Source organism: Motacilla alba, chromosome 26 (assembly GCF_015832195.1).
Source record: "Motacilla alba alba isolate MOTALB_02 chromosome 26, Motacilla_alba_V1.0_pri, whole genome shotgun sequence".
In the NCBI taxonomy this organism is placed as follows: domain Eukaryota; kingdom Metazoa; phylum Chordata; class Aves; order Passeriformes; family Motacillidae; genus Motacilla; species Motacilla alba.
The window spans coordinates 2,086,792-2,358,803 of NC_052041.1; the positions used below are offsets into that span (position 1 = coordinate 2,086,792).

Genomic DNA, 272,012 nt, shown 5'->3' on the forward strand with positions numbered 1-272,012 from the left:
GGTAAAAGGGAAAGAATAGGACCATTACCATTCCAGACCTAAAAAGAAACGTTTGGAAAACATAAAATGGAAGCAAGGAAGATACTTCCTTTGAAAACAAACCAACTCTCAGCCCACTAAGAAATGCAGGACACAGTGTTGGGCTGTAGAAGTTGCCTCCCTGGTTGCTAATTTAAAGGCTCCATCAGTCTGAGCTAGGAGCAGCTTTTGGAAGCAACAAGGTGGGAATGAGGTTTCTTTGGAAGCTGGGCAGCTCTGGGCTGTCAGGAATCTCTGCCTCTGCTTTGCAGCTGGGCTGCAACGATTTTGAGCAGTCTCAGGAGAAGAATTCCTCCTGTGGGAGGAATCAAGACTCATTTGTTAGGCCAGAGAGCAATCAAGGGGTGAGTCCACGCTCTCCATCTCCAGAGCAGAAGCACATCAGATTTCCCAGCTCTGGGAAGGAAAAGCCCTACTGATGAAGGCCAGGAAAAGGCTCTTGCACTGTTTCACTGTGCAGTGCCAGAACATCAGTGATGCTACCAAAGCAGCCAGGGGATAAACCTGGGAACAACTTGTACTTGATGTCTTGGACAAGTGTCTGCAGCCTGCAGTCCCACGAGGCTCGGGCTGCACTAGCAGCTTATCCACAAGCACTCGCCACTGATCCGTGCGCCCAGCAGGACAATTGCACAAGGAATTGCACCCTCCTTAGTGCCCAGCTGGAAACAGAGCCTGGCATAAAGCACCTGCAGCCGACAGCCAGAGCCACAGGCAGGACTGGCCACGTGCTGGGCTTTGGTGGGCTCAGTTCCACACGTCAGTCTCAAGGACTCTTCCCTCTAGACCTGCAGTGGGATCCAGCTCCAGAGGGAGCTCTGCTGGCCTGGCTTGTCTCCAGACTCTCATCCCATCCACCTCAGGCTTCACGTTTCTGCTGAGTTTGAAGCAGAAGGAGACAAGAAACAGGACAGGGCTACAGGGGTCATATTTTGAGCATACCAGAACCAGCTGCCCTTTAGACAACAGGAGGAAGGAAAGCAGCTCTGACCAGACACTTGAATCCACTTGGTCTCACGGCAACTGCCAGAGGTGTCTGCCAGACTGACCAACGTGCTTTTATTCCCTTTAGGGCCAGGTTGAAGAGCATTTCTGAGCCTGCGCTGCCTTTGGCCCCAGTTTCTGCTGCAAAGAGGCAATGAGCAACTTGGCACCCAGGCTGAAGGCTGAGCCTGACCTGCCCCGAGGAGCACACGGACTGTGCCAGCAATGACACAGCACAGGCAGGGCCACAGCTCCCGGATGATTCCCATGATCCACCCCTACAGGTGGCATTCCAGGCTGGTTCTATCCCCACGGGGTGCAGCTGGGCTTCTCACTTTGCTTGCTTGGGGTGAAACAAGCTCCTGCACAAGACGATTCCAATCAATGCCAACCTTTGCCTCTATCCACTGCCTCTGGCAAAGCCTCCATTGCCATTAGCTCCAAGCTCATGTCTCCAAGAGGAGGCAGCACCAGCTCTGCTTGCTTGAAAAGATGAGGGATTAATAAACCAAAACCCGGTTGACTGGAATATGGAATTGTTACATGCTTATTTCTTGCTCATTCCTGCAGGTTTGGAGCAGGAGGATTCTGTGCTGAGACCATTTTAGTTTGGGGATGCCTTGCAGATTGATTTTTCTTAAAAGTTCTCAAAGTTTTACAATTGTTTATGATCAAGCACCACATGGGGCAGGTGAGATACACTGGGCTCTTCAAACTCTGCTCCTGTTTGTGACTGAGGTTTCTGCAGATGCTTGTAATGGATTTGGAGGTCCAATTCCTAGATGAGAATTTTCTTTGGGGGTGTTTAATGCCCCTTTCAATAGGGTAACTGCCTCAGGCTGACTGGAATGGTAATATCCTGCCTGTTGGTGGGGATGGTGCTTGCAGCAGCCTGGAGAAGGAGCTGTGGGATAAGTGGGAGGGAGCAGAGGTGCAAAAGCAACTGATGGGCTGATTGTCCCTGCCTGGGGAGGCCTGAGTGTCTCTGAGCCTTCCCCTTTGCCCTGTGGCAGCAACAGCTGGATTTGAGCAGCCTGCCTTTGGCTGCCGTGCTTGAGAGGTGTAAATCCATCCAGGACGGATGGAAGACAGGAGCACACAGGATCCAATGCAAACAGGATCCATCAAAATGGGCCATTAAAAGCTCTAAGGGGACTTGAGCACCTCCCCTATGGAGACAGGCTGAGAAAGTTGGGGCTGTTCAGCCAGCAGAAGAGAAGGTTGTGTGGACACCTCACAGCCCCTTCTGGGAGCTGAAGGGGCTACAGCTGGAGAGTGACCCCTCATCAGGAACTGCAGGGACAGGACAAGGGTCACTGGCTGTCCACTGCCGGAGGGCAGGGATAGATGGGATGTTGGGAAGGAATTGTTCCCTGGGAGAGTGGGCAGGCCCTGGCACAGGGTGCCCAGAGCAGCTGTGGCTACCCCTGGATCCCTGGAAGTGTCCAAGGCCAGGTTGGATGGGGCTTGAAGTAAACTGGGATAGTAAAGATGTGAGTGAAGGGGGTGGAACTGAGTGATCTTTAAGTTCCCTTTTAATCCAAGCCATTTCATGATTTATGAAATAAGCATCCAGGTTTCTTTTAGCAAACTCATTCCAGAGAAGGTATTCCCAGGTCACTGATTACAACCAAAGATGGCAGAACACGGGATATTTTTCTTTCACACAGCACTCCTAGTTAACTTTGAGTCTGGTTACATAAAAGGTGCCTTCAGCTACTCCCCCCCATTCATTTCTGCAGTCTCCATGACCCTTTGGTTGAAACTTCCCTCTGTTCTGTTTCCCTTTGTGCAGTTAAACTGGCTATTTACTGTAATAAACAGCTGCTGCTCTTGGGATCCATTTGTTGCCTGTTGGGAACCAACAAACAGGGGAGACACAGCTGGAGCAAAGCAAATCCACAGCTTCTGACATGCAGCACAGTTTTGGGATAAATAAGAGTGCTGCTAATTAATTCTGTGTGCAGACCAGTGACACAGGGTGTGTTTGCCTGGGCCATGCTCCATGTGTGGCCGTGAGTTACAGACAATTGCATGAGAAGAACTCACATGTTTGTGAAATGTCAGGAGATGCAGCCTGCAGGACTCGGAAGTAGGGGGAAGGTAATCTTTAGGTTTCTCCATCCTTCTGCACAGCTGCAAGTTCCGGGGGAATCCAAATGCACTCGCACCTCCACAGGCAAGAGAAGTGGGGCTATGGGGAGGTGTGAAGCTCAAGAATTGATAATTTGTAAAAAAACCTACAGAACTGTAGAAAAATTAGTTCCTGCCCAGTATGATGCTCCCTAAGGTTTCTCTCTCTCTCTCTCTCTGAGGAATCTCTCTTGAAGTTTTTGAGTGGGAGGAAAACACTTAAAACATGGCATTTCCTGGCAATTGCCCGTCCTGTAATCTGCATTAAAGCAGGGAGGGGATGCTGCTGGTGGGGAGGAGATGGAGTGGGCAAGGAAAGGACTGGGCTGTGAGGTCTGCAGGTGGAGCTGCCCCATGGCCCCTGCAGCCTGGGGTGGATCCCAGGAGCAGCACTGGAGCTTTTCCTCGGCCATCATGGAAAAGCAGGTGAGGCCAGAGCAGGGGCGCTGCAGTGGCATAACTGCAGAGAGAACCAGACAGGTTCTGAAGAAAAAAATACTCCCCAGAAATTCCCTCAAGAACCAGCAGCCGTGCTGGTGTGTGCTGGTGTTGCCCGCCACATTCCAAGGCAGCGCTCCAGACCCCCAGGGCACCGCTGGGACAATCCTTGTTACCTGTGGGAACAAGGTGAGAGCTGAGGCAGGGTCCAGGTACTGACAGGGATGAGCAGCCCCAGGAATGTTTGACTCCAAAGGCCTTTCTCACAGCCGAGGAGTTTGCAGCTGCCTCAGGGCAAAATCATTCTGAGTCTCTTGGGCATCTGCACAGGAGGGAACTTGCAAGCAGATTTTGGGGGGATATGCCTTAAATCCCTGAGAGCTTAGTGCCAGAACATCTCTCAAGATCTTGGTGAATGTACCTGGTGTCCTGCCAGGACAGAGCCCAGCAGATAAATACCTGGAGCACAAATGTACTGCAGTAGGGAGGTGGCACTTAGCTGGTTTGTAACTTCTTTGGAATATCAAAATAATGTCACAAGGATTAAAAAAATAGCTACTTATAATGTGGGCTACTCCAGATTTGGAGTTTTTAGCCATGCTCACCATCAGTGACCTGGTGGGTGAGATTCCCAAAGTCTCCCTGCTCTGCACCCTTCTCTCTTTATGCTGAGCATCTGCAGCCCCCCAGCCCCTCACCTCCTCCTGTCCACAGCTGTCTTAGGCAAACCAGGCACCAAGGTTTGGAGGATCTTGTGGAGTCGTTGTAGCAGGGACCTGACACCTTCCAGCAGCCCCAACACCTTCTTCACCCTGCAAAAGCAAAGTACACAGGCTGAGTTTAACGATGGCTGAAGGCAGCAAAAGGGGATGGTGTTCATGGTAAATGCACACTGTAATAATCTTTTCCATATCCAAGAGATGCTGTGGCATTCCTGCCAGCTGCACCCGCTCTCCCTTGGATCTTGCCTTCAGGAAACACCAAATCCCTCCATGTGTCCCTTCAGTTGCCCTGTCCCTGCTCAAGCACAGCCCCTGGTTTGTGTGTCATCCCCCAATGCCTCTGTTGGGATGTTCTTACCCCTTCCTGAGCAAGGCTGGGAGCCTGTATGGCTGCAGCAGGACCTTTGCCAGCGGGTCCTGCAATCCATTCACCTGCTCCTTCTTCCACAAGCCTGCACCCAGGAACGACAGCACAGAAGGAAATAAAGACCAGTAATTACAAACTATGAAATAAATGTAATAACTCCTCTTGCCCAGCTCTGGCAGGTACTGAAGCCCAGGCCAGAGTCCAGCTGGAGCCACTCTTACAAAGTCTCTTTGCAATAGAAATATTTAATAAATAACTCAGTAATGTCTTAAATATAAAACTGCTGCTCTTGAAGGCTGCAGCAGCCCTAAACCCAAACTGTACACCACAAATCCTCTACCTGGCAAGAAGTAAGGGGTCAGGCACTGAGGGACCCTTTTGTACAGGCCGGGGTGTGTCCCATTGGATTTTCCAGAGTCATTCTTCCCACAGGTGCTGCCGAAGCGGAAATTGCCATCAAAGTAGTTAAAGCCAAAGGCATCTGGGAGACACAGAGAGAAAGGGATGATGTTTGTCTCTGTCACACTGAGGTGCCCCTCGGGTCCTGGGGTGCCACTTACTGTTCCTGTACAGGAAAAGAGCTGTGTCCTGGTAGCCCTGGGAGAAAATGTCGTTCAAGACCTGCAAGGAGAAACACTCGAGGTCACAAAAGAGCCCTGACCCCAGTACTACAGGACCCATCCAAAGCTGTTTGACTGTGGAGGGCTGGGATGGCCCATTTGGGAAGGCAGCAAGCACTGGTTGGTTTCCAACCACCACAGCACCGGTTAGAGAAACACAGAGTGGTTTGGGTTGGAAGAGACCTTAGAGATCACCTGCTTTTTTCTGGTCCTTTGCAGGTCGTGGACCCCATCCCAAGCTGGCAGTGTCAGCAGTGCCTTCAGTGTCCTTTCCCCAAAATGTGTCCCTTCCCCAAAATGTACTGCATCAGTACAGTGTCCCTTCCCCAAAATGTACTGCAAAAAGAGTGGGTGCTGCCCCGTCCCTTTGAAATCCCTTTAATTAACAGTGGAGATTGAGCTGAACCTTGAATGTTGAGAAGGCAGGAGCAGCATTAATCTTTTCACCAGAACTAAGCTGGAAGAAGCCCTGGTGAGCTCACCATGGTGCTGGGTGGAAAGAGAGCGTAGCTGATCCTGCACAGGTTCTCTATGGAGATCTGGATGCTGCCGTTGAAGATCTGGAAGCAGAAGAAGATGGCAGGGCAGTCGCGGGGGCAGATGTCCAGCTCGCCGGTGAAGGGGGACACGGTGATCACGGGCTCCTCCAGGCTGGACACGGGCTGCAGGCCCGTGAAGCCTCCGTCCACGTAGCGCTGGGGGAGGAGCAGAGGGAGGGTTTGCTCTGGGGGCCTTTGCAGTGTCGCTGAGTTGGGAGCCAGCAGCTGCACAGGTGACACTCCTGTCGTGAGCCCATCCCAGCTCGTTCTCCCTTCCCACTTCCAACAGCGTCTTGTCCCACCCGTGCTCTTTATCCCTTTGCCAGCTCCTTCCCCTGCCCTGCCTGTGGCACCCAGCCAGCTCCTCGACCAGGTCTGTAATCCACAGCAGTTATTAAAATGGAAATATAATTATTTTCATTCACACAGCTTTGTACAACAATTTTTGTCAGTCAAGAGCCAATTCAGACATCACCAAATGCACAGTGTTGTATAACTTTCAAGTCCTGAGCTCGAGCAGTAGGGTCCCCACGTTCAATAATTGCCTGCAGATTCATGAAGAATTACATACTGGGCAAGGAAAATGTCAATTGCTCTATTCCAAAAGGAGTCTGGATTTACCACCCACCTCAGTGGGATTGGAAGTGGCAGCTGATGGAATTAAATGTTGCTGAAATAACAGTACAGAGAGGCCTCACAGAGCAATCCCCACAGACCTGGGGATCATGGTTGGGCTGGAAGGGACCTTAAAGCTCATCCCATTCCACCCCCTGCCATGGGCAGGGACACTTTCCACTATCCAAGGTTGCTGCAAGCCACGTCCAAGCTGGCCTTGAACATTTCCAGGGACCTTAGAGACTCTGAAGGCGCTCCAGGACAGTTGAAGATGGAGTGACAGGAAAAGGGGCAATGTCTTCCCACTGCCATTAGGGTTAGATGGAGTATTGGGAAGAAATCCTTCCCTGTGAGGATGGTGAGGCCCTGCACAGGTTGCCCAGAAAACACTGGAAAACACTGCCACTGGAAAACACTGCCGAGCTCGTCCTTCCCCTCCCTCAGACAAGCAGAGCATGGAAATGCTCAGGGCTGGGGGAGGATCCTCCCACGAACGCTCGATGTCTCAGCTGTGCAAGTCAGCACCTGAGCCCAGGGATGAACCCACACTGCAGGCAGGCCCTGCCTGGATAACTGGATTGTGTCTCAAGGTCCCCACTGTGGGCGTCCCCTTATCTCACTCAGAGATCTGCAAGATCATCCACACTCTGTCCATGGGCAAAGCAGGAGAAGGCTCTCCAGATGGCAATTCCACCCAGCTGTCATCTGAGGATGTGGTGAGGAATGAGCTGATGGGCTTTATCATCCTCCATCAACTAAAGGAAAAGCCTGGACACATCTACCCCTCCCTGGTCTGTACACTCCTCCTTTACAGAGGAACATAAAGTTCAAACCAAGAACACCCTGCTGGGAGCACGTGTTTTAGTGGAAATATCACTCACCACTCCTCGGTAGGATGGAGGGATGAATCCACAGTAAATTGGAAGAAAGCAGCTGCAGAGGAGAGCCTGGGGAGGAAAGGGATTGCAGAAGTCAATGTTCCTGTCAAAGTTCTTCTGGACAAAAGCTGTTGACATGGTGCCTGAAAATTCAGCCTTGACAAAGTCTGGAACCAGGAACCTGGACTTTGCTGGGGACTGTGACAAGAAAGGCTTCAAGAAAGGGAAAACATCTGATTTCACTGAAGTGGAAACACTTCCCTGGAGCAGGGCACAACACTGCATTTTTTAATTGTATAGCTGCCAGAATTAATAGCTGTAAATCTACATGTCCATGTCCAACACTGCCCTTTGATGGTGGCAAGCTGAAGCTTTGGGGCCAATTTCCATCTTTGCAGGGTTTTGGACAAAACCAAGACATCCTCAAAAGGCATCCTCATTTGTCAGTGACAAAGCCACTGCTGGGGCATTTGCAACCTTTTCCCACCAATCTCATCAGCTGGAAATGAGCACCCCAGGCTCCTGGGCTTCCTAGAGGAGGCACCATGGGGTGAATTCCAACAACTCCATAGAGTTGCCGTCCTCTACTGTCTCCCTGGGACAAGGGACCCAGGAGCTCAGGGTCAGCTCTGTTAGGACTTGACCCTGAGATTGTCCCCCCAGCAGATAATTTACTGGTTAATGAGCTGCTTGTTGTTCAGCAGCAGCTTTGCCCAGCTCTTTCCTGCCAAGAAAGTGCTGAGGCAACAAGGAAAACCATTGCCAGATGGCTGAGGAGAGGCCTGTAGGGAGAGCTGAGGGGTCACATCAGCACTGACAGGGCTCTTTGCAAAGTCGCTGTTAGAGCCCCCACATCAGCTCTATGAGGCTGGAAACAAACCTGCTGCTTTTTTTAGCATGATTTGTTCCATCTGATCCTGGAAGTCAACCCTTCCTCCCCGCCCCCAGGGTCACGGAGCCCATTGGGGTGGGACCACGGCTGTGGCAGAGCCTCCTGACTCTCTCCCCATCTCAGGTACAAAAAGGGCAGTGAAAGCCACCAGCACTTGGGGTATGTCCATCCCAGGCAGTCAGGGGAGACCTTCCCAATGTCACTGTTTAGTAAGAAATGACAAAGACAGTCAGAAGGCTGAGTGGCACAAAGAGGTGTCCTTACTCAGAACCATTTCTTTTATGCACTGATCAATACAGGGGGACCTGATCGGTCATTTAATCAATACATTTCACCTGATTGGCTAATTAACAAGATACTCATTTATAAACAATCTTATGAGAATAACAAGAAAACAGATCTTAGGAAAACAACACCTGCAGGTTGTTTTTAATAATTGGCTATCATTGCTTATCTCCAACTCCCTAAAATCTCCCAGGCCACTTCCAGGAAAACTTATCTGGTTTCCCCACTCTCTGACCAGGCTGCCACGTCCACACCCACGGCACCAGAGGAAGGTCTCTGTACCTGAATGAGCTCCTCCTTGGAGCTGAACTCCGAGGCCATGACGTTCTGGCCATCCACCACCCGCGTCAGGGAGATGTGCAGCCGCCCCGAGGCCAGCAGGTAGGAATCCTCCGGCAGCATCCGCTGCAGGACAGTCTTGAGATTGGCCAGCAAGCTGCACTTGGGAGAGAGGGGGCCCAGGATGGTTTTCCTGACTTCTGTTGCCAGTGCAAAGAAAAACTCCTTGAGGTCATCTGGAAGAGGTGAGGGAAAGATGGAGAGAAAGCCAATATACCTGCTGCACTGCTAGTTATATTTTAAATCCTATTTTTAATACTCCTCACAAATAAAGCTTCTTGCAGCCCCTTTATGTTACCCCAGGATGATACTGCTGCTACAGTGGGGGACGTTGAGGCAGGGCAGAAAGCGGGGCATGTCCTTTAGTCCTCAAAGGACATCGTGTCTTTGTGTGACCCCACTGGTGAAATGGCCTGCACCAGAGATGGGGCCTCAAGATGTTCCTGGTCAGGATTAGGGAAAGGTTCCAGAGAGCCCCAGGAAGGGGGACACTGAGTTATCCATGAAAACGTGACTTGCACAACACATTCCTGCCTTCCACCTCCAGTTTTCCACGTGGGCAGCCTCAGCTTTACAGGGAGCTGGGCTGGCTCCAGTGTGAGGATGAGGGGCACCTCTTCTGCTCAGGGCTGTCCTGCAAGCCAGGTGTCCTGGCTCCACATTACTGGGATTCCTGGCTCACCTGAGCTCCAGGGAGGTGTTAATGGCCATGACATATGTCTGCACATCCCAGGAGCTGGTTTAAAGGAGCAGAGCCCTGCAGCCCCAGCCAAGGGCTCAGGAGAGTCCAGGTTTTAAAGACTTCACAGTGATGGGGAGGAAGAGGAGTGCAGCAAACCCTGCAGCTAGCCTGATCCCATAGAGGGAATTTGGTGCCTTTGCTGACTTGGAGATCTCACCTGGGGGAACATCCCACCTGGGGGGTTAAACCCTTGCAGTGCAAGCTTGTCCAGCACCGAAGCTGCAAAGAGCTGTCCTGGCACCCGGGTGGGCTCCCTGGGACCCTGCACCAGCACGAGGCCACGGGCCTGGCTCAGCACCAAGCTTTGCAGGGACAGAGGTTTCCGTGCGGCCTCATGGGATTGTGTGGACGGACAGACGGATTAGGTGCGGTGTCCTGAAGGCAACTGGAGCAGCACAGGCGTTAAGAGGGGTTATGTGTGTTTGAGCAGATGCTGAGGCCACTCGGGGCCACGATTAGCACTGGGCGGGTTTGCACAGAGGGGATGCTGAAAGAGCCCCCTCCAGGGGGTGGGCACGCCCAGGTCCCTGTCTGGCTGCTCTGTGTCCTGGAAATGGGGGAAAACATGGAAAAACTGCCCACAGGCTGCTGGGTAAGAGCTGGGAGCCGAGCCCAGCTTTGCAGAGCAAGTGAGATGAGCCTGGCAGCAATGTGACTGTCCCTGCCTGCACCAGCCTGGTGACAAGCATGTCCCCACGAGGTGACTGGTGGGGTCACAGAGGACAGCCTGGCTCTGGGAGCTCAGAGCTCCTCAGCCAGCCCAGGGCAGGGGACGGTCACTTGACTGCAGCCACCCTGTGGGACACCAGGCACACCTTTCACCTTCTTTCTGACCCAATCATCCTCAGTATGAATATGACCAAGCTTGTGCCACATTCCTTTTCCTTTTTAGAAACCTGACCAGAGTTATCACTATCCAAAGTGTCTTTTCTTCCTCTGGAGAAGATATTTTGGGCACAAGATCATCTCAGCCTCTTTAAGTGATGCTACTTTCCACCTCCAGAGAAGCAGATGCCCAGCTCAGGGCTGGTGCCCCCAGCAAGAGCAGCTGCTGGATGTATTTTTACTGCTGGACTGCCCCAGCTCCATCCATTACAGCAGAAGGAGGAATCAGAAATTTTGGGGCCCTTGCTTATTTGTGGAGGAGTTCACCCCCACGTGGGCAGAAATGTTCCTTTCTGCCTTATATAAACATATTTGCCAATGTTTTGAATTATTTTTAGCTGCAGAAGAACAGTTCCAGCATCCACCAGAGGTTTCAGGAACTGTATGTTTCCTTCAGCTTCCTCCATCATTATTTGATCCCCAAAACCTTCTGTTCCTCCTAAATGTCCCCATTGCTTGAAGCAGAACTTGGATCAGGCGTTAGAGCCTTAAGTCTTGTGTACACTTGTTTACACAAGGGCACTAATTGGAAAAATGGGAGGATGTGATTATTAAAAGTGGATTAACTACTCTGAATTAATTCTACACATGGAGGATCTTGTTGCTAGAGGGGTCTGTTTCCACATGGTTTAAAGAGGGTCAGAGGAAAACCCCTTTAGCAGCCATAAGAGAAATTCCAGCCCTGGGCTGGAGCAGACTGCTGTTCCTCCAGGAATATCCTGCTGGAGTACCAGGGAAAGGTGCACCTGGAGTTGGGAATCACACACATCTCCCCTTGTTCTGGGAAGGCTGAGTGGGATCGGCCAAAGGGGCATACAAACAAGACTGTCAGCTCTATAGATCCCTGTGTGACAGCCACTCGTGTCCCTTTGTAGCTACACATCCCAAGAAACCTGATCCATAGGGAAAAGAGGGCTTGACATGAGTAAACCCAGCCCCTGGGGCTGCACAGATTGGCTTTGGGACACACCTCAGCACCCCTCAAACCTCAGAGCAGAAGATCTGCTCCTCCAGCAGGAGCAGGAAAAGGAGCCAGTGGAATATGGAATGACTGGTACATCCAGATTTCCCCCTGTAATTTCTGCCCACTGAGCCAGGGATCACACGGGCTGTCAGAACAGGCTTTTTCAGCTTACACCTCCCAAAACTGCGCCGCGCTGGCTGCCAAGGGTGGCAACACCTTGGGTTTCTGTAATGCCTGGTGAGCGAGGAGAGCTCCACCAGCCCCACCGCCCCCCAGCACCCCGAGGCGTCTCCCCAGGGTTTGTGGAACAGAAGAGCTCCGGGGAGGACTCGAGGCCGGGGTTTTCTTACCGAGGCCGACGCCGCACACGACGGCGGCAGCGATGAGCGACCCGGCCGAGGAGCCGTAGACCTTGCAGGCAGACTTGAGCAGCTCAGGAGCCAACTCCAGCAGGGACTGCACCACTCCAACCTGGTACAGGGCCAGGAAGCCGCTGCCCGAAAAGGAGAGAGAGAAGGGGGTGCTGGAAGCCCGGAGATCCTCCACAGCCATCTCGGGATCACAGCAGCGAATCTGGCTCGAGGTCTTGGGGTTGTCCTTTTTCACCAGGTGAACCTCAGGCTCTCTTCTGCTCTGCTGCCTCCAGGCTCATCCCTAGCTGCAGAGGAGTCCAGAAGATGGATTTTCTGCCTCCTTTTATGACAGCTCCCCGAGGCGTTGAGATTCGCGAGCTATTTTAATTGCTGCCTGTGCTAAAAACAGAAATTTCCCCTGATCAAAACAGCTCTTATAATCCTCAACCACAGCCAGCTCGGATGCTCAGGGCTGAATCAGGGTTCCCCTCTCATGCCAACAGGTCTGCAGTGCCCCAGGAACCCTCCCAGAGAGGGTCCTGGTCTTACTGTGCCCGTCACACTTGGAAACGTCCGTGCAAAAATTCCTCTTTGCTTCATCCTTTCTTCATCAAAGGGTGTTTTCCTAAATTGGATTCTCCATCAATCCCAGCTTAGGCACAGCTCAGTACTGAGTGAGTAAAGCCTTGTATAAGACACTTAAAGCCAGAGGGTGTTACACAAGGGGTGGATGCAGGGCGTTACGTTAGGTTAGGTTTGGAAATATTCCTTAAGTTTGCTCCCTGTTGGAAGGGTTTTGCCCTTGCCTGACCCTTGGATGTTGTCTGTATCAGGAAAAAAACCAAACACCTGGATTTGCTTTTCTCTCCCCTCTCCATGAGGCCCTACAGCAGCACCACCTTGCCTAAACCTGGGGTTACTGAACCAGAATCACACTGCCTTTGAACTGTCTGCATTGTCTGGGGGGTAGTTATAAAACCAGGGAGAAATGGAGAAATGCCATAGATTTCTCTCTTTTCTAATGATCCGATGCTGCTGCCAACATACAGAACAAAAATTGCCATTTTAACAGATGTATTTATTAAGTACTGGTAAATATTGTGTCGTTTCTGTTGTCCAAATCCATAGAGCTGCACACTGAGAGGAAACATTCTGTGGGTTAGAACCAGGGCTGTGTATACAACACAACGTGGGCATGTGGGTAAGAACAAGGCCCTCCTTCCCTGTGTCCATGCCCCAGCCTGGCCAGAACAGTACAGCATGGTCCCAGCATCCTGATACCACCTTTGCAGTGCTGTTTCACCCCAGACTTTCATACATTTTTCCCTGCCTTCTCCAGCCATGACTGGGTCCCCAGGATAGGAATTGGAGCAGAGTCCCCCACACTGACATGCAAAATATCCCTGGGTTGAAATGTCACCAGGAGCAGCAGGTGGACATTGCCTGGACCCCCCAGGTAAATGTCACAGCCTGGCCAGGGCTGGTCTCTGGTGCTCCCAGGATGTCAGGACACACAGGAGGAGGTTGCCAGCTCCAAGATATATTTAATAATGAATGGGATTGTCCTGGAGGTGAACAACTGCCTGAATTAGGGCTTCTAGATCCACAGCCTTACTGCATCCCCTAGTTTCTTACCTTTCCAGTCTGATGTTTTTCATGATCCCCTTGCTGGGTGAGTCTCCCACACACCCCAGCCTCTCCACCAGCCTCCTCAAGATATCAAAGCTTTGATCTGTGTGATTCATGCCACTGGCTCCTCCAGCCCTTGGGAAAGCAAATCCCTTCATTTAAAGGATTTTCTTCCAGCACTGGCAAGCTCATAAAGGACAAAACTATCACTTGTTGCTGTGGCTGGTCCAGACACGCCAGGGCACTGGAAGTGCAAAGGGTTTGTGTGCTGGAATGAGTTGTTTCCATGTTCCCTGAGCATTAACTGTTCCTATTGTTTGCCTCAGGCCCCCAGGGACTCCATCAGGCTCTGCATAAAGAGGTGCAGGATGCTCCTGCTCCACTCAGCCCTTGCACCTCCTCAGCCGTGCCCAGCCCTGACTGCCAAGGTTTGGGAAAGGTATAAATGATCCCGTGGGAGCTGCGGGAACACACTCCTCTGTCCACACACAGCTCTGTCCTGCACTCAGTCACGGGGGCTTCTCCAGCAGGGCCAAGGTGCCAAATCTCCCCTGCAGCCTCCCCAGCTGCCAGCACCACAGCCCGGGACAGAATCCAGGAGGCATCATCCTGCCTGGCTCAGTTCCATGCTCCCGTGAGATGAAACCTTGTCATCATCCTCTTAGTGACAGCAAATTTTGCATTAATTGGCTCATTAAGTGCCGGGCTGATTTTCTAAGCCGCCCTCCCCCCGCCCCAGCACACCAAAGCAGGATTAGTGGGGACTGATGGCTTTGGGGACTGCAGCAGCCTGCTATGGTCTGGGGAGAAAGCCCCTGGCTCACATGAGCCGCGGGTGGGCTGGGGGCTGTGCAGGGCTGTGTTTTGCCCGGGCAGGATCAGCTGGGTGCCCAGATGGCCGGTGGCCGTGACCCGGGGATTTTCGTGCGAGGCGATTGCCTTCGCTGAGGGAAGCCACAACGGGGTGTTTAGGGCAGGATGAAGGTAATGCCGAGAGCTGGAAACGGCTCAAACCCCCAGGACTAATAACTTGCCCTTCTTTAAAACCTTCTTAATATCTTCAGTGGTCACAGGCAACCAGGTCCCAGTTTTAAGATTAATCCAAGGGGCTGGAATTGCTCACGGGAAGGGAGCTGGGCTCCAAAAGCCACCAGCCCTGGGGTGCTGCACTAAGGCAGCAGTGGCTGCTCCCCACCTCATCCCACCCTGCCCAGCTGGAGCAGCATCCCTGCACACTGGGTTGGGTTTTTGGGAGCAGGAGCCTCTTGTGCAAGGGGCTGGGCAGGTTTGGCTCCTTGTTCCCCCAGCACGGCTGCCCCGATGGGTGGGAAAAGGTCCAGTGAGCAGAGGAGGAGAGTGTTTGGCTCAGCTGTGGTATTGGGAATAGCACAGGAGAAGGGAATGGGAGTTTTCCTCTCTGATGTTTCACCTGGCAGGTGCATCCCACGTGCTGATGGAAGATGATAACCTCTGGGACAGAGGATATTTGACTTTCTGCTGGGAAGTCCATGAGGAGACAGAGCCCTTTTCTGCTCCATGCAAATCCCAACCCATCCCTGGCACAGCACGAGCTCAGATGCAAAACAATTCGGGGCATCCTGTGACCCTGTAACTACATCCCCAGCACCAGCTCACCCAGCCCTGGTCCCAGCCCAGCGGAGCCCCACGGGTCTGGGCAGGGAACGGGAATGTCGGGGCTGTTGCAAACAGATCAGGGCGGTTTCAGTCTCTCCCACAGTAAAATCTCCTGGGTTGGTTCCCAGCCAAAAGGAATCATGGTCCTGACACTGCACTCATTGTTGGCAGGAGCCAGGAGTGGGATTTAGCCTTTTCCACACTCTAATTACCCCAGGCTGAATTAGATGGAGCCCTGCAAGGTGTCCCCCCTCCCTCGGCAACTCAATCCTGTGGCTGTCAAACACAGCCCTGAAGGCTTTGGGGACGTGGGTCTGGATGGGGAAGGGCTGCTTCTGTCCCACGAGGGCTCTGCTTCCCCTTTTTCATTTACTTTGCATTTTACAAGGACCAAGAAGGTCTCCCTCCAGGAGAGGAGGTGCTGGGCAGACCTGGGCTGTCACCAGTGGCCCATGGGGGATCATCGCCCCAAATGTGGCAGTGACACACACCCACACCTTTGTCTGCCACCACCATCACCTTCAACCCACTAGAGCATCCCTCCTGCGCAATGCAAACCCCAAAACTTCATCTCCTTCACCCCAGGCCAGCTCCAACCTTGCAGAGGAGATGCTCCTGCTGCTGCCCCTACACCAAGCCCTGGCAGCCCCCCCTCCCCCCCAGCCAAGAGCTGCCTTAATCCATGGCCCTGCTTAGGGGTTCCGGGCAAAGATTAGCTGGAAACATTCCCAGTGATTAGGGCTTAAATCACTGTGGCATTTCACATCTTCTTAGAGCTCGTAGGTGAGACCCCAGCAGCTGTAAATCCCCTCAGTCCCTGAGGATGTTACAGCTCCTGCACCACTTGGGAATGAGCTTTACCCAGTTCTTGGTGTCAGATCAAGCTGCTCTGGGTAGTAAATCTCCTTCTGCTGGAAAGGGAAGGCCTATTAATTGTAAAAATGGCAGGACAACGCTGTGTATCTGCTCTCAGAGTCCCTTGTGCCACTTGGAATTTGGCTGGAAAGGAGCAGCCCACAGCAGCTGGAGCAAAGCAAACATTATTCCATCTATAACACAACTCTCAGCAGACAAGCCTGGCTGGCATTTAGGCACCAATTTATTTGAGTTTTAGAATTTTATTCAAACTGGATTCTTGGCTGGTAGCCGCAACTACAAAAATTATGTTGTGCATTCACAAATACATTTAGAAAAGCAGGTAAATAAATACATGTGCACAAACAGCAACATCCCCTGAGGTTCAACACAAGCACTTGGCAGGAGCTAAAATACAAAAACAGGGTGAAATTTGGGCTCTGTTTGATTTGCTGACTTTTCACCCCTAGCCAGGTGGGGTTCAAGCATTTCACAGTGCTGGTTCTCCTGAAAAGATTTTAAATCCACAGCTCAGAAGGTCACCCCACATCCAGGTCACCAGCAGGTACTGTCCTCCCACCACAAATGTTCATCCTTGGGTTCCCAGGCACCACGGGCCCCTCGCAGCAGCCGCTGTCAGTCTGGGCTGTCACAGTGGTCTGTCCTGAGCTTTTCTCTCCTCTGCTGAGACAGAAGGAAACATTCTTAGAATCATGGAATACTTTGGATTGGAAGGGACTGTCACAGTTGAGACAGCCACAACACACAGAGCACCACCATACAATATCAGAAGGCTTCAAACATCTGCCCTTCTTGTTCTTTAGCCCAACCTTTTATACCCTTCATGTTCATGCAGTGCACCTGTGTGCCCTCTGCTCCCTCCGTGGTTGCTCAGCACCCCTGGGCACTCCACGGCTCATTGCTGCCAGTGCTGCTCACCTGCTGCTCACAGCTGCACCCTCTGGGGATGAGGCTGGGCCACAGCCCCACTCCCAACCACCACAAACTGTACCTGCAAGGGACCTTTAAAGCTCATCCAGTCCCACCCCTGCCATGGGGGCACTTCCACTACCCCAGGTTGCTCCAAGCCCTGTCCTGGAACGCTTCCACAGCTGGGCAGCCACAGCTTCCTGGGGCACTTGCCCAAACTTGCTGCTGGGAGCTCAGCCCCAGGCTCACCCTCCTCCTCACCTGGAGAATTTTGCCATAGGGTGCAAGGGAATCGTCCAGGTATCGGGTGCCGAAGCCCATGATCCTGTTCACTGCCTGGCTGCAGATCCCCGCCACCGTGGCGGTGAGATGGACCGTGTAGGCAAACTGGATCTCCTGGGGGTTGACGTTGGGCCTGCTGGTCGTCAGCTCCCTCTGGATGTAGGCATCAGCCAGGTTCTTGAAGGAGCTGTAGGACATGTCCCTGAAGAACAGCTGCAGCCGGGCGTCCTCCCTCACCTGGGTGGGAGACAAGCGAGTGCACATCGTGAGGGAAGAGCTCCGGGTGCCACCCTGGTGCTGACACCTTCACTCCACACCAGGACTGCAGCTGGCAGAGGACAGACAGCCAGGCACGATCACACCCAGGCAAGGAATTAAAAGTTGGCATTTCCTGATTTTCCTGAGTGTTTTCCTGCCCCGGGGAAGTCAATGGTGTTGCTGTATTTATTTTACAGCAGTGCACAGCTTGGCCCAGATCCCTCAGCCCCATGCATCTGTCCACAGCTCTCTCTCACCTCCCTGTCCAGCTCATCTCCTGCACTCCGGAGCAGAGCGACGATTCTCTTGATGGCTTCATCTGTAGAGAGAGACACCAGGTTATCTGCAGCTCTTTCTCCAAGCCTCACACATCCAGGTGTTCTGTTTGGTCCTCAGGAAAAATTCCTTGAGCAATATTTATCCACCTCCATCCTTCCAAAACCCATTTCAGCCTATTCCCATGCACCTTGTTACCCTCAGCCAGCAAAAATACTTTCTTACCCATGAATTTTGCCTTTTTTGTGGTCTGTGGAAGACTGTGGTCAGTGGAAGATGCCTCTGCCCATGGCAGGGGGGCTGGAATGAGGCGTTCTTTAAAGTCCTTTCCAACCCAAAACCCATTCTGGGATTCTATGAATCTCCCTCACCCCCAGTCAAACCCTGATGCAGAAAATCTCCCACAAAGTCTTCGTCCAGCTCTCAGGGTCACAAAAGCCCCAGGACCAGGCCTGAACAGGGGTGGATGCCAAGCAGGCTCTGCAGGGTAATAGCCTTCCCCACGTTTGTTTCCAAGGCCAACACTCACCGACCCCGTCGGTGCCAGGGGGCTCTGGGGGCTCCCCACACCCTCCTGCTGTGTCCCCCCGGCTCTCGCTGCCCTGCGCGACCAGCCCGCTCTCCTGGGACACCAGGGTGTAGCATCCATCAGGCTGCTCTGCCTCTGCTGGGACACAAACACAGACCCAGGGGTGAGGATTGGGTTCGTCAGCGTTGACTGGCGGGGCAAAGCCGTGGCAGCAGCGGTGCCCACCCCAGATCAGCAGTGCCCACCCCAGATCAGCAGTGCCCACCCTGGATCAATCAGTGGTGCCCACCCCGGATCAGCGGTGCCCACCCCAGATCAGTGGTGCCCACCCCAGATCGATCAGCAGTGCCCACCCTGCATCAATCAGCAGCGCCCACTCCGGATCAGTGGTGCCCACCCCGGATCAGCAGTGCCCACCCTGGATCAGCGGTGCCCATCCCGGCTCAGCACATTCCAAAGGTGAAGGAAGCAACGGAGCAGCTGTGACCTGCCCCAAATCCGCTGGAGCTCCTCAGGAATCCCCTGGGCAGGGTTTTGGCACGGGCAGGGCCGGGCTGGGGACGGTGTCCTGCGGGCTTTGCCCGCACCCAGCCCCAAGGCAAACCTCAAGCGGCTTAACGTTGGGCCTAGAGTGGCTTGGGGTCTAATCTCAGGTCCCAGCTAAACCACCGTGAGCCTTGGTTGCCAGAGGAGGAAAGCTCATGCTTGGGTGATAACTGCCCACTGCTGACTTGGGGTGACTGTGCTCAAGCAGGGGCAGAACGACCCTTCCTGGGGCAGCAGGTTGGGGTTGGAGTCTCCAAAACCTATCCCAGGCCCTAGAAAACCCTGGCAGGGGGTTGGAAACCAGCACTAAACACCGTGGCTTTCCCCAGAGAAGCCCAGCAGGGTCCCGCTGGCAGCAGGGGTGGGTCAGGGTTGGGGTGGGGTCCCACCTGGCTGGGCTGGGGCCAGGACGTGCCGCAGGGGAAGGCAGCTGGGGCGCTTGCTCCTCGCCCCGGATCCCGGCTCTCCCCGCTCCTCCTCCCCGTGCTTCTTCAGGGAGAAAACCTTCTTGAGGCTGGGTTTCTTCTTCAGGGCTCTGCCCAACGCTGGGGACGTGCTGAAGTCTACTCTGTGTTTTTTGGCTCCTTCTGGTTTGGAGCCCTGAAGAGCTTTGACATCTTTCTCCTTTGCTTTTTGCCCTGTGTTTTCCTTCTGGTCCTCAGGGCTCCTCTTGAAGAAGAGATTTAGGAAACCTTTCAGCCAGACTGGTTTTGAACCCGAGCGCTGTGTTTTGCCCTGGGAAGAGTTCTTTGTGCTTTTCCTCTTGGCTTTCAGCCCCTCTTTAGGCACCTCCTGGGGAGCTTTGCTGTCATCACCCAAAGTCTCCTCCAGGTCTGGTGCTTTGAGTCTCTCCTCCTGGTCCTTCCTGGGGCTGGGTTTGGCACGTGAGTACGTGCAGAAATCGCTTTCTGACCGCTGTAGCCCGTCTGTTTTCCTCCATCGCCCTCTGTCTTTCTCCTGAAGGGTTTTTTTGGCCACCAGTGAGTTTTCATGGCAGCTCAGTGAGCGCTTGACATAAATCTCCAGCACTTTCTTGGCCTCTCGCCTGTCCAGAGAGAGGATCTTGCCCAACGGCTGCCCCCCCACATCCCACTGAGGCATCTCCTCAGCTGGAGCCCGAGTGCTGCTGTGGAGAAAAACAACATTTTCAGGCTGGTTTTTGCCTTCCCCAGGCCACTGCATAGTCGGGTGGGGCCGGATGGAAACCTCCCCCATGCTGGCACGCAGGGGTGCTGTGGGTGTCTGGGGTTGTTAACGCTCCTGGTTAATGATCAGTCAGTTTTATGGTCGTTATCTGGGTGCTCCTGATGCAGATGGCCCACATGGGGTTTTATAAACACAGACTCGTTGGTAAAGGAACCGAAACCGGGGAGAGGGGGGAGATGGGCTGGGCATATCCTAGAGGAGGAGCCTGGTCATCACCCAGGGGGTTTTATCCAGCAAGGACATCACCCAGACACCATCCCATTATCCCATGGCAACATGTTCCCACACTAACATGAAAAACCACTCCCCAGGAGCACCCAGTGAGCCACAGAACCCAGAATTTAGAGTATTTCCCCTTAAAGTATTGGCTGCTAAAAATCATTCCAGCCCCTGGAGAGGCCAAGGGATGAGGGCTCCTGCAAGTGGCCTTGGTCACCTTGGGATGACACAGCCCTTCTGTCAGCTCCCACCAGCTCAGGGCTGGGAACAGCGCTCAGAGCACCAATCCCTGCCTCTCCCACCACCCTTTTTCTCTACATTTACAAGCAAAATTCAACCAAAGACACTGCTATGCTCTACAGAGAGCCAGGATGGTGCCTCGGGCTGGTTTTACCTCCAAAACCAATTTCACCCTTCAAAGACCCAGACCCAAACCAGACTTCTCCACCCCTGAGCAGCACACGGGGAACCAGCACTGAAATCTGGCACACTTGGCTGTACAAAGCATCCTGGAGTTGGGAATCAGCCTCTGCTCAGACCCAAAGATCATCATCACAACACACAGCACACCCACCCACCCCACCTCGGCCTGCTTTTGGGATCAGAAAGGCAAGTTCCCTTCACCCAAGCCAACACCAAAGCCCACCAAACCCTCAACAAAAAATCATCCCACAGAATTTAATCATGGCAAAGCCACGACCCCCCATCCTACTTTGATTGATTCCAATACCTTGACCACAACGTTGATTATTTGCTGGTTTGGTTTTTACCTTTCCATCATTATTTCTGCTCCTTTGGACACAGGTCAAGACGAGCTCCTGGGCCACGGGCGCTGAGGGATCCCAGGCTCTCCTGGGAGGTGCCTTTTTATACCCAAGCTGGGGTGAGTTCAGTCCTATTTTTAGCAGCCATTCAGGTAGGAGAGCAGCCAAGGCTTCCGCCTGGGATCCCCACTATCACCGCCCTCGTGGTGCAGATCAACGGGCGTGAGTTTCACTGGAGGAGAAAGCAATTTCCTTATGACAAGTAGCTGCAAAACAACATAAAATCACCTGTCACCTGGTGTAAGCACTGCCCTTTGAGACCAGCTATCTCAGGCAGCTGTTTGCCTTTGGGTTTGGTTTCGTTTGTTGTTTTTTACTGGGTGTGATGCCCGAAATGGGCTCTTCTGGGTTGTGTCTGTGAGGGAAGTCACAACTTTCTCGGATGAGCAGGGTTTCAGTGCAGGAAGCAGAGTGCCCTGCTCGCATCCCTGGAGCTCCCAGGCAGCTCCTGGGGGGCCACAGACACTCTGGGAATCAGCAATGTCAGGCTCTTGCACAGCCCTGGGCATGGCTGGGCTGAAACATCCCTGAAACCCCCCCCCGTGGTCCTTCAGACAGCCGATGCTTCCACCCTAAAACATGAACCAGCTCTTGCCCCAAATCCTTCCCACTCCCGTGGCTCCCGCTCAGCCTCACCCAGGGATGGAAAATCTCCCACCAGGTAGATCTGCCCAGCCCAACACCGACAAACTGCACCCGGGCCGAGCAGATCTGACACCAAAGCTCCGTGTGGCCACCCCAGTGCCCCCTCCCGTGGTTGTGGCTTCCTCCGGCAGGTGCTTCCCACGATTCCCCGTCGCTTCTTTGCCATCTGATGGCAAAATTCCGCACTGCAGCTCGCAGGGATGGGGCGGCACGCAGGCTTTGGAAATCCCCTTTTTGGAAAACCCCTCGGGAAGATTTCCACCGGAGCAGCGCTGTTTTCAGCTGGAATTGATGCTCAGCCAAGGTGTCTCCTGGATTAAAATTTTCTTTTCCTGATACAGAGTTCAGCTTGCGATCAGGACTGGTTTATTTCTCTTTCTATAAACTCTCTGAGCCGTAATTTCCTGTGACTGGGAGAGATCCAGACCACGTCCCTTTGTTTCTCCTGAGCCCACACGGCTGAATCAGAGTCTGCTATTGATCAGGAATTACCTGGCTCAGTTTTTCTGCGCCTCCATCGACTGATAAATGGGTGAGGAGCTCCCAGGCTGCTTCCCAGCTCTTGTCCACATCCTTCAAGCAAGTCAATTCCAGGAGATAAGGAGGAGTTTCACAATCTATTTTTTTTCCATGAAACAAAAAGCCACATCCACTCTGGCCATGGGGGCCAGTTTGACCATCTCCAGTTTGGAGATCTTTCTTCTGGAGATTCGCCAAGGCTGAGTCCAAACACCCTCCCTGCTCATGATTCCACTGGGAAGCAGCACTGATGCATGGCCTCTTCCAGACACAGCCAGAAGATGGGAGAGCCAAACTCCAGGAGAAATCTTCACCTGAAATGGGATTCACGACCAAGACCTTTATCCAAGCTCAGATCCCTCCTGGGATTTGGGATGTGTTTAAACCTAAAGGGAGAGAGGCACAAGAAAAAGATGCAGGAGACTGAAATAAACCAAAATCCCATTACCAGAGTGGGGGCAAGAGATCTGCACCCAAACTTTTCATCCCCTTTTCTTATCAGTGCTGGGAGAGAACAAGGAAGCTGGCAGGAAATGCAGTTGAGAGGGAGGAGCACCCAGTGCTGGGGCTGGGGGGAAAGCAGAACTAAACCCATGGGAACACAGCAGGGGAGAAGCGGCTTCTGTGCCGGAAATTGCTTCAGAAAACAGAAAAAAACCAAGGGAGAGGCATTCCCCACATGGAGCTGCAAGGGGCAGAGGGCAACAACAGGTTCAGGAGGCAGGGCTCAAAGCCCCTGAATTCCTTGGGAGACACAGGCTGAGATTGGACATCAGGAAAACTCCCCTGTGCAGGAGGCTGGGACAATCTCAGGTGGGTGCCTAGAGGGGCTGGGAATCACCCCCTTGGAGGTCTTCTAGGCTTGGCCAGCCAAAGCCACAGCCAGCCTAACCTGGTGTAAGAGGCCACTGTGTTTGATGTTGACCACAAAGATCCCTTCAATCCAAGAGCCAGCCATGAGCCATCAACCAGGCACAAGCCATCAACCAGACACCCAGGCACGAAAGCACAGCAGCTGCAGACCTGATCCATGATGGTGGAGTGCAGGGAAGAATCTGGACCATGGCTGGGTATTGAGGGGAACACCTGGACCATGGCTGGGTATTGAGGGGAACACCTGGACCATGGCAGGGGTGTGGAGGGGAACACCTGGACCATCGCAGGGTGTTGAGGGGAACACCTGGATCATGGCAGGGTATTGAGGGGAACACCTGGATCATGGCAGGGTGTTGAGGGGAACACCTGGACCATGGCAGGGGTGTGGAGGGGAACACCTGGACCATGGCAGGGGTGTGGAGGGGAACACCTGGATCATGGCTGGGTATTGAGGGGAACACCTGGATCATGGCAGGGTGTTGAGGGGAACACCTGGACCATGGCAGGGGTGTGGAGGGGAACACCTGGACCATGGCAGGGGTGTGGAGGGGAACACCTGGATCATGGCTGGGTATTGAGGGGAACACCTGGATCATGGCAGGGTGTTGAGGGGAACACCTGGACCATGGCAGGGGTGTGGAGGGGAACACCTGGATCATGGCAAGGTATTGAGAGGAACACCTGGACCATGGCAGGGTATTGAGAGGAACACCTGGACCATGGCAGGGGTGTGGAGGGGAACACCTGGACCATGGCAGGGTGTTGAGGGGAACACCTGGACCATGGCAGGAGTGTGGAGGGGAACACCTGAGCCATGGCTGGGTGTGGAGGGGAACACCTGGACCATGGCAGGGTGTTGAGGGGAACACCTGGATCATGGCAGGGTGTTGAGGGGAACACCTGGATCATGGCAGGGTGTTGAGGGGAACACCTGGATCATGGCAGGGTGTTGAGGGGAACACCTGGACCATGGCAGGGGTGTTGAGGACAGCCACTGCTCCCTGCCCCAGCCAGCACATGGCCTCAGTGGAAACCTCTCAGCCCAGTTCTGCAATTCCTCTGATCCAAAAGAGTGGTGGGCACCAGCCCCCAAAGCAAATCCTCTTTTCCTCCAGCCCTGGGTGTGGTTTTAGCTGCTTCCCCCAGCAGATGAGCAATGTGCAGTGCCCTGCACCAAACACCAGCAGATGTGGGGCTGCTGAAGGGTGGCTGATGTTCTCCAGGGAATGAAGCTCCTGGAAACCTCTGGGAAAGCCCACATGAGGCACCTGTCTGTGTCTCACAGCCCCTGAACCCCAGCCGTGCCTAAAGTCACCAACAACAGTGTGCTGTCCCTCCCCACACCCCCGCACCAAACTCCTGGCACAAGCAGTGGTTATTTCGTTGTTTACTGACAGGGATGGGTTCCTGTTCCAGGAAAGCTGCAGGTTTACAGCCCTCCTGCCTCTGTTTGGTGCAGGCAAGGACAGGTATTTCTCCAGAAGATACACGAAAGCTTCCTAGGAGTGTGGACGAAGCTCATCATTCCAACCCACCCTTGCAAAGGTGCTCTTGGATTGTCACCCCCCTCAAGACCCCTCTGGACCTGCTCAGGGAGGCACAAGTGGGGTTGAGGGCTTTTGGCAGCTTCCCAGCCAGGAAAGGAAATCCCCAGCCAAGCCCAGAGTGATCTTTAGTCATCACGGGAAAAGCAGGTGAAGAGAGGTCACCTCACACACTCCCTGCAAGCACAGCACAAGAGCCAGGGCCACCAACTGCCACCTGCTCCAGCTAAACAAACACACGGGGGGAAGAAGCAGTGGGGTCCTCAGGAGCCATCAGGGCTGGTCCTGTTGCAAGAAAGTGGAGTGGAAAGAGCAGATCAGGGAAAAGGCACCCATGGGTGCATATCCCAGGAGTGGCACAGGGCCTGGATGTTACAGCTCCCAAGGAAGGAGATCTGCTCTCCCACCAAAGCTGAAGGATTTCACCCTGAGAAATATTTGGTTTGGCTCTTACCTGGGACAAAAAGCATCTTTTGGGGAGGGAAGGACGAGGTTTGGGTGCTTCACTGCACCCTCCTGCTGTGGAGCATTCCCAGGCTGCAGCTGGCTGGGTGCTGGCAACCTTTATCCCCCTCTCTTAGCAGGGACTGAGGCCGCCCTTCCCAGCCAGGATCTCCCCCAGGCTGTGACCTCACACTCATTTGCCCACTAGAGCTCCTCGTTTCCTTCTCCTCCACCACTCAAATTTTCAACCTCTGTTCTGCCACTGAGCTGGTGATTTTTCCTGGAAGTGAAATCTCCTCAGGCAGTTTTCCAGACATGTTGTACTGCTGAAGCTTTGCCACGCACCCACCACCACTGTCTCTTACTGGTCACTGCCCACCTAGCATCTCCAGGCTGCAGGTGTAAAGGAGTTTTGCAGGACCAAGACCAGTTACAGCCGAAGGAACTGTAGTTTCAGGTTGGCAGTAGCCAGTTTTGGTGGAAACCTCAAGATGAAACCACATGTTTGTGCTGTGCTCACCCATCAGCTGCTGAGCAGCTCGGACTGGTGGCCTCCGGCTTAGCAGCTGCCAAAAGATGTTGGGGATGAGATCTGGGTGCCCACAGGAGCTGGTTTTAAATGAGGAAAGCTTGGATTTCCCAGTTTCAGACCTTCAAACAGCAAGAAGTGAGATTTTCAACCTTTCAGTCACAGCGTTTTATTTCCTCTGTAGAAAGCAAAGTGAAAACAGTAGTGGGTATTTTCTGTTTTCACACGCTCACACACAGACACTTTGTTCACTTCAGGTATTCCTGCTTCAAACGCAAAACAAATGATCACATATCTGACCATGGGTGGGGTCACATTTGTTACTGGCTTTGTTTCTTTTCACATTATTTAATCACAAAACTAATAACAAAAGTCATTACCTGGAACGAAAGGAGTTAAAGTGGATACCAGCTACGGGCAAGCATGAAGCTTCAGCCAGGCCTGATCCAGGCAGGTATTTCAGCACACTCCTAACCTTAATCCCAGGAGCAACCTCACAGGAGACAGAGATTCCAGCATGCACCATGTCTGCAGTGTGCCCGGGCTCCCAGCTGGGGACAGCTCTCACTGCCCAAGCAGAGCAGCAGATGCTCAGCTCAGAACTCGTGCTCTGCTCTGCTCATCTCCCTGGAAGAACAGAGGGAGCTTTTCCACAGGTTTGGACCTTAAAGACAAGCATCAAAATTTCAGAGCAAAAATATCACATTCCCTCCTGCAGGGCAGGAGAGGAACCAGCAGAAGACCAGCCCACACATCCCCCTGTGCTTTTGGGGCTGGGGGACAGCTTCTGGCTGTGTTTTGCTAATGAAGCCTCAGAGATGCCCCAACTTTGGCTCACAGCAGGCTTTGAAATCCAGGCCAGCTCTGTGGCCTTTGTCCAGGAGAGGCAAGGGACACCAGCACTGCCCTGCACAGCACAAGTGTCCTTGTGATGCACTGAAGTGAAGCCTCCAAAGATTTACTGTGGTGAAACCTCCAGTGGGTCTTCCTTCAAATCTGCATGGTCCTCATTCTCCAGCTGCTCCAGTTTGCTGGATTTCTCATGGACAGCCTCCCCAGGAGTCTTCAAAAACCTGGAATACATTTTTGTGGTGACTTTAGGGGCACATCCAAACCCAGCCCCAAACCAGGCTGTAAATGCTGGAGCCTTTGCCCTCACCAAGGCCAGGCTGGACGGGGCTTGGAGCAACCTGGGAGAGTGGAAGGTGTCCCTGCCCATGGCAGGGGGTGGAATGAGCTGAGCTTTAAGGTCCCTTCCAAGCCAAACCCTTCCATGATTCTGTGATCAGCTGAGCTCTGGAGCTCAGAGGGGATTTGCCATCTTGGGCTTTGCTGAGGTTCCCAGGAAGCACTGAGGTCCCAGCTGGCACAGGACAGAGCCTGGACACAAACCCACTGGGGTATGTGCAGGGGAGGATGTTGCTGGATGAAGCAGCTGCCAACATCTGGAGCTCATCACCTTTCCATGCCCTATCCAGCTCATTTCCCTGTTCTGCTTCACCTCACCTGAACAACAGCTTCTGCCCTGGCTCCTTCTTGATGATGTTGAGTTTGTAGTAGTGTCTGAGCGCTCGTGACATCTTCTCATAGGTCATGTTCATCCGGTTCTGGAAGGAGAAAAGGGTTGTGGGGTGTTGAGCAAAAGTGAGCAACAACTCTTTGTTTGGGTCTGTGTGCAGCAGGGCCACACATGGGGCATTTGAGGAGGTTTGGGGCATTGTGGGTCTGCAGTGTGGGTCCCTAACCCAGACTGGCTTCATGGTTTCCTTTCAAGGGGTGAGAAAGTCCCACTTGAACCACCAGGCTGGCCTCTCTCCCTAACCCTGCAATCGCATGTCCCTGCCCTGGGCCATCAGCTCTGGGGAACGGCTCGTGAAAGGGACGTGCAGGGATGCCAAACTCCTCCTCAGGGATGCCAACTTCCCTCTCCATTGCACTCACCTTGTGGTTGCCCCAGAGCTGGGCCAGCCCGTTGGGGTTGACGACGCGGAACACCTTGGCCTCCCTGTCCTCCCACCTGATGTAGGGCTCGTAGCGGCGGTCGGCCAGCAGCTGGTACACGTACTCCCACAGCAGCCTGCAGTCTGAGCAGGGGCAACTGCTGGGCACGGAGCTGCCCCCGTGCTCCGGCCAGGCTGCCCCAGCAGCAGGATTGCACAGTTAGCAGCGACAATAAACATGAGAGGAAAAGAGCTCGGGCGTGGCACTTTCACTGCGAGATCTCAGAGCAATTACAATTTCTCAGGCGGGGAAACTGAGGTGGAAAAGCACGGAATGAGGGGAAGGGAGACAGATGGGCAGGCAGGACCATCTCATTTCCCCAAGGAACAAGGCTATAAATTCATAATTACCTGCAATTTTCCCATCCGCTGGGGCCGACAGGGTAGCAGGAAAAGTGCAGATGGCACCCGGCCTGCAGCTTCTCTCTGAGCTGTGGTGGGAGAGGTTCAGTGGCTGCATGTGGCTGTGGAAGAGGGGCTGCTCTGCACAGCCCAGCCTCGAGGAAACAACTGGGGCAGCCTCAGCACTGCAGTCTGCACCTGCAAAACCCCTTAATAAGCACCCTGTGGCTCATTGGGGTCCCAGACATTGCAAAGCCCTGAAACAGAAGGGGAGGGACAGCCCGGGGTGGTTATCAGCTTGGGACCAGCCCAGCAGGGGAGGAGGGTGCTGAGGAAAGCCTGGGATTTTCCTAAGATTGAAGCAGCACAAAGTCCAGGGGGGTTAGAGGAGATGTCAGGTAGGTAAGGGTCAGATGCAGAAATAAAACTGGCACAGGAAAATGCCCCAGAGCACAGGCACCCCCTGGTAAATTGTTGTGGGGGCTTACTGTGTTAATTACCTTGCACAGGAACCAGTGGAAGAGCCCAGGAAAGTGCTCCCAGATGCACCTCCACACACATCCAGCCTCTGACACCAATCCAACCCCACCCTAACTCCTACCTGGGCCCCCCAAGGGCACGAAGAAGCTTCACTGGCCCCCACCAACCTCACCTGGGCCCTCTCCCCACCCCACCCACTGATCCAGAAGCTCTGTGTAAGCTCAGCCCCAGCTCCTCAGCCCTTTCCAAGCTATGTTGCAGGACTAGTCTCCAGCAGGGCTGTGCCTCTGCCTGGCTTTGACCCTCCCTGATTCAAATCTCAATCCCCAAGCAGATTGCTTAGGGAAGTCACAGCCTTGGCAGTTTGTCACAGACCCCCATAGGGGGGTTTTGAGCTGCTGCATCACTACAAACTTCCCAGGTGATCTGGACTTTGCAGGGCCTGGTTGCCTCTCTCAGTGGTGTGGGATGGTTTCAGCAGGCTGGGCTCCAAGCTCCAGGTGTTTGCAACCAGGCAGGTTCTGCCTGCTGGACACTGCCATCCTCCCAGGATATTCTTCTCCCATCATACCTTCCTCTGTGCTCCTGGCTTTCCTGAAGGGTGAGTTCAAGGGGCTGCACACCAGAGCTTTTCTCTGAGTTTTAATGAACTGGAGTATTTCATAAAGAACATCCCCTGCAGGAAAGGAAACTCTGCTCAGATGACTTTGGATAATGGTTTGAATAATGTTGCTGAGATTCTGAACTACACAGTGTGGGGTCATTCCCCATCCCAAAGTGTTGGAATGTTGGGGGACACAAGACAGATGATGGACTTTGGACTTGGTTAACAGAAGAGATTTGATAACAGGATGCCTTGGCAAAAGCAAATGGAACTTTGAAAATTAGACCTGGATTGCAAGAAGATTAAATTAGACAGGTTTACTGGAAAAAGAAAATCCCAATAAACTCTGCAAGCAAGAGATGCTGTTATATATAAACTTGTGTATGTGATTTTAACCTAATCATTGTAGCACACATTACTGGTCTCCCTGAAGTAGCATTCAAGTGTTTGTATCCCAGAATAAAATCGGATTCTGATCACCGAGTCAGTCTCCCCGTCTCTCTCCATCGCCGACACCAAAGCACTTGCAGTTCAGATGGAGCAGAGAAAGGAAATCTGTCCTCATCTCCAGCACAAAACCCGCTCTGCTGGGACCCCCTGAGCCCGCTCAGCAGAGCACACCCTGCGCTGGGATGGTGCTCACAAACCCCCGGGTCCAACCTGAGCTGGGGGCTCGGTGTCTGAAGTCGTCCTTGGTGAGGATGCACAAGGCTTTGCCGTTCATTTCGAACCTGCTGCGCTCAGAGGGCCGCAGGGAATATTCCCGCTCGGCCCATCGCAGCCAGTGGATCACATCGTCCTTGCTCCACAGGGAGGGCTGGATTCCTGCAACCAGGAAAACAGCTCTGTTCCCAAAACTGCTGAGTGGCAGGGTGGGGCTTCTTCTCCACCACCAAACTTTCCCTCTATATTCGGCGCCCACGGATCAAAACCAGCACAAAGAGAGAAAATGAACCCTGAGGAAGCCTTGTCCCCCTTGCCAGCAGGGAATGGTCCCTGGCTGGGACGCCATGGCTGTACCCACCCTGTCCCACCCCATGGGAGCTCCTGTTTGGGCAGCACTGACTTGCTTAACCTCTACTCACTCAGCCTCCCTGGAAGCCTGCAGATCTGCCCAGTGCCGATGGGTGAGGGTCGGGCCTGGGATGGGGGTGGCAACGACACGGCCACCACGGGGCTGGAGGAGCTGATGGCCACTTTGCCCTGGGGAAGAGATCAGATACATCAGTGGGGGGAAATTCTGGTCTTGCCTTTGCTTTGGAGGTGCCTCCACCTGCTCCAGTATTTCCTAACTGGTTTCTCACAGCAGCGTGATGTGACGTGATGTGTGTTGTGTTGTATTAAGGATGGATGAATGAAGTGACCAAAACTCTTAGGTTTTTAGAAGGTAAATGTTAATTTTATTAGACACTATTTATTCTTTTGTAGATAGTTATGATAAAGTTGGACTTGATTGGTCTTTAATTAATACTCTTTATACTATTGGTTAATTAGGAATAACACCCTTCTTGTAAATATTTAATAAGTAAATAATATGTTTAAAGCACTAGCTGTAAAGATTAAGGATTGGTTTAATTCTTCCTCTGAGCTTTCTCAAACTTCCCACAGTAATGCTTGGGAAAGTTAACCTGACTCCTTCTCTGAACCAGACTTTCAGCAACCACAGATGTGATGTGTTGCCTACAGCTCTTCCTCACACTTTTCCAGCCCCTGCTTGCCAAGAGATCCCTTTCTCCAGCTCTTTAGCAGAGGAACCTGCCCTCATTCAGGCTCTGGATGTGGGTTATCCGTCCCCACTCCCCACGGCTGCAGGGAAATAGGAGATGGAGCTAAGGCTGGCAGAGCCTGCAGTGTCTGCTCCTGCAGGACCCTCTGCTGCTCGATGGATGCTCGAGGTTTTAGGAGAGCACTTCAGTTCTTTAGAGCTGTGAAAATAAACCTGGCAGCAGTGCTTTGATTTTGTCTTGAACACCTCATATGGAGAGAGATGTCTCACTCTGTCCCCAGTGATCATTTGGGCACAAGTGGAAATGGCCATCCCATGGTTTAGGGATGGTAAGCTCCTCCTGCTCACTCTCCATGGAGTTCTGGCCCCCTCAAGAATTACTTTTCCCCCTCAGCCAGGGCATGTGAGCCAGAAGGGAGCTCAGATCCTGCTTCCAACCACATCTAGATCTTGAAATATTACTGGCAGCCAAGCAGATAATGTTTCCCCTTAAAAACCTATTAATGTGAATCCCAGCAATTTCTCAGCTTCACTCACTGGAAAATTAACAATTTTGCTGTCAAATGGTATTTTCTGAAGCAGTTACCAACTCTGAGCACTTCGGGCTCAGGCAGGCTTTTGCAGGTGATTTAGAGCAGCCACCCCTCGACTGTGTGTGCAGGCAGAGGAGCTGAGCCCTCTGAAAATGAGGGGCGAGGAGATGGGAGCTGGACACATCTTAAATGCAAAGCTAAAGTTCCCAAAATCAGGAAAAGAGGGGACAGGAGCAACACAGTGAATCACTCCAGGGAAAAATGCTTCCCTGGAGTTACAGCAGCAGGTGGTAGCGGGACTTCTTCAGCAGGACAATTTTGGGGTCACTGGATTGGATTTAAAAAGCAGGCAGCTACATGACACTGCGTGAGGAGAACAGTGAGACTCCAGAATAAACTCTGAGCAGGCTTGGCAGCAATGCAAACTGTCTTTCAGATTCGCTCTAAGCAATAAGCTACGGGGAAAATAAAAGTGAAAGAAATCAGCAGTGTATTTTGTCTAGAACTCTCTAAAAGTTATTTTAATTTTCCCCCATCAATGCGACTCTCTTACAAACGAGATTTACAGTAAAACCAGAAAGAATCTGGTACTTTTCTCGCTCCTAAAGCAAGAAAAAGATGCATCCTGAATGCATTGAGATGCATTCGGAATTTTTATTATGTTACACTAATTTTATGTTCTTACTTTTATCCCTGCTTAGCTGCTTTCAGACTTTTCTGAGATGGCTTTTTTTTTGCTTCAAGAGGAAATAGTGTCCTTGTTCGAGTGGGAACGTGGGAAAAAGCAGGGTGGAAAGGAACCCCCAGACGTGCGAGAGGAGCTTTCTGCTCAGAACCAAATGCGGGAACAGAGGCTCCCGGGGCTCCGGGCTTTCTGGGGCCGTTCGGAGGTGGGGTAGGGGGTCACCCCCCAGGGCATGAACTTCCAGCCCGAACCGAGGAGGAGAAATCGCGAGGGGGGCCGGGGAGGAGGGAGGGCAGGGCGCGGGCCGGGCTCCTACCTGCATGGCCGGTGGCCGCCGGCCCGGAGCGAGCGGAGCCCGGCGCTGTCCGCAGCGCTCCGCTGCCGTCCCCGCGCCGCGATCCCGGCCAAAAGCGAAATCGAAACGAGCCCGAGCCCCGGGAGGCCGGAGAGCGCCGGGGGCAGCGCCCGGGGCCGGGTCGGCTCCCCCCGCCCCCGCCGGGGCCGTGAGCCCGCGGCTCCGCCCGGTACCAGCACCGGCACCGGGAAACCTCCTGCTCCCCCGAGCCCGCGGCTCCGCCCGGTACCGGCACCGGCACCGGGAAACCTCCTGCTGCCCCGAGCCCGCGGCTCCGCCCGGCACCGGCACCGGGAAACCTCCTGCTCCCCCGAGCCCGCGGCTCCCCCCGGTACCGGCACCGGGAAACCTCCTGCTCCCCCGAGCCCGCGGCTCCGCCCGGTACCGGCACCGGGAAACCTCCTGCTGCCCCGAGCCCGCGGCTCCGCCCGGTACCGGCACCGCACCGGGAAGCCTCCTGCTCCCGGGGCCCCGCCGGCGGAGGACGGAGCGATCCCGGGACACGCCGGGAGCAGATCCAGGAGCGGGGCTCATCTTTTCTCTCCCCCGGGGGAAAGCGGCGCACCGGTCCCGGAGCAGCGGGAGGTGGGAGCACACCTGGAGGGTGCCCACCCGCCCCCCAGCACAGCCGGGGGTGCGCGGACACACACCATGTGGGGTTCCCGGGTAACTGAGGGGCTGGGATGGGCTTTGAAGGGGCTGGGAGGGACAAAAAGTACACTTTTAGGAACAAAAGGGGCACTGGGAGGCGACCGAGAGGGTAATGGAACAGACTGGGATGGACTGGGAGTGACTGGAATAGATTTGGAGGGCACTGGGATAGACTGGGAGTTACTGGGAGTGACTGGAATAGATTTGGAGGGCACTGGGATAGACTGGGAGTGACTGGAATAGATTTGGAGGGCACTGGGATAGACTGGGAGTGACTGGAATAGATTTGGAGGGCACTGGGATAGACTGGGAGTGACTGGAATAGATTTGGAGGGCACTAGGATAGACTGGGAGTGACTGGAATAGATTTGGAGGGCACTAGGATAGACTGGGATGAGCTGGGAGTGACTGGGATCGACTTGGAGGGGATTGAGTGGGATTTGGGAGGGATTGGACAGGCCTGGGAAGGACTGTGAGGCATTTTTAGGGACAAAAAGGACACTGGGAGTGGACTGTTATGGCACTGGGATAGATTGGGAGGCGCTAGGACAGGATCGGATGGGACTGGGGGGATAAGAAGAGTACTTTTGGGAACAAAAGGGGCACTAGAAGGGCTCTGGAACTATTGGGGGGCACCGGCATAGACTGGGATATACGAGGATGGACTGGGAGGGGACTGGGATAGACTTGGAGAGGAGTGGATGGGACTGGGAGGCGCTTTTAGGGACAAAAAAGGGCTGTGGGACGGGACTGGGACGGGACTGGGAGGGAACTGGGCTAGGAGGGAACTGCGCTGGGCTGGGCTGGGCTGGGCTGGGCCGGGCTCTGCTGGGCCGGGCCGGGCTGGGCTGGGCTGGGCGGGCTCCGCTTCCCGCGGGCACCGCCCCCTCTGTCCCCGCCCCGTCAAGCTGTCTCGGTTCCTATTGGCCAATTGGGGAAGCCAATCACGGAGCTAGTCCAATCAGATGGCGGCGTGGGTGGCGGGCGGGGCTCAGAGGCGGGGCCCCGCCCACCGCCCGCCTGAGGGAGCGGCCGCGGCGGGGACGCGGTGAGTGCGGCCTGGAGGGGCGGGCGGCGGCTGCGGACCCCGCGGGGCTCTGGGGGCCCCTTCCCGCTCTCTTCTGAGCTTCTGGGGGGTCTTCTCCGTGCTCTCGGTGCTTTGAGGGCGGTTACGGGCCTGGGGGTGCCCGCAGTGCTCTCTGTGTCCGGAAGAGGGGATTGGGAGGGGCTTTCCTGGCCCAGCGGGCACAGAGGAGAGCGCGGGGCCCAGAGGGGCCCGGGGGTCACAGAAAACGTGGGGGAGGGGGCTCAGGGGTTCCCTGGGGTCACAGGGGGCTCCATTGTTGTGAATGGGCTATGGAGGGGCTTCGGAGGCTGTCAGGGGATCACAGGAGACATGGCTGTCACAGGGGATGTGGGGCTGAGGGAATGTTTGGGGGTCACACAGGATGTGCTGGAGTGGGCTGAGGGGGTGTCTGGGGGTCACAGCGGACTCTGTTGTTGTGCATGTGCTTTGGAGGGGCCTGGGGAGCTTTGGGGGCTGCTCTGAGAGCGTTTGGGGACAGCGCGTTGTGTGCACTGTCGGGGGTTCTCTGTGAGGATGGTGCTGCCACCTTTGTAGTGTTTACTTACAAAGGGGGTCTTTGGAGCGTCTCCTACGCTCTGTGTTTGGTAGGGGGCTGGGACTGTTATCCCTGGGGTAGCACTGCATCCTCGTGTCCCTGATGTGTTCGCATTTTCCTGGGCTGTGTGTGCCCATTGCCCCGTGCTGTGCCCACCACCCCCAGAGTGTAACCAGCCTCCCCTTGGGGTGCTGGCTGGACACACACCACCCTCCTACACGTGTTCTGGGGCTGCAGGCTGGTGCAGTGTTATTTTAAACGTGTTATTAGGCTTGAGTTAACCTTCCTTTTCATCCCTCCTTTGTGGCCTCACTGCGCTTTGAAAGGAGCAGGAATTTCTAAGGGGTTTTCCCCTAAATGGGTGAGTGGGTGACACCTCAGCCCACCTCTGCTCCGAGGCACATTTTTGTGTCAGCTGTGATCCTGCCTGTCTCTGTTCTGCCATCTCAGTGACCCGAGGCTCTTCAGGGAAGGGGTGATAATAATGCAGTCTTGGGTATGAGGTTTAATAAGACCAAGGTCCAGGTGCTGCATCAGGGTCAGGTCAACCTCCAGTATAAGTCCAGGCTGGGAATGAAGAGCTGGAGAACAGCCCTGAGAGAAGGACTTGGGCATGAGTTGCTTGGACATGCCCTGGTCAGGTGTGCTGGGCCCAGAACCCCTGGAGCACTGGGCTGCTCCCCCAGTGTGAGCAGCAGGGGAGGGGGGGTTCTCCTCCTCTGCCCTGCTCAGGTGAGACTCCACCTGCAGAGCTGCCTCCAGCCCTGGGGTCCAGCACAGGAAGGACATGAAGCTGTTGGAGGAGACCACCGAGATGATCAGAGGCATGGAGCAGCTCTGCTGTGAGGAAAGGCTGAGATTCGGGGTTGCTCAGGCTGGGAGAGAGAAGGTTTGGGGTGACTGTATTGTGGCCTTCCAGCAGCTGAAAGGAGCCTGCAGAAAGATGGAGAGAAACTGTCTACAAGGGGGAGGGGCTTCACCCTGACAGTGGATTTAGATGGGATATTGGGAAGGAATTGTTGCCTGTGGGGGTGGTGGGGCCCTGGCACAGGGTGCCCAGAGCAGCTATGGCTGCCCCATCCCTGGAAGTGTCCAAAGCCAGGCTGGATGGGGCTTGGAGCAACCTGGGCTAGTGGAAGCTGTCCCTGTCCATGGCAGGAGCTGGAACAGGATGAACTTTAGGGTCTTTTCCCACCCAAACCATTCTGGGATTCTGTAAACCTGGGAGATTGAGAACCTCTGTAGGGAGAGTGTTTTGAATTGTTTTGCCGCGGTTGCTGCGACCCAAATCGTGTTGCAGCTGTAGATTATGGCTGGAAGGCAGAGAGTTCACCTGGGGTCCCTGTGAGCGCCTCAGCCTCACCTCAGTCCCAGCCCTTCCTGCTGGCATTAGCAGCAGTCACAAACAGCTCGTTGGAAGGAAGTTGTGTCTGGGAATCAACAGGAACCCTGAGCTTTCCCTGTTCAGGTGTGTCCTTGTTTACCCTGTGCAGGGGCTGCGAGGCTGCACTGCTCACAGTCACCTGGCTTGGAAGGTTATAAATACCTCAGTGCTCGGTTCTCAGAAGTGTTTTCAGTGATCTGAGCATCAAAACATTGAATTATTTGGGTCAGGAGCTGTGGGTTAGTGTGTAGGCAAAGCTGCTTGTGAGAGTTATTATTCTCCAGACTGGATTTCCATGTGCTTTATTATTATTATTCTGTTTAGGGAAGCAGCCGCCTTTTGCTAAAATAAATACATTGTTTATAGCATAACTCTGTATTTACATCTCTAACAAATGCTCTTCTGCAAAGCAGCCTGTACAACAATCGTCTTTATTTTCCATAATAACATCCATGTCCTGATCCTATGGCTGAAATGCAGCAGCTTACGTAAACCAGGGGAAGCCTGTGCAGAAACTGAGTCTAGACTTACCTCACCTTGTCTTAAAGCAATTAAGGACAGGTTAAAGTGAGTTCTGCTGTCATGGAAATAGGCACGTGCTGATTTGTTGGTGTTTGTTTCAAGACAGACTAATTTGCAGCGTGTGAAATGCTTTTTGATATCTTTTGATGCTGTCTTCAGCTGCCAGAATTAAAGGGGATGAGTTTTGTGTTTGATTTGGGCTGCACAATGATCTTTCCGGTAGGAGTTCACTACATCATTTTATTTTGGGGGAGCTTTATGTTTTGTGGTTGCTCTCTATAAACGAGTGGAGTTCAGTGAGCTCAGTCAAGCTGCAGGAGCAGCTGGAAGAAGTTGTAGGTGAAAGAACCAAACTGGTTATTTCTGTCCTTCTTAACCGTGGTGAGAACCAGGTAGCAAAGTCATTTGAGCTGTTGGATGTAAAGTGCACGTACCTGCAGACAGAAAAAGTGAATATGGGGTTTTCTTGGGGCTGTTTATTTTCTGGAAAAGTTTTGAGACAGTTCTTGGTGTGGCAGATAAGACAGTAATTCCAGAAGCCTCATCCCTGATTGTGCTAATGGAATTTATCATCTGAGATCCCTCTAGAGTTGTTGGATGTGTCCAGTATAAAAGCACTCAAAGTTACACTTTGTTTTCCCGTGCTCCAGAGGAGTCCTTACCTGAGCTCTGCACGCCAGTAGTCAATATTTGCATCCCCAAAGTATTTTTAACCATCAGGCTTGAGAAACTCTCTTACTTCAGCTGATTGGATCATAAATCTGATCTTACCTCAGTCTCTTTGAAGCACCTTCATGTTCTGGCATGCTCGGTCCTGCCTTCTCAGAATCCAAGAGCTTTCATAACCACTTGCTCAGGGTTTTCTGTTCAGGATATTGTAACATTTTTTTGTGTGGTGACTCAGTCTGTCTCTACAGGTCATGAGAAGTAAGAATCATCCTCTCATTTTATTAGCTGATACTTTCAGCCCCGAGTTTGGGCCATGCCAGGATGTGTTTGTCACTCGACCTCATCTTGAACTCATTCCATGTGCCCACGACAGGCAGCCAAGTGTTCAGTACAATCAGGAGAATCAAAGTATAATATTGTAATATTGTTTAAAAGTCTTGCTATTGATTCTGCCTGAACACCTGAAAACCCATAAGCAGAACATTTGGCTGTAGAGATAAGTAAATCACATTTCACCCTGTGTAATGAATTTGCTGAGAGGCTCCAGTGCTGTAGTTAACAACACCTTTGTCCCCCTTTGCCAAAAGCTGTGATCTCCAAGGGCCATTGGCAGGCAGTGGGACTGGGTTAATAATTGCATCACAGAGCTGCAGAGTCTGTTTGGAAAGGCACTGCGCAATGAAAGGCAACTCAGCAGCCACACGTGGGGGAAGGAGCCTTGCAGCACTCCTGAAACAGCACCTGTGAGCTCTCTCTTTGGTGCCTGTGCTTGCCAAAGCCACTGTCGAGAATTCTTCCTCCTCCTAGAAAGTCAAATCCTGCCTAATTAATGCAAAGTGAGTCTTCTGAAAGCTTCAGCTTGGGATGGACTCTGGAAGTTCTGTGTTCTGCCTGGGGATCCCAGAGGAGTGTGTGGATAATGAGCTCTTTCTTTACCAGAAAAGTGCTGAGTTGGTGCCTGCTGATAAAGGTCACTTGAGCTGTCTGAAAGATCTCCTGGTTCTTAAATGAGTTTCTTAATAAAAAGTGAATTTAGCCAGAGGATCAGTACATTACTGGCTAATTTAACCGACATCTAGACAAGCAGCACAATTAACACCTGTACTGTGGGAGGAATGTAAAAGGATGGGGAGCCATCAGCATTTTTTTTCTTCACTTTACATTCGCTCTAGTTATGCTATTTATGAATAAAGTTTAGAAATTACCAATTTGGTATCATTAACATTTTTGTAGAAACTGTGTGATTGCAATACCTTTTTTTTGGGGAGACCTGGCCAGGCTGCTGATGAAAGCCACTCTGATTTCAGGTTTCTGATCCCAGTATCCTCTCCAATTCCAACATGACAGTGGGGTAGCACTGCTGGACCATCTTTGCCAAGGTTGGTACAATGCTGCCCTGTATAATGAATTTGCCAAGGTTGGTACAGTATTGCCCTGTGTAAGGAATTTGCCAAGGTTGGTACAGTATTGCCCTGTGTAAGGAATGTGCCAAGGTTGGTACAATGCTGTCCTGTGTAAGGAATGTGCCAAGGTTGGTACAATGCTGCCCTGTGTGAGGAATTTGCCAAGGTTGGTACAATACTGCCCTGTGTGAGGAATTTGCCAAGGTTGGTACAATGCTGCCCTGTGGAATGAATTTGCCAAGGTTGGTACAGTATTGCCCTGTGTAATGAAATTACCAAGGTTGGTACAGTACTGCCCTGTGGAATGAATTTGCCAAGGTTGGTACAATATTGCCCTGTGTAATGAATTTGCCAAGGTTGGTACAATATTGCCCTGTGTAATGAATTTGCCAAGGTTGGTACAATATTGCCCTGTGTAATGAATTTGCCAAGGTTGGTACAATATTGCCCTGTGTAATGAATTTGCCAGGGTTGGTACAATATTGCCCTGTGTAATGAATTTGCCAGGGTTGGTACAATATTGCCCTGTGTAATGAATTTGCCAGGGTTGGTACAGTTTTGGGTCCCTGGCTTTTCGATGGCCTTGCCACATGAGCTGTTCACTGAACAGCCTCCCTGTTCTGAGCCATGACAGTGCAGAGAAGCTGGGACTTGTAATCCAGGTAGCGGGGAGGGGATGTGCATTGGGAGTGTTACAGGACAATAATTACAGGTGCTGAAATCCTGGAACCTGCCTTCCTTGTGTTATTCCATCACTTTCCACAACCGTTTCTCCTCCTGTGTCTTGCTCCAGTTCTAATTTGCAGTCACAATGTGTCCTCCGGCCTCTGCACAGACTTCACTGGCCCCTGTGGGCTTTGGATCCACTTTTTGGAGCACAAAAGAGCACTAAGGACTTTTGAAGGGCAGCTGGTCCATAAGCACAGGCCTGAAATCGAGAAGGAAAATCAATGTGTGTTAGTCTTGGAAGCAGCGCTGAGCACGGGCTGTAGTTGCTGAAGCTCAACATTCAGTAATTTCTTCTGCAATTGGTGATTGCTTTTTTTCTTGTTGCCCTCAGAACAGCCTCAAATGTGTTGCATGCAGCTGTAAAAAATTGTGTTAATCCATGGATTGCTCCTGGGAGCGGGGATGTTCAGCCATTGCTTTGGTTTTGCTACTGAACACACAAATACAGAAATACCCTTGTGAGCTATGAAATGGAACAGTCATGTGTGTCCCACTGTCTGAGGGACTGAGAATTACTCAGCTTTTTACTGCGAGAATAAAAAGCTGCCTGAGATTCAATACAGAAATAGCCAAAAGAAGCAATAAAAAAGAGGTGATGGAAATGGACTACAGATAGAGAAATGAGAGCACAGCTCTGTGTCGGGTCTGCCTCTGCAATCTATGGACTAATAGTCCAGATTAGAGTGTGTTAGTCAGGCCTGCTTTCAGTGGCAGCAGCATTTCCAAGAACTGGGAAATGAATGCATTTCCCAGCCAGCTCCCATAAAACAGTGCTCGTCCCTGACCTGTGCTGGGTGTCAGAGTTCAGTCCATTGAATCAGGAAGTTTTCAGAAGGAGGCAGAGCTTGGCAGCCATAAAAACAGGAGACCTGACCCTTGTGACAGCAGTGAGGAGCTGTGTGTCACAGTTAATGATTGCTGCTGCCACGTGGTTTGTATGCAAAGTTTTGGCTACCTAGCTTTGCAAAACAGAAGAGGAAGATGTAAATAACAAGGCCATGTTTAACAAAAGGGGGGTTGTCAATAAATGTAATTCCTGGACTGGAAAACGTAGCTGAGTCCCTTGGAGCCCAACCCTGTGGCTCGCTGTGCTGGGACAGCAGCTGCTCACGTTTCCTGAAATGAATCTGTGAGTCCACGTGATGCCACTGGACGTCCTGTAAACGGTCAGGATTAAGCATCTGCCCCAGTTTGAGCTATATGCTCAGTTTAATAACCATTCACATTATTTTTTTTCTAAGTGGTGCCTGTTTTATAAGTGGGTGCAGTTCTCAGGTTATTCTGGTAACTCGGATAAATTGGAGTGAGAGGTCCACAAGAGATCTGAGTGTGGAAAAGGCAGGAAGAGAGAAAGTGATGGCAGCAGCAGCAGAGTTTCTGGATGGACTGGAGATGGGCACAGTGGATTTTCTGAGTCCCCCAGTTCATGTGCTCAGTATCATCTGCTAGTTCAACATGACTGGAACAAATAATGGAGAAAAACAGAATAAGGAAGCTTTAACCTCCGTGAAAGTGAGCTCATTTCTTCTTCCTCTGGGCAAGTGGATTAAAAATCATGGTGTTACATAATCTCTACCCACAGAAAAGCTTTGGTCTGCCTGGAATGTTATCTGCTGTGGCAGTTGGTGCTTATGAATGAGTTCCCTAATCCATTGACAGAAATGTTCCAGCAGACACTTGCAGACTTCCCCTGTAGTCTAAAGCTTGCTGAGAAGCCCTTAGTCAGGTGTCAGGGGCTGATAGAGCCTCAGGAGATGGATGTGTACATAGCAAAGGCCTTTAAATTGATAGGGGTTTTGGAAAAAAAGACTTTACTGCCTGTGCTGGGAAAGGAATTCAGCTAAGGAATAGAAAAGAAGTAGAGATTATTAAAATCTCAGGTTTTGATTGCAGTTAAAACTTGATTTCTTAAATCCATGGAATTTCATATATATGAGCATAACCTGGCCTTTTTCTGTAGGATCTGATTTTTCTTTTTCCTTTCAGACTGACCAAGTTACAAATATGAAAAACCATAAGATTATTCAGTCACGTGCAAATCAGATGATTCAGCTATATTTGAGAAGTGGTTCAGCTTTAATGTAAAGCACCCAAAGACCACAAGGTTTTGCTTGTATCCAGGCTTTGCTGAGATGCATCTAGCACGTGTAAATTAGCTAATGTTTGAGTCTCTAGGCTCAGGCAGGTTTTAGCTTTTATTCTAAATGCTGCTGATCTTTGGGCTCAGCTGTGCTGCCCAGCGATTTCAGAGCTCCCTCTGAGTGCGGTCAAATCCATCGATTGGGATGCTGCCCTAATGGAGAACAGTATTGATCATGAGCATTTCTTGGGCACGTGGGAGAGGAGCTTTCTCATTCCCAGCACTTTGGAGAGCAGCTTTCTCATTCCTGTTTCACATGCAGTAATGGGGCTGGAGCATCTCTGCCCCTGTCCCAGCTCAGGCTCGGGGTGAGGCTGTGCTGAGATGTGCCGGGTAGGATGGGAAGGGCACTGTGCCAGATCTGTCACTGCTGCTGCTGTTCTGGGGGTGGAAGGCCCCTCAAAGAGCTGAGCAAGGTGGCTCTCAGAAAGACCAGAAGGAGTGTATTTGATGCGAGGAGCTGTGTTGATGTGCAGTTTTGCTGTCAGGCCCAAGGAGTGATAAACAGCTGGGTTAGAGGAGGTCAGCTGGGAACGCTCTGCACAAGATACTGAAGCGAAACCAGTCTAATGATTTCTGTTACCTTGTGCTGGCTGAGCAAGGGGGAAACTGGGTTTGTTTATTGATAATTATAGAACTGTGGAGAGCTTTGTGCATTAGCACTGTGCTATATTTAAATGGTATCCTGTCTGTCAAACGTCCCTATTACAAAATGTTCTTTGCCAAGATCATAGGCCTCTCTTTGTTAAAGTTGGTTTTGAAAATCAGTTGTTTTCAGAAAATTGGTTAATATGCCATGGCTGTGGCACCTCTGTGTGTCTTGACTTTGTGCTGTTAAGTCATTCCAAGACCATTTTAAAGGTGTTAGGAACAGCTATAGGAAATGCCACTTCACCACTTGGAGAGTAGAATGATTGCATTTCTGAGAGATGAAATAATTCTTAGTGCAGAAAATAGAGTGTTCCCCAGCCTCTCACCCTGTGTGCTGCAGACACTTAGTGCTGTCTTTAATTAGAAGGCTGTCACAGCTGAAGTAAAAATAACAACTCAAAACAAAACCTCCAGTGAACCAGACTGAGAGCCACGAGCCTTAAAGGCTTTGCTTCTGGAGCAGCTGAGCCCTGACAAGGAGCATTCCAGCCCCTCGTGCTGCCCGGGCCTTGTCTGGCACGCAGGGCTGGAGGAAATGTTCCCCTGCTGGGACTTAGAGGTGCTCCAGGTTCAGCAGGAAGAGGTGATTGATGTCCTGTGGCTTCGGCCAGACTGACAAAAGCCACCTCGTTTCATGCGGGCCATGTTAAGAGCTCTGAAATGTCACGGGGTGGTCACCTCTGCTCAGGACTGAGTTGAAATCCTCGGGTTGGAGGGAGCTGCTTTTGGGACATTTATAGACCCTTTAATTAGCAGGCTCTGCAGGAAAACTGATCTTCTTGTTAAGGATTTATTAAAATCACACATAAGCTCTACTGCTGAAAGATGCTAATTCATTTGAGATTCTCTTGGATTATTCAGCAGAAGAGTGAATATTCCGCACAAGGACAGGCTTGGAAGACCATTTCCTTTAAATAAGTAACTTTTAAAAATTCCTGGAATTTCTTTTGCATGTTATCTTTGAGATAGACACGAAACCAGCTGGCTAGAATATTGCTGAGTTCTCTCTTATCAAGGTAAAAACGAGCCAGAGAGGCCTGTTCTGGAATACACTTCAATTTTAGGACTTTCCCCTTTGAAGAGTGACCTTACCTAGTACCCAAATGGACACCTTCCATCAGCACAAACACCTCGTTACATGTGTTGAAATAGGCATCTTCTCTGCTTTTTCAATTTTGTATATTTTTTTGTGGTATTTCCCTTTTTTTACTCCCTCAAAATATGGCTCCAGTTGCTGGCTAATTTTGCTGTAATGCTGCACTAGCCAAATATTTTTGTGGAAGAATTATTAGTCATAGAAGAAAGAATGTAATGGCATATTCTTAGAAAGTGTTATAGCTATGCTTGACATGTAAAATATTTACCCAGGCATGTAAACAAAGCAAGAGGTGTCTTGCCAATGTCCCCTTGTAAACCTTGCCTGGTTTGAAATCATGAACTGCTTCTCAGTTCTTGAAAATAAGGTATCGGGTTCTCTGCTGACATGAATTGGCACAGTGCTAATGGTTGGCCTCACCTAGATGAAATTGTAGCCCCTGCCCTTGCCTTCCACAAAATAAATCAGGAGGTGTTTTCCAAAGAGCTGTAATCGTGCTAAATAAAACTCCCGTGTTTATTTTGGTTTCGGATTACTCAGTATTACTTGCAGTTACTAATGCAGCTGCACCGTGAAAGGAGCCTTATGTTTGTTTTGCTTTTTCTCATTGTCTGGATCTTAAAGAGAATTAAGCCATGTGTCAGATTCGGAGAACTCTGTTCTTTCTAAGGACAAGCTGATTATGTTCCCTTTGTGCCTCAGCTCAAAGGAGCATCTCTGCCCTTCCACAGGAAAATTCAGCTGTGGCTTTATCTGAACAGGCTTCCAGCACCTGTGGCGGTGAGATAGGGCAGCGCCCCTGGGGATGGCAGATAGTGCCCCTGGCAGGGACCCCATGCCAGCCCGAACCAGCCCAGACCTGGGGCAAGATTCCCAGTGCTGCCGGAGGACACCTGGCTTTGCCCAGGCTGCTTCTGCCCTTCACGCTGGGCACAAACTGCTGCTGCACCTGCAGCCTGAACCTCCTTCACAACGTGGCAATATTTCCTTTCAAATCCAATTGCAAGCCATTGCAGCCTCGCTGGGTTTGTTTCTTGGGTTTGCTTTGAGTTTTTTTCGCTGGTATTATTTTGAAAGCTCCCGTGACTGCATTTCAAAGATGTGCCAGCTATTGTTAGTTTTCCGAGCTGCTGCCGTGTCCTTGGTGAGAAATGAATGGCAGTTGGAGTTGTAGGGCAGAGTTGTAGCAGATGAGCTGGGAATGAGTGAGCAGTTACTTGTTGGGATCCCTTCCAGAGAAGGAAGGTGGAGTTCTGAGCTGCCCGCAGCCTTTCTAAAATAAGAGTCCAGACAAGTAGGTGCTTTTTGCCGTGGGTGAAATGTCAGATAATTTTTTGTAGCAAGCAAAAAGGTAAATGATGAGAGGAATTTTGGTTTAGGGTATTGTCTCTGCTGAACTTTTAATTTTTACTTGAATTAATTAAAATTTGTGCAGTTCACACTGATAATACACCAAGAGATCCACAGTGGACAGTTGCTGTCCTAAGAACACATAGGGTAATTATAAAAGCTAATTTATAAATTATACATACACAAGTCATGTAAATTATATATTCAAATATATAAATCTATTCTTTCTCCTGATGGTGGCCACCAGCCTCACCTGGTGTGGGACAGCACCTCTTGGTGATTAGAGATTCTTGCTGTTTACATTCCCCCATCCTCTTTACCAGGGCACAGCTGCTTGCTCTATTGCACCTGTGTCTGGACAGATAAGAGAATTGGGCATTAAAGAAATAAAATCTTGCCCCCAAACCAAAAGTAATACCAAGTTTTTGCATACAAAAGTTAGTAAATTAGTGACTTGGATTTTTTTTCTATGTTGTATTGCTTGGTTTGTTTTTAATTAAGAGCTCTCTAAAGGCATCTTTTATTCAGGTTTGCCAGGACATAATGTGCTTTATCGCTGGCATGAGTCAGGAGGAAAATAGTTTCCTGCCTGTTTAGACTCTCTTTGCATTCAAAATTATATAATATTGATGATACGTGATATATTTAATTCTGTTGTTTGGTGAAGTTGCGTTTGGAGCAGTCTCTGAGCAATCCAGCTGTATCTTAGGGGAAAGCAGTAAGAGATAGAATCGATTGATTTAATATTTGAGCTGGCAGAGGGGAACATTTCCAGGTGACATAAATGTATTGCCTTGGCCATGGCACGGGAGCACTGAGGGAAAGTGGTGGTTCTGTTGAGGCTCTTCAGCAATGCACTGATGTGTCAAAATAACTCATTTTATCCTCAGTTACTGTAAAGTTGTTTGGGCCCACATCCTGGGGCTGCTGGGCTTGGGAATCCATGCTTATGTACATAGCCAAAAATTCTGATGCCTAACGCCTCTCTGCCTGTGCAAGGATGTGTGGCAGGAAGGTGTTTCACCAAATGGCATCAAGGGTTTAATCAAATTGAGCCTCTTCTACCACACAATTCTTGCCAAAACTGAATGAAGAACTTGGAGAGGTATTCGGGAGGCTTTTACTGAAAAGAGGAGACTTCAAGCTGTTACCACACGATTATATTCAAACTTTCCACGAATCAGCTGCAGGGACTTTTAACCTGAAATATTTACATGAATCAGCCGCCCGGCCTTTGGGGGAGTGACCGGTGCTGCTGGAGGAGTTTAAACGGCGGAGCTGGGCTGTGCCTGGTGCTTCCCTCTGCTCCGGGAGGATTTCGGGGTCGTGGTGCAGGGAGCACCCAGCACGGATGAGCCGGCAGTAAGTGAGGGGTGCTTGGCACAGGGGTTGCTCCAGAGTTCCACCAGGAAATGTGGGTGATCAGTTCTGCTCAGAACTTCTGGTGGATGCAGGTGGATCAGATTCTCTGTTAGAGCTCCCTCAGAAATACTCTTGTCCTTATGCAGTTTGCTGCAGTTTATAATTGAAAAACTGGACTTGTCATAATAGAAATGAAAGGATAGACTCTCTGTTAGAACTCCCTCAGAAATACTCTTGTCCTTATGCAGTTTGCTGCAATTTCTTAGAATTGAAAAATTTGACTTCTCATAATAGAAATGAGAGGATGGACTCTCTGTTAACACAGATTCTCTGTTAGAACTCCCTCAGAAATACTCTTGTCCTTATGCCATTTGCTGCAGTTTATAACTGAAAAACTGGACTTCTCATAATATAAATGAGAGGATAGATTTTCTGTTAGAACTCCCTCAGAAATACTCTTGTCCTTATGCAGTTTGCTGCAGTTTATACCTGAAAAACTGGACTTCTCATAATAGAAATGAGAGGATAGACTCTCTGTTAACACAGATTCTCTGTTAGAGCTCCCTCAGAAATACTCTTGTCCTCATGCAGTTTGCTGCAGTTTATAATTGAAAAACTGGACTTGTCATAATACAAATGCAGGAATTGAAATCGTGCAAATTTTTGGAACCAAGTTTGATTTAACTGCCTAAGAACAAAAGCTGAGAAATGAAAGGTTTTTTAAATCCAAAGGGATAAGGCAGCTCTTGCCTTTTATATGCTTTGCTGAAGTGTGTGGGTTTTTCTGAAATCTTTATAAAATACTTTTGCAGTAAATGGTAGAACAGAGAACACAGCCAAACTCTTGTTGTCTGCAGCACTTAGTCCTGTTGCAGGCTTTCACCTCAGTATTTGTAGCTTAGTTTAAGACAGGTGAAGACAAAGTGTAACTCACAGGTGTCACCTGCCTTAAAACTTTATTTAGCTCAGTATTGTTTATTTTAGCAGGGAACATTGGTTTTTCCTGTCTCTGGGTAAAAATAATCCTACTTACATTTGCAACAGCTCATCTTTTGCTACAGTTTTTTTTCCCTTTTCCCTGATCGTATCTGCACAATCCAACCTTCTGCCAAGGAAGGAGGTGTGTATTCTATATGGGCATGGCCAGCTTTATTAAAAGTGCTGAATTTAATCAGATAGCACTGGCAAAGCTGCCATTGCCATAGTGGTAAGAGGCCCTTTATGAGGATCAAATACCATTTTTCAGGTGACTGTCTTTATTCCAGTATTGTGAGGAAATACCCTTTACAGTTCGCTTGGGTTTGCTCTCTAACATCAATGCCTTGGGCCTCAGAGGGAGGGAGATAAAAAAGCAGTAGGTTGTTGCTGTGGTGAGGAATTTTGCTCCCGTGGTGGAACATTGCTGGATGCATTTCATCTGTTCTGTTGGTGAGGCTGCCACAGTGTGACCTTCCTATTTTGGGAAAGTCTGTAATAGGTTACATCCAGTTCATAAATATCCATTATTCTTCTGCAGGTTTCAGTCTTGGTGATTGTAGATTGGCAAAAGAAAAGCTGCTGTGAGTGTGGGCACTAATGAGGGGTCAGCTCAGTGCATAAACTGGGCACAGGTGGTGACAGAGGGACCTGGTGACCCTGGCTCTTAAATCAAGGTGTGCAAGTGCAGTGTTAAACCCTTAAACCCACGTTGCCAACTGTAGTTTTGAATTGCATTTGCAGAAACAGTGGATTTTTGTTGAGCCTCAAGTAAATGAGTAAGTCAGTAAACTTTGCTAACAGTGTAGCACTATGCACAGAATGGGAGAAACAATCAAGCGTTTCATCAGCCTCCTTGCTGTCTCTTGCCAACATTTTCGGGCTGTCCTGCATTGCATCAGGCCTGCTGGACATTATTTTCCATCTATCATTTGAAGCCAGATGGAAAATGAACCCTCTGTATATTGATGGAGTTATTTCATAGCAAGGGAAAAGCTTTTTGTCTTGTGCTGGTTCAGCCTATAAATCAGCTTTTACTGTCTGCTTGTGTTTGTGTTGGGAAAACGAAATGAGGATCAGTAGGAGGTTTGTGAAGAGCACCTGAAGGCTGTAGTTGGATGTTTTTTTCTCTGGTACAGTCCAGATCAATGCCTGGCCCATGTTGTTCTCAGTGCTCCAGGTGCATCTACAGGTGCTGGTGGCAGCCCCACCCCTGCCAAGTCTCACCTTGCCCTGAGCATCTCCTTCGCTTCAGACGCACGGGGCAGTGCCCGGGGCTCAGCCTGGCAGTGCTGGTTTGGTTTCCCTGCTTGGGAGAGACCTGAGGAGCCAGGCTGGGAGAGCTGGGGGCGTCCAGCCTGGAAAGGAGAAGGCTCCAGGGAGACCTTAGAGCCCCTTGCAGTGCTTAAAGGGGCTCCAGGAGAGCTGGGGAGGGGCTTGGGACTGGAGCCTGGAGTGACAGGACAAAGGGGAATGGCTTCCCACTGCCAGAGAGCAGGGACAGATGGGATATTGGGAAGGAATTGTTCCCTGGCAGGGTGGGCAGGCCCTGGCACAGGTGCCCAGAGCAGCTCTGGCTGCCTCTGGATCCCTGGCAGTGCCCAAGGCCAGGCTGGACAGGGCTTGGAGCAGCCTGGGACAGTGGAAAGTGTCCCTGCCCGTGGCAGGGGGTGGCACTGGGGGGGTTTTAAGATCCTCCTTAGTTACAGAATGAGCCATCAGCTCTGGTCTAATTTTCTAATAGAGGAGAACATTTCACCTTTTGCCTTTCTTTCTACTGGATGAGTTGTGTCACTCTGCACAGCCCTCTGCAATGCCTGCCAGCCCCTGGGGAGTTCTGTTGCAGGTGAACTGAGCTGACAGGCAGAATCATTTGTTTTTTCTCTTTCTCTGGGAAAGTCTTTATCTGATGATCAGAAGCAAATAGTTATTATGAAAATTAGAAGTTGGACTGCTGCCTGCTTGCCAATATTAGAATTTTTCAGATTAAGTTTGATGGCTGCTTTTTTATTTAAGCAATGTTACCCAGCCCAGGGGAGATCCATTATCTCTGCACTGCATTCCCTGCTGTGGTTTGTACCTTACAGTGATTCCCCTAATCCTTATGCACAGGAAACACTTCTCCTTATTTATCTTAAACCCATGAGATTGCCCTTTTTCTCTCCAAAGTAGAAGGCCAATCATTGCTAATTTGTTTCTGTGCTTTTATGTTTAGAGAAACTTTTGGAATATTCTGAGGAGACCTTTTAAGAATTTATGCTGGTTTTGTCTGATAGAAAGTTAGTTTTTTTCCTAGTAGCTTACAGGGGGCTGTGGTTTGGAATTTTGCTGGAAAAAAGAGGTTGATAACACAGGGGGGTTTTAGTTATTGCTGAGCAGGGCTCACACAGAACCAAGGCCTTTTTTGCTGCCCACCCACCAGTGGGCTGGGGCTGCTCAGGAGCTGGGGGGCACAGCCAGGCCGGCTGACCCCGGGATGGATCTTCCACTCCTTAGGGCATCATGCTCAGCATACAGAGCTGGGGAGGAAGGAACAGGAGATGTTAGGAGTGATGGTATTTTTCTTCCCAGGTGATGCAGCCCTGCTCTCCTGGCCATGGCTGAACAACTTCCTGCCCATGGACAGTGGGGAATTAATTTCTTTTTTTGCTTTACTTGCATGCACAGCTTTTGTAGAGTCATAGAATGCCAGACTGGCTTAGGATAGAAGGAACCTTAGAATTCATCATATTCTACCCCCTGCCACGGGCAGGGACACCTTCCACTAGCCCAGGCTGCTCCAAGCTCTGTCCAGCCTGGCCTTGGACACTTCCAGGGATCCAGGGGCAGCCACAGCTGCTCTGGGCACCTGTGCCAGGGCCTGCCCACCCTCACAGGGAGAATTCCTTGCCAGTATCCCATGTATCCCTCTATCTAGCAGTGGGAATCTGTTCCCCTTGTCCTGTCACTCCAGTTCATTATGAGCAGTCCCTCTCTGGCTTCCTTGGAGCCCCTTCAGGCCCTGGAAGGTGCAGTGAGGATCCACACAACCTTGTCTTTACTGATTAAAATGTCTGGATCTCAACCCACAAGTTACTCTTCCAGTTCTCTCCCCATCCCACCAGGGAGCAGTGAGCACGTGGCTGTTTGGGGCTCAGTTGCCATCTGGGGTTAAACCAGGACACAAATTAAAGCCAGGCTTTAGCCAGGGTGGAAAGACGTGCAGTTCCATCAGAAATCCATCTTGTTCTCGGTGTAGGGCTGTGGAATTAGGTCAGGCACACCCTGCGTGCGCGTGTTTCCTGCTTGCTCATATTTCTGAGAATAATTGTACATGGGAATGTTTTTGTAGACTTAAAGGAGTGTTGTCACCTTAAAAATGAGTTGTTTGGAGTTTTATTTCTGTCGTGATGCTTAGGCTGTGGTTTAGGAAGAGGGGAGGATTGTTCACCAGCTGATTCACTCACTGCTGGTGCTTCCTCACCATTTGCAGACCAAATGGTGAAGTAAAGCCACTCATTTCTACTATTCTTGCTCTTACACCTTCTCTCTTGCCATGCCAGATGACAGTGAGACCCTGTATGAGCTGTCAGGGCTTTACTCCTCAATGGATTTTGGCAGCTAGGCTTTTCATGATTTTTCTTTGAAGTTTCTGGGAAGTTCTTCATACCTAAAATACTCTATAACGCCTCTTTAAAAAAACTCCAATGAGTATATTTTTATAAATATAATAAACTATTGTATTTATGTAATACAATAAATAAAAGGTAGAAACCAGCACGTTTGTACTGATGCTTTTGTTTTTTCTTGCTTAATAAATGTGCTGTATCTGAATGGGTTTTCTCTGCTGGCCACGTTGCAGTATTTGAGTTTCTTTTCATCACCTTGTTCGTGGTGCTCTGTGCAAGTGAAGCCGTTCAGCTCTTCCAGTAATGGGGTGAGAGCTGTATGCATTGGAAAGTGGCTTTGGACGTGCTTTAGATCCCTTAGGGTGGGGAAGGATAATGTACTGAAGATGTCACAGCCTCTTTGCATTCCAGGGCACTTCCTTAAGGATTGCAAAGAACAGGGATCAGCCTCTTTATCTCTGCAAAACATTTGCAGCATGAATTGTTTGTGCCAGTGGTGCATTGCAAAATTAAAGTGTTTCCACTTTGTGATTAAAAACAACTTAAATATGACTTCCATGTTTTTCCCTTAACAAAAGACAAGGCTCTAGACAAGTTCAAATAAAGATGATTTCAGTGGGACCACCAGCACGGGGTCTGGAGAGCAGAGATGTTTGTGCAGTTGCACAGCTCATTCTTGACATTGTTGTGTTCCAGAGGAAGGAGGGGCCCACATGCTCCATCTACGGCCAGAGCCAGATGGGAAATTTTGGTTTTTGATTCTGATACTGATTCAATTTAAAAAAAGTAAAATCCCAGCCTTTCTGTGGCTGGAGGAGCTCTTTCTCTGATCTTCAGTGCTGAATGGGACATGGGGCTTTTGCTGCTCCTGAGTGCCCACCTCCCACAATCCAGCTGTGAGGCTTCAGCTCCTCTGTGGACTGGTCCTTACCTGCTCCCTCAGGATCTGAGCCTGCAAACTGTCGGGGCTCACCCCTGGATTGGGGTGACCCCGAAAGATGGAAAAGTCTCTCCTCCATCCCGTGCCTTCAAAGAAAGACTCAGCAGTCCTCTGTTGTCCGTTCTCAAGGTAGTTTATTGTTGGTTACCTAAAAGATTCTTCTCCTGAACTGCTGTGGCCCGTTCAGCAGGTCAGACAAAGGCACACTGCCCTCCCAGGGGCTGCTGCCATCTTTTATATCACACATTACTGTTACATGTTTATACCTTTTCCCCAGTGCCCATCATCTATATTGAATGGTGACTTTCTACTCTAAACCAATCTGTGAGTGCCAACATCACCACAGACATGGAGGCTGGGAAGGAGAAAGAAAGAGGACAGGGCACACCCAGATCCCTCCATCTTAGAGCTCCTGACCCCCATGTACAAAACTTGGACCCCTGCGTACAAGGCTTAAAACCCCCCTGTACAGCACTCAAAAACCCTTCCTTTCACTTCGTCACTACTTCTACCACAATACCTAAACTTGTGTGGCTTGTAATTCTTCATACAGAGTTGGTAATTTGCTCCACGGGCTAAGACCAAAACCCCACGTGTGTCTTTGGCTGCTGCCAGGGTCTCAGAGCCCCCTGCCAGCGGCTCTGGCCATCCAGGGCACCCAGAGGGATGTCCTGGGTTCCGACAGCAAGCAAGTCACAGAGAAGTGAGGAAAGACATCGGGCCACCTGTTCACTGCTCCTGAGCCATCCTGTGGTACCGGCCCATTGACACTTCCCAGAGGGTGGAAACGTGCGTGGAAGGAGCCCTCTAAGGAGGGTGGTGACCTGGCAGTGTCTGTCCTGCCAGCACAGGGGACTGCCGGTGCCAGGAGCTGAGTAGTGAACGTGCTCCAAGTCAGTAACACCTGAGCAGGCAGTGGGCCTGCTGCTCTGAGCCTGAGGATTAGGTCTCTGCCTCTGTGTCCCTGTTTTCTCTCATAAAACACTTCCCTGCAGTGCTTCCCAGGGCTCTTTGGAGCAATGAGCAGTTAATATTTGTAAAAAGCTTTGAAGCGGAATGGTGCTAATTATTATTTATAGGCATTCATTCTCACCACGGGTAGTTCTCCTTGATCCTGGGCATGAAAGGAAACCAGGACATTTGTAAGCTGGTCAGGCAGGAGTTTGGCCTTGAAGTCTTTGTGTACTTGTTTCCCCACTGGGTTCTGGGTGTGCTTGTAATATATTTGTCACATTAAATGACCAGTTTGGGGATTTATTGTACCAGCCAGATGTGCTAAAAGATCTTTACTCATTTCCCTCAATTCTGCTGACACACGACGTGCAGGATTTTGGCGTGCCAGGAGGGGCCAGGAGACAGGGAAATACCATCTGCCTGAGCTGGGTCGGATGATCAGCAGGACTGGATGTTCCACTTCCAGGAAAGAGGAAAGTCGGATCTTATGCTTGGGAGAGCCACCACATTGCAAAGAGCAGCTGTTTTCAGCAGCTTTTGCTGGTGCTCAACTTTGTTGAAGAAAACAGAAAAGAAGGAGGAGAAAGATGTCAAACAGCTGGGCCATTTTTTCCCTGACAATCCTGCTTAGCAGATGAAGCAGCAGAAGTGGGGGAATGACAAGGAAGAATTGGTGTATTGTAGTTTCTGAGTAACTGGTGATAGTTCTGTAAATGATTTCTGAGCTGCTGTAGGTAAGGACTCTGCTGAAGGGTGTGCAGAGTCTCTGCATTTAGTTCAGTGCTTGAGGTGATGAACAAAGGATTCAACGTCGTCCCAACCCAGTTTGCTCGTTGTGAAATTCAGTCGGTGTTTTGTGCTATTTGACATCACTTAAACGGGGCTTGTAAGGCAGAGCTCTGGGGAAGTTATGGAGTCTGAGTGTCCCTGGATAAAACTGTTCTTTGCCTTCATATACTCTGCTTATTGATCTGATTTTGTGCCTTAATTTCTCCTCTCTGCTGAGTAATGCATTAAATAATCAAGAGATTGTTCAGGCACCACAAGGGGAGGTTGTTGGCAGAGCTGCAGCACTTTCTTCCACTCCTGGAAGAAAGAGGCCCAAGAAGTAAATTTTATGCTTATCTTGTTTTCTTAATGGAGTTCTTGTCAGCTCACAGAGCAAATCCTGTTCCCTGGTGAGTGTTGTAGCATCAGCTTCGGCAGGGATATTGTTTCAGTGTAGGAAAGTTAATGCTGGGGGAAAAGGGTTCCTGAGCACAGCCCAGTGTGGTGTCTGTTCCTCTGAGCAGCCTGGGCTAGTGGCAGGTGTCCCTTGAGATGCTTTAAGGTCCCTCCAACCCAGAGCATTCTGGGGTTCCTCCTGACAGCCAGCAAGTCTCAAGAATGACTCCCTTTAAGGGCTTTCCCTCAGGGTTTGGGTTATGATTATATATCTGCTCAACAGGGTATTCTTTTCCCCATCTCAAAATGCTTTTCCCTAAGTAAATCAAACTGCATTTTCAAAAACAGGTTTTGGCTTCCAGTGCAGTTACCAAATTGTAAAGCATTTTGGTTCAGGTTACAGATTGCAGGATGTTCTGAGTGGAAAGGGACCACAAGGATCATTAAGTCCAACTCTTCAGTGAATGGCCCATGCAGGGATTGAATTTACAGCCTTGGTGTTATCAGCATCATGCTCCAGCCAACTGAGCTAATCTCAGGGTCAAAACATACAATATAATAGTTCAGTGAAGGTGTTTGAAATTACATTATTAGTTGTATAAATACTTTAACATTTGCAGTCTTGAAAAATTCCATTTTCTCACAATAATTACAGTGCTGTGAAAACAGGGGAATAGTTGACTTTTTGTTCCACTGGACATTGTCAATTCTGGAATTGGTTTAAAGGCTTTTGGGGGGGAAGGGGTGGTGCTGGGCATTTTTTCCCTCCAGGGTGTTTTAGAGTATGTGGCTGTTCATATTTAGATTTCCCTCCATCCCCCTGTGTCCCACTGCCTGGCACTGCTGGACATTCTCCCAGCCCTTTGCTGCTCTGGCACACGAGAGAAGGGGGCCGAGGGTTGCTCAGGTTGTTCACATGGAGGTTGTGTTACTTTTGATCAGGTGAAAGATTTGTTCATGTATTGCTACGTTTGGGGTCACCATTTATTGCTGTGGGTCTTCTGGGCAGTCAGGACTTGCTGAAGGGAAGGAGAGATCTTGACTCCATTTCAGAAGGCTGGTTTATTATATTATGATATATATTACATTTAAAAAGACCACACTATAACTATACTACAAAGAACAGAGAGAAAGATTCATCAGAAGGTGAGACAGGAATAGAAAGGAATGAATAACAAAGTTCTGTGACTCCCAGAGAGTCCGAGAGCTGCTGCCTCCTGGATTGGCCACCAAGCAGAAACATCCCACACTGACCAATCGAGGAAGCACCTGCTGCATCCCACAGCAGCAGATCACAAATTGTTTACACTTGAAGCTGAGGCCTTCTCAGCTTCTCAGGAGAAGAAAATCCTAGCAAAGGGATTTTCACAAAATATCACAACCACATTCGTGCGTGACCACGTCCATCCCACTTAAGATGTTAGGAAATGTTCTTCCCCAGAGGATGCTGGGCACTGACCAGGCTCCCCAGGGAACGGGCACAGCCCCAAAGCTGCCTGAGCTCCTGGGACAGGGTGGGATTGTTGGGCTGTCTGTGCGGGGCCAGGAGCTGGACTCGGTGATCCCTGCGGGTCCCTTCCGGCTCAGGATGTTCTGTGATTCTCCCTGGAGGATGCTGGGTCACACAGTTCAGTTGTGGGTGGTCCTGCGAGCAGCAGGGAGGTGAGCTCTCATACTGATGTCCTCCTCCAACTCAAGATACTCCATGAGTCTATTCCCAGGTACGAGGCAGCATTCCCAGGGGTTTCTGGGAGGACTGCCTGGGGGTTTCTCCAGGGCCCAGGCAGCCAGGACAGGAAAGCAGCCTGGAAGGTGTGGGGAGAGGGAGTTTTCCCACACTGGGTATTTTGGTGAGAGCAGAGGGCAAGGCCGTGCTCTGGGTGCCGTTCAGGTTGCTGGGACTGAGGTGACCCTTGGGGGTTCCTTGTGTCACTGTGCTGCCAGCCACAGCCTTTAAAAAAAGAAATGGTTTTGTTGTTACCAAAAATCTTCCTTTGGATGGCCATCACATGATGTGTAAGCAGCAGATTTCTAAAAATATACAGATATAATAATGCTGGCAACTTAGAATTGGGTTTACGGAACAAAAGGAATGAATTGTTACTCCTTCTTTAAATTCTTATTAGGAATAAAATGCTTAATTTAGACTGCCAGTAACAATGGGCTTGAAACCCACCACTGAACTGCTCATTAAAGCCTTCACTCTCAGCAGGTGCTGGCCAGAAAACTCAGCAACTCTGGCTTGGCATTTTGCTGTTTTATTAGTGCTGTGTTTTATCTGCTTTGTCTCTGCCAGGCGTCAGAGATGGCACCCACAGGCCCTGCAGTCATCATTCAGCCAAGGGAAAGACACAGGGCAATTGTTCCGCAGGGGGGAAATTGGAAACATTCATTAATGAGGAAATTGGTGTTTTATGTTTGAGAGAGTGAAAGGAAAACACTTGAAGCCAAGAAAGGAGAGCTGGTTCCTGTCCAGAGCAAAGCAAACGCCAGAGAGAATTAGGAAAAGAGACAGCAAAGAGATCTGATCTGTTAGGAGATACAAAGGAGTGAAGCGGGTTTTAAAGCTAGAAGGAGGAAGGAATTTTACCTGGGGAAAAAAGGAAGCTGTATCTCTGCATATGCTGGAAGAGCATCCCAGATGGGAGTGGCGGTGGGTGAAGGTGTGTGGGGCTGCTCCAGCCAGGGCTGCTCTGCACCATCCAGGTGTTTGCTGTGGGACTGCAGTGGGTTAAATACTGGGGGAGCACTGTGTGACAGCGTGGCATAAATCAGGAATGAAGAACCAAAACCAAGCAATGACTGGGAGCAGGAAACCTCCTGGTCAAACCTCAGAGTGGTTAAGAGGCAATGCCTGAGCTGTTAACCGGGAAAATGTTATATTTCAGGCTGTAACCATGTCGTAGAGCTCATTTGGTCAGGACTGGGAGTCAAGAATATAAACATTTTTAAAGGGCTGTGGAGGTCTGGAGGAGTTGCCAGGAAGGTATTTGCAGGAACACACACGTGATCTAAATACATCAGTGGCTTTAAACTTAGCTTTTAAAAAGTGAAGGTCTATAGATTTAATAGACCCCTGACTACTTCAAAATCTTTTTTTCCCCTTTTCTCAAGTGAGGGTAGGGGCATAACTAGCACCATAAGCCTCTGAAACACAGTTACATACCTGAAGAAAGGCCTTTTGAGCCTGAGGGACCTTGTTTGTGATACCAGATACAGAGATTTGAACTTCGTTGCTTGGGAGTTTCCTCCAAAACTAACAACCTGGATTCTCTCTCCAGCTCTTCTCTTAGGAAACGCCACCAACTCCTCACAGCACGGAGGCCCAGCATGAATGGGAACTGTGCTGGGGGCACAGACTGGTTGAGAAATCTGGAGTCCAATTGTCCTGTGGAAAACAGAACTGCAGCAGCCCATGAGTCAGAAGAAAGTTCTGTGGTGTTAGGAGGTCACAGCCCTGCAGTTCCCAGGACTGAGGGTAAGGATAATGCCCTCAACGTTGTCATCTTTGAGGGAGATTATTTTTTGGGCTTTAAGGGGTGTAATGTTTTGGAAAATGTTCCAGCATCACAGGGCAGTTTGCACTGGGCAGTATGTGCCCTGCCTGTGCCAGGCTGCTCCAAAGGTCAGAAGTTCACAGCAGAGTTCAGCACCTTGGCAAGGCCATCCCACAGGAGTGCCCTGACCAGCCTGGAGCTGGCCCTGAACAGATTCACTGCACGCATCTGGGCAGTCTTGTGTGCCCCCCACGGACTGTCCCTGGGCACTGCTGCCTTCCACCACTCTGGGGAGGTGTGTGCTGCTGCTCAGCTTCCTGTGGGGGTCCTGACAGCAGGCTGGGTCTGTATTTCTGGCATTGTTTAATTCCTGTGCTCCTGCCCTTTTCAGCTGAATCCATCTTGCTTTGACGAGGAACATTAAGCACCATGGCTCACCAAAACATCCAGCTGCTGGTTCAGTTCAATAACAGCCTAGTTTTATGTCTTATAACATCACCCTGACAGTTATGGCATCCTTAATTATTGCATGACTCAGTTTTCTCATCTCAGTAGGAAGTGTTACTGTGAAATGATGTTTTTCAATAAATTCTCTCCTCCCCTTGCAATGTTTGTTTGTGTCCCTCAGGTTTGGATTCTGAATGCCGACACACTTGCCCAGTAAATCCCCAGATCTGTAGCATGCTGTCTGCTCCTGAAGAGCCTCACAACTGCCATATCCCAGATGGAAATAAGAGACAGCTGGAATATTTTAATACCCAGGAACGCCATGGCTGCTGTGCATTGTCTTCAAGCAGCAGTTCCCAGACAGTAGCTCCAGAGAAAGTGACCCTGGTGGTGGATGGCACCCGCTTTGCAGTGAATCCCCAGATCTTCACTGCTCACCCTGACACCATGCTGGGAAGGTGGGTCACTTCTGTTACCTTCAAGGTACCTCAAGACAATCTAAAATTTTTTTAATGGAATAAATATGTAATGTTTGTTTTGTGATCTCATCTGCACACTGGTGACCTCAGTCAGAATTTGACTGTGAGTGAGGCCCAGAAGACCTGACCAGATGGAGAGTTGGTGGTTCTCTAGATAAATCTCCCTTTGGTCCATGTCCACCAAAAAATGCACACTTTTATCCAAAGGTGATCTCTTTTCCTTCTGCCCAAGTGTTTGCCTGGTCTGTCAGCTGTACCTCTGTCCCCAGCTGATAACCTTCCTCCTGAATGGGGAAACACGATAATGCTCCATCCCTTCCTGCTGCCACCTCTTGATACTGCCTCAGAAGTTGCTCAGCTCCTGCTGAGAGGTTGGAGCCTGTTGCTGCACCAAGAAATCCTCATGTGCTGTATTGCCAGCACTTCCACCTCTGTGGCCGAAGGGTTCTGCTGGGTCACTGACCCTTGCATGGGTTATTGTTAAAACAAGGCATCTAAAGTCATGTGGAGTTACCTGCTGATGGTCAGTGCAAGGGCTTTATTGCCAGGGGATTTTCTGCCCCAGGACTCAATGATCTGTTCCTTTGGCTTGTTCCTTAGAGTGCAGTAGCCATAGCAACAGAAGCCTCCCTGAGCCAATTCTTGTCCCTATTTACTAAGGAAGAGATTGGAGATTTGTTGCTGTATCTCTGTGTCACTGTGGGGCTTCATCACAGAATCATGGAATGGCCTTAGCTGCAAGGGACCTTGAAGCTCAGTTCATTTCACCCCTGCCATGGGCAGGGACACCTTCCACTAGCCCAGGTTACTCCAAGCCCCATCCAGCCTGGCCTTGGACACTTCCAGGGCTGGGGCAACCACAGCATCTCTGGGCAGCCTGTGCCAGGGCCTCCTCGCCCTCACAGGAAAGAATTTTCTAACCCCAGTGCACCTGTTTGACAGAACAAGAGGACGCAGTCTCGAGCTGCGCCACGGGAGATCCAGGCTGGAATTAAGGAGGAAGTTTTTCACAGAAAGAGTGGTCAAATACTGGAATCATCTGCCCAGGGAGGTGGTGGAGTCACCATCCCTGGATGTGTTTAAAAAAAGACTGGATGTGGCACTGGGTGCCATGATCTGAGGTGTTAGAACATGGGTTGGACTCAATGATCTTAAAGGTCTCTTCCAACCTAAAAAATTCTGTGATTCTGTGATTCTGTTTGTCTCTGGAATAAATGCATTTCAATGCCCTTGTGTGCTCACAGAGCTCTTTACCTCTTTCAGAATGTTTGGGCCAGGCAGGGAATACAATTTCACCCGGCCGAACGAGAAGGGCGAGTACGAGATCGCAGAAGGGATCAGCTCGGCCGTGTTCCGCACCGTGCTGGTAAGGGCAGCTCTGCAGCTGGGGAGAAGAGAAACAAGCGACCTGTTTGTCACATGGGCACAGCTGAGCTGTCTCCAGGCACTCCCTGGAACATTCTGGCTTTAGGTTTTACATTGTGATTTCTAAAGAAAAAATATAGCAGGCTTTGGCGTAAATCTACATTTCAGATATTTGCTCATGTTGCCTTTTACCTTTTCTGTGTCCTGCTGTTGTAATTCCTGAGCTGTATCCTGACCTTGTGGTTGCATATAAATACATATTGCATATGAGATGTTGTGAAGCCTTGTGCCGTGGAAGAGTTTTAACTGGAGCTCATCAGACCTGGAGGATCTGCCAAAAGATGTAGTTTCTCAGACAAGCAGGGCTGTTTTACTGTACACAGAGCTATAAATAGTTTCAGTATCTCTCCAATATTAGTAAACAAAATAAAGAACTAATTAGGAATTATCATAGTCCAAGATGTTAATAATTTTTCTCTCCAAAACCTGTCCTTTTATTCACAGGATTATTACAAAACCGGAATCATTAACTGCCCTGATGGGATTTCCATCCCAGACCTTCGAGATACATGTGATTACCTCTGCATAAACTTTGATTTCAACACAATCAAATGTCAAGATTTAAGTAAGTATGGAGAGAAATCAGCTCTTAGGAGATCATCTGCAGGGCGTTGAGCACTCTGATCCTGATTCAGTACAGTTCTTAATCTTGAGCTTTAGTTTAAGCATGAACACGTGGATTTCACTGGGGCTCAAGTTGCATTTCAGCAGCTTCCTTTTGATTGCTTCAATCCCAAGTGAAGTGACCAAATCCTTTAGAACACAGGCACTGTGCCCCAAAAGCAAATTATAAACATTTTAGTCTCTTTTTCTAACAGAGGCTGAGCAGAGTTACTGTTACTGCCAACAAAATGAAGGCTAAAAGCAGGATTATAACCCCTATCCAAAATGTACCAGAGAATCATGAATAATTTAAATAATTTAAGCTAAAGGCTGATGGGGGCAGAACAGCAACCAAGGATACCAAATCTGGAGAGCAGTAGAATTCCTGGTCATGAAGGGATTGGATTGGGAGCAGCTTTTTGGTGGGCATGCTGGCAAAAAGAAGTACTTTTAACACAGGCAGATCTGTGAAAGGCGCTTTACCGAAATGGGGTGTGTGGTATCATAACACAGGCTGTGGGTGGAATTTCCTGCCCTGTTCTCTGGTGAGTGATCACAGAGAAGGCAGGAAAATGTACTTTCAAGGGCAGAAGTCGTTGCTGGAAATTCAAGTTAAGTATCATAATGAATTAATTATTCAGTCTGTTACTGTTTCACTGTATTGATTGGAGCTTGGTGGGGTTTTAATGGGAATGGAATGGTTCTGCAGTGCAATTTGCATCCCATTTGAAATGCAGTCTGCACTTCTGACTTTGCCAGTTCTGGATCTGGAGGCTGTTGATGTGTCTGAACATATGTTGAGCATTTTGTCTGAAGAAGAACTCTGGCTGTGCTCTCGGATGGATCTGGGAAGTGCGGAGCTGAGATATTTCCATGCTCTGGGAAAGCTGCTGTGATCTGTGTCTCCTCAGGTGCTCTGTTACACGAGCTCTCCAATGATGGGGCCCACAAGCAGTTTGACAGCTACCTGGAGGAGCTGATCCTGCCCATCATGGTGGACAGCGCGCGGAAGGGCGAGCGGGAATGTCACATCGTCGTGCTGACCGATGAGGACACCGTGGACTGGGATGAGGATCATCCACCTCCCATGGGAGAGGAGTATTCACAAAGTAAGGGCTCTGCACTCTGTTCCACACACAGCTGTGAGGAAAGGACACATTCCCAAACTGGCTTCCTCCAGGAGGAGATGCTGGCCCGTGGAGCCCTGATTTGTGTGCTCTGTATGAGCTGGTGCTGCTGGAGGCAGGATGCCCAGCTAGTTAGAACTGATCGCAGCACTCACTGCACTTTTCCTCCTGTTTCTGCCTCCCCCTTAGCCTTTTCCAGGCTCCTTAATGAGGGAATATTCTTTGCTTTACACTCCCATCACCACCCAGTCTATCGAGACTCTGATTTGCATCTCTGCCCTCCCAAAAGGAAGTGCAATTAATCCCAGTGAGGAAAACAGACACTTGAAGTAATCCTTGGAATCCACACCTGGCTTTTGGCACAGCAGAGCATGCCAGAAACAGGGAGAAGATTCCTCTTTGTTGATTCTAATCACCCCTTTTATTTCTCAAGTCCTTTACAGTTCCAAGCTGTACAGATTCTTCAAGTACATTGAGAACCGGGACGTGGCAAAAGCTGTGTTGAAGGAACGGGGCCTGAAGAACATTCGCATTGGCATCGAAGGTAACGTGCTGCTTCAGCAAGGGAAATGCATGACCAGGTGACTCCACAGTCAGCAAAGGCTGATTTCTTGTGGACTCCAGGCATTTCCTTGTTTACTCTGTGTTTTACATTTATCTTTACGAAGCCAGTTATAACTCAGCATGTTTTTCCTTTACCTCTGCTGTGTTCCACTGAAATTGGCCAGGGGGCTTAAAAGTTAAAGGTACACAACATGTATGAGAAAGACTTATCTCCTTAGGAATGAGTAAACAGGAAACAGGAGTCAAATGCCTCCACCTGCTGATCCAAGCTTTCCCTTAGGGAGCTTGGAGAATGCTGGGCTCTGTCCTGGAAGACTTCTTTTTATAGCAGCTATGTTTGCTCACAGAATGGCTGGTGCTGTGCAGCACCTGCAGGCTGACTACACACAGTGCTGCACCCTCTTGTCAGAGAATCATGGAATTGTTTAGATTGGAAAAAGCCTCTGTTGATGGTTGAGTCCAACCATTAACCCAGCACTGCTAAGCCCACCACATCCCCAAGTGCCACATCCACATGTCTTTTAAATCCCTTCACAGATGGTGACTTCACCGCTGCCCTGGACAGCCTGTGCCAGGACTGGACGACCCTGGTGAAGAAATTGTCCATAATATGCAATTTAAACCCCTCCAGCACAGCATGAGGCTATTTCCCCTCATCCTGTCCCTGTTCCTTGGGAGCAGAACCCAACCCCCCCAGCTGCCCCATCCTGTCAGGGAGTTGTGCAGAGCCAGAAGGTTGCCCCTGAGCCTCCTTTGCTCCAGGCTGAGCCCCTTTCCCAGCTCCCTCAGCCGCTCCTGGTGCTCCAGACCCTTCCCCAGCTCTGTTCCCTTCCCTGGACAGGCTCCAGCCCCTCAATGTCCTTCTTGCCGTGAGGGGCCCAAAATTGAGCACAGTACTCAAGGTGTCTCAGCAGTGCCCAGCACAGGGGGACAATCACTGCCCTGGGCCAGCTGGACAGACCATGGCTGCTACAGCCCACGTGCCCACGGCCTTGTTGCCCACCTGGGCTCGTGTTCAGCCTTGACTCCCCATTTTCTCCCCACATACCTCACGACATCCTCATAGTCCTCCTGATTTTCTGGCCCTTTTTCCTTCTCATCCTCCCTGGCTCATCTTTTGGCACATGGGGATGACCTGCTCCTGGAGCTTTAAGTTTTCCTTCTTGAAGGATGCCCAGCCAGCCTTCCAGGACTCCTTTTCAGGGGAAAACAGAACAGTCTTTTGCAAGCCAGTAATGCTAAATGTGGAATCAGAGCATTTGTCTGGAATCTGAGCATTTGTCTGCTGAGTTGTGCGTGTGTCCCACTCTGACCCCAGAGTCACTCCTACCCGGATGTTCTGGAATCCTGTTGCCCCTTGGTGAGTCAGAGAGGTGCAGTGGAACTGAGTGGCTGTCTGTGTTTCCAGGGTATCCCACCTGTAAGGAGAAGGTGAAGAGGAGGCCTGGCGGCCGCTCCGAGGTGATCTACAACTACGTGCAGCGGCCGTTCATCCAGATGTCCTGGGAGAAGGAGGAGGGCAAGAGCCGCCACGTGGATTTCCAGTGCGTTCGGAGCAAATCCCTGACAAACCTGGTCACGGTGGGGGATGACGTTTCAGAGGACCACGAGGTTATCATGCATCACCCCCCCCAAGTGGATGAACTGGACAGGCTGAACGCCCCCTTCTCCCAAATGGTTGTTAACGATCTACCGGATTAGTGTGGCTCAGGGTGGAGAATCCTGCTGGATGTGGGAGCCTCTCGTTGCAGTTTCATCCCAGGTGATGGGACACGGACTCCTGCAAGGTGCTTTATCCTCGTCCATGCTCTTACTACGTTGTCGTATTTCAAGCATGTTAATAAAGAGCCACACTCCATAGTCTTAATTGTGCAATCAAAAGCAACGTCTGCTCAGACAAAAAGAAATGACCTGATGTTTCTACTACAAAGGCTTCCGGATTGTGGGTGCTGAATATTTTATCTAAACTTCTGAAAGAAGAGCACAAGTGTGGAAACGTCTTGTGTGACATGAGAGGAAATTCTGGGCCTGTCAAGACAAAGCTTTCCTTTACCGTTAGGCACAGCTTTGTTTCTGTGAGTTGCAGAGGTGAACATCAAAGCAGGACAGATGATATTCTATATCAACCAGCAGAAATGTAGCACAGTGTGACAGCGAACCCTGAGCACGGAGGAATCTGTTTGCACTGCCACCTGGCTTCGGATCCAGCGTGGTGTACTGCTGCCCTAGGAAGGAGGAACCAGTTCCATAGGAAGCATTTTCACAGGAATTCCCCATCTGTACTTCTCTGTGAGATGGAGTCATTGTTTTTAGGGATGTTTTCTGTTAAGCTCAGTAAAATGAGTAGATCATGCTGAAGAAAAACCCAAAAGAGACTGTAGCTGATATTTTACCAATAAAATAAATCTGTTAATAGCCAAATAGATGTAAGAAGCTTTCTAGAGGTGACTGTGCATATTCAAGACTTTGAGTTGTCTTCTCCATTCCCCTGCTAAGACAAATCCAGTGGAGGAGCTCCCAGTTTAGTACCTGAGTAAAATCCTTGGTCTCATCAGCCTTAGGCAGAATTGCTGTAGATGCCCCAAGGAGCTGCTGCTGCAGCTTTAAAAAGCCAGCTACTTTCTTCCCAATTTGGAACTGACTGGACCATTTTTCTGTCAGGCAGGTAAGAAATACCACTAGTAAACCAGCCCTAAGAAGAGAAAAATGCACATACCTGGGAACAACTCCTTTGCTGCTCTGAGTGTATTATCCTGATCTGTGTAAGGCTCTGGGAATTTGGGTCAGGGCCAGCAAAGCTGTGACTGTAAGAACAGGCACACTCCAGGCTGCTTTAGCTCAGGTGGATTGGAACCTCACTGGTCCTGCTCCTGCAGCACTGAGTTCCCTGTGGGGGTTCCATGTAGGAATTCCCTGTGGGAGTTCCCTGTGGGAGCTGGCTTAACCCCTGAGGAGCACACAGTGAGTCCTGCACTGCCCCAGCTGAGCTGAGGGCACTCAGAACTGCCTCACAAAGCCATCACTTCTGAGGCTGTGTAAAGGCTCTGTGTACCCAAACCAGAGTTTTAAAACGTGGTGCTAGTGCAAAGAAAAGCTGAAACCATTCAAGAAGGAGAGGGACAGAGCTCCTCACAAAGCTGGGCAGCTCAGTGCTGCTCTGACAAAGGTCTTGAAGCCTGAATTGCTTGAGTGTTGAGTTACCTGGTCAGACTTGGCAAAATGGAGGTGTAGGTATCAGTCTGGCCCTAGAAAGTTTAATCCTTTTTTTGCCAGGGTGCAGCATCAAGCAAACTTGTATTGTTCTCCTTCTGACTGCCAAGTGCATGGTGAGTTGAGCAGTGAAGTTTGCTGCTGGTTGCTGCCAAGGTGTTTGTGGTTTTCAGTGCAAGTAACATAACAAGATCAAGCAGAAATTTTTAGTTGCAAGTAACAAATGTCTGCCAAGGCACATTTTAGTTTCCTTTAGTATGGATACAAGTTCCATTCTCTCAGTGTTTCCATTCTTAGCTTCTTTCCCAAGTGCAGCAAATAGATTTCTTCTAAAAAGAAGTGCCTATGGGAAGATTCCAGGACCTCCGAAGAGTCCCAGGTGTTCAGATGCCTAAATTTCTCTTGACTGCTTTTGAAAACTCCTCCCTGTGTGTCATTGGGTCAGTAGAGAGAAGTGTCCTTTGGTGCCTGCACAGAGCTGGGGTGATATGCAGGCACTCCATTGTTGCTCCAGATGAATTGCTGTTTACATGCTAGAGAGAGGAAGACACATGGACCGTGAGCCTCCACCAGGGGCCAGACCAACCCAGGCCTTGCCTTGGTGATGAGCTGTTCCTCGGGACAGCAGAAGCACTGGTGAGCCCAGCAGTGGTGGAACTTGTCCCTAGGCCCTGAGTGCCCAGCAGGGATGGCCCTCAGGCTCTGTGATGATGTTTTCCAGTGTGTATTTATTTCCCCAGCAGTGTCAGGTTGAAGTAAATGAGTGTTGGTATTGCCCAGCTGAGCTGGAATTGGAGGTTCCACACGTTCTGCTCTAAGGACTGAAGTGTGGCTGCTGTTCAGAGCTCCTCCTCAGGACTGTGTCAAGGCATCAGGTGCTGAGAATTGCACCTCAGCTGCACCTTGTGGGATCTGACAGCTAAAGGACCATATCCAGCCAAACCAAATCCCACCCAGTGTGTCCCTGAGCCCAGGGGCAGCTGGCCTCTGGAAGGATTCAGGCAGTTTATTAAACTGCACCAGGCCTCATGGGGGTTACAGACTGTCAGTTTTTGTGGTTCCCTGTGCAATCAACTGCACCTTCAGCATGGGATGCACATTATCCTGCTCCCATGATTTCCATGCAGTTTTTTCCACTTACCCACTGTAGTTTATTGGCTTTCCCAAGTAATTATTCATTTTGGATTTTAAATTTTGTTAGTAGAGTGAGTTCCATTGGAACACTGAATCAAATTTTAAAGGTATTTGCTTTTCCTCCTCGCACAGTCACCTACTTCAAGTACAAGGTCAACTTTTGTCTTACTCTAGATGTACTGAAGTGCTCCTGTGCTGTGTATGAACCCCAGATGTATGGTTTCTTTTCTGTATTAAAGTATAAATTATATGTGACTTGTTTGACTCCTTTAAAAATTGTTTTTAACATGCAGTAGAACAGGCAGGGCATAGAGAGCTACAAGGTTTTGTTTCTTTGCTTCATTAAGTGTGAGTTGTGATTCCAAAGTCCTAGGAGTAGTTTGGCATCAGAGCCCGGTTTGCAGGGAGGTGTTCCTACCATTTGTGCTGAGAGGACCCCAAAGTTCACTTCATCCCTACCCCTCATTGCAGGGATGTTCCAAAGGCAGCACCAACACTCCTTGACCCTCAAGCTGCAGCATCTCCAACAAGCCCCAGTGTTTTGGTCAGCGCTGTGAAAAGTGTTCTTCACTTTTACCTGCTTGTGTTCAGAAGAAAGCAGCTTTGGATTTCCATCTTCAGCCTTGGATGTTCTTCCAGGCTTCTCCTGGTGAAGGTTGGCAAGGGCACTAACAGTTCAAACAAGGTGGGACTTGTGTGAAGACCTCACAGCACCTTCCACTACCTGGAGGGGCTACAAGAAAAGTGGAGGACTCTTCATCAGGACCTGGACAAGGGGAATGGCTTCTCACCTGCCAGAGGGCAGGGATAGATGGGATATGGGGAAGGAATTGTTCCCTGGGAGGGTGGGCAGGCCCTGGCACAGGATACCCAGAGCAGCTGTGGCTGCCCCTGGATCCCTGGAAGTGTCCAAGGCCAGGTTGGATGGGGCTGGGAGGAACCTGGGATGGTGGAAGCTGTCCCTGCCCATGGCAGGGGCTGGGAATGGATGAGCTTTAAACCCTTCCAACCCAAACCATTCCAGGATTCCCTGATACCTGTTTGTAAAACACAACATACCAACAAGATTGTGTTTACTAAGAGGATTTTATTTACACAACACAATGAGATCGCTCCATAAAAAGTTGACTACACCTGTCAAATTGTACAGTGCAATTTTGTAACAGCTTTTGAATATTTACAGAACACTTTTTCATCTCAGAGGTTAAGGCAGAGTCAGGGCACAGTGATAAGAAACACTTAGTGCAGCTTTGTGCTAGGCATGATACAGAGATGAACTGGCAGCATAAGGTGTTCAGATCCATTGGAAATTCAGATTGGAATTACTTCTACAAATCCAGCAACAGCAGCTTAAAAAATAAAAAAAAAAAAAGAGGTAAAAGACACTAAGAACCTCAAAACACAAAATGTTTGGCTACCGCGGGAGATGTAACAGGCATACAAAATCCTTACTGTTAGCAGTGAAGTATGGATCCTGGGAAGGAAATACTGGTGGACACTTTTTTCCCTAATGTTGGTGAAAAAACGGAATAGGATGCAGGCTTACAATTTACCTGGGATACAGAACCTCCCACTGCAAAGGTGTGTCCAGCAGGACTGGATTCAAAGACATCCAACTTTTGCTGGAAGACAACAGGAATGAGGTACCCAACTGCTCCTCGTGCCGTTGAAGACTTCACCTTGGAGTCCAGTGACACACCTGAGGGGTCCCACTTCAAACACAGCACTGAAAATGCACAATGCACAGTACTAGAGAGCTGGTTTTTCACAGCAACTTACCACAAAATTGTTTAGCTTCTTCATCTTTGGTATTTATAAATAAAAATGCTGGTCCCTTTGAGTAAAGGGCTAAGAATGCAGCTATTCTCTCAAAATCATTTGTTCCTAATCCACAGCAGCTTCAAAGGATTTTGATTTTTGTTTTTAAGGCAGTAACTAAGCTGTTAAGAATTGAAAAAAGAAATGGTCTTACATTAATTCCAATGGTTTATAAGGCAACATTTTCAAATGACTAGAAGAAACTGCAGGATGAGGATGGAACAGTTTGAGAAGCTGGTATCAGTCCTTCATGCAAAGTCAAAAGGGAGCAGAATGTGATGCAGGGACGAGCTGACCAAAGCCTGATCCTGTAAGTCATTCCTTCCTTAGCCCTTATTCATCCGAGTGAGCCCTTCTGACTACAGAGATCCTGGGACTTCTCATTAAGGCTAGTTCTGCATTTCAGCTTGGTAGGATCCAACTGCTGTCTGAACTGCTTATGGCAAGTCAAAAACTCGTAGGACATGTACAAAAAGCACAGGGGTGGTGAGGGGAGGACCCTGACGAGTTCTGTACAGTACTGGCAGTCCCCCACCAGTCCTTCAGGATGGCACTCGAGTCAAGAGACATCTAGGTAAACATTCCCTAAAAGCACCTATATAAAAAAAATGTTCTACTACAAATCCATTTTGTTTCATTTTCTAAACAAGAAAGGACTAAACGGACCTGGAAGCCTTTTTTTTTTCCTGTGAGACATCACTGGAGCTTTGTCTTGTTAGTGTACAGCACCAAGAGAAGTTTGCAGGAATCCAAGACAATTTGAGACAGGCTTTTAGAAAACTCATTGAATTGTATTTTTAATATCTGATTGTAAATTCCAGACTGGAACCATGCAGGCGCAAGGGTTAAGGCCACCTGCCCCTGGAAGTGCAGTTAACTACAAACGGGCACAACGTGGAGCTGTTGGTTAGAAAAACAAATCAGGAAAAGCTCAGCCGAGGCAGAATCCTCCCTCCCAAAATGCTTTCATGTTCTGTGAGAGGCTTAGGCAAGGAAAGGCACTTTGGGGCTCTCCTGGAGAGACCCTGATCAGAACTGAATGTACTTTTACAATTAGAGTAGGCAACAATAAATGAATGGACATGATGAGTTCCAGTGCCCCAAAAGTGACCCCATGAGCACCATCCATGGAACACTCTGGCTACAGATGGTACACCAAGAGCAGCTCTGTGAGGGAACACCAGGCAGGCTCCAGCAGCAACATTCTGATCCTGTTCTGCTCAAAACCAACAGAAAAAGGCCACAGAAGCTGGGCTTTGGCCTTCAAACCACCGAGGATGCAGCAGAGCTCAGAGGTGGCTGAGAAACAGCAGCAGCCGGCCTGGGGAGCCTCGGGGCTGGCCCAGCTGTGCACATTTCGCCCCCCAAGGATCAGGTTCCTGGAATTCCCTCCCTCTGCTCTAATTCCAGACCCACTTTGTGACCAGCTGTAGTTTATCTGCATTGTTTATGGATCCATCCTGACATACAGTAACCAAAAACTCGGCGCTCGGTGGAGGAAATGGCCCATTTCTCCTCTATTTGGGAAAGAAAGAGTGCTGCACAATTTTTTAATTTAGAAAAAATATTAAATGGCTCGAGGGTCACTTAGTACCAAAAGTAAAGTGCACCAGAACTGGGGGCCACAGTGACAGAGCTGAGAAATGCTATTGAAGAGGCTTCCAGGGAGCATTATGAAAACAGCACTACAAAGGTTAAGGCAATCTGAGTTGTGTCCTTCCACTAGACAGTTTCCTGGAGAGTTGTCTGTCTCAAGCTTCAATTATTGCTTTGTTTCCTCTGGCCTGGAGTCCTCAACTACTGGGCAAACAGTGCTGGCAGAATTGGCAGAGTGAGTTTGTCACTTCACGCAGGACTGGACGCAGTCCTATAGAATCCCATGCTTTGCAATGCCAAAGGGAAAGCTTGCTCTCATCTCCCAATGGACTGGACAGTCTAGCAAAGAATATAAAAAAAACTCTTGCTCCTGAAACAGCAAAAGGTGCTGGCAGCAGAGATGATGCAAACATGTGGAATTTTTCAATGGCGCAGGGAAAAAAAAAATCCTTAATAACAACCAGGTGTGTAACAAAACAGGGTCCTGAAGTATTCTCCAAGAGTTGACAGCCCTCAAGTTTTCTTTAAAAAAAAGAACAAGGTCTTTTATGGGTATAAACCCCAAAGTACAGCAACAGAATTCCACGGCTCAGAAGTCCCAGGGAAAGCTGTGTTACTTCCCTCCTTTCATGTAGGATGGAATTGCTCCGCGGGCCGTCAGGCCCTCGAAACGCTTGTAGGTGTAATTGATAAAAACCCAGTCTTTGTTCTTGTAGTCTGTCTCTGGGTGGTTGCTTGTTGCCACTGGGAAGACATGGAAGAAATAGAATTAATTATCCTTTGGAGCTGCAGAGTTTATTTTCGTACAAAACACTGGATGAATGTTTCTAAAGGAAACAAACATCCTAAACGCAGATGCAGCTTCATGCTTCAACCCCAGGAAAGAACTGCTGGGACACAGGACATGGAACAAGCACTGTAAGCTAGAAGAGGGCAGATTCAGACCACGAAGAAAGATGAAATTTTTTACAATGTGAGCTGTGAAACACTGGCACAGGGTGCTCAGAGACGTGGTGGATGCCCCAGTCTCTGGAAGCGTTCCAGGCCAGGTTGGACAGGCTTGGAACAAGCTGGGATAGTGAAGGTGTCCCTGCCCATGGCAGGGGGTGGAGTGGGATGAGCTTTAAGGTCTCTTCCAAACCAAACCAGTCTGGGATTCTGTTTTTAAACTCACTGAGCAGATGTATGGCTATGCTGTGCTGCTTGAGAGATTCACAGCAGAACATCCCTTGAGTTCCACCCTTCCCCACCCCCAGTCCAAGTGCCAGCAGGAATCAGCACCGAGGGCAACTGGCAGCATTGGGCTCTCAGGCCTGCTGAGATCTGAACTTTCTGGAAGCTCTGCTGCCTCTGGGAGCTGCCCTTTCTCAGGCAAATCCCACATCACTTACAAGCCTGCATCTCCTGGAACCCAAATTCCAGCTTGCACCCCCTGCACCACAAGGCTTCCAAGCTATTTGGTCATGATAAAAAACCAAAATCAGCATCTAGTACAATCTGACCAACAGGAAGGATTATTCTACAGGAGAAGAGGAAGGTTTACACAGACAATCAAACAATCATTTACCTGTTGGTTTAAGGATATCAGATTCTGGAAATTCATCAAAGTTTGAGGTATCATCAATGCTTTTAATTTCTATTGAAATCGCAGCAGGTCTCTCTCTGCCAAGAAGAGCAGATGAAGCATTGAGATTTCCAAGGCAGACAAAGCAGGGTTCAGCTTTCATTTCTTAACAGAATCAAGCCTGAAGGTACCTAAACCTCAGCAAGCTTCAAGTAGAGAACAAAATGCTCTCACCCACAGCTGGATATGATAAATGCCAGTCAGCTGCTCCCTGCTGCAGACCAGGGCTGGCCTGAGCAGTCCCTAGAGAAGAGCAGTTGCTTTTCTGCAAAGCATCTTACCTGATGTGCTCCCAATCAACCCCTTCAAAGAATGGGTTACTCTTTATTTCCTCCACACCAGATGCACCAATTCTGTGCTCCCATTCACAGCAAAATCTGGGATGGAAGGAAGAATGAAAATGAAGGGAGAATGAAAATGAAAGCATTCCATCCAGAAATGGAACAGCTTTCTGAACTGATACTGCTGCAGTTTGTTAACATATAAATGGAGCAGACTAAGAACTTCCACAGCAAAACCAACACACAGAGTTATGTACAGGAATGTCATGTCCAATGCCACAGTTAAGACGTGCTATTCCTTCACAACAGGATAACGTGACCTTGCTATTTCAGGACAGAGCAGAGGAGAACATATAAAGCCTAAAAAAACCAGACATTCATATTTCTGTCCTGAGAATAGATACTGAAGTACAAATGAGTCAGCAAGCACTGGGATACGTTTGTATGCTCCAGTGCACACAAAGGCAAAATCACTGCTGTTGCAAGAAGCTCTGTCAAAAGGATCGAGCTTGTGTCCTTCCATGAGAAGCCTGCAGGCAAACTATGGAGCAGAACCATTTTGCCAGAGTAGTAGCACTTCCGTGGGAACTCCTTTTTAGCACAGTTTAGTCAGGGAACCACTAAATGGCCTGAGAGATGAACGTATTTGACCAGGGAGTTCAGCATTTGATGCATGTGTGTAACAGTTTGTAGCATCAGGGTTTTCCACGTGAAACAAGCCATGAGAGGCACAGAATACAGAGACAAGACAAGAAAATTAGTGCTGTATTAACTGGCAAACCATGAGGCTGGCACCTTAAAATAAGATCCTTTGCTTTATCAGAGATGGGAACCTCTGGAGGAAATGTCAGGGTCTCCTTCCAGTTCATCACTTTCTTATAGGTCTCTTGAGGAGTCTCAGAACAGAATGGTGGATAACCTGAAAAGAAACAAAAATATCATCTTGGATCAAGCAAAACTAACTCCTGAAGCCAGAACACACCTCAGAGACCAGGCAAGGAGTGCATGCTCTGAGAACTTGACCCCAAACACAGAAATCGGCTGCCCAGAGCAGCTGTGGCTGCCCCATCCCTGGAAATGTCCAAGGCCAAGTTGGACAGGGCTTGGAGCCACCTGGGACAGTGAAAGGTGTCCCTGTCCATGGCAGGGGGTGGCATTGGATGAGCTTTAAGGTGCCCTCCAACCCAAACCAGTCTGGGATTCTATGAATACAGCTGATGTCCTGCTCCACCCTTCCCACCTACAGCCTGCCCTGCCCGTTCCTTACCAATCAACATCTCGTACATGATGACCCCCAGGGACCACCAGTCACACAGCTTGTTGTATCCAGTCTGCATGAAAACCTCAGGAGCAATGTAATCTGGAGTTCCCACCGTAGAAAAAGCCTGCAACAAACACCATCAGTTGTGCACCTGCAGGGAAAACTGCCTGACATGGACAAGGGGACTTCTACAACAGGGGTTATTTTGAGAAGACACCAGATTGTCTTCGAGATCCTTTAGCAAAGGTGTTTAAAGCCTTTCTTTCAAGATATGCAGAGACAAAATTAACATCTTCACGTGAAAGAGTCTTAAAATAGCACCAGGGAAACAGAGAAGGGTATCACTGTCCTGGAATGGGTCACCTTGGAATGGGTCAGCAGCCCTTTGTGAGACTGGAAGTGGAAGAACTGAGAGTTTTGGCTGGGAGACTTCAGAGATCCACGTAAATAATTATGGCAGTGCTATCTCTAGCACATATGTCACCAGCTGTTCAGCAGATGGATGAAGGACAAACTAGAGTCATTCCTCTTCTTTTTAAAAAGATGCCTGAATCTTTTCCTTTCAGGATTGTCCAGAACTCAGATGCATTAAAAACTTCCATGTGAATCCACATTCCATGTGGATGCAACACCTCAGCAGGAACATCTCCAAGCAGGTGGAACTACTCACCAACTGCCGGCGATTCCTCTTCCAAGTCTCTGCTTTCCTCTTGGAATTCATGTTCTGGAAAGCTGAAGGAGATTCAATAACTGTGACTACTGGACACCCAATATATTTTTAACCCCAAACCACTACACTAAAGATCTCATTTAAGATGTGTGTTAATACCCCAAACCCAAACCTCTCAGCAACTTCCAACCCTATGAAATATGGGCAACACCTGACTGAGCCTTTCATTAGCAAACCATGCTTTCAGGGTTGAGGTAACTCCATGATCCAAGTTCTTCCCCTCGAGAATAACCCTGGGTACTCAGAGACTGTGCTGGTTTATTCATTTCAGTAACATTTGAGATCCAGCCAGCAGCTACCAGCTCGCTGAGTTCTCATTTTATTACACATGCAAAGGGCTACAGCAGAGTCTGTTTCAGAGACAAACTCCTGGAAATGAAAATGGGTTTCAAGTAACTGAAATTCTTTTACAGCAAATGAAAATCCACCTCTAGATGTAAAGTTGATTATTAGACTCCCCACTGCAGCCACACCCTCACACTGAAATGAGTTTTGTCAGGACCCAAGAGCAACCAACCAGACACCCTTTGGAGCCAAAGAACTTACTGAAGTCACTGGGAAGACTGTGATTCAAGTTCCTGTAAAATTCTGTCCTGTGGGCTTTCTTCAGTCCAGTACACAGACCAAAATCTGAGAGTTTCACGTGGCCCTAGAAATAAACAAAACAAAACCAAAAAAAAAACCAACATCATGGTAAATCACAGCATCAGCACGGCTGGAGGAGAACCCAACACCACCATCAACACCTCTAAACGATGTGCCCAAGTGCCACATCCAGATGCCTCTTGAACACTTCCAGAGACTGACTCCACCACCTCCCTGGGCAATTTATTCCAATGCCTGACCACTCCTGCAGTGAAAAAAAAAAATCTAATATCTAATCTGAACCTCCCCAGCACAACTTAAGGCCAGTTCCTCTCATTCTTTCACTTGAGACATGGCAGAAGAGCCTGACCCCCACCTGGCTGCACCTTCCTGTCAGGGAGAGCAGAAAGGTCCCCCCTGAGCCCCCTCAGGTCTCTCAGCTGCTCCTGGTGCTGCAGACTCTTCCCCAGCTCCATTCCCTTCTCTGGACATGCTCCAGCCCCTCAAGGTCCTTTGCCTCCCTTGTTTAAAGCCAACACTGGATGGGTGCAGGGAATGAATCCATCAATACTTCCACTGCTACTCCACAGAGAAAGCCCAGTGACAATTTACTTCAGGAAACCTCTGCTCTGCAAGTTCCCAACCACTTCAGGGTGGAAGGAAACTTCTCCAGAGGCAGCTGCAGCCCCTGGGTTGTGAATTGGCCCCAAGAGATTAAAAACACCTTCAATTCAGTGACTGAATCTGTCCTGGTGCATAACGTGACCACACTGTCTATAAGCAGTTTTTAATAGTGTATCTATAAAATAGACCTCCTTTTCAAAACCCCAAATGCAGCCATGTCTAGATGTGAACATTCAGAATTGGGCACGCTGCCTGGAGAAGCTGGGGCTGCCCCAGCCCTGGCAGTGCCCAAGGCCAGGCTGGACAGGGCTTGGAGCAACCTGGGACAGCAGAAAGTGTTCCTGCCATGGCAGGGGGTGGAACAGGATGAGTTTCCAGGCCCCTTCCAACCCAAACCATTCTGGGATTCTGCAGTAATTCCAACAGTGAGCTGCACAGCAGTGGGAAAGTCATTATTTACTGCTGGCAAGCTCTTTCCAAGAAATCTTGATTGGAGTGAGCAATAGGAGGACACTGAAACAACTGGGATTTCTGCAAAGTGCCTGCAATAACCAGGTAGCCTGGGCAGCCCTCAGGAGTGCACCCTGACCCTGAGGGAGGTTCTCCACTCTCAGCCTGGCTCCTGGAACAGCCATGTCCTCCACATGTGGTACGAGCAGAGCCGGCAAGTGGGAGCGTAACAGATGGGAGAGAAAAGGGAAACAGCTTTGCCCAAGAGGGAACTGAAACCACGTGCTTTAAACTGCATCTGAAATAGCCAAAAATAGTTTAAACAGCTGTCAGAAGAGCTCAAGGTCTGAGTGGAGCTGGGGTCTTTCCTGGCTTTTGGGGATTTTCCCTGGCAGTTTGGTAAATATGCCCCTCAAGAGCTGCAAGGAGCAGCACTAAATAAAGAAGCACCATCTTCTTCCACAACTGTCAACACCCCTTCAAGTCAATACGAGCAATCACAAGGCCTCTTTGCTCCTGCCCAGCCCCTGGCCAGCCCATACCTTGCTGTCCAGGAGGAGGTTGTCTGGTTTTATGTCACGATGGATGAATCCCAGCTGGTGGATGGAGTCAATGGCCAGCACGGTCTCAGCGATGTAGAACTGAGTCTCCTCCTCTGTCAGAGTGTCCTTCTTCATCAACAGTGTCATCATGTCACCTGGAAACCCCCCAGAGGTGAACACACAGGCTCCACTCTCACTGAGTTTGAAGGCATTTATAGAAAAAAGCTATTTCTGCTGCATTCAGCTAAAACCAGCAGCTCAGAGGTTGCCAAACCTGGATATGCTCTGGCTTCACAGACAGCCAGGCCATAGCTAGGGTAAGAACTAGAATATTAAAGCCAAGTTTAATTACCTGCAGCTTGAAGACCCAAACAGGAAACCTCAAGCCTGCCCAAACACCTCAGTACCCTAAAGAGCAAAAATCTTGTTTCCCCCTCCAGATGTACACAACAAACACCACTGCAGGGCACCCACTGCACTCTAGTCCCAGACTGCACTTGTAATGAAGAAATTAGCAACCCCCAAACAAAAGGAGAGCAGCCCTTGCATCCCAGAGTTACCTCCAGGCAGGAACTCCATGATCAGGTAGAGGTTTAGCTTGTCCTGGAAACTGTAGAACATCTTCACAACCCACAGGCTGTCTGCCTCCACCAGGATGTCCCGTTCTGCACGGATGTGGCCAACCTGGACAGACACAGTGCACTGGATGAGTTTTATTAAATTCATATATTTCACAGGCAATTCAATTATTGTTCTGAACAGCATCAAATATTGAGAAGACAAAAGTCACACTTCTGCACCAAGGCAGAAACACTATCAGAACTTCAACATGTGGTTGATTATATACATATATTTTATACCTATTATATACACCTAATAAACCTATACATTATATAAACCCTATAAACAAAAATGTCAATTCTTTACAAATATACCTAATCTTCAGATCTCTTTTTAAAAACACAAGAGTTTCATCCCAGTGCTGAACACGTGACTGTCCCAGATCATTAGATATCCAGAAGTGCTAGCAAAGAAAAGCCTTAAATATGTTAAACGCTGCTGCTTTATGTCTCTGAGTCTGAATTCCAGCAGCTGTAGCTCTGATATTTATATCTGATCCTGCAAGTCAGAAATGCAGCAAAACACTGGCCTTGAAGCCTGCACGGAATCATTTGCACAGGACTTTGTGTTATGAGCCCACTAGAAAAGAAGTCCTTGTGAATTCTGAGATTTTTCTGACTTATTTCCTCTACAGGAAAAGACACAAAAACCCCCAGAATTTTTAGCTACTAAAGCTCAGAAGCCTGTTCCTGCTCTGCACACAGGATGGCACAGCTCCTGCTCGGGGGTTCCTCACCTGCTCCTTCTCCAGCATATCAGCTTTGCGTAGGATCTTCATGGCATAGACGTGCCCCGTGTCCTTCTTCTGCACCAGGCGCACCTGGGGCACACAAAGACTGATCAAACCCACCATTCCCAGCTCTTGACAAAGCTGGGTATCAAGCCCTTGCCTTCCATTCCATGAAATCATCTCAGACTGTAAAACACAAGAAGCATTACACAGTGCACAGCAATGGCAGGAAGCCCTGCTACTGCTGAGAGCTGCAGTTATTTTAGAGGGGAACGTGAGTGATTCACACCTGTAGGAAACAGATTTGTAGAGAATTCTTGAAGTTTAACAGAAAGTTCACATAGTATACATTTGTATGTAAACTTTGAGATAAGAAATATTACGGAATAGGATAAACATTGTTGAGAGAAAAACAGAATTAGAAACAAGTTTTTAAATAAATACATTGCAATTCTTTTATATTTTTAATATAAAATATATCTATATTATATATATAAAATACCCACCAAGAGTTACTTTAGATAACTAGCTTTAAAGCATTTACAACATAGGGTAGCAAAAACTGACAGACCAAGAAACACTTATAATATATTGTAATTAAGAAGTAGTTAACTTCTGACTGTGATGGCGTGAATGGTAACATCTGTACTGTCTCACCCTTCACATGAGACTAAAAATAGAATAAAAGTTTTTAAAACACCTCTCAATTACCCCATCTCTAAATCAGAAAAAACCACACACCTAAAGCAGGTGATCCAAAGCCTCTTCTCTGAAGGCCACCAGAAGAGCCTTTGCAAGGGCTCTCCACCTCTCCCTAAGTCCAGCCCCAGAAGTTCACCTTTAAAACCCACTGCAAACCCGTTTTTAGCTGTCCATCAGATCACTTTCAACATCATTCTGTTTCCTTGAAAGCACAGGATGTCTTGAACCAGCATTTATTAGGTAAAAAACCAGCTGCACGTGACTGTTCAGCTCAAGTCAATCTGTGGTTGTTAAACTTTCCTTTTGCTTATACAAACTGAGCAAGTCTTTAACAAACACCAGAGCCAGTTAAAAACACACGTGGTCATTTTTTTCTGGACTCACCTCTCCAAATGCTCCTCTGCCTATTACTTTGAGGGACTCAAAGTCCTCCAGCCCAAGCCTGGTTCTCTTCAGGCGAAGGAACTCCGTCTCCTTCTGTGCATGTGCCGACCTCCTGATTCTTTTCTAGAGTTTAAGAGACCCCAGTGAGAGCTCTGCAGGTGGCTCCCACAGGGACCAGAGCAATTCCAAGGAAAAATCCCAGATTTCCATTTAGAAAATCCCTTGTATTTAACCATTAAGATAGCTTTTCCATATTCATTACCTCTTCGTCCTTTAGGCCTTCTTCTTCCATCATTTGTTCTAGTTTCTTTTGTCTAGAGCAGAGACAAATTAGAAAAATAAAGGTTGAATCATTAACCTTGCTTTTTAAATCAAATTAGAAAAAAAAACAGGTTGAATGATTAACGTTGTTTCTTAACAAGGTGCACAGATCCACAGCCTCTGGTCTGTGCCAGCAAGTTATGAGGGCAAAGATGTACAAGAGACTGAGACAGGAAATTAATTTTGAAGAATCTGCTATGCAGTTTTATAATTCCAACCCTGTCCTCTCTGGTTTTAATAAACTAAACCTGCCTTGAGTTCCACAAGTTATTCAAGTGTACATTTTTGCTGTCCACAAATACAAATTGAGAGATCTGGGGTCTGTTCTTGTCTCTCTGACATCTGGGCAAGTCACTTCAGGCCAGAGCTGTAAGAAGCATTCAAACACCAAAATTTCACTTATTCCAGGAAGAATTTATATCCAAACACATTTAAAATTTCTCTGCATCTCAAACTATTCACATGCAAGATGAGAAAAGTTATTTTAGATTTCCTAATCCCTGAAATACTCAAAATATTTGGGAAGAGGAAACTTGTCTGTACATGTTCTCTCCCTTAAAGAATCAGAAATATTTACAGTCTTAGTACAAAGGGATTATTTGGGAGAAAAGAAAGGAGGAAGCAAGACTTTAGAAGGGGAATGACTTCAGGGGACATTTGCAAAGACTGTGTTCTGGGAACTTCTTCCCAGTGCCAGTCATATTAACAGCTGGCTGAACGGGGCCTGGTGGTTTGGGACATTAAAATATACAAAAATTCCTTCTCTTTCTGCAAGTCATTCTTTGCAAGATCCTCTTCCTGTCTCCTGGGGCTCTCTGCAGCTGCTGTGATGTGATAATATTTGGGGTTATCACTTCAGAATCAGGCACATGAAAATGCCCTTGCTCGAGTACCAGTGAGCCCTGCCCAGTGACCCCAACCCACACTCAACCCAGCAACCCCAGCAGCAAAGTCTGTGCAAAACACAGAATTAAACAGCTCAGCAGGACTGAGTGATGCCAAAGCCATGCTGCAATTCCCCAAATATTCCTAATAGGGTCAATCTGCACTTCAGGGTACGGTGTCAACACCATTTAAACTCCAAATTACACACCCACAGACACGTGTTGTTACAAAACACATGTAACTTATAAAGTCCAGTCTGTTTGTTCAGACAAGGTCTTGATCCTAAACAGAAAAAAAAAAAAATTGGGATTTTGTGAACACACAACAGTGCTCAAAATAGGTAAATAAATTTTAAAGGCAAGAGCTTTGTGAGGAGAAAGAAACTAATTAAATCAGTGATATTTTCTGCCTGAATTGGACGTCAGCCTCTCTTTACTCAGAAGCTTTGAAGCAAATATCTTTGCACGTTAGTATTTATTTCTAAATTGCTTCCTCGTTTCTGCAGTTCTTGCAGTGAGCAGGCATTGGGGGGCTCCTCAGGGAGCTTGTTAAGCAGCAAAGCCAAACCGACACTGAACCAACCATTTTCCAAATTCTGGTTATACCATGGAGAGCCGGGAGAGCAGCAGAAGTCCCAGTGCTACAGCTTGAGGACACTCAGCAAATCCGAGGGTCCCAGCCAAAGTTCAGCCACACAGCTCAGTGCAGTCCATGGCTGGACTGGACTTAAAGAGGTGCCCCGGGTTCAGGTCACCCCAGGCAGCAGTGGTGATTCCTGACCACAGCCCCTCCTGGGCTCCTGCACTGTCCTCCTGTACACGCTGCAGGGGGTCAGGGCAATCCCACACAACCCTGAGAATGGACGGGGAGCAGCCCTGGCACAAGGATCTGGGGCTGCTCTGAGGCAGAGCTGGACATGCCCCCATGCAGACCCCCCTGAGCCCTGCGCTGATCCCCCGGTGGGCAGCAGGGGAGGGGGATTCTGCCCTTCTGCCCTGCTCAGGTGAGAGCCCAGAGCTGCCCCAGCCCTGGGCCCAGCACAGGAGGGAGCTGGAGCTGCTGCAGAGAGTCCAGAGGAGGCCACAGAGATGCTCCAAGGGCTGAAGCCAGGCTGGGAGAGCTGGGAATGCTCAGCCTGGAGAGGAGAAGGCTCCAGGGAGAGCTCAGAGCCCCTTCCAGAGCCTAAAGGGGCTCCAGGAGAGCTGGAGAGGGGCTTGGGACAAGAGCCTGGAAGGACAGAACAAGAGGGAATGGCTTCCCACTGCCACAGGGCAGGGATAGATGGGATACTGGGAAGGAATCTTGGCTCTGAGGGTGGGCAGGCCCTGGCACAGGTGCCCAGAGCAGCTGTGGCTGCCCCATCCCTGAAAGTGTCCAAGGCCAGGCTGGACAGGGCTTGGAGCAGCCTGGGACAGTGGAAGGTGTCTCTGCCATGGCAGGGGTGGAGCTGCATGAGCTTTAAGGTCCCTTCCAACACAAACCAGAAGATTTTATTATTTGTGCTTTGAAAACAAAATTCATTCAATATAACTTTTGGCTGTTATCCGGTTTGGAAGGGAATCAAGAAGGATTTTTACCTCATCTCTCGCTCCTCGTGCTGAGCTATGAGGTTGCTGTAGAAGTTTTCCAATGTCACCTTTGTCATCGTGACTCTCTCCTTGGTGTGGTTACTCATGGATGAGCACGGCGTAGGGCCTGTCATGGCCATGGCTGGTAGGAGAGGAGAAGGGAGGAACATCAAACATTACAAATGACAACCAACCTTCAAACAAGAATCCATACCCATTAAGTGATGCTAAATCACAGAGTTCAGATTTTAACGACAAATACCACCAGTCTAAGCTAAGCAGGGAAAAGTCTTACAAAATAAAAGGTACAAGTCAAACTTCCTGTTTTGAACATTTTTGATCTGAAATTAGAGGGAAGGAAACTTAAGAAACTTTGTGCCTCAAAAACCACAATTTCAGCCAGCACTGCAAATGTTTATTGCTCCCACCGCATTCTATCTTTAATGAATGCTCAAAATTCAGGAATATCACACTGAAATATCTAATCCAGAAGTTATTCCCCCCATAACTCTTGCAGAAATAATTCCACCAGTTGCCTACTGGCTCTTCTGCTGTGAAGTTTATCTAAATCCTGAAAGTCATCCCAATAAGAGAGCAACTGAGGAATGAGTGAAAAGGGCATTTAGTTGTCCTTAAGCACTTTCACTAGATGTTTTCTCAGAGAAATTTGGCCAAATGCAGAGGATCACGGCCTTTGAGCAAGTTGTAGTTTAAAAAATAGCCAAAAACCCAAACCCTAGTGTAAGTATCTGACATATTTATTTCTAAGAAAGATATATGTATTTTAATATCCTTTCTGTTTCTGAGAATACAGTATATAAATACTGGAGTGTGGCACCCCCAGTGTATTTGACACCCCAGCTCTATTTCCTGACATGCATTAAAAAATCCCAAAGATTCCAAATGTACAACTACACCTTACCCTGCTCCTCCTGCACACCACATAACTCGCAGTAAGGTAACAGAGTTTTGCAACTATTACTAGAAATTACAGACAAAATAGGTGAGACACTTCCCATTTTTACAACCCTGGGTGCTGCCAACACGCTTGAATGACTCTTTCTGTTCGCTTTTTGCAGATCTTTACGAGGCAGGGCCCTGCAAACCACCTCCTTCCCAGACAGCAGCTACGTGTGTGCTGTCTTCACAGGTTCCTCGTGGGACAGGAGCTGGTGACCGTCTCCAGCTGGGTGACTTTTGAGATGGAATTATGTCTTTACGTGAGGTGGAATCATGGCTTTATGCAAGAGCAGCTCAGAGTGACAGACACGAATGGAGGGAAGGGGTTCACGCTCTGCGAGTACCCCTGGATATGGGGTCACAACCTCGGAGGTGAGTGCTTACACTCCCAGAAATGGGGGTTGCAGCCCCAGAGGTGAGGGTTATACTCTGTGGCTGTGAATGGGAGGTGTAAAAGCCATGGGCGGTTTTCACTTCCTAGAGAACAAACCAGGAAAATTATCTGACAGAAAGGGGTGCAGGGAAATAAAAAAGGAAGGGGAAGGAAAGAGAAAGTACCGGGGCCAAACCACCTGTTGGTGCTCGGGGCCCCTTCCCCGGGGATGGGCGCTCCGAGCCCACCGACCACCGCGGGGGCCGCGGGACGGAGCGGGGCTGGACACCCCCGCAGCGGGGCTCAGCCGGGGCGGTGACACCGGGGTGACACCGGCGTGGCACTGCGGCGGCGGCCCCGCGGCCCGACCGGCGGAGGGGCCCGGCAGCATCCCCGGGAGCGGACAAAGGGGGCCCGAGCCACCAACACAGGAGGAGCAGGGGAGCCCCGCCGGCCCCGGGCCCGCGGCGCGGCCGCCCCGCCGGAGGAGCACCGGCCGCCGGACGGACCCCGGCCCCACCGCCGCCGAGCGCTCCGGGCAGCCGCCCCCAGTGCGCTCCCCGGAGCGGCAAAGGACCCGCGGGGAGGGAGAGAAAGAGCAGGGCGGGGAGAGGATGCGGAGCGCTGGGTGGGGGGCGCCCGCAGGAACAAGGCGGGAGCGGCTTACCCGGAGCCCCGGGCGGGGCGGCAGGAGCTGCGGGCGAGGCGGGGTCCCGGCGAGGCGGCTGCGGAGCGGCGGGTGGGGGGCTCGGGACCGGGGCCACCGGAGCCCCCGCGCCGCTACCGCCGCCCCCCGCACCGACAGCGACCCGGCCGGGACGGGCGGCCCAGGACCGCTACGGCAGCGCAGGCGCCCCGCGGCCGGCCCGCCCCGCCCGGGCGGAGCCCCGCGCCCGCCCGCCCCCGCCGGCAGCGCCTGCGCCGGGCCCGCTCTGCCCGCGGCCGGGGCTCCGCAGTGCCCGGGGCTCCGAACCGCCCGGGGCTCCTGCCCGCGCCCGGGGCTCCTGCCCGCGCCCGGGGCTCCGCAGTGCCCGGGGCTCCTGCCCGCGGCCGGGGAGCGCGCAGCGCGGGGCCCGCTGGAGCGCTGGTGCGGACCCGGAGCAGCCCCTGCTCTCCCCCGGTGCGGGCAGAGGCGCTGGCGCTGCCAGCTCTGGGGTGCCGGCCTGCCTGCGATGTCCCAGCATCTGTCTCACTTGAGACGTCCACGATACACAGTGTCGCCGTGCAATTTCAGAAGGCTCTAAGCATTCGCCCGTACACAGTAACACCATACCACAGCAGAAGGCTTCAAGCGTCTGCCTATACAGAGTAACATCACGTCACTTCAGAAGGCTGCGAGAGTCTGCCCTTTCTCATTCTTCAGCACAACCTTTTACACCTTTATCGTACATGCTCTGCACCTGTGTGCCCCATAGATCCTGCCCTGTAGATCCTCTGTGCCCCATAGATCCTGAAATCCTGTCTCACAGATTCCTTCTGCTCCATATATCCTGCCCTACAGATCCCCTGTGCCCCATAGCTCCTGTCTGCCCCATAGATTCCTTCTGCCTCATAGATCCTGCCCTAGAGATCCCCTGTGCCCCATAGATCCTGAAATCCCACCTCACGGATTCCTTCTGCCCCATAGATCCTGCCCTACAGATCCCCTGTGCCCCATAGCTCCTGTCTGCCCCATAGATCCCTTCTGCCCCATAAATCCTGCCCTGTAGATTCCCTGTGCCCCATAGCTCCTGTCTGCCCCACAGATTCCTTCCCTTGTGGTTGGTCGGTGCACCTGGGCACGCCGTGGCTCATTACCTTCAGTGCTGTTCACCTGCACAGCTGTAGCCCCTTGGAGAGGAGGCTCAGCCACAGCCCCCCTTCCCAGTTACCACAAACTGTGTGTCTACACTGCCGTGCTTCTGGGATGCTCCCGGGGTACTCCTCCCAGCATGGGAAGCCCTGTCCTGGCTGCTTTTCCAACTTCCCTCATTCCCATGCTGTGACCTGCAGCCTCCCAGCGCGCAGCCTGGGCTCACCACCCAGGGCAGGTTGGTTTTTCCCATCCCCGCAGAGGTGATACACGTCCCCCAATGGCCACAGGAGCAAGGTGTGCTGGGGACAGAGGCCACCAAGCCACCAACAGTCACCTCTGCCTCTCAGGGATCAAGGAAACAGCCCCTCAGACCCCAAGGAAACTGCATCCACAAGGATGGACAGGCTGATCTACAGTGTGCTGGGCAGGACAGGATCATTTCCCAGAGGTTTGAGCTGTCACAGTCAGGTCCCCAGGGCTCCATCCTCCGACTCTGCATTCCAGCTCAGCAAACTCATTGTACAGCTTGGGCTGCACAACCCATTTTCATCTTGCCCCTCCCAGCTCATCTGAAATATCTGAAACCATCAGCTTCAATAATGGTTTGGCTGGCCTTGGGAATCTAATAGGGAGCTGTGAGGAATGACATAACCTAAGAAATGTGATCCCATACTCATCCCAGATGTTTGGAGACATTGGGAAAATGTTGTTGCGCTTCATTTTATTTACATTTCTACAAAAAAAAAATAAAAACCAGGTGCAATTAAGAGGGTGAAAAGGGTTTTTATTATTGACAATTTAATCACTGAGAATGGCATTCAGCACAGTTGAAGTCTACCAGCAACAGAGGACATTTTTCAGCATTTAAAACAGTGTCCCTGCACAATGGAAAAGCTGATATATTTGTAACACACATGACAGATTTATCTTCTAAAAGAGTGACTTTACAGTCAAACTGGACCTTGCTTTGCTTAGACAGACATGCTCTGTTTGTTATCAAAGGTGAACAGCAAAATCCAGTCGTACCTCTCAGGAAACACAGGTGGCCTCATGAATCCGTTTTCCTGCTGCTGTGGGAGCTCTTGGAGAGGATTTCACTTGAGGAAAGGAGCTGTGGAACAAAAGGCTCAAAGAGGGACCCTGAAAGCTCATTCTCATCTCCTCCACCAGCAGAACAAAGTGGGTGTCTGGGGCTTTGGCTGAATGGGGATCACTGCCAACTTCTGCCTGAAAAAATGAAGGAAAACCTGAGGGTGTGAGGTGCCTAAAGCAGTCTGCACGCTGAAGGAGCAGGGCAAATCCTTTGTAACTCCAGCATAAGAAAAGTGATTACTAGAGCAGAGTGTGAAATGACTGCAGGAGGTGTGAATGGAATTCACTGTATTCAGGGTTAAAGTTCTTGGTCAAAACATTGGGCTGTGAATGTGCAGATTAATGACCCAAACTTCCTGCTAGTGCGAGCTCCAGGAGCCCCAGCTGGCTGCAACACCCCTAGGACATCCCAGAGAGATGGGTGGGATGGGTGAGAGAGATGGGTGGGATGGATGGATGGGTGGGATGGATGGGATGCGTAGGATGGGTGGGATGGGTGAGAGAGATGGGTGGGATGGATGGGATGGGTGAGAGAGATGGATGGGATGGATGGGATGGGATGGGATGGGATGGATGGGATGGGATGGGATGGGATGGGATGGGATGGGATGGGATGGGATGGGATGGGATGGGATGGGATGGGATGGGATGGGATGGGATGGGATGGGATGGGATGGGATGGGATGGGGTGGGATGGATGGGATGGATGAGATGGGTGGGATGGGTGAGAGAGATGGGTGGGATGGATGGGATGGATGGGATGGGTGAGATGGGTGGGATGGGTGAGAGAGATGGGTGGGATGGATGGGATGGGTGGGATAGATGGGATGGGTGGGATGGGTGGGATGGGATGGATGGGATGGGTGGGATGGATGGAGGGCCCTGGTGGGGGAAGAGAAGGGACCTGTTGGAGTTCTGGATCTCACAGTCACAGCACCCAGATGGGAGAGGACCCTAACCCCAACCCTAATCCCAACCCTAACCCTCTGTGGGACGGTCTCTGTGAACACCTGGAGGAGTGAATGCCCTTAAGGGTTTTCATTTTGCTGTTCCCCTTTGTTCTGGAGCTGTTCTCTCCAGCAGTGCACGTGTAAAGCCAGGGACAGTCGGCCGGGCTGACACTGCTGGGAGCGGTCAAAGGGGCTTGAAAAGGTGCTGTGGGTTCCAGTTACCCTCTGGGATCCTCCCATCCAGCTGCTTTAGTGGGAGGAGGCCCTGAGCTTCACTCGGTTCCAGCAGCCGGCTGGAAGCTGGAATCCTCACCAGGCTGGAAGCCTCATCTCCGTGGCTGCTGTTGAAATCGGAGGGATCTTGGCTCTCCTGCGGGTCCCAGCTGGCATTCGGGAGCGGGACATCCCTGCTGCTGGCGGTGTGCACGGCACCCAGGGCGTGCTGCAGCCACAGCAGCCGCTTCAGCCCCTGCACCGCCCTCGCTTTGTCGTGCAGGAGCTGGTGCTCGGTCAGTGCCCTCCTGCTGCGGGGGAAGGAAGGCGGAGTCAGGATGGGAGATGCGGGTTTGCATCCACGGATCCCAGATGCTTCTCTGCGCTGAGGAAGGAGCGCTGCAGGTGCCTCAGGCTCCAGCAGCCTGTCAAGAAGCCTAAAGATTCTGCAGATGGGAAGCTTGTGGGGGTTTGGTAGGAATTTTGAATTAATTTAGAGACGGGATGTTTGAGTTGGTTTAGATGGTGTGGTTTGGTTTTTTTTTTAATCTTCTACATAGGCAGGAAGGGTGAGTTTGGCTCACATCTTCACTGCGTGGCTCAGAAGGTCAGAAGACCTCTAGTTGGAAGACTTTTTAAGGATTTATTAACTAATAAAACACTGTCAACAAGGATATTTATGTTTTTTACTTAATCTTTAAATATTTTATCTTAAGGACTCATGCTACAGTGTAAGCTTTCTTAGCCAATCATGTTTTGACACACGAACCTACAGCACTGGGCTCTAAAACTCTGAACTTTCTTCTGCTTAGTTTAATGTGTCCCTGCTTTAAACTATAAATCCACTTTCTTGTTTCTAGCACCTAAGTTTGGAAGCCTTTTCTAAAGTCTCAGACCAAATCCTGTGTTTCATTCTAAGCTTTGGCTTGCGGGCCCAAAGTCCTGAGAGTTGCCTGCATTTCAGATTCCAGCAAAGCTGAAATGCTGTGCTGTTCCCAAAGGCGTGCCTTGAATCTCCTCTTTCTTAAGAAAGGTAAACTGGGGAGACTGACAATTTGGTCTTTCCCAAATTTAGATTCTTTTCAGAGGTTTCAATAGAAGAATAAGGTTCCCTTTCCATTACCTCAGTGTTACAGGACTCTTGGGTTTGTTTCTTTCCTTCCAGAGTTGTAACTCGGGAGTAATTTACCTGAAATCACTGATGTCCATGAAATAAAATCAAAACCAAACTCCTATTTTCTTCAGATACACCAAAATTTTTTAGTCAACTGTTGACTGAGGAGGGCAGGCTAAACCTCAGATGCAAATGTTTCAGGATTCCAGGCTGCTTAGATAAGATCTCACTGCAGCTATAGGCTCCTACTGCAGATTTGGATCTGAATGGGAACCTAAATATGGAATTTCAGCATGTGCCATCTCCATGGCTTCGGCTGAACATCCTTGTGTGATTTGCCACTCTGTGTTTAAAAGTGACAGCTGAAATGTGGTCCATGTTACACATCTAAAAATGCAATTGGTCTGATTTTATACTGCAGAGAGGGTGAGGTAAAATGGTGCAGTATCAAATACATCAAATTTTTCTTCTGCCATGCCTGGAGCATCTAAGAGCAGTGCAGAACACAGCCCATGAAATCAAAAGTGAGCAGTATTGTAAAGATATCAATGAAGAAAAAAGGTAATATTGCTTACTTTTCAAGGTCTTGGCCCATCGCAAAACAGGCAAAAAAAAGAATTGCCAAAAATGTAACTGTCTGCAGAGATCTCTGGGGCAGGAGCATTTCTCTCTTCTTTAAATCAGCTCCACAGGACCAGAAGCTGACAGTGTGATCAGAAATCTTCCTCTGTTCTTGCTGTCACCTGGCAAAATGAATTTCAGCCTTTAAGCAGGGGTGAGAGTGGAGCACTGTGCCGTGGTAAAACATCCCAGGACCTCCCACATCATCCCAGCCCCGTGGATTTGTAACACAGACAGGAAAGGACAGATAGGATTCACGGGATATTTCTACATTTCCTTGCTTAGAGCCCTAAATCTCCTTTCCCACTGTTGCCTCTTGATATAACATTTTGAACTCTTGTGCATTTGCAAGCACAGAAAATTATTTTGAGGATTTGGAAGAGACCCTCCTGATAAAAAAACTTCACAGCAATTTGACACAAAGATCAGGATTGCTGAAAATCATCAAACCGAAAAGGTATTTAAGGTGGAGCAGTTAAAGTTTTAATGTCAAGTTAAAACATGTTCACAGCCCTGGGGTTTGGGCCTTCAATAACACAACCTTTTCCATGAGCAAGACAAGTGCTGACACCCAAATATCCAGGATTATATTGGACTGGTGCTGGATTTCTTTTCTGTGAAGAAGTGGATTTCTGGCTTAAGGAAGGGACAAGTAGAAGATGTAATTGTGCAATTAAAAATGATAATTTTAATCGATGTTATCATTTCACCCAGCTCTACATCTGCTCATGCCATTGGTACACCCATAGCTACCCATCCCTTCAACCCCACCATACCTTTATTACCAGGTCTAGCCCTAAAATTTCTGCATTTTTGGTAAATGACTGTACCCTGCTTTAGGATTGGCTCCAGCCTAGCCCTTTATTCCTGTATTAATTGTTACATCAAAACCTGGAGGGACAACAAAACAAAAGTTGCAGAATTAAATTGTTATGTAAGACTAGTAAAGACAAGTTCTTGTACAATTTTTTGTAGGAATAATTCTTTCTGAGCAGAAGAAATTTGGGATTATAAAAAACTCAGCATCTCCTCAAAAGACTTGTCTTTGTACTAACTAGAGTATTGTCAGTGACTGGATAATAAAGCAAATTATACATTAACAGAACATAAATACACATCAGTTCTGTATTTGCTTGTAACAAGTTTGTTCTTAATAAGCCTGCCCTAGTAATTTGTGAGTAATTTTCTTGGGCAATATGTTGAAATCAAATTAGTTGTGAAATAACAAGTGGGTATTAGTTCTGATGAAAAACGTGTATTAAATGCAGATCCATGCACATAAATATACATAGAGGTGTGTGTATTAAATGCTGAGGGATATTTGAAGTTATGCTAATGCAGAACTGCTCAGACACAACAGAGAAATGACACTTTGCTACTCTGATCAACAGGAAACTTTAATTAAAAGCATCTCCCAGCGACAAAAGGAACATTATCCACTTACTGATGGTGTGTGGCTCCCAGGGAAGTCCTGACCTGCAGAGTCTCCTGCCAGCCCCGTGGTGATGCTCCAGTGCAGTGACACCGAGTGCCCTTGAGCCCCTTTTATAGCAGCCCAGAGAGCTCAGGAACAATGGAATGGGCTGCACGGCACTCCGTGACTAAGGCCTTGTGCCAGGGAAATGAGACAGCTCCAGCAATAATAAATCTTGGATTTTAAAATATTCAGCTCTGACTAAGGAAAATATCACAGCTTTGCAGGCAGTTTCTTCTTCCTTTGCAGTCTCTCCTGTTTTGTGAGAGCTTTTGATTCTAACACAGCTTTACTGTGCCCCAGGATGATGGACAGGGGATATCCAGCTCTTCCAGGGTTGATCAGGAAAAGTGTCTCTGGTGTGGAAGTAGATTTTGCTCCTTTCCTGTTCTTATGGCTCAGGTGTGGACCCTGAGCTGGGTAAGAGGAATCTAAATTAACAGTACTGGTGATGCCTGTAAAGTACAGTCAGCAAAACCCAGTTACAGAATCACAGAATGAACCAGGCTGGAAAAGACTTTTAAGATCATCTGGTCCAACCTCTGACCTAACACCTCCTCATCAACTAAACCACAGCACGGAGTGCCATGTCCAGGATTTTTGTAACCACATCCAGGGACAGTGTCTCCACCGCCTCCCTGGGCAGATGATTCCAGTGCCCAATCGCTTTTACAGTTCAGAATTTTTTTCAGATGTCCAACCTAAACTCCCCTTGGCACTGCTTAAGGCTGTGTCCTCTTGTCCTGACTGACCCCCACCTGAGCACAGCCACCTTTCAGGGAGCTGTAGAGAGTGATAAGGTCACCCCTGAATCTCTTTTTTTTTTCCAGGCTAAACAACCCCAGCACCCTCAGCCATTCATCACAGGGCTTGTGTCCCAAGCCCTTCACCAGCCTTGTTTCTCTCTTCTGGACGTGTTCAAGCAAGTTCAAGTTACTCACAGAAAATCTCAGGAGCTGGTTAATAATAAAATCCCAGAATGGTTAGACTGGAAGGGACCTTAAAGCCCACCATCCCACCCCGTGCCATGGCAGGGACACCTTCCACCATCCCAGGTTGCTCCAAGCCCATCCAACCTGGCCTTGGACACTTCCAGAGATGGGGCAGCCACAGCTGCTCTGGGCAACCAAAATAAAACCCCACGGGATTTTAATGTTCAGTACAAATTTGATTTAAATCTGGAATTGTTGATTGTACAATAAAAAAATTCATTTGAGATCTTGGAAAATGGGAGAAACTCACTAAGCAATGAAAGTGCAAGTGGTAGTACAGGCAAAAAGCCAAATTCTGATATGTTTTGAAACCCTGCAAGCTGACACCACAGAAGGTTTTATATTCACTGTATGATCTCTAAGCAGGTAATTTCAATAGAATTTGGATACTCAGGATGTGGCTGGATCATTAGACTGGAACCACTTAAGAGGACCAGTTCCTGCTTCTCCAAGTGAAAGACAGTGAATGTATTTGTCTCCTCTGAGGAGCAATTCCCTGGGAGGATTGGACAGATCATTTGCTCAGTGTTTTCTGAAGCCACAGATTGCTTTCCCATCAGCACAGGGCTGTGTTCCTGAAAAAGCCAGGCTCGGGTGGATGCAGACACATTGTCCTGCACAGACAGGCCCCTTGCAGGGCTTCACAGCCTCTGTTCTCCAGCTTCCATGGACACCGAATTGCTTTTCATTGTGTTCCTCAAGGCAGCTTGTCTGAGCCCCAATAAACATTCCTGATTTCATTACCCGAGTCCTGATCATTAAGGAGAGTGTCACCCATTAGAGTGTGTCACCAATTAAGGCTGACATTCGTTAAATATTGGTAGATCAGGGCCTGGCTTCACGTCTGAGTCTCCAGGGCAGCACTTACACTGTTACACCAAATTATCCACCGTGGATCCCTTGGTTACATCTTCAAGGATTAATGAGCGTTGGCCAAAGTCCTGTGAGAAACATCTGGGACGATTCATCCATGAACTTTTCGAGTCTCCAGCGTACAAAGGGTTTTCATTGGATGCAGTTATGGCACCTCCACCGGAAAAACATCAATTGAGCGGCCACAAGCAGAGATGGTGACGTGGGATCAGGACGGGGGCACTTGGAGAGTGTTCTGGTGGCCACAGCACACTGCCATGGCTTTGCCCTTCCACCAAGGACTCTGGGGAAGTCAGAATAACCATGGTCATCACTTTGTGACATCTCCCTGAGGAAAGACTGCGCCAGGGTTACCCTATATCCATGAGAGATACAACATTTCCAAAGAAAACATAAAATGTGTCCGTTGCACACTCCAGGCACACGCCCAGGAGGAAACGTTCCCGGCTGTCCTGGGGTCAGTGCTAATGTCACGGGGGAAATCGTACCACCAGCGCTCCCAGGTGATATTTTTAGCCGGGATAAGTTGACCTCTGTGAGAGGCCTGAACAGTGCAGAGTGGAGCAGCAGCCTGTTCTGCCAGCGAGGTAAGGAGGGACCGAGCTGACCAGAGCTTGGTCCCCTCTCAGGGCATCCTCCACAGCATTCTTGGAGCCACCAAAGCTTTCAGCCTTGGCTTCAAAGCCTTGGCTCCCTCCAGGTTTCCTGCTCCCTGCATGGGAGGGCCTTTCGCTGTTCCCTCACCTTCAGCCAGAGTTTTGGAGCAGGAGGGTTGTGCCAATTATAGTTTCCCAGGGAGTGATTCTTTTGTTTTGCTTTCCAGTCCTTTCCCCGGGGAGCCAGGTGGGGGAGGAAGGGAATATGGCCTGCCGCAGGGCATGAAAGAAAAAGGGAAGAGAAAGCCTGGAGGCCCAGTGGAGGGGGAAGAAGGAACTGGGGGAGGGAACAGAAAGCAAAGCAAATGTGCAAATAGCCTCGTTAGGGTAAGGGGGATCCTCTGGCCTGGGATTTGAAAACTTAATTGAACAAAGACTGTGCTGCATCAAAGGGATCCTCTATCTGTAGGGAGAGGACTGAGAGATCTGAGGAATTTTTTCCATGCGCTGTTCTCTGTTACTCACCAGTAACAGGAGTGTGGGCTCCAGAAGTGTTCCTGCTTCCCTGACGAAAACATCAACTCTGTTTTTATTATCATTATTTTTGGGTTGTGTTTTTTCTTCCCTTACTGCTCTTAGCCCAAAAGACCTGAAATCCTGTGAGCTGCTGTGGCGTGTGGAAAGCCGGGCACCGCCCTGCTGAGAGGAAACACTCTGACCACACTCAGGGCAAACAGAGCTCCCTGAGCTGCTGGAGGAGCAGCTGCTGAAGGGCTGTTTGCCCTCCCTGGCCTCCCTCTCTCAGAGACAGGAGGAAATGACACCTCGCAGCAAACCATGAAGATTTTGGCACCAGCACACCTGCACTTGAGGTGCTCCAGGGGCATCACCAGCTCTCTGTCCCTGGGGAAGGAGCCAGCAGACACACGGCTTCCATAACCATTTCAAGAGGTGAAGTTCAGCTCCAAGGAGTTCCAGGCTTCCCCTCCCTCTGGGTGCTTTTGGCTCTTCTGTGCCACCTCCTTGTCCCTGGGGAGAGTCCTGTGCCATCTGGAGAAGTGCCAGCAATCTCATTTGGGAAGGGGCAAACTGTTCCAGGAGCAGTTTGAAATCATGGCCCCTGTGCACTGTGTACTGCGTCATTCCAGAGAAACCTCCCATCTTCCAGGGAATTAAAATTAGAGTTGAACAGCAGTGACTCAGGCTCACTGTTTTCATTTTCCATTTTCTGATTTCAAGCCAGATCTACAGAAGCTCCTGGGACTCACAGCTCTGTCTGAACACGGTAGCAAGGGTGAGTGTTTTGTCCTCCAGAATCTACCCTGAAGCCAAGCCTGGAGCTGGTTCTCTTTTCTGCCCAAAATAGTCTCCAGATGGAATATTTTATGTGTGCAAAACAAATTCAGGTGAAGCTGAGACAAAGCCTCAGGTCCCTTTTGCAGCTTCTGTAACACCCACTGGGCTTTCTGAGCTTACCCCAGGTTCCAGAGTGTTGCAGAACTCTCCTGAAGACCTCACCTGAGTAGAAACAAAAAAAAAGAAGGGATGTGTCCCAGTGCCATGGGCCCTGTTTCCATGAGAAGGAACTCTCTGGGATCTGCCCCCACAAGAGAATGTCACTGTGGTGTGAATAGCTCAGACATGAGACCCCAACAGTGGCAGCAGCCTCACACCTGGGAAGGTGAGGATGAAGGATGAGCAATTAAATGTCCCACGTAAAGAAATGTCACACTGATTAATCCCCAAGCACTGAGTCATGGGGACGTGCTGTGCCCCTGTGCTCGGTGCTGTGTCTTACTTTAGGTCTATGATATATAAATTACAGCCTGTTGTTTCCCTCTCTCTTTACATGAAGTCTGAGGTCGAGATAAAAGCTTTCACTGTGCAAAAATAGATGTTTTAAAAGTGAGGAAATAAGGGACTTGTACCCTTTAAACAGAAGAGTGTGTGGGAATAAGCTCATGCACTGAAATGCATCTAAAGATCAGGCTGGTGTAAGTCTGATTCTTCAGAAAACAGCTTTCACCAGGGTTGGTTGACGGGCAGGATGTGAAAGTGGGGCGAATCCACAGGAACCTCGTGACAGCAGGCTCAGATGTGCCCATGTGCAGTCGGTTTCTGACTGAAGATGCATCCCCTCCACCAGCTCCTGTTGTGTTTGAGCACTGACATTTCCCACAAAAGGCCTTTCTGTGGGCAGAACTGTGCCAGTAAATAACTGGTTTTGCTGGTGTCTGGTTTTGCTTGACGAGCAGCTCTAAGAGATCCTCCTGCAGATAGAAGTGTTCTCCAGTAAATATTACCTGTGTCCTGAGGTATCCAGAATTCCAGAAGCTTTTGGACAGTGCTCTCAGTCACATGGTGGGATTTTGGGGTGTCCTGTGAAGGGTCAGGAGTAGATTTTTGGTGGTTCTTCTGGGTCCCTTCCAGCTCAGGATATTCTGTGGTTCAGTGATCCCTTAAATTTGGCTCACACAGCTGAGGTTTCTTCGAAATCACAACGTCTAGAATGTGTTCATTTTCCTCTGAGACTGAAACCTCAGAAACCGTGACAACAGTTTGACTGGAACACCTTACTCCAGACCAGTGTGGTCTTGGATCCTGGACTGGGGGATTTATAAAACATTTAACCAACGATATTGGACACAGGTGGTAAAAGCAGCGAGTGCAATGCAGCAGGATTTTCCAAACACAGCAGGATTTTCCAATCACAGCAGGATTTTCCAAACACAGCAGGATTTTCCAATCACAGCAGGATTTTCCAAACACTCACAAACTTGGAAGAAGGAGGGAAGTGATGTAGCACAAAGCTTCCCAATATGTGACATGCACAGGGCTGGTTTGGGGACCAGCTTTGGGAGGACAATCAAAGCACTGGCTTTGGAATGACACAAGAATTGTGTGGCTGTGCTGGCACATCCCAACCCCAGCTCTGGGAATTTGGCTGAGCAGTCTGAGCTCTGCCTTGTGATGGGCCATGCTCAGTTTCTGAATAACACCAAAAACAAATTGAAAATGGATTATGTTTGCATGATGTGACTTTTGTGGACTGTGATTTATAAAATGTGGTGACAGGCTTAACTCCAGGGAAGAAGTCTTGAATAGAGCAGGTGACATGTCCTAGGTGAGTGCTGAGTGCTCTGTTTGCTTTGCAGCAGGTGAGCTGACTTCTGAATAAATCCTTTGTTCCCAAGTCTGTCACCTGGAATTATCTTCATACATCATGTGTAACTTTGGTATGAAGTTAAAAGTTCTGTTAGGATTACAAGGTTGTCCAAGTTGCTCTCTAATATTTGTTCTCTTTATTTATTTTTTAAATATCCATTATTGCAAAACTTAAATCATGTTTGAAATGTACATTATGTGAAGTGAGGAGGGTCTAGGAATGCTGCAAACCCCCTTGGAGAAGGGAGGTGAGTGCTGGAAATCACCCTCTCAAAGAAGTCACAAAGTGAAATGGCTGAACAGCTCCAACCTTCAAATTATTTCCTTTGTTTGTGTTGCCTCAGGAAATTAGCCATCAGCTAATTTAGATTACAATGGATTAGATTTCCTTAATGAAATGCAGGTAACTCTCAGATAACTGTATACACAATAAAGACACTGTGGAGCATTCATTACCTCAAAATCATTGTTGTGTTTCTGTCCCTTGGCCAGTTTTGATCCTTTGAGGATTTTACTGAGAAAAAGCTCTTAAAAATAATGGGGGGTGCTGCAAAAGATTTTTGAAAATTCCAATTAAGTATATCAGCTTGTTGTTTTTAATTCCAGTTGGGCTTCTGGAATTCTGGTGGACAAGGACATCCCATCCTCTGCACAGTTCCTGCTTGGAAAGCAGAGTCAATGAGCATTCATTTGTAATCAAAACGCCTTTTTGTGTATGATATGATTTAAAGTATTATTAATCATACCTGTAGCAGATAAATTTGTCTTCTCTGGCCCATGGCAAAGAGCTGAAGTCTGGATTAAACCCAGCCTGGCTGTGAGGGGAGGTTATTGCAGCAACAACCCTGGGTGGGCTCCTTATATTACCTGATACCAGAAATCAGGAGGTTTGTTATCTAAGGCAACCCTTTTGGATAAAGTTAATAGTTTAATTAGAGGTTAAAACCCATGCTGTATGCACAAATGTTATGTATGAATGAGTTTGGCAAAGCACATCAACAGCGCTGCGTGTCTGTAACTGAAACTCCTCCCTTCGAATCCTCTCGTTTTCTCAAGTGAAAAAAAAAAAAAAGTTCAGTTCCGTCCTTTGTGCCTCAGTAAGCAAAGCCCCGACATAAAATTTACCAAAAACTCCGGCTTACAGCAGTTTGCTCAACACATTTATTTAAAGCTCAGGGGTAGAAATGGGTCTGAGAGAATGGAAGCGTTCAGACGTGTAAACCCTACCTGGAGGGACCTCATCGGGCCAGAGACACAAGGAAATAAAACTTTATTTTTCACGTAAGCCCGACAAACAGCAGTTCTGAGGCTGCTGCCGCTCGCTGATCTCAGGGCCCGAGCGGGGCCCCCTCAGCGCTCCCGCCATTACCGCCAAGAGCCCGCCCGCGCGCGCGCGCGCCGCGACGCCACCTGTCAATCAGCGCAACGGCGCCCTCTGATTCGCTGTCGCCTGGCATCACGTGGGCGGGGACTAGCCGTATATAATCGCGGGCGGGGTCGAAGCCTGCCGCCATTTTGTCCAGTGAGGAAAAGCGGAGCTGGGGTCTCGCTGAGGGTCGAGTCGGCTGAGTTTAGCGCGGGCTCCCTTCGCGCGCCCTCCCTCTAAGCACCGGTGAGGATCTTCACCCCGGAGGGGGGGGGGAGGCGGCAGCCGCGGTCTCGGCGCCCGGCAGGCCGGATGGAAGCGGCGGCGGCGGCGAACAAAGAGCGGCCGCCATTTTGTAACGCCGGGCCTGGGGCGGCGGCCGCCACGGCCCTGAGCGGAATCGGGCGGGGAGGCGGCGGGTTGCCGGGAGGAGCCCGTGCTCGGCCTGCTCCCCGCGGGGTGTGAGGCCGGGCGGGGTGGGCAGTGTCGCGGGGGCGGTGTGGCGGCATCCCGTCCGGCAGTGGCAGCGCTGGTCCCTCACGGCGCGCCGAGGAGCAGCTCCGGAGCGAGTCCCCGGGCATTGCCCGCGGGGCTTGGCGGGAGATGGCGCTGCTCGATCCCCCCGTTCGTGCGCGCATCGCCCTGATCCTAATCCCGATCCGGGAACAATGGAGCCTCCCCCGCGCAGCGCCCTCTGCAGAGCCCCCGCGCTAAGCGGGAAAAGGGGCGCAGGGACCTCCCCCCACAAAACTAAACAGTAAAAGTAAACGGAGTTCCCCGAAATAGTAAATTTTAATCACACTGTGGCATAGCAGCTCTCTTGTTGGATTTTAAGTTTTCTCCCACCCCATCGCCCCTTCCAAACAGTGTCTCCATGACAACGCATCACTGCTGAAGTTTCAGGGGGAAGTGGTCAATAGAGTGACTTCCCGTGGAAGTGAACAAGCACATGCGCTGCGTTAAAATATACGTGAACTTCTTTTTTTTCTTGTCTTAGCAATGCATCGTGACTCTTGTCCGCTGGACTGCAAGGTCTATGTGGGTAACCTTGGAAACAATGGCAACAAAACAGAATTAGAGCGAGCTTTTGGCTACTATGGACCACTGCGCAGTGTATGGGTGGCGAGAAATCCTCCTGGGTTTGCCTTTGTGGAGTTTGAAGATCCCCGAGATGCAGCTGATGCAGTAAGAGAACTAGATGGAAGGTAAAGTGTGCTTGGCTTGGCTGGTCAAAATATAGGACCTTGTTAGAGTGATACTGTTTTAAATTGTGAAACTTAAACTGGAGGATTAAGGTCTTGACACATTTTTTATGCACTCTTTATTTGTATGGTACTATAAGATGTTGTTATAGTGCAGCAGTAGAATCCCCAAATGGTTTAGGCTGGAAGGAACCTCAGCGATCATCCAGTCCCACCCTTCCCGTGGGCAAGGATGCCTTCCGCCATCCCAGGCTGCTCCAAGCCCCGTCCAGCCTGGCCTTGGACATTTCCAGAGATTCAGGGGCAGCCACAGCTGCTCTGGGCACCCTGTGCCAGGGCCTGCCCACCCTCACAGGGAAGGGTTCCTTCCTATTGTCCTGTCTATCCCTGCTCTCTTTCATGAGTAGCATTGTAATGTTTAATTTTGCATTTCCCAGTTGAACTCCCAAGTTAGGAATTATTTGCATCTCTTTGTGTGTGTTAATTAAATTGCAGATGGTGTTACTATGAAGAGGTAAAACTGATTGTGGAGACTCTCCTTTGCTCTTTCCCTGCCTGCTTTACTGGCACAGCAGTTTTGAGAAGCAGCCAATCCTTTTGTCTGCCAAAGAATCCCGGAATGGTTTGGGCTGGAAGCCCATCCGGTTCCACCCCCTGCCGTGGGCAGGGACACCTTCCGCTGCGTAGCCTGGGTTGCTCCAAGCCTGTCCAGCCTGGCCTTGGACACTTCCAGGGAAGGGTCCCCCATAGTCACGCTGGAGCTACTCTGGGCACAGTGCTTTTTCAGAACATTTTTTCCCTCACGCATTGTTTTTCCATCTTGTGGCTCGTGTATACTTTGTTCCACGCCGCCTGCTCCCCGGCAGCGCTAACCAGAGTCGCCCTCTCTCCCCAGAACGCTGTGTGGGTGTCGCGTCCGAGTGGAGCTCTCCAACGGGGAGAAGCGGAGTCGGAACCGTGGCCCCCCTCCGTCGTGGGGCCGGCGCCCTCGGGATGACTATCGCAGGAGGAGTCCCCCTCCTCGGCGCAGGTACCTGGGCACAGCACAATCCTAGAGCTCTTGGCACAGTTACCACCTAGCATCCTAGGAGCAGGCTTGTTAAAGGCATGTTGATGGATGGCATTCATCTATCTGATCATGATTCGGAAATGACAGATGCTAAAAAAAAAAAAAACCAAAATCAACCCCCCTACAAAATCGAGGTGAACTTGAGTTGTGTTGAATGTTGTTGGCTTTTGTCCGTAGGTGACTGTGCAGTTGGTAGTCAGTGCCCTCTGTCCTGGGCTTATTCTCCTTCCTCTTAAAACCTGCTCATCTTCTAGTCACACTTTCCCTTTCTTCCCCATACTTCAACTTAGGCTGTTCCTTTCCTTTACTCCATAATGGCAAAACATGACATACAGCAGTTTAGCATTTCCATACCGATGGGTTTTTCCACTTTGTTTGCAGAACTTAAATACTTCCCAAGCAGGCAGCTGTTTAATAATAGATTGAGTAACAGTTGCTCTAAACATCTGGAATCTTGACACTTTAGCGTGGAAGTAAAGCATCATGTGACGATCCTGTCACTTGAGGTTTACAAACCCAGCTCTAGCATATAGCAGGATTTTTGGGACCTGGCACGTTCTTGGACCCAGACTAGTTTGTCTGGCAGTTTAAGTGTGCACCGTGGTTTTTACAGGACTGAATTTACCTGTGGCAGGTGAGTGAAGTCCTCCCAAGCCAGGGTTTCAAGCTTACCCTTTCGCTGTTGAAAAAAAATAACACATTAGGAGTATTTGTTAGCTAATAGACGGTTGTACTGATGGCTTGTTTTTCATTTTTTTTATGCTTTTTGGTCCATCTATTAATAAAAATGAACCCGTTACAGAGTCACCATCATGTCTCTTCTCACCACCCTCTGAGTCTGCATTAGCCAGCCAACTAGCCCTTTCAGCGTCATGTGACCAGCGCGCCCCATGCAGCTTGGCTGGTGTCGTTTCACATGACCCAGGCATGGCCAGTCGTCAGGTTGCACCGCCCTTTGGTTCCCGAGCATGCTGTTTTCTCTCAGCCTTCTCTCCAACCTTAACCAAATCGGCAGCAGCCACCTCGACCGCCCACACATTCCCGGCCAATCAGCTCAGCTGTTTATTTACCAAATGTCTTCACAACAACTACAGCAGCAGCCTTCGGCTAACAAAAAAGCAGGAAAAATCCACAACACCCCCTTCGCCAACCAACTAAATACAACGCAACATCTGGCAAAACCTTTTCAGCAAATTCTTCTTGGCAGTCAGTCCGGCAGCCTCACCTCACCATTTCTAGCTTGTTGAAACCAAAGACTTGTAAGTTTTTCCTGCTTATACAGTTTACTGCTGGTTAAAATAAGGAGTAAGCGGCTTATAAGTAATTACTTTTCTCAATCAAAGGCTGGCTGTGCATAATTGAGTGGTAACGTACATATGTTGCTTGAGAAAACTTTTAAGGGTGATACGGAAGCTCTTACACTGTGAATAATGTAAAAACCAGGATATTTGCATGTGAGATGCCAAACTAAATTTTTAATAAAGCTCTAACAAATGTAGCTTTTCCTTGCCAGAAAAATCCTATCACCTTTAAATGGTTTTACTAACAGTTTTCAAAACTTAAAACAATTACTTTTTGGGATGAACTGGGCCGAGATAAGGTTATATTTTTTAATTTTTTATTTTTTAATAAGAAAATAGTCTAAACACACTCTATGGCATTAAAAATGACAATCACAACTATGCAGTTCTAATGTAGCACTTAATGGCATTATCAATATTGACACTGAGCGCATTTTCACTTTTTTTTTTTCCACTTGATATCTCTTATGTCTTGTTACGGACCTTTTTGGCTTGCATGGGTTCCAAAACATTTGCTCTGTGCTTTTTTTTTTTTTTTTTTTTTTTTTTTTTTTTTGGAACCACCTGTGGGACTTTGGTGTGGTGTTCTGGGCAGTGTATTTAGTTGAAATGGAAAGTGTTGCATTGGACAACTCTGCTCTGACGCATTCTTAGTTAAGTGAATTCGTGGTTGGAAACGTGCTGTTCACACTGAGCTTGGTTTTACTGCCTAATCTTTCCATGCCTTTTACTGGATGATGGATGCCAGTTATTCTTGGCACGTTCCCTGGGCCCAACAGTGAGTTTGACAAGTTGGGAAATGCCTCAGCCCATTAAAGCTCAAAGAATGGATGAAGTGCCTCACGTTTGGTTTTCTGGTTCTAGATCACCGCGAAGGAGAAGCTTCTCCCGGAGCCGCAGCAGGTACGGATCCCTTCCCTGCCCCGCGGACTGCCCCAGCCTGGGGGCTGAAAAGAGCAGCCCGAAACAGCTCCACGTGTGGGCTGTGCACAATGAGCAGCTCAGGAGAAGAGAGGCAGATTGGCTTCTGTAATTGCTTGCCTGGAATTACTGAGCTGTTTGGGATTCCAGGGATAGCAGTGGAAGGATGCTGAGAACAGAAGTCATTTCCTTTCTGCAGCTGCCTGGCATCATCTTCTGTTAGTTTTCCCCAAAGTTTAAGTGTTCATGTGCTACTCTGTCACAGATACTTTGAGCATAGGGTCATTGAGCCCTGAGGTGGGAAAAGACAATTAAGATTGAGTCCAGGCATAAATCAGAATGTGATTTGAGTGGGATTCTGAAAAAAAAAAAAAAAAAACACAAAAAAAAGCAAACCCCCAAACTTCTGCAAAGTACTACATGCCTGTCTACAGCACATTATAAGCTGTTGGCTTGGGCTGATTGTTCTTCCCTCAAGAAGGATCAATAGCAGCATCAGTAACAGGTTTCCCCTGCTGTAATAGTCAGAAACCCTCACTCCTGAAGGGAAGCTCCTCAGGAAGCCCCCTTGGCCTGCCGAAGCTTTGCTCTGATGGTGTGGTGTTGTGATCTGTACCAGGTCCCTCTCCAGAGACAGAAGAAGAGAGAGGTCACTCTCACGGGAGAGGAACCACAAGCCCTCTCGCTCCTTCTCCAGGTCTCGCAGGTAAGGAGAGCCTTCAGTGTTTGTGGTTCTGAGTAAATGTGAAAATAACTTTGTTCCTTGTTGGAGAATCACCTCTAGTGTCATAGGAGATTCTTCACCTTAAATAATAAGATACTTCATCAGTTTTATTAAATGAACAGTATTTTAAAATGCTTAAATATCACCTGCTGATTGTGGCTGCGGGGCTTAGAGGAAAATCTGCTGTTCTGACACCTGATCCTAACCTTACCTGTCTGTTCTTCAGTCGCTCCAGGTCAAATGAGAGGAAATAGGACTGTGGGAAGGAGCTGTGTACAGGAAGTCATGAGATCCGAGGCCAGGAGTATGTACAGAACATTGTTTTGTTTTGAGACTTCATAAAGCTTGGTGCATTTTTAAAATGTTTTAGCTGTTGAACTTGCTTTGTTCCTTGTATCTTGTAACAGGTGGCAGATGTAAAGATGTGAATCTGTATATGGTTCTGAGCAGATCCTATGATTTGTAATATTAATGGTTTTCCAATGTACCGTTAGACATGAGGGGTGTGTGTGTGGAATGGCAGATGGCCTGTGTCGTGTAGCTGGGAGAGCAGGGCTGGGGGTTGCTGGGGCTCAGCTCGAGGAAGCGTGCAGGGCTGGTGTGTTCCTGGTGGGATCAGGCCAGGAGCAGAGCAGGACACAGGTGCTCCATAGCCCAGGTCTGGGAAAGAGAGGAGTGAGCCAGTGGCGGGAGGGGGGGGTTAAGGGCTGGGGGTTTCAGCTTCATCCAGCTCCAGTTCTGACTGAGCTGCTTTATATTCCATGAAATCAAACTTTTTAGTTATAGGGTCAGTTAATTTTGTACTTGGTGTGAGTAGAGTCCTTAATTAGATGATTGTTGATTGACCACGTATTCCAGAAGCTCTGAATAGACCAAATCCACAGCAGAACTGACGCCTGGAGTGGATGTGTTGTGTCTAATGGTACATTGTAAACATTAGTTATTAAACATTTCTTTACTGTACAAGAATTTTCATGTCACTTGTAAAATGTCTTTTGTGAGATCCTTGGGATTAAAGTTTTGGTTACAACTCGTTGTTCAGTATTTAACTCGTCCCTGACTGTGCCACTCCTCCCACGTGGCTGTAACACAGCAGTGAAGTGTCCTGCACAGCTGTACCTGTTCACTGTCGTGGCGAGGTGCAGGGTGCCCCTCCACCATGGCACTCTAATCCTGTCTCACAGCTCCAGCGGGGGTGCTCAGTAGCTAGTGCCATGGTGGTAGACCTGGCTTCTTGCCTCTAGTGATTCCTTGGAAAACTGGCTGGACATGCAAAGGCTCACCATGGCCTTTGTACACCAGCTGTGGGTTGGGAACAGCAGCTAAGGTATTTATCCCATCTCGGTCTGGAAACCACAACTTAACCTGGAGATTCACTTGCTGTAGAAATGCAGCATGGCTGGAGAGCAGGTGGAGCTGCCACGCTGCCCAAGGGCTCCCTTGCACCTGAATCCCCAATTGCTCCATTGGTTCAGTGGGGTGGTTTAGATGAAATCCCTCGTGATAAACACTGGTGGTGGAGTTTCCTTTGCTTGGTGGTTTCCAGGCAGGGACAAGGAGATGGTGAAGCTGGAAGAGAGGGAGGTGTTGGTGCTGCTGAGCTCAGTGTCTGGATTGATTTTTTTAATGACTTTGTCTTGGTTGGGCTGGGTCTTGAAGGTCTCTTCCCACCCCTCTGATGTTCTCTTGAGTGAAAAACTGTTGCTGTGTCTCCCACCTCGTGTCACAGAAAGGCAGGGTCGCTGTAGGTGCTGCGAGAGGCACAGCCGGAGCTGCCCCTGGAGCGGGATTCAGCAGTCAGCTGGGACTGCCCGGGCCCGTCCCAGCTTTTGCGTGGCCCCGTTTCACCTGCGGAGGGTGAGGAGCAGCGGGTGGAGCCGGCTCGGGCCGCGCAGTGCCGCCGGTGCCCGGCAGAGGTCAGCGCGGCTCCTCCGGCCCGGGCCCGTTCGCTCTGCAGATGCCCCAGCCCAGCTCCGGGCCCGGGGGCTGCCCGGGACCCCAGCCCAGCTCCGGGCCGGACGGCGGGGCCAGGGGATGTCTGGAACCCCAGCCCAGCTCTGGGCCCGGGGCCTGCCCAGGGTCCTGCTTGGTTCCGTTCCCTTTCCCCACATGCCGCTGGCAGTGTCGGATGTGCAGACGGGTCACAGCTCATGGTGCCTCTGCCAGCACAGACGTTCTTCCTGTGGTTACCTGGGGGAACAAGGAGCCTTCAGTTCAGCTGCTGCAGGGAGAGAAATCTGAAGTGCCAGAGACAGTGGGAAGCAGGTTGTGGTTTTCATACGCAACAGTCTTGCGGAAGCGTTTCAGTTTCAGGTTTCTGACTATTTTACTCCCCAGCTGAATGAAGAAGTTGCCTCTTAGATCAGAAATGTGCCGGTTTTATGTAACCGGGCGGAGGTTTGAAGGGGAACACAACAAACAGCTTCTAGAGAAAGATGGGAAATGTACAAATATGTATAAACACTGACTGGACAGCCCTTCCCACGGGGTATAGGTAATGAGCTATTTTTGATGTACCAGCACATTCATGGATTCCAGGCATCTCCTTCCTGTCTGAGGGAGTGACCGGCCTGGGAGTGTTGTGTTTAAAAGGTTTGCTCTCAAATTAAATGTACAAGGAAGTGTTGGTGTTCTGAGGCTGGGGACATCCCTTGCCTCTCCCCAAAGATTCTGACACCGGGAAGAGCCACCAAGCAGTCTGTCCCTGCCAGGGTAGGACAGAGGGACACTATCAAAGGCTCCATGGCAGAACCTCAGCCACGCCCTGCTCAGGAGACCCCTGGGGTGATGGAGCAATTGCTGCTGCCTGACACCTTCTAAATTGTTTCAGGGCCTGGTTTCGTGGTGCTGACAGTGATGATTTACACAGTGTTTCTAATTTGGGGAGAGCTTGAACTGCCCCTGCTTCAGGCAGAAGCATCCTGGGGTTAATCCTCAGAGGTCCTCAGCAGTGCCTGAGCACATCCCAGTTACTGTATACACTCTCCCTGGGGAGAGCATTGTGTGCAAATGGGTTTGCACAGAAGAGGATCTTGTTTTTTTCTTCTGATGTACATGCTGCTCTTTGTTTATGACAAAGATCGTGTTAAGAATGTGCCTTGCACTTAGAAAGTGGAGAGGTTAAGGATGTCCTTGCTTTTGTTGGGATTTGTTTCACTGGCCTTCAGACAGGGCCGTGCTTGGGTGAGGAGTTGTGATCATCCCAAGCACTGACAGAGCTTCTGGTTAGGCTGCTCCGTGTGCAGGATGACATGGCCACAAGCATAGTGCTAGTTAGGACAAAAACTGGAGAAAAGGAAGGCTGACAGAAAATGTTAGAAAAACAAGGAAAAAATCCCTTGAAAAATAGATTAGTTTTGTGTGTTCCACTCAAATTCACCAGGTTTTAGGGTACCTTATCCTGTCAGAGCTGACCCTATTCAGGAAGCTGAAGGGAGCCAGTGTGGATCATACCCAGAGTTGATTTCAACGCTGAACCTTGGGAAGGATTGCCAAATCCCTGTCCAGAGGTGCAGCCTTGCAGTTTTCTGGTTTCTCCTCTATTAAATTGATTTGCTCCCCCTCTGAGGGCAGAAAAGAGCTGCAGAGTCCAGAGCCAAACATTGCTCTGTGAAAAAAGAGTTTTGTTACCCTTGGACAAACAGGTGTGCTGTGTTACCCCCTCATCCTCCAAACACAGTCTGGGTCTGGAGCTTTGCTCTGCTGTCCTCTGGCCACAGCTGGGGCTGCAGTGTGTTACTGATGGAAGGGCCTTGCATTTCATCCTCTGCCTTTGCATTTCCTTCTTTTTGAAACCAGAGAGACACCCCACAGTGCCAGTGGGTCTTCTGCAGCAGCCTGGCACAGGTTAGACCTTGTAGCTCTGAACCTCTCCTGCTTTGGTGGGGGTATGGTAGCAGAACCCAGCGCTGGAAGGATTTTTTGACCTATAGATGTTTTCAGGGTTTTGTGTTTATTAATGAAATGGAATCACTAAGGTTGGAAAAGCCCTCTAACATTGAGTCCAGCCATTCCCCCAGCAGTGCCTGAGCACTTGTGCAGCTTTTTACTGCTCTTATCACCTCTTTTCAGTTTCCAGTTTTGCTTTCATTTGCCATGATCTCATCACCATGAGCTGCCTCAATGTCTCCTGATGCACAGATCCTCACAGTGGCTGAATGTTGAACAAATGTATTTCTGTTGGATTTAATCCCTGTACCCCTGTTCAAATCCTGCCCCAGAAATGCTGTCCCAAAACCTGAGCTGCAGTCCCCCCCACGGGTCAGCCTGCTCTGGTGCTGTCGGAGTGCAGAGTCTCTTGGCTGAAAAAGAAAAAAGCAAGTGCAAAAACTGGAGCATCACCCCTTTTGCAAACAAAAGGCTGAAGGGCAGGAGTCCAATTCCAGTTGCTCCAGTTGGACCTTAGCTCCTGCACGGGGCGATGGCACCGTGCCCTCCCTGCCCTAAAGAGGCAGCTCCCCACTGCCCTGCTGCTGCAACGCAGCTGCCTCCAGCTTCACCCTCAGCCTGCCCGAAACTGGCAGAATAAACCAATTTCTGCTTGGCCATGCTTTGCAGTCAGTCAGGGGCTTGCTGGAGCTGGAGCCTTATCCCAGGCTCTCACGTGAGAAGTGTTCTGGCTTCCTCCAAACATCATCACTGTCTGGGGTTGCTCTTTCGTTTCTGCAGTTTCACTGGGGCATGGCCACGAGTTCCTCTGTTAATGCCTTTCAAACAAACACGGCTGGGGACTAAAATAAACACGGGATCCAGACAAATATAAAATAGACATGCGAGAGGAACACTGTGTTCGTTCCCAAGTGATTCATGTGGCTATTATTTAATAATTTAGTGGCTGACATAACTTGGAGTTGAACAAATCTTCACATTGATTCCCGTGGTGTTTCTGCTTGCTCCTCTAAGTCACTTTAGCCGTCAGATTTTCTGTGGGAGTGATCCCAGTTGGAAAAGGGAAGCACGTGTCCTTCCCATCTGGATCCTGTCACCATGGCCAGTGGTGTCACTCCACAACCTCCCTGACTGTGAGGAGATTTCCCCTGCTCTGCTACAGTCACACTGTTGTTCTTGGGCATTTTGTTGGGTAACACAGAAGCTGTCATGTGCCACTGGCTGATGCCACCCCCAGAACACCCCGAGGAGTGTGACAGGCCCTGGGCAGCCCCAGCGCCCCGTTGGGACCGCGCTATCGGGCTGCAGCAGGGGTAGCAGGGTGGGGCACCGTGTCACTCGGGCTGTCACTTGGGAAGATCACCCCTGCCAGCTGTGAGAAGGCATTATCTCCTCGTGGGCAGAGGCTGCTTAGAACATGAATATTCAAAAATATTCAGCAGGAAGTCTCCGCGCTGTCCTAGCCCTCCCTAATGCTGGAGGGTTTGCTGTCGGTGTTTGATACAAAGTGTTTGCAGTCAGTGTTTCACAGGATCCCAGAATGGTTTGGGTTGGGAGGGACTTTAAAACTCATTTTGTTCCACCCCCTTCCATGGGCAGGGACACCTTCCACTAGCCCAGGTCGCTCCAAACCCCATCCAGCCTGGCCTTGGACACTTCCAAGGCTGGGGCAGCCACAGCTTCTCTGGGCAGCCTGTGCCAGGCCTCAGCCTCATCGCAGGGAAGGATTTCTGCCCAACACCAGTGTTATTGCACCTCGTGCACTGGGTGCTGCTCTTCCTGGTGCTGGATTGATCAGCTTTTCATGCACTTGTACTATAAACTTTGTGGGAGGAGGTTGCCCAGCTGGGGAGATAAGCTCCAGGTGTGGTTTGCTGCCACTCCTGCCAAGTTGTCCTTGCAGCTGCCTGGCTGACACGTGCCACTCAGGAACTCGTGGATGAAACTCCGCCAGGTTTGGAGTCAGGAGTTCCCCTGAGCAGGGAATGTTTGACAGGGACCCATGGGGTACTTTTTGATCTGTAGGTATTTTCAGTGTTTCCTGTTTCATAGAATCATGAAATCATTTATGTTGGAAAAGCCCTCTTAAGATCATCATGCCTAACTGTTCCCCCAAGCTCTGCCAGGTCCAGCACTAACCTACCCATATTATTTTTGAAATATGTCCCAGGATGGTGACTCTGCCACTGCTCTGGACAGCCTGTGCATGTGCTTGACAACCCTTCTGGTGAAGGAATTTTTGCTAATACCCAACCTAAACTTCTTCTGGTGCAGCTTAAGGCTTTTTCCTCTCATTCTGTCCCTGTTTCCTCACAGCAGAGCCCGACCCCCCAGCTGCTCCCTCCTGTCAGGAGCTGTGCAGAGCCAGAACGTCCCCCCTGAGCCTTTTCTCCAGGCTGAGTCCCCACAGCTCCCTCGGCCACTCCTGGTGCTCCAGCCTCTTCCCCAGCTCTGTTCCATTCTCTGGACACACTCCAGCTCCTCAATGTCTTTCTTGCCGTGAGGGGCCCAAAACTGAACACAGTTCTCAAGGTGTGGCTTAGCAGTGCTCAGCACAGGGGCACTTCCCAGCTTTACAGCACCCCTCTCGCCTTGTCTGCCCCCCTACTCCCGTTGTGGATTTCCAGTTGATAATCTATAAGTCTCTCAGTGTTCTGCAAAGCTGAGGTTTGTGCAGAGGTGGGAAGGGCTCTGGAGCAGCATCGCTGCTGGTGGGTGAAGTACAGAACATTTTAAACCCTGTTTCCATCCTCTGTGGCACTGCTGACCACAGCCCCAAGTTCCAGCAAATTTTTTTCCTGAAAGAGAAAGTTTTATTTTGGCACCTGGAACTCCCCAACTTTAATCTCTGTGGACTGGGCAGAGCCCCTCTAGTGTGTGGAGTGTGTCCACCCCCATGGCCCAGCTCGGGGGGCCAGCGGGGTGAAAGCTGCTCCTCCATCCCCATTCCCGTAAATCCTGCTCTGCCTGACAGACATGGAGGAGGAAAAGTGCAATCGACCCTTACCCCGTGTCAAGGTGGTGGCTGCCATATCGTCACCTCTGCCTTAATTGCCATCTCAGCTGTCCCCTCCCATTACCTCTGCTCTGCTCCGGGCTGTGCGCGAGTCACTGCACAAGGCAGGGCTGTGTCTGTCTGTCTGTCTGTCTGTCTGGGGTCTGGGTCCTGGTCCTGCCCTCCCACAGATCCCACTTCATGACATGTTCAGGGTCTGCCTGCCCCTGGCTGTGGCCTTTCCCTCCCTGGGCCCACGCCCGGCCCCACTCCTCGCCCCCCAGCACAAAGTGAATCACGAGGCTGTGCTGGACTGGGGCATTCCCGAAAGGTGTGACTGGAGATCCCAGGAGATGGTGACACACGCTGAGCCAGCGGGTGGTGGGATGGGCAAGCGGGCCAGCGTGCACATCCCAGAGCCCAGGTTTGTGTGGGACAACCCAAACTCCCAGCATTTGAGAGTGGAGACGCCCCATCCTGGTGTCTGGGTGCTCCAGGCAGAGGGTGCCCCGTGGAACTGGGCTTGTTTCAGAGGTGACATCATGAGCAAGTGCTTAGAGCTCCCCATCCTCACCTCCTCGTGGCTATAAAGGGCCACATGGAGCTCCCAATGGATTTCACACCACCCATGGCGAGGAGAGCAGCAAAGCCCTCAGCAGCAGCCCCGTGCCACACGTGCTGTGCATTGGGAAGGAGTCACATCCATGGACAGCTTCCAGGGGCTGGGCTGCACCGAGGGCTGGGCACCCGAGAGCTGCATGGACAGGAGCAATCCTGCCCCACGCTCCCTCCACTTGCTTATCCTGCTGGGTAAGCTCCTGCTGTTCCTCCCTCTGCCCTCGCTGAGATGCCCCTGAGGAGCTGCTGGCTACAAAATAACCCCCGGTGGGTGTTTTGGATGGAGCTTTTTCCCTGCAGGAAGCACTGCAAGAGGCTGGAGCCGCTCGCCCCCGGTTCCCAGTGGGTGTCTGTGTCCCCTCCTCTGTCTGCCCCGTCCTGCCGTGCTCCAGGCCGTGGGCAATGAGGTGGAGCAGCAAGGGAATAAAGGGGCAGCCGGGCGCAGGGTTTGGAGCCAGGTACTGCGGCCGCCCGGCCGTGCTCCGAACAATGAGGCCTTTGCTGCCAGCAAAAAAACCCCACAAAGCTTCCAAGCTGCTCATGGAAAGTCAGTGAAGCAATTACGTTAATGACTGTGAATGGGGCTAAAAACAATCTTGGATGAAAATGAGTGAGGGGCCGAATGAAGCGCCCGATTCATAGCCTGGCTCTCGCATCCAGGAATATTTCCAGTAAGCAAAGGCCTTGTTTTAGGACTGTCTCATCCCCTATTTGTGCTTGGTGGGACTCTATTTCCACTCTGCTGGGTCTGGTGTCTCATCAAAATGCCTTCATAAATGGGGCAAACAAGGGCTGGATATGGCAGGGGAACAGTCAATTAACACGATCCGAGTTCTTTTAGGGGCAGAGTTAATCAAGCATTCAGCGTTTTGTCATTCTTGTCTTTCTTTCCTGGGAAAATCCTATTAGTATAAAATCACTTAATAGGGCACTTCAAAGAGCTGATGGGAAAACAGGCTGCGCTGGGATACAAACGCCCTCCAGCCGAACACTGGCTTCATTTAGACTTCTGCTGGAGCGTGAGGGTTTCATTAAGAGCCTTCACGTTTCCCACTTAAAAGAAAAAAGCTTGTTAGCAGAGATAATAATAATAATAAAAAAACCACAGAGAAAAAACTCTTGGTGATTTGAATCTTGCTGAAGAGGCTTTTTAGTGCTGGAATACTCAGGACTTTGTCACTGGCAATCTGCTGTCCTGGGTTGAGTAATTTCCACCTGCCTGGGATGTTCTGGCAAATAAAAGCTGTTTGAGGAGGGGAAAAAAATCACCCCTGTGCCCCATGGAGTGGGACACAGCCCTGGCTGGACATTTGGGGTGTAGGATGGTGTGTTCTGCAGGACTGAACCCCAACCCCATGTGCTATCTCCCCACTCTCCGTGCTGGGGCAGAGGTCCTGTGTTAGGTCCCCCCATTTTCAGGGTGCTTCTCTGGGTAGAAATTCACCTTTTTGCAGAGTTTATCTCACCTTGAGAAATAAGTGTGCCTTGATCTCTGCCATCTCCATTCCAAAAGACCTCAGAGATGCTCATCTGCCCAAATCTTTGCTGTTTTCCCCTCTATGCTGGTTGATCTAACAGGAATATTACTTCCCCACCCCAAAAACCCCTCTTCACAATAGATCTTTGACCACTAAATCTCAAACCCATGTAAAATCCTTACACACAGGAATCTGTGTGCATTTAAAGCAGTCCCGATGAGCACGGGGTGGACCTCAGGGTGTTATTCCTGTAAACGCCGTCCCGTGAAGCCACATTTCCCCATTTCCCAAGGCTGGAGCATTCCAGCCCTGATCCCTCCATCGGACCCAAGCCGTTCTGATAAAAACGAGACCAAGCTCCCGGTGCTAAAGTGATTTCAGCTTTTATTATAACAAAGAGAAAGGCCCAAAGCCAGGGGTACAATGGTGATTTCAGCATTAATTCTAATAAAAGCAAGGCCTAAAGCAGGGGTACAATGGTGATTTCAGCATTAATTCTAATTAAAGCAAGGCCCAAAGCAGGGGCCCGGGCCGAGCAGCAGCGCTCCCGCCGAGGATGCTGCAGCGCCGGCGCTGGGGCTGCTCCAGCAGCGATGCCCCGATGCTCCAGGGGAGCAGCACAGCTCCCCCGGCTCAGGAGCCCCTTTTTGTCCCGTGTTTTGTCCCTCTGGGTCGGTTTCTGTCGGGATCCTTCATTCGCATGAAGGTTTGAGGCGCTCGGTTGGCCCATTGCAGTTCAGGCCAGGCTGGCTGTTTCGCTGGGGGTGCTGCCCTTTGCTGAGGTGTGTTCTGGTACCTGAGTACCGGATTTCCTAAAACTACCCTTTAAACTCCTTTTACAATATAATAACCAAACTAACAGCCCGTGCTTAACGATCTACCAACTATTTTACAACAGTTTCTCACCTGTTTTTCCCTGCTCCCCGCTGGAGCTGCCGCCCGTGTCCCCGTGGCTTTTGGGGTGCTGCTTCCCGAGTCAGAGGAGGACACGGGACGGGGACGAGCCTGGCAGAAGCGCTGTGCCCGGGCACGTTCCCTGACGGATGCCGGGCTGTGTGCGATGGGCTGAGTCACCCCGCGCTCCGCCTGCCCCGAGTGATGTGTTTGTGTCTGCTGAGGCTTCCACTCCCTTCGGCTTCTGCGGGACCCACCTGGGGAGATCCCCTGGCCATGAAATGCTCCCGAGGGCTCCCTGCGGCCGCTGCTCAGCATTCGGGCGCCCCCGGTGCCGGGATGGATGTTCCTTTGAAGGCTGTGAAATATGCAGCCGTTTAATGCGTTCCTATTTCTTCCAGGCATTGGGATGGGTTATTCAAGGAAGTGATAAACATGGATTCTCCCACGAACACACTCCTCCCGGGTGGGGCTTTGGGAGCCCTGGGGAGAGCGAGCCCGGGACAGGGGAGGTGACCGATCCCACACTGCGGCTATAAATGGTGAGAAGGAAATAGCCCATCAGCCCTCGGCGCTGATCCTGCTCCCGAATCCCGTGTCTGCCTTCCTCCTCCCTCTTCTCCTCCTCCTCCTCCGTGTTGTGGGATCAAACACCATGAATCACCTTTAGGATTTTCTATTTTTTTTAAAGTTCCTGTATCGCCGTCTTAATCACTCTTCCTCCTACCCCCCTCAGCCCTTTTTACTCTGGTAATGCCACTGCAGACGTGCCCATGGACTTCCTGACCCAGACCCTGACGCCATCCCTCTCCCCACTTCCCATTTCCAGTTACCCCTTGGCTGAGGTTTCCTCGGATGCCGGCGTGGCTGGGGCTCCCCTCTCCCGGAGGAAGGGAAGCGAGAGTGGAGTTTGCAGGAGCCAGAAACATCCCCATACCCCCATCCCAGGGTGTGGGGAGTGAACCCTCACCCCACCAAAAAATCGCTGAGAGTTGCTTTCCTAAGGGAAAATCTGTGTCTGATTGATTTTCTCGCTGGTTTAGCCCTGGGATGAACCCCTGGTGTCACTGGGATGCTCCCAGCAGCCAGGCTGGTCGGCTTATCTCACCTTTGGAATCCCTCAGTCTTGCACCAGTGGCTCTGGAGCCACTCTGGGTTGCAAGAGAGCCACTCTGGGTTCCTAACCTCCTTCCTGTGCCACTTCAAAAAGCTGCTGGTTTGATGTTCCCACTTCCTTCTATGGACTGTGGGGCAGAAGGGAGGAAGTGTTCTATGGAAAAAATGGAAAATGTTTTAAGCACATCCTTTGGTAAATGCAGCTTCATGCCAGAGGCCCAGGTGGCACCGGAGCTGCACTGAGCCGGGAGATGCCCGGGCTGGGGCGGTGCCGATTGCATCCCTCACATCCAGAGGGAGCAAACTCACACCTGCAGCTGGAGCAGAGCTGGAGCTTGGCAAGGAAAGGATCTGCAAGCATCCAGCGCTGCAGTTTCCTCTGCATGAGGCTCTGAAGGCTGCTCCTTGCACCCAGGAGCAGAAATTCCTAGGTGGAAAAACCAGTGACAGCTTCCCTGTCCCAACTTGCCCCCTCCTCTCCCTGCCTATTGCAAACAGAAACACAGGATGGATTTTGGAGCCTTTAAGTGCAGACTGCATCTTTACAGGATTTTTACAGGGTTTTCAGTGCTGTAACATGAATTTAGCATTCCTCATCCTCATTTCCATCCAACTATGCCTCTCTGGAGGCAGCCACAGGGATTGAACCATTGGCAGGCACCACTGAATTGGGCAAAGCTCTGCAGAGTGGGGACGAGTGATTCACACTTTTCACACTTTCAACACTTTTCCCACTGACCTTTGTCACTTGGAATTGTGATTTCCCATTCCCCATCTTCTTTTCACCTTTCCTGTTCACCCAGCTGTGCCTCTCTGGGAGATTGGACAGCCACCACTGAACCAAATTCCAGCACCCTGGCACAGCTCCCCGGAGTGGGGACGAGTGATTGTGAAATACTCCTGCAGCTTGTGGCAGGCTCCAGCTGAACATGCCCCAACACACTCCTTAGCTGCTCCGGCCAGTGGGAAGCTGCTGCTCCAGCTGGGAAAAGCAGGAGCGGTCTGCACACCGAGGGTCCTCCTCAGCACCTCAGTACCTGCTGCCTCCAGGGGCTTTTGAGGAGACCTGGCGTTCCCAAGGGATCGCTTTAACATGGCCTTTGTCACTTGGAATTGTGCTGTCACCTCCTTGTGCCCACGGGAACAGGTGGTGTTTGTCTCCGTGTGCCCGAGCCGTGAGGGGGCTGCAGGACACGGCCCCTGTGCCCCGCGGGGCTGGCTCCAAGGGCATCCCTTCCCTTCTCAGGCCACCAGGCAGGGATGGAGCCACCAGCCAGGCTCAGGGCAGCTCCTTCCAGGCCCGCAGAGTAACCCCAGCAGAAGCTGACCTGTCTTCACACCTTCCCTTGGATGCTAAGCCACAGATCCCCTCAAATCCTTTCCACAGGTTCCTGTGGACATGCACAGACTTGTTCCTCCTCCTCATCCCTGCCTGGACATCTGCAGGACTCAGAGCAGCAGTTCCTACTCAAAACACTTTTTTCCACCCAGAGTGGGTTCTGGGGCTCAGCTGGTGGAGCAGAGCCAGGCCTGGGGGAGACAATCCAGTTGGAGCGGCCGGGGGTGGCCCGGGATGGGTTGGGCAGTGCCTGGGGGCCAGGGGAGAATCATCACCGTGTGGTTCTCAGGTTGGCACCCCAAGGGGCTGAGCCACCCCTTCCCTAATCCATTAATCTCCTTCCTGCAGTGGCCCGGTGGGTGGGACAGCCTGGGTAGGATCAGACCCCCTTGGAGCTGGCTGAACTCCTCCATGTCCCAGCTGGAATGTGGCACCCCTGGATCCACTTCAGGGGGCTCTTTGTACCCTCTAACAAGGAGATCTGTGCATCCCTCATGGGCATCTTCCTGTCCCCTGACCCCTCTAGGAAGGGAGTCTCTGCATGTCCTCATGGTGGGGGGGTCCCTGCATTCCCTGATGGGGGAGATCCCTGCACCTCCCAGGGGGAGAGCCCTGTATCTCCGGGCTGAGGTTTCCTTTATCTCCGGGCTGACGTTTCCCTCTGGTCCCTGATGCCGGGTCCCTGCACCCACCTAGGAAGGGGTTCCCCCTATCCCCTGATGGGGGTCCCCCATCTCCTGCTACAGGGGGGCCCCTGCACTCCGCAGGGAAGGGGGGTCCCCGTATCCCCTGACACAGGTCCCCGCCGTCCCTAGCAAGGGGGTCCCGGTGCCCACGGTCCTGGCACGCCCGGGTCTCCCCCGGCACCGCGCACATTCCAGGGAGCCGGGATGGGAGAGGAGGGGGCGGTGGGGGGCGAGGAGCGCAGGCAGAACGGGGGCGGCTGCCGTGGGGCCGCCGGGGCGGGGCGGGAGGGAAATCCCGGGCGACGCCGGGACCGGCTCGCGGCTCCGCCCCGCCCTCGCTATAAAGGCGGGGGACGCGCCGGGCACCGGCAGAGGCGCGGAGACGGCGGTGAGTGCGGGCGGGGGCCGGGCGGCGGCCGGGCTGCGCTCCTTCGCTGGCCGGGGACGGAGGGCGAGCGCCGGTTTCCCGGGAAGCGCCGGTGCTTGAAGCGGGGGAAACGCCGTGGCGGGGGCGGCTCCGCCTGGGGCTGCGTCCCGAGGGCTGGGAGAGAGCGGGGGCCGCGCCCGGTGCCGGGGGTGGCAGCGCCGGGGGTGGCAGCGCCGGGGGTGGCGGTGCGGAGCCCGCCGGGAGCCCCCGGAGCCCCCCGGGGGATACGGAGCCCCCGGGCTGGGTGGCGCTCGCCCCCGGTGGCGGCGGTGCGGTGCGGGGTGCGGTGCAGGGTGCTGTGCTTGTGCAGGGTGCTGCGCCGTGCGGGGCGCGGTGCTGTGCAGGGTGCGGTGCGGGCGCGGTCCCACGGCCGAGCATCCTGCGGGTCCGGGCGGGCACCGGATTCCCCCCCCGCACCCCCGTGCCAGCCCCCCGGACCCACTGGTGTCACGAACCGGGCGTTCTCTCCGCGGGATCAGCGGCTTCGGCCACTCCCGGATGCGGGTGCCCCCAGCCCCTCCTGCTCGCCCAGCCTTCCCCAAACTGGTGTGACTGGTCCTGGCTGTCGCCGGTGCCTGGGGAGCCCCGCTGGGTGTCCCTCAGGGGTGCTCTCATCACCCAGCTCGGCTGGCAGGGGTTTTAACCGGGCCGTGCACCTGCCGCTTCCTCGCCCGAATCTCGGGGTTCCCTCCGGCTGCCGGAGCCTCGGGGCTCTTGCTGGGCAGAGGTCGCTGGAAGCGGCACCAGCCCCATGGGAGGGGACGATGACCCGGCCCCGGTCCCTCCCTCGGTGGTGGCTTTGGCAATCTGCAGCCATGAGTCAGGGCGAGGGTGTTATCTTGAGGCTCCAGGGTGGCACCTGTGTCGCGCCGGTGACCTGAGAATTGGGGACATCGGCTCGTGACGCAGGCGGGGAGGGCCGGGGGGTGTCTGGTCAGGGTGACGGAACGTGTCCCCCTCCCGCTACCTGCCCGGGCTTGCCTGGACATGCTGGGACTTGCCTGGCAGTGAGGTCACCCCTGTCTGTGCGCTCAGACTGCCCGGAGATAGGAAGCTGGATTTCTATTTTTACTCGGGGTGCTGAGTCTGAGCGCAGGGTGCCCACGGGGGTGGCCACAGGGGCTGAATGTGACCCCCCAGCCCCCGGGCCGGGCACTCCCCGGCTGCCCATGGCACGCTGGGTTGATGACGTGCCTGGTAATAGGATCATTGAATCATTAAGGTTGGAAAAGACCTCCAAGGTCCTCGAGTACAAAATCTGACCGATCCTCACCTTGTCAGCTAGACCAGAGCTCTGAGTGCCACATCCAGTCATTTCTTGCGTGCTTCAAGGGGTGGAATGTGGGGAAGACAATGTGGCCCAGGCAATCCAGAGGGGCCGCAGGTGCTGACTTTGGGGAGAAATCTTCCCTGCAGGACGCTGAGAAGTCACTTTTTGGGGAAGTTTGGGGATGGGAAGGATCTTTTGTGGCCTGGCTTTGAGAGTCCCAGATTATGTGGGAAATGGGAGCTATCAATCTTCCTTTTTTAAGCTGATTTTGTGAGTGTGGCTGTTGCAGCGGGGGCAAGCCTTAGCTCTGAAAACTCAAATCCCAGAGCAGTGCTGGCTCTTATCAGCTGGACTCGATGATCTTGTAGGTGTTTTCCAACCTTAACAATTCTGATTCTGTCTCGAGGTTCCTCATAAGTGGGGTGTAGTGAGGGGTCCATTATCCCCACATGTGTGTCAGGGGAAGGACTGCTCGGATGGAAAGGCTTTGTCACTTACTGGGAAGGTCAAGGCTTTTGGCACCGATTTGAAAAAAAACAAACAAGGTCTTGTTTCTGGTTACCCAACAGCTCCTTGCAGATAAGGGGGGTGGTTAACAAAGTGGTCAAGCTTGTGGCATGTTCTTGCAGTTGCTTGAAGGTTTCCTTACCGCCGGGTCTGAGTTCTTGAGATGAAGAAACTGGCCAGAAAAACATCCTGTTGCTTCACTTGCCCGTGTGCCAACTTGCCCTTGCCTGCATGGAAGTGGGGATGAGCAGGCTGGGCAGTGTCTGAGGACCAGGGGAGCATCATCCTGCCGTGGCTGAGGCTGGCACCCCGAGGGGTGTTGTGGGTGGAGCAGTGAGGTGCTGGATGCTCTGACCTGGCAGGAGCAGGAGTAGGAAATGTTGACATCTGCACCTTCCCCACCCTCCTGTCTCGCACTGGGCTGTGTCTGACCTCAGCCGTGCTCAAGCCTTTGCTAAAATCTCCAAAGTCAGACTCCAGCTGTGTCAGTCCCCTCTGGGCTGCCTCACTGCAGACCCAGCCCAGCTTGGCTACCGTGTGCTTTGCCCTGGTGGCCAGCTCTCCCCTGTGTTTGCTCCCATCATCCCAGCCCCGTAACTCGCTCTGGTTTCCCCGCAGCCGCCACGATGCCGCTGTCCCAGAGCAGGGCTGGGCAGACCCCGTGCAGCAGCAAGGCCTGCAGGAACCTCTTTGGCCCCGTGGACCACGAGCAGCTCCAGCATGACTTTGAGGACAAGATGAAACAACAGCTGGAGGAAGCTCAGCAGCGCTGGAACTTCAACTTTGAGACAGAGACTCCCCTGGAAGGGCCCTTCAAGTGGGAGAGGATCCTGGTGGCTGAGCAGCCGCCCCAGGAGGTGCACAGCCTGGTCAGGGCTGTCATCAGCAGTGACAGCAGGAGCTCCTTGGCCCACAGGGTTCCCCCCAAGGAGCGTGTGGGCAGGATTTGCCCCGAGGAGGCTCAGCAGAGCTCAAAGGTTTACAAGGCTGGTTCCCTGCAGAGCTTGAAACGTGGGCAGACCACGATCAAAGGTGGGTGCTGGGGGTTGGTGTCACTCCTTGAGGGTTTGGTGGCATTGATGTCATGGCAGGGACAGACAGAGGGGACTTGGGTGCCAGAGCCCTGCCTGGCTCTTGGGCGTGGAGAGGGGTCCCACCCTCCCTGGATCTCTCCTAGGGAAGCAGAGCCCATCTACAAAGGGAAAAAGGCCACCAGCTGGGTGAAGATTGGCTGCTGGGGTTTGTGCAGGGGACTGGCATTGGGGTTTTGTAGCTGAAGATGCCCCCAAATTCATCACCTTCAGTTCCAATGGCCTGACCCAATCCTAGAATCACAGAATATGAAGGGGTTGGAATGGACCTTAAAGATCATCTTTAAGGTCCATGGGCAGGAACATCTCCCACTAGCCCAGGTTGCTCAAAGCCTTTATCCAACCTGGCTTTGGACACTTCCAGGGTTGGGGCATCCAGAACCTCCCTGGGCAACCTGTGCCAGTGTCTCAACTGCCTCACAGTGAAAAATTTCTTCCTGTCCTCCATGGTCAGGGCCAGAAGTAGAACTGCAGATGAGACAGAGCAGAGATGATGCAGACTCACAGCTCTGCTCTCCAGCTTTGCGTGGGGGCTTTAGGGTGAAACCCACCCGGGCTGGGTTTGGGGTGCCCTCCCTGGGACACCTCCCTCTTCCTTCCCTGCTGCTCCCAGCAGGCTGGAGACACTTTCCAACCCTTTCCTTCTTCCTTCCAGACTTCTACAGTGCCAAGCGGAGGATCGTCCCTGCCCGGCCCCGGCCGTGACTCGCTGGGGCAGCCGCTGCCACCGGGGCGAGCGTGGCTCCCCCGCCCTGAGCTGTGCTGTGCTCTCCTGTAGCAATGTAGAGTCTGTAGTTCCCTATTTATGAGTTGCTCTGGGGTCCCGAGGGACCTTCACTGTGTGCAATGTAGAGGAGGAGCCCCCCGGTGGGGCTGGAGGAGGACTGAGATGGACCTGGTGGGACTGAGGCACTGCCCTGCCTGCAGAAAAGTGTCCCGTGCCCTGTGCCTGTGGGTCCAAACACCGTCCTTGTGCCATCCTGCTGTCTGGCCGTGGTCTGTCCCCTGCCTAGGGGCCAGTCCTGGGGTGCACTTGTGTCCCGACCACCTGGTGGCACCAGATACCTTTAAGAAAAGTCGCTGGTGTGGATTGTAGAGCCTTGGGACACCCGTGCTGCTGGCACATGGGGGTGGCCCCCCCAGCAGGCTGGACCCGAGCATGTGTCCGTGTGTGGGAGCAGAGTGATGTGGAGGCTGCTCCTTCCCACGGCTCTGGGCAGAGGAAGCTGTTCCCTGGACCAGCCTTCCTTGGGGTGACTCCCCGGCAACAGCCCCCGGGGACCAACACTGCCCCGGGAGGCTTTGGGATCCCCTGCCCTCTGCTGGCCCCAAATCCCACTTTCTTACCTTGTTCTTGGCTTGTTGAGTGGTGCTGCTTGCCCCCGTGTCCCTGCCTGCCTCACCACTGACACCGGGCTGGGGAGCCCCTGCTCTGGCTCTGTTGGGCTCCTCTAGGAAGAAGTCCTGCTCAGCAGCAGGGATGATGCTGAAATAAGGAATTGTGGCTTGTTTTCCTGGACTTTTTCTCTTTTGGGGCTGGCGGGGAGAGGACCCTCACCTGGCCCTGCTCTGGGACTAAGGATGGTCCCAGACCATGGCCTGGAGCAGAGGCTGCTCAGTTCCAGCACTGAAGGATGAGTCCCTGAGGGACTCAACACTGTCAGGTCTCGGCACTTTCATGAAGTTCATCTGCTGCTCTGCTGGATTTGGACTTGGGAAACTGGTGCAAGAAGGTCCCAGGAAGAAGAGGGACAGGGTTGATCTCCCACCTTGCACCATCATGCACTTTGCTGTCGGTGAAGCTGCCAAGCTCCCAGCACTAAATGTTTATTTATATTTAAAATAATGCTATGAAGTGTATGTGGGGAGAGGGGAAATACCTGTTTGTCTGTGAGTGTTAACTCTGAATAAACACCTGTGCAAAGGCAGTCTGGGTTCATGTGGGTGATGGGGAGCGGGGCCTGGCTGGGGGAGGGGGGTGTTCCAGGAGCTGGGGATCCCTCTTGGGGTGCAGCTCTGAGCTGGGGTCTGCTTTTGTGAGGGCTGAGAGGGACAAAGCCTTGCCACAACCTCTGTGCTTGACTCCATTCCCTGGGGCCAGCAGTCTGGTGCTGTCACCACGTCCCCAACAGCAGCCAGGGCCGCCTGTGTGGGGTATCCCTGGAGGCTCCCTGTGGCTCCTCTGTTGCCCCCATTGTTCCCCCTTCCCCAGTGTGACCCTGTTCCCCCTAACCCTCAGCCCCCAGTCCTGTGGTGCAAGTGCCATCAGCCACGGGCAAGCTGCTCCCCTCCCACACCCCTTTAAAGGGGTGCTGGGGGCCCAGGACCACAAGGGTGACCCACACTGTGGGATGGGGACACAAGAGCATGTGGTGGCACTGCTGGTGGAAATGTGCAGCGGCATTTCCTGGGTGGCACTGAGATTCCACTGGTTAACGTGAGAAATGACCTGATTTGCAGAGGATCCAGATGAAAAGAAAGCTGATGGCAATGACAGCCTCATGTCATTGCTCAGCTGAGGATCCCCAAAGCCTCTGCCTGTCCCTGGAGTGAGGGGTGCCATCCTTGCAGGCCCGTGGCCCTTGACACACACTCAGCCTTTGAGCTGCTGCTGAGTCAAACCCTACAGATTCAGCCCCTGTAATCTTTCCCCTTACATCAGCCCTTCCAACCCCCCCGGCTGCTGCCAGGAGCGCCCCTCTGCTGTCACCTCCCGTTTGCCAGGAGCAGTGGCAGTGAAGGAAATGAGAAATAAATCAGAGAAACCCCCTTGTCTGTGTTTGTGGCTCTGGGGAGAGCCAGGGTCTGGCTCTGCTGGGCACCAGGGCTTGAGTTCAGAGTCGCTGGGACACTCCAGGACTGTGTCCCCCCAGCTTTGGCACACAAAGCAGTGCTGGGCTCCCAGCAGCTGGGGAATGGATGGAAACCTCCCACTCTCAGCCCAGGCTGTGTTTGCTGCTCCCATCCCAGCCTGGCCTCAGCACAGAGCAGGGATGCTGAGGGTCAAACCCCTACAGGGGGAGGGTCAGGTGCTTCCCTTCCCTCGTCCACATTCAATCCATTTCACTGGCACCTTCCAGCACCTCCTGGCGTTGGATCGTGCCCTCCCTCCCGGGCTGTGCCCTCTGGTGACCTCTGCTGATCTGCTGGAAGCACGACGCCAGAGCCTTGCTGGGCAGAGGGCACAAATCAAGCTAGCCCACGGATATTTAGGGTTTTCCCTTCAAAAGGGAAAATTTTCTCCTCAAATCCTTGGGGAAAACCAAAATCCAGCCTTCTCTGTGCAGCAACAAACATTGCAGAGGGCTGGAGGGCGAGGGGACCTGCTGAGCCCCCCAGCCTGACTGAGGGCATGCTTCAGTTTGGGGTGAGCAGCACCAGCCTTGCCCAGAGTGTCCAGAAGAACCAGCTGAGCTTTAGCTGGCCCTGATGGAGCGGATGGACCTGAGCTGGCTGCTGCTCCCTTAGGTTGAACATCAGCCAGGGTGTGGCTGGTTCCCAGGGAGGGATTTCACCCCTTTGGATGGGCAGAGGGAGTTGGGGCATCAGCTTCCAGCCCACAGCTCCTGCCCTGGGAGCCTGGGCTCAGATCTGCTGTGAGCCAGGGGATGTTTGCTCGAGTTATGCCCTAGAGATAAGGGTTTCCTCCTGCCTGAGGTCTCTTCATGTTTTGCAGTTAAAGAGCAGGAAAAATGCCTGTGGTCCATCTGGTCCCCTGTCCCTCATGAAGCAGAGTGGCTGCAGCCCACGGACAGCCAATGGGTTTAGAGTTTCTAATTCAGCCAGGAGCCTTAAAAAAACCATCAGAGAACAGCACAGCGGGGACATCTTCAAATTCTGGGGCCAAAGAGCCTCCACTTTGGAGATTTTCAGGTTGTTCTGTCTTTGGTCAGATGTTATGATCTGGGGGCTATAGATAATCTTGTCTTTTGGGTTATTTGGAGTTTTAAAATAACATTTTCTGTTTGTGTGCTGTTCATCTCTCAACCCCAAAGCCCCCCCAGCTGCAGACCATTGCAAACCAGGAAAGGACAGGGACTTTGCTGCCCTTCCTGATGGCCCCGGCAGTGCCTTTGCAGAGCTGCCTTGGGACCTGGGGACTCTGGGGACACCGTGACCCTCTGGATGGCTCCTTCCCGCACCCCACTTGCACGGCAGCAAACAGGAAATGTGTGAGCACCGGCAGTTGGTGTCACCCCAGAACGGAAGGTGCCTTGAGTAAGAGAGATGAGAGCGGGGGCAGCTCGGGCGGCCGCGGCGCGGGACCAGCTCTGTCCCCCTGAGCTGGGCAGCCCCTCGGCCCCGTGCGCCCCACACTGAGCGTCCCTCGTGGGGAGGGTAAGTCCTGCTGCTCCGGGGATGGCTCGGGCAAAACCTTAAGAAATAGAAAAGTGAGGGAAATAAGGGTTTTCCTTGCTGTTGGTGATCCAAGGGGGCTATTTCCTGCTCCCTGTGAGGGACTGTGGCTGGGGGCTCCTTTCCAAGGGCTGGGAGCAGTGGAGGGTGCTGTGGAGGGAGGCAGGACACTGGGAGCTGGTGATGCCATGGGGGGCCCTGCTTGGCTGGGGGGGGCCACAATTCCCATCCCATCCCATCCCATCCCATCCCATCCCATCCCATCCCATCCCATCCCATCCCATCCCATCCCCCTGCTCATTCAGCACTTCCATCACGCTGTGGGCTCAGCTCGCCTGCCCTGGAGCTGGAACAGAACCAGGGCCTTCTCCATGCCTTAAACAATTCCCCTGCCCCCCAGAGCTCCCACTTCTGTTGTCTCAGAGGCTGGGACCACCGCAAGGCTGTTTTTGGCCCTGTGGGACTCCAGGAACTCCACAAGGCCCTCTTGCTTTAAGGGGTTGGGGCTGGTTTTGGGCCCTGTTCCCGTTTCTGATGTACACTGGGATTTAGAAGGATCTGCTTGTCATGGCAAAGGAAGGGGGCAGAGGGCTGGAGGAGCTGCTGTCCCCCCAGGCTGGGAGAGGAGAGCTGGGCTCAGCCAGAGCGAGCTCAGCCCCGGCTCTGCGTCACCGCTCCCCACGGCTGCGGTTTCCTTCCCTCGCAGCTTCAGCTTTGCCACACAAAGGACAGCCCCTCTTGGGGATGGCATGGTGGCTGTTGGTGACACGGCCACCCACCCAGGCTGGGGACAGGGCACCGGGGGTCCCCAGCCCAGGCCCCAGCAGCCTGGGCAAGCAGCAGCGTGACGGAAACCTGCCGAGGGCTCCTGCCCTCTGCCCGGAGGTGACTCACAGCTGTGAAAACTGGGGGAGGAATTTTAAAAGGTGCTGCTGAGCTCTGAGGAGGCAGGTGGAACCAGCACGTCTTGCTCAGGCCTCCAGCATCACCTTGGCTGGTCCTCTGCTGGTGTCACCTCCTTGCTGGTGCCCTGCGCATCCTCCACAGCCGGGGAAGAGCATGGGGACATTTGGGATGGGTGCTTGGCTGGTGGCAGGAGGAGTGTTCAGCAGGGGGGAGCTGGGCTGGGAGCCCCTGGGATGGCTGGCAGGAGCAGCTGTTGCTGCTGCAGACGCAGGCTCCATTTGGGCCGTGCAATCAGAGATAAGGCCTTCCCTTCCCTTCCTGTTGCCAAACCCCCCTCAGCAATCAGCGCTTGGGCCATTAACAGCAGCAAAATGAGTTTCCAGCTTGGTCCTTCTCCACTGTCTCCCACCAGGCTGGAGCAAAGGTGCCCAGTGAGGGCAGGGCTGGCCGAGTGTCCCCTCCAGGCCAGGCCAGGCCATGTCCGAGCGCCGGGCGGGCGCCAAGGGCCGGCGCCTGGGCTCCAGCCGCCGCAAGCAGCTGCAGGAGGGCCCCGGGCAGGCCCCGGCACCAGCACCCAGCCACGGTGAGGAGCCACCATGGGCATCTGAAGTAGTGCAGAGGGTGCAGCACCTGCTCAGCCACAGGGACACGGAGCAGGCGGCAGTCGTCACCCGCTCGGACATGCAGGTGAGGATGGGGCTGTGCCCTGGGCTCCAGCACTGCCAGGGTCACTGGAGATGCTGTGACAAGGGAGTTTTACCCTGATTTGTTCTGGTTTTAGAAGCTGCAGGAGGAAGGTTTGCCGTGCAGCAGGGAGGAGCTGGAGCTTGTGTTCGATGGGCTGGATGCCGCTGGCATCGGGCGCTTGGGCACAGAGGAGTTCACGGCCGGGCTCCGTAAGTGCAGCCTGGGCTGGCCTGGACACGGTCCCGGGGCTCTCCTGGGGATGTGAGGCGCTGCCTTTGCTGCAGGATGAATCGTCCCTATGACCGGCTCTCAGCCCTTGGCTCACCTGGAGCGGGATCCTGCTGTGCTGAACCGCTTTGTTGAAGCCATGGAGGGGGAAGCGTTGGGGTTTGGGCTTTGCTGTTGCCCTGCTGGGCACTGAGGATTTGGGATATCTGTCAGCAGGGCAGTTCCTGAGCTCCCAAAACGCTGCCAGGGAGCACCGGCGGAGGAAGACGGCGTCGCGGAGGGTGCGGCTGGTGCTGCCCGGGGCAGCGATGGAACGGGGGGACAGCGAGGAGCGCAGGCACTTCGCTGCCTTCATGGAGCAGCTGGGCACAGGCAACCCCTCTGAAGAGTAAGTGCCCTGCTTGGCACCCGTGGGTGTCCTGCAGGATGGATAGAGGGGGGAAGGCTTGCGGCAGGAGATCCCCACGCAGGCGGGGAGCCCAGAAATGCCGCGGAGGTGCCTTTGGCCTGAGCGCAGGAGCAGGGTCACAGCGACCCCAGAGCTCATCTGTCCTCACACACCTCAAAAAGCGTGAGTTAAGTGACTCACAGGCCTGGCTTTGGGGGTTCTGGGGGGATGCTCACCCCAAAACACCCCTCTCCCTGCAGACAGGAGATCTGGCAGCTCTGGGTGAAGCTCCGGCAGGACGAGCCCCAGCTGCTGGACAACCTGGAGGGCTTCCTGGCCAAGATGAGGCACCGCATCCAAGAAGCCAGGAGCGAGAAGGAGGCTTTGGAGCTGACTCTGAACAAGTGCGTCACCCCAGGATAGTGCACAGGGATGGGACAGGAGGGATGGGGACGGGGATGGGGACAGGGAGGGCCACTCCGGCCGTGTGGAGAAACCTGGATGCCTTCAGCATATCCCCCGGAGCAGAGGTTTTGCCAATGTTTGGGGTCGGGCTCCCTCTACAGTCACGGAAGGGATGGCGAAGGGGCCGGACTCGGACTGCCGGACACATCCGTGCTGGATGGCACCCTCGGGCAAGCCCGGCCGCAGCCCGAGGCTCCGGGGGCAGTGTGGGGTGCCAGGGCCTGCACCCCTGCAGCGGGGTCTCACACCCCTCCCCGGCCCTGCTGTCGCCACAGGCGTGTGGCAGAGCACGACAAGGACGTGCAGCAGCTCTGCGAGGTCCTGGAGCGGCAGATCCAGCAGGAACAGCTGCGGCTGCAGCAGCAGGTGCGTCCCCGGCTGCTCCTGTCCCCTTGCTGTCCCTGCCGAGGGGACCCAGCACCCCAAACCCCCTGGGCAGCTGCCGGTGGGTGAGCGGGTGCCGGTGTCCTTGTGCCACCCAGAGCACGGCCCGGAGCCAGCAGCAGGGCGAGGAGCTGCAGCGAGTGCTGGATGCCAGCGAGAGGGAGGTGCAGCGCTTGGTCACGGCGCAGATGGAGGTGGGCTGGCCCCAACCCCCTTTGTGAGTCAGGGGTCTCTGGGCTGTGCTGTAACGACCCCAGGGTGCTGCACAGCCGATCCCGGCATGTCCCCAACAGCCCTTGCTGCAGGCTGTCACGCAGGACCCTCCACACCACATTTGCCACCCCACCCCTGCCCTCCCCTCCATCCCCAGAGGACACAAGCTGAGTTTCTCACCCACCATCCTCGGGAAGGGGGGGGGTGTGTGAAATTCAGCCCCGGGTCTAGAGGAGGTAGTCATGAATTATTTTGCGTGGGGATTTTTGGCTCTGAGTGTCCTGGTTGCCATCCCACAGCTGGAGCGGCGCTGCCACAGCCTGCACAGCTCCCAGCAAGTCACCAGCACGGAGAACCAGCAGCTGCAGGAGAGCAACCAGGCCCTGCAGCAGCACCTGCAGCACCTGCACCAGCAGCTGCAGCAGACCCAGGGCCACCTGAGGACAATGAGGGCTACAGTGGCTTGGGAGCACATGGGAGAGCCCGGGTGAGTAGCTGAGTGACCGCGTGTCACTCGTGTGTCCCCACAGACATCATTTCCTCTGGATGGGGAATGAGTCGGATGGGCCCCAGCCATCGCGGTGCTCCAGTGCTGCCCAGGTTAATCGTGGATTGGTGTGCAAAGCATCAGAGGAAAAAGCAGGACTACCAGCACCACGCACTGAATGTGTGCCTGGAGGGCAGTGCCACAGAGGTGGGGTGTCCTTCACCCAGGAGGGCTCAATAGGACTGATCCGAGGATTGTGGGTTTTGCTGACCTGCCCTGCCACTACCCTGACAGCCCTGGTGCTGGGTGGATTTGGTGAAGGGGATGGAGTTCCCGTTTTGACCCTTGTGCTCTGTGTTTGCAGGGACAGAGTGGTGGCAGAGTTACCCATCGAGGTGCCAATGTCCCCACAGGTATTTCAGTTGGGTGTGTGGGGACAGGACAGGGGTCCAGGGCCTTGTGCTGTTCTGTTTGGGACTGCTGAGGAGCTCATGAGCACAGGGAGCACCTGCAGCACTGCCTCCCCTAAAATCTCTCTCAAACGGGGCTGGTGCAGTTGTTTAGGAAGGGAGGGGGTTGCAGCACCTTACTTCTGGTACCCCCCCAAGATTTTGGGTGGGTACAGCTGGATACCTGCTGGAGAACCTTGCATCGTTTCAGGTGGATATTCTCCCTCACCAAGTGCTCTTTTCTCTCCTCTTCCCACCCTGTTTCCTGCAGCTGAGTCCTGGGAAGAGCGAGAAGTTCCGCTCCGAGATGCGGATCAGGCTGGGATCCCAGAGCAGCGAGAGCAAAGCCAAGAGCACCCACCAAGTGTAAGGGGTCCCCTGTGTGCCCCTGGGGTCTGCGAGCTGGGGCTGAGCCCCAGGCCCTCCCTCCACCCTCCCCAGGCAAACAATGATATTTGTCCTTTTGGCACTCCTCTCCCACCCACTCATCTCTCACCCTGGAGTCCCATCTCTAATCCCAGCTCATCACTCCCTTGGCTCAGGAACTGGCTGTACCTGGCTTTTCCTGTCTGATAATGTCAATATGGGCACTGGGAAGAGGCCAGGATGCAGCCCTGGGTCTGGCTTGCCTGCGTGTGCATCCCCCTTTCCCCTGCCCCCATTGCTGCCTGTGTGAACTCCAAGTGCAATGGGGGAAAATAAAATCAGGTTTGGAGAGGGATGGGGTGAGGATGTAGATCAGAGACCCTCTGGGACTGACTGGGGATGGGAGGGAGCTGGAGCCTGACCTGGGAGCTGGTTCATTGCCCCCATTTTCTGCCCTTTCCAGGGTTTGGGAAATGCTGCCAGCAGAAACAAACCTTTCAGGAGCCCCACGGAAAGCAAGCTCTGCAGAAGAGGACCCCTTCCCAGAACCTTTGAAAGAGGAAGGTGTCTCTGACCAAAGCTCTTTGCTAAGAGAGATGAATGATGCAATAGCAGCTCTGAGCAAACATCTGAAGGCACAGGCACTGGGTGCACCCCCTGCCCTGGCAGACACTGCCTGTCACCCCTGGGACAATGCTGAGGCCCACACGGGGCCAGAGGCAGCAACAGCCCATGAAACAACCCCTGGAATCCTGCAGGAGACCCTCCCGGGCCACATCCATCATGAGCTGCTGGAAGGAGACCTGCAGGAGGGGCCAGCCACAGCTGAGCTTCATGCTCCAGATGTGACACAGGCCGGTGCGTCCACAGGAGCTGGGCACTGCATGGCTCAGGAGCCAGGGGCAGAGCAGGGAGAGAGCCCAGAGGAGGCACAGAGGATGTTATTCCAGCAAGGAAAGGGAGCTGGTGTGGAGGAGATGGTGCTCAATGTGGCTGAGCACCTGGGAAAGAGCATGGAGGCAGGAGAGCAGGTGCTGCTGGAGGTGGAGGGAGCAGAGTGGCTGCAGGAAACAACAGCTTGGGCAAAACCACAGCTCCTGGGAGAAGCTGAGGAAGGGGAGATAAACCAGAGAGAAAATCTGGAGGCAAGTCTGGGGCCACCTGAGGCTGGGCAGGAAGGCGTAGCAGTGGGACAGTGCCTTGCCATGGATGAGCAGCAGCCAGGCAGGACAATGGGTGAATGTGTGCAGGCCCCGGGCACGGCGCTGCAGGAACGGGCTGACCCCGCATCAGGGCTCCCTGGGAAACTGGAAACTGAGCTGGGAGAGCAGCTGGAGCCAGAGCCACCATCCTGGCGTGAGGCACAAGTGGGAGCAGCCCATGGGGGTGGCGTCCCTGAGGTGACAGTGGCCCCTGGCCCAGCAGTGCCGGATGAGGAGCGTGCCAGGACTGAGGTGCAGCCCCAGGGAGAGACCACGGACTCCAAAGTGCTGGAGGTGCTGCCAGCCCGAGCTGAGCGTGCAGGGAGCGGCAGAGCCGGGGGCGAGGAAGAGGAGGTGGAGGAAGCAGAGCCTAGGGAGGCAGAGCAGCAGCTGCAGGGTGAGTGTGCCAGGGAAGGTGCAGGGTGGAGAGGGAGGGTGGGCGTTCTGGAGCCGTTGGCAGTGGCTGTGCCACCCACCCGTGGGCAGAGAGGAGGGGGAACAGATGTGGAACTGATGGAGGCCCCCAGCAGCACCAACGTGGAGCTGGTGACAGAGGTGGAAGCAGATCTGCAGGTCTGGAATGAGGATGGATCCCCAGGGACACAGCGGGGAGGGGGTGTGGCTCCAGGTGTGCAGCTGGAGAAGGATAATCCAGAGGCAGGGCTGGGAGAAGAACTGGGGGCTGCTGCAGTGCACAGTGAGGGTCCTTCCCCTGCAGGAACACCTGTGGGCAGCCCAGACTTGTGTGGGCTTTTCCCAGGTACATCTCAGGCACTGGTGGAGGCACAGCTGCAGCTCTCTGGGGGTCTCAGCCCAGAAAACGCCCAGGGAGGGAAGGGGGAGAGAGCTGTTCAGCTCCAAGAGAATGAGGAGGAGGATGGGGCACAAGGACAGGGTGAGCACGGGCTGCCACACCAGCCAGTGCCTCATCCCAGTGCAGTGACCTTGGGTCAGGGGGAGGGGGCTGGTGCATGGCTACAACCAGGGGAGAATGATGAAAGCCTGGACACAGTGGAAGATCAGAGCAGTGGTGCCAATGTGCAGCTGATTGCAGAGGGGGATGAGCTCAGACTGACCCCAGGAGGGAGCACAGAGGCAGATCTGCAGCCCTGGGGTGAGGCTGGATCCTCAGGGACAGAGCAGGGAGGGAGATTGGATCCAGAGGTGCAGCCCCTGGATCAGGTGAATACAGAAGACATTTTGGAAATGGAAGTAGAGGATGTCCAGGAGGATGTGATGGAGCTGCTGGCAGAGGTGGAGGCAGATGTGCAGGTCTGGAATGAGGCTGGACCCTCAGGGACAGAGCATGGAGGGAGTGTTGATTCAGAGGTGCATCCCCTGGATGAGGGGAATAAAGCAGAGTTGGTGGAAGGGGAGGCAGAGGATGCCCAGGCAGATCTGCAGCTCTCAGAGGGTCTCAGCTCAGGAGTCCCACGGGAAGGAGAAACTGGAACAAATGCTCAGATGGAGGAAAAGGACAATGGGGCACAAGGACAGGGTGAGTATGAGCTGCCACACGAGCCTGTGCTTGATCTGCATGGATCAGGGGTCAGGCAGGGAGAGGGGGCTGGTGAAGACATGCAAGCACAGGAAGAGGCTGAAAGCCTGGACACAGTGGAAGATCAGAGCAGTGATGCCAATGTGCAGCTGATTGCAGAGGGGGATGAGCTCAGACTGACCCCAGGAGGGAGCACAGAGGCAGATCTGCAGCCCTGGGGTGAGGCTGGATGCTCAGGGACAGAGCAGGGAGGGAGATTGGATCCAGATGTGCAGCCCCTGAATCAGGGGGACAAAGCAGAGTTGGTGGAAGAGGAGGCAGAGGATGCACAGACACTGCAGCTGTCAGAGGCTCGCAGCTCAGGAGTCCCATGGGGAGGAGAAATTGAAACAAATGCTCAGATGGAGGAGGAGGAGGATGGGGCACAAAGACAGGGTGAGTATGAGCTGCCACACGAGCCTGAGCTTGATCTGCATGGATCAGGGGTCAGGCAGGGAGAGGGAGCTGGTGAAGACATGCAAGCACAGGAAGAGGCTGAAAGCCTGCACACTACTGAGGCCCAGAGCAGTGGTGCCAATGTGCAGCTGATTGCAGAGGGGGGTGAGCTCAAATCAGCCTCAGGAGAAAGCACAGAGGCAGATCTGCAGCCCTTAATCCAGACTGACTCCATGGCGACAGAGCAGGGAGGGAGTGTGGATCCAGAGGTGCAGCCCCTGGATCAGGGGGAGGAAGCAGAGGTAGTGGAAAGGAAGGCAGAGCACTCCTGGACGGACACTCAGCTGTGTGTGACTGCCAGCCCAGAGACTCCCCAGGGAGGGGAACACTGTGCAGCTCTGCAGCCCAGGGATGGGGATGGGGACTGGGGACAGGGACAGGGTGGCCGTGGGCAGATGCAGGAGCTGGTGCCTGACCCATCTGGAGTGACCATCAGACAGAGAAGGGGGACAGAGGCAGGTGTGCAGCCCATGGAGGAGGCTGAAAGCCTGGACACAGTGGAAGATCAGAGCAGTGATGCCAATGTGCAGCTGATTGCAGAGGGGGGTGAGCTCAGACTGACCCCAGGAGGGAGCACAGAGGCAGATCTGCAGCCCTGGGGTGAGGCTGGATGCTCAGGGACAGATCAGGGAGGGAGTGTGGATCCAGAGGTGCATTCCCTAGATCAGGAGGAAAAAGAAGACATTTTGGAAAGGAAGGCAGAGGATGCCCAGGAGGATATGATGTTCCATGAGGGTCCCAGCCCAGGAGGCCCATGGAGAGGGGAGGGTGAAAGAGCTGTTCAGCTGGAGGAGGAGGAGGAGGAGGAGGAGGATGGGGCACAAGGACAGGGTGAGGGTGAGCTGCCACACGAGCCTGTGCTTGATCTGCATGGATCAGGGGTCAGGCAGGGAGAGGGAGCTGGTGAAGACATGCAAGCACAGGAAGAGGCTGAAAGCCTGCACACTACTGAGGCCCAGAGCAGTGGTGCCAACGTGCAGCTGATTGCAGAGGGGGATGAGCTCAGACTGACCCCAGGAGGGAGCACAGAGGCAGATCTGCAGCCCTGGGGTGAGGCTGGATGCTCAGGGACAGAGCAGGGAGGGAGATTGGATCCAGAGGTGCAGCCCCTGGATCAGGTGAATACAGAAGACATTGTGGAAATAGAAGTAGAGGATGTCCAGGAGGATGTGATGGAGCTGCTGGCAGAGGTGGAGGCAGATGTGCAGGTCTGGAATGAGGCTGGACCCTCAGGGACAGAGCATGGAGGGAGTGTTGATTCAGAGGTGCATCCCCTGGATGAGGGGAATAAAGCAGAGTTGGTGGAAGGGGAGGCAGAGGATGCCCAGGCAGATCTGCAGCTCTCAGAGGGTCTCAGCTCAGGAGTCCCACGGGAAGGAGAAACTGGAACAAATGCTCAGATGGAGGAAAAGGACAATGAGGCACAAGGACAGGGTGAGTATGAGCTGCCACACGAACCTGTGCTTGATCTGCATGGATCAGGGGTCAGGCAGGGAGAGGGGGCTGGTGAAGACATGCAAGCACAGGAAGAGACTGAAAGCCTGGACACAGTGGAAGATCAGAGCAGTGATGCCAATGTGCAGCTGATTGCAGAGGGGGATGAGCTCAGACTGACCCCAGGAGGGAGCACAGAGGCAGATCTGCAGCTCGTGGGTGAGGCTGGATCCTCAGGGACAGAGCAGGGAGGGAGATTGGATCCAGATGTGCAGCCCCTGGATCAGGGGGACAAAGCAGAGTTGGTGGAAGAGGAGGCAGAGGATGCACAGACACTGCAGCTGTCAGAGGCTCGCAGCTCAGGAGTCCCACGGGGAGGAGAAATTGAAACAAATGTTCAGATGGAGGAGGAGGAGGATGGGGCACAAGGACAGGGTGAGGGTGAGCTGCCACACGAGCCTGAGCTTGATCTGCATGGATCAGGGGTCAGGCAGGGAGAGGGAGCTGGTGAAGACATGCAAGCACAGGAAGAGGCTGAAAGCCTGCACACTACTGAGGCCCAGAGCAGTGGTGCCAACGTGCAGCTGATTGCAGAGGGGGGTGAGCTCAGACTGACGCCAGGAGGGAGAACAGAGGCAGATCTGCAGCCCTGGGGTGAGGCTGGATGCTCAGGGACAGAGCAGGGAGGGAGATTGGATCCAGAGGTGCAGCCCCTGGATCAGGTGAATACAGAAGACATTTTGGAAATAGAAGTAGAGGATGCCCAGGTAGATCTGCAGCTGTGTGTTGGTCCCAGCTCAGAAACCCCATGGGGAAGGGAGAGAGGAATAGCTGTTCAGATTGAGGAGGAAGAGGATGGGGCACAAGGACAGGGTGAGCACGGGCTACCACACGAGCCAGTGCCTCATCCCAGTGGGGTGATCCTGGGTCAGGGGGAGGGGGCTGGTGCAGGGCTACAGCCAGGGGAGAATGATGAAAGCCTGCACACTACTGAGGCCCAGAGCAGTGGTGCCAATGTGCAGCTGATTGCAGAGGGGGATGAGCTCAGACTGACGCCAGGAGGGAGAACAGAGGCAGATCTGCAGCCCTGGGGTGAGGCTGGATCCTCAGGGACAGATCAGGGAGGGAGTGTGGATCCAGAGGTGCATCCCCTGGATCAGGAGGAAAAAGAAGAGTTTTTGAAAAGGAAGGCAGAGGATGTCCAGGAGGATATGATGTTCCATGAGGGTCACAGCCCAGGAGGCCCATGGGGAGGGGAGGGTGAAAGAGCTGTTCAGCTGGAGGAGGAGGAGGAGGAGGAGGAGGATGGGGCACAAAGACAGGGTGAGTATGAGCTGCCACACGAGCCTGAGCTTGATCTGCATGGATCAGGGGTCAGGCAGGGAGAGGAAGCTGGTGAAGACATGCAAGCACAGGAAGAGGCTGAAAGCCTGCACACTACTGAGGCCCAGAGCAGTGGTGCCAATGTGCAGCTGATTGCAGAGGGGGGTGAGCTCAGGCTGACCCCAGGAGGGAGCACAGAGGCAGATCTGCAGCCCTGGGGTGAGGATGGATCCTCAGGGATAGGGCAGGGAGGCAGTGTGGATCCAGAGGTGCATCCCCTGGATCAGGGGGATAAAGCAGAGTTGGTGGGAGGGGAGGCAGAGGATGCCCAGGGGGATCTGCAGCTGTCAGAGGGTCTCAGCTCAGGGGCTCCATGGGGAGAGGAGTGGAGGAGAGCCCTTCAGAATGAGGAGGAAAAGGAGGGTGGGGCACAAGTGCAAGTTGAGAACAGGCTGCCACAGGGGGCTGGTGCAGGAGCACAGACACAGGATGAGGCTGAAAGGCTGCACACACTGGAGGCCAAGAGCACTGATGCTGATGTGCAGCTGTTCACAGACCAGCAGATGCCCAAATCAGGCTCAGGAGGGAGCATGGAGGCAGATCTGACACCTCTGGGTGTAGCTGGGTTGTGGGAAGGGGAGCAGAGCCTCACTCTAGGTTTGGAGGCAGTTCTGGGCGCATCTCCCACTGCAAAGCCTTGGGAAGGAGCTGCTGCTGCAGATGTGCCCCCTCCAGCTGAGGCTGCTGTGTGTCCTGAGCCTACGACTGCTGCAGAGAGCTCTGGTCTGGAAGCAAAACTGGGAGCATGCATTGGTCCTGAGGGGCAGATTCTGGAGGCACAGGAGTTACTGCAGGGAGAGGGGGCTGCTGCAGAGGAGAGGGCTCTGGATGGAGCTCATGGTCTGGAACTGGCACAGGGGGAGAGGCTGGAGGCAGGGGTGAGGGATGGAGTGAAAACTCAGGGTCTAGGACTAAACCAGGGCCATGATGATGCTGAGTTGGCCTCCCTGGTCTCCGAGGTGCTGTCACAACTCAGCCCCCTAAAGCTGGAAACGATGATGCAGGAGGATGTTCTCATTCCAGATGTGTGGCGGCTTTGTGCTCCGGGACAGGCAGCCCAAAGGGAGCTTCAGGAGCAGGTTTCAGCACAGGGACATGAGGGGAGGCTTCACACGGTGGCCCAACATCCAGAGGGGGAGACACCACCCGCGAGGGAACTGGAGAACACGGCTGCTGGACCTGCTGAGCATCCGAAGCAAGAGGTGCCACCAGCATCAATGCTCCACAAAGCAGTGCCACCAGGAGATGCTGGGAGTGATCAGCTGGGGGGGGTCCTCAGAGAAAACTCCCTGGGGCAAAGGCAGCTCTTGGGAGAACAGAGCAAAGACCTCAGTGTTGGTCAACGAGAGAAGATGCAAGAGTTTGGTCAAAAAATGAGCCAGGAAGGTGAGCCCAGCTCAGGAGAGCCAGGGGCTGTGACTGCAGGAGCTGCCCCACAGGGTTGTCCCAAAGCTGCCCTGGACCCAGACCACCTCTACAACGTGCTGTTCGTTGGGGACTCCCACGTGGGCAAAACGTCGTTCCTGTACCGTTTGCACGCCGACACCTTCAACCCCCACCTCACGGCCACAGTGGGTAGGTCTCCTCCAGCCCTGCTCTGAGCACTCGCTTGGATCACAGCTGCAGTTCCCTTTCCTCCGCCCCACAAGCTGCTGGAGGTCCCCACATGCCTGTTACAGCTCACACCAAGCGTGTTGTACAACCAGTCCCCAGGGGCCAAGCAGAACCACCAAGTCCCCACGCCTGGGTGCTCATGGGCAGGAAATGCTGCTCCTGCTTGTCCTTCCTAGTAATGGTGGCCCAGTGCTTTCCTCTCTGCTTTGCCTTTCAATTCCACTCTCCTGTCTTCACCAATGTGGTTTTATTCATCATGAGATGACAGACCTCCCCAAAATCCCGTGGTTAAACATCTAAAAGCCAGAGGTTCACTTGGGACCAACCCCTGGAGCTAGCTGCAGCCTCACACCACCCTGCACCATGTTTCTTCTCCATCCATCTTCTGTCACAGGGCAGAACTCTACAGTATCAAAATATCCTCTTTTGTGTCTTCCAGGACTGGATTACCAGATCAAAAACCTCGTTGTGGATAACAAGCGCTTTGCTCTCCGCCTGTGGGACTCAGCTGGTCAGGAAAGGTGAGGTGCTGTGCTGCTTAAAACACAACCTGGGGTTTTTTCCCTGTAGTTTAGGGGCAATTGATAGCCTTTGCTTTGCTAAGCAAAGGTGAGATTGCTCAAGGAGGGACTCTGTACAGTATGTGATCTGATAAAGCACAATAAAGGAAGTAATTAAGATAAAACTGGCGCTCAGGCGTTCCTATGGCCCCTGTCATCAGGACACGAGCCAAATCTGGGGGTTGCCTGTTTTGCAGACGTGCCTTCCCACCTTTTCCACTAGGATTGCACGTCACTCCTAGGCAGAACCTCCTTAGACCGCCCTGGTGATCATCCAAAATGCCCGCAGGTACCGCAGCATGACCAGGCAGTTCTTCCGGAAGGCGGACGGGGTGGTGCTGATGTACGACATCACCTCCGAGTACTCCTTCTCCGACGTGCGCTACTGGCTCAGCTGCATCCAGGTGAGGGCGGTCCCGAGCTCTTGGGACTGACAGGAGCGGCCAAGCCCTTTGGAAAGGGTATTCTGCATTGCTTTCATTAGAAAATATTTTTTTCTCGTGGAGGATTTAAGGCACAACAAGATACAAACGATTTTCACACGCTGGCAGTGTTTCCCAGGGTAATTTGTTGATAGAACCAGTGGGGTAATGATCAACTCTTAAACAATGAAAAACTAGTGCAAAGGAGTGGAAAATGTTGCTTTTACATCAAGAACAGTCCACTTTGAGTCCTAGGGAATAGAAGGTTATTCAAGGCCTATTAAAAACTTATTTTCAGAGATTTCCAGTTGACACAAAGCCAGTGTTTAAAAATGCTGAAACAAAATAGGATATTGCCTCACTCGGTGCCTGAAAATCCCAGCCAGAGCACCTTCAGAGGGCTGCTGCAGTTGAGTACAAAGTGAATTCCTTACAAGTGTAGCTCATCCAGTGCTCTGTCATGTTAATAGACATAGGCAGATGATTTAAGAAAAAAAATCTTAAATGCTGTTGAACATATTCAATAATTTAAAGTTTTGTTATTAGCCCAAATCCATGGATGTCAGTCATGGTGTTCCAGGATATGTGAAGACAGTGTGGCCAGCTGGGATTCAAGGAAGATTTTGAAGCTGTTCTGACCTTCCCTTCTTTCTCACTCAGGAAGGAGCAGAAGATGGAGTTGCTGTTCTGCTTCTTGGGAACAAAACCGACTGTGCTGCCCAGAGACAGGTCCCTACAAAGGAGGGTGAATGCCTGGCCAAGGTAGGTGGTGGAGCACAGCCACCCAAGTGAGGCAGGGACAGCTAAGGATCATCACCACCAACCTGAAGAGCTGGAGGAAGGGGAAAGCCCTTAATTTACCCCCATGGATCAGGGGTTGACAAAACGTTCTCTGAGCCCATCTCTCACCCTTCCCTGCCTTGCTTTCCCTTTGTCACTTTATTTCGCCTCAGCACCATCCCAGTAAATTGGTTTATGGCACTGGGTTTATAAATTAAAACATTTTCAGCTCTGCTTATCTTTGCTGTGAAATGTTGAGTATCTTCTCAGCATCATAAAAATAATCAACCCACTGAGCACTGTCCTGGTTTAAAGATACTGAAATGATCAAATTTGATGAATCTCTTCACATATAGATGGCTAATAAAAATTAGATGAGGAGAATGAGAAGAATCTCACCTTTACTGACTTAATTTTAAACCTTATGGGATTTGGGCCAGAATCCATGGACTGGTTTGGCTAATGAAGATGAGGGATGGATGCTTATTTTCCCAAACTGGAAGGGAGCAAAAGAGTTGGGAACATCTAGTTATGCCTCTCTCTGTGTTTGCTCCCATGACCAGAAGACGTCACAAATTCTTCTGTCTGCACAGTCATCCTTTTCCTTGGTATTAGAAGCTGGTGTTGTGGCAACCAGAAAATCTGGATTTCACCCTCATGTTCCAGTAAATAAGTTATTGAGCTGTTTCCTTGATTCCCTCCTGTTCTCCCCTTGACTGGGACTGTCCCATGGCTATTTATTCCCACATTAAACTATTCCAGTGCAAGAACGTTACATTTCTACTCGGGGTTTGTGTCTTCCAGGAGCACCAGCTCATGTTTTTCGAGTGCAGCGCTGCCTCAGGCCACAACGTCTTCGAGTCCATGGTCAGCTTCACCAGGTGAGCCATGTGCTTGGATTTTTCCACCTGTCCTCAATTTAATGGGCTGCCTCCCTGCTTTTTTTTAACTCCAAATACTGGATGTCACCATCACCAGAGACTCCTTGCCCAAATGTCAGGGAAAACTCAGGGAAGCTCATGCTGGGATGAGCATTTAGCACTGCCCTGACCTGTCTCCTGAGCAACCAGCATTGCAAGGAGGTGAATTAAACCCTTTTGGGGATGCTGATTTCTCCCTGGCTTGGCAGAAACAAGTTCTGTCTGTGATTTGATTTAGGTTGGGATTTTTAGCAGCATCCACAGCTCTAGGATCACATGGAACTGGAAGGATCCTGACTCCTTTCAGCCGTGCTGAGCCTCTCGTACCGAGGCTTGTCAAAACAAACAGCACAGCGATACAAAATATGAGGGAAATACCCAAATAATTTGCTTCCTCTTCTCCCAGGTTGCTCAAAGTTCGTGAAGATGAATTGAAAAATAAAGCAGCAGAGGTACCAAAGGTACCTGAGAAGAAAAAGAGCTGCTGCTGGTGATGGACAGACACCCCCCACACTGATCTGAAACTGCACCAACAGCCAGAAAAGCATCAAAATAGTCCTTGGACACCTTCTCTTTTCCTGTGTGTCTTCCTTGCCTGATCTTCCTTGGATGCTGAGAGCAAAAGCTGCTGTGGGGGACCCCCTGCCATTCCCCCCGAGCACACCAGCCCTCCAAAATACTTCTCAGGGGACTTTAACACGTTCTTTTGGAGACCAAAACCAGGCCAAGACAAGAGGCAGAAAGGGAATCCAGCTGGGTCTGAGATGCTGCAACGATACTGGAAGCAGCAGGGAATAAACTCAAGCCTTGGGAGAGAAGAAATGAAAACCTGAAGCCATCCAAGTGTATAAACCAAGGGGGTTTAGTGCTGTTGGTGCTCTGGGCTGTGGGGACTTCTCCTCTGGCTTTGCAATCTGATTGCATTTGATCAGGAACAATGAGATATTCAATACATTCTAAATGCATTTAAATCTCTCCAATGACACAAGGTAAAGCTAATTTTTCCCTTCTGTGGTTTATCCTGCCAGTGAGCAGTGATGAGGCTTGACAGAAACTACTGAATATTTTGCTCAAAATAAATTCAAAAGCCCCATAGGACATCCAGGATAAGAAGATAAATGCTTGCAAGAGATTTTTTCATTGTGTTGTCCCCGAAGCAGAATTCTGGATTATTGCAACAAATTTCAGGCTGGGCAGAGAAGAATGAGCTGCTGCATCCTGCCCTTCTGCTCTTTGTGAAGTACTGAATTGGTTTTAAATCCAGCTTGAAAAACCCAAACAAGCACGTCACAATTTCAAGGTGGTTTTCTTTTTAATCTTTTCCCAGCTTGACTGAACTATATTTTTGCAGAAAAAAAGGCAGTCTAAATAAATAAGAATACAAGTGCTGTATTTTAGTATTTTTTATGTTCCATGTAAATTCCCAGCAGTTCAACAGGTGTGTTTAAAGACTGCTTATGTGCAGTTTGCAGAAATAATTCTGCCTAGTTGGGTTTGCTTTTTGTTGCCATTATTATTTAAATGTGCATAATGGCAAAGCATAATAGTAGTCAGTTTGTGCCTTAGAAAAATAAAGTGAAATCAGGAGTTGGGCTTCTAGCAACACTATATATTTAATATATAATTATATATATATTATGTACATCAGCTTCACCAGCCAGAGTCCAACTTTGCAGTGATTCTGAGTCTGGTAGGGATGATTAATTTCTCCTGCACACCACAATTTATCACTCCAGTACCTCTGTACCCTAAGTCTCCATCCCCTGTGTCTCTCCCCAGCCTACCTCAAGTCATTTTCCTTTGGCCCCATCATTAAAACACTTTATTTTCTTAATCCAATATATTTAATCTCCCATTCGCTGTCCATTCCTCTTTACTGTATTTCTTTATTCAATATTTTTAGTGGAGCAGCTCTCAGGAAGGATTTATGTGGCTCAGCTCAGAGCTCTGCCTGGGGGGGTTTGGTATTTGGGGTATCTGGAATGGCTTTTTCTTATTGTTTGGGACCCTCTTCACTATTTCTTCTTTTGTTTAAAAAAATATAAATCAAATTTTTGCAAATTTGATCCATAATAAGAGAACCACCATTTCAGCCTGATCAACCCAAAAACTTTCTGCTGGGTCTGTAACACTTCCCCATGTAAAGCCACCCATCAGATCAGCTTTTTTTTTTGCCTAAATATGCTGGGATTGCACATGGAAAATGCTGCTTGGCCGAGTGGCAGCAGGATTGTGCAAGAAACGGTTTTATCTGATTCCAAAATGAAGAGTTGAGGCCGTGGAGGCTGAATTTTCCCATTAGATGGCAGCAGCTGCAACAATTCCTCCCCACTGCAATATTGCTGCTGCAGGGAAGGACCAGGGAGCTCCAACAGGGCCCAAAGTGGGAGCTAAAAGAAAAGGCTTCCCAGAACAGCAGGCAGAAAGAAATGTCTATCTTATTCCCCTGGAAATCATCTCTAGAAAAAAGGATGGAGTTGGTGCCCAAAGCATGAGTTACCACACTCCAAACCTCCCCACCAAACTTGGAAATGAATTTTTCATTGCCAGGCTGGGAGAAACACCGGGCAGGCAATAAATCACACTGGAAAACATGGGCAGCATGTTGCACTTGAAAGCATCCTTCACCTTTAATAATTCACATCCCAGCAAACATTCCCACTCTGGGATCAAAGGCACCGCTCCTTTGCAAGCCATTAAACGCCTGCACAAGTCTTTGGAGGAGGATCAAGGCCTGGGATATTAATAGCAAGAGGGAAATGCATATTTGTTTGGACCACAGGATGTTTTGTTGGTTTTTTTTTTTAATCAGGTGTTTTCCTTTTAAGTTTTTTTTAAATTCCTCAAGGCGCTCCACAAGAATTAGAGGAGCTGCCTCAGCCAAGCCAAGATTGGGAAGATCTCGGATCCCAGCCCAAAGTCAGTGGGGATTTACCATCATCTGGCTGGGATGAATCCACCTTGGAAGCAGAGAACACGCACAAGCTCCTGACAAGCTGGAACAAATCTTCAACCACAGCTTTCAGTGCCCCAGCCGTGGGATTTGGGTTTTGCCCAGGAGTGTCTCCCAGAATTTCTGCCCATTTCCCTGGAAAAGCAGTAAAATTGAGATGAGGAGACAATCCCACTCCCTGGGCTGGGATTGACAGGGCAGGAAATCCAAACCTGAGTAGAGGAAGTCCTTTTTCTTGCAATGTTTAATTCATCTGCAGAACTCAGTGCTGCAGGAAGTTGTTGAGGCTGAGAACTTAAACAAGGCTGAAATTTAAACAAGGTTGCTCTGAAGGGACCTGGTCTGGTGGAGCAGGGGGAGTGGAATGAGATGATCTTTAAGGTTCTTCCAACCCAAACCATTCCAGGTTTCTATGAAAATGCATCAGAAAGATACCAAAAACACTCATCACACCCACAATCAAGAGCTGACTGAAAATATGTTTAATTGCAGTTAAGGACTGAAGCTCATGTAGGGTGAGGCTCAGACCCCTCCTTCCTGCATTCTCCCAAGCTTCTCATACCAGGGGTGGCTCCAGGGACCTTCTCTTGCCACATCTCCAGCCCTTCACTCCTTGAAACCTTTCCCACAATTTTTAGGGCTTTCCCACATATTTCTAGGGGGTGTTAACTGTGTGCTCAGTGCTTGTCACTTGACCTGTGGGAATGGGCACCCATGTCTCCCATGGGGCGGGGGATAAGTGGGGTTCAGGGGGATAAGTGGGTCTCCCAGGGGGTGCTGGAGGGTCTGGGAGGGCTGTGGGATGATACCGGGGACTAACAGGGTGCTGGGGGGTAGAGGGAGGTGTTAGGGATGCTGTGGGATGGGAAAGATTTTGGGGGTTCTGGAGGGTGTTGGGTGTGCTGTGGGCTCAAGAAGATGCTGAGGGTTCATGTGGGTGCTGTGTGGGATGTCTCAAGGTGCTGGTGGGGGTTTGGGTGTTTCTTGGGCTCAGGAAGATGCTGAGGGTTCATGTGGGTGCTGTGTGGGATGTCTCAAGGTGCTGGTGGGGGTTCGGGTGTTTCTTGGGGGGGTCTGTGAGTGATGGGGGATCAGGCAGGTGCTGGGGGTGGTCTCAAGGTGTATATGGGCTCAGGTAGGTCCTGGTGGGGTGTCTCTGTGTAATGAGGGGGTCAGGCAGTTGTTGGGGGTGGTATCTAGGTATTTATGGGCTCAGATGGGTGCTGGGAAGGGTCTTAGGGTCCTGAGGAGCTCTGATGATCCAGGGGAGCCTTAGGCTGGTCTGGGTTTGGGATAATCATGGACTGAGACGGGTGCTGGCAAAGGGGGTCTCCATATTCCGGGCTCAAACGTGTGCAGGGAGCCTCAGGGGGCATTGGTGGTGCCAGCAGGGAGGGATGCGGGTGCTGGGAGCTGTTGGGAGGTACCGGGGTGGTTGGGGGGTACCGGGGTTTTTGGGGGTCCTGAGGGATGTTTGTGGCACTGTGAGGCCCTGGGGCTGGCTCGGGTGTTGGGGGGTCCTGGGGGTTTTTGGGCTCCTGGGACAGTGTTGGTGGTCCCAGGGCAGAGTTGGGGGTTCCTGAGGGGTGTTTGGGACAGCAGAGGGACAGGTGTTGGTGAGGTCCTGGGGAATGTTGAGGCTTTGGGCCGAGCAGGGTGCTGGGAGTGCTGGGGGCCCAGGCTGGGCCAGCCCGGCTGTTGAGGGCCCTGGGTGCTGTGGGGTGCCCTGGGCAGGGCAGTGTTCCCCTGGCAATGTGGGGGGAACACTGGTGCTGGTTCCCTGGGCAATGTGGGGGTTCACTGGGCAGTGTTGGTTCTCTGGGCTGTGTCGGTTCCCCGGGGCGGTGCTGGGTCCCTGGGTGGTGTGGGGTGCACGGGCAGGGCAGTGTTACCCGGGCAGTGTTGGTTCTCTGGGCGGTGCTGGTTCCCCGGGCAATGTGGGGGTTCCCCGGGGCAGTGTTGGTTCTCTGGGCTGTGTCGGTTCCCCGGGCAGTGTTGGTTCTCTGGGCTGTGTCGGTTCCCCGGGCAGTGTTGGTTCCCTGGGCGGTGTTGGTTCCCCGGGCAATGTGGGGGTTCCCCGGGGCGGTGCTGGTTCCCTGGGCAGTGTGGCGTCCCCGGCAGTGTTCTCTGGGCGATATGGCGGCCCCCGGGCGCTGCTGGTTCCCCGGGCAATGTGGCGGTCCCTGGGCAATGTGGGGATCTCCGGGCGGTGTTGGTTCGCCGGGCAGTGCTGGGTTCTTGAGCGATGTGGCGGGCCCGGGGCGGTGCTGGTTCCCCGGCCAATGCGGGGGATCCCCGGGCAGTGTAGGTTCCCCGGGTATTGTGGCGGTCTCAGGGCAGCGTGCCGGTTCCCCGGGCGGTGCCGGTTCCCCGGGCAATGCGGCGATCCCGGGGCACTGTGCGGGCCCCGAGCCGTGCCGGGCCGTGCCGGAAGCCGGAAGCGGGGCCGGGGCCGCGCCCGCCCCGCCGCGGGAGGAGCCGGGGCCGGGGCCGGGGCCGAGCGGAGCGGAGCGGAGCGGGGCGGGCGGGGCCGCAGCCGGAGCGGGAGGAGCCGCCGGGCGGGACGCGAGCGGGGTGAGGCCGCGGGCGCGGGCGGGGGTCGCGGGGGGCTCGGATTGCGGCCTCTGACCGCGGCTCGGCCGGGGGGGGTCCCTGGCTTGTGGAGGCCGAGGCCGGGCGTGGGGGTGTCCTGCTCAGTTTATTGATTTATTTTTAAGAATATCCCCTGGCTCCTCTGCCTCAGAGGCACACGGGCGAGGATCCCTCTGGAGGGGATTCAGCGCAAGGCTGGGACCTGATCCCCTGGCAGGGCGAGAGAGGCGGCATCAAGCAGATGGGAATATATTTTTATATCTATATATATGTACATCATTGTAGGCTCACCCGCAAGGCGAGCGAGCTTTACCTTTTAAAGACTGCTCCAGCACCGTTTCTGTCTAAATATTTACCTTGTAAAGCCTTGGACTAACCACCCTGGGGTCTGTGGGCAGAGCTGGGCGCTGGGATGCAAACCCTGCCAGCCAAGTGCCATCACTGTTTCTGTTCATGGAGAGAGCTGCTGATTCCTGCCGGGGTGGTGGAGTTCATAAAAAACCAGAATAACATATGGGTTCCTCATTCAAGGCCTCTCTCTAAGGGGTTTGCAAGGGATGAGCCCTGCTCAGTGTGTGTGGTGGCAGAAAGGGTACAGTAGCCTGTTGTTATTATTTTGTCGGTTGTATGGTAGGGATAGGAAGGGAAATAATGGGTTGTTATTTGTTTTTTTAAGGCCTCATCTGTTCTCCCAGCAATGTGGGAGCATAATGCCTTATTTCCTAGCTGGAGGATTGAGTTACTCTTGAATTTGTCAAGGAGCTGGATTGGGTTTTTAGCGTCTGTGATTTGCAGGGGTTGTCTGCAAAGGTGTTTGCTCAGAGTGGAATGTAAAGGGTGAGAGATTTGAACTGGGATATAGCTCAGTGTTGTATTTTAGGAGGATATTTCTGTTGTTTGGAAAAGGGGGAACCCCGGTGTTTGACAGCATTTCTGTGGGGATGTTTGTTGTAAGTGGTTCCGGGCAGATCGTGCAAGCAGGAGAAGCTTGTTGAATCTGGTGGAATTCTGCACGGGACAGCTTCAGGGGGGAAAGCTTTGGCACACGGGAGCCAGAGGACACTAGATAATGTTTTAGACCACTTAGCACACCACTTACAGTGTCCAGGCAACTGGAGTAACCAGAAAAGCTGGAGGGGGGAAAAAAAGGCCTTTAATATCCTGCAGATGTGCTGGCTCCTGCGTGTTCCATGAATCAGGGTATTGCATGAATGAAAGAGTTAGTACAGCAATGGCTTGTTTTTATTGTCACGTGCGTGGCAGGTGCTTTACAGATGAAGAAAAAGAGTCCTTGTGTTGGAGAGGTTAATATGAGATATTATTGACTCAACCTGCTTTGCTTGCCCATGGGGCTGCTCAGGTGGCAAGATCTGGGACAAATATTTGCATGGAATGCAGGGAATGTCGGTAGAAAAGGGCCAGGAGCTAATTAACCTGGTAATGCAGTGCATTATGTTCTCAGAGTTGGGTTTTAATTTGGCATTTTTACCTTTTTGGTGTTTCTGTGGCTGTGGCTAGAAATTTGACACTGATGTTAATAGAACATCTGACATTAACTGCTGGAGTTGAATGCTTAGGCAGCTGCTGACCAAACAAATCGGAGTTATTTTTCTGCCAGATAATTTTCCTAATGTGATGCTCCATGTGACCACATAAACAAGTGTGCAAGGGCAGACCAGGGGGAATCTTGAGGGGAGAAGAGCAATAAATGAAGCTATGAACCCTGGGGGTTTTTGAGAATATATCCCAGTGCTGCATTAAAAAGATGTTAACATCACCCTTGCTTGAGAGCTGTCAGCCAGTTCTTTAAAGGCAAATCAGAGTTCAAATCTGAGCTTTATCATGTCTCTATTTCTGTCCATACATAGAGTTATGGCTGATTTGTGCCGTGGGAGCTGCCAGAACGAGTTACAGCTGAGCAAATCTAAGTTTAGGTGGCTTGTTACTCAGGGCTGGTCAGTGTGTGCTCAGCTGAGAGAGCAGGTCTGTGCTTTCCCAGGCAGGCTGTGCAGGGCCCTGTGGATAGCTACACAGTGCAGGGACAGAATTTGGGGAGCAAAGTGGTGAATTGGGTGAAGTGGATTCATGAGCTGGTTCCTGGGGCCAGGAAACTGGAGAGCAAAATGGGGACAGGGGCGTGATTTCAGTTTTCAGCTGTGATTATCCGTGGCGCTTCTTGTCTTTTTACGTGATGATCCTCAGGCCGTGCTCTCAGGGCAGAGCATTGCTCAACTCTCTCCCAGCTGGCCCAGTTTGATCAGGTTAGTGTTACCCACATCAGAAACAAGAGGCAAAGCAAAACTCTGCAGATTCTGCCTTTCCCCCAGGCGGTGCCAGTGTTTTTCCCAGGCAGCGGGAAAAACTTTTACCGTGTGATTCTCACATTGGCAGCTTGTACCTTGTCCAGCAATTTCTTTACATCTTTTCTTGCGCCCATCAGCTGCTCTCAAAGAGGCCTTTGTGGCAGAGTGGAAGTGGTAGGGGAATATACTTTTCTTTTTTTTTTTTTGCAACTTAATGTTGATCTCTCATGGGTGTGTTCTTATAAGTGAGAAATAATTTGCTGTCAGATGCCATTTTGTCACCCAGCACGATGCAGTTCTTGCTGGGATATTTAGTTCTGTGGCATCTCTGACCTGCAGGCAAACTTGGAGAAGAAGGTGGGGGGCTTTGTTGCCTGCAGGGCAGCTGCTCTCAGGTTGCTGTTACTCAATAATCCGTTGGCTTTGACATTAGGTTGCGAAAATTTAAACGAATTGTAAGCTGCAGAACTTTGCCCGACACATTCTGCTTGTTTCTCTGTCCTGTCCCACTGCTGACGGGGGATTTAATGAAAACAAATCTGGGTTAAAATAAGCGACTGAAATTGTAGCGCGGGAGGGCTTAGCAGGGCTGCTGCGTGTGATGATCAGCTTTGTATTGTTGGCTTTTGTACTCGGTGAGCAGTTGCTTTATGGGACGGATTCATTTGGAGGAGATGAATAAATGGAGTTTCATGGATTTCTGGGAAGCTTTGTTCATTTACATAAGCTGCGAATCTCGGCCGGTTCTGCTCTTGTCAGGAAATTTCACGGCTTCTTTGAGTTGGTGGGAGATCCTGGAGCAGCAGAGACTATTAGGAGTGCAGCTCAGTGTTGTGCTGTTGGCTGGGAGCAGGTTTGCTCCAGAGGAGCCTTCCTTCTTTCCTGGGCACTGCCACATTCCTGGGGTGGCTGTGCACATGCTGCTGTCGGGTTGTGTGGCTGCAGTTGATTCCTGTTAACGTGCCCCGTCTCTCCTCAGGGATTTCTCCTCGGAGGCCATGGAGCTTTCAGCCAACGAGCTCAGCATCTATGACAAGCTCTCCGAGACCATTGATCTGGTGAGGCAGACTGGCCACCAGTGTGGCATGTCAGAAAAAGCCATTGAGAAGTTCATCAAGCAGCTCTTGGAAAGAAACGAACCCCAGAGGGGCCCTCCACGGTACCCTGTCTTAGTGGCTCTCTACAAGGTAAGATGACTTTTGTGCATGAACACAGCATTTGAGGGTCAGGGTTCTCCTTTGCACCTGAGCTTTTTATTTCTCATTGCATTTTCTTGATGAATTTCCCAAGATCTTTATTTAAAAAGCTGTGAAGTGTAGCTTCCTTGCTTCATGCCATGAGCTGCTTTGAGAACAGCAGATAGCTGCCCAAGATTTGGAATTGCTCATGTGTGCTGTAAATTTACATTGTCAACATCTTCCTCTCCCATAAATTATTAAATAATGAGATTTGGATTGATTTTTCAGACTAAAATTCCTAGTGTTGGCATCCTGAATGGAAATGGGAGGAAGGAAAGAGATTCTTGAAGTTCAGGGTTGAGTCATAAAGTGAACATTGCTGTCTTTCTGACCCTGCCTCAAACTTCTACATGTCTTCATTCTCCTTCTGACCTATGAAATAAAGCTATTATCATCATGCTTGATGGTAGAAAAATGTTTTAAAAGCCTTAACTAAAAGATTCTCTAAAAACTTTTGCCAAGTGAGTGAAAGCATGTTATTGTTAGGTAGGTCTGAGACCATTCAATCCCACACTGGTTTGGGTTGGAATAAATCTTGAAGATCATCCAGTTCCAAGTCCCCTCCATGGGCAGGACACCTTCCACTATGGAAGTGTGTCACCACCACACTTCCAGATGTTTGCTTCAAGTCTAAAAAGCTTCCCACTGACATAATATTCAGTAATACTTCAGTGGATCTCTACAAATCCATTGCTATGGATTTTATGTGGAAAAAAATTCAAGCTCTCTTCCTTGTGTCCTATAAAAAGCTGTAAAATGAGGCAGGAGAACAGGAAACTGTGAATTTGAACTTTCAGCTTCTGTTCTTGTTTTTGCTGTTGATTCAGTTTGACTTTGGCCAGGGGGAGAAATGCGTCATGTCATCTCTTTTAGGCTTATTTGGGATTCTGGTATGGAGGAGGGAGCTGGTGCCAACTCTGCCCAAGTGTTTCGAGGCTTGATGGATGTTTGCAAAAGCCACAGGGTTTTCCTTGTGTAAGAGGCATGGCAGGAGTGCAAGCTTTTATTTGATTAGGTAGGGAGGAAAAGGAACTATCTGTAGATAATCCTGATTGATCTCCTGCTGGATTATTTGCAGTGCTGAAATACAGGAACAAAGCTGTTTGTGTGGCTTGGGTTTGAAGGCTGCTTAATTTCATCTGTGGACAGCCCTAATAATAAAACTGGCTGACAACTCTGTGCACATAAATAGCATTGCAGCTGAACGAGGAGACACGGCAAAAATAAGAGTGTTCATGTTGTGGTGCACAGCCACAGCCCTTTGATAGCAGCAGAAGGTGTGTCCTGGTGTGAGGACACCTCAGCTGCCTGCAGTGTGATTAACTCTGTGCCTGTTTTCCCTTGCAGGGACTGCTCACCTTGGGCTTGGTGTTGCTGACTGTTTACTTGGTGATCCAGCCCTACAACCCGCTGCCACCCGAAGCACCGCTCTCCAGAGCCCAGGCCTGGGGCTCCCTTGTCGGGCACATCCGGCTGCTGTCCCTGCCCATTGCCAAGAAGTACATGTTGGAGAGTAAGGAAATGTTTTCCCTGCTATAACATAAGCCTAGCAAGAAATACCAACTTAAATACCAGCCATGAGAGTCACTCGAATGCCTCCAGGGCACCACAAATGTGTTGCTGGCTTGGCATCATGGTTTTCTCTTTTCCTACCACTGTACTTAAAAATAGCATCCTGAATCCTGAATCTAGCTTCACTGGGACTGAAGCATATTTTATCTCTAACTTGATAATTTTATTCTTGCACATTCTCTTTTCCTTGCTTTTAACACCTCGGGTCTTTCTTCCACAAGAGTTCCCTTTTCTCTAGAAATCTTTGCATTTCTGAGAACCAGAACTGAGATAGCTCTGCTAGGGAAATGTCACCTTTCTTGTTTTTTTTTTTTTTTTTTTTTTTTTTTTTTTTTTTTTTTTTTTTTGAGTAAGGCAAAACCAGTTTCTCAACCAAATCTAGATATCTGTGAGCAAAGTGTAAAAACCTCAACTTGTGGCCTGGTTTAAGGAAAAGGAGTTTTTGCCAAGTGGCATATTGTGAAAGGCCTGTGGGATTGTGTGCTGTCATGTTTACGTGACATTGAGGGCAGTATGTGTGTGTGTGAGGAAGTCAGATAAGGGTTCCCTGTGAGGTGATCCCATCACAGGAGAGCAACATCCTAGATTTTCCTAGAATGGCACAATAGAAATGGAAAAGTTTGGCAGTTTCTCATTCTTGGTTAATCATTTCACTGACTTAGCCTGGCAGGTGGGTGCAAGCCTGGGCTCTGCCTCTGCTGGAGCACAAAGACTGTCAGTGATGATAAAGCTGGGAATTATTTTGAGCAGGGATGTGGCACAATGTTGATGGTCTGGTGGCTCACTGTAAAAACAAACTCCTGTAGCCATGCCCTTGTCATGTTTATATTTAGCTTGGGCACCTCATTGTGTTGGAGCTGTCTGTGTTGGCTCTGACCTTCCTGCCAGAGCTAAAAAGGGCTCCCTAAATGCCAGCCCCATTCTGCATTCTCTCCCTCCCTCTTTTCCCATGAGGCTGGCATGGGATTTCTGCTGATTCCAGTTTGGATGGGTGGGGCAGGGTATCCCCTATTGTTCCTCTTATTCCTTATGGATCGGGAGATCTCTGGGAGTGAAAAACAAAGGTGAGAAGATGGCTCTGATAAGCACTTGACATTAGGAGCCTGCTTATCTACTGCATTCCAGCTTTTCCATGGGTGAACACCCCCCTGCTCCTCATTGAGATGAAATCCAATGGGAATTTTAATGCTCATTTCACTTTCCACAAGGGCCAGGAGTGACAGTAAAGGGGGAATGGCCTAAATTTGAAGGCAGGTTGGACATTAGGAAGAAATTCTTCCCTGTGAGGGTGGGGAGGCCCTGGCACAGGTTGCTCAGAGAAGCTGTGGCTGCCCCATCTCTGGAAGCTTTCAAGGCCAGGTTGGACAGGGCTTGGAACAGCCTGGGCTAGTGGAAGGTGTCCCTGCCCATGGCACGGGGTGAAGCAAGGTGAATTTTAAGGTCCCTTCCAACCCAAACCATTTTGTGGTTCTGTTGTGTTTGTTCAATCAGATTTTGTCCAGAAAGTTGATGGGTTCTTCCTTCAGCTACTACAGGGTCCCTTTGGATGAGAAGAGCCCGGGGAGGTTCCTTGGCACAGCTAAAGGTTTGTAGGACAAGGGCTGCCTGAAACCATGAGGATTTCCTTGTAAAGATAAGTAAGAGCAGGAGCAGTTTCTGGCTGGAAAAACCAGCTGCATGATGAGGAGATGGGGAAACATCCAGAGGAACGGGGGAAAAGGGAAGGATGGATGGAGAGGAAGGATGCAGTGTTGTTATTTAAATGCACATAAAATCCCTCATGCCTCTGTGAGTCCTGTAAGTCTTCAGAAGTGATGAGCAATAGGGTGGGCAGCAGTCCAGTTCTGGGGAAAAGAGGAGAGGGGAGAGGCAGTTCCTGCTTTCTTTTTCACAGAACTAGGTTATGGTGGAAGCCACAGCATGTCCCAATTAACAGATTGACTTGGGGTTGGCTGGAGTGACTTTGATCCTGCCTCAGCAAAAGGAACTGGACAAGACCCTGGCTATTTAAATGGGAGAGTGCAGCACCCAGCCTGAGCCTTGGCTGGGTTCCTGTGGGAATCCCTCATGTCCTGGCTTCCCAGCAGGCAGCTGCAGCCACCGACACTGTCCCAGTGACACTGGTGTCACCATCACAGCTCGCTGCCCAGAGGACACTGGTGAAGCCATCCAGCAGGGATCTGGAAGAGGGAGTTCCATGGCGTGGGGCTGAGTGCTCTCCCAAGCCCTTTCAGCCCTGCTTTGTGTGTGTTGTATTATTTTGCCCCTAATTTTGGCCTTGTGGTCTACTAAAGGGAAGGGGTAAAGCTGCATTTTGTGTCTTCTTTGTCGATGAGAGTTTAAGTTCAGGAGGTCTTGCAGGCAGGTCTGGTGTTCTCTGATCACACAATGCCAGAATAGTTTGGGTTAGGAAGGACCTTTGCAGGTCATGCAGTCCAACCCCACTGCCAAGGCAGGGTCACCTGGAACAGGTGGGTTTGGAATGGGGACAGAGGGGGGGATGTGACCTCCCTGGCGGCTGTTCCAGTGCTCTGCCACCCTTCATGGAAAGAAGCTCTTCCTCAGATCTAGTGGAACTTCCTGTGTTTTAGTTTGTGGCTAAGACATGTTGTTGGGCACCATGGAAGAGTCTGGCACATCCTCTTGGCATCCCTTGGAGATATTTATATGCCTTAATGAGATCCCCTCTGAGTCTGCTGTCTCTAGAAGGGAGATGTTTGCACTGTGCCTGAGCAGCAGAGAAAACCGCTAATGAAGGGACTCGACGTACAGGCTCCTCTTCCTTTCCTGATGTAGGTTCTGGGAAGAAAATTTTGAGGGGGCTGAGGATGGAGCTTGGAGCTTTCTGTGCTTGGGCACCAGTTCAAAGCCAGCTTGGGCTGTTCCTGTTGAAAGCCACCTGTTGTCAGCTGGAGGCTGCCGTGGCCCACCGGCAGTGCTGGCACACGTTACCGTGCCGTGGACACGGGTGGTCTGGCTCCTTCCTCTGTGCCTGGGCAGGCAGGGGCAGCCTGGGCTGTGCTGTCCCTCCTGAGCTTTGGGGCAGCTTTCCTGTGTCCGGGGTTGAGGTTGGAGCCCGCTCTGCTGGGAGGTGTGGGCTGAGCAGCCAGGTTTGTGTTGCAGAACAAGGGCAGCTCAGTTGCTGGGTTTCCCCTGAGAGGCAAGAGCTCCAGTCAGAGTGGTGGTGAGGCTCTGGGAGGTGCAGAGGTGCAGGATGTGCTTCCCCCTCCCTCCTGCTGATAGTGACCTGCCCTCCATCCTTGTGCCTTCCACCCAGGAGCTGTGCTGTGGGTGACAAGGGCTGCCTGTCTGTCAGGGGCTGTGGGTGGACCTTTGAGCAGCCGAGGTGAAGAGCAGCATCCACAAAACTCTCTTGCATTGTTTATAGGATTGAGTCCAAAGTAAATTTCCTTTTTGCCTGTCTCTGTGCTCTCTTTCTTGCTGACTTTTTTCCCCGGATCAATTCCCATATTAAACCTTATGTTCCCACCCTTTGTTCCTTGATAGCTGACTCTTAGACCCTTGGGTCTGTGCCTCTCTTCCAGCTGTTTTCCCAGGCCAAGGTCCCTGTGGTTGGGGAAAAGGTCTGTGGAATTGTGGTTTGCATTTGCTCTTCCTGAACTGGTGTTTATGCAGAGCTTGTGAAAGCCCTGTTGCTGGCTCACATTGGCTGCTCTGGGCCTGCAGCTCTTAGCACATCAGCCCTTCATTTATAACCCCAGAGAGGCAGTGGGCTGTCAGACCTCTGGGTCTACCTGCTGTCCACCTGGTGTGTTTTGATGGGCACGTGGGTTAACTCATGGCTATCTAATGCTGTTCCAGGGAAATGTAGGACCTGTGCATTCTGGATTAATTTCTCACATAGGCTGAGATGGACAATTCCCTCTGTGTTTCAGTTTCAGTACCTTGAGTGCTGTGTCCAGTTCTGGGCCCCTCAGTTTAGGAGAGATGTTGAGATGCTTGAGCGTGTCCAAAGGAGAGCACAAGGCTGCTGAGGGGCTTGGAACACAAGCCGTGTGAAGAACGACTGAGGGAGCTGGGGGTGCTCAGCCTGGAGAAAAGGAGACTCAGGGGTGACCTTGTCACTCTCTGCAGCTCCTGAAGGGGGGCTGTGCTCAGCTGGGGTCGCTCTCTTCCTCCGGGCAGCACTGACAGAACAAGAGGACGCAGTCTCGAGCTGCGCCAAGGGAGAGCCAGGCTGGGATTGAGGAGGAAGTTTCTCACAGAAAGAGTGGGCAAACACTGGAATCATCTGCCCAGGGAGGTGGTGGAGTCACCATCCCTGGATGTGTTTAAAAAAAGCCTGGATGTGGCACTGGGTGCCATGATCTGGTTGAGGTGTTAGAACATGGGCTGGACTCGATGATCTTAAAGGTCTCTTCCAACCTAAAAATTCTGTGATTCTGAGTTCTCTGGTGCAAAACAGGGGTACAAGTGCTCCTCTCTCTCCTGCAAGCATTAGGGATAAACACATGAGCTCTCAAAGTCTGCAGTAAAGCCAAATGAAAAAGGGTTTTCTATTCTTTTAACAGAAATTTTAAAACCACACTGGTAGTCACTCATCTGATTTTTCTTTCCTTCACAACTGTGTCATCCCTATAGCTTTGTCAATATCTAAATATGATTTTTGATGTCAGCTGGTTGTTAACTGTTCCCTGCCAGCCATGCAATGATGTGATGAACAGAGCATTAAGCTGCTCTCACATTAACTCATGTAAGTTCAGCCCTTGCAGCTCAGAAACCTCAGCAGAGCAGGTCTGTCAGTGGGGAACAAGCTGTGGCCCAGTGTGACAATTTGCACATTGTACTGGTAGCAGGGGTTGTAATGACCTCAAGGAAAATCCAGCTTTGCTTTTAATAATGACACTTGGTCCTGGGCACACTCGTCCTGCACAGCCCAGAATCAGCTGGGTCAGTAACTGCTCAGCACACCTGAAATCAGACAAAAGCACACATGGATCTCCATGCTGGAAAAGAGATCCTGTGCAAGTTATCCCCAGCTTGGAGAAGAAGTGTTAAATACCCTTTTTTGCCCAGACCAGTAGGGCTAAAATGATGTTTATGGGTTTATGTGTAATTATTGTAGAGAAAGGAGCCCAGCTGGAGGAGCAGTGTTTAGCAACACCTTGTAAATGGCCTGTCACTGTGTTACTAAAGCCTGCTGGGTGCCAGAGCTATTTGTGGGGATGGGTCACAGCAGGCTGGGTTACTGGGGGAGGGCAGCAGCTGGTTACTGGGAGAGGGCAGCAGCCTCTGCCTCTTGGCTGGCCCACCTTGGGTTTAGCTGGAGGCTTGCCTTGGCACTTGGCCAGCCTCTGTCTCTTCCCTGATCTTAACCCTTTGCAGGCAAAACACTTTTCCCTATGCTTCTCTCACTCCAGCCTTGGAGTGTTTTTATCCTTGGCACAGCTTTTTGCAGAAGGAGAGCATCCAGCATGCCTGCCTTGCACAGAGACTTGCTGCTTCTTGAGAGCAGCCTGGGCACCCAAGTGTTCATGCAGCCTTTCCCTGTGAGCTGAGCACCCAGGCACTCATGCAGCCTTTCCCTGTGAGCTGAGCACCCAGGCACTCATGCAGCCTTTCCCTGTGAGCTGAGCACCCAGGCACTCATGCAGCCTTTCCCTGTGAGCTGAGCACCCAGGCACTCATGCAGCCTTTCCCTGTGAGCTGAGCACCCAGGCACTCATGCAGCCTTTCCCTGTGAGCTGAGCACCCAGGCACTCATGCAGCCTTTCCCTGTGAGCTGAGCACCCAGGCACTCATGCAGCCTTTCCCTGTGAGCTGAGCACCCAGGCACTCATGCAGCCTTTCCCCATGGGCTTTGCAGCCCGTGCTCTGTGTCACCCATTCCTGAGCCCAAGGAGCACGGGCCTGCTCTGAATGAAGGGTTGAGCAATAAGGCTGCTTGGGAGGTAAAGCAGGATCTGATTTCTAACTTGTTTCCTCTCCTCTTGCTCTCAAAGGATGTTACTTTTTTTCTTCCTCAGCAAAGTTGAGCTGGTTTTTGCTCTTGTTTTTGTGTGTGTTTTCACGCACCCGCTTTGGGGGCTGAAGCATTTGGAGGTGGTTGTGGGTCACAGCATGTGCAATGCTCCCTCCCATCACTGCACAGCTGCCAGTTTATCTGATCTTTTGTGTGTATAAACAACCCTTTTATGATATAACCTGAAAGCAACCGGCAGACATGTGTTGGCTCGTTCAAAGGGGAAAAAAACGGCTGACTTTGCAGGGCAGGGTGGTGCCAAGCTGTTCATACTCTGTTACTTTGGCCGTGGTTCAGCCACTGAGCTGTTTATTTGGGTTTGCTGGCAGTAAACTAACCCCAAACCATTGTGGTGCTGTGGAACACGAAATACTCTGCCTTTTACTTTTGTATTGTGAAGCCTCCAAAAATTCTTGTTTCTTCATTCGCAGAGTGAATCCTTACTTCGGATTCACTTCCCTGGGATCAGCGTTTGCCATAGGCGGCCTCTTGCACAGGCATTTAGCAGCCTGGCAGAGCCTTCTGTGCACTTGTGACACAGACGTGTCAAACCTTTTGCAGGCTGAGGCCACCATCAGGCAGGTGACAGCAGCTGGGAGGGATTTGTTTCCAGAGCTGTTGCTCTGAGGCAGATTGCTCATGCAGCACAAGCTGTCGCCGGGGCAGGTAACCAGAGGTGCAGCTGGAGTGGACTTCGGATGCTTTCCTGACAGCTTGGCCCCTGCCTTCCGTTCTTGAGACTGGTAGGTGCAGATTTCTCCTGGAAATAATGCTCTTTTGCCCCAGTGGACTGTGAATTCCTCTCGGGCTCGGCTCAGCAGACTTGATTTCACAATGTCTGGTTGGATCAAAATCATTTTCGTGCTTTGCTCGAGGTTGACTAATGATCCCTGTGCTGGTGGAGCAGCCGTTACCCATTAGTGAGATGAACGAGTAGTTCTTCAAGCTGTTGACTTCTACCCAGAACAACAATAAAGGGGTTCTTGATGGGGTTTTTGTAGTTGTTATTGTGTTCCTAGCTGTTTCTAAAAATGCTGTGAACCAAACTGGGAGGTACTTTCTTCTCATGGCATAAATATATTCAGTGTACCCAGAGCTACAATAAAAGTTCAATATGAGGGAGGGGTGAAGATCTTGTGCTGAACAGGGACACTCTTTGTAGTGTATATTTAAAGCCTCACTGGGATGCAGTCTTTAATCAGGACTTGCAGGCTGTAATTAATAATCCTTGTTTCCTGCCTGACTTACTTAAGAGCCCATCAGTTTAGCCTGACTTTGACACGACATTATAAATGATCAAATTAATTTTTAGCCTGGTGAAGAATTTGCAGCAAGATGGAAACATTGCTTGTGCAACAGAGTGGTCCAAATGCCTCTTCCAGACTATGCCACTGGTAACTACAGAGTTTGGAATTCCTAGATCTGTAAAGTAAGAATGATGGGATTTACCTGTGCAAATGTTGTGATCATGAATTGGTGCCTAAATTGTTCCACTGTCCCAGGTTGCTTCAAGCCCTGTCAAGCCTGGCCTTGAACGCTTCCAGAGATGGGGCAGTCACAGCTTCTCTGGGCAGCCTGTGCCAGGGCCTCTCTACCCTCCCAGGAAGGAATTTCTTTCCAATATCCCATCTGTCCCTGTCCTCTGGCAGTGGAAGCCATTCCCCCTCATCCTGACAGTCCAGGCCTTGTCCCAGATCCCTCTCCAGCTCTCTGGGATCTCCTTTAGGCATCGGAAAGGGATCTAAGGTCTCCCCAGAGCCTTTTCCTCTCCAGATGAACAACCCCAGCTCTCCTAGCCTGGTTCCAGAGCAGAGGGGCTCCAGCCCTCAGAGCATCTCTGTGGCTTCCTTGGGACTCACTCCAGCAGCTCCACATTTTTCTTGTGTTGGGGTCCCAGAGTGGAGGCAGCTCTGCAGGTGGGGTCTCATCTGCGTAGGGCAGAGGGGCAGAATCCCTTTTAATGAAACACCCAGGTTTGTACAATGAACCTACAAGAAAGGACAGAGAAATCCCTGGGGAATATTCAGTGCACAGCCATTCTTGGGAGCCCTGAGTTCATCCTATGCTTGCTGAAGTTGCTTGAATATTCCCAGGATTGGCCACAGTGAAGGATGTGGCTGGTCTGGGGAATAGTCTCATCCTCAGAAAGAGGAATCTGGGATTTGGAGCCAGCCTTTGCAGGTTGTGGAGCTGCTCAGTACATCAGCTCTGGGGAGCTTCCTTTCAGTGACTGTGGGTGATGGCAGCAACAGCCCCTACAGACACAACACCTGGGGGGTGCTGTGACATCCTGGGGGGTGCTGTGAAGTCCTGGGGGGTCTGCCCTGGGACCAGACTTCCCTGTGCAGACCTGGCAGGCACAATCTAGAGATTGCTGCAGCCTTGCCGCCCAAAGTGCTAGGGAGCAAACCAGCTTGGTGGGGAGCCAGCAAAGTGCCTCAGCACCTGCAGTGCTACAAGCAGAAGGTTTTGTGTTTTGAACACTTCGTTAGGGTCAGGAGCAGCCCTTGGCTCTGTATCCTGCAGGAGCAAAAGTTCCCCCTGCTAGAGGCTTCCTTTTGAACCTTCTGCACTGGCAGATTGATCCTGCACCCTCTGTATGGTCCCTGAAGAGAGCAGGGCTTGCTGAGATCCTGCTCTCACATCCATGTGGGCAAGTTTCCATGAGTTAATTTGCTTTGCTGCAACGAGCAGAAGCAGGGCCAGGTCTTCTCAGGAGCCCTGAGTTTACAATCTGATCATCCACACCCTGCATCTCTGGGGCTGTGCACACACACCCCTCTCTAGTGCTGTGGGCAGCCAGAAATTTGGGAGATCCTCTGTGAAAACAGCCAAGAAGGGCGGGGTGCTAATTTTAAATTGAGGGTGACTTGAAAATTATTTTTCTGCATAGTGGAAAGTAGAGTCATAAACTCCTTGTAGTATTAATCATAGATGTGTTTTAGGGAAGATTATTATCTCTTGGTCTGTGCTGTGTTAGCAGCTGAAAATCCCAGGCCTGGCTGGCTCTGGGACATGGGGGAGAAGGCAGCTCTTGTTCTGGAGAAATAATAACACATAAAAGGAAATATGAGGTGGTTATGGCCGATGGGGAACTGAAGTTGTGTTGAACAAACTGAAGGCTGCCCCTCAAAAAGGGGCGAGAAAGCAGAGAGAAGCTGGCCACACTTCTGTCGGGTAATGGATAGCTGGATGTGTCACTGCTACAGCTCCTCAGGGATGATTGCCCACGCCCAGCACTTCAGCGTGTGGATGGGAGTGGATGGGACCATGGTGTGAGGGCTGTGCTGGGATGAAAAGAGCATCTTCCATTTGCATCCCCGAGCAGCCCTGAGTGCCTCCACCGGAACAATCCCCAGGGTGTCTGGGCAGGCAGGGTGATAATGCAAAAGGAATGCAGGGAGGGTAAGGAGAGAAAATCAGCATCCTGGGTAAAATCCTGCCCTGGTCCCCAGTGGCAGTTGGCTCCTCTGTGCACCATCTCTCCTCCCGCCCTCCCTGGGAAGGGCAGGCGCTGCCCGTACTTGTCATGCCAGTCACACACATGCTGGTGCACAGACTAACACCCTCCACAATAAATCTAAAAGATTAATTACTAGGGAAAAAAAAAAAAACCCACAACCCCACTTGCAGCATTTGAAATGCATCTCAGCCAGTGCTCTGCTCTGGTTATTCATGGGGAAAAGAAATCACCTCCTGAATCGAGCAATTGAGAATGCAAATATCCCAGCCTGGCTCAAAAGAGGAATCAAGCTCTGTACTGTCAAGCTGATTAGCATCCTGTTCCGTGGGGTACTGCCCTGAGCCCAGAGGGAAAATTTGGGGACAACCGTGCTTAATGCTTAGGGATGAGGTTTCTGAGTTTTGCCCAGAGAGAAATTACAGTCTTGCTACGCCCCGCCTGATGACAGACCATAGAGATGTTTTCGTGTTCTCTTCACAGCAACTGCCCTTTCTCTGGTGAGATCTTTCAGCCTTTTGTTTCCTGTCACTGACCAGCTGTTTTTTGTGAGTTGAGTTTTTTTGTTGTTGTAAAACTGAAGCTTTCTACAGGCAGTGGAACAAAGATTTTCTTTTTTCTCTTGTGAGCAGGGAGGGAAAGTACATTGGAGCAGTTTCTCATGGGACTGGGACTTCTGCTTGCAAGAAGGATTTTACACTTTGTTTTGCCTTTTTTCCTCTTTCCTTAAAAGCAGTGTAGATGCGTCTTCCAGAAAGACTAGGAATTGTATCCTGATCCCTTTCAGTCCATATCCCAGCAGTAGGGTGGGAAATGCAGCATTTGGAAGTTGAAAATACTCAACAAGAAATAAGCCAAATGAATCCCAGTCTCCTGCTTGCTGTTATGCCCCAATGAACGTAAATCCTCTGTAGCATTCCTTGTGGCCTGTTGCAGATGTCAGAGGGAAAAATAAAACAAGAGATTCCCTATGAAGTGCTGTTCATCCCTTCTTAGCCCTGTGCAGGAGCATGAGCATGAGTGTGGCTGGAAGTTGCAGTGGCAGTGACAAGCAGCTTGTGCATGGCCTTTTTTGCCCCAAAAAGCTGCTGTGCATCTTTGTTTCCCAACTTGATTTTTCAGCCAGACCTCACTCTTTTTCCTCCCTTTGCCATCCCCTCCATTTTTCTGAGTTTGCCTGCAGCAACGTCCAGGAGACTTTGGAACTGTTTTGACCTGTGCTGGCGGGGTGGGCCTGCTGGTGAGGACAGATCCCTGGATATTTCACGTGAGATGTGTCCCAGGCCTTGGGTTTTTCCTGACCCACCCTGACAGATCAGGCCTGGGATGAGTTTGCTGCCACTGCCCAGGTTGAGCCTCTCCCGTTGGATTAAGGCTGCAGAACCAGGGCTGTCACTGCCATAAAGTTTGTGTTTGGAGTGGAATTTCCATTAAGCTCTCCCATTTCTCACAGCCTGCTGCTGTATCTCCAAATAAAAAAATCTGTGTTGGGGGCCTTTAGACTGGATATCAGGGAAGGGTTCTTCCCCTAGAGGGTGCTGGGCACTGCTCAGGCTCTCCAGGGAATGGGAGAGCCCCAAGGCTGCCAGAGCTCCAGAAGGGCTTGGACAACACTCTCAGACACAGGGTGGGAGTTTGGGATGTCTCTGTGCAGGGCCAGGAGTTGGAATTTGATCTTTGTGGTTCTGCAAATTGGAGCCACACCCTTTCAGAGTGGTGGCTGCTCTGCACATCCTTTACACAGAAATGCATGGGGTGCTCAGCATTGTCCTGCTCATTCCCTGGTGCAGCAAGTCCCTTCTCTTAATGTTTCTTTGGTTTTTTGGGAGAGCTGTTAATTGGAGGAGGGAGGCTGGATATCGGCATACATCAGTTGTGTTTTCATGTAAAAATTACATTTTTGAAGATGTAAACACATGCAGTGTTCATTGTAGGCCAGTTTAGCTGATTGTGGTGTAAGAACAATTTTTGGAATTTAAAATGAATGTGGCTGTGGTCCAGGGGTTGCTCATGCTGGGGCTTTTCTCCCAATTTCATCTTCAAGTCAATGCATGGCATGAATGAAAACAGCAGCAGCATGTCTTGGTGAAATCTGCTATTTTCCCAGCATTTTCTGCACATCAGAGATTGGGCAACCATTGCCTGGGACAAATTTCTAAATGAACACAGTGGTAAAGGGGAGGGTGATGATTTCAGGTATGTCCTAGCAGGGTTCATGACACCAGTGCTAACCATGTGGGAGTTACTCTTTCCACCCTGGATCTTTGTTTACTGGGTGTTATCTCCTGGATAACACTTTTGGGTTGCTCTTTTGCTTATGGACTGGTTTCAGTTTCATTACATACAATGGTTGCCATTCCTCTGTTGCTCATGGAAGGGTAGCTGAGCCTGTGTGCCTCATGTACAGAGAAATGGAATTTCCATGAGCTCTCCCATTGCTCACAACCTTCAGCTCTTTCTCCAAAATGTGCTGGAAACATTTCCTCCAGTTCCCTGCCTGCTGAAGCTGCTGCTTTTTGAGTTACAGCCATCAGAAGCTATAAGAAATCTCAGTGTTTCATGTTAGGGATAATGAGTTTATCATTGAATTTGTCTCCTTTCCATTCCATTTTTGGTCTTACTAAAGAGGTTTCCCTTGTTTCTTCCCCAGAATGCCAGGACTGGTGGGCAGCAGGTTGCAGACAGAACACTTCTGCACTTCCTGCAAACTGCACAGTCTGTTCTGCTGTGAAAAGCCTTCACATAGTGACAGACTTCAGAGAGCTATCAGAAAAGCTCCAGAGGCATCAGCCTTTTCTAATCAAGGTAATGCAGGGATTTGTGAGGCTGGTGATGAGTCCCAACTCCTGAACAGCATGAGCCCAAAACCCCTGCCCCGTATTTTCACCCATGAACTCAAACTGCTCATTCGGGACGTGTGTCTCAGAAGACATTTCACCCCAGTGTAAAGATGTGGGAGGAGAGAGCTCCCTGCATTGTTCCTCTGACTAATGATCATTGCATTTGGACACTTAGCAATCCACGTGGCTGTTGCTCTTGGATGTTTTCTAGTGGGAGGGAAACGGGAGCAGGGGGCAACCCTGTGGGCACAGCTTTTATCTTTGTTTCATGTTCTTTAAGACAGGGCAGCATCTCTCCTATGAAGAACTGAAGCATTTTCAGTCCCAGGATCCAGAACTGGCAGAGGTTATAATAGAAGAAAATTCAGCTGAATTATGGAGCTGCCCATTTTTCTTTCCCTGGTGAGTCAGACAAAATGTGATGGATGAACACATCCTTTCTGTTAGGGGTGTGCCTGTGTGAGCCACCAGTGCCTGCAAGTTGCAGTTTGACTGGAGGGAAGGTGTACAGGAGTGGGTTACAGGCTGCTTCTGCTTGCTGGCACTGACTTGTTCTGAGGACAAGACTTCTGCACTAAAAATGGAGAGTTGGTGCTTGGTCTCCAGCTACTGCTCCCCTTATAAGATAAAATTACCCCAGGGACTGCCTGGTCCTGTTCTTCAGGCTGTAAATCATCTGGGCTGTGATCTGATCACCTGAGGTAACTGGTTCACATTTCTATCACCTCTGTCTGCTCAGTGGAAATCCTCCACCACTGATACTGGCTGAGAAGAGATGCTATGACTTCTGCAAACACTGAGAAGTAATGGAAAGACAAAGAATCCTGCAGTTTGTGTTTGGTCTTGTGCAGAAAATATGGCCAACTCCAATCCTGCCCCTGTTAACCAAAAGCTCTTTGCCTCATAAAGGCCAAAGCTTTTAATGTGAACAAGATGTGTGAACAACTCAGAGCTCTCTAAGCCAGCAGGTCTCAGAGCCAGCACTGGTAGAGGGATGGTCAGGGTACAGAAGAATTAATCATGTCAGTCCCCTAGACAGGGATGTAAAGATAACAAGCCCCACCTGGCCTTTTCCAGTTGCATTTCTTGTCTAGAGAATAGCCTTGGATCCCCCCTGCCTCACCGTGTGGGTTCAGTTATGGTTGTGTATGATGCCACCTCTCTGCATCTTTTGTAATTAATGGATCTGGTCAATGACTTGGGTCATTTTAAGTGGGGGGAAATGAAGCTCAGGTATCCATAAGCATCTCTTTGTTCCCTCTTTACGTGGTCCTGGTGGAGGAGCCCAGAGGAGGGTAGGAAGGAGCAGATTTGGAGGCTGAAGTTTAATTTTGCTCCTGACTCCCAGGGCTAGTTTGTCATGCTGTTTATCAAGCATGAACGTTTGGTAAGAATTTTATCTGGAAAGTAGCTTTTAAATGCAAACGTTATCATTGTATGATGATTCTTTAATATGGGTTGCTTTGTTTAGGAACAAGTCTGTGAATAGATCCCGGATTCTCCAGGAATTTTTCCCTGCTTCTTCTTTGCTGTCCTTCCCCAAGACAGTGTCTCTGGAGAGCTGCTTCCTCATCCGCCGCCCAGATTTGGGGAATAAGGTGAGAAATTAATTCCAAAGGCATTCTCTTCCTGTCCGTGAGTTGTCTCCCATCAGCTTTGAGTTTTTGTGGGATTTGCAGGGTATTTTTAGCTGATACAGTCCTGAAAAGGAGCTTTTGGGGTTGTATCAGTTCTGTCCATCCCTGTGTAAAGTGGCACCTCAAGGTGGCTTTGCCTCCCATCACTTGTGTCTAGTTTGGGGCAGGAGATACCCTGTGCCCATCTCCCTTGGCAACTGGAAATGTCCCAGAAACAGAGAGACTAAAGATCATCTTGTTCCAGCACCCCTTGCCTGCTCCATTCGTGTGTCTGGCCTTGCTCTATAGCTGGGTGAGGTCTTTCTGTGCACAGCTGGGCAGAATTGTTTTAAGAGTTGCATTTTAGGAGCTGTTCCTGGCAGTGAGTCTCACTCATTCTGAGACACTTCAGGCTTCTGGCCTGATCTCCTCTGTGTTTTCCTGAGTTGTGGGGATGTGCAGGCCCTGCCTTGCCTTGGAGTAGAGGAGAACCCTTGCATGCAGCTGACCTCAGCTAAGATTCTGTGCTCCACTGCTAACTGGTAGAGCAGCAAACGTGTTGTTTGCTGTGTCTCACCTGCCTGCAGGGCAGTGACTTGTCCCTGCTTTGGGCAGACAGAGCCAAGGAAAGCTGGCCAGGCTTTTGAAATCCTCTCCTCCCATTCTAGAGCTACAGCCTGCACAGCCTCTTTGCTGTTGGGAGTGGGCGGCTCACCCTGACTGTGGCACCTCTGGACACGTGCAGAGGACACTGTGAGGTGTTCAAGGTGGAGCTGGAAGCTGGGGATTTGGGTGAGTACCAGAGCTGTGGCTTGCAGGGACTGGGGGTGGAATCAGGAGACTGCTTCCAGCTGGGTCTTTTCTGTCTTGACACCTGGGATGGTGGTTTGTGCCACTGTCACCTCCAGACTGGTGCGTGCCTGCTCGTCACAGCACAGGGAGTGATCCTCCTGGACTGAGAGTTTGTGGCCTGGCACTCCAACACTGGAGATGCTCAAAGCTGAGCAGTGTGGGTACACAATGGGTATTACAAACCCAGTGCCCACCGAGGGAAGTGTGTTTCCAAAGAGCATGACCACATCCCTTTGTGGGAAATGGGAGCACTCATTAAGGATGGGCTCATCTAACAGAGCCTCTCCATCCCAAGGTTATGCCAGCACAGACCACTGGACAATGAGCTTCATGGCCAGAGGGACAGAGCCAGCGGTGATTTGTGATGGAGCTGCCAGCTAAGGATGCTGGGGTGGGAAAACAGAGCTGTTCCCAGGACAAGAAGACTTTCAGCTTTGAAGCCAAGGCAACGTCTTGAGAGGAGCGAGCCGGGGCAACTGGGGCAGGCAGCTTTGCCACCCTGCATGTTTACAGTGTTTAAAAAGGACTATTTTCCTGACCCTTGAGGTAATCCTTTGCCTTTCCTCAAATGTATTTTGGGAGAAGCTCAAGCTATTTATGACCCTCCCTGTCTCCTCAGGTAAGCCCTGGGTTTGCAGCAAAGGGTTTTTTTTCCAGGAACAGCAGATGGATTTCTCAGGATGAGATTCACCTTATGTTCTTTGTGGATTATGGCACTTCTGAAACTTCCTGGGGGGTTTGGGAGTGGATGGGGTGTGTGACATTTCTGTGTACATTCCTCCTGAGGAGGAAGCTTTGGGCCTGTGTAGTCAGGCCAGTTCTATAAAGGGAATGAATTGGTGATGTGTCCCAGCTCTCCCTCACGTCCGCAGCTGTGTGAGCCCTGCAGAGCTGACCTTGGCTCCTGCTCCCAGGCTGGGGAGAGCCTTGAGCCTGAGGGCAAAAACTCTCACCCACAGCGTCCTTCTTGTACCAAAAGAATCCCTTCAGGCCTCTCTGTGTTGTGATCACCCTTCTGCAGCTCTCTGTCAGCAGGTTGTGAGTGAGTCAAATGGTAATTGTGCTTTTCTTCACCTCCACTTCCTTTCCTGCAAAAACACTGACACACATCTCAGAGGTGCTGGCAGTGCAGGAGTTCTGGATGGAGCTGGGGCTGGGAGAGAGCAGCTCTGCCCAGCTTTCACCTCAGACACCGAGGGCTGCACATCCATTCTCAGCTGCTCCGTGTTTTTGGAGGCACTGCCTGCGTTCCCAGCCCACGGTACCTCTGGGAGCACCTGAAACCTTCCTCTTCCCTGGCATATTTTTGCATTGACTCCTTCCAGACCTGGAACTCCGTCTTCAGAATGAACGTTGGTTTTTCCTGGGTCCTTTCCAAGCTGCCTTTGCGTGTTTCCTGCTGCTGGAGCAGTGCTGTCTCCAGTGCCCTGAGAGAGGCTCGGGTTCGGGGTTTGCAGACTGCGGATGCTCCGGTCCCTTCCAAGTCTGATCCTTTGGGTCTGATCCCACTGCTGAAGATCATTTACAGATGTGTCAGGCTGAACTCATAGGCCAGGGCTGGAGTTCAGGACATATTCTCACACTTGTTAATATGGAGTTGGGAGGGGTTTTGGTTGACAGCGAGTTAACTCTGTTCTCAGGAGCAAGAGCCTTTTTCTCTGTAAATATTTTAGGTACATGTAAAATGACAGATTGGGAAAATGTCTGTCCAGCCTTTGTTTTTGAGGAGAATGGGAGCAAACATTGTGCTAATCTGATTAGGAGCTGACAAAAGCTGCCAAGTGGGATGACCACTTCTGGCTCCTGTACAAGAATAAGGCAGAGGACAGTTCCTGCTCCAAAGAATTTAGTCTGAGGCCTTGACACTACAAACATTTCTATGCATAACCCTTGTTTTTCTCCTATCAAAACAATGAGAACAAGCCCAGCACCTGTGTCAATCTGTGCATGGCCCTTGGTGCTGGACACACACCAGATGTCGTAGAACCAAAAGGGGAGAATCTGGCTCTCTCAGGATAGAAAAGAACAAATATAATTTGTTACCAAGTATTAAAGGGAATTGGACTAATAGAACTTCCATTAGTGTTCTCACTGCTTGGAGTGTATTTCACACTCATGACACTACATTCAGTCCTGTACATGCCAAGACACACACACACACCACCCCTCTCCCTCCTCTGAAAGCCTGGGTCTTAGTTAATGGAAATTTGGGAGTTCAGTGATGGCAGAATTAGGGCCTCATTAGTGACTGTTGCTATTTACACTTTGGCAGCTTCTCAAATCAAATTCAAAGGCTGACCAGGTTACTTCACCTCTTACTGCTTTTGTATCTGACCCATTTTTGTAAAGCATTTGCTCAGAGATGCTGCTGGAGCCATTCTTGCTGAGATTGCGGCGGTTTGGTGACACTGTCACTGCTAAGTGTCCTTGACTGTAACTTGTAAAAGAGCTGCGGAGACAATTCCCAAGTGTCTGTGAAATGCCTGGATTTTGAGAGTCACACTTAAGCCATTGTGGCTGTCTGGCTCTTTCAGGAAGAAGCAGAGAAAATGGATCTATTTACAGTTGCTGTTTGGACTGGGGGGAGGAGGGGGAGCAAGGGGCAGGTTTGTGCCTGTTTAGCAGAAATGTTCTCACGTAGTGCTTCTCCCTTTCTTGAAGAGTTGCAGCCTTCCTCGAAGAGTTGCAGCTGGTTGGACAGGAGCTGGTGAGTCTGGCCCGTTTGCAGAGCAGCCTTCCAAGTGCACTTTATGGGCTCTGCATAAGTTTCCAGCTCTGTCTCAGCGATACATTGCATATGTCCCGACCTCGCTCCCTTTGGAGCTTACATCATTTGTTTTTAAGCTCTCCAGTATATTTTCTCTTCCTCTTCCAAAAGCTGTAAGGAATTAGCTGCTAAACTAAAACAGGAGGGCAGTTCTCCTGCTGATAAAGAGTCAATTTTGGCCAAAGTGCAGAGCCCCAGCCTGCAGCACAGCTTCCAGAGCAGCTCCTGTCTCCAGCTGCCAGAGGAGTGGTGCTCACACCTTCCACATCCCAGGGCAGGTAAGGAGCCCCGGTGGGAAACCCAGAGGTGAGGCCACAACGGCAGAACTGGGATGGCCAAAGAGAGGTTTTGATACCTTTACTGCAATTAAGCCCTGGTTGTCTTCCACATCCGGAGCTCCAGCTTCACAGAGTCCCTGGAAAGGCTGCAGGACTTCCCTAGAGAGGCTGGTGGTCCTAGTGGTCTTCTGAAGTGGAACTGGGGGGAACAGGGCTGTTCCTGCAGCTACTGAGGTTTCACAGCCATGATCACATGAGTCATGAAGGGGGTGTCCCACCATGGTCTCCCTCACCTCAGCTCCCCTTTTGCACTCTCTGTGCTGGTTTGGACAATCTCCCACTCCCCCTCTGCCCAGCTCACACAAGTTCTCTGTTAACACATTTTAAAATCCCTTTGTGTGCTTCAGAGCTCATTGCCTGTGAGCTGGGAGATGGATTCCTCCTCACCCCACATCCCAAAGGCTGCGAAGCTGCTCTGAAATCACACCAGAAATCGGTACTACCCACGAGCCCAGTGGGCAGAGGTGAGGAGGGGTCACCTCTGCACTTGCCAGGCTGGAAGGACGGGCTGTCCCCGCCAGCTGGGCAGGAGGATCGTGGTTTAAAGCTGCTCCCCAAAGCAGGGGTCACTGACCAGCGCTGTCAGTCAGTCCTGAACTCAGGGTAACTGAAAGGAGGAGAAAGGATTATTATGATTTACTTCAGTACCAGGAAATCAGCGGCCCCCACGGGAGCCAACCTGGCAGTTTCTATTGATTCTTTTTTTTGCTTTCTTTGTTCCTTTTCATTTTTTTCCCTGCCCACTGTTATTGCACACATTGATTCCCCTGAGGGGTCTCTTTGCAAGGCCCTGGAGAGCTTTGAGTCAGATTTCCCATGAGTCTCCAGACTGCAGCTTCTCCCACCAGGCCTGTTTTTGCAGTGTTCTGGAGGAGAAGCTGGTTTGTCTGGGCTGGATCAAAGCACCTCCCTTCCCTCGTGGCCTCCTGGGCTCCAGCAGCAGCAGGAGGAAATGGGGGGAGCAGGAGAGCATCTCATGGTAGAGATGTGAGCTACATAAACACCAGTGTCTCAGAAAAGGGGATCCTTCTGCCTTGAAAGCCTCTTGTTCCCTCCCTCCAGGAGGGAAGTTTCCACACAGCCCAATCCCAGGTCCTCATTCAGCCCCGTGGCCCCCAGGAGAATTGAACACTTCCTGGGGTGAGGCCATGTTGGTGGGTGCACAAAGAGGTTTTTGCTTCCTGCAAACCAAATTTTCTCCTCTTGGTAAATTTTATAGGTAGAACTCGATATCCTCCTCTTCAGGAACCTCCTCCTTGTAAAGGGCAGATTTAGTGTCCTGCTGAGTTAGACAAGGGAGACGCTGGACTTCCCTTTGCTTTGGAGATTCAAACAAATGGCAGGTGATTTATTTTTAGCATTATCTCCTTGTCTTGGGGAGGGGAGCCACATTCTAAAGGCTCAGAGGTGCTGGGAAGTAAAGCTATATATGCATAAAGACTGTTTCAACGCTGAACACTAAACTTAGTGATGAATAAAAAAAAAAGAAGAATGTGAATATGCACTTAATGCAGAATTTTATGGATGGTCCTAATTTAATATATTGCAAACTTTGTAAATACTTGAGAAGAGCCTGTAAAGTATGTAAATAAATGAGATTTGTATGTAAGAAGAATAAAAAAGTTTTTAATTTTTGCAATTAAATACAAGTGTTAATGACCCTTTTCCCTTTTCCTGATTTTTATTTTCATGTTGCATGTCAGCTGTTGAGGGGGTATTTAACCTTTTTTGGTACACTGTTTCTAAGGAAAGTGTAGTTTTAAATGAAAAGTCAGAACACTTGTGTTAGGGAAATGTCATAAGAAACACTTTGTGAAAACGGAGCAGTTTGGGAAATGTTCTGTGGGTTTTAGCCTGGTTCTGTGGACAAAGTTGATGCAACAGCTCTGCCTCTCCCTCCTTTCTTTTCTTCCCAGCAACAATCTCCATCTTTCCTTCAGAAGTCAGTTGTTTGTAGCCAAACTTTGAGGCGTGGAAGACGATAAACTCCTCCAGAGCTCATAAATATGGGCGAGTAGGGAGAAAAGAGAGATGCTGTTACTCCCACAGCAGTGCAGGAGCCTGTTAGACCCCGGCCAGCCCCGCTGGAGACCCTCGAGACGTGAGTCAGTGGGAGCCCAGGCTTGGCCACTTCTGTGCTGCAGAGTGGGGCCTCTCTGGAGCCAGCAGGCTGGAGCAGAGCCTGTCAGGTGTCGGTGTGTGACTCCTGTCCCTGTCCCCATGCAGGGGCTGCTGCTCCCCAGGGTGGGGGACGGGCTGTTCCTTGAGCGAGCAGAAGGAAAGCTGCATTCCACATGCCCTGTCCCCGCCGAGCCGATGGTTTGGTTATTCCAGCCAGCCCCGAGGGCAGCCACAGACTCCCGGCTCTGCTGTTCGGGGCCATCTCAGCTCTGTGCCCTGTTCTTCCTCTCCTGCTCCCCCGTCTCCTGATGGTTCAGGGCAGAGGCACCAGCCCTATGCCTGCCCCTGTTCCCAGCAGGCTGGGCAGCCCGGGGGCTGTTCCTCAGCTGCCAAATGCTGTCCCCCCGTCACAGACTGGCCGAGGTGGGCTCTGGCTCTGTCCGGGGAGCTGCTGTGCTGCAAGCTGCTCTCAGCAATTGCATCTCGCTGCCTTTGTTTCTAAAGCAGCTGCATTCCAGGGATAGGGGAGGACCTCTGTGGAAACAGGGCTCTGTCAATTGCTGCAGGATTGTTGTTACACATTGTGGGTGACACTGTGCTGGGTATTTACTACAGGGCACCTGTGAGGAGGAGAAAGCTGCTGGGGTTTTCTATGGGCAGCTGGAAGTAGCCTCACGGTCAAAGGTCCTGATTCTCCTGGGGAGCTTCAGTCATCCTGATATTTGTTGGAGAGATAACACAGCCCCTGCACAGGCTGGAAGTCCAGGAAGCTCCTGCAGATCATTGAGAATAACTTTTTGATACAAGGTGGAGGAGCCAAGGAGGAGAGGTGTGTTTCTGTACCAAACCAGGAGGGACTGGTTGAAGGTGGGAAGGTTGGGGAAAGCCTTGCCTGTAGTGACCCATGTTATGGTGAAGCTCAGGATCCTGTATGGGAAGCAAAGGAGTAGCAGGGTTCGAACCCTGATTCTCCAGAGAGCCAGTTCAACCTTCCCAAAGACCTACTTAGAGGAATCCCATGGAATAGGGCTCTAGAAGGGAAGGGGGCCTAAGAAAGCTGGTCCATATTCAGGCATCCAAACTCGGGACCAGTGTATCTCCATGATCCAGAAATCAAGCAAAGCGGGCAGGAGACCTGCACGGAAGAGCAGGGAGGTTCTAGCAATTCTCAAATGGAAGAAAGAAATTTATGGGATGTTGAAAAAGGGACAGGCACATGAGAGATCTAGAGGAACATATTTGGGGTATGCAGGGATGCACCAAGGAAGGCTACAGTCCACTTGGAATTGAGTCTGGCAAGGGACATCAAGAACAAGAAGGGCTTCTCTGAGTACATCAGCAGCAAAAGGAAGATTAGGGAAAATGTGAGGCCGCTGCTGAATCTACTGGGTGTCCAGGGCACAGAAGACACAGAAAAGGTGAAATTACTCAACACCTTCTTTGCCTAGGTCTTTACTGCTGAGAGCAGCGCTCAGGAATCCCAGACATTGGAAGTAAGAGATGAAGGATGGAGAAACGAAAACTTCCCCTTGGTCACAGAAAGTTGAGAGAGATCAGCCAGGCAGACTTAACACCCATAAATCCATGGTGGAATGCACCCACAGGTGCTGAGGGAGCTAGCAGAGGTTGCTGCTTAGCCACTCTCCATCATCTTTAAAAAACCCTGGAGAACAAGAGAGGTGCCCAGTGATTGGAGAAAAGCCAATGTTAAGTCCTGTCTTCAGAAAGGGCAAGAAGGAGGATCTGGGAAACTCCCAGCCAGTCAGCCTCACCTTCATCCCCAGAAATGTGATGGAACAGCTCATTCTGAAGATCCTCACCAAGCACCTGAAAGTAAAGAAGGTTATTGGGAGTGGTCAGCATGGATTCACTAAGAGGAAATCCTGCTTGACCAATCTGATGCCCTCTATGATGGCACAGCAGGATGGGGTGATAAGAGGAGAGCCGTGGGTGCTGTCTGCCTTGACTTCAGCAAGATTTTTGACACTGTGTCCTGTGACATCCCCCTGGATAAGCTCAGGAAATGTGAGTTGGATGAAAAGACAGTGGTTCAAGAGCTGGCTCAATGGCTGAGCTCAGAGGGTTGTGAGCAGAGCAGAATCCCTGGAGGTCTGTAGTCAGTGGCATTCCCCAGGGATCAGTACTGGCTCCAGTCTTATCCAATTTGTTTATCAACAGCCTGGATGAAGGGATGGAATGGACCCTGAGCAGGTCTGGTGATGGTACAGAACTGGGGGAGTGGCTGATCCACCTGAAGGCTGGGCTGCCATTCAGAGGGACCTGGACAGGCTGCAGAGTTGGATGGAGAGAAACCTAACGAGGTTCAACAGGAGCAAGTGCAGGTCCTGCACCTGGGGAGGGATAACCCCACGTGCCAGCACAGGCTGGGTGTGACCTACTGGAGAGCAGCTCTGCAGAGAAGGACCAGGGGGTCCTTGAGTTGACCATGAGCCAGCAGTGTGCCCTGGGGCCAGGAGGGACAACGGGATCCTGGGGGGCATTGGGAAGAGTATGGTGAGCAGGTCAGGGAGGGGATCCTCACCCTCTGCTCTGCCCTGGGAAGGCCATATCTGTGTTGAGTTCTGGTCTTCAAGAAGGACAGGAGTTACTGGAGAGAGTTCAATGGAGGCCATAAAGATTAAGGGACTGGAGCATCCCTCTGATGAGGAGAGACTGCTGGACCTGGGCCTGCTTAGTCTGGAGAAGAGAAGACTGAGAGGGGATCTCATCAATCCATATGAATATATCCAGGAGGTGTCAGAGGATGGTGTCAGACTCTTTAGTGATGCCCAGCAACAGGACAAGGAGCAATAGCCATAGGCTCAAAACACAAGAAGTTCCACCTCAAGACAAGAAAAAATTTCATTCCATGGAGGGTGGCAGAACACTGGAACAGGTGCCCAGGGAGTTATGGAGTCTCTCACTCTGGAGATATCCAAAACCCACCAGGATATGTTCCTGTATCACCTGTTCCAGGTGATTTTGCACAGGGGTTGGACTGGATGATTTCCAGAGGGCCCAACCAACCTCAGCTATTCTGTGATTTTGAGAAAAAGGACAGGAGGTAAACAAGGGGACCCATAAGTGAGGGCTCAGGGGATGGCTGAGGTTTGGAGCAACAGAGGCTTGGATGAAGAATGCCAATCCAGGGATTGGGATTGAGGCATGGAGAGTGACCCTGCATGTTCGTTGGCACCGGCCCCAGTGCAGCCTCTCCATCAAGGCTGATATGTGACATGGGTGTGTCCCACGTGGCTCCAAAACTCTAATAAATACATTTCCTCCCCAATCTTCAAGCTGTTGGGTGTTCCTGGCTCTTGGGAGGTGCTTTAAATCTGACTGCCAGAGCCGTGGGCTGCTGAGAGCAGAAGCTGCCTGCACGATGCTGAGCTCAGGTCTTCCTCCCGTCCTCCTGGTGCTCTCAGTGCTGGAGCTGAGCTGGTGCCTGAGTGATGAAGAAAAGATCATCTTGGATGAACATAACAAATATCGCTCCCAGGTCTCTCCTCCTGCCAAGGCTATGATGAAGATGGTAAGTGGCTTTCATTACAGAGGAATATTGGGGTGCTTGTGTGGTCCAAGGCTCCATCTTCATGCAAGGAGGGATCAGGGAGTTCCTTAGGGGAGGCAGAGCAATTCTCATGTAGGGTTACCAGCAGGTGTTAAGGGAGGGGTTGCCTAAACTGCCTCTGTAGAGAAGAGTTTCCTTTCCCTTTGGAGTTGTCTTTGATCATTTTCTGGAAGTTCCTAAGCGTGATGTGAGTCCTCAGGTGCTCTCCCATGAGAGTGATGCAGCTCTCACCTGAGTGCCTGCAGGAGCTCCCTGTGATGGCAGGAAGGGCAGGTGAGACCCTGCCATGAGCAGGTGCCATGACCTGGAGACTTTGCCATGGTTTTCCAAGGGGTGGTGGGGAATCCTGCTGTGGGGGACACCACACAGTGCTCTGTATTTGCATCACCTTCAAACATGTTGGTCAAGTCTGTCAGTTATTTAGGCCCATCATGCTCCTACTGCTCCCTATGCCTTGTGCAGGGCAGCCTTGGATGTGAGGGATCCCCCATGTTGCTTGAGGAAATCAAATAAGGTCTCACATCAGATGCAGCTGCAACAGGAGCAAAACTGAGCTCTAGAGCTGCTGCTTTTTGTCTTGCTCAGACTCTTGATTTGATTAGAATTTGGCTATGAAGTTTTATCTTGCACCACATGTGATTTTTCCTCATTGTTTGCAAATCATGGGGAGGAGGAGGACAACTGTTCATCCTGGAATGTTGGAGCCCTTTCCTTCTTGGGTCACAGTGTGCGTGGAGGACACCTCCCTGCCTGGCCCAGAAGTTGCCCAAAATGGGTAAAGCCTTTGTGGTTTGGTAAATGGGAGTTTAATAACCAAACAAAGCCAGAAATTCAGGGAGAGGAGTCCTAACCAGTGACTGCAGACTCAAAGAGGACAAAGCCAGAACCCTCAGCACTGTGATGGTTTCTCCAGACTGAGTTGAGGATGCTCCATGATGGTGTTAGATGAGCTCCAGGAGAGGTTGTGAGAGTTGTGCTGGTGCCCTGACCTTCTCCTGTTTGACCCATCAGCCAAGGCTTGTGCTGGGACTGACCATGGAGCTCCTCTCTCCTGAGGATTGTGTTGGGTAGGGGTTTGAATTTTCCTCATGAATGGGGAAACTGCGGCCAGACAGAGCAGGGGTCCTTGGTGAGTGCCTTGTTCCTGTTGGAGAGCCCAGTGTCCCTCCCTGTGTGCTGATCTGAGCTCCTTTCAGACCTGGGACACGGACCTGGAGGTCGGTGCTCAATCCTATGCAGAGAAGTGCAAGTGGGACCATAACGGGAGCCTAGGCAGGTTAAACCTCTTTGCTACGGCTTCAGCCCTGGATGTAAAATTGGCCATTGAAGAATGGAATGGGGAGGAGAAATTCTACAACGTGACAGCATCCGAGTGCGTCCCCGGGCAGTCGTGTGACAACTACATCCAGGTACCAGCTGCCGGGGTGGAGGGGCTGTTGGGACAGGAGCTGGACCACTGCCCCATCTTCTCCCAAAATCTTTGCCAAAAGGACAGGGAACCAGGTGGGATTCACAATGATAGAGGCGGACCTGGGCATGGTGTCAGTCATGAGCGGCCTTTTGGAGAAGAACATTGTTGGGACAAGCTCTGCAGCCCTTTTTTTTTGGCTGCTTAGCAGTGCCAGCTCAGTGCCAGCTTGTCTTGGGTGGAAGGATGAGGTCTCGGAGTGTTTCATCACAGTTTGGGTGAGAGCAAGGAGGAGAAGAGATGGTGGTGGTAAGTGGATGGATGGATGGATGGATGGATGGATGGATGGATGGATGGATGGTTCCAAGACCAAAGCAGAGGTGGTGATGCTCTGCCTGGGTAGACTATATGGTAGGAAAGCTGTGGCACTGGAATATATGACCTTGGGAAGGTGGTTCAGACAGGGGCAAGGGGGAAGATCCTGAATGCCAGAGCAACATGGGAATGGGGATCGGGGACATATGCTGGGAGATTAGGAAGATATTGCAGCAGCCTTTAAGGCCAGGGGAGAGACTGCCTTCACCCTGTCCCCTCACCTTCGACCCTGGTCTTTTCCTTAGGTGATCTGGGCAGAAACAACTCGTGTTGGCTGTGGGAGCAGTTGTTGTGAGAAGATCGATGGAATCGAAACAGAGAGCATGCACCTGCTTGTTTGCAACTATTATCCCGGGTAAGACCCAGGCCCCAATATCCACCCCCTGCTCTGCTCTGAGGGGGGGAGGGATCTGCTCCATGGAGTTGTCTGCCCTGGCTTTAGCTGCCTTGGGGTCAGGCTGGTGAGTAAACAGCCCTGATAGGCCATGGCAGCAGACCAAGACCTGTTGTCTACATTAATCCCATGTTTTGCCTTGGCTGGGATATCCCAGCTGAATCAGCCCCCTCTCTGGGATGGGTGTTTCCCCTTTCCTCATGTCTTCTTTATCTTGGCATTTTCTGCTTCCAGGAGTAATATAAAGGAAAAAAAGCCCTACCGGGAAGGACCCTCGTGTGAAATGTGTCCCAGGAGCACAGTCTGTGTGAACAACCTGTGTGGTGAGTGAGCAGAGCCACATGTGGCCCTGGAGGGGCTGTTGGGACTGAGACCCCCGGCTGGTCTGAGCTCTGAACCCTCCTGGAGCTGTCAGGAGGCCCCTGAACTGCAGTTCCAGGGCTGGACCATGAGACATCAGGAGCAATTGCTGCTCCTAACAGAGGTCAACTGCCTCAAGATGTGGAGGATTGGTCAAGGGCCTTGTACCCCATTAGGCAGCGTTTTTTACCCCTTGTGGGGCAGGAGGTTGTGAGGGCCATGAGATGTCTCCAGATTGAGAACCCCAGAGTGGGTGATGGCCCAGAGTGACCTAAGAGGGCTCAGCTGCTGTTTCAGCCCCTCGCTGGTTTCTGCTGGTCCTGCTCAATGCAGGGATCTGCTGAGGTGAGCCAGCCCTAACCCATGGCACTTTTCATCTCTGCATCTCTTTCATCCACCCTAACAGCCCTGCCAAAACTCACAGCCACAGCCAAAATAGAACCCACTGCATCAGGGGCCACTATAAGCACAGCCAAGCCACCATCCAAAAACTCACTTCCAACTACAATCACAGCCAAGGCACGCCCCACAGCCACACTGCCAACCACAGCCGAGCCCAAACCCCCAGTACTCTCACCCATCACAAGAGCCAAACTAAAACCAATCTCCCAACAACCACCCCAGACAGGCCAAAACCCACCACACCAAAACCCATCACAAAACTGGCTAAGCCTAAACCCACCACAACTCTGGCTAAGCTGATATCTGCTGCTAGAACACCAGCATGTGCCACAATGGCACAGACACGACCAAAAACTGCCACAACCACAAGGCTAGAGCACAAAGACCTGATCCTGTTGAGGCAACTGGGATCACTCTTTCCTTTGACCCCATGTTAGACCCATCTCCAGAGGTTGAGGCAGGCAATGAAGAGCTCCTTGGCTCCTTCACTAAAGAGGATCTTCTACTCTAACTTCATCTTGTCTTCTTGTCCTTCCATGTCTGCCCTGGACACAGAAGAACAGGAGACAAACTCGGACCAGACAAGTGTGGATCTGCCCAAAGGAGGAGCCCCCAGTACCTGCTTGGGCCTTTCGCTCTTCCTCCTCCCCAGTGCCATCCTGGTGGGCCTTCTGCTCTGAAGGGTCTTCCTCAGCTGTCCCTGCACCCCTCAGCAAGGCTTTTGTCAGCGCTGGTTGTTCCACAGCCCTGGGAGGCTCAGGAGACTCCTTGGACAATTCACAGCTCCCTCCTTACGCTGCCTTCTCTGCTGCAGCCCCGGGCAGCCAAGGGCAGCCAGCAGTGCTTGGGGGAACTTTGTCCCCTTCCTGAGGAGACCTGAGGGCAGGAGGGTGTTTGCCATAATGCTGGTGACCTTGGATGCTTCTCCTTTTTCCTGGCTTCTGTTCCATTTCCAGGCTGGAAGTGTTGAGCTCTCCCAAGCACCCACAGATCCCTATGGCTGGCAGGCCCTGCCACAGCCTGACCCCGGGGACAGCAGGGTGACTTGGGGACAATGAGACATGGTGGTTGGCTTTGGTGTTTGTCAGGATGAGTGTCCAGCACAAATGCTCTTTTGCCTCCAAATGTGTTTCAGTTTTGGACATATTTTATCTCTTTCCTATCTTGTCCAGATAGAGTGGCTTTTTTGAGGATTTCTGTTTCCTCCTGGTTCTGGTGGAGCTCTGGCCAGTACTGCCCGGCTGTTCTCCTCTCTCCTTCTCACACTGTGCAGCTCTTGCCTCCTCCCTCTCTCCTCCCCCTCTCTTCCTCTCTGGCACATATCCCATTCCTCAGTCACTCCCAAGCCCCAGATTTATTTTTCGTGTGTGCCTGCACCTGTGTGCACGCACAGAAGAGAAACCTTCCGAGCTGAGAGAGGCCACCAGCTCCTTCATGTAGCTTTTCCTGCATGGCTCATTGCATCATTTCAGTGTATTTGAATTTAGATACAGATCCTGCTTGATGTGTAACTTGTGTGTGTGGTCAGGGAGGACAAATCCCCACATGCGTTGGTACGATCTGAGCTCCAGAGATACAAGTGATGCTGTTGCAGGTCACTGGTGGCTCAGCTGCCCGGCAGCACCAGCTGTGCTGCAGCAGCCCAGCTGCCTGCTCTGAGCTCCCTGGCCAGGCCAGCCCGGCCAGGAGGTGACCAGCAGATGGCACTGGGAGAGGCACCGCTGAGAACTGGGCAGCTCGGCTCGGCCCGCACACCCTGCCCGCAGTCCTGAGCTTTATTTCATCGCCAGCCTCGGATGGAGTTAAGAATCAGATTACAAATAACCTCGTGCCCAGGTGCCGTGGCTGTGGAGCAGGCTGAGCTCCTGCTGCCGAGCTGCCTTCGGGGAGAAACCCCTCCCTGCCTTATGGACAGATGATAAAAATACAGCCCCAGAGGCTGCTCCTCACCCCCGCGAGGGGAGAGGGCTCGCAGCTGGGACAGCACTGCAGGACCCGCTCTGCTTTTGCATCTGCGTGAAGGACAGTGTGGCATTCCCCAAAAGTTCCCTAGAAGCACTCGCAAGAGCATAAAAACATTTCTCCTCCCAGCAAGATCAGGACACTCAGGCAAGCCCTGATTTTTTGCTGGGCTGGATCCCCCACCCTGCTGAGAGCCATCGAGGCACAACGCTGCTGCTGATTATCAGGCAGCAACAGAATCCCAGGACTGGAGTGTTTTATCACTGGCGTGGGGCAGTGAACCTTGTGAAAACTCTTGAGTTTTGTTTTCCTGGAGGTTTTGACTTGTGGGGACAGGCTGTTGTGCAAGGACCTATTTATAGAGATCCTTGCAGCAGAAAAGTCCAACCCAGAAGGAAATCCGCTTTCCTCTTGCCCTGCTCCCCGGGACAGCGGGGCTGAGCCTGCCCACACAGGCCTTTGGGGAGCTTGGCCTAATGCTGAATTTGGGGGTTTAGGCCAGGGCAGGGTTTGGTGTGGTGCACAGGGGAGCGCACACAAACATTCAAGGGAGACTTGTGCAGCATTTCCACTCCATTTCTGGGGTTGGCATAAAGGGGACTCGGGCACTGGGGTGACCCTGGCAGAGACTCTGCCCGGTTCTTACAGCCCTGTGGCCCTGCGTGCTGGGAGGAGGAGAAGGCATTCCCCATCAGCTGTGCTGACCGGGGTGAAATGGTGGCATTTGTGGTGTTTATGAGGCTTGCCTTCTTCATGAACCTCACCTGCTGGCTTCCCTCCATCCCTGGGCCTGTTCCCTGCAGGGACAGGGAGGTGTTTGCTGCTGGTTGAGCGAGAGGAGCTTCCTTTGCTTCAGCTGCTGAATCTGCCATCAATGCAGTGGGTCAGAAGGGTTGGGGTGAGCACCTGCACCCTGCTGGGTATTTGCATTTGGGGTTGTGCTGCTGGCAGTTCCCTCCAGCTTCCAGGTGTTCCCTCAGAGTGCCTGGGCTGAAAGTGCTCTGGTTCCACAATGTCCTGTGAGGGTCTGGGGAGGAGCCACCTTTCTTTACATTGCTTCCTGTCTGCCTTTTCCTAAAAGGTGTTGCCCTTCAAGGCCATTGAAACCATCTTCAAAACTGAAACTGGAAGGCAGTTCTCCTGGGAGTAAGGAATCTATTTTTGCCAAATCTGCCAGGGTCCAGTCTGCAGCACAGCTTCCAGAATAGCTCCTCTCTTCAGCTGCCAGAGTGGAGGGGTGCTCACACCTTCTGCATTGCCAGGGTGGGAAACCCACAATGGCAAAACTGGGATGACCAAAGGGAGATTTGATACCTTGCCCAAAGAGCTGCAAGTGAGCCCTAGTCATTTTTCTCATCTTGAGTTCCAGTTTCACAGATCCTTGGAAAGGCTGCAGGAGGCTGGGACCTCCCTAGAGAGTCTGGTGTTCCTAGTGACCTGCTGAGGTGGAATTGGCTGGGAATGGGGCTGTTCCTGCAGCTGTTGAGGCATTGTGGTGACAGACACAATCAGATGAGTCACAGATGAGGTGTCTCACTGTGGCTTCCCTCACCTCAGCTCTCCTTGGCACTCACTGGACTGGTTTGGACAATACCCCACTGTCACCCTGCCCAGCTCAGAGGAATTCCCTGTCAACACTTGTGTCCCAGCATTTTTAAATAATAGAATGGATGAATGAATAGTGTGGAAGACAATAAACTCCTCCAGAGCTCATAAATATGGGCGAGTAGGGAGAAAAGAGAGATGCTGTTGCTCCCACAGCAGTGCAGGAGCCTGTTAGACCCCGGGCAGCCCTGCTGGAGACCCTCGAGACGTGAGTCAGTAGAAGCCCAGGCTTGGCCACTTCTGTGCTGCAGAGTGGGGCCTCTCTGGAGCCAGCAGGCTGGAGCAGAGCCTGTCAGGTGTCGGTGTGTGGCTCCTGTCCCTGTCCCCATGTAGTGGCTGCTGCTCCCCAGGGTGGGGGACGGGCTGTTCCTTGAGCGAGCAGAAGGAAAGCTGCATTCCACACACACTTACCTAATGCCGGCTGGACACGAGTGTCTCAGCTCCAGGGTGGGGCTTGGACCTTGCACTGCTAATCTTGATGCTTCAGACTGGCTCCAGAAGAAGCTGTCAGAGCAGGTTGGGAGTTGAGAAATGGCCCTGCACCCCTTTGGCAGCCGCCCTGCACTTGCCAAAGGCATCAGCTCTTACTCACGTTTCCTCATGAGCCACATGTCCTGGTGATGACTCCTCCAGGGCTGTTTGCTCTTCCCCACAAGCTCTGTGTATCCAGTTTTCCTTTATCCTTGTTGCCACACTATCTCCTGCAGGGCTCAACCAGGGTGCTGTAGTGCCAGGGGCTATGAGGGGCTTGGCCCTGTATCTCCACATCACCTTTGGAGAGACCAGCACCTGTTCTGGCCTAGTGGAAGGTGTCCTGCTCATGGCAGAGGGGTTGGAATGAGCTCTCAGGTTCTTCCTAACCCAAACCATCCCATGGCTCTATGATTCTCAGCACTGCTTTGTTTCTTGTAAGCCAGGCCACGGTGAGCTGGCCAGCAGGAGCTGGAGCCCATACTGAAGTTTTCTAGATGTTTCTCCAGGTCTCCAGAGATCCAACAGCAAATGTGTGGGGGTGTCTCCATCAAGAGACAGATTTAACTTAGCAATGCATGGGAATCTCTGGTTTGACCGTCTGAGTTGAAGATCTGGTGACATCTTGGCCTTAGAGCCCACTTGCAGGAATTGTTGGACAATTGAGGGCATGGCCGACCCCAGAGCTAGTGAAGGACAAAGTAATGCTCAGAGATTTGGGGGGCAGCAGGAGAGCTGTTGTGGTGAGAGAGGTGATCCGCGTGGCCCAAAACCGGAGGAAAACCGACCAAGCATTGCCTGGGGAGCGGGGAGGGGAGCGGGAGGCGAAGCCGGCGGTGTGTGATGAACTCGGCTCCGCTCTCCGGAGCTGCCCACCCGCTGATCCTCTCTGACAGGCTGCGGTCCCAGCGGAGCTCCTGGAGCCGGGCCGGGCGGTTGCACAATCGCAGATGGGGAGCCGAGGCTGGAGCAGCCCGGGGGGCTCGGCCGGAGCGGCTCCGGCGCGGGGGCTGCGGGACACGGGTGTTGAACACGGGTGTTGAACACGGGTGTTGAACACGGGTGTTGAACACGGGTGTTGAACGCTCCGGGTGCCTGCGGGGCGGGAGCGCAGCCTGTCCCCGCCGAGCCGATGGTTTGGTTATTCCAGCCAGCCCCGAGGGCAGCCACAGACTCCCGGCTCTGCTGTTCGGGGCCATCTCAGCTCTGTGCCCTGTTCTTCGTCTCCTGCTCCCCCGTCTCCTGATGGTTCAGGGCAGAGGCACCAGCCCTATGCCTGCCCCTGTTCCCAGCAGGCTGGGCAGCCCGGGGGCTGTTCCTCAGCTGCCAAATGCTGTCCCCCCGTCACAGACTGGCCGAGGTGGGCTCTGGCTCTGTCCGGGGAGCTGCTGTGCTGCAAGCTGCTCTCAGCAATTGCATCTCGCTGCCTTTGTTTCTAACGCAGCTGCGTTCCAGGGATAGGGGAGGACCTCTGTGGAAACAGGGCTCTGTCAATTGCTGCGGGATTGTTGTTACAGATTAGGAGAAAAGGAGCAGGAGGTAGAAGAGAGGACCTGTAACTGAGGGCTCAGGGGATGGCTGAGGTTTGGAGCAGCAGAGGCTTGGATGAAGAATGCCAATCCAGGGATTGGGATTCAGGAACAGGGTCTGTCCCAGAGAGAGGACCCTGCGTGTTCGTTGGCACTGCTGCCTCTCCATCAAGGCCGATATGTGAGATGGGTGTGTTCTGCGTGGCTCCAAAACTCTAATAAATACATTTCCTCCCCAATCTTCAAGCTGTTGGGTGTTCCTTGCTTTTGGGAGGTGCTTTAAATCTGACTGCCAGAGCCGTGGGCTGCTGAGAGCAGAAGCTGCCTGCACGATGCTGAGCTCAGGTCTTCCTCCCGTTCTCCTGGTGCTCTCAGTGCTGGAGCTGAGCTGGTGCCTGAGCGATGAAGAAAAGAAGATCATCTTGGATGAACATAACAAATATCGCTCCCAGGTCTCTCCTCCTGCCAAGGCTATGATGAAGATGGTAAGTGGCTTTCATTACAGAGGAATATTGGGGTGCTTGTGTGGTCCAAGGCTCCATCTTCATGCAAGGAGGGATCAGGGAGTTCCTTAGGGGAGGCAGAGCAATTCTCATGTAGGGTTACCAGCAGGTGTTAAGGGAGGGGTTGCCTGAACTGCCTCTGTAGAGAAGAGTTTCCTTTCCCTTTGGAGTTGTCTTTTGATCATTTTCTGGAAGTTCCTAAGCGTGATGTGAGTCCTCAGGTGCTCTCCCATGAGAGTGATGCAGCTATCACCTGAGTGCCTGCAGGAGCTCCCTGTGATGGCAGGAAGGGCAGGTGAGACCCTGCCATGAGCAGGTGCCATGACCTGGAGACTTTGCCATGGTTTTCCAAGGGGTGGTGGGGAATCCTGCTGTGGGGGACACCACACAGTGCTCTGTATTTGCCTTTGCAGGTGAAGGGACTTTTCTCTATTGGAGGGAATGTCAGCTTGTCAGTCAAGGTCTTTCAGTTATTTGGGCTCATCACGCTCCTAATCCTTGCCATGACTTGGTGTCTTGGAGATGTAGGATCTCTTGTTTTGCTTGGAGAAATCAAGTCAGATCATCAGTGGGACCTGTAGTAGGACCAAAAACAAGCTTGGTGCTGCTGCTGCCTTTTGTCTTGCTCAGACTCTTGATTTGATTAGAATTTGGCTATGAAGTTTTATCTTGCACCACATGTGATTTTTCCTCACTATTTGCAGATCACACAGAGAAGGATAGTTGTTTATCATGGACAGTTGGAGTCCTTTCCTCTTTGGGTCACAGTGTGCTTGGAGGCCCTGCCTGGCCCAGAAGTTGCCCAAAATGAGTAAAACCTTTTTGGGTTGGTAAATGGGAGCTTAACAATTAGAAGAAGCAAAAAGCGAAACTCAGGGAGAGAAGGCCTGACCAGTGACTGTAGACTCAAAGAGGACAGAGCCAGAACCCTCAGCACTGTGATCCCATCAAACCCACCAGGCACAGCAAACTCAGAATATCAGGGCATTGGAGCCAAAGTCATAGAGAAAGCCTGAGGGAAACGATCTCTCAGGGTCCTTAAGTCAATTCCAAACCTGTAGGGGGGTGCTCCTGGCTGAAACTTTGATTGCAGCCCCTGTGCTTTGAGGTCCTCCCTCCACAACTTCTGCTCCTGTTTCAACACACAGGACCTGCTCGCAGTCTGGAGCCAAAGGCTTTTTCATTTTGAAGCCTAGCAAATGTTTAGCTCACAGCAGCCCTGATGATTTCTCAGCAGAGGTTTTCCATGAGAACACCATCCCCACCTCCCTCCTGGGACCTTTGCTTGGGCTGAGTTTGCTCTGTATTCACCTGCTGCCGTGGCACTGTGCCTGGCTGAGGTCACTCCGTGCCTCCTTTTGGGACCTGGGGCTGGTTGCTTTGGAAATATTTAGTTGAAGGGGGGAATCTGTAGCCTAAAGCCACTTTACTAATGAGGCAAATCTGCAGGTGTGAGTCCACTGTTTATGGAGCCCAGCTCCGTGTCAGAGGGAGAGGGGTGTGTGCTCCTCAAATTGGGTCTCCAGCCATCTCTGTCAGCGTGGCTTGGGGCCATGGTGGGAGGTGAACAAACACTCTGTGTGCCATCCAGGTGTTTCCTCCCCCCAGTGCCTTCAGGCCTGTCCTCATCCCCCCGACACCCCAATGGTGACATGTCCTCCTGTCTGGCACCTTTTGGATCCAGCCCTGGCTCTGTCCGGGAAGGTTCCCCCTCAGGACCCCTGATTGCAGGGCTGCCTTCCAGAGCCAAGCTGCTCTCTCCATCAAGGATGGTCCAAACAGCTGCAGTGCAGGATTCCCCACATGCATCCCTGCAAGGAAAGCTCTCCACCTCCTCCTCCTCCTCCTCCTCCTCCTTGTTCTCCTCCTGCACGTCCTTGTGGCCGGGGGCTCAGCTGGTGGCGGGGCCGCTGCCTCTCCAGAGGGGGCTCCTGGCTGGCAGCCAGGCAGCCAGTCTGGGTTCCAGGCAAACAGATGATGTTTCCCAGGAGCCTGTGCTCCCGGGCTTTGTTCAGCTGCCAGGAGAGATGTGTCCCATTCCCCTCCTATCCCCACCCTGGGTGAGGAGAGATGGCCCCAGACCCCTCTGGCGTGACCCACAGTGGGTTTCCTTCCTTCCTCCATGACTTCATGGTTTCTCCACGCTGACTTGAGGAAGCTCCATGATGGTGTTAGATGAGCTCCAGGAGAGGTTGTGAGAGTTGTGCTGGTGCCCTGACCTTCTCCTGTTTGACCCATCAGCCAAGGTTCAGTTTGTGCTGGGACTGACCATGGAGTTCCTCTCTCCTGAGGATTGTGTTGGGTAGGGGTTTGAATTTTCCTCATGAATGGGGAAACTGCGGCCAGACAGAGCAGGGGTCCTTGGTGAGTGCCTTGTTCCTGTTGGAGAGCCCAGTGTCCCTCCCTGTGTGCTGACTCTGAGCTCCTTTCAGACCTGGGACAAGGAGCTGGAGGCCCTTGCTCAATCCTATGCAGAGAAGTGCATCTGGGACCACAACAAGGAGAGAGGCCGACGGGGAGAAAACCTCTTTGCTATGGCCCCAACCCTGGAACTAGAATTCGCTGTGGAAGACTGGAATGGGGAGGAGAAATTCTACAACTTTACAACATCCACGTGTGTCCCCGGGCAGATGTGTGGCCACTACACCCAGGTACCAGCTGCTGGGGAGGAGGGGTGGCTGCTCAGCAGAGCTGGGTGCCAGATTTTCTCAGACAGAGAGATGAACTCTGAGTGTCTCTTCGCAGCTTGGGCAAGAACAGAGATGGTGGTGGATCCTGAATGCCAAAGCAACATGGGGATGTGGGATCTCTGTGGGATGAGGAGGTCTTTGGAGCAGCCTTTAAGGCCAGGGGACAGGTTGCCTTCACCCAATCCCCTCACCTCCACCCTGGTCTTTGCCTTAGGTGGTCTGGTCAAACACGCATCAGATCGGCTGCGGGGCACATTTTTGTGAGAAGATCGATGGAATCGAAACAGAGAACATGCACCTGCTTGTTTGCAACTATTATCCCCCGTAAGTCCCGGGCCCTGCACGGATTGGTGCATCTCAGCAGGGTTTCTGTGCTGGAAATGCCCTGGCTTCAGCCCTTGTGTCACAGCAGGGTTTGTCCTCGGTCAGAAATAGAAGTTCCAAATAATGCTTCTGTTATCTTGGGTTGGTCCCAGACTAAGGAAGGGTTGTCTGGAGATCCTGACCCATGTTTGTGACTGCTGAGCGCTGGTTCAGCTCCTGGAACACACCCAGGGAGGGACCTTCTTCCCCGAGAGCTGCTCAAGGCTGCGGGTACAAACACTTCCCTGCCCTGGGCCTTGTTCTTCCCTGCCTGCAGCCACTGTTCCCTGGGGTGGAGAAGCCATTTTGCAGCAGCAGGAAGGGTTGGACATGGGAGGAGAGCTGGATACCCCCTTCCCAGGCCTGGGACCAGCCTTGGCACCACTGGCTTGGAGCCACTGAGAGCACCAAGAGTGGCTGGTGGCTGCAGACCTTCCTGGGGCCTGGAGCAGAAGTGAGGCAGAATTCCCTATCCCAATATCCATCCCCTGCTCTGTTCTGAGGGGGGGAGGGATCTGCTCCATGGAGTTGTCTGCCCTGGCTTTAGCTGCCTTGGGGTCAGGCTGGTGAGTAAACAGCCCTGATAGGCCATGGCAGCAGACCAAGACCTGTTGTCTACATTAATCCCATGTTTTGCCTTGGCTGGGATATCCCAGCTGAATCAGCCCCCTCTCTGGGATGGGTGTTTCCCCTTTCCTCATGTCTTCTTTATATTGGCTTTTTCTGCTTCCAGGGGTAACATGAGAGGCAAAAAGCCCTACATGGAAGGACCCTCGTGTGAAATGTGCCCCATGGACACAGTCTGTGTGAACAACCTGTGTGGTGAGTGAACAGAGCCACATGTGGCCCTGGAGGGGCTGTTGGGACTGAGACCCCCGGCTGGTCTGAGCTCTGAACCCTCCTGGAGCTGTCAGGAGGCCTCTGAACTGCAGTTCCAGGGCTGGACCATGAGACAGGACAACTGCCTTAGGATAAGGAGGAGGATTGATCCCATTAGGCAGCATTATTTGCCCCTTGCATGGCAGGAGGTTGTGAGGGCCATGAGATATCTCCAGGTTGGGAACCCCAGAGTGGGGAATGGCCCAGAGTGACCTCAGAGGGGTTGGCTGCTGTTTCAGCCCCTTGTTGGTTTCTGCTGGTCCTGCTCAGTGCAGGGATCCATTGAGGTGAGCTGAGCCAGCCCTAACCCACGGCACTTTTCATCTCTCACCAGAACTCGTTGTAGAAGAGACCACTCCGGCCTCTGTGACAACAAAGGCAAGGCCATCCACCCCAGCCACAGCCAAACCTGAGCCCACAGACAAACCTGAAACCACAGCCAAACCAGAGCCCACAGCCAAACCTGAACCCACAGCCAAACCTGAGCCCACAGCCAAACCAGAGCCCACAGCCAAACCTGAACCCACAGCCAAACCTGAACCCACAGCCAAACCAGAGCCCACAGCCAAACCTGAACCCACAGACAAACCTGAAACCACAGCCAAACCAGAGCCCACAGCCACAGCCAAACCAGAGCCCACAGGCAAACCTGAGCCCACAGCCAAACCTGAACCCACAGGCAAACCTGAGCCCACAGCCAAACCTGAACCCACAGCCAAACCAGAGCCCACAGCCAAACCTGAAACCACAGACAAACCAGAGCCCACAGCCAAACCTGAACCCACAGCCAAACCTGAACCCACAGGCAAACCTGAACCCACGGCCAAACCAGAGCCCACAGCCACAGCCAAACCAGAGCCCACAGCCAAACCTGAGCCCACAGCCAAACCAGAGCCCACAGCTGAACCAGAACCCACAGCCACAGCCAAACCAGAGCCCACAGCCAAACCTGAGCCCACAGCCACAGCCAAACCTGAACCTACAGCCAAACCTGAACCTACAGACAAACCAGAGCCCACAGCCAAACCAGAGCCCACAGCCAAACCTGAACCCACAGCACCAGTTCACACCACAGCTGAACCAGAACCCACACCAGCATCCACCGCAGCCAAACCAGCACCTACAACACCAGTACGCACCACAGCAAAACCTGAACCCTCACCAGTGTCTGCCACAGCCCAGTCTGAGCCCACAAAACCAGTGTCTACCACAGCCAAGCCAAAACCCACAGCCACACTCCCAACCACAGCCAAGCCCAAACCCCCAGCACAGGCACCCTTCAGCACAGCCAAGCCAAAACCTGCCAGCACGCTCCCAACAACAACCCCAGCCAGGGCAAAACCCACAACACCAGCAGCCAGTACAGCCAAGCCAAAGGCCACCACAGCTATGGCCAAGCCAATACCCACCACACCAAAACCCACCCTGACAACCACTGCCACTGAACCAACAACCACCACTAGAACCAAGATGACGCCCACCCCCCTGAAACCCACCACAACAAATACTACCACCAAACCAACACCCTCCACACCAAACCCCATCACAACCACGCCCACAGCCAAGGCAAAACCAACCACAACTATGGCCAAGCCAACACCCACTCCACCAAAATCCACCCCAACTGTAGCTAAGCCAAAACTTGCTACAGCTGCAGCCAAACCAACACCCACCGTCCCAACATCTACCACCACTACAGCCAAGCCAACACCTGGTGCTACAACACGAGCACCTGCCACAACAGCAAAGACACAACTGAAAACTGCCGCAACCACAAAGCCAGAACCAGAAAGACCTGATCCTACTGAGGCAACCAAGATCACTCTTTCCTTTGAGCCCACCTTAGACCCAGATTATAAAGTATCTCCAGAGGCAGACACTGGAGAGCCTCTTAGCTCCTTTACTACAGAGGATCCAGCCTTATTAGAAAGCATGGGCACAGCCTTCAGCCCCAGACCAGTCCCAGAAATAAAGAAAGGTGTCAAAGAGCACGGGAAAGAGAAATCAGCCTTTCCCAGTCCATCTCCATCCCTCAGCCTAGGTGTTCCAGAGATGAAGCTAGGTTCCAATAGAGCTGAGCTCATAACCCCCTCCAAGTCAGTGCTCCTCAGCCCTGAAGAGCCCACGTTCTTGCGCTTAACATCATCCTCCAAAGACAAAAAAGGGCCGAGCCCCCATTTCCAGACCTCCCTCTCAGGTAAGGCAACCGTGGAGTTTGTCCTGGCATGGACACTCGGACATTCAGGGATCCCCAAGCAGCATGGAGAGGGCTTGGGAGGAGCAGTGTCAGACTGGTCCTTTGGATCCTCCTCTTGTATGTGGCACCAAGCCTCTTCCTCACTCTCTGCTCTAACCCTGATTGGATGTCTTGTCCCTGCAGCATGGTCCCATTCACAGCCTGCTCCCACTAACGCACAGCTTCCCTGGACCAGAGCTCCGCTGCCTCGTGGAGCCTTGGGGCACGTCATGGTACACCTGCATGAATGGGAGCTTCTCTTCTACCAGATCTTCCCCTCTAACTCCACATTTTCCTCTCTTCTTCCAGCAGGTGCCCTGGACACAGAAGAACAGGAGACAAACTCGGACCAGACAAGTGTGGATCTGCCCAAAGGAGGAGCCCCCAGTACCTGCTTGGGCCTTTCGCTCTTCCTCCTCCCCAGTGCCATCCTGGTGGGCCTTCTGCTCTGAAGGGTCTTCCTCAGCTGTCCCTGCACCCCTCAGCAAGGCTTTTGTCAGCGCTGGTTGTTCCACAGCCCTGGGAGGCTCAGGAGGCTCCTTGGACAATTCACAGCTCCCTCCTTACGCTGCCTTCTCTGCTGCAGCCCCGGCCAGCCAAGGGCACTTTGGGAACTTTGTCCCCTTCCTGAGGAGACCTGAGGGCAGGAGGGTGTTTGCCATAATGCTGGTGACCTTGGATGCTTCTCCTTTTTCCTGGCTTCTGTTCCATTTCCAGGCTGGAAGTGTTGAGCTCTCCCACCCATCTGCCCGTGTGGCTGGCAGGCCCTGCCACAGCCTGACCCCGGGGACAGCAGGGTGACTTGGGGACAATGAGACATGGTGGTTGGCTTTGGTGTTTGTAGATGAGACACGGTGGTTGGCTTTGATGTTTTTTTCCAGCAGAAATGCTCTTTTCCTTTCCCAATGTGTCTGTCGCAATTTTGGACAAGTTTTACCTCTTTCCCTTCTTGTCCAGATAGAATGGCTTTTTTGAGGATTTCTGTTTCCTCCTGGTTCTGGTGGAGCTCTGGCCAGTACTGCCCAGCTGTTCTCCCCTCTCCTCCCAAGCCCCAGATTTATTTTACGCGTGTGCCTGCACCTTTGTGCATGCACAGAAGAGAAACCTTCCGAGCTGAGAGAGGCCACCAGCTCCTTCCTGTAGCTTTTCCCTGCATGGCTTCATTCTTTGCATCATTTCAGTGTATTTGAATTTAGATACAGATTCCTCTTGACATGTAACTTGTGTGTGTGTGGTCAAGGAGAACAAGACCCCACTTGTGTTGGTACGATCTGAGCTCCAGAGGTACAAGTGACATTGTTAGAGGTTATTGGTGGCTCCTGGGCCTGTTGCAGGACTACTGGCACTGTCTGGGCCACTGTGTTTTGTTACCCCACGTCTGTCCTTCCTTCACCTGAGGATTCCCAGTCAGGTGTGTTGAATGTGTGCCAAGCTTTGCAGACAGGTGGAAGGAAGATAACAGGGAGATACAGCTCCTTCTCTGGTCGCTGCAACCTTTTGTTTCTTACAGATGAGGTGGAGGATGACCTGCAGGCCATTATTCAGATCCTCCACTGCTGCTCTGTCCTGTGCATCCCCAGAGCATGCACTGAATAAATCCTGTTGTGAAAGTCTGTTCACTCTCTCTCTGGGGGATCTGGACACCTGGGAGCTACTTGCTATTAAAATGCTCTTAATTATGTGCTTACATAGAACTGCTAAAAGACAACATGACTTCTGTGAGTCCTGAAGGGGTTTTTTGGCTTTCCGAAAGCATCCATGTGCTGCCTTTTGTAAGGGTGTAACTTAATGTTTTTAAACCTTTGTTAAAGCAGCAGGAGGCCATGGGGATAGAGGATGACGTAGGGAATTTTTCTTGAGCATCCAGCTGAGTGTAAAGTAAAAATGTGTCCCCACCAGGAATTCTTGGGCAAGGGAAGCAAGAGAAAAAGATCTCAGAGCAAAAAAAAAGAAATAAAAACTATGGTTGGAGCACATCTGGTTCCCTGTTTTAGGAAGCCCAGCACAAGCCTCTCACACCCTAAACATAATTTCATCTTTGCAGCACAGAAAAAAAGTTAAATTCCAAGTGTACATCCCCAGATTCTGTGTTTTTTGCAGTGTTTTCACATCAGAACATCCATCTGGGAGCAGCAGAAGGGGAAAAGGCAGAATCAGCACTGGAGTGATGCTGGTATCTGACTTTGCCCTTTGCTTTTCCCAGCAGAGCTGCCCTGCAGCTCCCCATTCCCGTTCTCCGTGCTGCTGCAGGAGCCCAGCTGCCTGCGGGCTGCTCTGAGCTCCCTGGCCAGGCCAGCCCGGCCAGGAGGTGACCAGCAGATGGCACTGGGAGAGGCACCGCTGAGAACTGGGCAGCTCGGCTCGGCCCGCACACCCTGCCCGCAGTCCTGAGCTTCATTTCATCGCCAGCCTCGGATGGAGTTAAGAATCAGATTACAAATAACCTCGTGCCCAGGTGCCGTGGCTGTGGAGCAGGCTGAGCTCCTGCTGCCGAGCTGCCTTCGGGGAGAAACCCCTCCCTGCCTTATGGACAGATGATAAAAATACAGCCCCAGAGGCTGCTCCTCACCCCCGCGAGGGGAGAGGGCTCGCAGCTGGGACAGCACTGCAGGACCCGCTCTGCTTTTGCATCTGTGTGAAGGACAGTGTGGCATTCCCCAAAAGTTCCCTAGAAGCACTAGCAAGAGCAGAAAAACATTGCTCCTCCCAGCAGGATCAAGACACTCGGGCAAGCCGTGATTTTTTTGCTGGGCTGGATCCCCCACCCTGCTGAGAGCCATCGAGGCACAACGCTGCTGCTGATTACCAGGCAGCAACAGAATCCCAGGACTGGAGTGTTTTATCACTGGCGTGGGGCAGTGAACCTTGTGAAAACTCTTGAGTTTTGTTTTCCTGGAGGTTTTGACTTGTGGGGACAGGCTGCTGTGCAAGGACCTATTTATAGAGATCCTTGCAGCAGAAAATCCAACCCAGAAGGAAATCCGCTTTCCTCTTGCCCTGCTCCCCGGGACAGCGGGGCTGAGCCTGCCCACACAGGCCTTTGGGGAGCTTGGCCTAATGCTGAATTTGGGGGTTTAGGCCAGGGCAGGGTTTGGTGTGGTGCAGGGGAGTGCACACAAACATTCAAGGGAGACTTGTGCAGCATTTCCACTCCATTTCTGGGGTTGGCATAAAGGGGCCTCGGGCACTGGGGTGACCCTGGCAGAGACTCTGCCCGGTTCTTACAGCCCTGTGGCCCTGCGTGCTGGGAGGAGGAGAAGGCATTCCCCATCAGCTGTGCTGACCGGGGTGAAATGGTGGCATTTGTGGTGTTTATGAGGCTGGCCTTCTTCATGAACCTCACCTGCTGGCTTCCCTCCATCCCTGGGCCTGTTCCCTGCAGGGACAGGGAGGTGTTTGCTGCTGGTTGAGCGAGAGGAGCTTCCTTTGCTTCAGCTGCTGAATCTGCCATCAATGCAGTGGGTCAGAAGGGTTGGGGTGAGCACCTGCACCCTGCTGGGTATTTGCATTTGGGGTTGTGCTGCTGGCAGTTCCATCCAGCTCCCAGGTGTTCCCTCAGAGTGCCTGGGCTGAAAGTGCTCTGGTTCCACAATGTCCTGTGAGGGTCTGGGGAGGACCCTCCTTTCTTGACATTGCTTCCTGGCTGCCTTTTCCTAAAAGGAAGTGCCTATTCCTCCCTGCCATTGTGGTCAGGGATGATGTGGCTGCCCCAGTGCCGTGTGCTGTGTGATCCTGGCTGGTGAGTCAGGTGGATGTCCCACAGATCCATGGGTGTAAGCTCAGCCAGGCTGGTCACCCTCCTCCTGGGCAAAGCTGCCCTTTCCTTTGTGCCAGGATGCATTGGACCAATTAAATATTACCTGGGCTGGTTTCTTAGCCCTTGGTGGGATTTATTTGGGTTAGTGAACCCTGTGTTCTCCTCTTGCTGGTATGCACATTATAAACATGTTTATAGCAAGGACTATCCAGGGCAGAGGGAAGCCCAAGCTGCAGCCCTTGATCTGACTGAGGGTGAGGAAGCAGGTCGGACTTTGTGTAAGAGTTGTGCTGAAAATTTGTGTCAGGAAAGCACCTGCTGACAGCCAACATACATGGTCTCAGCTGCTTGGCCAACCCAGTCTGCCCCACATCCTCATCCTGTGGCTTCCCTTTCACACCCAGGATTTTGGTCAGTCAGGAACAGTCATCACCCCTTGAGAGGTCCCAGTTCACCAGCCAAGCTCACTTCAGGGCAATAAAAAGACTCTGTTTTAAAAAAGTCAAACCAAGTTTATTTTCACGAGGGAATATCTCCAGTAATATTTTATTCATGGCTTCCAGCTCACACAGTTCCACTAGTTGAGATTCTCTGTGTTAGTATCAATGCCATGGAGGGGGACTGAAGGGATTCCATCTGGCACACGTGGGATTAGCTCTTTTCCAGGGGACACCTCTCCAGCTGAAGTGGATATGCCTCCCTGTTCCCATGCTGGTGCTGCTATTTTGGTACCTTCCAAGCAATCTGCGGGCAGGAGCCCTGCCCCTGAGCAAGCAGCTGGAGGATAATAACGCAGCTCAGAGGACCAAGCTGTAGCTTTGCACAGCAAGTCGCCAGGACTGCTGAAAAGCCAGATTTATGGAGAGAGGGCTGCATTCCTTCGCCGCTTGGAGCTGCAGCATCCCCACCCAGCAGCTGCGTCCCAGCCCCGCTGCAGCTACGCCCTGTCCCAGCAGAGGGGCCTGAGATGAGCTGCTTCATTCTGGGGACTCCCTCGGCCCTGGCAGCCAGGTCTGGCTCTCCCTGTGCCTTTGCTCAGGGTGAAATTTGAGGCCTCCAATTGCTCTCAGCTCTTTCCCTCCCACTTCATCTGAGAAGGTGTCCTCTGCTTGCCCTCGCTCCGCGGTGTCTCGGATCTCACAGTCGCCCTGGCAGTAAGATGGTCGTGATAATGGCCTGAAATGTCCTTCCTGGTGCAGCCCTGATCGTGTTACAGCTCCGCTCCTGGTCTTGATCCTACTTACTCTGGAAAACGGCAGAGGGATAGTCCCATCTGCTCCTAAGAAACAGAAGAATTAACAGTTCCCTGTCCCTTGCCAAGGGCCAGAGCTCTGAAGCCTGAGGACTTCTCGTGTGTCTGTTGTCAGGTGACTGCCTGGGAGAACCCAGAAGGATCAGAACCTGCTCCTTTTGCCTCCTGTCTCTTCCTTACCTGTCTCCACTTTAAGACAAGATTTTAGTTGGAATCATTAGTTCGTCCTATGTAAATATCCAAGAGCCCCAAACTTCCCTGACAGGGTTTGCATGTGAGGGAGTTCAGTTGATAAGGGATTATCAGATCAGAAAGAACCACCCTCTAACTCTGTTCCATGGGACAGGCCGGGAACTTGTCCAAAACAAAATGCACTTCCTGAGCAGGGGCCAAGCAGGCAAATCTGGCCAGCTCCCAGGGCTCTGAGTCCACAGGCTAAGCTTGCCCCTGGGTCTGGTTCTGAACCCAAACTTCAGAACTGGGCACAACAAAATTAAATCATGAGCTCAGATCTGTCCCACTTACACAAAAGTATCTGCTCCCCTCCAGACCTGAGGACAGACCAGAAAAGCTCAATACATTTAAACACTTTACAACTTGAACCCACCTCCTGCAAAAAAAGAATAGAATTGAACACTGGGAGCTGCTGTGCAAACTCACTTCCCTGGTTTTCTCGAATCTTAAAGAGAAGTGGGTTCCCTGCAAGCAGGTAGCTCCATGCTCCAGTGCCTGAGGCATGAAGCAATTCTGGAAGAATGCAATTCTGGATGCTGTAAGAGAAACACCCACTGAGCTGTTTAACAATGCCATGCTGCTTTTTTGGATCCTCGACAAAAGAAGCGATGCCTCAGGAGCTCCTCCGTGGTTTTGCTGCTCTTTAAGGAAGGCAATAGACTGTATAGTTATCACCTGAAATGGGATCAAATCCCTCCCACCAAACTATACAACCTACTACCTCACCTCCACAGAGCAGAACAGACGGGTCACGGGCACGGATGTGCTTTACTTGCACCACCTGCCCCACACCTGGTGTAGAAGTGGACGAGCAGACCTGAAGACCTGACTGTCTCCTTAGGAAAGACAGTAGATTGTATAGTTAGCTCAGAGGGAGGACCAGACTCCACAACTATTCAATCTACTACCTCAGCCTCAAGGACAGCTTGGGACCGTGGCAGCCTAAGGCACTGAGATGATCCTTATGCAGGCACTGAGATGATCCTTAGCCAGGCACTGAGATGATCCTTATGCAGGCACTGAGATGATTTTTATCCAGGCACTGAGATGATTTTTATCCATGCACTGAGATGATCCTTAGCCAGGCACTGAGATGATCCTTATCCAGGCACTGGGATGAGCCTTATCCAGGCACTGAGATGATCCTTATCCAGGCATTGAGATGATCCTTAGCCAGGCATTGGCTGCTCTGAAGGTCCTGCAAAGAGGAATGCATGAAAAATCAGAATTTTTGATGGCAGGGGAGAGGACTTATATCCAGCCTTGTCCTGGAGCTCTTTCTCCTTCTTCAAACCTCCTTCAGCCCACTTGGACTATACCTCGTGCTTGGCAATCGCACCAGCTGCGGACTTCAAGCACCCAAGGGTGCACAAAAGCAGCAGCCCTGCCCTTGGAACCTGGGGCTACACATGGAGATAGCAGAGCTCTCGGGAAGCTGCAGCAGCGCCAAGCACACCCAGCCAGGCTGACCTCACCTCCTGAACACACAGCGTATCTAGAACAAACCTGCCAGACCAGATAAGAGAATCCATCAATTTAGCTGCTGTGCACTCCAGGGAATTGAGCAGATTAGAAATAACTAAGTACAAGGGAGCTTTTAGGCTGCAAATGTAATGGTATCGAGTACATCAAGGCAGATCTTATTTCCTAAACAAATGAGTGCAACATGCAGCTGTGCTGTCCCTCTAATGCTCCAGCCCAGCCAAGCAGTATTAGCATGGATCTGAGACAGACTGGCTTCCCCCCAAGCCCTTGGTTCACCTTCTGAGGCTTCTTCACTCTCTGTACACCCAAATACAGAGGCGAGGTATTAATCTGGTAGCTTGAAAGAAACGTGTGAGGCTCTTTTGCAAGGAGAAGAAAGAATTCCCCTTGGAGATGAAAGAGGCCCTAACGACGAGGGAGCCATGCCAAGCAGGCTGCATGTGCAGCCCAGCACAGTCCCAAAGGATAACTTCCCATGGGAGCTCAGCAGGAGATGTCCCCAGCCTCCACAAGCATCTGCTGAGGGCTGTGGTGGGAGAGGAGGGGGCTCAGGCAGGAGTCTCCAAAGGGATAAAAGCTGCCTAATGCTTTGTGCTTCCACAGCTACCAGGCAACAGCCTAAATAATCCCAAAGCTTTGGTCAACTGCTGTATCTGGAACCCTTGTGAGAGTTTAGGATGGCCTCAGGTGCAAGGGTATCTCTGCAGCAAGGTTGGGAAGTGCCCTCTTCCAGAGCTCTCCACAGGCTCTCCTTACTGGCATTCAGCACAGTCCAGGTAATTCTCTTAATTTCCTTTGACAAACTGGTCCTTGACAGGGAATGACCCACTGTGCTGGACCATCTGGCCCAGGCCTCTCCTGGTGTAACAGGGCATGAACAATGTCAAAACCCCAAGGTGGCAGAACTGGAGTGCCCGGCCCATCCCTGGTGCCAAGTGCATCCCAAACAGCCTCCTCATGGGAAATGCTGTTTCTCCTGGTTTTATCAGCACAGAAATTTGGGTTGCACATCCCTCCTCAACCAGCCAGAGCTTTGGTGAGGTGACAGCCAGGCTTCAGGGTCCATCAGGTCTGTCACTGCTCAGCTCCTTGGAGACAGAAGGGTTAGTTTAAACCAAAAGGTTTCAGCTTCCCAAAAATGAAGCTTCTGCCACAAGCATCAAGCAGAAGGGTGGAAAGAAAACCACCAGATGCTGCACTGATCAGGGGCTGGGAGGGTGGGTGGTCTAGATGATTCCTGGGTGATGCACAGAGGCAGAGCATGCTTGTCTTCTCCAAGGAGACTTTCAGCAACTGACCTGGAGGAGTAATTTTTCCTGGTTCCCAGTCTGCTGGTTTATGTTACTTTAAGCACATAAGCCAGATGTATCAGGCAGGCATTTCAAAGGTCACTCTTGATACCATTGCAGACAACAGGCATCTGGGCCAATCTCAAACTGTTGGTAGGAAATTACATTAAATAACTCTGAGCTCACATAGATGTAATTATATGTGGAGAGAGAAAAAAAAATCCCTTCTGACTTCTATAAGTAAACCTGAAAACAGGAGACTTAATTTTAATAATTGTCTTAATGAGTATAGGTTTTGGGAATACCCAGCTGCTGACTCTAGAATCCTGATTTTAGCAGGATCTGTGAAGAAAGGAGTCAAACAGGAAGATTTATGGATCAGACGGGGGATTTTTTATGCCCAGTAAGGATGACTAAGAGCATCCTACCCTTAGTATCACTGTCACACTTGTTTGTCCTACACAAATTGCAATGACAGGAATTCCCTCTCCTCATGGCCCGAGGTATAAACCATCAAGACAAACAACAAGAAAGGAAGGAGATGTGCCCAAATTTGCCTGGATGTGACGCAGCTATGCAAAATTCTGGATAATACAGCCAACAGGGTCTGTAGGGGTCAGAGACCCACACCCAAAGCTTCTCACTTCCTTCCGAGATCAAACCTAGTTTTGAAAAATTTTTGGATCCTTGATTGCCAAGAACCTCTTCAAAAAATGCCACTTTCTGTGCAGGCCTTAAGGCAGAGGCCCTGTAATTTCCACTTTCCAGATTCATATGGATCCCTCAAAATTGATCAAATCTGATTTCTGTGAAAACACTTCATCTGTTTCTGCAAGCTGCTGCACGAAGGTCCCTGCAAAGAGTGTGTCACTACATGGTCCCACTGCCTACAGGTGCTTGGAGGGGTGAGGAAAACCCGGAGGGGAAGGGTATTTTTTCACAGCAAGATCCTCCAGACTGCAATAAAAATGGCATTTCCAGTCCAGATTTCAGACTTGTTTTTGGGATCAAGAAGTGACCTAAACTGCTCCTCATTTATCAGGGCTCAGGGTGCCTTGTGATGACCCCAGCAGAAAACCCAAGATGCTGTCCCCCAAATTTTGAAACATCTTTGCACCAGAGATTCCTGAGCAGAAGCAAATGTCTGCATTTAAAAGGAGCCCACCTCAGAGAGGAGCTGGAAAGGCTCCGAAGCCTTGAGGAGCTGATCTGGTTCATTAAGGAGCACTGAATGAAATGGAGGAGGGGGGAGGAGGAAACCAGAAAACAACAAAGTCTCTGCTTTAAAAGCTGACACCACTTTCAGCCTTTGTGTCGGTGCCGAAACGTGCCAGGGACAGGGAGGGCTTCTCAGTGGGAAATCAGGACCCTGGGTTTCCAAGAGGATTTTCAGCCTCCTGGAGCTGGGGCAGAACCAGCCCCGGCTCCCTGGAACGGCGGCGTTGGCACAAAATGGCCGAGTGTGGCCATTTTGTTCCCTTGGCTTCGTGTCCTCCCAACCTGGCTGGAAAAATAAAAAACCAAACAGACCAAAAAAAAAAAAAAAAAATTAAAAATCAAATCAAAAATAAGCCAAAAGAAGGGTGGAAGGTTTTCAGTGACTCCCCAACATTGTGGGGACCCACAGCGCCAATTGGAGCTGCTGATCCGGCCGGCAGCGAGGAACCCGCTCACACGAAAAGCAGAAAACAAACCAAAAACCCATCCTGGACACACCCTGTGCCACGGGAAAGCAATAAAAAATGACATTTGCCAAACTAGCCATGAAGACAAGTTGTTTATAACTTGTCCCAGGCCAGACAAACCTCTCAGCAAAGCAAGGCCAGCCACCTTCGCAAACACCCCATCCTAAAGTCAATATTAAATATCACACTTTGAAACAATTAATCAAAGACACTATGAATGGGGAAAGAGAAATGGAAGTAAAAATATTTGCAATTCAATGCTGCAACAGCCTGTGTCCCTCAGCAATGCTTTTACTCCACACACTTTTAATGACATAGGGAATATTTCACATCAATTTTGTTATCGCATTTATTATTCAACAATTAGCAGGTATCTTTATAAACGGCTGCTCATCACTAAGGGGTTGTCTTGAGTCCTATCAGATGTTTCTAAACATGTGGATCATTATTAATGAATCTGATATTGTTATCTATAATGCAGGCATCTGTAACCTGCTTGTTATGTGACTTATCTTTTATTAATCCTTCCTAAATGTGTTATTAAAGGTGGCTATAAAGGTAATGCTTTTTTCTAAATATTTGTGTATTTTCCTTGTAAATTTGTATATATCTCACCCTCTCCTGAAGCAAAAAAAAAAAAATCCTAGAATTTTTGTCATAAATGATAGTCGCTACAGATATTTCACAGCGTCATTTCATTAAATACTAAAAATAAGAGGAAAAAAATATCCTTCAGGCTTATTTTTACCTGTTCTGCTCTCAATTCCATAGGCTAACTCAAAAATTGAAAGAAAAAATATTTTTTTAATGTTATACTCTATAAAACTGTTCTATTAATACTGTTTACCTTCTCAATGTTGAGTTCATAAGCTGCTCATGAAAGGTGTGCAGGTAATGTCCACCTCTAATGTAGATTTGGACCAAAGCTTTACATTTGCACTGTGAGGCACCCGCCCAGCGCCCGCCCGTGCAGCCCCGGCCCCGGGACCACCGTGGCCCTGCCATTCTCTCTATTGTCTGTTTGCAAACAAGCCAAGAGGACATGGAGGCAAATCAAATACCTTTCTGTGCAAGGAAAGCCATTCCACCTCTTTCTGCTCTCCTTCCCAGCTCCGCTCTGGAAGTGTCTGCTTCTCTCCACATGTCTGGAAAGCCACTCAAGGAACAGCAGGACGATCATTCCAGCGCCTTATCAGAGCCTGTTCCCCCCTCCATGCCACAGGGCAGGGATCTGCTCCTCAGAGTGTCCACGAACAAAGTGACGTGGCTACTAACACCAAGACATCCAGGCTACTGAAGGAAATGCAGAATCACTTAAAAAAAAAAAAAAAATCACTTTTATTTGGCGCATGTTCTGGTGTTTTTGCCCTGCTTCTGCGCAGAATTTTACGGTAACGCCACCAAGTTGCTTTAAACTTTCAAGGCGTGTTCCTGTTGATGGTGTTTCTGTTGTGTATCACACCTTAAGGTGTGCAGGATACACACAGAGTGCAGTAAACAGCTCGTGAGCACGGTACAGCTCCAGCCTTGGGAGAAAAGCAAGGGCTTAAAAAGCCAAGAACAGCTATTGCTTTAAATATTTAAATTAAGATGTTTTTATTCCTGAGATGAAAACTTTCAAGGCAAGAAGGCAATAAACAAAAAATCCCTAAAAAAATATCCTCCGGATTACATCAGCTAAATCCAGGCAGTGCCAGCTCAGTGGAAAGGTCAGATCCCGTATGCACCAAAAACAAGAGGACACACAACAGGTTAAAACGCTACCGTCCGGCAGTGACCGGCTCTGGTCATACCAAGCCGATGTGTAAAACCATCCGCCCGTCCAAAAACAAATTAAGACAACAGTGCTCTCTGGTACTTTATAAATCCAGAAGAAAGGAGGGCTGTTTTATTGAATATAGCGAACAAACCTTTCCGTCCGGCTATTCCGTGCAGCCCCGCGGCTCTGTGTGCACCGAGTAGCCCTTACGCTGCTCATACAAAAGCTCAGTTTGGCAATTCCAGGCATTTTCAGTGCTCAACATACGCCAAAACTACCCACTCTCTGCCTCTGCCTTTGGTCTCATTCCAAAATGTCCTTTTTTTTTTTTTTTTTTTTTCTCCTCTCTTTTTTTTTCCCTTTCTCTCTCTTGCTACAGCCGGTGCCACGTAGAGACGGGAGAGTTGGGCTCGGACATGGCCGCAGCCTCCAAAAAAGAGCCAAGTCCCAGCGTCCCGGCTTCCCCCTTCCAGACGGGAAACAAAATGGCCATGGAGCAGCCATTTTGTTTGCTGCGGGATGGGAGGGAGAAGGGAAGGGAGGGGAGACGCAGGCCAGGCGGGAAGGATGAGGGGGGAGAGGGGAGGGCGTCAATTCGGCAGGAACCCAAAAGCTCTGCAGCCATGCCCGGGCGCGTCCTCCTTCCTCCTGCCGGCCCCGTCCAGTCCCACAGCAGGACTGAGCCGGAGGGATGGACACAGGGTTGGTTTTCCAGCCTTCTCAAGCTGGTTGAGCCCGAGTTGTCCAGCCTGACATGGGTGACGCTTCCCTCCCCGGGCCAGGCTGGCACCTCCATCCCGCCCACGGGGTCCGGCCCGGCTGCTGCCGGGCTCTGCGAGAGCTCCCGAAGGGAGCCGGGCAGGAGAGCGGAAACCAACCCAGTAACGTCAGACTCCTGAACTTCCCTGGGCAGGAAATGGTGTAAATAACACCCGCAGAGAGGGGGAGAGGAACCCGGCCTTGGGGACAGCGTGGCCTCCACAGCCCGGATCCCAACGGCACCGCGGGAACAGCAATCCCAGCTTTCCTCGCTCGCCCTCGCTCCCGTCAGGACGAGCCTGCCTCGGAAACAGAGGCTCTCTCCAGCAGGACCTTGTGCCCACAAAAAGCCCTGTGAGCTCCATGACTTCTATCTTGCTGCCCTTCTATGGGGCAGCACCACAGCTGCCCATCCGAGCCACGCACCCATGGCTTGAGGAACAGGAGATGCCTCTCACTGGACCCTCTTCTCCCGAAAGCACAGGGCTCAAGTTCCAGTTACATCCAACAAGACACACAGATGAATCCCACCCTCCACCACGGGTGTCATGTTCCTCCAAATCCTCACCAAAACCAATGACAAGTTTTTAGAGCAAGGCAAACACATCACAAACCTGCCTGGGAGTACCCAGCATGGGAAGACCCTTACGAGGACACAAATCAAACAGCCCCTGGGCTTTCTGCTTCTGTAGATGGGACAAGCTGTGAAAATCAGGAGTATTCCCAGGATTTAGGATTGGTAAGATCTCCTCATCAGAAGTCCTATCCCTTAAGGATGCAGGGAACTGGAAATGCCAAAACCCAGCACAGCTGTGAAGCTGTTACAGGGCCTGTAGGAAAATCCTGTAAGGAAGGTTGTCAGGAGGATGAGGCACTTTGTGCCATATTTACATGGGATAAATTTAAGCACAGGAGGCTGGACCTGCTCAGCTTTCTCGAGTCAGTGGGGAGGGTAATTTCTCTGCAAAGTAATTCAGAGCAGAACCATAACGGCAACATCTTGAATTATCCTGTGAAAAAAGTTAAATCTTTAGATCTTTTTTAATAACCACTATTCCTCACTGCAATTTCTGGCAAAGTAATCTAAGATCTCCAGGTGAAAATTGTTATGGAATTGTTAGTAATTTGTTGTGATTGATTAGGCTTATTAAAATGTCCCTAAAAATAAGCATCATCTGTAAGAAACTCCACTGAGAGCCTGCTCAGGATATCCTGATTTCTGGTATGGGTTTGATGTGGAGCCATGTGACCCCACAGGCAGGTTTGTGCCCTTTGTATTAACCTCAAAGCCTGGGAATTTTGAAGGAATTTGAGAGATCCAAGTCTAGTTTATTTTACTAGGCTTTGAGAAGACAAGGCTTGCTTGAGAACACCTGTGCATGTAGAGAATAGTGCATTTCTTGTGTAATAATCTTCTAGGAAAACCAGCAGGACAGGTTGGAGAATGATGATCAAAGGGCTCTAGATGTGCATGGGAACAGATCAAGAATGGCCACATGCAGCATGTCAGGCTGAAGCTAAGAATGAAAACCAGTTTCAGCTGCTCTGGCACCCAATATTCTCTTCTAGAAACCCCCAACAACCTGAGGAACTCTGTTTTTACCCTTATTCCAAGTGAAAATGAACAGAGCAGGATGAGACACATTTACGAGACACATTTGGGGTGTTTTGCCTTTCCCAATAACAGCGCCCCTACATCAGCAGCACTTTCCTGGTGGTCCTGAGATGGAGAAATACAGAACTGGGGACATGCAAGGGGCTGGGGTTGCTCAGCCTATCAACAGCACACCCAGAGCTGCGTGCAGCCCCTCAGCACTAGTGGGTTATTCAACAAATCTTAGTCAAATGAGGGTGCAGGGGGGGAAAGATGGGAATACAGAGAATAAGAAACGGGGACGTTTGGGAGGCTGATGGAGGGGAGAGTGTCTGATGCATCAGCAGGAGAATGAGACCAGGAACGCACAGGTTTTGTGGACCTGGGAGGGAGCTGAGATGGTTTGTGTCAGGAGAGGGAGGTGTGAACATGATTAAAATGCTGGAGCTTCACAAAGGACAAGGGAGGAGTTGCTGAGCAGGGATATTTTTGTAGCCTCCAATCTGGGCTGCTGTGGGCTCAGCAAACTGGTGGTGGATTAAGCTGTGGTCATGAAAGGAGTCCCTTCTACAGGACAGGCCACTTGCTTTGGTGCCTTCTGCTTCTGTGACCTCACCAGGTCCCTCATTCCAGGCACTCCCTCGACATTCCAGTGTTGAGCAGGGCTGTGGCTGCCTGGGCTGCTTGGAAGCCAGCAGACTGATAAGGCACGTGGCCCCATAACTAAACCACTAAACCCCGTGAGATTCTCCTCCTCAGGGATGGATCCCTGCATGCAAGAGTTGGTTCTCATTGCTCTGCACACACATCCTCGCTGCTGAGAATTGTCATTTGAGAGCAGGCAAAGCACAGAGCGCCTTCAGCTCAGAGCTGGGTGGGGAGAACAAGCTTCTCCTTTCTGTTTGGGCTCAGGGCTCGTGAGAAAGGGTCTGTGATGTTGTCATGGGTCTGGCAAGCCAAAGAACTCTACCCTTGTGCTTCAGCTCAGGGTATTTTCCAACCACGCTGCAAAGCTGTGTAAATCAGCTGCTCATCATCATGTGTTGGAGTTGAAGGGCTTCCTCAGCATCAAAGCTTCCCCTCTGGCTGTTTGTCTGAACCTCTTCAGGAATTATCCCTCTGGTCTGATCCCCTCCCAGTGAGCCCGTACAAACACAGCCCCACTGCCAATCCTCGTGTGCTCTCTCCTCCCCACACTGGCCATTTGCTCATGAAATTTAGAGGAGGTGAAGATGGGAGTGAAAAGCCAAGGGGGTGAGAAAAACTTTCCTTAAAAATGAGGAGAAGTGGTTTTGGTTTTATTCCTTAGTCAGTGCATGTGGGTGAAGCAAATTGCCTCCTCTGAGTATTTGGATGGATTCAGTTCTTCTCAGATTTGTCCAGGGGTACTTTCCCTCCCTGGGCCTGAGCACTCTCTTGGGAGTTTTTAGGACTCCTCCATTTCTGTCTCGAGTAAATTATGTGCATAAGGCAGTAGCAGTCACACAAAATCATTTAGGACAGAAAAACCCAGACTTAACAGCTGCATTGCTAAGCTTCTGCATCCAGTCTTAGCGAGTCACTTTGCCTGTTTCCTCCTTTGGGAGACAGATATTCCCTACCTGGGATGCTGAGAAGGTTATTAGTTAATGTACTAATTAACCGAATGTGCTTTGAACAATAGAATTGCTTGAGGCAGTGGATCTCATGAAGGTCTAAGTCTAACACTGGCTTTAACAAGATTGGGCTCCCAGTTCTTATCAGCTGGGACACCTTGCCCCTGGCCAGGGAGGGAAGAATTGAACTCCAATACATTATTCATACTGTTGGCACTCCTGAAGCACAAAGGCCAGAGTCCATCCAAGCTCTTTCCTGCTCCCACCAGGGATGAAGATGAAGCTGCCATATCTGGAGCTCCAGACCCACAAAAGACAGAAAAACCCCAAGCCAGGGTTTTTGACAACATTGCTGATCTCTTTAGGATACATGCCCAGCAGTCTGTTTGTGACCCACGTCCCACCCTGCTCTGGAGCTCTGCTCGCACCCAGGGCAGCTTCTCCTCTCTCTTCCAGAAGCTGGATGGTGGCAGAGAACTCTCTGAAGTGAGAGATGGCTCCTCTGTCCATCTCACTGCGACCCATCCCAGGCTGGATTTGGAGCTGCAGCTGCCACAAATCCTGCAAGCCAAACCAGTTTAGGCTTTGGCCAGTCCTGAGCTCATCCAGAAACCATTTTGTGCAGCTTTCGGCACCTAATGTGTCTGTTCAGGCAACTGAACAGGGAAGTCAAAGCCCATAGTGGAGATTTTAACCTACTGAAAGGTTCCAATAGAGATGTAGCCACTGGAGCTGATGACGGTTGTTTGCCTTGAATTCATGTTTGGAGTGAATACAACAGTCCTGCTTAACCCTGCACTGCCTCAGGGTGCCAAAGTTACCCTTTAAGAGTGACGCTGTCCCCAGGCCTGGGGCTGCTGGAGGAAGAGAAATAGTGACAGTTTAGATTACTCAGGGAACTGAGTTTGATTCCCAAATGTGGAACTAAATTCTCCTTCCACACCAGCTCTGCAAGCTCTGAAACCCTGCAGGTTTAGCTGGTTCCTCCCCAGCTGGAACAGAAAATGCCAGGCAATGTCACAGCTATTTCTTCTGTGTCACATTTATACAATGCAAAGACCAAATCAAAAGAAGCTGAAAATCATAATTAGGCAAGCAAGAACCTACAGTCTGAAAAATTCATCCCTCTCTAGTCTAGTCTGAGGCATGTATTGTATGAGACTCTTAAGAGCTGAGTTTTCAGCGCTGCATTTTCAGAACTGAACTGCTTCTGAAAGCAGGGCCCCTAAAATAAGCAAGATTAGCAAATGTTCCCACCTCCAGCAGTTCTGACGATGACACCAACAGACAGATTTTCATCACCCTTTTGGCGAAGCCCTTCTGGAACTGTGGACATATTTTCTACAGGCAGAATCCCTTCTAAAACTCTCCCTTTGCAACATAGAAGCTGTACAGATTCCTAACTGCAGCCAAGTTTGACCACAGAGCCAGCTCTTGGCCCTCTTTGTGGATGCAAAAATGCTTTGGAGAAACAATATCAATATGGCTTTGCTAATTGATGGTCTTGTGCTGGCTTTGACCCATCAGTTGATTGACCATCCTCAACTGTCATTTCCTAAACCCATTTTTTCCCTGCTTGTTTATCTTCCCCAGCCTTGTTTGCACACAGCCACCACCCAAAAAAACCTCTGTCCAGGGATTGGGATTTCTCACTCCTGTTTCAGTAGCAGCAGAGCACAGAACAATGGAGGGCCTATGCAAACAAGTACTGCTATTTTCTTCCTCTTTTCATTTATTCCATATGGTAAATCAGTGCATTCCAAACCAAAAATCAGAAGATTTAGGAGCCAAAGAGCAGCCCAGAGCAATGTAACAGGGTCTGAGGACAGGTTGCATTTAGAAATGAAGCAACAAGTAGCCCTTGAAAGCAAATGAAATGTTTAACCTGTGCTGCATTCCTGAGATTGTTCCTGGCTGTAATGACACTTTGGCAGGAGCTCAGGTGCCTGGGTCCCTGAACACCACACATGGGGGAGGACTGGGCTGTGCATGTAAACCCCCCTGGGCAGGGACCACCTTCATCTTCACACGGACAGCACTTGGTGTGACAGACCCCAGGACACTCCAGTGACCACCAGTCAGAGCTATTTCAGTGGATGTTGACACCGTTTGGGTCAGGACACCAGGACTGGGAATTGTAACCCTGAGTTTTGTCCCAAGTCTGTCACCAAGCTGGACCTTTTAGAAAACCCTAAAGGACCATGCAAACTTCAGCTACTGCACTGCAAAAAACCCCATTGATCCACACACCAGCTCCTCTTTTGATTTCATTTCAGCCCAGGCCAGCACATTTCCTGACATTTGTAACCCACTGCAGGGCTGTCATGTTTTTTTGCATAGTTGGACAAAATTTCCAAGGAAAAGAAGCTGAAATGAGCCCTGAGGATCCTGCACAGCACCCATCAACTTTCCCAGTGTTCTCACAGAGCAGGACTGAGAGCTCAGTCCCTCCCCTGACCGTGAGGGGCCCGTGTGTCCTGTGCTCAGCCTCCCATGGGATGAACAAGGCTTTGAAGCCAGGCAGCCAAACGTAATGCACCTTTACCTGCTTGTGGCAAAGCTGAGCTGGGATGAGCAGGCAGAGTCTGGAAAGCTGAGCTTATCTGTGTGTCCCAGCGATCCCTTTGAACTGCTCCAAGCCCTTGGGAGCAGCCACCCTCCCTCCCGCCAGAGCAGGGGCTTTTCCTGGATGCCAGGCTCCATCCGAACGAGACACCCAAGGCCAAGGGAGGCTGGCACAAAGGCGAGCTGGCAAGAATTCCTGCACTGGAGGCCTGCCGCCTCCCAAAAAATCAACCTCCGACACCGCCCGCTCCGGAAAGTTGTCCCATCAGGCTCGAAAACGCCCCACAAAGCTCAAGCACATGGCGAAGAAAAAGGACAAGGGGAGGAAGAAAAGGGCTGGGTGCTGCTGTTTGGGACCGTGGCCGTGCTGGCTGCAGCTCCCAGGGCTGCCCCAGCCCAGCGGGGAGCGGAGCAGGCGCTGCCCGGGCTCAGAGAGAGCCTTGCTCTCATCCCACCCGGAGCGGCCGTGGGATGAAAACAGTGCCCGAGAGGCATCTGCCTGCAGTGGGGCCATGGCAGACAGGGAACACAGTGCCCGAGAGGCATCTGCCTGCAGTGGGGCCATGGCAGACAGGGAACACAGTGCCTGAGAGGCATCTGCCTGCAGTGGGGCCATGGCAGACAGGGAACACAGTGCCCAAGAGGCATCTGCCTGCAGTGGGGCCATGGCAGACAGGGAACACAGTGCCCGAGAGGCATCTGCCTGCAGTGGGGCCATGGCAGACAGGGATGAAAACAGTGCCCGAGAGGCATCTGCCTGCAGTGGAGCCATGGCAGACAGGGAACACAGTGCCCGAGAGGCATCTGCCTGCAGTGGGGCCATGGCAGACAGGGATGAAAACAGTGCCCGAGAGGCATCTGCCTGCAGTGGGGCCATGGCAGACAGGGAACACAGTGCCCGAGAGGCATCTGCCTGCAGTGGGGCCATGGCAGACAGGGAACACAGTGCCCGAGAGGCATCTGCCTGCAGTGGGGCCATGGCAGACAGGGAACACAGTGCCCGAGAGGCATCTGCCTGCAGTGGGGCCATGGCAGACAGGGAACACAGTGCCTGAGAGGCATCTGCCTGCAGTGGGGCCATGGCAGACAGGGAACACAGTGCCTGAGAGGCATCTGCCTGCAGTGGGGCCATGGCAGACAGGGAACACAGTGCCCGAGAGGCATCTGCCTGCAGTGGGGCGTGCGCGGCTGACGCGCGAGGATGAACAGATGGGTTGATTACACAGGGAGAAATGGACACTAATCGTATCCAGATTCACCAGCTGCAGGATTTCCTCCTGAGCCCTAAAGTACAGGAAGCCCATACCTGCTTCGTTATCCTGTCTCTGTTCATGAGCCCCTCCCCGCCCTGGGAACAGCAGCTCCGCTAATCCCCTGGGCAGGGGAGGGCCTGCACCGCAAAGCTGAGATCCAGATGGGAGCTCCTACGGGCTCAGGCACGGCTGGACCCAGCCCCGGGTCGGGGGCAGATCCTGGCTGCCAGCTCCAGCACAGCCAGGCTCCATCAGCTCAGCTCTCCCTGCTCTCTGAGCTTGTAGCCGGGCTCTTCTTTTGCTGCTGCCTCTCTGAAGAGCCAGGAAGATTTCAGGGTTAGCAAAGTTAACAACAAAGACTGTTGGGTTTGACACATCATTCGCTGTGTTCCTCCTCATCTCTGCTGAGATGCGGCCACCCCCAGGGCGGAGTTTGGTGTGCGTTCACAGCACGTGGCTGTTGGGGACAGGGAGAGCAGGAAGTTTTGTGGATTTAAAGCAGCAGAAGCAATTCCCCACAACGCTGTAGGATGACTGGCCAGACTGAATTGGGAGGTGATGTTGGAAACCTCATCTGTATTATATCTAGGACACTGAAACATGCCAAGTGGATGGGTTTCATCACCTGCTCGGATTTTGTGCAGTGCCACCTTGGAGGAAGGAGCAAAGCCCTCCTTTTACCCATGTCCCTCTGCACTCATCCCAGCTCTCTTCAGAGGCAGCAAAGTGCTCCCAACACACAGCAGCTGGAGGGGTGGTCCCAGGCATCCTCCCTGGGGAGCTGCTCAGCTCCAAGGGTCTTAGCCCAGTCCTCCTCCCACAAACTGGAGCTCTGGGAGCAGATGTGCAGACACTGAGGCTGTCGATCACATTGGCATCAGCAGCTGCCCTGACTTTTGGTGGAGTCTCTGTAAGGAGTTCCCTGCTTGGAAAACTCTATAAGCCAACTTGTTGCTCTGAGTTGGGATTTTGGGACCTTCTCTCCTTGCATGCCCAGGGTGCCTCCACTACCAGCCTGAGCTCACCTTTCTGTTGTCAGAATTGATGCAAGCAAATTAGCCTGCTCCCATGCTTGTGCCTGCTCCCATCCTGCTGCCTGCTCCCCATCCAGATTCACTCTGGCTCACGTGCCAGGATGCCACATGCTGCCCCACAACCTCCCTTTCCCTCATCAGAGCTGATGCCCAGTGCCAGGCAAACCCAGACTGAAGGATGGGAGAACTTGAACTCTTGGTGTTACTCCCTGAAGCTCCCAGGCCTTGCAGAGCTGCTTCAGGTCTTCACATCTGGCAATAAAACATCAGCATGGACCATCCTGTGAGTCCAAACCTGACCTAAGACTGAGATAAAGGTGGCTGTGGCTGCCCTGCAGAGCCCTCCAGCTGGGAGGAAGAGGAGGAGGAGGGAGGAGAAAGGAGGAGGAGGAAGAAGCACAATGTTTGTTGTGGTCTTGCAGATGAGGAGAAACCTCCTGTCCTGCCCTGCAGGAGCCAGGGATGCACCAGGCCACCTCCCTTGGGAGCAGGGCCTCCCAAGCCCAGCAGGATGGTGATGCTGGCAGCAACCACAGAGGGGAAAAGCCCTGGTGGGAATGAGCAGGAGAGGTTCACGTGAAGCCCCCCCAGACACCTCCCAGAACAGGGTGATATTTGGTTGCCATCACCCCAGCAACACAGCCCCCTGTCTCTGCACAGACCTCGCCTCATGCAGTGTCGGTTGTGTCCTTTGCTGGGCTACTTCTCTTACATTTCCTGTGGCCAGGACTATCTGGAGAGCAGCCTTAGCATGCCAAGCCCCGCGTGTCTCGTGGCTTTCCAGCTGCAGAGCCAGACAGCACAGCTCCGTGCCCATGAGCAGCCCTGCAGTAACAAACTGCTCACCTCCTGTGTCCTCGCAGACCTCACCCAAGTTAAACTGTAGCTACGAGCAACTCCAACATAAAAAAACAGTGCCAGAGAAAAAAGCTAGAGAGAAATTAGGAGCTGAGAGAGGTGGCAGAAAGAGAAAAACACTGCAGGGAGAAAAAGAAATGGTATTGATTCTTCTGAGGCCCAGCTGTGGGGTGGTAGAGAGGGTGAATCTGATCTGCCTGTGCTTGCACACCATGTTGCCCGTGGAGCCTGCCAGCATCAGCTCTCCTTTGGATGGGCTTCTACAAGACTCTCATGGAACTTGTACCCCCAAATCCCTTGGAACAATTACTGGAAAGGCTGAGGGTGGAGCCCACAGAGGTCAAATTAATCTCATTGCCTTTTACCCCTTCTTTCCCCACCAGAAGTGGTTCCTGGAGTAGTGAAGCTGCTTACACGGATGGTCCAGCATGGGGGAACCTTTCCCCCTCAGGCCTGGCCTGTGGAGACACAGAGCTCAGCATTTTCTGCAGCTGTAAATCAGGCAGTTCTCACCAATACAAATTTTGCTGTGAGTTGTAGGGAATTAAAAAAAAAAAAAAAAAAAAAAAAAAAAAAGAGGAAAAAGAAAAAAGGAAATCACAATTCAAGCTCAGCCTTGGCCAAACTTGGTCCTTTTAAGGAAAGGAAATTACCCAGAGCCACCCTCGACAAACCTGGGGGCCTGATCCTGCTGTGAGGAATGTCTGTGCAAATCCAGAGTGGCTCTGCTGCCTGCTGGGGGTTACAGCAGCTGAACGAGGCTCCAGCCCCAGAGCAAAGCTCCTGCCAGGAGATGGAGCAGAGCTCACACCAGAGCAGCCTGAGAGCAAACTGGGGATTCAGAGGCAATAAACAGCAGAAAGATCTGACTCCCCCTTTCAAGAATTCACCCTTTCTGCTGAGCCATGTTCTGGAAGCACAAGCCCTGTTCTGCTGTGAACTGTGGAATAAAACAGCTGTGTCCCTTGGCTGGACGGCTCTTCCAGGGGTGCCAGATGTTTTGCTTAGGACACGTCAGAAGAGCCTTGCTTGAGTTCAGACTTTTTTTCCTCTCAGGCTGCTTTTAGGAGCTTCAGTGGGGTTTGGGGTTTTTTTAGTATTTGTTCTCCACCAGATTTTCACAGGAAAGCAATAGGGATTGGGAGCAAATTGGGAAAGGTCTGGTTTCACCCCAGCCCCTCTTTGTATAAATAATCTGCAAGGGAAAAGCTGGAATGATGAGTAAAACACTTGTGCTGCCTTTTCACTGGAATTAAGGGTCTGGATGTAACCCACCGTGTCCACGTGCTCTGCTGAAGAGACCATCCTGGCACATCTTGGGGGTCAGACCCCACAGATGCCCCCAGCTCCTACAACGTGGGAATCCCAGCTGCCAAACCAGCCGTGGGGTGTTGTGGAAACAGCACAACAAGCAAGGTCCAGGACTGGACCCCAACATCCCAGCCACCAAACCAGGGTGCACGAGGCCACAGAGCTCCCTGAGATGTGAAATGCCCAGGACACCATCTCTGGGAGTAAGGCAGTCACCATCCTGGTGGGTAAGGCAGTTTTGGGAATGTCCCCAGAGCAGGGCTGATACAGCCAGTGCAGGCTGGTGGGTCACGGAGGCACAGAAGGGCTGCAGCATTTGGGTGCTTTGTGGCCAGTTTGAAGGTTTTACTGTAGGGCCATGCATCACTCACTGAAAAAGGGGCTTTTTTTCAGAGAAAGGAGGAGGAGCGGGGAGGCTGGGCAGCAGGGAAGAGGAGGAAAAATTTGGTGAAGGAGGAGGGGTGGCTTTCATGGCTCCGAGCGCCCGCGGAGTGCGCGGCAGCCAGGAAGGAGGACCCTGCCCTGCAAACAAGCTGCTTTTGTTGTGTCCCAGCCAGGCCTAAATTAAGTTTGACAGAAAGAGGGCATATTCCCCCACGCTGGGGCAAGCCCTGGGCTCGGGTAGGGCTGGGCCACCCTGCGGAGCCTCGGCCGTGCCAAACCTCGCCCCGGTGCGAGGCGCGAACTTGCACGAGGCCGGAGGAGCCGCACGGCCCGGGCACATCCCGAGCCTTCGCAGGGCTTCCTCCAGCACAGGCTGGGCACATCCCGAGCCTTCGCAGGGCTTCCTCCAGCACAGGCTGGGCACATCCCGAGCCTTCGCAGGGCTTCCTCCAGCAGCACCCGGCCCAGCCCCGAGGCCGCCGTGGCTCCAGGAAAAGCCGCCCCGTCCCACCCCGCTGCCGGGCATCTCCCAGCCCCGCGCCCGTCCGGGCACGCCGTGCCAGCATGGGGAACCAGCCAGCTTCTAAACAGTTAATGCTGACAAAACCGGGCGGCTTGAGTTCCCTCCTTCCCAGACCGCTCCTGGTGGAACTCACCCCCTTCAAATGAAATGAAATAAAATTCTCCTCCTGCTCTGACCTCGCCCCGGTGTCCTCCCCGCTGTCCTCTCGTCCTCCCTGTCCGTGCATCCGCTCTTGCCGTGCCCCCACCCCGCGCTGGCGCTGCCGGGAGTGCCCGTGCCCAGCGTCTCCCACCACGTTTGCTCCGGCTGCCATGTTGAATTGCAAATCCGACATGATTCGACACATTCTGCCCCGTCGGTGGTGCCCGGTGGGGACTAAAGAGGCACCCGGGCGACAACGCCCGGCTCCGGGTGGCTCGTGGGGACGTCCCGGGTGGTGGGGCGAGAGCAGGGAGAGAAATCACCCTCCAGTTCTGCTCCAAATGCTGCACGTAGGGACCTGCCTATCTGCTATACATCCCTCTCTAGGAGACTGATTAAAGTCGGGTGTTTTAGCACCAAGGGCCAGAGGACTCGGCGGGAAGGGATTTTGGGGAGAAGCAGGTTACAGCAACAACAAAGCAACGGAGCAACTGGAGGAACAAAACGTTATTTCAAATCAAAGGCAAAAAAACCCCAACCGCACGGACAAAAAAAAAAAAAAAAACCCAACCAAAATTAAGAGTGAGGTTCGATTTCGTACCAAGGCAGCAAGAGAGACGCACCGTGGAAGAGAGTGGTTTTGTTGTTGAGTAGTGGCTGGATTTAGATCCGCTTATCCGGACAATCATCGGGGAAGGATCCTTTTCCGAGAAAGGCCAGTTTGAGTGAGACAGCTTTTTTTTTCCCCTTCTCTCGCTCGCTCTCTCCCCTTTCCTTCTCCTCGCAGCTCAATGCCAAGAAATGGGCGGTGCCTGGATGCCAGGCTCCATCTGAACGAGACACCCAAGGCCAAGGGAGGCTGGCACAAAGGCGAGCTGGCAGGAATTCCTGCACTGGGAGCTGCGCGCCTGCGGGACGAGCCCGCCGCCTCCCAAAAAATCAACCTCCGACACCGCCTGCTCCGGAAAGTTGCCCCGTCAGGCTCGAAAACGCCCCATGAGGCTCAAGCACATGGCGAAAAAAAAGGATAAGGGGAGGGAAAAAACCCCCAAGACCCCTCTTTGCATCGATGCAGGTTAAACAAAAGGCCTGGAGAGGTGGATTTTTTTTTTCCGCCCTCCCCATGCTCCTTTTCCCGCCTTCCCATCCCTCTCCTCCCTCCTCTTGTCCTCCATCGTTGTCTCCCTCGCACGCCGCCCCGGCGTCCAGGCAGAAATGAGCGCTTGGCTCCCTCCTTCCTGGTTTTAGCACGACAGGAGGTGGTGGGTCCTTGAATAGGAACACACACACCCAACGCAAGAGGGACCCGATGGGGGCAGAAAAAAAAGAGGACAAAATATGTATATGTACATACAAACAACAACCCACCCGCCATGGAGGACGGTTGGGAGCAGTTGCTGCCCAGGGTGGCAGATTGGGGGTGGTTTGGGTGCCAGGGGGGATTTTTGGCCTTATTTTGTTGCTGCCCGAGCACCTGGGTCGTGCCGATTGTAAAAGGGAGTCACGGCGGGTTGGGGAAGGGAGCGGAGGGGGGGCAGCTGGGGTTGGTAGCGCTGCTGGGGAGATGCCAAAAAACCAAAACAAAACACGTTTTCATTTTGTCTGCACCAGCCTGGGCGCAGGCGAGCGCGGGAGAGAGGGAGGGAGAGGGAGGCGCACGCCAACAGAAAGCTGCCGTGCTCAGACGCGGGCCTGCGGCCACGTCCCTCCGCAGCCGCCCCAGCAGCCGTTCCCGCTCCCTCGTCCCCCTCTCCCTGCCCACCCGGCTTCGCCTGCCAAGTCCGAGTTGGCACGGCTCCCCCGGCTGCGCCGAACAAAGCCGTCACCCATCCCCGAGCCGGCGCTGACAGTAAGCAAAGTGACAGGCGCATCTTCCGCATGTTAATCCAAACGGCGAGAAGGCGAGCGAGCGGCGGAGGCCCCCCCGTGCCATGCACACACACCCCCCCTGCCACCGAGCCACCCACCCCACCCTTGGCACCCGACAGCCCCGGCGGCCTCGTGCGGGGATGGCGAGGCCCCCGCCGGCGGGAGCACCGAAGGCTCCTCGTCGGCGAGGCTTAAATCGAGCCGAAGCCCCGCTCGGCGGGCAAACGAGGCCACTCGGCATCTGCTGTACCTGTTCCCGCTGCCTTCATCTCGCCTTGGAACCGTGACAAGAGCGCACTCGCCTCTGGTGGGCTCTCAAAGCCGCGGGTCTGTAACCCTTTGCAGGAAGTTGGCACCGATCCCAGGTAGGACTTTACTCCCCGGCTCTCGCTCTCTCTCCCCCCACCTCCGCCTCCTGCTCCCTCCCCTCCGCTCCCCCACCCATCCTGTCCCTTGGGCCCCTCTTGTGTCCCCCAAAACGCCACCCGGCCCCCGTTCCCCCTGTGCTGCTCACCCGCCTCGTTGGCCGGGGGTAGCGTGGGGGGCGGCCGACGGCTGCCGGGCGCCCACCGAGCCCTCGTGCCCGCCGCCCTTGCACACATACCCTGGAAGGATGACCTGGGCAAGACAGAGAACAACAACTTCCTGCTCCGGCTCCCTAAAACGCCTGTTTCCACGCAGGGGTAAGGCAGCGCGGCGAGACGGGGGGAGCTGGGAGGAGGTTTGGGGGTTTGTCGTCATTGAACCAGGCTTTTTTTCTTTTCCTCTTTTTTTTTTTTTTTTTGGCTTTTTCTTCTTTTTTCCCCCCTTTTTTTAGTCTTTTTTCTATTTTTTTCCTGCCTTTTTTCCTTTTTTTTTATGCCTTTTTTTTTTTTTTTTGAAACATCTATTTTGCCCTGCAGTCCAAACCCAACGCGAAGGGAAAGGAGGAGAAGAGAAATCAAATGGGAAGAGAATAGCTCCAAGTCGGCAGGACAATGCACGGGAAACGGGGAGATTAGCGTAGCTCTCGAAATCCATCACGCCCGCCCCGTTTCTGAACCGTTCGCCCCCGCGCCTCGTCTTTTTTAATTCTCCCAGCTCCTGAATTATTCCAGTCCACGAGCGGGAGGGGAGCGCACAGTCCGGAGTCCCTCAGAGCTGCCAAGAGCATTGCAACAGGAAAGAAAGGAAGCGGGAGAGGGAGAGCCAGGCAGAGCCCTCACAATCGAGCAGCGAGAAGAGCAAGGAAAAATTAACATCCAATTAGTGCCGTGTTTAACGAGGGAGACAGAGGCGGCTGTTGTTTTATTGCCCTGTTCTTTTCAGGCGCATCTGACAGGCAGCAGGGAAGGCACCCCTGCTCCGAGTGACGTCATCATATTTTATTTTTTAATTATTTCCCCCCCCACCCCCCCCCCGTCTTTCCTCCTCTAAGTTTCGCACAGACGATCTCGGCAACTCGGCCGGGGAAATTTGGGACTTTCTGACATTCAAGCCACCGGCTCCCCCCTCCACCTCCAGCCTCCCCCCATCCACCGACAGCAACCCTGGAAAAACAACAGCGCCAACCCACCCCAAAGTCTTTGTTCTTCCAAAAACAAAAGGAAAAAAAGGAGGAAAGAAAAAAAAAATCAGCGTTGGGATGAGAGCTGGAGGGAGCCCGGAGGAGGTTTCTCCATGTGCGCGTCCGAGTGCGTGCGTGCGGCGGTCGGTCCCTCTCCCGTCCCTCTCCCCAGACGCTCGCTCGCCTTGTAAAACTTTGCTGCATGTGACGCTGCTCCGGCCTCCTCTGGCAGCCTGACAAGAGCCGCCCGGCCGCAGAGCGCAGGCGGCTTTTCAGGGAGAAACTCCATTCCGAGGGATGGGAGCATTCACATGTCTGCAGCGAGGGGCAGCGCCTTGAGCCAGGGCCGCAGCCGCGGCGATGCCGACCCTCGCCACGCCAGCCCGGCCTGGGGTCACAGCAGGGGGAGAGGGGCTGAGTTTAAAGCCGGGGAGACTTTTCCCCTCGTGTTTCTCCCCTGAGACTGGGGGCCCAGCACGATATAAGTGCCGAGGGAGGTGTGCAGGGGTCACGGTGGCTGCAGGGAAAGGAGTCTGAGCTTGTGCTGCCACCTCTTCCCCAAAAGACCCAGATCCCCTCAGGGTGGGATGAAACACCGCCAGCTCCCCCTGAGAGCACTGCCCAGGAGGGAAGAGAGCAGCTCAGTTTAGAGGGATTTGAGGGAGTTTACCCTAAAAAAAACCCTGCAGCAGGAAAGCAGGAGCATGGAAAGCAGCTTCCCCACATCCTTCCCATCCTCTTACCAGCCGTGAGCGATGGACGGAGCTGTCACTGTCAGCGTGGCAGATCAGGCCGCTGTGCCGAGCTTCGCTCCTGTGCTCTTTGTGGCCTCTTCTCCTTGTTTCCAGATGGGATTTCCCTTAGCCAGGGGAGAATCCGTGAGGACTTGGCTCCTCCATAATTCCCCTCTGAGTGAAGGCCATGCCAGGGGATGGGGCTGTGTGAAGACAGGGACAGGTCCAGGGCCACCACGCTGCGGGTGCCTGGGTCCAGTCCAAGTCCCCACCCTGAGCATTTCCTGGCACCAGCCGGCCCCACCACCCCGGCAGCAGGATCTCCTCTGTGAGGGTTATTATTTTTTACATATATATGGTTTTTTTTAAGGAATTATTTGCCTACGTGGAGCTCGGCGCTGCGGGAGAACAGAGCAAACAGCCTTATCGAGGGCAGCTGTGCCACAGGGCACTTCCTCATGCGTGGCTGCAAGATGGGGCCCTCCATGGCTGCGGGGGAGGGCTGGCAGCCCCTGGCCTTCCCACTGACCAGACACCAGGGAGACACCAGGCACCATCCAGACATCGGGAGGGCTCTCTGGGATCCTTCCCTCCCGGCTCCATGGAAGGAGAGTGGCATGGCCAGGAGGGGGGTCGGACTGAACTGAAGGGTCTTCAGCAGGACGGCTCTGCAGGGGAAAGGGGAGGATGAAACACTGGCTCTGAGCTCAGCTGCACTTCCCTGGGCACAAAGGCTCATCTTGCTGCTTTCCAGATCCTGCCAGACTCGAGCATCCATGCCCAGCAGAGACAGACCAGCCTTGACCTGAGATTCCCTCTCCTGGCTGCTGTCGCTGCCTCCCTTCTCCCCCGGGCAGCTGGGAGCAGATGAGGCCAAAGTCCCAGCAATCTCAGTTCTCCACTGGAGGCTGATAAACGGTGTGGGCACGGAATGGCAGCGATTCCCACCCAGCCTGGCTTTGTGCAGGAGAGTCAATATTTAAACCAGAGGTTGTTTCCTGGGCAGACAGGGGAGCGCCAGCGGGACAAACCCCCGGCTCCGTCCCGGGCGCCAGACCCAAACCTCCTCCTCCACCCCTTCATTTGCTCTCCTGAGCACATGTTCCACCCTGGATCGCCTCTCCTGTGGGAACGGGGCCCCATCCCCTTCAGCTGCGATACCTGAGGACCAGCTGCAGGGCCAGGCACTGACTAATGGGTAGCAATTTAAGGGAGAGGGACACCCAGCCAGGGTTTGGGTTGTCTCCTTGCCTGCTCCTGGTGCAGACATTTGTCCTTGTGGTGAGGCCCCTCAAATGAAGGATGGGACAAGAAGAATCAGGGATAGAAAGAGGAGGTGAGGAAATATTCAATCATCCTAAGAATGGCAGCCCCTTGCTTCAAAGTAAGGCAGTGCAGTGAAAGCTTTGAAACCTGGTTTTCATTTAAATTGAGCAAAAACTACAGTCAACTGCTGGGTTTTCAGCCAAGTTTGTGGGCCCTGATGAACTGGGCAGAAATTACTGGCAGGATGCATGCACTGGTGCAGCTTTAGGTAAATCCCTTAGGTAAATTCCTTAGGTAAACTCCTCAAAGGACAGGAAATAGCACTTTTCCCTGCAGTGGCTGCAGTCAGGCTGTGCAGAGGCTGCAGGAGGTTTGACAGGCATGTGAGCAGCAGAAGGTGGCTTGAATATGGAGGGCAAAGGTACATGTTCTGAGCAGGTGCTGTGTGACCTGGCAGGTGCAATGCCCTGTATTGGAGCAGGTCATAAGACAAGGTCATTGAAGGCCGGTGGGGAAGGATGGAGCTGTGAGGGGGAAGATGGAATGGCTGAGCCCACCTGACTGGTCTGACAACAGCAAAAGGTTTCCATCACCCCTTTCCAGAAGACCTCAGGGTCAATTTTAACTCCAAAAACCTAATTCCACATACATTGTTTCAAGCACCCGAGCCCTCTGCTGCCTCACCCTCACTCCAGGTGCACCCACTGCAGTTTGCTCAGCCTAAATATGCCCACCTTCCGTGGAGGTGAGGAAAATCAGGGGGAATCGAAGTTTTAAACAGCTATTTTAGCCCCTGATTTGTAGAAAAGACCAAAGGAAGTGCCTGTCTTAAACTGCACATTATACAGATGAAAAAAAAAATCACCAAAAAAAAAAAAATCACCAAAAAACCCCAAAAAACCAAACCACCCAATAGTTGTTTTATAACTGTATTTTGGAGCATAATTAAATCCTCTTTGAAATCATCTCTGGTGTTAGGGAACAGGTCCATGCATTATTTAACTGTAACACAAACTGGGAGCGAGGGAGGACGGACAGGACTGACTTCACGACACTGAAGGGAGCTGGGTGGGGGCTGCCAGTCCCAGCACACGCCACCACTGTCCTGCAAGCCCTGCCTGGGGGTGTGCATCGACCCTGCCTGCTGCAGAAAAACCCCCCTGTGATGGCAGGTCCCCAGAGGACCAGGATGAGATGTGACCCCAGCTGCTGCTGCAGCACATGGGAACCTGCTCAAGGAATGCTAAACCTCTTCCCAGGGAGTGCAGCATCACCTCTGTGCAAAAGACTGCTTCGTGGGGAACTGAAATGGGGGAAATCTGCCTGGCTGCCATCACAGCACAGACTGGTGCAAAGAAACTCTTGTCTGGGGAGCTGAGCATCAGTCCTGCCCTGGTGCCACTGGTGAGCTCTGCTATGCACAGAGCCAGCCGTGCTCCACTGAGACCAGAAGCCTTCGACCCTGATGCCTCACCAGCCTTTGGCCAGCTCAAGGTGTATCCCTTCATTGCAGACAGCCCTGGATGGCTGCCCCTGCTGCAGGAGAGCCCTTTGTGTGCAGCTCTCAGATCCCAGCAGCTCTGTTTCCATCAGCAAAGGAGCAGGAGCCCAGCAGGGCTCGTGGTGCTGCTGGCTGGGAGACGCCCCTCGCTGCAGCCAGGCCAGTCCAACCCAGCAGCCGCCTCCCCCAGAGCGTGTGCAGGCTGCCTGGCCAGCTCACAGCTCTGCTGGGTGTATCCTAAACACAGCCCATGCCATGAGTGAAATCCTGCCCAAAGCAGCACCACTGGCAGCACGTGTCCCTTCCCAAGGGCCCTCTCCTTGTCCACATCCCATCGCTGCCCTGAGCTGGGCTGGACCTGTCTCTTTGGGACTCTGCTGTTCTTTGCAGTGGGACTCTGTTTCCCTTCCCTGTTTTGATCCTATAATTTCTTTTTCATGCCCGTGGGAGGAGGGATGTTCCTGGGTGATCAGGTACCCTCAAACCTTAAATATGGATGCCAGGTTGATCTTGCCCAGGATGAGCTACCTGCCAGGCAAAGGTGCTCTCTCCAGAAACAATGAGGCAGGAGGCTGTCACCTGGCATAACCTTCCCAGGGAGGTGACCTTGGATCTCCTGCTGCTTTTCAGCTCAGGCAGAACAAAGCAGTCTTTTGTCCCTGCAGCTCATGGCTGGCTCCTTTAGTACCTGGGCATTTTCTGGATTCCTGGACTTCCCCAGCAACTGCAGAGCTACAGCCTGGACCAAAGAGACAACGGCTTTCTGCTCTCTCTGCTATACATCCCAGTCGAGACAGCCACGAGGATGGAGCTTTGGTCCAGCTGGAGCCTGAGCCAGAGGTCCAGAAGTGTGTTCCTGGCCTTGCTGGAGAGGAGGTGTCAGTTCTGGCACCATGGACTTTGGATCAGAAAATAGAAGTATACAGATATCGAAACAAGCTTGGGGTTTCTCGAGGAGTCCGCGTTGATGAGCTGTCCCTGCCGAGGCGTCAGTCGAGGGGGAAGGAGGCGGCTGGGATGGGCGCCCTGCGGAACAGCAGGCTGGAGCCACGGAACAGCTGCCCCTGAGGAGGAGAGCCCGGGGTCAGGGCGGCCTGAGACCCGCCCAGGGAACTGCAGCTGTTTTAGCAGGGCCCCGCTCCATGCCCATGGCAGGGCTGCAAGGCCCGGGCACCCTGGGCTGCTCTGCAGGACAAAGTGAGGTTCCAGCCCGGTGGAGCTGGAGCTGAGCATTTCCCCCGGGGTGACAGATGCAGAGGGGCACAGACTCTGCCGTGTGCAATGGGCAGAGCAGCGCTGCCATGCTGGTACCGGTGCCAGAACTGGAGGGACAGAAGCACGGCAAGGATGCAGCACAGGCACTTTTGGGGAATGCTGGAGATTTGGGAAAGCAGCAGAGGGAGCCCAAAGCCCCGAGTGTGCCCTGCTGCCTCACCTGAGCACTGAGGTACCTCCAGCAGTGGATCCAGGACGCAAAGGCAGGAGCGTAGGGAGGGAGGCCGGCGCGCAACCTGCACGGCAACAGGGAACAGCTGAGGTGGATGTGTCACCTTACCCACACAGGTAACAAAAGAGCAGCAGGAAGTGTGAATGAGGACACGGGGACAGTGTCCACACCGGGCTGGCAGCCAAGTGACAGCTCGTTATTTACAATGCAGCAGATCTGTAATTTAATTACCCCTGGAGTGCACAAACAAGGAGCGTTACCTGGAGACTTCGAGAGTCCAGGACCGTATCTACACCTTCAAAAGCCAGCAGATACTGAGAAAACACGGCACCAGACTTGGATCCCGTTCCCATGAGCAAAAATGCAGAAGACTTGCAACAGTGCGATTGGGAAGGCAAGCCTGGTCCTGCTCCTGTCTGCTCCCATGGCTGCCATAAGAGCTCTGCTCCCCTCGTGCTGCTCCCTGGAGCCAGCACTGTCCCTTTGATCCCTGTGCCTCCAGCTCAGCTCAGATCAGACCACACCACCACAACTCTTCCAATTTCTCACCACCTGAGCTTTTCTGCTGCTCGTGTCTGTGCCCTCTGATCTAAAATTATAAGCAACCTGGGACAGGAAACGAGCCAGCTCTGCGAGGTGCCACAGAGTTTACGGGGCTGGAGGAAAGCTTTACGGTCGTTAGCAGCCCATTCAGACAACAAGGGGCTGCAAGAAAGGAAGGGAAAGCTTTAGATCTCAGCGTGAAGGACATACCCACAGTTGTTCACTGCCATGAGATCTCCCACGAGAAGGAACGGGTAGGTCAGCATGCTCACAGCGATCTGAAAGCACAGAAAACCAGCAGCCTATCTAATGCTCCCCATGTCAGAAACGCTATTTCCAGCTTTTCATGTTAGCAGAGTTATCCTTGGATAAGGGATGTCAAGTACCGACCAGCCTGTGTCCCCAGAGCACGAGCTCTCAGCCCAGAGGTGGCAGGGGGAGGGGAAAGGACACGGCAGCTGCCTACATACCCCCATCACGAACTTGGTGTAGCTCCGGATCACCGAGGCCTGGCTGAACTGCAGAGAGAAACCAAAGGCGCTGTGGAGCAGAGGGATGACACCAGGCGGGCACTGTCTATGTGACACTATGTGACACTCCCTGAGCCTGAGGCGAGGGACAAGGGGCAGGGGACAGGCAGAAAGCAACAGAGAGCAGCTGCATTCCAGCTGAGGGTCTGGGAAGGCATTTGGGGAACTGTGATCCCCCAAAGTGCAGGTGAAGCACAGCCCCGAGTACAGAGCCTCCAGCACTCTCACGGGGACGTCCCCAAAGCCTGGGGTCTGTATTAAATCAGCCTCTGCTCTCCAGTAACTCCTCCCCACTGCAGGTGCTTGGTCCAGACTCCAAGCCCTCCCTCAGGCACTTCCACTCACGTTGTCATCCACAGCGTAGGTGTTGATGAAGTGAGCCAGGAGGTTGCAGCACCAGAGGAAGATGACATCCCCCAGGATGTGAGGGACTAAGCCACTGCAAGGGCAAAAAGAGGGGTGAGAGGTGCAGGAGGGTCCCAGTGCTGCCTCCTGAGATGCCCAGCGCACCTTCCCTCCACCAGCTCAGAAGAACTCCACTCCCCCAAAATTAAATTTTTACTTTGGGAGGAACTGAAAGGGAGATTTCAGGGAAGAGCTCTCTCAGCCTTCAGACTTGGTGCTACATGTGCTGCTCTGGCTGGAAAGTTTTTGGGATCTGTTTTTTGGACATGACTAAATTCCCCTTTTCTATCCCAAATCCCTTATTGGCCCAACTCCTGCTGAGAAACCCAAGTGAGACACAGATGAAGTGGTGTCCATTTCTGAAGATGCTCTTTTGGATGCAGAATGAGAAGTTCATCTCTTAGTGGAATCTCCCTTCTTTTAGAAATCAAAATGAGAGGGGCTGTTCCTGCACAACTTGCTCCACTGAGAAGTGGGAGTAACTGAGGGAACGCTGATTTTTCCCAGTCCCTGCTGCCCCCAGGAGCACAGTTCTTTGGTTAATGCCTCCCACTGACACACTGGAGCTCCCAGCAGCACCAGCACTGCCAGCTTTTGCAGATAACAGCACTAAAACTTTAACAAAATATTCCAGAGGGTTTCTCCAGTTTTCTCTGCTGCAGCAGTGCAGGGTTTCCTGCTTTTGCAGAGGTTGTTCCACTGCAAAAGGATCCAGGTGCGTGTCAAACCTGCGTTTCACCAGAAGATGTGGTCAGTTCTGAAAAGGAGCCTGTCAAGAGCCATGTGAGTGTTTGCTGAGCTGGGAAGAGCCACCTCCAGGCACATTAATCTGAGTCTTTTGTTTCTTCCCAAACACGACCTCGGAGCAAGGGACCAGTTTGTTTCCTGATGTGGCTGCTGCAGCAGCAGAGCAGCAGCTGGGACTGGTTTTGGGAACAACCTGTGCATTGTTAAGGCCCCAGCAGCCCTGGGGATGCAGCTGAGGTCTCAGGGGCCAGGCACAGCAGAAACCTTCAACGGGAGATTCACTGGCTTCAAAGATGTGATACATGAGAGCAGCAGACAGCACAAAGAAATCAAAGCTCTCTGGCCCCAAAGAGATGTTCTGCTTTGTGTTTGGCTTTTTCAGCCTTTGTAAAAACGATCCTTTCTCTAACTCAAAGTTAAGTCTGAAGCTCCTGAGCTGCTGCAGATACAACAGAGCCTAATAAATTCCAGAAGCAAAGGGCTGAGCCAGGGCAGCCCCATAAGGAAAACCTCACCCAACTGTTGATAGGGAGTCAGACTGTTTATTCCACTTCCAATAAGGATCCCATCCCTTTCTCCCCTCCAAAGTAATGACAGCTGCTGGCCCTGAGCTGGATGACTGGAAACCAGGGGTCTGAGAACTGCAGAAAGGAACTAAAAAAAAGCCAACAAGGCAAAGGCATCAGGCCTGAAAACCCCTCCTGGAATTCCAGCACTGCCTTTACTACTATTGACATAAAAAAAGTGAGTGCTGCAATTCTCACACCTGCTGAAATGTCCAAGATCTGAACTGGGAATATTTTTGGAAGATGATGAAAAGCTGAAACAGCAGCAGGCAGAGGAGGAAGCCTGAATGATGTACAGTAATGTGACTCAATGGCAGAAACCCCAGTGCAAGGGACCTGAGACAAGCCAACCTTGAGCTGACCATGCCCAGCAGCTTTGGAGCTCAGAGAACACCTTCCTGGGCTGGCAGGAGCCTGTTGCAGATATGAGGGGAAAGGAGATAAATCCATTCTTGAAAAGTCTTTATCTCTAGCCAGGCACACACCCAGAGACTGTTATTGCTGGGGGTGGTTATAAGGCCATGAGAAACAAGTGCCCTGCCATGATTTTAGGGCAGTGGATGTGCTGGGATTGCACCAGGGCTGAGAGAAGAAAACCAGCAGTTTGGTCCTTCAGGTGCAGTTTGTGCTCCCCTCACAGCAGTGGGATTTCCTAACAGGGTTATAGAGCATGTAGAACTTCAGAGCCCTCCTGAGACAATCTGGGTTGTGTTAAAGCCTTTCCTGAGAACCATTAAGTTTCATCAGGCTACCAACAGTGTTTGTTTTATGGGGATGGAAGGGAATGTGGTGGCTTCTTTCAGATCACTTCCCTGGGAGGTGGAGGGTTGTGAGCAGCCTGCTCCAGCCATGCCCCACTCACAGGGACCATCCCAGAGCATCCTGTATTTAGTGGAGCAGATTTGGAGCTGCACAACTCAGCTGAGAAGCCTTGGGCTGCCAAAGGAAGAAGCAGTGACACTCAATGGTTGGGGTCTTTGCAGATCCCTGGCCATTTCCCCTTGGGGAAATGCAATGACCCCCTGTCATTGCTTCCCTCTTCCTGATGCATTCAGGTTTCATCTGGAGGCCCATATTTTGGGAGTGCAGAGCCAAAGGCATCCTGGAAACCCCTACTGAAATTCCAGAGCTGCCTTTACTATTATTGACATAAGAAAGTGAGTTATCTCCCCACCATGAGCAGAGACAGTAGGTGGTTCCGCTTTTATGTAAATGTGAAAAAGAAAGGCAGGAAGCATTAATTAAGGGTTCAAGCAAAAAGGTGTCCACTAAACTTCCATTCCAGTGATGCACCAATTTGCCATGCTCTGTAAGCAGCTGGAAACACCTTTCAGCTCCTCCTGGTCCAGGCACCACCACACTCCAAGCACACAGATAAACCTTCTCATTACAAGCACCCATGGTGCTCTGCAGAGGAATATGCTGCTTATCCAGGCCCTGGCTTTCATTTCAACATGGGAACTTATTGTTGCACTTGATCTTGGTGCCTGCTGTACAAACAAATGCTTTAAATGGCCCTTCACTGAAACACAAAGAAGAACCAAGGGAGAAAGAAAGATAAGAAAAAATACAGCTTCCTCTGGGCTCTGAAGGTCTGATTGAAGATAAGATCTGGGGCAAACTTAATGGTCAAACTGGAGTGCTGTCAAAGGCACAGATTTAATCGTGGCAGTGATGTGGGAGTCCCTTGGTCAGACAAGGTTTCAGCTCAGTGTGACTCCAGCCGGGGGTGGCAGAGCTGCTGGCAGAGCCATCGGTGCCTTCAGGCTACGGGAGAAAGTATTTAAACAACAACTCACGTACACAAAGAATCCCAGGATCCCTTCTTCCTTAAATATCCTGCCAATGGCACTGAACACACCGCTGCCAAGAAAGGAAAGGAGCTGTGAGTGTGCAGTTGTTCCACCTCTGCCCTGTGCAGCTTCACACACATCCTGCAGCCCCCAGCCATGCAGTGCCTCCCCAGCCATCATTCCAACAGAAGGCAGCTTGTTCTGCCTATTCTCCTCAGACCAGGCAGGTTTGAGGGAGGGAAGGTCGTGTGTGTACTCTGCCAGCCTGCAGTGACAGCCAGGAGAACACCCAACCTGCACACAACTGTTCAGTGCTGAAGGTACAAGAGCTCTGTGAGGCTTTGTGAGTGGGTACAGATGTTGTGTGATATGGTTTGATTTGGCTGATTCTAAGCCCAAAAACCCTGTCCTGCCTTTGGGAACTGGAGCTGGCTGTTGGGGGCTGGCTGCAATCCTGTCTAGTGTGCCTCCATGTCGCTCCACAGGCAGTTTTGCCCTGCAGAGAGGCAGCTGGTACTGCAAAAGGCTTGGAAAAATTTTACAGACTAAGCAGGGCTGCAGCAAAGCTTTGTGTTATCCACTCTGCCTCCCTGCTGCCTTCCCTTTCCATTAACAGCCAGAGGAAAAAGGCAGGAGACTCGCTGTGCGATCAGAAAGGGGTAATACAGCCCCAAACCCCCACAGACACAAGGTGGAACAGAGGCACGTCAGGGACAGAGCCCAGCCTTCCCACATCCCTTCAAGCCCCAGTCACCCACCCTCTAAGCAGAGCTCAGATTCACTTTTCAGTCTCTCGAGCCTCCTGGATAACCCTATTCCCCGTAGCACGGGAGCCACCGTTAAGTTTCATCAGGCTACCAGCAGTGTTTGTTTTATGTGGGTGGAAAGGAATGTGGTGGCTTCTTTCAGATCACTTCCCTGGGAGGTGGAAGGTTGTGAGCAGCCTGCTCCAGCCATGCCCCACTCATAGAGATCATCCCAGAGCATCCTATATTTGATCTGGGGTCAGTACCTGGCACCCCAGACCCTTCCCAGCTGCAGCCACTCACCTGTATTTGACTTCCCGGCCTACGAACTGGACCATGCAGCGCATGGAGATCACTGGGAGGAAAGAAACACAGGGCTGATAGACAAACCAATCCAGTTTGGGTTGTACTGGGTGTGAAGGAAAATGAAACATGACCCTTCTGCTCTCCCTCAACTCACAGCATCTCCAGCTCCTCTCAGTGGTCATCAGCACTGCAAGACTCATTAGAAACTGGGGCCTTTCCTGAGCCTGTAAGTGGTGGGAAGGATTTCAGAGGATCACAGAGAGGTTTGGGTCGGAAGGGACCTGATAGATCATCTTTTTCCAAGCCCCCTGGCACAGACAGGGACACCTTCCAGTCTCCCAGGCTGCTCCAAGCCCTGTCCTACCTGGCCTTGGACACTTCCAGGGCTGGAGCAGCCACAGCTGCTCGGGGCACCCTGTGTCAGGGCCTCCCCACCCTCACAGGGAAGGATTTCTTCCCAATATCCCGTCTAACCCAGCTCTCCAGCAGTGGGAAGCCATTCCCTGTGTCCTGTGTCCCCATGCTCTCGTCCAAAGTCCCTCTCCAGCTCTCCTGGAGCCCCTTTAGGCACTGGAAGGCTGCTACTGGCCCTAACCCCAATGGGATCTCTAGGACAAGGTCCTAGATGAGTGGGAAGAGAGAAACTCGTTGCTCAGCTGTGTTAGTGCCTGAAGCAAACCCCAGCATCAGGCTCATACGACAGAGAAGTATCGTAAGAATCATCCCCCTGAGTGTGCAGGGCTTGGGGTGATGCCAGTCTGGAGGGGGCTGCCAGCCAGGGGACAGGACTCACCGTGCAGCGGGTGCGAGACAACCCGTGACACACACTGCATCATCATCTCGTGGGATGTCTGGAAGGGACGAGAACACACCTGTGAGAAAAGCTGTGCTGCTCCTCCTGCACAGCCCAGGCCCTTTCCCTCAGTGTGGGGAAACACATTTTGGGTCCCTCTTTTGAGATCTGTTCTTGTGGTGAACCTCTACTCCTGTGAATTATTTAATGGATAGACACAGAACGGCCACTAAACTGACAGCCAAACAAATCCACAGACCTCTCACCCCAGTTTCTCTCCAAGTAATCTCACTCACGTCCCCAGGGACATCCTCTGCCACTCATCAATGGGCAATATCCACTTCTCACCTCTCTGACCACTTTCCTAAGTGAAGTTTTCACATCATCCTTGTTAGACACGTGCTCCATGTCTTCCAGTGGAAAAGCCTGAGTGGGGAGGGAAGCAACATGGTCAGAACTGATGGAGATGCTGACCCACAATGTCTGAGGACAGGGGGAAACCACAAAAAGCTGTGCTCTAGATGCAAGGGCAAGACAAACAGGCAAGAGGGAATACAGGAGAAGAAAGGATGGAAGGCAAAATAGAGGAATAGAGGAGTCACAAAACTTCTGACAGAGGATACAAGGCACAGGGATGCCAAATCAAATTAAATTGGTTTGTAAATTAAAAAATGCTTTGGGGATAAGGGCACTGGAGGACTATTCCCTTAGGAGATGGAGAGGGATGGGTGCATCAGTCCTCCTGTGCAGCCCTAGTTGGCTGCAGGCACTTGCTGCAGTAGCGCTGACCCTGCAGGTGATTAATGGAGAGACAAGCTGACCTTTACCTTCTTCACACTCCCCCTGGTGATGGTTGATAAAGTGCTTGAGATGAGGCGAGGAGTCAGGCCACGGAACAGGCCTCTCTTGCCATCCACTTCCACGATGTGTCTGGCTGGGTGGGACAACACCAGGCTGCTGTCAGCTGGGAAGGGGACAGTGCATGGAGAGCACCCCAAACAGCCCCAGGGTTCAGCTGAAACCAGGCTCAGCTCAGCAGGGCAGCCACTCCATGGCCCCACAGTAAGTGATTTATTGCAACAGTCCTAAAGAAACTTCCTACTGGAGGACAAGAATTCTTACTCTGTCATCTGCCCAATGTGGAAGGACAGCTCCAATATTTTGGGCTACTTTTTGTCTTTTGATGGTTTTGCTCACCTGAAAGGGCTCCAAGCAGTTTGGACTGAACCAGGCAGGGGGGATCATCCCAGGTGCTCTGTGCTGTCACCTCCTCCCTCCACCCCAGGAAGGTCTGACTCAGAGTTCATACAGATCTCACAAACCCCTGTTCATCACCTTCTCCCAGGCAAACTTCCTCAGGTCTCCAGTTACAAAAAAAGCCCAGAGATCCCATTTCTCCCACATATAATGAGGTGGGATAGAACCCATCATGTGCTGGTGGCTACTGACTGCTCCTGCCCCTGTCCTGTGCTGTCCAAGCGAGGCCAGGTGGGATCTGCACCTCTCCATCAGCCAACACTGCCCTTCTCTTTGGAAATTGCACCTTCACCTTCCAAAGGGCAGCACTGGAGCATTTCCAGCCCTGGGTGTCCCAGGATGGGCTTCCAGTGCTCTCATCCTGCTCCTGTGCAGGTTCCACCCCATGGATACCACTGGCTGATTTTGGGATTGGCCCAGTTTGGCTGTCAGGACAGTGCATTTCCCTTCCCCACAGCAAACCTGCTGTGACAGCAGGTCACCAAGTATTCACCCACCTCTCCCATGCTGCTCCACCCACAAAAAGAGGAAAATACTTTTTTTTTTTCCTTCTAAACTTACTACCTGCCCTTTTCTTGGTATTTCTGTCCCTTTAGGGCTCCATCTACATCACAAATGAACAGGGCAGGGGGCAGGTTATTCCAGGGCTGTTTTAGAGCAGAAGGAAAGTATTTTGGAACCTCCAAAACACACAAAAACCTCCTGCAACAAGCCTACAGCACCTAAAACCCCCCAGATCCCTCCACCTGGGTTGCAAACCCAGAGCAATGTGCCACAGGAACACGATGCAGCACCAACACCCCCCAAGCAACAGGTACATAAATGTGACAGCCTTGCAAGGAGTTGTGGTGGTTTATGCCTCACTGCAGCCTCAGGATGATCCCAAGGGGATGTGGGAGTGCTGTTGGGGGTCAGCTCAGGCTGCCTGGCAGCTCCCAGCCCTGATTTCACGAGGGCAGGACCTCGTGCTGGCAGGGAGGGACAGTCACTCACCGTAGGTGAAGAAGCCAGGCAGGTACAGGACCTTCCTTCCCAGCACATTTCTTCCAATGGTTGGAGGTAGTGGCTCATGGCCAACCTGAGAGAGAAAGCTCGTGAGCAGGTCTCTGCTCTGGTGTTCCCAAAGCCCCTGGGATGAACAGGATTGATCCCAGCATCCCCCTGTCACTCTCAGGCACTCCTTTCCCCTTTTTATGAGGTCCCTAGGTTACAGGGGGTCCTCGACCCTCCCATTTTAGGAGCTCCCTGTTACTGAGAGGGTCTCGGGGTTTCCTATATCACCTTATTTGGGAGGCCCCGTGGCAGAGGGATAATTTTATGGGGGTTCCCAGATTACTGGGTATCATAGGCGGGGTCCCAACACCCCACTACAAAGGAGCCCCCACTGTATGGGGGGCCTCACCCCTCCATTAAATGGTGTCCCCTACTCCCTATACAGGGTGCCCCTGCTACAGAAGGCATCCTCACCCTCCTATTACATAGGACTCCATTTTTATATAAGGTCCACCAGTGTATAGGGGACCCCATTCCCTTACATATGGGGCACTCCATTACCCAGATGTCCCTCGTTCTGTAAGTGCTCAGGGGGTCCTGTAATAATGGGGGGGCTGCAGGTACAGTGACCCCCAGGGCATGGAGGCCTCCAGAGGGGCACGAACCAGGAATCCACCTCCACCTGTGCCACTGGGGTCCCGATCCCCCATCCCACACAGGGACTCCGCCCCGTTACACACGGGGGTCCCCCGTTCTCTAGGTGCCTGAGGCCTCCAGAGGGGCACAAACCAGGAATCCACCTCCACCTGTGCCACTGGGGTCCCGATCCCCCATCCCACACAGGGACTCCGCCCCGTTACACACGGGGGTCCCCCGTTCTCTAGGTGCCCCCCATTCTGCAGACACATTGCACAGGGGGTCCCGCTGTAACAGGGGGGCTGTACATACTGTGTCTATAACCCCAGCACAGGGGGGTTTCCATAGGGACACTGCAGGAATCCAGTGCCCCTATGGAAATCCAGCCGATCTCCTCCCGTTACACCGGGTCCCGATGCCCCGTTACCCACTGGGACCCCATCCCGGTAAAGACAGTGAGGATCCCCCTTCCATAGGTGCCCCCACCGCACAGAGGGCCCCGTTATACGGGGCAGGGCTGTACAAACAGTGACCCCCAGCGCACGGAGGCCTCCCTGAGAGCATTACCCCGAAATCCTCCCGTTATCCCGGAGTCGCCACCCCCGTTACACACGGCGCTCCCACCGCACAGCCCCCCCCCCCCCGAGCGGACCTGCACGAGCAGCTTGACGTAGAGCAGGGGGTGGCTGGCGGCGGCGAGCCCCGCGCCCAGCAGCACGAACAGCCCCTCGGCGCCCTCAGGCCCCGCCGCGTCCGCCGCGCACCCGCCAGGCGGCGACAGCGGCCCCGGGGGCAGCGCCGCCATGGCCGCCGCGGCTCGCGCGTCACCGCGCCGCGCGCCGGCCGCCACCACCGCGCCGCGGGCCGGGGGAGGAACCGCGGCGGGACGAACCATTGCGGGCCGGGAGGAACCATTGCGGGGCCGGGGGGAGCAGCCCCGGCGTGAGGGCGGCGATGGCGGAGGCGGGAGAGGGGCGGGAGAGGCGGAGGGGCCGGGGGAAAGGAGAAGGGGTTAGGGGTTTGTGGGGTTGGGTGTTAGCGCCTGAGCAGTGGGGTGTGTGAGCACGCGGCACAGGGGTTTGGGGAGAGGGGAGAGAGAAAAGAGGACAGGAGTTAAAGAGGGAGAGAGAGGGAAGGGAAGGGAAGGGAAGGGAAGGGAAGGGAAGGGAAGGGAAGGGAAGGGAAGGGAAGGGAAGGGAAGGGAAGGGAAGGGAAGGGAAGGCCCCAAAAATACAAGGAAAGGAGAAGAGGAAAAAGGAAAGCAGATCTCCAGTGCTGGTTCCATCACTGGTCTGGCTGATGGGATGGATGTCCAGGCTCCTGGGGCACAAGCTCTGGGATGGGTTTCTCACTTGCCGTGCAAATTGGATCTCATGCACAGTGCACTATCTCAGACCTTTCTGGAAAAGTGTCGCCCTGCCTCCACGTGGCCCCTTCTCCAGCCAGGTCTTGTTCTTTCTGGTTATCACCAACAATCCTCGTCTGTTGTTACCAGCAGTCCGTGGGTGGCCCCAAGGCCATGCAGTTCTTGGTGTTTGGGGCAGACACACCAGCCCTAGCTGGGCACCAGGGTCCTGCCAGCCCACTCCTGGCCCCTCCAGCCATCCAGGCTGTCCAGACTTCCACCCTGGTGGGACACAGCCCACCCCACCTGTGCTGCACAGCCGGAGGTGTCCCAGGTCACACCCGTCCTGCTCCATCCCTGCTGCTGCTCTGGCCTTGGCTGTGCCACCACTTGGATCCCTCCCAAACTGAAGTGATTCCCAGTGTTTTCTCAGCATTTCTCCTACCCACAAACTGCTGTGGTTCCTCTTTCCCTTCCCTTTTGAGGCCAACCCAGAGACAAGCTCAGCTGCCACAGAGAGGGCAGCGGGTGGGCTTCGCCTCGTGCAAATCCTCGTTCCCAAACTGCAGCCAGAAACACTTCAGAGCAGAGAGGGGGACAGAGGAAGGAGCTGCAGCCCCCAGCACCTGCCCCTGCAGCTCCTGGACACCCAGGACCTGCTCCCAGCCCGTGCCATGGAGGGAAGGGCAGATAATCAGCCGAGCGTGGTGAAGCTGGTGGCTGCGTTTGAAGAGCACTGGTAAGGCAGGAGGGCTCTGGGTGCTCAGGGTGTGTTAGGGCTCCACGTGGAGTGGGTGTGGGAAGGAAGAAACCCACTGTGGAGGTGTTTTGGAGCCTGTGGAGAAGCTGACAAGGTGATTTGCAATTCTTTACAACTCAGGTCTGCCTCAGTGTCTTCCTCCTGCTGTGGGTCATGAGCAGAATCTGAAAACCTCAGTGGGGTGTGAGTGGTTCTGCCTGGCTCAGGCTGTGGCAGCCCATTCCCCCACACCCAGCATCTTCACACTCAGCCTGGCTGGTGCATCCTGCTGCTGCTGCTGGGGAAAGGAATCGTGGTTTGCAAATATGTAGGCAGGGGTTGTCACTGGGAATTAACTGCCTGGGTGTCTGGGAGGGTCCCAGCCTCAGACTGTCCAGTTGTTTGCAGAGATGTGGCTCCTAGGAAAGGAAACAGAAAGCATTATGTTAAGGGAGAGAGAAAATTCCTTTCATGAAACAGCTCCTTCCTTTGGAGTGTGAGCTGGGACCCTCAGACAGCGTGTGCTGGGGTCTGAGCGAGGGGATCTGCCCTGGCTCGGGTGCAAAAGTAATTCTGAAGCTTCAGGTGAGTTATTGTCAGGGCTGTGCCTCACTTTCTCTGTCTGATGGATCAAGATATGGAATCCTGCCATTCCTTGTACCCCTGAGGTGCTCTCAGTGAGCCTTGGAAGGGCTGGGTGGTTGGGCAGGTGAGTTTTGCAGCAATTACTGAAGATGCTCAGGCATGGGATTTCCTTTCATTCTAGGAACTCCTGCTTCTCTGCTGTGTGCTTTTCCCCAGGCTTTGAGGTTGTCCCCATCATCCCACAGTGATGTTGTATTGGAACCACTGCAGTGTTTGGTCTTTCCCCATGTCACTGCTGCAGTGTGTTTGTTGTTTGCTCTGGAGTGAGAGTTTGATTTAGAGGAAATAAAAGTAACTTGAGACTTTCAGAGGAAGCTGAGGAACCTGGGAATGAGCAGAGCATTTTGGAGCAGACAATGGTTTGGCCTAAGTCAGCATAAATAGAAAGAGAGAAGTTCCCTGTTGGGACTCGGCCGTGGCTTCAGGCTGACACAGGTTTGGGAGGCACCAGGAGAGATGGGAAAAGCCTCTTTGTCTCTGAAGGGTTCTGCCAGCCCCCCTGAACAGGAGGGGATTTGTGCATGGCTGTGGATGCACTCCTGAGCTCACAGACATCCTGTGCATGGATGGAGCTGACATCCTCTTCAGATGAGTCTCTGCCCCTCAAGTCTCTTCCTATCCTCAGCTTTGCACTTTGATGTCCAATTTCTTCATGTCTTTCCCATCCTATCCATTCCACTCCTGTCTGCAGGCCAACAGTGGATGAGTTTCCAGTTTCTGCCCAGAGCAGTTTCCTGCAGTGACCAGCTCTTGGATGACAGACAAGTCACTTGCTGTCACCTTCACGGCCTGGCTTCTCCCTCGTGCCTGCTCTGGACCTGCTTTCTTGTCTTTGCCAGAAAAGGGAAGAGAGAACACCACCAAAAACAACCTGTCTGCGAAACCACCCACACATGGCCTGCTCTTGGCTCAAAACTCTTGGCTATTGGGCTTCTCCCTGCTTTTCTCCATGGTGGCAGCAGGCAGAAAGCCAGAGCTGTGGGTGGGATAAACAGCAGGATCCTGCTTTTCTGCAGCAGGAGAGGGACTGGGCACAGCAGCAGGGGCTCTGGGAGAAGAGAGGCTGGATCCTGGCCCCGTGGAGGATGCTGAGGATTTGTACTGCAGGGCTGGAGTGGAGCAGAGCAGTGTCAGCACTGGGCAGCTGCTGCTCCTGTCCCTTTTGGTGGCGTTAAGCTGGGCCTGGGGGCCGTGCTGGGGGAGCGGCCGAGCTGATCACATTCCTTTGCAGCAGGGACAGCACATCTGCCCAGAGGGACAAGCAGGCAGGCAGGCAGCCCCAGCAGCTTCCAGCATTCCCTGCCAGCCAGAGCCATTCCCTGACCAGAAAAGAGAATGAGGAGGAGGAGGATCAGCAAGGTCAGCGTGGACTCAGCTTCAAATGCCTCCGTTCTCTGCGATGCAAAATCCGTGAGGACACCTGGAGGAGACCACAGGGCCCAGGCCTGGAGCCTGGCAGCCAGGTGAGCTCCAGAGGCTGGTGGGTGCCCACACTCAGGCAGGGCTGGCTCAGGGTCTCATCTCTGCCCATGAGACTGAACCCTGCTCCCCATGCAGGAACCAGAGGAAAAGAAAATTGCACTGGAGCTGCTGGAGACAGAGCAGGCTTATGTCAACCGCCTCCACCTCCTTGACCAGGTGAACTGGGGAGTGGAGGGACCAGTGCAAGGGGATTTTGGAGAGACTGAAGCTGTAAAAATGAGAAACTTGTGGGCTACTGGTCTTTACAGCCAGAGATTGGGCCTGGCCTTTGCCTTTTCTACACCCCACACCTGTGGGAAGCACCCTTGTCCCAGCAAAGGCTTCCATCCCCCTCTCCTCTTGGAGCCTGGGATTTTCCTCCTGCACAGTCAGGCCTTTCACTGCGTGATGTGCCAGTCTCAGAGAGGGAATGGGATCCTCAAGAATCTCCCCGGCCCTTTTTGTTCACCCTTCTTTCTTCCAGGTATTCTATACAGAACTGATGAAAGAAGCCAAAACCGGGAAGACAGTCCCAGAGGAGGTGGTGAAAATGATCTTTTCCAACATCTCCTCCATCTACCAGTTCCATGCTGAGTTCTTCCTGCCAGAGCTGCAGAAGCGCATGGAGGATTGGTGAGCTGCAGGAGGGGAGGGCAGCACACCTGGGTGGCTTGGCCAGAATAGGGCAGCAACACTGAGTTCAGGCTCCCACCAGGACCAGAGCTCAGCCTGTTTTGCTCCAAGTGTCTTGTGCTGGAAAACACTTCCTTAAAATGCTCAGATCAAAGTAGGGAAAGCTGGGTGACATCTCAGGTGGTTTGAGGGTGTGCCTGGGTATGAACAGCCCAGGCTGGCTGCAAGGTGGGGACATTCCTGTTCTGGAGAGCAGGAAATTGTGTGGGGATATAGCAGCCTGCAGCAGGGAAAACCTCAGTCTTCCACCGTGGTCCTTCAGTTCATCCTGAAGCTGCTGGTCTGTGGTTCCCTCCTGCAGGAACCACAACCCCCGCATTGGGGATGTCATCCAGAAGCTTGCACCCTTCCTCAAGATGTATGGGGAGTATGTGAAGAACTTTGACAAAGCTGTGGAGCTCATCACTGCCTGGTCAGAGAAATCACCCCCCTTCCAGGAGCTCATTGCCGACATCCAGGTAAGGGCAGGGCGGGGGAATCGCAGTAGAGCTCCCAAAATCTCCAGGGAATGGGGCAACAACAGAGGCTGGGAGCTGCCTTGGTCACTGTTCCTCTCTGCGTGCCTGCTGTCCCTGCCCAGAAGAGGAAGGTCTGTGCTAACCTGACGCTGCAGCACCACATGCTGGAGCCTGTGCAGAGGATCCCGCGCTACGAGCTCCTCCTGAAGGATTACGTCCGGAAACTCCCGCCTCAGTCCCCCGACAGGGGCGATGCCGAGAGTAAGGGCTCTGCTCTCCACGGTGGGGAGGGCAGGGTGGGTTTGTAGAGAAATAACAACCCCTGGTGTTGTACATGGGCACCAGAAAACCTGGATTCACTCACCAGCTGCCCTGTGCCCTTGGATAAACCTCTCAGTCTGATCCTTTTCTAGCAGGGAGAGGGATGAATCCTCCTTTTCAGGGGCTGGGGAGGGGAAGGGTGGTGTGTCGGGTGTCCACAGTATCCCCTAAATAGACCTATAGCAGCTGGGGGAGCTTTCAGACCCCTGTGGATAACACAGTTCCCAGTCCTGCTGGGATGGAGGGATACAGGAGTGGGTTGTCTGTCCCTCCATGTGCAGTCCAGCTGTACCTGACCTCCTGCACAGCATTTCAGGGCCACTTTGGCTGTGTTCATGGAAGGGCAGCAGCTGCTACTCATGTGCATCCATAAGGGACAGAGCCAGAAGCTTCCTCCCACAGCTCCAGAGCAGGTGTTTCACCTCCTGTCTGTTCTCATTGCAGAGGCCCTGGAGATGATTTTTATGGTGGCCAAGCACTCCAATGCAGCTATTGCCGAGATGGTGAGGCCCTGTCCCAGCTGGAAATGCTTTGCAGCTCACGGCACAGTTCCCCTGAAGGGGACAAGAGCCCTATGGGTTCAGCTGTGTGCTCTTAATGCCCAACCTCACTACCCCAAGCCCGAGGAAGTCACATCTGTGGCATCAGCTGGGGTGTGACCAGCTGGTCAAGGCTGGGAGCTGCTCCCAAAGATCAGTCTGGGCTGACAGAGCTGTGCTACCTCTCCTGGTACTCAGCAACAGGCCGGGAGGTGGGCATAGAGGGGACCCAGCTGTGACAGGGTTGTGGCTGCTCAGCCCCCCACAAGAACAGGTCTCTGTCCCTCCCCCAGGAACGGCTGCAGAACCTCTGGGTGGTCTACCAGAGGCTGGGCCTCGAGGATGACATCGTGGATCCCTCCAATGAGCTGATCAAGGAGGGGCCAATCCAAAAAATCTCCACCCGCAACAACAGCACATCGGAGAAGTACCTGTTCCTGGTGGGAGCTGGGATGCCTGGGGCCAGGGGAGGGAGCAGATGGGATGGGAGTGGGAAGAGGGGCAGCACAGTCTGGCCGGGGTGTTGCTGGGTCAGCTTCACACAGAAGGGATGAATTCAGAGCTGGGGAAGGGGAGGGTTTGACTCCGCTCAGTGCGGGGCACAGTTGGGAATCTGCTGATCCCTGGGCATGGCAGCCCTGGGAGATGCTTCACCTTTGCAGGGTGGGAGGGGGCTGAGGCAGAAACAGACAAGTTTTAGGTGGGATTCTTCTCAAGGACCAGCTCAGCTCTGCGGAGTGAAGGACCCCAGACCCCAGGGAAGCCCACAGCTCAGAGAAGGCAGTGCTGGGCTCCAACCCACCCTCTTCTCCCCTCCCAGTTCAACAACATGCTGCTGTACTGCGTGCCCAAGGTCATCCAGGTGGGCGCCGAGTTCCAGGTCCACCTCCGCATGGATGTGGGGGGCATGAAGGTCAGACAGACACCTTGTCTTTGTGCTTCCTCCAGCTCCTGACTCCTCCAAAAGCCTCTGCTCTGGGGTGTGGCTGCTGCCCGAATTTCCTCGGGAGGGAGGGAGGAGCTGGAGGCAGGGGTGGCTTTCTGAGTGGGGCTGATGCTTTGATCCTGGGAAATGCTGGTGAAATCTTCTGCCTGTGGGATCTGAGGGCTTGTGCCACAGGGACGTCCCTGTGCTCCACATCATGGAGAAAGGTCCAGGTGTGCTGGAAGTGGGTTCAGCTCCACATCCTTCCTCTGCTCTCCCACAGGTGCGGGAGCTGAAGGACGCTGAGTTCCCTCACACCTTCCTGGTGTCGGGAAAGCAGCGGACGCTGGAGCTCCAAGCCAGGTAAGGGAAAGGGTGACATCCTGCAGACCCTCAGGGAGGAGGGACAACAGCTCATCCAGGTCCTTTTTGTACCCAGGTCTGAGGAGGAGATGAACGCCTGGATCAAGGTACCACCGAGTGCTGGGAGAGGGGGCACAGACTCCCCCATCCCAGCTGGATGCCCTGGGTTAGGACACCCCCAGTGCCCCTCCAGCCCTGCCTTCCCCTCTAGGCCTTCCAAGATGCCATTGATAGGAAGGAGAAAAGGAGTGAGACCTTTAAGACAGCAGTCCATGGACTGGAGACAGACACCCCTGCACTGAAGGTAACCCTTCTGCTCTCCCTGTGCCCCACCTGGGAGATCACACCCTGCTGTGCCTCAGTTTCTCAAGCTAAACCAACCTGGGGGGAGGCTGAGGACACCCAGACTCTGGTCTCCCACGCCCAGACAGAGGAGCTGGGCCGCCGAGCCCCTCAGTGGGTGCGGGACAATCTGGTGACCATGTGCATGCGCTGCAAGGAGCCCTTCAACGCCATTACCCGCCGGAGGCACCACTGCCGGGCCTGTGGATATGTGAGTGCCCCCCTCCCTCCCTCCTGGCCCGCTCAGGTGGCCGCTGGGCCAGGAGTGCACCTCTCCTACACCTTGTACCGCTTTCCTAGGCTTAGGGCTGCTCCTGCCCCTCAGCTCCTGATGGAGCTGCTGCTGGGTCCCCTAGCCCTGCCCCAGTGTCACCAGTGTCCCTGTATGGTGGCTGCAGGTGGTGTGTGCTCGCTGCTCTGACTACAAGGCCGAGCTGCAGTACGATGGGAACCGCCCCAACCGCGTCTGCCAGGAGTGTTTCATCTTCCTGACCGGCCACACGGTGCTGGAGGACCGCGAGGGGAAGCACAAAGGCATCCTGGAGGTGAGCTCCACCCCCCTTTGCCATCTGAGCGGTGCCACCCACCCCGTCTGCAGCCTCGCTGTCCCAGCCTGGCACTGCACCAGCAGCAGGACGGGTGGGAGTCACTCCCAGGCAGTCAGAAGGTGCATGTGTTGATCTCCCTCCCTCGTGCTCCAAGCCTTGGGACCGAACAGCCAGGGCTTCCTTCACCACAGGATGTCAGCAGCACTGTCATAGCCAGGACAGCCCCTCACTGCCCCTGCTTTGGGGGGTTTCCTGCAGTGGGCAGGGAATTCCCCAGGAAATTAGCTCAGTGCCCTTTCTACCATCTGCACTGGGTATTGAGGGATTTGTTGGTTATTTTGGCAGAAAGGAGCTGCAGAAGTATCGAGCAGGAGTTTGCTCTGCAGTTCCCTGCAGCTGCTGGACAAGAGCGGCAAGGGGGGCACGCGGGGCTGGTTCGTGATCCCACAGGATGACCCCCTCGTGCTCTACATCTATGCAGCCCCCCAGGTGAGGCCTGGCTCGAATGCACCCCAGGGGACATCCCGCTGTGCCCAGGGGACATCCCGCTGTGCCCAAGGGACATCGTGCTGTGCCCAGGGGACATCCCGCTGTGCCCAGGGGACATCCCGCTGTGCCCAAGGGACATCGTGCTGTGCCCAGGGGACATCCCGCTGTGCCCATCCCCTGCCTCCCACCACTGTCTCTCTTCTTGGCAGGATGTCCGAGCCCACACCTCCATCCCCCTGCTGGGCTACCAGGTGCGGGACATGCCCCAGAGCGAGTCCCGGCACCTCTTCCAGCTGGCGCAGTCCCGGCAGGTGTTCACCTTCGTGGCGGACACTGAGGAGCTGAAACAACGCTGGATGAAGGCCATGGCGCGCTCTGCTGCGGGGATCACGCACCCGGAGGAGGAGGAAGAGGAGGAGGAGGATGCAGATGAAGCAGAATGAGGCCATTCCCACCCCTGCGCTGCCTTGGGGTCACACCTCCCCTGCCCGCTCTCGCTGCTGGCTTTGGGCAGACCCCGACATCGCTGCATTCTGGTTTTCCATCGCGACAGGGGCAAGACGGGGACGCGTTTGCCAGCACACGGACAAGCTGGATCCCCTTTCTCTCCCTGCTCGCTCTCCGCGCTGGACAGAGCCGCTGGGAGCGGCGGGAGCGGAGGATTTGGGGGCGCGGGGGATTTGGGGGAGCGGGGGATCTGGGGGCGCGGGGGATCTGGGGGAGCGGGGGATTTGGGGAGCGGGGGATCTGGGGGAGCGGAGGATTTGGGGGCGCGGGGGATTTGGGGGAGCGGAGGATTTGGGGGAGCGGAGGATGTGGGGGAGCGGGGGATCTGGGGGAGCGGTGGATCTGGGGGAGCGGGGGATCTGGGGGAGCCCGCGCCCCGCAGACCCCGGCCCCGGGCGCTGTGCGGTGCCGCCGGCGGCCACGCGGGGGCAGCACGGCCCCGTCCTTGCGCCGCCGGGCGGGGATGGCCGGGCCGGGCGAGCCGGGGCACCGGGCTGCTGGGATCAACCCTCCTGCCGCCCCTCTCCGCGCTCCCTGCGGCCTATTTTGGGCGTCTGTTTTACAGAGAGCCCCGCGGGATTGTCCCCGTGGCTCCACACTGTCGTGTATGTCACAAATATATCAGGGGTCCAGCTTGTAGCTCAGAGTCACAGCCCAGGGACCCCAGTGCTGGATTCAGGATGTCCCTTTTCCAGTTTGTCACCACTCCTGGCCTCACTCTGCAGCCCCGTGGTGTGGGGGTACCCCAGAACCACAGACAGCCCTCACCTGCCTCACTGAGCCAGCCCACACTCCTGCCCATCCCAGACGTTCCCTGCGCTGTCCTGCTCACAAGCACTTTCCACCCTTGTACCTCCCTCAGTTACATTTCCAGGGGGAAAACACTCAGGGACAAGGTCATGTCCACACAGGTGATGCTGGGGAAACACGGGGGATCCCCCTCTCCACCATCAGCATAACGAGCACCCTGTTCATTTCAGTCGGTGCCTTAGGCTGCAGCCCCACATTTTTCTCTCTGCGTCCTCTTTAGTGCCCCAAAAATGTTGCCCAGGCAGAAGCTGCCACTTCTGAGCCTGCCAGGGGCCTTGTGCCCAGAGCTGGAGCAGCCCATGATCCCCAGCAGGCAGGGCTTGCTGCCTGGACTGTGCAGCAGCTCCTGCAAAGCAGCCTTGGGCAGAGCCCGGGGGTGTCACAGGCTGAACACATCCCTGCAGACTGGGGAGGGAGCTGGAGCAGGGGACTGCAAATGGGAACAACACCCGGGGAAAGGATGGGAGGGTAAAGGTGAATCACAGCTCTCACCACCCTGGGGGGCTTTGGGGACACAGGAAAAAGCTGTGAGCAATGTCCTCCCTCGGTCTTCTCAACTCAGCTCATCCTGGGAAAGGGCAAACTGTGGTGGCTTTATCTCCTCCAGCTCGAGAGATCCTGTTCAGGAAGGGGGAAAGGAGGTGCTGCATGTCAGGGCGAGAGCTCTGCCAAAGCAGCTGCCCCTCAGGGTGCCATCTGAGCCCAGATGCAAACAGCACAAATAGGGCTTTCCAGAGACACCCCAAAACAGCCCTCATCTCCCACGGTCACCCCGTGGGAAGGGGAAACCCCTTCCAGCAGCCCTGGAAAAGCCGGGGAGCGCAGGGCGCTGCGGGGAGGAAAGAGTGAGCAAGGGGAAGCCCGCAGGGCTGGAAGGTTCTGCGTGGTGGCCCTTCCACCTCGGCTGTGTCACCGCTGTGTCAGCGAGGAACAAAACAAGCCCCGAGCAGGGAGCTGCCCTCAGCTCAGCCCGTGAATGGCCTAAGAATAAATTTCCTGTTTACCCGCTGAGGAATTGCTCCCGGGGCAGAGGGCACCTGGGGCTATTTTTACCAGCTCCTGCTCGCCTCCCTCCTGACCCTCAGCACTCTCGACCACTGCAGCCCCCATGAGGGCCTTGGAAGGGGGCTGCCCCAGAGGAGAGGTGGCCCGGGGAGGGAGGGAGTGGCAGGGCAGGCCATTGGTGTGGCTTTGGCATCATGCCACCCTCAAAGACAGGGAGACGGCATCACTGCCCTGAGCATCCCCAAACAGAAGGGTGGGAGACTAAACTTTAAGGGGTTTGCATGATTCCCAAAAAAGAAAAGCTTTTGACACGTGCAGAAAATACACCGATGAATTTTCCCTGCCTGAACTGTGTCAGTCCCCAGGCAGTCCCACAGCGGTGGTCAAGCAGAGCAGTTTGGCCTCCCGCCTCCAGAACAGAAAGTGAAACCCCCGTGCAGAAGCCACAGTTTCCTATTCTCGAGAATGGGGAAGGCTCAGAGGCCATTTACTGGCATCCCCCCGCGGCCCCCCCACGCCTCTTCCCGTAAGCACTGACCAAAATACCCTGTGAAAGCCACAGGGCCTGTGCTGGGGACCCATCACCGAGAGCGCCCAGCCCGGGCCCCAGGGAACCTGTGTCCCTGCAGCTGCTGCACCGTCCCATCCTCATCCCAAACCCCGGCTGGGTACCACACCTCCGGGCCACGTGGAGAGGTTCGAGGGCACGAGTGAGCAGAGGAGGTGGCAGTGGCACAGTTGTGGTCCTCCCTTGCAGGGCTCTGTGGGTGCAATCTCCTCCTGGTCCCCAGGAAGGGGCTCAGCAGGGCCTGGGCTGGTGCCCCTCCACGTGTGGGGTGGGATGAAACCATGGGGGCCTGCAGAGCCCCACAGCCCCAGCCTGCAGGGCTGCTCTGGGAGCTGCTCTGTGGGGTCTGGGCTCTTGATCCATAGGGACAGGCTCTGTAGGGGGGTTCTCTACATGCGTGGCGGTCCCCTCTTTGGGGTTCCACTGGGCATGTTCTCTTGCTCACTAATTGCAGGTCCCTCTGCACTACATGGGATGCGGTTTTGTGCTCTCTAGGGACTGTTCTTTAGGTGTCTGCTCTGCTGGGGCAGCAGATTTTGCTCCATAACCCCTGGGATTTGGTTGTATGGGTGCTGGGCTCCGTAGGGGCCAGCCCCACACAGTGCTTGTAGGTGTTGAGTTCCATAGGGGTGTTCCCTGGAGGGGCTGTGACCCACAGAGTCCCTGCTTGGGGACAGCACACCCCTCACTGTGGGATTTGGGGTTGCATACCTCTCACTGTGGGATTTTGGATTGCACACCCCTCACTGTAAGATTTGGGGTTGCACACCCCTCAGGGTGGGATTTTGGATTGCACACCCCTCAGGGTGGGCTTTTGGGTGGCACATCCCTAACTGTGAGATTTGGGGTCTCACATCCCTCAGGGTGGGATTTTGGGTCGCACACCCCTCACTGTGAGATTTTGGATTGCACACCCCTCAGGGTGGGATTTGGGGTCGCACACCCCTCACTGTGAGATTTGGGGTTGCACACCCCTCAGGGTGGGATTTTGGGTCGCACACCCCTCACTGTGGGATTTTGGGTTGCACACCCCTCACTGAGATTTTGGATCGCACACCCCTCACTGTGAGATTTTGGGTTGCACACCCCTCACTGTGGGATTTTGGGTCGCACACCCCTCACTGTGGATTTTGGGTTGCACACCCCTCACTGTGGGATTTTGGATTGCACACCCCTCAGGGTGGGATTTGGGGTCGCACACCCCTCACTGTGAGATTTTGGATTGCACACCCCTCAGGGTGGGATTTGGGGTCGCACACCCCTCACTGTGGGATTTTGGGTTGCACACCCCTCACTGTGGGATTTTGGGTCGCACACCCCTCAGGGTGGGATTTTGGGTCGCACACCCTTCACTGTGGGATTTGGGGTGGCACACCCCTCACTGTGGGATTTGGGGTTGCACTCCCCTCACTGTGGGATTTTGGGTCGCACACCCCTCACTGAGATTTTGGATTGCACACCTCTCACTGTGGGATTTTGGATTGCACACCCCTCACTGTGGGATTTGGGGTGGCACATCCCTCACTGTGGGATTTGGGGTCTCACACCCCTCAGGGTGGGATTTTGGGTCGCACACCCTTCACTGTGGGATTTGGGGTTGCACTCCCCTCACTGTGGGATTTGGGGTTGCACTCCCCTCACTGTGGGATTTTGGGTGGCACTCCCCTCACTGTGGGATTTTGGGGCACTCCCCCCTCCTGAGGGGTTTTGGGCAGCTCTGGGCAGCGCCGCGGTGCCGGAGCCGCAGCAGCTCAGCCTCTGCAGCCCCCCCGGCGCTTCCGCCGCTCCCGCCAAGCGCTTTAAATAATAAATAAATTGAGTTCGGAGGCAGCCACAGCCGAGCCCTGCCCCGGGGCATCGCTCCCGCCGTGCCGGGGCTGCGGGACACGGGGGAGCCCTGCGTCCCCTGAGTCTGGGGGCACCCCCTGCACGCGGGGATTCACAGATGCGAGACGATGCTAAACGATGGAAAATATTTTTGATATCCCCCCTCAAAAAAAGAAAACCCAACAAACCCCACAGCCAGGATTGTGTAACCTTAGGGCTGGAGTGCCCCACCCTGCTCTTCACCCCCCCAAGTCCCTCAGGGAGCAAATCAGATGCGGAGGGGGATCCCAGAACCCACCCAGCTGCACCCCGTTTTTGCAGCGCACGGGCAGGAGCTCGCTGTGGGGGTGTCCCCCTGCTTGGGGCAGCGTTTGAGGGGGGGGAAGCTTCCACCTGCTTTTCGGTGGCCCCCGCAGGTGCCGGCAAAGGGCGATTCGTGCGGTTGGGAAGCGGGTCGTGCATCCCGGCGTCTGGCGAGGCGGGAGGTGTTTCCCGGTGGCGCAGGAATTTGCTGTTTGCGCCTGTGTTGCAGGAGGTTGGGGGAAGGAAGAGGGGGCGGAGGTGGGGTAGGGGGGGGAAGCTGGCAGTTGTTATTATTTAATTTTATTTTCCTTCCTCCATCCAGGAATCTCTGCAATGTGCCGGCTGCTCCCCGGGAGGCTGGGGTGGCCGTGAGTCACTGCTGCCGCTGGAACGTGACTCAGTCCTGCTGCTCTGCCGGCAGGACATGACCAGACTGCCAAAAACCGGGAGAAGCCCCAGCTCCCACTCCCGCCCGCGCCGGAGGCCGAGGACACGCGAAATCCCCTCGGGGAGCTCAGCCTCCCCCTTCCCAGGGAGACGGCAAGCAGCCCCTTGCCGCGAGGCAGAGCTCGGCATGGGAGGCACAATGGGCTAATTTATTTATGTATTTATTTATTTGTTTTCTCTCATTTTTTTTTTTTTTCTTTTTCCTTTTTTTTTTTTTTCCCAGCTAGGGAAACCCTCTCCACTCACTCTGGCTCACCCGTCCATGCATCGCCGTGGGGCTGGGGGAAGTCTCTGGGGTTTTGCTTCCCCATTTTCCAGGCTCTGTGGGTGAGCGGAGAAAGCTTCTGGCAGGGTTCCTGCCCTAGTTCCCGTGCCTCAGTTTCCCCATCCGGTGGGGAGCGGAGATTTCCCCATCGGGACGGGGGTTACTCCAGGTTGTGCTTTGAGGCCAGTGAATAGCAGCTGCGAGGGGTTATTATTAATATTAATTAATAGCCAGGCTGGGTCGGGGCTCAGGTGGCAGGGAGGGATGAAGCAGCCCTGAGTCACAGGGCAGGAGCAGGGGGTGGCCCTGCCCTGAGCCCTGACACACTCGCTGCACCCAGAGTGGGACAGCCGGGGCTGGGTGATGCCGGGCATGAGCCCTCCTCATCCTCACACTCCTGCTGCTCGTGGGAACGGTCCCGTGGAGCAGGAGGGCAGCGGAGCGTCCCCAGATCGGCCGCGGGGCAGCGCTGAGCGCCGGCGGCTCGCTGCACCTCGGGCCCGCCGTGCCCCGCGGCCGCAGCTGCCTCTGTCAGCCGTGATTGAAAGCCAAGCCGGGCTGGCGGGCCTTCTCTGTGATCTTGTTAATTAAGAAATACATTTAATTAGCAGCACCCCAGCTGTGACTCAGCTAATCATCATGATCGAAACAAGAGCTGGACTCCAGCGCAGGAGCACGGAGCCACCAAACCCCCTCACCGGCCCTGGTGAGTCCCTGCCTCTGCCCTGGGACCCCATCACCCACCAGGCACATCCCAGTGCCCTCCTGGGCTTTTGGGGTGAGTTTCCCCCTCAGCTGGAGGCAGGTTGGGTCTGAGACTGTCCCCATGCAGCACCTCACACATGCTGGTGTTGTCCCCACCCAGGGCAATTACCCATTGCCACACGGCAAATAATCATATTAACAACACATTTACCGGGCTATAAATAGCCTTGATAATAACACCCTGGGTTTTCCAGGAACGGATTGTCAAAAATGTGGGGAAAGCCATTCCCTGTTGCCTGGGCTGCAGATGGGGAAACTGAGGCAGGGTTGGTTTCGGGCAGGACTCTCACCCACTGCAGCAAGCGAGGTCTGCCTGTCTGCCAGGCAGCTGTGGAATTTGCTCCCGAATAAACCGTCATGGAAATGAGCCCTTATGTATATTTATAGGAACCATCCTGCCAGCTGGAATCTAATAGGGGACAAAATAAACTGGGAAACTGCCTGGAACAGGAGGGCGGTGCCTCACACATCAGCCCCATGCCCCGCTGGCGCTGCCAGGGGCGAATATCTGTCTGTCCCTGTCCCCAGGGTGTCTGTCCCTGGTCCTGGCAATCCTGCCCTGCAAACTGGGGTGCCCAGCTCTGGTCCTGGATGCTGAGCCCTGCACCCTGGGATGTGCAGCCCCAGCTCTGGGTGCCCAGCCCTGCACCCTGGGACGGCCAGCCCTGGTCCTGCATGCCCAGATCCTCCCGTGTCCAAATCCTGGGGTGCCTGGGAAGCAGCCACCGAGTGCTCTGCAGCTGCTGTAGGCTGCAAAGGGTGTGGGAAATTGGGAGTGTTGTTGGCACTGGAGTAAGAGGGTCACAGGAGAATAAAACAACCGAGCATTTGGGGGGGCTGGCACAAGGGGTTCCTGCGTGCTCAGCAAGGCCTGGGGGGTCAGCCCAGAGTTCACGGTGGCTGCTCTTTCCCTGCCAGCAATGCACACGTGTGTGTGTGTGTGTACATGTGCACATTGGTGTGTGTGTGTGTACATGTGCACACGGGGGTGTATGGGTGTGTGTGTCTGTGTGTGTACATGTGCACACGGGTGTGTGTGTACACGTGCACATGGGGGTGTATGGGTGTCTGTGTACATGTGCACGTGTGTGCGTCTGTGTGTGTGTACATGTGGACATGTGTGTGTGTGTACATGTGCACACAGGGGTGCATGGGTGTGTGTGTGTGTCTGTGTGTACATGTGCACATGTGTGTGTGGCGGTGCTGCAGAGCACTCAGCCATGGGAACAGGGGTGGCAGTGGCAGTGGGGCAGGCAGCAGCACCCACTGCAGGGACAGAGCACCCAGGGCTCCCTGGCCCGGCTCTCCCGGGGCTCCCTGGCCTGGCTCTCCCGGGGCTCCCTGGCCCGGCTCTCCCGGGGCTCCCTGGCCCGGCTCTCCCGGGGCTCCCTGGCCCGAATTTCCCGGGGCTCCTTGGCCCAGCTCTCCCGGGGCTCCCTGTCCTCGCTTTCCCGGGGCTCCCTGGCCCGGCTTTCTCGGGGCTCCCTGGCCCGGCTTTCTCGGGGCTCCCTGGCCCGGCTCTCCCGGGGCTCCCTGGCCCGGCTTTCCTGGGGCTCCCTGGCCCGGCTCTCCCGGGGCTCCCTGGCCCGGCTTTCCCGCAGCCCCCGGCGCAGCGCTGGGAGGGGGAGCGGGCGGCAGCGGCGGAGCGAGGCCGATTAGGGATGCAGACAGTGCTGCTCTCTAATGTCTTCCTGTCTCGAGCAGACAGCAGCAGCCTGCACAGCTCCTGTGCTGCAGCCGCCCTCGGCTCCTCGGTGCGTGCCCCAGCCCAGCCCGCAGCCCCCGCTGTTCGGGTGTCACAGGGACCTGGTCCCTCGGGTCCCAGCGGGCCATGCAGCGATGCGACGGTGCCAAGCCCGGGCGTGACCCCGCAGCCATCCTGGAGCGGGGATCCTCCCTGGAAAGGGTTTTTGGAGCAGGAATGCTGGCAGGGTTTCGTGCTGCGGCACCTCTCCCTCCCTGCCTCCCTCCTGCTGCTCCCGAGCCCTCGCCGCCGTGATTCCCTGCAGCGGGCTAAAAATATCCCCGGGAGCTGTCGCCGCACACCGGCGCTTGGAGCTGGTGATAAATAACCCGGGGAAAGCTCGCACCGGCCCTTCCCGGCTGCTGCAGGAGGAGGTCGGAGCCCCCGTCCTCGCCGTGCCGCTGGAGGGTGGATGGACACGTGGAGGCACTCAGGGAAACGGGGACGGAGCAGCCTCTGCCCCTTGGCTGCACAGGGAAACTGAGGCACAGGTGGGGGTCTGCTGGGGGGGGGGCGATGGGAGGTGATGGACCCGTTTGCCTTCGATGTTGGGTGGGAGAGGGAATCAGCCCGGCGCTGATGGCAGGGCTGGGGGCGATACACAAAGCCCGGCGCTCGTGTCACTCTGAGTCACATCCCTCTGCCTCAGACTCGTCCCTTTGCAGCAGCTCCATCCCCTGCAGCACAGCCCGCACCCGACCCATCCCTCGGTGCTGGATCTGTCCCCTCGCAGCAGCAGCTGCATCGTTCTGCTTCGGCTCCTTTGCTTTGCACCAGATCCACCCTGCTGCCGTGGATCCACCCTGCTGCCATGGATCCATCCTGCTCCCGTGGATCCACCCTGCTGCCATGGATCCATCCCGCTCCCGTGGATCCACCCTGCTGCTGAGGATCCAGCCCCAGACCCAAACTGCCTGACTGTCCCCACACCACCCTCCTCAGGGTGCAGGACGAGCTCTGGGGACCAGCTCAGGGATCTCCCCCCTTCTCCCCCACCTCTTCATCCCATGGGACCCCATCCCTGCCTCTCATCCATGGACCGGCAGTTCTCATGCCCGCCTACCTCGGGCAGTTCCACATCACGACTGGCTCTCTCTGAAGCCACCGAGAACAGGCTGCAGGAGGGGGGTCCCATGCAGGAGGAGGGTCCCAGTTCGGTCCCATCACCCTGCTGGGGCCAAGCCTCCCAGGGGAGCCCCTTCCTGCCGTTCCTCCCTCCTCGCTCCCATTCCCGCCACGTCCCGGCCCACCCGGCGGAGCTGCCAAAGCGCAGGGCAAACGGGGACAAGCCGGGAGAGAGAGAGTGATTTTTTGTGAGCCTTTATTTTCCTCCATCAAAATCCACCAGCCGGAGAGAGCAGCGGGAGGGGGAGGATGGGGAAACCCATCAGGTTGCACGGGCGGCGCTGCCGCCCCCCCGCTCCGTGTTTGCTCCCCGTTCCCCGTTCCACGTCGGCCCCGCAGCGAGGCTGAGTAATAAATATCAGCTGCTGGGAAGCGGTGAATCACCGAATCACCGCCCGCTCCCGGCGCTGCTGCTGACACACCGCGGCGCTCGGAGCTTCTGTCCCCAGCGCTGGCCCCCCCGCCGGCTCCCCGGGCAGCGGAGCCCCCGCGGTCCCAGCCCCTCGCCGCAGCCGGGCACTTTGGGGCCACGGCACAAACACGTTCGGCCACGTTCTCCTGGCTCCCGTCTCGACCGGTGCCAGGAATCAGCTCCAAAATCCATGGGTTTTGGGGAGGCGTCGCTGGGTGGTAACATTCTGCCAGTTGAAAGGAGGCTGAGGAGATCTGGGGATGCTCCTGCTCCCCTGGATGCTGGGGCTGATCCTGTGCCAGACCCCATGGCTGTTCACCCCATCCCCAGTGCGTCTAACTGCTTCCAGCGGGCTCATCCAAGCCTGGAGCAGAAGTCTCGTTTTCCAGCACCCCACCCAAACACCCCTGACACCCACCAGCTCTGGGTCCTGCCACCTCCCTGCTGCCTGCGCCCATCCTGCAGCCTTTGGCCCCAAACAGCCAGTCCCCACGGGGTGCAGGGGGACCCCAAGCCAGCTCTAGTTTCCCTCCCTGCCAGGTCAGCATGTCCCCAGCTGAAGAGCCCAAGTGACAAATCTGTAAAGTACAACCTGCAGCAGGATGCCCTGGGCTCACAGAGCCCCTCCTGCCAGCCCCCCAGCGCTGACCCCCCTCCAAAGCATCTCCCCAGGGACCCTAAACACACTCCGGGCCCCAGTCACAGCCTGAAACGCACTGCTGCAATGGGGCCAGCACATCTGGGAGGCACATCTGGCACCGTGCATCTCCCCAGCTCAATGTCACACTGGCGAGTGACACAAGTGCCACCACGGAAGCCTCGTGGTCCGGGAAATCGGAATTCAAAGTCCCCCGGAGCGCCTGATCCCCTCCACAAGTTACAGAAGGTCCTTGGACCTCGTGAGCAGCTGGTGTGAAGCTGTAATTACCTTAATTAGCTCTGGGATTGCATTCCCTCCCCGTGCTAATTTCGTTTCTACAGTAACCAGCCCAAGAGGTGTGCGTGCGCTCGGAGCGAGACGGAGACAGGAGCCTCAGCAGCCACACCAGGCACCCCGAAACCAGCCCGAAACCAGGGGCCACCCCCAATCCCCAGCCCCAGGGGCCCAGCCAGCCCGGTGCTCCTCCTGCGGAGGTTCACAAGCGTGCTCGTTGTTTCCCAGCATCTCAAGGGAGTCGTTTGTTGCCGGGAGCATCCACCCGGCTCTGGGGGAAGGGAGCGGCTGGGGGGAGAGGGACCGGAGGCTGGCGGTCCCCAAATGCACGGGAGGCCTCAGGAACAGCAAAGCCCGGGCTCCTTCCTTGCTGCTGGTATTTGCTGTAACCCAATATGCCCCTGATGTAAGAGCCATTTGGGAGGAAACTATAAAAGCTTCAGGAAATGGGTATTAATTCACCTCGTGGCAATAAAAGGGAAGGAGGGCTCCCGGGCAGGGCAGCGCGGCCACCTCGGGGGAGTGGAGGCGAGCGGGGCTGGGATCACAGCCCTGGGCAGCAGCCAGGCAATCTTGGAGCCATCCCCCCCTAATTGGGAATTAACCCTCCCTGAGTGTTCTCAGATGGAAAGGGGGCGGCTGCAAGGTGGGAGCACTGAGGTCTCACCCGGGTGAATCATCGGCGGCCCCTGGAGCCGAGCGTTTGTTTGGAGCTGGAGCGTGACTTGGGGAGATTTTCTCACCCTGGAAATTTGGAGCAGGTCCAGCTCTTCCCTTGCAAACACCAAGCCCTCCTCTGGCTGCATCCCTCCCCGGTGCCAGCCAGCCTTGGCACGGAGAGGGCAACCCCCAGCACGGGCTGAGTCCGAGGCTGCTGCTGACCCCCAGACTGAGCAGGGGGCAGTGAGGATGGGGGAGCCCCGAATTCCCACCCTGCGATCCTGGTGATTCTCCTGCCACGCTGCTCCGGTCCCTGCACCGCGGCCATTGCTGCAGTGAGCACCACCCTGACATCCAAACGTCCCTGGGCCCTTCAGAATCCATTCTGCTGCTCGTGGAGGGAGCAGGGAGATGCTCTGGGGAGCCCCGGGGGCTGCGTGCGGGGTGCCCCAGGCTCACCATGGCTATAAATAATGCTGGGAAGCAGGTTGTGATGCTCCCGTGGCTCTGTGGAAGATTCGACAGCCCAAAAAGCCAGCGGGGCCGGGGGAGGGAGCCTGGAGGGTGTGGAGCAGAGCCCACGCTCCTACCCCGCTGCTGGCATCCCAGGGCAGCGTTTCCCGGGACGGATCTCTCCCGGCGGCGGGCAGCAGCAGGACGAGCGGCGGAGGCGAATTTCGCTGAGTGGTTGTTTTTTAAAAATAACTTTGCCTTTGTCAGCAGGTCAGGGTTGCTCCAGATTGAATAATCGCAGCCGCCCAGCCCTCCCCTGCTCCCGGCGCTCGCTGGCAGCCCCAGCCCGGGATGTGCCGGGTGGATGCTGGGCCACAGCCCCTTGGAGAGCATCGCTGCTGTCCCCGGGGCTTGAACGTCTCATGAGGGACGCTCTGAGCCTCATCCCCCACGCTGCTTCCCCCAAACGCTGCTGCTGGGGATGCCCTGAGCTCACATCCCCGGCAGGGCCGGGGGTAACGCGGGGAGCCGCGGGAGGAAGGGGAGCACACATCGGGTGTGTGCCAGAACGGCTGAGTCACCACGCAGTAATTACTCCTTAAATGCGAGCACGTTCGTTCGTCGCAGGGATGAAAGATGCTCACATGAGCCGGGCCCGGAGCTCACCCGCTCTCCCCCCGCGGAAGGGAAGGAGCGGATCCGGCTGCCTTTTGTCGGGAGCGGGGAACGCGCCCCAGCTTTGGATGGACGGGAGGGAGCCCGGGGGCGATGGGAGGAACCCGGGGCAGAACAGAGAAGCAGCAGGGGCAGGAAAGTGAAATCCTGCAGAGCAAACCCTGATGGCAGAGTGGTGCCTCTGGGTGAAGCAGCAACGCCAGCAATGCCCAGACTGCTCGGCAGGGCACGGGGGTGCCTGCATGGCACAGTTTGAGGGCTGGGCTGGCTCCCGGGGGGGACAGGTTTTGGAAAGAGATGAAACAATTCAGCAGCACTGGCCTTGCTGGGAAGCTACAGCACTAGGAGGGAGAATAAAGCACATGGGAAGGATGCTGTGCTACCTTGGGCTGCACCACGCCCAGAGGATGCTGAGGAAAATGGGGAGGAGGGGATTGAAACCCCCCCAGACACATCCCTGTCCTGTCCCAGGCAGGATGGAGACAAGGTGACGGGCCACCTGCAGAGCCCAAACAGCCTCTGGATGCCCAGGGGCTCCCCAAAAGGCCCTGTCCCCATCCCAGTCTCTCCTCGGGGCAGCTTGGGGGCCAATCCTGGTGTTGCACAGATGAACCCTGCTCTGGGAAGGGAGGGGGTGCCGTGCAGGGTCTGTGGGTGCATTATTGTCCCCTACAAACACCAGCAGGGCCCAGCGGCTGGGGAGACACCTGCTCGGCTGGGGCTCCATCAGCAGGACCCGGGAGGGTGGGAAACAGGAGGAACACGGCTGAGGAGGGGTTCAGGCTGCCAGGAGCTGCCGTTCACGCTCCCCTGGGCCGTTTTCCCCCACAGCAAGAGGCGGCACGTTCAGCATCCTCTCGCAGACGTCCCCGGGCGCCCTTTGCCGGGCCGGCGGGGACACAAGGTCTGCCCGTCGCGACGCTGCCAGCGGAGCGAATGCCAGCAGCGAGGCCAGGTCTTGCAGAGAAACCCTCAGCCTTGTTCAGGTCTGATTTACACCCCGGGGACGCTGCCGCGCTCGGAGGAGCCGGCGCTGATTGATGGCAGCGTGACAGGAGCCACCCCGCGCCATCTGCACCTCCCCCGCTCCCGGGGACACCCCCGCGCCCCCCGCAGCCCCATCTGCCCGCCGGGACATCGCCCCGCGGGCCCTCCCCAGCGCTCGGCAGCACCCTGAGGCACGCCTGGCTGCCTCCATCCCCCTTGGGACTGCAGTGGGATTGAGCGTCCCGATCCAATCCCTGCCCGCGGGAGCATCGCCGGGCTCCAGCGGCCCTCCTGCTGCGGTGCTTGTGGGTACCAGCCCTGCCAGAGGCTGATCCAGCCACTGGGGTCCTTCCACATCCCCATCGTCCGTCTGCAGTCACACCCTCCCTCGCTGCAAAATGCCTCCCTGATCCCTTCCCGTGGAAATCAAACCCTTTGGTGTGTTTGGGTCTGGGCTCAGTGTTGGGTTGGGGTTGGGGTTGGGGGGACTTTGGCCTCGCGTCCCCCTCCTCAACCCCCCAGGCCATTTCAGAGGTGAGAAAGGAAATCGAAGCTTCGGTTTTCTTCCTTTTCTTTTTTCTCCCTAATAAAGGGAGCAATTTGGGATTGTGCTGCTGGCGGCGCGCCGGCGCTCTCCGGGCTGATGGGGGAAAACGGGGAGGGGGGATATAAAAGGTTTCATGCGGTGAGCCGGGCACTCAGGGAAGAGGCTGAAAGGGGGTGGTGAGTGCTTTGTATTTCATGCTTGAAGGCACTGAGGCTTTTACCAGCCTTCCCGCGATGATTTAAGACCAGCTCTGCAGGTCAGGAGGGGATCAGAGCTGTGTTTGGCAGCTCCGTGGGACCCCCCAGGTGCGGCCAGGCTTTGCTTGTCCTGGCTCAGAAATGCTCCATTATGGGCAGGGACAGGGCAGGGGTGTTCATGGGGCAGCTCCAGAGTCACTGGGGGCATCTCCAGGACACCAGCCAGGTTCAGGCACCTGCCTGGGATGTGCTTTATGGGAGCAGTGACAAATCCTGGGATGCGCTTTATGGGAGCAGTGACAAATCCTGGGATGCGCTTTATGGGAGCAGTGACAAATCCCAGCCCCTGCTGTCCCTCTGTCCCCCACCTGCTCAGCACCTTGTCTGCAGCCAGAGGGGCCTCACCCCTCCCTGCCCATGGAGCTCATCCCTTCTCAGGGTGTTAATCCTGTGGAGGATGGAGAACATGGGCTGTGGGCTCCTCTGTCACCCCCAGACTCTCCTGAGCTGAGACCTCAAAGGGAGCCCCCCAAAAGCAGGTTATTGCCTGCCCAGGCTGTGCAGAGGAGCAGGGAGTTTTTGCAGCCAGCTGCTCCCTGCCATGGGGATCTGGGGACAACCAGCCATGGTCCCAGGCCTGTGTGCTCTGGGTGCAAGGGGTCCAGCCCAGGGTTTGGGGAGTGCAGGGGCTCAGTGCCATGGTTCAGCCATTTGGGGTTTGCTGTTCTCACTGGCCCCAGCAGTGTGGGCTCCATCAGGTGGGTCCGTGCTCTGGGACAGGGTCCCTTGGGATCCCCAAGCACAGCCCAGGGCAGGAACATCTCCTGTTCCCCACACTCCATCTCAGCCACTCCCTCCTAGGTCTCAGTCTTGTCCTGTCCCATGTCCCCAGCTGACCCAAATCCAGCCTGATCCCCCTCCTTCCACCCATTTGGGTCTGTGTAACCCCTGAGCAGCCACAGCTGATTTTCTCCTCTATGGACTTTGGGTTTTTTCTCCTTTTTTTCTTTTTTTTTTTATCTCTTAAATTCTGCCTGAAGCCAGGCCTGTGGCTGCTCTTCTCCTGTGCCAAGGCTCCTGTGCCTCATCCTGGGCAACATGCGGATGGGAAAAGGACAAAGGATGCTGCAGGGTCGGGTCAGATCATGGCAAGTGCCTGGTGTGAGCGGTGCAGGCTCCTGCCCCAGTGCTGTGCGTGGCTGGGTGATGTCAGGGGCTGAGAGATGAGGCTGCAGATCCCTGTGCAGCTCTGGGGGAACTGGGAAGGAGAAGTGAAGGTGTGAGGGGTGGTCCTGCAGGGCTGGAGGTCTGGGGAATGGAGGGGAAGAGTGAGCTCCAAACCCAGACTGGAGGGTGAGAGCGGCCAAGGATGGGGCTGCAGCAGGGACACAGGTGGGAGCATTGGCCCGAGGGTGCAGGGGAGCATCAAGGGAGCACCTTGGTTTGGGATGCACCAGGACTGGGAGTGGGAACACTTCAGCACCGTGGGGGAAACCTCCTTGGTGTCCCCTGAGCACTGGTGGCCCCTGGCAGCCTGGAGGGGGGGGGCTTCAGTGCCCCCGGCTTTGGGGCAGGGCCAGAGCCATGCCGGGGGTGACTCGAGGGGAAGGAGCCCTGTTTGCCAAGGGCTCTGTTGAGGAAATCCCAGGGGAATGAAATGCCAGGCTGCTCCTGGCCAGCAGCTCAGCAAGTGGGAGCTCTCCCCTGCAGCTCAGCCCCCGAGTGGCTCTGCAGGGTGGGGACACAGGGACCCTCTGCGGGTGGGAATGGAGCCTGGCCAGGGGACAGGCAGAGCTGATAACCCCCGGCTGCCCTTCCCGAGCACAGGGAGCTGCAGATAAAAGCTCTGCAGGCAGAGCAGGGCTCAGCTCCAAGCCTGGCTTGGGCTGATACCAGCCCCAAAGGGCGACCTCTCCCTTGGGCTCGGCTCAGCCCCACGGAGCGGCCGCCTCCCCCTCTTCACCCCAAATTCCCCCGATTAGCAGCTTGTATCCCTCTGATGGACCCGGGAGATACCCCAGCCCTGCCTGCCTTGCTCCTGCTCAGCTTTTGCCTCACTTTGGGGAGGAAAAAAATCTTGTTTATTGTAAAACTGCAGCAATGCCCAGATCTGCTTGCAAACCCCAGCTAAAGCCTCCGGCACGGCAGGTTGGGAGGAGCTGGAGTGGGGGAGCAGCTGCTTTGGGGATTATTAATGAGCAGCAAGTGATGGGAAAGGCGAGGATCAATTGAAACAAAGGAGTTCAATGGTAAAAAGAAACGTTTGCAGAGTAATGGGAGTCCATTTCTCCAGCCCACTGTCGGAAACGCATCCTGTTAAACATCCATCAATTATCCCAGCTTGCAAATGCATTAGAGTAATGAGGAATTATCCATCAAATACACTTAAAGGCAGTGCCCCCCTCTGCCAGCCGCCCTGCAAAGAGGCACTTCAGTAAGGAAAAATAGCCTGAAGGTGGGTGGAAATTCAGGGGGGGCAGTGAGGAGGCTCTGGGGCTGCATCCTCTGGAGTCTGATCCAGTCCAGAAGATGCTTTCCCAGCTCCAGGGGCAGCTCCTGGGCTTGCTGTCTCCTTCAGTAGCTGTGTTTTCTTCAGAGAGTTGTGATGACACCACGGGCAGCCCAGGTATCTGCTCTGTGCCTCAGTTTCTCCATCCTGCTCATAGTGCTCTCTGCGGCCACCCATGGGTGCTGCTCATGTCCCTGTGACCTCTCTTCCCAGGAACAGAAGTTGTGGTGAGCATGGTGTGTGATCTGGTAGCTAAATTCCCAGAAACTCGAGGGTCCATCCACGCCCCCTGCACCCCAGATGGTCCTGGCTCAGCAGAAGGAGGCTGTGGGGAGGCAAAGAACCTCACAGCCCCTTGGGATGCCGATCCCTGAGCTGGGCTGGATGCACCAAGCAGAAAATAACCAGGTCTGGAGGCAGGATCCTGCTCTGCCACCAGGGGAAGGGAGTCTTGCAGCCCCCAGGGCCCCAGCAGGGTGTGAGGGGCTGCGGGTCCGGTCTGTGTGTGCTGGGATGAGGCTTTGGAAAGTGGCTGGAGCCTGCAGGATCAGAGCAAACAGGAAGGTGAGGGATGTGACCCAACACAGCAGAGTCTGGGCTGGCTGGTCCTGGGCAGCTCCGAGGGTTTGATCCTTTGGTGATGGATTCAGGACGGATCCAGGAGTTTTCCAGCCTCGGTGATGCAACCTTGTGGCAACCCCTGCTCCGAGGTTTCGGTGCTGTGATCTGAGGGCACACATCCTCCTCCCCAGGGACAGGGCTGGATTTATCAGGGCGTTCCCCCAGCAGCAGGATCTGGGGAGTCAGGACTGCTCTGTGGGGTTCAGGCGTGGATCCTCTGATGTCTGGCGCTGTGGTTGTGGGCAGGTGTTGGGAGAGGACTGAGGAGCAACAGCGGCAGCTTCTTCTGTCTGTGCACCTGCCTGGGTCTCCTTGGCTCTGCACGCACCACTGGGAGCTGGAAGTGTCAGCAGGCTCAAAAGTCCCTGCGAGGGGACAAAAGGACACCCAGCACATCACAGCCAGCATTCCTGAGAGGAACGGGGTGAAAAACAACTCCTGGGCTTGTCTTTCCCAGGGCTGATGTTTCCACCTCCCAAACCCCTCTGGCAGCCCTGTCCAGGCCCAGGAATACCAGGCTGGAGTGGGAACAGAGCATCCCCTGGTCTGCAGCTGCACGGCGAGATGAGCCTTCCTGGAGAGCGCCGTGTCTGATAACAGCAACTGCCATTAGGTGTCACAAGAGCCTCAGGTCTTTGCTCTTCCTGGGAGGATGAGCAGTGGTGGGGCACAGGAGGGATGGGGTGCTGAAGTGGCCTTTGGGGTGGCACCTTGGGGACAGAGATGCCCCGGGCAGGGAAATGAGCTCTGGCTGCCACCACATGTCCCTTGTGATACCACAGCCTTCCCTGCAGGTCACCGTCCTTCTGCCCCCAGCTGATCCCTTCTGTCACCTCCCGGATGTCGTGCCCTAGTGCTGGGGACAGGCAGGAGGTGGCACCATTCCTTCTGTCTCACACTTGTCCCTTTAATAACCTGCTGTGTTTTACTGCAAAGGCAGCAGCCAGTGCAGGTGCCCTGCTCAGCATGGCAGCTCCCACTGCAGCCAGGGGCCTCCAGTATCCTCCCCGCATCCTCCCCGTGCCCGGGAGAAGCCCAGAGACTTCTTTGACACACAGAGCGCTCCTCCCCGTTAGGATGTGTCCAGCTGTGAGGGCACAGCTGGGCAGGCTCTGGGTGTTCACCTCCAGAGGGATGGATGCTCTGGGATTTGTCCCCTCCTGGGATTGCCACTCCTGGCCCCATGCCACCTGCCACTGTCCCCCACCAGGGGCGGGTGCCACGCTCAGATAATCTTCCAGGAATTTACAATTCTTCCCCAAAATGCCGTTTGCCTCTTTAACTTTACAAAGTGACCAGAAACAATGCAGCGTCCGGGGCTCAGCGCCTCGATAAGGCAGCAGAGGGAAAAGCCTGTCCCTCCTCTGCAACGCCGGGCACGAGTGTGCGGTGAGCTGATAGAGTCTAAAACACCGGCTTCCCTGGGGGAAGGACCGGAGCAGAATCTCCCCCTCCCCTCCCGGTGGCCGAGCGGGAGAGCCCCGAGCGCCGGGCTGGGACGGCGTCCCGGCCCCGGGTGACCTCCCAGCATCACGTCACCTCTCCCCTCCCGGAGCAGCTGAGTTCACGTCTGGCCTTCCCCGGCTCCCTGCCCGTGTGCCGGGCTCAGCCCTGGCTGGGCGCTGCCCGTGCCCCTCTCTGGGTGTCCCGGGGTGTCCCGGGCACCGCGCACCCCAAAGCCCGAGGTTTGCCGGGCTCGCAGCCTCCGGTGGCCGGCGGCACGGCGAGGGGCTGGCGGCTGGGGATGCTTTCCCGGTGACTCACAGCATTCCTCGCAGGTCAGCGGCGGCCGCGGGACGCCCCGACAGCTCTCGCCGGCCCTGGCCTCTGCCTGAACTCCGCTGGCAAAGCACATTTCCCCCGTGCCAGGTGCCGGGGTTCCGCGGCTGCGGGGCAGGAGGAGGCAGCGGGGTCCCAAGGGTGGCCCCGTGGAAGATGGGGACAGGGGACAGAGCTCACGGGAGCATCTGACCTCTCCGTGGCCTGGGCGCTTCCTCCTCTGCCGGTTCTGCAGAACCCCGAGGAGGAACGGGCTGCCCACAAACAGCCCTGGTGCAGCCCTGGCTCCAAGCACTGCCCAGCTCTGACTCAGTTTCCCTTTGTTGGGGTGAGGAGAAGCAGTGCTGACCCCTCTGATGCACAGAGATGAGAGGGTTCCCACTGCTTCTCCCCAGCAGCTCTTTTTGGGACCATCCCAGCCCATCTACTGCTGGGATTTCCCCCCACCCAAAGAATTTCCCTTTATCTTTTCCACTTCAGCCCTTCGAATCCCTCCTGCCTTCCCTCAGGGCGCTTCCCCAGCACAATTCTGCATCTCTCTGCATCCCACCGCTCTCAGCCACCCTGTTCTGCTGCCACCCGTGGCTCATGTCACGAGTGGGTCAGTTCTCCGCGGCAGGGACCGTGACCAGGGCAGGACGAGTGCGGGGGACCGGAGCTGGCAGCAGCACAGCGGCCCCGAGGCACTTTGTGAGCCCCCGTGGTGGCCGTGGTGCTCAGCACACAGGAATGCCGTGAGCTTGCAAAGTGGTTTCAGCGAGACGTTATCTAATGGAGGAGGAGGAGGAGGGTGGATTAAGCCAAACCCACAGCACCGGCTTTCAATTAAACCGAGTGAATTTACGGCTTCTCCTGACACAGTAAACACACGCTGACGGGGTCCTGACCCGGCGTTTCCCCTCCGTGCCCCGGCAGGCACAGGGAGCAGCCTCCCGCGGGTGCTCGTCCTGCGGCAGAGGAGCGCTCCGGGCTGGGCTCGGCATTATTCATCACCGCGCAAGGGCAGCGGGATGCGCTGATGCTGCGGTGGGCACTGCGCCCCAGAGCTGCCCACCTCGGGCCTGCAGGGACGGGGGAGTGGTGGAAACCTGGGAGAAGAAACGGCCCGGCAGCATCCACTGGCCTGGAGCGATGCAGCCCCGGGGCTCTGGGTAACAGAGGATGGAGGGTGCTGCGGTCCCAGGGGTGGGTGATGCTCGGTGACCTTCCCTCAGCAGCTTCACTCCATGTCCCTGCATCCATCCTGCCATCCCCGTGCCTCAGTTTCCCCCGGGAGCAGGCAAGGCTGGGTGTGGCAGCAGAAGGGTGAGCTGAGCAAGCTGGATGAGCCAAGACAGGATCTCACAACAGGGCCGGGAGCTTCCCGGTGGCACTGCAGACCGGGGCTGGGTGTGAGGTGCTCCAGCACGTGTGCCAGGGCATGCTTGGCGTCCTCTGCCAGCCACCTCTGCTGCCTGAGCCGGGCGAGTCAGCAGAACCCCTCACCCCTGCCCTGCTGCAAAGGGGTCCAGTGAGGCCAGGGGCTCCCCCACCTGAAGACCTTCAGCCCTTTTGGCCGTGTCAGAGGAGCCCTGGGCACCTGCTGGCACCTGGCTGGGGGTCAGTGGCACTTTGGGCAGGGCAGCCTCCCAGCCCAATGGCCGCAGCAGCGCCCCGGATGCAGGCACCTGGCCAGGAGCGTGACGGGGAGCTCGGCAGGGCTGCTGGGGTGACGTCCTGGCACCGCTGCTGACGTCCAGCAGAGGGAAAAGCCCTCCCTAGAGCAAATACACACCAGGGCTGTGCAAACCCAGCTTGGAGGGTGGCTCTGGGCAGGTATCTGGGTCCCATCTGGTTGCTGTTTACCCGTCTGCTGGAATCCACCCTGCAAACTTCCTCCTTGGACGGGCCAAGGAGCCCAGCTCGGCCATACCAGGCTCACAGGGAGGACCTGGAACCCCAGACCCTGGTGGTGATCCTTTGCCCCTGCAGAGGGTAGTGCAGAGTGAATCCCAGTGGGGTTTGGGAGGATTTCAAGCACCCTGCCAGGGTTTCCAAGGCCACAGCCAAGCCCTGTTAGCACCAGCTTGCTCCACGCAGCCCCCAGAGATGCAAACTGCAGTGTCCAGGGGGCAGGCAGGGCTGCTGCGTCCCTTTCCAGAAGGGTTCAGGCAAGTCATGGCATTCCCACCACTGCCTCAGTTTCCCCCTCAGCTGTCCCTCCCTGACCCGCGGCGGTGGCTCCCGGGGCGTGCAGGGACCTGCCCCGCGCGGGGAGGGGACCGTGCTGGGTACACCTGACTGAGGCAGGACCCTGCCTGCCACTCCCCTGCAAAGGTAGCTGCGATCGCTCAGCCCCTCGTGCACACAGGAGCCACCAGCTGCTATGCCCCGGGCACAGGGGGACCAAGAACCCCCCAAGCCACTCCTGTCCCATCCCGCACCTTGCACTGGGGTCCTCCATCCACCCAGGGAACAGCGGGACCAGGGAGTGCACGGCCACAGGCGCAGCTCCGTGGTCAGCACAGCTCAGGAGCCCTTTCCTGGGCGCTCCCAAGGCAGTGAAGGAGCCCCCAGTTCTCCTCGCTCCCCCAGTCCAGCTGCTGCAAAGGGAGTCTCCAGCACAGCCCTCACTACCGGGATGGATGATGGATAATGGATGGATGGATGGATGGATGGAGGGATGATGGAGGGATGGATGGATGGATGGATGGATGGATAGAGGGATGATGGAGGGATGGATGGATGGATGGACGGATGGATAGAGGGATGATGGAGGGATGGATGGATGGATGGATGGATGGGGATGGACAGATGGAGGGATGGAAGGATGGATGGATGGATGGATGGATGGATGGATGGATGGATGGATGATGGAGGGATGTGTCGCAACACAACACGAAAAGACGACACGGACACTGCTGCTCTCCAGGTGAACAAAAAAGAGGGACCTTTATTTTCTGACTCCAATATTTATAGTTTTCCAAAAGTGACAATGGATTGGAGGGTGACAGTGCCACCTCTCCAATGACACTGGACAGACCAAGAGTCCATCAATTCTCTCCTCCTCCATGAAAGAATGCAAAACATAAGTTGTTTACAGAACTGTGTGTGAGAAAGTTTGTTACAAGAATGCAAACATCAGAAGGCTTGGCAAAGTCTTAGAAAATCAGGGTGACAGGGATGGATGGATGGATGGATGGATGGATGGATGGATGGATGGATGGATGGATGGATGGATTGATGAGGGATGGATGGTTGGATGATGGAGGGATGGATGATGGATGGACAGTGACTCTGAGGCCCAGTATATTTCATTACACCCCGCAGTAGAACATACCCACACCCTCACTCTTGCAGTACTCAAGACTGTGTTCCCACCTTGGAAAGGGGGGAAACTGAGGCAGGGAAGGCAGGGGATGGAAGCTGGGCGGGAAGGATGGTGCCAGAGCAGGGATGAGCCCAGCCCTGCGCCTGTGTTGTGAAAGCAGCTGGTTATCAGAGCGCGGGCGTCACGCCGCAGCGAGCGGCTTCCAGGAAAGGAAGGAAGTGTGGGGTCACCCGGCCCCGCTGCCGCCCTTTTCCAGCAAACAGCCCAGGCCTGCTGATAATGGGGCCCTGCCACGGCCACCCAGGAATTCAGAGCCAATGGCCACACGTGCTGCCCTAAATGTGGGATTTTGCCCTGCTTCCTCTCCCACAAAAGCCAGAGATGATGCTGGGGTGGCAGTGGGTCGTGCTGATGCCACCTGATTCCTGTGCTGGGTGCAGAGCAGCATCAGCAGCAGCCCAGTTCCACCCCAGGGACTCTTACTGGTGGGAGCTGGGAGTCACTGGGCAGGGTTTGCTCCTGTGGAAAGGTGCTCTGGGATGTGTTTCTTGCCCTGGCACGAGGTGGATAACCCCGGAGCAAGGCTGGGCAGGGATGGGGGTGTGATGGGGAGCTGCTCCCACACGCCTGGGCCTCTCCCAACACCTCACACGCACCGGACACTGAGCCGGAGGCCATAAACCAGCAGGACCACGGGCAGTCCCAGTGCAGTGACGGTGCCCTGCAGCAGCAGCAGGGCAGGATCCCACCCCTGCCACCATCCTGCCGTGCAAAGTGGCCCAGGAGGAAGCAGGAGCCTGGAGCCTGCTCCTCCCCGATACTGGGAATAATTACATGATTATGCGATTTGGAAGCAAAGTGCAGATTAATCTCTGATCTTGTTAGCCCGTGTTTTACCATCTGCTTTGTGCGGGCAGGAGAAGCCCTCGTCCCACGCTGGGGAAAGACAGTGGGACCCCCCTGGGGAGAGTGAGTCCACAGAGCAGTGGGTGCTTTAGGAGAAGGGTGGATCGGGAGCTGAGCACCTCAGGACGAGCCGATGCCACTCCAGGCACCAGCTGTCATGCACAGCCGCCCGGCACAGCCCCGATTCCTGGAAGCCAGGCTGGATCCGGCTCGGCACGCACGGGGCTGGGCTGCGCTGGGACTCCTCCCTTGGCCAACAAGGGCAGGTGACAGCGATGACGACGATGGCCCGCGGAGCAGGGGGGGCTGCAGGGAGGGAGATGGCCGAGTTCAAACCGCAGGGAGAGGTTTATAATTGTCCAGGTGGGACACAGAGATAGAGGAGGGACAGAATGCAGCGGGTCTGTGGCAGAGGATGGGGTGGCCCCGGGATCTCCCAGGCTCCTCAGGGGCTCCCCCCTTTTCTTCCGTTCAGGAGGTTCTGCCAAACAGGGAGGGCAAGACCTGCCTTTCATTGTGCTCGTGCCAGGAGATTTTTCCTGCTGCAGCAGCCCAGGAGCAGTGCCAGGCCCAGCCTTTGCAGCAGCGTCAGCTCTCGTGCAGATGGGGATGGGTTTCCACTGGGATCTCTCTGGGATGGGACAGCACCAGCCCGGGTCCCTCTGGCACTCAAGAGCTCTCTGTCAAGGGGTGACACTGGGACAGTGACTTGTACCCAGGAACCTCCCTGTCACCAGCTGGCTGACCCGCCAGCACCAAGAGCTGGAGCCTGCGTGCCACGGGCAGTGTGGGGTGCGGGGATGCCCCTCTGCCCCCTCGCCCTGCCGTGTGGCCCGGCCCGGTGACCGCTGAGCTGCACAGGGGGACAAAGCCACACCCATCGCCCATCCCGGGGGTGGCCGCTGGGACCCGGCCGGCCCATCCCCACGCCACCCACCCCACGTGGCGATTCAGCCTCCTCCAGCTCGGAACCAGCGTCCGTCCCTGCCGGAGCCTGCCGGGAGCCTCCTCTCTTCCAGCTGCGCACAAAACCCCATCCCGCTCGCCCCACGCGCTCCCGGCCGCGTGTCGGCAAAGGCCCGGAGGAGATGAAAGGGATTTCCCGGCTGACCTCCTCACCCCGCACTATTTGCACCTCCTTTCCCGCACGCAGACAGGCATTTTTCCCATGCTCAGGGGGTCAGGGCCCTCCCTGCACTCCAGGACGGAGCAATGCCAGGAATTTACCTGGGAACAGGCAGGGTTTTGCAGGGTGGAGGGGGAAGAGGAGAGCTGAGCACCCTCCTGTGCGCAGTTAGCCACCGACAGTGGTTCCACAGCCATTAAAAGGTGCTTTTCTTGTGCAAATGCTCTGCAGGAAGAAACCTGTTAAGCGGGGCAGGTGGGGCTGCACTCAGCCCGAGCCTCGGGCACGGATGCGTTTTGTGTCCCCCAAGTGGTGCCAGTCCCTGGTGCTGTCACTGGGCCAGCTCCAAGCCCCCAGGCACGCTCAGGGGTCTCACCAGTGGCCAACAGGGCGGGTGCACCAGCTCAGCCTCCTCCAAACAGCACTCAGCTGATTCCAGCCACGTCTTCCCCTTGCTCTTTCGTCCCCTTTATGAGGTGCAATGAGCCCATTTCCCCACTCCAGCCTCACAGGGGCTTCCTGGCCACCCTGTGCCTCAGTTTCCCTGGGCTAAATCAGGCAGAACAGCCCTTGGAAGTGGAGCCCAGTTGCCCACAGCACATTCCAGAGTCTCTGCCATTATCCCGGGGTGAGCAGCCGGGTTGGATCCTACAGTTTCCCCGGGCCCACCTTGGAGGCTGCACTTCCACCCTGTGACAATCCCTTCCCAGCTGTCGCAGGATGGAATGGAATAACACAGGAGAAATGTGGTTCCCTCTACTCCTGCCCACCTCGACCTTGTGTCACCCAGGAAAACAATAAAGAGGAAACGAAAATGGATTTTTTTGGGACAAAACCTGGGCCCCAGCTCCGGAGTGGTGGGATGATGCCAGGAGATGCCCAGGCCCAGGGTTTGCTCCCATCACCCAGCAGGGCACAAGCCCCATGCCCGGGCACTGCCCCCAGGCTGTGTCTCTGTGCCTCTCCCCACTCCTTATTTCCCTTCTCCTGTTCCTTCTCCAGGAGGCAACACGAATTCTCTCGTGGGTTCTCCTGCCTGTGCACAGGGATGATCTGGGTGTCTGCAACTCAGCTGACAGAAGGGTGGGAAAGCTCCTGGGGGACAGGAGGGAGAGCCATGCCGGGCACCCCAGGACACGCCACGTGTGCAGGGGACAGGCTGCTGGACCCCGCTGATGCCGGGGACAAAATCTCTCAGGGGCCGGGGGGGATCCCCTGCTGAGCTCTCGGGGAAGGGATGTGGGATGTGGGTGGCACATCCATCACCCGACCATCACCCCGATGCATCCCACTTTCCCCTGCTGCTCTCGGCAGGAGGGTTTGCTTGTAAACAGCAGTCCCTGGGTAACACTTCTAATCCCTCTCTTGGCTATTATTCATCCCCAGCTAACCTTAAAGCCTCCCCCTTTTTCTCTGCGAGGCACCCCCAGAGCAGAGGAAATTCCTCAGCCCTGACGTGATGTGAAACACGAGCGGCTCGGCCCCAGCCGCCCCCTTCCCTGCCCCAACCTACCCGGGCCATTTCCCAACCCAGGTTTCCCTGTAGCATCCCACTCCCCCCCCCCCAACTCTTTTTCTTTTTTTCTTTTTTTTTTCTCTTTCTTTCCCCAACCACCCTTTTCTGCTTTAGACATTGTAACCCGAGAGGCTGGAAATGCAGCTCCTTTCATCTTCCATTTCCCACATCCTGAGAGTCTGGGGAGAAGGAGCCCACCCAGATGATGGAATCCCAAATATGCGGCTCCTTCCACCTCCCCGATCCCCTCCGCCGCCCCCCGTGAGGCTCTATTCACAAAGCAGATTAGCCATGCTGCCGCCTCCCCGCACACCTCGACCCAAAAAGCCCGCGAAAAAGCCAACATAAAAAAAAAAAAAAAAAAAAAAAAAGAAAAGAAAGAAAAAAAATTTAAAAAAAAAAGAAAAAAAATTACAATTTTTAAGAAGAAATCCCCACGGCTGCTCCTGCCGGGGAGCAGGATGGGTCTCAGCATCTCCTGCTCTGCTCTCAGGTCTCATCACAGTCTGGTGGGAACTGGCACCCAAAGTCCTGGGACTGGGTGCTGGCTGAGGGGGGTTTTGGGGAGCTGCAGCAGGAAGGGTCCAGCAGGGCCTTTCTCCTCCCTGTGCTCGGGTGATTCCAGCCCCAGGATGTGCCGTGTGTCCCCAGGCTGCCACCGCTGCCTTGTGGTCCCTGCCGGGTCTGGGGGGACCCCGAGGATGAGGAGGGAAAGCAGCACCCAGGCAGAGCCCTGTGCCTCAGTGGCTCCCAGCACTCGTGACCCAAACCCATGGGACCCCAGCCCTCCCCTCTCTTGGGGGGACACCGTGCACCCCGGGCTCAGCCTCATCCTGCAGGGATGTCCCTCACCCGCACCGCCACACCAGGAACGTGCCCAAATTTATTGCATTTCCAAGTGCGAGACCCCAGAGCACCTCACTGCGGCTCTAGGGTGGCTTGGAGCAGGTGGTGACGCACAGGGGGTGTCCCAGCGGTGGCACGCACTGCTGGGCGAGGGCAGTGTCACCCGGTGCCACCAGGGATTGCTCACTGCGTGTGCTGGGAGCACCCTCGCTCCCCCACTGTCCTCCGGTCTCCGGGCTCGCACCGCCCGGCTGGGACAAGCCAAGGTGGGCAAAGGGCTTGGTGCCCTGCTCGTGGGGGAGCGGGCATTGCTGAGATGCCTCAAATCCCTTTTGTTCCCAAGTCCTGTCAGGGCCGGGTGCCCATCAGAGCACCGGGAAGAGACGAGGAAGGGTTCGGGCTTCCCGCGGGGACCCGCAGGTCGGTGCCGTGCCTCGCCCCACGCCCTGGGCCAGCCGGTTCCGCGGGCGAGCGAGCCCGAGCTGGGGGAGCCACGGGCAGACTCGGCCAAGGTCAGGCAATGACTCAAAGCCGCCGGTGGAGAACCGCAGCCCTCGTGTGTCACGGCGCTCACGGCCCCGCATCCTCCCGGCCCCGCCGCAGCCACCGGGGGATGCCCGTGGGGCCGCCGCGCTCCCGGCGGGGCATTGACCTTGCTGGCTTGTTGCAGGACATCCGTGCAAATCCAAATTATAACCCCTCGGTCCCGGGGAGCCTCTGTCTCCCCGCTGGGTATCGCCCCGGCCCTCCCCGTTTTCCCCTATTTGCTAATTGTGCTGGCGGGGAAGGCGAGGGGGAGGAAATACAAAAAGTAAACTGCGAAAGCAACACTGCGGCTCCGAGGGCCCAGCTCGGCAATCAAGCGATAAAGCGGTAATTAAGCCTGATTATCATGCAAGGCAGCCCCGGTTAGACTGGAATGCCGCTGAAGAGCCTGAAAGCTGCCGGGATTGTTTGCAGGGCTCAGAACCGATCTTTTGATGTCTGCTGGGAGCTCCTCTCCCCCAGAGCTGCCCTCGGCTCCATATGCCACCCCAGGGCCCCCTTTCCCCCCGGGCATGGCCCTGCTTGGCTTTTTCCTCCTTGCAAGCCCTGCGGAGTCTCCTGCGGGCCGCAAACCGCTCCTCGAGGGCAGGAGCCGGGGCTGCTCCGGGATGGACAGGGCAGCCCTGGCCGGGGCAGGAGCCGCGGGACATCGCCGTGCCCGTGCAAGGGGGATGTGGGCTGCTCTCCTGCACCCACCATCCCCGGCGGCTTTCGTGCCGGGGGAAGAGGGCTGAGGAGAGAAGTGATCCCCAGGGATGAGGGCAAAGTGGGCGAGAGCAACAGCATGGGGTTTGCTTCCTTTTAGTTCGAATGTCTGACACATCCCCATGGCCTCGCCCGGGCTGGCAGGGGAAAGACGAGTATGTGGAACGGGCTGGGGGGCGAAAGGTGACTCCTAGCCCTGCTTTGGGGTCATTTTGGGAACAGGAATGCATATATGGGTGGGTTAATCTGGAAAGAGATGGATATGGCTGGGAAGTGTGGCTGCTTCCCGGCTCCACGTGGCCAGGTCACGGAGCAGTGAGCTCCCCTTTGCCAGGAGGGGTTTCCCCAATCCAAGGGGACCCAGCCCTGAGCTCCCCTTTGCCAGGAGGGGTTTCCCCAATCCAAGGGGACCCAGCCCTGAGCTCCCCTTTGCCAGGAGGGGTTTCCCCGTGCCAAGGGGACCCAAGCCCTGCTGCCAGCAGGAAGAGCCGGCCGCTGACTCAGTGCCGGCCCAAAGGAAAAGCCGGGCAGGTTTACGCACGAGGATGATTTTGGCCCCAGCTCATCCCGGTTGCAAGGCACGCTGCTCCCTCCGACGCTAATGAGCAGGTTTGGGCAGAGCTGCTTCTCCCGAGGAGTCAGGGACAGGCAGCCCCCGGGAAAGCCCGGCCGCCCCGGGCCAGCTCTGTTTGTCAACAGGTCCCCTTCGGTGCCTTTCATCATCCTGGCAAAGAATTTGATAATGAGTTCGGAGCTAAATGCTAAGTCACCTCATCCAGGCTGAGCAGCGACTGGCAGAACCAGTTGTCCCAAATGTGCCCAGGCGTCGGGTGGGAATACGGCAGGAGAAAGGCGCTGCCTGCCCCTCTGCCCCACTCTCAGCTTGCATCACCTCGAATTGCAACAACAATATATCGAATTTTTTTTAAACAACTGTATATTTTAAACAAAGAGGAATGGAGGTGCTGCGTCAGATTTTCCACACTTTTCCCTAAATAAAAATGTCACTTTCTGGGTAAAACGGAAGGTAGATTTTCCAGTTTTTGGTTGGCTCAGCCCTTGAAAGAGGATGTGTCACATTCTGGGTAAATCTAAAAGCGGCAGCTGTGGTGGCGAGTCCTTCCCAGCCACTGCGAGGGCTGGGCCGCAGCTCCAAAGCCCAGTTTGGGGGGTGCATCTTGGTTGTATTTAATGCTTTTTTTTGACACTAAAGGGGACAGGATCTCACCAGCATTTCCAGTAAACCCCATTCGATTTCAAGCAATTCATCCCACAAGTATGTGTGGGATGCCAGGAACTCTTCGGTCTTGCTTAGGAGCAGGAACCCAGATAGGCTTTGTCTGGAATAATTGAGCTCCCAGTGGCTGGAGCTCTTTGCTCCAAATGCTAATAGAGTGAGTAATCAGAGATCTCCATCCAGTAAATTATTTATCTTATCTCTGGAACTCGGGGAGGCATCGCAGCCAGCGAATTCTGCGGAAAAAAGACATGCGGGGCAGGGAGGGGGGGGAACTAAGAAATAGGGATATTAGTCAAGAGTCCCCAGCTGGAAGGGCCACATGGCCACTTTTACTGGAAAGGGGAAAAGTTCAGGCGCTGGTTGGCGCGTGATGAAGCAACGGCGGGGTGTGCCCGGGGGACGGCGAGCACGCGGGGAAGCGGCGATTCCCGGGAAAGGCAGCGCGGGAAGCGGCGATTCCCGGGGAAGGGCAGCGCGGGAAGCGGCGATTCCCGGGGAAGGGCAGCGCGGGAAGCGGCGATTCCCGGGGAAGGGCAGCGCGGGAAGCGGCGATTCCCGGGGAAGGGCAGCGCGGGAAGCGGCGGTTCCCGGGAAAGGCAGCGCGGGAAGCGGCGATTCCCGGGAAAGGCAGCGCGGGAAGCGGCGGCGGCGCGGGGCGGGGCCGCGCGCGGGGGCCCCGTGACCGCGCGGGGCCGCCCGGGCAGCGCGGGCCGCGCGCGCCGCCGCCGCGCCCGCTCCCCATTGGCCGCCGGGCGCCGGAGGGGGCGCGGCTCCGGCGCGTAGCCCCGCCTCTCGGGGCGTGCGGCCCCGCCCCCGGCCCCTGCGGCTCGCGGGGCCGGCAGGGGCCGCGCGCCACACGCGGCCGGGCCTCGCGCGGAGCGGCCGCTCGCGCCCGCAGCCCTCAGAGCCCTGCCCTGCCCGGCGCGGAGCCGCAGGTGCCGCCGCCGGCATGCTGCTCTCCAAAATCACCTCGCTGGCGCATCTCCGCTCCGGGACCGCCGGGGAGCTGCACCCCGCCAAGCTACAGCCAGGTCAGGGACGCCCGGCGTGGGGGTGCCCGTCCCGGCTCGGGGCCGGCCGGGGCAGCGGGCGGAGCGCTGACGGGCGGGTCTCGTCCACAGGCAAGGAGAAGGAGCCGCTGGAGCAGCTGTACCGGGTGGGCCCGTTGCTGGGGAGCGGCGGCTTCGGCAGCGTTTACTCCGGGATCCGCCTCTCGGACGGCGCCCCGGTAAGTGGCGGGGCCGGCGGCGGGCGGAGCGGGAGGGGGCTCGGCGGGGCGGGCGCCGAGCTCATCCCGCCGTTCCCCTTGGCTCGCAGGTGGCGATTAAACGCGTGGCCCGGGACCGCATCTCGCAGTGGGGCGAGCTGGTGAGTGAGCGGGGCCGGCGGGAGAAGCCGAGGCGTGACGGGCGGGGATGAGCGGAGACGCGGAGGGTGGAAACCAGGGCGGCGCGGGGGGAGCGGGTGTGGGGTCACCGGGGGACGCGGAGCATCCCGGGCCGGGGAATGCCTAGCGCCGATGGGGGCGGGCAGGGGGACACCGGGATGCCCAGGACCGGTGGGAGCGGGCAGGGAGACACCGGAGCATCCCCTGGGCGGGCGGATGCTCGGGACCGGCGGGTGCGGGCAAGGGGACACCAGGGCTTGCCGGGGCGAGGGTGGCTCAGCCCCGCTGATGGCAGCGTGGTCCCCCCGCAGCCCAGCGGCAGCCGTGTGCCTCTGGAGATCGTGCTCCTGAACAAGGTGGGCTCTGGCTTCCACGGCGTCATCCAGCTCCTGGACTGGTTCGAGCTCCCGGACAGCTTCGTGGTGGTGATGGAGCGTCCGGAGCCGTCGCAGGACCTCTTTGACTTCATCACGGAGCGGGGGTTCCTGCCCGAGGAGATGGCGCGGGGGCTGTTCCGCCAGGTGCTGGAGGCCGTGCGGCACTGCAACAACTGCGGCGTCCTGCACCGCGACATCAAGGACGAGAACATCCTGCTCGACCTGGCCACGGGCGAGCTCAAGCTCATCGACTTCGGCTCCGGCACCTTCCTCAAGGACACGCTCTACACGCAGTTTGACGGTGAGCCCGCGGCCGGGTGCGCTCCCGGTGCCGGGCGTTGCGCGGCCGGGCCGGGCTCCGGAGGTTCCCCCGTGGCGGGGGGGGACGCCATGAATTCTGCAGCCGCTGCCAAGTTGCTGTTTGGCACGGGGAGGATGTTGTGAAACGGGAGCCGGCTCCCGGCCCTGCTGACAGCCTCCGTCACCCGGGCTGGCTCGGGCTGGGGCGGGGGAAGCCAGCGTGACAAAAACACCCTGGGGAGGGGGGAGCAGAGGGGGGTTTGCAAAACCCGAGCACCGGCCGGTTTGGTTTGCAGGTGCGGAAGGGCTGGGGCTGCTCCTCTCCCCTTGTTTGCCTTGGTTTATAATTTAAAATTTTTTTTTTTTTGCCATTGCGGGGGGGAAGGCGTGGTTTTTCCCCACCCGTAGGTGGGTTTTTTCCTTGCATGTAACGGCCGGGCCTTTCCCGGGCCCTGCTGCCCTCTTCTGGCACCGGCGCCTTCCTTTTACAACCCAAAGTTTGTAAACAAGAGTCACGTGCTGGCGGGAAGGCGGGCGGGTCACGCCGGGTGCCAGCGGCGCCCAGGGATGCTCTGGCGGGGGGCTGACGAGCTGCCGTGTCCCGCAGGAACGCGGGTGTACAGCCCCCCGGAGTGGATCCGCTTCCACCGCTACCACGGCCACTCGGCCACCATCTGGTCCCTGGGCGTCCTGCTGTACAACATGGTGTGCGGGGATGTCCCCTTCGAGCAGGACGAGGACATCATCCGGGGCCAGCTCTTCTTCCGACGGCGCATCTCTCTCGGTGGGTACCCGGCTCTGGGACGTGCCTGGGGGAGGCAGCAGCTCCCAGGGAGCTGTGCAGGGGTTTCATCTGCCCGAGGTGGCACATGTGCTGCCATCCTGCTCTCCTCCCAAGCAGAGGGTGGAGGGGGAGGCTGGGCACAGCTCGGAAGGTGGCACAGGGTGGACAGGAGCCTGCTGTGACTGACTGCTGCTTGCTGCTTTCTCTCCCAGAGTGCCAACACCTCATCAAGTGGTGCTTGTCCATGCGCCCCTCGGACAGGCCGTCCTTGGAAGACATTTTCAACCATTCTTGGCTGCAGGACATTCACCTGGAACCAGCTGAGATCCACCTGCACAGCTTGATCCAGGAGCCTGACAAGTAACAGCTCCATGCAGCTCCTGGTCATAAGAAGCAAAGAAAACCAGAGTTTTTCATCTTGACCATAGCACTGAGCAGGGATCCTCAGATGTTCTCAGATGGGAATGTGCACATCTTGCCCTGGAGCTGGGCTGAGGACCTGCTCTTCTAAGTTGTGGTAGCCACCATCCCAGCCAGCTGTCCTGGACTCCATCTGAATGACCTTGTCTCTTGTGAGATTTTACCAGTAATTTTTTTTGGACTGGTTTTGGAGGCTCTCAAGTGTCATCTTGACCTGCTGAATTGGATGACCTGATCGCAAGAAAAGCTCCAATGGGGGAAAGCTGTGGGGAGGGCAGGGCCTGTGGCAAAGTGGCTGTCCCTTCTCACTGTCCCTTCTCCCTGTCCCCATGCTTGTGTGCCTTCTGTTTGATCTGAGCTGTGCTGGAGGAAAGACTTGCCTTTTCCTACAGTGCTGCTTTTCTGAGACTCGCCTGGGCCTATAGCTCCTTTTCCCTTTTCAAAAAGGAAATGGGTCAGAAGATGCTTGGGAACCAAGTGGGTTATGCCTCGCCTCCTGTGCCTCCATCCCACACGGGTTTTCTGGGGTTCTTTGCTTCTCTGTGCCCTCACGAATGCACAAACAATGCAAACCAACGGCTGTAAATGTGTACATAGTTCTACAGGAGCAAAGCTTGATGTACAGTTGTGAATAGTGATGACATTTTGCCTTTTTTCTCATTTCCAGTTTTTGTTTTTAATTTATTTTCATAAATTTGTCGTTTGTTTGTTTTTTAAAGGAAGAGTTCTAGCCGCTAGGATAACTTATTTATTTATTTATAACTCATGTGGGTTTCCAGCCCATGCCTTGCTTCTACAGCTGCTGATCCCCCGGTTTTCCATTCGGGTCTTCCCTCTGTTCCTGTCCTGCGTCCATCCCCGGGCCCGTCGTGTTTCCATTGGGTGTCTGGTGGAGGTGTGGGGTGGCCGCTTCTCCCCAGCTGTCTGTGTACATAGTTCTGGGTGCTGTTCTTTCCTTGCCACGTGCAGATCTCAGTTTGCAGATGAATTTGGGTTTTTTCCACGGGTGTCTTGTTTTTGGGGCTGGGGAGGGGGGGTCTGGCCTGGGCTGTCTGCACTGTCCAGTCTGTACCTGTAACCACGTGCGTAGCCGGCGGGTTTTGTTAATAGTTAATATTGTACAGGGGAATTGACAAATCTTATTTTTTTTATGCGGTTTTAAATAAAAGCAAAACACTTGCTGTGATGGAGACATTCTTTGTTGCGGGGCGGGATGGAGGATATGCTGTGAGTTATGGGGTACCAGTGACCCCACCATGGCTACTCCAGGACATCGTCTCCAGCCACACTTGTCTCCAAAGATCCCACCCCAGCACGAACTGGGGTCAAAAGCACCACGGGGACAGCCAGATCCATCCCTCCACGGGCTGTTTCCAGAGCTGCCTGCTCCTGGCAGCTCTCCGGGGAGAGATCAAAGAGGTGCTGAGCCCTTTTCGTTCCCATTCATCCGCAGGCTGGTGCGGAGCATGTGCTGGAGCTGGCGAGTAAACAAACATCAAAGCGCCCTTACGAAAGGCCGGATGTTGTCAGCCAAATTCAATTTTGGTAAGGCAGATCCTGTTGCTCCGGCTCCGTTGGGTGTTGCATGCCGGGGGCTGGTGGGTGCAGGAAGCTGCCAGCGGGCTGTCCCCACCTCCAGCCCGGCCAACGCAGAGGAGCAGAGGAAGCTGATCTGCAGATTACGAGAAGTCGGTCGCTATCAGTCAGCAGCGGTCGAGTTTTTTACCCTCCAAACTGTCAAAACCCATTTCCAGCTCTGTCTGTGGCACTTCAGGGATGTTTGTTTGTGTGTTTTCTTATCTTGGTTTGGGTTTGTTTTTTTTTTTTTTTTAATTAGTTCACATGTGTTGAATTTTGGAGCCCTGTTTCTGCATGACCTCCTGGAGCAGCTGCTGCTGCGTGCACAGGGCCGTGTCAGCTCCAGGGAAGGGGCAGCTTTCCTTTCCTGTAGGTGACTTTGCACGACCCCAGGCCAGATCTGGCACACCAGGACCCTCCTTAGCTTGGCTTGCTCCAGGGCTTTTTCCTTAATATCCCCGTGTCCAGTGAGCAGTCCCCTTCCCCAGCTCACCACAGGCTCTCCTGTCCTGCTTTCCAAGCCAGAGCTGCTAGGAGGGAATGGGGGGTCCTGGAGCCACATCCCAGCCTCATGGAGTAACCTGTTACCATGTCCATGTCCCTGCCTCGGTGAAGAGAGTGTTAAGTTGGTTTGTTTGTTTTGCTTGTTTCTTTATTTCTTGTTTTATTTTATTTTCCTATTTCACTCAGCTGCATCTTTCATCTCCTTGGGGCTGCTCGAAGCAGGAAGCGCAGCTCCAAACGCCGTCAAAGTTTAGGCCTATTTTGAGATGTGGTTTAGATCTACCCTCCTCTCTCTCTCTTTTCCCCTCAAGACCATCCAGGAAGCTGCTCTTACACGAACACAAACATCCCCACCACACCTCCTGCTACCCCGTGGAGCCCCTCGCCCCTGGCGTGGCCACCGTGCCCCTGTCGCAGCAGAGCACTATCGCGGCCTCGCCAGGGCCTGGCCCACCCTTCCCGTAAGCGCTCGCGACTGTTGCGGTGTTTCTTAGAAAACTGAGCAGGTCCCATGTGGAGCTGCCTGCTGATAGTCCCTCGGCTTCCGCCTGTGGCTGGTGATTTTGTCACCCCAGGCTTGTGCTGCAGGCGCAGGACAGAGGCAGATTGTCCCCAAGATCCCGCTGGCCCAGGGGACCGTCCTGTCCGAGGGCTGGGTGTTGGGCTGGGGTGTGTTTGATCCCCAGGGCACCACAGTGCTGAGCAGCAATACACACACAGGTCTAAGTGCCACCAGATTTGTGTCCCAAGCCTCTCTGGAAAAGGATCAGCACATGTTTGACTCCCTGAGCACCAGCCTTCCTGAGCAGTAACAGCTTCACGGGGACAAGAGCCACCAGATTCATGTCCCTGGTCTCTGCCACAGGGAAAGGATCATGG

General features: G+C 53.1%; 15 protein-coding genes and 2 long non-coding RNA genes across 40 annotated transcripts; 10 read left to right on the forward strand and 7 right to left on the reverse strand.

The window, feature by feature from the left end:
• Nucleotides 1–335: 335 nt before the first annotated feature.
• On the reverse strand, nt 336–12,447 carry PNPLA1 (patatin like phospholipase domain containing 1). 2 transcript variants are annotated; one of them, XM_038162743.1, is made up of 9 exons: nt 11,793–12,447; nt 8,795–9,027; nt 7,339–7,404; nt 5,786–5,998; nt 5,244–5,304; nt 5,024–5,164; nt 4,675–4,768; nt 4,293–4,406; nt 336–913 (listed from the first exon to the last, which is right to left on the reverse strand). In XM_038162743.1, exons 1-9 carry the CDS (start codon nt 11,992–11,994, stop codon nt 787–789), a joined length of 1,251 nt encoding a protein of 416 aa, XP_038018671.1. In that variant the 5' UTR covers nt 11,995–12,447; the 3' UTR covers nt 336–786. The 2 variants fall into 2 exon arrangements, with proteins under 2 accessions (XP_038018671.1, XP_038018672.1); XM_038162744.1 differs by having other exon boundaries at nt 336–3,770.
• A 3,699-nt stretch (nt 12,448–16,146) lies between these two features.
• Nucleotides 16,147–22,710, reverse strand: BCL2L14 (BCL2 like 14). Of its 8 annotated transcripts, none has more exons than XM_038162785.1 (7): nt 22,597–22,710; nt 20,931–21,190; nt 19,125–19,861; nt 18,190–18,327; nt 17,642–17,703; nt 17,106–17,363; nt 16,147–16,595 (listed from the first exon to the last, which is right to left on the reverse strand). In XM_038162785.1, the coding sequence occupies exons 2-7, from the start codon at nt 20,939–20,941 to the stop codon at nt 16,551–16,553; spliced, it is 1,251 nt and encodes a 416-aa protein (XP_038018713.1). In that variant the 5' UTR covers nt 20,942–21,190; nt 22,597–22,710; the 3' UTR covers nt 16,147–16,550. The 8 variants fall into 8 exon arrangements, with proteins under 8 accessions (XP_038018713.1, XP_038018712.1, XP_038018714.1 ...); XM_038162784.1 differs by having other exon boundaries at nt 22,122–22,637; XM_038162786.1 differs by having other exon boundaries at nt 20,931–21,156; nt 21,621–22,637.
• A 2,755-nt stretch (nt 22,711–25,465) lies between these two features.
• ETV7 (ETS variant transcription factor 7) lies at nt 25,466–33,033 on the reverse strand. 2 transcript variants are annotated; one of them, XM_038162405.1, is made up of 8 exons: nt 32,228–33,023; nt 30,053–30,170; nt 29,628–29,792; nt 28,935–29,039; nt 27,893–28,081; nt 27,483–27,625; nt 27,048–27,148; nt 25,466–26,614 (listed from the first exon to the last, which is right to left on the reverse strand). In XM_038162405.1, the coding sequence occupies exons 1-8, from the start codon at nt 32,798–32,800 to the stop codon at nt 26,500–26,502; spliced, it is 1,509 nt and encodes a 502-aa protein (XP_038018333.1). In that variant the 5' UTR covers nt 32,801–33,023; the 3' UTR covers nt 25,466–26,499. The 2 variants fall into 2 exon arrangements, with proteins under 2 accessions (XP_038018333.1, XP_038018334.1); XM_038162406.1 differs by lacking the exon at nt 29,628–29,792 and having other exon boundaries at nt 32,228–33,033.
• Nucleotides 33,034–33,819: 786 nt separating this feature from the next.
• Nucleotides 33,820–66,222, forward strand: KCTD20 (potassium channel tetramerization domain containing 20). Of its 3 annotated transcripts, XM_038162410.1 has the most exons (9): nt 33,890–33,965; nt 38,422–38,493; nt 56,768–56,964; nt 57,612–57,888; nt 59,173–59,275; nt 59,779–59,899; nt 60,849–61,046; nt 61,498–61,608; nt 63,037–66,222. In XM_038162410.1, exons 3-9 carry the CDS (start codon nt 56,817–56,819, stop codon nt 63,327–63,329), a joined length of 1,251 nt encoding a protein of 416 aa, XP_038018338.1. In that variant the 5' UTR covers nt 33,890–33,965; nt 38,422–38,493; nt 56,768–56,816; the 3' UTR covers nt 63,330–66,222. The 3 variants fall into 3 exon arrangements, with proteins under 3 accessions (XP_038018336.1, XP_038018338.1, XP_038018337.1); XM_038162408.1 differs by lacking the exon at nt 38,422–38,493 and having other exon boundaries at nt 33,820–33,965; XM_038162409.1 differs by lacking the exons at nt 33,890–33,965; nt 38,422–38,493 and adding an exon at nt 42,148–45,845.
• Nucleotides 66,223–67,039: 817 nt separating this feature from the next.
• On the reverse strand, nt 67,040–68,469 carry LOC119711879. Its single transcript, XR_005259766.1, has 2 exons — nt 67,526–68,469; nt 67,040–67,321 (listed from the first exon to the last, which is right to left on the reverse strand). It is a non-coding gene; the product is annotated as an uncharacterized LOC119711879 (long non-coding RNA).
• A 41-nt stretch (nt 68,470–68,510) lies between these two features.
• STK38 (serine/threonine kinase 38) lies at nt 68,511–82,894 on the reverse strand. Its single transcript, XM_038162537.1, has 14 exons — nt 82,695–82,894; nt 80,704–80,836; nt 78,183–78,234; nt 77,921–78,043; nt 76,841–76,924; nt 76,044–76,167; nt 75,484–75,638; nt 73,829–73,931; nt 73,223–73,284; nt 72,559–72,676; nt 72,087–72,210; nt 71,292–71,387; nt 70,954–71,048; nt 68,511–70,130 (listed from the first exon to the last, which is right to left on the reverse strand). The coding sequence occupies exons 2-14, from the start codon at nt 80,832–80,834 to the stop codon at nt 70,000–70,002; spliced, it is 1,398 nt and encodes a 465-aa protein (XP_038018465.1). The 5' UTR covers nt 80,835–80,836; nt 82,695–82,894; the 3' UTR covers nt 68,511–69,999.
• Nucleotides 80,879–90,272, forward strand: LOC119711883. The gene is made up of 3 exons (XR_005259767.1): nt 80,879–82,026; nt 84,825–85,001; nt 90,117–90,272. It is a non-coding gene; the product is annotated as an uncharacterized LOC119711883 (long non-coding RNA).
• On the reverse strand, nt 84,825–87,928 carry LOC119711881 (parathyroid hormone 4-like). The gene is made up of 3 exons (XM_038162538.1): nt 87,767–87,928; nt 86,178–86,388; nt 84,825–85,049 (listed from the first exon to the last, which is right to left on the reverse strand). Exons 1-3 carry the CDS (start codon nt 87,853–87,855, stop codon nt 84,852–84,854), a joined length of 498 nt encoding a protein of 165 aa, XP_038018466.1. The 5' UTR covers nt 87,856–87,928; the 3' UTR covers nt 84,825–84,851.
• A 6,098-nt stretch (nt 90,273–96,370) lies between the features above and the next one.
• Nucleotides 96,371–102,531, forward strand: SRSF3 (serine and arginine rich splicing factor 3). Its single transcript, XM_038162543.1, has 6 exons — nt 96,371–96,524; nt 97,276–97,483; nt 98,376–98,510; nt 100,715–100,753; nt 101,391–101,477; nt 101,722–102,531. Exons 2-6 carry the CDS (start codon nt 97,278–97,280, stop codon nt 101,747–101,749), a joined length of 495 nt encoding a protein of 164 aa, XP_038018471.1. The 5' UTR covers nt 96,371–96,524; nt 97,276–97,277; the 3' UTR covers nt 101,750–102,531.
• A 12,261-nt stretch (nt 102,532–114,792) lies between these two features.
• CDKN1A (cyclin dependent kinase inhibitor 1A) lies at nt 114,793–119,732 on the forward strand. 2 transcript variants are annotated; one of them, XM_038162752.1, is made up of 3 exons: nt 114,793–114,897; nt 117,332–117,745; nt 118,460–119,732. In XM_038162752.1, the coding sequence occupies exons 2-3, from the start codon at nt 117,340–117,342 to the stop codon at nt 118,507–118,509; spliced, it is 456 nt and encodes a 151-aa protein (XP_038018680.1). In that variant the 5' UTR covers nt 114,793–114,897; nt 117,332–117,339; the 3' UTR covers nt 118,510–119,732. The 2 variants fall into 2 exon arrangements, with proteins under 2 accessions (XP_038018680.1, XP_038018681.1); XM_038162753.1 differs by lacking the exon at nt 114,793–114,897 and adding an exon at nt 114,965–114,988.
• Nucleotides 119,733–121,465: 1,733 nt separating this feature from the next.
• RAB44 (RAB44, member RAS oncogene family) lies at nt 121,466–138,854 on the forward strand. Of its 4 annotated transcripts, none has more exons than XM_038162731.1 (17): nt 121,466–122,142; nt 123,479–123,753; nt 123,848–123,962; nt 124,198–124,369; nt 124,630–124,773; nt 125,110–125,200; nt 125,317–125,412; nt 125,731–125,918; nt 126,283–126,331; nt 126,639–126,733; nt 127,197–128,332; nt 133,769–134,320; nt 134,799–134,880; nt 135,209–135,323; nt 136,002–136,103; nt 136,926–137,002; nt 137,448–138,854. In XM_038162731.1, exons 2-17 carry the CDS (start codon nt 123,544–123,546, stop codon nt 137,533–137,535), a joined length of 3,312 nt encoding a protein of 1,103 aa, XP_038018659.1. In that variant the 5' UTR covers nt 121,466–122,142; nt 123,479–123,543; the 3' UTR covers nt 137,536–138,854. The 4 variants fall into 4 exon arrangements, with proteins under 4 accessions (XP_038018659.1, XP_038018660.1, XP_038018657.1 ...); XM_038162732.1 differs by having other exon boundaries at nt 121,471–122,142; nt 127,197–127,591; XM_038162729.1 differs by lacking the exons at nt 121,466–122,142; nt 123,479–123,753; nt 123,848–123,962; ... (6 more) ...; nt 126,639–126,733; nt 127,197–128,332 and adding an exon at nt 128,347–131,362.
• Nucleotides 138,855–142,513: 3,659 nt separating this feature from the next.
• On the forward strand, nt 142,514–167,177 carry C26H6orf89 (chromosome 26 C6orf89 homolog). 2 transcript variants are annotated; one of them, XM_038162325.1, is made up of 8 exons: nt 142,514–142,568; nt 145,869–146,076; nt 147,475–147,640; nt 159,793–159,947; nt 160,263–160,384; nt 161,454–161,580; nt 162,267–162,390; nt 162,746–167,177. In XM_038162325.1, the coding sequence occupies exons 2-8, from the start codon at nt 145,888–145,890 to the stop codon at nt 162,829–162,831; spliced, it is 969 nt and encodes a 322-aa protein (XP_038018253.1). In that variant the 5' UTR covers nt 142,514–142,568; nt 145,869–145,887; the 3' UTR covers nt 162,832–167,177. The 2 variants fall into 2 exon arrangements, with proteins under 2 accessions (XP_038018253.1, XP_038018254.1); XM_038162326.1 differs by lacking the exon at nt 142,514–142,568 and adding an exon at nt 144,657–145,524.
• Nucleotides 167,178–167,349: 172 nt separating this feature from the next.
• On the forward strand, nt 167,350–175,247 carry LOC119711785 (peptidase inhibitor 16-like). 2 transcript variants are annotated; one of them, XM_038162327.1, is made up of 7 exons: nt 167,350–167,656; nt 168,292–168,505; nt 170,974–171,208; nt 172,444–172,656; nt 173,276–173,385; nt 173,659–173,747; nt 174,742–175,247. In XM_038162327.1, exons 3-7 carry the CDS (start codon nt 171,059–171,061, stop codon nt 174,864–174,866), a joined length of 687 nt encoding a protein of 228 aa, XP_038018255.1. In that variant the 5' UTR covers nt 167,350–167,656; nt 168,292–168,505; nt 170,974–171,058; the 3' UTR covers nt 174,867–175,247. The 2 variants fall into 2 exon arrangements, with proteins under 2 accessions (XP_038018255.1, XP_038018256.1); XM_038162328.1 differs by having other exon boundaries at nt 174,745–175,247.
• A 1,670-nt stretch (nt 175,248–176,917) lies between these two features.
• LOC119711781 (peptidase inhibitor 16-like) lies at nt 176,918–188,400 on the forward strand. Of its 2 annotated transcripts, XM_038162316.1 has the most exons (7): nt 176,918–180,238; nt 182,689–182,907; nt 183,161–183,270; nt 184,043–184,131; nt 184,523–184,741; nt 185,234–186,385; nt 186,734–188,400. In XM_038162316.1, exons 1-7 carry the CDS (start codon nt 180,086–180,088, stop codon nt 186,874–186,876), a joined length of 2,085 nt encoding a protein of 694 aa, XP_038018244.1. In that variant the 5' UTR covers nt 176,918–180,085; the 3' UTR covers nt 186,877–188,400. The 2 variants fall into 2 exon arrangements, with proteins under 2 accessions (XP_038018244.1, XP_038018245.1); XM_038162317.1 differs by lacking the exons at nt 184,523–184,741; nt 185,234–186,385 and having other exon boundaries at nt 176,938–180,238.
• A 2,277-nt stretch (nt 188,401–190,677) lies between these two features.
• MTCH1 (mitochondrial carrier 1) lies at nt 190,678–228,495 on the reverse strand. Of its 4 annotated transcripts, none has more exons than XM_038162322.1 (14): nt 228,233–228,495; nt 226,945–227,029; nt 225,522–225,628; nt 225,043–225,120; nt 224,695–224,752; nt 223,899–223,950; nt 222,860–222,919; nt 219,684–219,777; nt 219,279–219,326; nt 219,019–219,086; nt 218,254–218,329; nt 212,376–217,882; nt 197,188–197,439; nt 190,678–192,865 (listed from the first exon to the last, which is right to left on the reverse strand). In XM_038162322.1, the coding sequence occupies exons 1-12, from the start codon at nt 228,473–228,475 to the stop codon at nt 217,808–217,810; spliced, it is 1,044 nt and encodes a 347-aa protein (XP_038018250.1). In that variant the 5' UTR covers nt 228,476–228,495; the 3' UTR covers nt 190,678–192,865; nt 197,188–197,439; nt 212,376–217,807. The 4 variants fall into 4 exon arrangements, with proteins under 4 accessions (XP_038018250.1, XP_038018248.1, XP_038018252.1 ...); XM_038162320.1 differs by having other exon boundaries at nt 212,286–217,882; XM_038162324.1 differs by lacking the exon at nt 197,188–197,439.
• Nucleotides 212,330–237,127, forward strand: FGD2 (FYVE, RhoGEF and PH domain containing 2). 2 transcript variants are annotated; one of them, XM_038162319.1, is made up of 16 exons: nt 212,330–212,454; nt 231,541–231,772; nt 231,867–231,947; nt 232,255–232,403; nt 232,765–232,921; nt 233,044–233,182; nt 233,687–233,745; nt 234,075–234,221; nt 234,602–234,694; nt 234,990–235,069; nt 235,146–235,176; nt 235,281–235,373; nt 235,497–235,622; nt 235,810–235,956; nt 236,305–236,448; nt 236,658–237,127. In XM_038162319.1, exons 4-16 carry the CDS (start codon nt 232,273–232,275, stop codon nt 236,889–236,891), a joined length of 1,581 nt encoding a protein of 526 aa, XP_038018247.1. In that variant the 5' UTR covers nt 212,330–212,454; nt 231,541–231,772; nt 231,867–231,947; nt 232,255–232,272; the 3' UTR covers nt 236,892–237,127. The 2 variants fall into 2 exon arrangements, with proteins under 2 accessions (XP_038018247.1, XP_038018246.1); XM_038162318.1 differs by lacking the exon at nt 212,330–212,454 and adding an exon at nt 228,814–229,664.
• Nucleotides 237,128–266,591: 29,464 nt separating this feature from the next.
• PIM1 (Pim-1 proto-oncogene, serine/threonine kinase) lies at nt 266,592–270,232 on the forward strand. Of its 2 annotated transcripts, XM_038162734.1 has the most exons (6): nt 266,594–266,814; nt 266,905–267,011; nt 267,101–267,151; nt 267,482–267,848; nt 268,455–268,631; nt 268,844–270,232. In XM_038162734.1, exons 1-6 carry the CDS (start codon nt 266,733–266,735, stop codon nt 268,993–268,995), a joined length of 936 nt encoding a protein of 311 aa, XP_038018662.1. In that variant the 5' UTR covers nt 266,594–266,732; the 3' UTR covers nt 268,996–270,232. The 2 variants fall into 2 exon arrangements, with proteins under 2 accessions (XP_038018661.1, XP_038018662.1); XM_038162733.1 differs by having other exon boundaries at nt 266,592–267,011.
• Nucleotides 270,233–272,012: the final 1,780 nt, after the last annotated feature.

Coding starts and splice junctions, on each gene's coding strand:
- LOC119711881 (XM_038162538.1), bottom strand. CDS start 87,855: ATGCTCCTGCCCCAGAGATCTCTGCAGACAGTTACATTTTTGGCAATT. Junction 86,389..87,766: donor ATGGGCCAAGACCTTGAAAA/GTAAGCAATATT, acceptor CTTCCCCCGCAG/CAGGAGGGCACTGACCGAGC. Junction 85,050..86,177: donor GAGATGAGGCTTCCAGCCTG/GTGAGGATTCCA, acceptor TCATTTTTTCAG/GCAGAAGTTGGCAGTGATCC.
- FGD2 (XM_038162318.1), top strand. CDS start 229,600: ATGGAGGGAAGGGCAGATAATCAGCCGAGCGTGGTGAAGCTGGTGGCT. Junction 233,183..233,686: donor CGACAGGGGCGATGCCGAGA/GTAAGGGCTCTG, acceptor TTCTCATTGCAG/AGGCCCTGGAGATGATTTTT. Junction 235,623..235,809: donor ACTGCCGGGCCTGTGGATAT/GTGAGTGCCCCC, acceptor TGGTGGCTGCAG/GTGGTGTGTGCTCGCTGCTC.
- LOC119711781 (XM_038162316.1), top strand. CDS start 180,086: ATGCTGAGCTCAGGTCTTCCTCCCGTTCTCCTGGTGCTCTCAGTGCTG. Junction 182,908..183,160: donor TGTGTGGCCACTACACCCAG/GTACCAGCTGCT, acceptor TCTTTGCCTTAG/GTGGTCTGGTCAAACACGCA. Junction 184,742..185,233: donor ACCTGAACCCACAGCCAAAC/CAGAGCCCACAG, acceptor CCACAGCCAAAC/CTGAACCCACAGCACCAGTT.
- ETV7 (XM_038162405.1), bottom strand. CDS start 32,800: ATGAGCCCCGCTCCTGGATCTGCTCCCGGCGTGTCCCGGGATCGCTCC. Junction 28,082..28,934: donor AGCCAGGAGCACAGAGGAAG/GTATGATGGGAG, acceptor GGGGTTTTGCAG/GTGCAGACTGCAGTGCTGAG. Junction 26,615..27,047: donor GGGCAGAAGCTGTTGTTCAG/GTGAGGTGAAGC, acceptor AATGTATTCCAG/GTTTTTGAAGACTCCTGGGG.
- PNPLA1 (XM_038162743.1), bottom strand. CDS start 11,994: ATGGCTGTGGAGGATCTCCGGGCTTCCAGCACCCCCTTCTCTCTCTCC. Junction 9,028..11,792: donor CGTGTGCGGCGTCGGCCTCG/GTAAGAAAACCC, acceptor CACCTCTTCCAG/ATGACCTCAAGGAGTTTTTC. Junction 5,305..5,785: donor TCTTTCCACCCAGCACCATG/GTGAGCTCACCA, acceptor TTCTCCTTGCAG/GTCTTGAACGACATTTTCTC.
- STK38 (XM_038162537.1), bottom strand. CDS start 80,834: ATGGCCATGACAGGCCCTACGCCGTGCTCATCCATGAGTAACCACACC. Junction 78,235..80,703: donor CACGAGGAGCGAGAGATGAG/GTAAAAATCCTT, acceptor TCTCTGCTCTAG/ACAAAAGAAACTAGAACAAA. Junction 73,932..75,483: donor ACCTCCTCCTGGACAGCAAG/GTATGGGCTGGC, acceptor GTTTATTTCTAG/GGCCACGTGAAACTCTCAGA.
- LOC119711785 (XM_038162327.1), top strand. CDS start 171,059: ATGCTGAGCTCAGGTCTTCCTCCCGTCCTCCTGGTGCTCTCAGTGCTG. Junction 171,209..172,443: donor CCAAGGCTATGATGAAGATG/GTAAGTGGCTTT, acceptor AGCTCCTTTCAG/ACCTGGGACACGGACCTGGA. Junction 173,748..174,741: donor CTGTGTGAACAACCTGTGTG/GTGAGTGAGCAG, acceptor CCCTGGACACAG/AAGAACAGGAGACAAACTCG.
- SRSF3 (XM_038162543.1), top strand. CDS start 97,278: ATGCATCGTGACTCTTGTCCGCTGGACTGCAAGGTCTATGTGGGTAAC. Junction 100,754..101,390: donor TTCTCCCGGAGCCGCAGCAG/GTACGGATCCCT, acceptor GATCTGTACCAG/GTCCCTCTCCAGAGACAGAA. Junction 101,478..101,721: donor TCCTTCTCCAGGTCTCGCAG/GTAAGGAGAGCC, acceptor TCTGTTCTTCAG/TCGCTCCAGGTCAAATGAGA.
- PIM1 (XM_038162733.1), top strand. CDS start 266,733: ATGCTGCTCTCCAAAATCACCTCGCTGGCGCATCTCCGCTCCGGGACC. Junction 267,012..267,100: donor GCCTCTCGGACGGCGCCCCG/GTAAGTGGCGGG, acceptor CTTGGCTCGCAG/GTGGCGATTAAACGCGTGGC. Junction 267,152..267,481: donor TCTCGCAGTGGGGCGAGCTG/GTGAGTGAGCGG, acceptor GTCCCCCCGCAG/CCCAGCGGCAGCCGTGTGCC.
- CDKN1A (XM_038162752.1), top strand. CDS start 117,340: ATGCCGCTGTCCCAGAGCAGGGCTGGGCAGACCCCGTGCAGCAGCAAG. Junction 117,746..118,459: donor TGGGCAGACCACGATCAAAG/GTGGGTGCTGGG, acceptor TCTTCCTTCCAG/ACTTCTACAGTGCCAAGCGG.
- BCL2L14 (XM_038162785.1), bottom strand. Junction 17,704..18,189: donor CCCTGGCACCGACGGGGTCG/GTGAGTGTTGGC, acceptor CTCTCTCTACAG/ATGAAGCCATCAAGAGAATC. Junction 17,364..17,641: donor GAGATGAGCTGGACAGGGAG/GTGAGAGAGAGC, acceptor TCTCCCACCCAG/GTGAGGGAGGACGCCCGGCT.
- MTCH1 (XM_038162324.1), bottom strand. CDS start 228,475: ATGGTTCGTCCCGCCGCGGTTCCTCCCCCGGCCCGCGGCGCGGTGGTG. Junction 223,951..224,694: donor TGTCTCGCACCCGCTGCACG/GTGAGTCCTGTC, acceptor CTTTCCTCCCAG/TGATCTCCATGCGCTGCATG. Junction 219,778..222,859: donor GGGATCCTGGGATTCTTTGT/GTACGTGAGTTG, acceptor TTGCCCTTGCAG/TGGCTTAGTCCCTCACATCC.
- KCTD20 (XM_038162408.1), top strand. CDS start 33,883: ATGGCGGCGTGGGTGGCGGGCGGGGCTCAGAGGCGGGGCCCCGCCCAC. Junction 56,965..57,611: donor TGCAGTTCCCAGGACTGAGG/GTAAGGATAATG, acceptor TGTGTCCCTCAG/GTTTGGATTCTGAATGCCGA. Junction 57,889..59,172: donor CCTGACACCATGCTGGGAAG/GTGGGTCACTTC, acceptor TACCTCTTTCAG/AATGTTTGGGCCAGGCAGGG.
- RAB44 (XM_038162729.1), top strand. CDS start 128,449: ATGGAGGCCCCCAGCAGCACCAACGTGGAGCTGGTGACAGAGGTGGAA. Junction 134,881..135,208: donor GACTCAGCTGGTCAGGAAAG/GTGAGGTGCTGT, acceptor AAATGCCCGCAG/GTACCGCAGCATGACCAGGC. Junction 136,104..136,925: donor AGGGTGAATGCCTGGCCAAG/GTAGGTGGTGGA, acceptor TGTGTCTTCCAG/GAGCACCAGCTCATGTTTTT.
- C26H6orf89 (XM_038162325.1), top strand. CDS start 145,888: ATGGAGCTTTCAGCCAACGAGCTCAGCATCTATGACAAGCTCTCCGAG. Junction 159,948..160,262: donor ATCAGCCTTTTCTAATCAAG/GTAATGCAGGGA, acceptor ATGTTCTTTAAG/ACAGGGCAGCATCTCTCCTA. Junction 161,581..162,266: donor GCCCAGATTTGGGGAATAAG/GTGAGAAATTAA, acceptor CTCCCATTCTAG/AGCTACAGCCTGCACAGCCT.